Here is a 232,676-nt window from a genome sequence, read left to right as displayed (position 1 = left end):
ACCACAAGGCGGAGGTACCTGACCCCGTGCCTGGTGCTCCCTCCTGTCTTCTCCTGGCACAGGACAGACCCTTAGTGAGGGCCACCTGGATTGCCCCATGGCCTCCCAGGGGTGGCAGCTGAAAATACATATTGGGGCAGAAGGGCCGGGCTGTCCTAGAAGACTGAGCAGCAGCTCATGGCCATGCTTCTCTTCTTGCTCTGGGTCTCTTCACACCCCCACCGATGCACTCTCCTTCTGACTGAGCCCCCCTCCCAAACCTAGTCTCCCCTGGAGGTCACTGTGCCCAGCCCAGTCCATCACAGGACAGGCAGGTCCCTAAGAATCCACCTGGGGGAGGAAAGTGTTGGGAGGCTAGAGTAGTGTATAGAGACAGGGGATGACGAATGAGAACTCCCATTTTTCCACTTCCCCTCTGTGAGCCCACTGCTGAGCTAGGCTCAGTCACCCACCACTGTCTCCCACCACAGCCTCATCAAAGATCAGCCTTCCCAACTTAATGATGGGGAAATGGAATGTGACAGGCCCAAGGTCACAAGGATGGGGGACTAAGGAAGGTGCTGAGTTGACCAACCCCCAACCCCCAAGTGCAGGTTCCCAGCAGGTCCTGTGCACATGGGAGACCAGAGTCAGGTCACTCAGAGTGACAGGGGCAGATGGTGCCTGGTAGGTCTCGGGGGCCAGGAGGGGCTCAGCTACCCACCCTGTGCGCCCTCCCTGCCAACATCCCTGGCAGGCACACGCTTGCCACATTCCTGACATCCCAAGTCAGAATGAGACAGATGCTGCTAATTCCCCCATGCAAGCTTTGCTGCTCCATCTCCCCTCCCCCAAGCCTCTCTGAACGGCATGGCAGCATCTGGAGCTTGGTCCCCTCGGTCTGCCAGTTCTGAGTGGCCTCCTTGCCAGTGATACTGGCCTTGGGAGCTTGCAGAAAAAGCACTGGGTCACCTCCAGACTCTGCCACTTGCTGGCTGTGTATTAGTCAGGGCTCTGGTGGGAGCAACAGATAGATAGCTGCCCCAATCTGGAAAGTCCAAGCCAGGGAACAGGAGGCTGCTGGGAGGGAAGGTCAGGTTGTCCACAATGAGTGTGGCAGGGTGGGGAGAATGGGGAGACGCTATGACCAAAGTTACCCTCTTCAAGCCTGAAACACAGGAATGATGACATGTCTCAGAGAACGGTTGGAAGTGCTCAGTCAACAATGGCTGTTGTTGCTCAGGGATTAGGAGGGAATGGCCTCCAGGGCTGGGTTGCCATGATCTCATTCCCTCCTCATGGCAGCCCTTCCTGGAAAGCATTTTTGTTCCTGCTGCCCAGATGAGGACACCGAGGCTCAGAAGAAAGAAGTAACTGGCCTGAGGTTACATGGGGGCAAGCGGGAGAGTGGGTGCTCCGTCCTCGTGCAGCACTCATTCCCAGAGCCCCAGCTGCCCACTGCTCCGGGAACCAGGAAAGCCTCTGGGTTTGCACGAAGCAGGAGACATCGGCCAACAGACCGTCCATGTACACGGGTGGGCGGACATTCACGACGCCCAAGCACAGAACTCCAGCCCTACGGCCTTCAGCCCTGCTGCCTCTCGTGGGCTGCTCCCCCACGGGACACTTCCTGGGGCACACTCTTCCCCACTGACACCTGGCCAGACCCTACTCACCCTGCAGATCTCACTCAAACCTCATTTCTCCAAGAGACGTCCTCCTCCCGCTGGGCCCCCCTGTTCAGAGGCTAGAGAGGAGCTGCTCTCAATAGTCTCCTTCCCCAAAACTAAACACCAGGAAGCAAGCACTGCTTTGATAGTTTTTTAATCAGTAGTTCTGAAACCTGAACATACATCAGAATCACCTGGAAGGGCTTGGTTGCTGGGCTCCACCCCCAGAAGTCTGTGTTTCGCAGCTTTGAGGTGAAGCCTGGAGATGTGCATTTCTGACAAGTTCTCAGGGGCTGCAGACGCCGCTGGTCTGGAGCTCCACACTTTGGAAACCACGGTTTTAGTTTTTATTATTTATTTATGTAACTTATTTTTTTAAAAAAGATTTTATTGGGCGCCTGGGTGGCTCAGTCTGTTAAGCGTCTGCCTTCAGCTCAGGTCATGATCCCAGGGTCCTGGGATCGAGTCCGGCATTGGGCTCCCTGCTCAGCGGGGAGCCTGCTTCTCCCTCTCCCCTCAGCCTGCTCTCGTGCTCTCTCTTACTCTCTCTCAAATAAATAAATAAAACCTTTTTTAAAAAAAAAGATTTTATTTATTTATTTGCGAGAGAAAGCACACGTGTGATGGGGGGAGGGGCACAGGGGCAGGGAGAGGGACAATCTCAAGCGGACTCCACCTGCGCGTGGAGCCGCACGATCCAGAGATCGCAACCTGAGCTAAAACAAGAGTTGGACGACCAACCGACTGAGCCACCCAGGCGCCCCTATTTTACTTATTTATTTTTTTAAAGTAGGCTCCGCACACAGTGTGGAGCCCAATGCAGGGCTTGAACTCACGATCCTGAGATCAAGACCTGAGCTGAGATCAAGAGTTGGACACTTAATTGAGTGAGCCACCCAGGCGCCCCTATTTATTTTTTTTTAAAGATTTTTATTTTTTTTAAAGTAATCTCTACACTAAACATGGGGCTTAAATTCACAACCTCGAGATCAAGGGTCACATGTTCTACCACCTAAGCCAGCCAGATGCCCCTGGAAACCACGGTTTTAAAGAGGCATTCACAGTTTAAGCAATTTAAACCAAAATTCCAAGATTCCAATGGCACAAAAGATTTTCAATAAAAAACCACCCCTTGTACCCCCTCTCTCTGCTCCTCAGGGGAAACTGCCCCATTTTTTACTCTTCTTGCACGCTCCCCCCTTCCTGCTTGTATAGCCCCTGATCCAATTCATCAGTTACTGTTCCTGCCCCCGAAATCCGGGGCCTTGCCTGGCAGAACTAAGGCACGGTGTAGCACTGAGGGGAAATAAAGAGACCCACTGCCAGGTACAGACACACTCAGGTGTGCACCCCAGGCCGGCCACTGCCCACCCCTTCCCACACTCTGGCTCCCTAACTGGGAGCCTCTCCTCCCACTCCTCCACCTGCTATAGGATTTAGCCTAATCCCAGAGTATGTGTTCGAGGCAGCTGCAGCTCTCTCTGAGGGGAGAGGGCTCCCCTCTGGAGGAAATCTCCTTGTATTCTCTTGCTATGGAAATCTGACCTTTGTCGGCACCTGGGCCCCACGGCTGGGGCCTGTCCCCAAGAAGTGGCTAAGGAGGGGGCATGAAATTGCCAACAGCTGAACACACCCAGTCTTTCCCCACATCCTCTCAACCCCGTGGCTGCTCACATTCCACAGCGCCCGCTCCTTCCGGGCCCCCCAGTGCCAGGCTCATGTTCTTGTGTGGGTACTTGGGCCCAGCCTGACGTGGCCCTACTGATCTCACCCACTGGCCCTACACGTTATGGCTGTGTGCTCCTCGCAGCTCTCGAACTCCAGGTCACCCTCGTACCCTTCAGGACTCAGCTCAGGTACCCCCTCCTCCAGAAAGCCCACGCTGACCTCACAACACAGCTGAGGCATCCTGCCTCTATGTACGACTAGTATGATCCGTTTATGTCCCTTTCTGTCCCACTCAGGGCGGTCTCAGGCTCCATCTCTGGGAACTCAGGCCCAGTGCAGAGCAGGCCACCCTAAAGCTTGTCAGAAAACTGAATGACTTGGGAAGGGTGACAATGTGGCTCCCAGCCAGACAGGCCCTTTCCTTCAACAACAGAAGCCCAGGAGAGGTGGATTCGCTGCAGGGCTGAGACAGTGCCCCTATCAGGACCACGGCTCTAGAACCTCTAAAACAAAACGGCTCTTGGATCCTGGAGGACCAAGATTATTATTACTGCTGGGGGACCCACTGCGTATGCCCCCGAGCTTCTGCTCCAGTGGCTGTGGCCCCTTCCAAGCAACCCCTTAAGTCGGTTAAAAATAAATGAGGGAGAGCATGGAACTCCCTAGAGCAGCACTGTCCAACAGAACTTTCTGCACTGATGGAAAGGTTCTAGCACTGTGCTATCCAAGACAGGAGCCACCAGCCAAATGTGGCTCCTGCGACGGAGGAACTGATTATTTTACTTTAGTTCATTCATTATTTTTTTAAAGATTTATCCATTTTTAGAGAGAGAGAGAATGTGCACACGAGCGGGGGCGGGGGCGGAGGGAGAGAGCGAGAAAGAATCTCCAGCAGAGGCGCGTGGAGCTCAGAGCCCGACTCAGGGCCGATTCCACGATTCCACGACCGAGAGGCCACAACCCCAGCCGAGACCAAGGGTTGGACGCGCAACTGACTGAGCCACCCAGGTGCCCCTATTTTAGTTTATTTAAAGAGCCATGCACTGACAGGCCTGCGCTAGCGCCTTCACAAAGGGGCTGCTCTGAGCGCACGGATGGGGGACTCCCCCCAACTTACACTGCTGAGAGGAAAACCGGAGGTACAAGCAGTGTGCATGCTGTGTTCACACCCGTGTGAAATATGTGTCCGAGGTTGCAGGGGTGCATTTGCTCGGAACAGTGGGCAAGTGGTCACAATGGTTACTTCTGGGGAGGGGAACTAGGTAGGTAAGGGGTGGGGAAACTTTGTTTCTTTTTGTTTTGTACTGGTATGTGCATTACTTGTTTACAAAAATTAAAAATGTAAAGTAAAGAAAAAACACCACAGAAGAAAAGTATCCCCTCTGCATACACACCAGCTTCCAAGGCTGCCTGGCCCAAACCTCAGGATGCCACAGAGCCAGTTTCAGAACCTCTAGGGCCCAGTGCTCTCCTAAGCAGCTACACTGTCCTCCTGCCTGCTTCACACACCAGTCAGGCTGGAATCAAGGCCCACTAGACACAGCCCAAACTGACCCCTGCCCACTCCCCAAACCCCTCACTTACCCCTCCTCCATCTAGTCTCCAGCCCCAGTGACCATCGTTCTCTTTTTACATCACCCCAAGTTCACACAAACCTCAGGGCCTTTGCACTTGCAGATCTGTGCCTAGAACACGAGTCCCCTGGTTCTTCTGGCTGGCTCTCAGAACAAAGGTCATCTCTTAAGACTGGCCTCTCCTGACCACCCTGGCTAAAGTCCTCCCTCTGTTATTCCATATTTTAGCCCTTTGTTTGTTTTCTTCCGTAATTATCTTATTTGTTCATTCTTTAGTGGCTGCTACCTCATTAGAAGGTGAGCTCTGAGAAGCTAGGGGGCTGTCCTGTCCACAGCCATACCTCAAATGTCTACAATGGGCGTTTCACATAGTAAGTGCTCCATAGATGTTCACAGAATGAGTAATTTAATTTCCCAAACTCAAAATTCAAATCCCAGACAGGCAAGCTGATCTCAAAGAAGTCTCCCGAGTCCTTTGGGAGCTGGACAATGCCCCTGCAACGTACACATAGCCTCCTGAGTGGACCACAGTGATGAGCCCACAGTGTCCACAGAGGGATGGTCAGCCCATCCTCTGACCTTGGTCCCAGTCCTGAGGTGCAGCTGGAAACCCAGGGAGGCCTCAGGACTGTCACTGCCCTTAAAGGACAGGCTCAGGAGGGGCACCTAGGGGGTCCAGTTGGTTGAGCCTCCAACTCTGATTTCAGCTCGGGTCATGATTTCAGGGTCATGAGACTGAGTCCCACATCCGGCTCTTCATTGGGCATGGAGCCTGCTTAAGATTTTCTCTCCCTCTCCCTCTGCCCTTCCCCCCAACTTGCTCTCTCTCACACTCTGTTAAAAAAAAAAAAAAAAAAAAAAAAGGACAAGCTCAGGGTATCTGCTTATAAACCAACATTCCCCCACACTGTGTTGAGGATAACATGGGAGACAAGGGACCGATAACTAAGATAGGACTGTAAATCTACAAGAAAAAGACATACACCAAATAAATAAATAAATAAAGACACACCTCGAAATACAGATAGAGAGAGCTTATGACAAGGTAATTCACTGACGATGATACACAGAGGTTAACAAGCATGTGAAAAGATCCTAACACTCAAGACGAATCCAAGAGATGCTCTCCTTTTGCACCTATTAGACTGACAAAATTAGAAAGATAGAGAATGCCAGGTGTTGGCAGGAATATGGGGGGCCCTTCTGGACTGCAGGTACAGCCATCCCAGAGCCGTCTGGGACCTTTCAGCTAATTATGTAAACACATACCCTATGATCTAGCCATTTGCCCTGTTTATACACCCCCACTCTCAACCCTCACAAATGACTACATGAGAAGGCGGGGGGCGGGGCCGTAGACAATCTGGAGTCCATCACCAGGAGATGGATCGGTAACATGTGTGGAGGACCCAACAGACAAAGCCACATGGAAGGACCTCAGAAACCTAGTGCTGACGGGAAACGGTAAGAAGTGGACTGAGTTCTAATGCATAAAGCCATCTGCGCGAAAGAAATGACACAGAAAACACACATTGTGAGAACACACACAAAATCATTAGCACGACTGCCTAAGGGCAGGGTGATCAGAGTCGGGAATGAGGAGCAAAGGGAATTTAAAAAACAGACAAAGGAATGAAGCCCAGGAGCAGCAGATGCCCAGGTGAGGGGTCAGGAATACTTCCAGAGGAGGTGACCCAGGTGCTCAGGTTGAGAAGAATGAAGAGCTGACCAGACAGAAGGTCTGAGTGTGCACATGTGCGCGTTGGGGGACAGAAGGTGCAGTAAATCAGCAAACATTTATTGAGCACCTACTAGAGCCAGGTGCCGGTCTATACTCATCGGGTACACCCTGTGATGAAGACAGGCTCCCGTCCTGAGGTAAAATCTGGAGGTGGAGAGAGACATTAAACCAACTGCCAGGAAAGTGATGACGAAACACAGACTCTCAAGGCCGGCTGTCTGCAGCTCTGAGTATCTACAATGGTAACTGACCCTGACTCAACTCAGAGAAGGGCTCTATGAGGAATGACATTTGGGTGAAGGAGGGGAGCACTTGGCCTTGTGATTAGCAGGAAGAAAAGCATCCCAGGGAGAAGGAACAGTCTCTGCAAAGGTCTGGAAAGCAGGCAGGAGTGGGGAGAATTTGAGGCATTCTAATCCGGCCATTTGGACAGAACATACACAGAGTAAGGGGGAACACGGTACCAGATGAGGCCACACTGTAGGGAGCATTGCAGGCTGCGGATCTCATCTCTGGGGGAGTGAAGAGACCAGGAAGCAAGGGGCTGCTGATGCAGATGTGGGGAGATGGGGGAGGGGACTGTTGCAGAGTCTAGAGACAGAGCTGGGAACTGGGACAGCACTCCCAAAATACACATGGTCTCCCAAGGGGACAGAAATAACGAGGCCATAGAGGGACTGTCCACTTCCCCTCTTATTCTCTGACCTGGGACCAGCGTTACCCTGCACAGCTGCACTGCAGTCCCCCAGGCTGGGGCCAGGGGGTGGCCAGGGGATGGAGAGAAGTGGAAATCGATCTAAGACATAGAATAAGAGGATTTGCTAATGGGGGCAGGAAGGAGAGGAAGGTGGTCAAGAACTTGCAGATGGAAAAGGGCCAAGAACTGGGTGACCAGGTGGAGTCCAAGTGAGTGTTTCAGGTGCCTGAAGAAGGGTGGCAAGGAGGTGGGCAGGGCAGATAATGATGAAAAGCTAAGTCAGACCAATGTGTTGGGCTTGACTCTGAAAAAGGCAACAGGGAACCAACACCACCCTAACTCCCCCATCCTCATGCCTTGTATCCCAACCTCCCCCAGCCTCATCCCTTGGCTTTCCTTTCCTCATCCACCTCTTCCTTCCTCTGTGGTCTCTGCCTTGTAATTGTGCCCTGGGAGGGGTCTCCCGCAGAGAGTAGAGTGGAGGGGGACACACTGCGGTGATGGTGCCACCTTCTGGAAGCCATGAGAAGTGCAGCATCCCACTTCATCCTCCTGTAGAGTGGGGGCTGGGGGCCCTTGGGCCCTCCCTATAGAGGTTTCACTCCGGGATCCTGTGAAGAGATGTTTTCCCCTGCTGGTGGTGATGAGGTCATTCCTGGAGGACCATTCAGTTCTGGGCGCTGTATTTTTCAGAATAGTGCTGATAAGCCCCTCTCCACCATACCCAGGGGAATCCAGGTGGGCAAAACTACTATAATTATCCTGCTCAAAAACTTTCCACTGCTCTCAGGATTGGGTCCAAGCCCTCTCTCTCTCTTTTTTTTTTTTTTAAGTTTTTTTTAAAGATTTTATTTGTTTATTTGAGAGAAGAGAGAGAGAAAGAGCAAGGGGGGGGAAGGGGCAGAAGGAGAAGGAGAAGCAGACTTCTGCTGAACAGGGAGCCCAACACCGGGGTCCATCCCAAGATCTTGAGATCATGACCTGAGCTGAAGGCAGAGGCTTAACCACCTGAGCCACCCAGGCGCCCCATTTTTTAAGTTTATTATTTTTTAGTAATCTCTATACACAATGTATGTGGGGGCTCAAACTCACAACCCTGAGACCAAGAGTTGCATGCTCTTCCTACAGAACCAGCCAGGGGCCCTTGGGTCCAGGCTCTTTCACAAAGCATTTGAGGATTTGGCCCTGGCCTTAGGCACACTTCATTCCTATTAGTTTCAATCCCAACTTCCTCCTTCTGCTCTCCCTCCTTCCCCACCCCCCACCCCTGCATCTCCATCCCTTTTCTCTGATTGTTCTCTCTTCCTAGAACACTCTCCTGCTCCCTACTGGTTTTCTAAATGCCTACTTCTCTTTTTGATCTCAAATTCCCCTTCTTCCAGGAGGAGATCTTCTAGCAACCCGACATTAACTAGACAAAGAAGGGAGGGAAAGAGTGTTTCAGGCAGTGGAAACAGTATGTACAAAGGCCTACAATGCTTTCAAGGAAATGGCAGGGGGCTAGAGACCAGAGAGAATGGCAGAGCTGGCAGGGCTGCAGCCACAGACCCCCACGTGGCTCAAAGGTCAGGGTGAGGGCTTGATTCCTTGGTGAATGACAAAATTTTCTGCAGCAAGGGACATGATCAGATGTGTGTCTGGAAAGACCCACGTGAGGTTGCCAAGAGAGTAAGACACGAAGAGGCTAAAGTGGGTGTGGGGAGAACAGATAGGGGTTGCATACATAAATGGGAGTTGATGGGGGCTTGGACCCTTGAGCCCCTACTCCTTGCTGTTTGGGTTCTGAACTGGGGCTCCCTCTCACTGGCTGTAGCCTCCTTACCCCAGTGTGCCCCACACCAGCTCGGGCTGCCTGCTGCAACCCCTGCCCCTAACTTCTCATCTCCTGGTGTTAGGTTTCCAATGCTGCCTGCCCCTCAGAGCCAGAACCTGTGTATTGTGGGAGCTGCCATCCCATTTTGTTATTTTTAGGGGGGTAGGGGCAGAGGGAGAGGGAGGAGCCAGCGAGGAACATGACTGGGGGCTCGATCTCATAGCCCTGAGACCATGACCTGAGCCGAAATCCAGAGTCGGACATTTAACCGACTGAGCCACCCAGGTGCCCCTGCCATCCCATTTTACAGCAGGACAGGACAATGGTCTCAAAGTTGGGAAGCTGGTAGTGAGTGGCAGAGATGGGATTTGAACCAGAGTCTGCCTACCTTCTCCACCACACTAGGTGGCCTAGCAGTTACAGGCCGGGCTCTGTCACCTGATGGCTCACTTCACCTTTACTTTTCTCTGCCTCAGCATCCTCTTTCTACAAAATTGGAATAATCATAATAAACTGTTCTATGCAGTTTGTGAAGACTATGTGGAATAAATGCCCATACGGGGCCCAGCACAGTACGAGGCACACAGTAGGGGCTCAATAAAAGATTGCTGTTCACATTAATACTGTCCCAGGAACTTAACATGCTCATTGGGCAGTTGTGTTCAGGCTCCTGAATCAAGGGATGGACAAACAAAGCCTGGGGGGGGGGGAAGGGAGGAGAAAGCAGAGATAGCATCTCAGGGCAGGTCTGGAGCTAGGTCACCCTGAGTTCCAAGCACAGAGCAGGTGTCAAAGGCACCAGCTCTGAAGGGCCTTGAATGCCACACTGACGAACCCCCAAAAGTTTTGGAGTCAGAGAAGCACAGATAATTCCTAAACCCAAGGGTGGGATGCTTCCTCCTCCACAGGTGACAGCACTGACTTTGGAGGCCCAAGGGAGCCAGGACGGCAGAGGATGGCACTGGCAGCAGGGGACAAATTCTCAGTCCTCAGAGAACCCGAGTTCAGGTAGCTGCCCTTCCCAGGCTGGAGAACCTCCCCTATGAATGTTATTCCCCAGCTGGTCACACGGTGGCAATAGTGTAACATGAAAGTCCTCTTTACCATCCCTTTCAGCCAAAACCAGAGCCAAGCACCAACCTCTTCCAGGTTCCTCTAAGAGCTCCTGCTCCCATCAGGAGGGCAGTGCTGCCTTTGCTGAGTCTACAGATTAGACCACCGTGGGAGTGAAATATTAGACAAGACAAGGAGGACTTTCACTTTGGCTTTCTCTGAAGTTTTGCTCGCTTATGTGGCTTTTGCACTGGAGGTGAGGCGATGGGACTGTTTCCATCCCTGGGATAGAGAGGACCCAGGATGAGGGATGAGACAACTTTGAGCAGCTCCTCTGTGCCAGGCACTACACCGGACATTCATTCCTACATGAAATCACCACACAGTCACGAGACATCTACTGTGTGCTGCTTACAGGAGACAACTTTCGGCACACAGCAACAAATAAGTATTTATATATTTATATTATAAATGAGCACGTTGCTTAATAAGCATTAGTTGAGTGAATGACCTACCTTGAGCCCGAGGTACCCAACACATGCAGGTAATGCGTTTGGAGCTCTGAGACAAATCTAGACTAGAGACTGAGACTCAGGCATTGCTGGCATTTAGGGAATGCTAGTGACGAGTAGATGAGATCCCTCAGGGAGACTGCGTAAATGATCGGCAAAGTGGGCCTGTTTGCTGGCCAGGAAAATTGGGAGGCATGCCCGCGATGTGAATGCATAGAGAGAGGCTTGAGAGGAGAGGTAGCAGACAAGAGTGGGAGTCCCTGGAAACCTTGTCTGTTCCAAAAGGTCAACAGAGTCAAACGCTCCCAGAAGTGCAGCAGCAAAGGTTATGAAATGCCACCAGATTTGGTCAAAGTGGGGCTGTTGGTGACCTGAAGACAGACCGCGGTAAGATGAAGGAGGAGATGAGGAAGGGAGGCCAGAGGCAGTGGAGGAGAGAAGAGAGGCACAGGCTGGCTAGAAGAGCACTGAGGTTTTTATCCTAAGAGACAGACTACACTGTTTGTGGGCTGCCAGAAAGGAGCAGGAAGACCGGAAGGCTGGAGCTCCAGAGGAGCGAGAGGAGCGAGAGGAGCAGAAGCCAGAGGAGGCGTGAGGGCGGGATCCAGAGCCCAAGAGGAGGGCTGGCACAGTGGACTTCCGTCTCCTTCTGGGAGCGCTGGGGAAAGGCTGGTGACGCGGAGGGCCAGCGGAGTACCCGGCTGGATGTGGGGCACGCCGGACATCCCCGGGTGTTGGCCGTCTTTTCCGGGTACATCCCTACCCAGACCACCTCCTGCTACTCTCCACACCAGCAGCACGGACCCTGCGGCCCACGGCCTGGCCGCCGCTGATTGGCCCATGGGACCCACCTGACGGAGCCAGCCAATCAGAGGCGCTCTCCTAGGAATGCGGCCCCACGTGGGGCTCCCAGAGCCCAGGCCCAAACTGCGGTGGAGCCCGGGGGCCCAGAGGACCACGTGCATATATCCCCTCCGGCCAGCGTGGAACTCTGAGGCTGTGCCCCGCCTTCCCTTACCTTGTCGGGTTTCCGCCAGCCCAGCAGCTGAGAACCCAAGCCCTTCCGCTAAATCCTCCTTCTACTCTCTGGCGGGGTTCTAATGCCTGGCCCTCTGGTCCAAAGTGGTGATTTGCTATTTTTAAAGATTTTATTTATTTATTGAACGGGGAGAAGGGCAGAGGGAGAGGGAGAGAGAGAATCCCAAGCCAACTCTGCCAATCCGGAACCCTATGCAGGGTTCGCTGTCACCATGGGAGACCATGATCTGAGTGGAAATCAAGAGTCACAGGCGCCCAACCCACTGAGCCACCCAGGCGCCCCCCCAGAGTGGTGATTTGGAGGAAGACAGAGCCAAGTTCAAGTCACTCACCGTGTGACATAGGACAGGTGTCTAATATGGTTGAGCCTTAGGCTCCTCCTCTGTAAAATGGGACTACTAATACTCACCTGGGTATTTTTGTGAGGATTGTAAAGTGCAGTGCCTGGTATGTGGTGAGCTCCCAAAAAACACTGGAAGATAGATAGATATAATTTTATTTATTTGAGAGAGAGCACGAGTGACGGGAGAGGCGGAGGGAAAGGGAGAAGCGGACTCCCCAGGGAGTACAGAACCATGGAGGGGGTGCGGGGGCAAAGGGGTGGCCTAAGCCCAAGTCAGATGCTTACATGACTGAGCCACCCAGGCACCCCCATTATATTTTTTATGATTGTTGATATTGCTCTCTTCAAGGAACTCACCATCCTTGTCACACACAGCCTTGTGTTAAGGCTACTTTTTATTCCTATTACATTACTAGAATGTAAACTGGTTGTCAACAAGGATGGGCCAATATGCCTTCTAACCCCACAGTCCTTTCATTTGGTCTCACAAGGGTAAATTTAACCTACAGAAACAGTAGTCATAGAACAGAGTACACAAAATCATGGGATTTATAGCACTGAAAACTTCAGTGGTTAAATGGGGATATTTATAACACAACAGGGTATACTGGAAGAGCATCTTTGAAGGACAGCTCTGTGAGCTTAGGCAGACCTTGATCTTTTTGAGCCTCATTAGAACAATATGATAATCACGACTATAACCACTGCAGAACTCTCCAGGTGCCAAGCACTATTTAAAGCTCATATTAACTCTCAACAATCCCACCTTACAGAGAGGATAGACAGGCACAGAGAGGTTCATAGCTATTAAGTGGCAGAGCTGGGGGTTCAAACCAGGCCTTCTGGGTCCCAGTCTTTCATAACTTTAGAGCATGAAGCCTCTCAGACACCAGCACAGGCAGCTGGCACCCTAGAGACCCACCACCCAGAACTATGGAGAAGGCTAGGACTAACAGGGCAAGGCCTTCTGCATCCAGGAACTAAAGGAGGTCAGTATGGTTGAAGAGTGGAGAAGGAGGGGAGTAAGGCAGGCGATGAGCCTGGACTTGCAGGCAGGACCACATCTTGGAAGGAGTCCTAGGCCACAGTGAGGAGCTGGTGCCAGCACATGGGAAGCATGTAACAGGGTGTTCTTTTTTTTTTTTTTTAAGATTTTATTTATTTATTCGACAGAGATAGAGACAGCCAGCGAGAGAGGGAACACAAGCAGGAGGAGTGGGAGAGGAAGAAGCAGGCTCATAGCGGAGGAGCCTGATGTGGGGCTCGATCCCATAACGCCGGGATCACGCCCTGAGCCGAAGGCAGACACTTAACCGCTATGCCACCCAGGCGCCCCGTAACAGGGTGTTCTAAGGGTGTTTCTGACCCCTCGTTGCCACAGGCCTGGGATGTACAAGGCAGCAGGGGCCTCTGTCACTATGGTTAGCTTCAGTCCTGCTGGGCCTGGAGACTCAGGCTCGTCATGGCCCTGGGCTCCCTACCTGGGCAGGTCTGGAGATGCCACCAACTTGAAGCCACCCAATCCTCCTTTCTGATCTTATTTGTTGCTGTAGGCTCATTAATACAACTAATTAGACCTTCTGAAACCAACTGGACCTTCCCATTGACTATCCAAGCCTGTGCTTCCAGTTTTGATCCTGGAGATGCCTTATCATTTGAGGCCTCTGAAACTCTCCCCAAGGTGCTTACTATCAGCTCTAGACCCATAAATTGACTCTCCCCATGAGGAGCCCAGGACTTTTTTGGGAAGTCGGGGGTCTTTTTGATTGTCAGGCCTCAGGTGGTCATCTCATTATCCTGTCTTATCACTGACTTCTCGGGAAACTCCCTGGGATTCTCCTCACATTTCCTGTGTTTTCCCACTGCCTTTCCCATGCCCATGAAGGTTTCAAGTCCTATCTTCTCTGTGATGACTCTTGCAGTATGTTCTTTCGCCCAGTTCTTCCTCCAGATTTTCAAACCACATGTATGTCCAGCTGCAGACAGGCTGGGGTGTCTACCCTTGATGTCCTTTGGGCTCCCCAAACTTAACATGTCAAAAAAACAGTAGCTGCCTTACATAAAATTATTCTTGCTAAAAACTTTAATCCAAATCTGATCAAGCCCCTGGCCTAATGTTCTCTTTACAGGAAAGGCAGGGGCAAAGGAACAGGTTAAATGACACCAAGAGGAAGCATCAGCCAACTGCAAACAAGGGGCATTCTCAGGTTAACTGGCTTGGTCACTTCAAAAGCCAAATGTCATGGAAAACATGATGTGGGGGCATTTCAGATTATAAGAAACATAAGAAATACAAGAACCGATATATAATTCTTGATTAATTTATAGGTCAGAAAAACCATCTACTTTAATATGGAAAGAGTATTCGATATTGGGAAATCACTGTTAGATGGTATTGTGGTTATGTAAGACAGCACCCTCATGTTTGGGAGAAGTTTGCTAAGTGCTCAGGTAAGAAATCTCAGAATGTCTATAATTCACTTTGAAATGGTTCATAAAGGGGTGCCTGGGTGGCTCAGTCGGTTAAGTGTTCACCTCCTGGTTTTGGCTCAGGTCATGGTCTTAGGGTCGTGAGATTGGGCTCTGGGCTCAGTGGGGAGTCTGCTTCTCTCCCTGTGCCGCTCCCCCTCCACACTCATACTCTCTCTCTCTAAAATAAATAAATAAAACCTCTTTTTTTTAGAGATTTTATTTATTTATTTGACAGAAAGAGAGAGAGCACAAGCAGGGGAAGCAGCAGAGGGAGAGGGAGAATCAGGCTCCCCTCTGAGCAGGGAGCCCGATATGGGGCTTGATTCCAGGACCCTGGGGTCAGGACCTGAGCCTAAGGCAGCTGCTCAACCAACTGAGCCACCCAGGTGCCCCTAAATAAATCTTTTTTTATAAGTGGGAGGCACAGGCATTTTGGTCATTTAGCTGGGCCTCATTTCTGCCCCCGTGCTGGCCCCCATGGCTTACATTTGCCCCCACCCCAAACATGCTGGCCAGGTGCGCTGCCATAAGTCATTCCAGCCTTGAGAAGTCACCCACAGAAGGTAGCCCTGTCTAAACCCTCCTTAGCACTGTGCACTATCCTGTGTGTGTCTAGGGGTGGCTGGCACTTAGGGTTCAGGAAATGTTGCCTATAGTCAAGAGCCCTGTGGTGTAGCTCCTTTTCTATTTCTGCCAGACTGGGTGCCACACCTACAACCTCACATTCCCCTTTGACCCTTCATCTCGTACCCACGCCCCCCAGAACCCTGAGTCCTGAGTGGAAGATGCCCACTGCTTAGTCCCAACCCTGGGCTCAGGCCCCAAGGCCACTCAGTTCTCCTTAGCTTCCTTAAGCCTATAGCCCTTCCCTTTCCTCTTACCTCCTACCTCTCCAAGAAAACAGAGGCACTAGGATCTCTCTCAATTTCCTTCCCTTCCCACCTGAAATATACCTGAGGCTCTACTTTGCCTTTCCCTGCAAGTTCTCAGAGGATGAGGGATTTCTCCTCTGCTCCAGGGCCCATCCCTTCACCCACAACCATTCACACACCTTGTACCTCCTTGACCTGAGGGACCTCTCGGTCCCGTACTTTTAACCTTCCCCTCTCAACTGGCTTCTTCCCAACAGCAATACACTCACTCAAAGATTTGTTTATTCAATCCACAAATATTTACTGAGGACCTACTCCACATCAGGCCCTGTTCTAGGCATTGAGTACATAGCAGTAAAAGAGTCCTGACCTCTTGGTGCTTCTGTTCTAGACACTGAGAAAGGTAACGGTGTGGACCAAAAAAAAAAAAAAAAAAATCAGGCTGGAAGACTGTGTAGTACTGGCATAAAGATAGGCTTATCAGTCAACGGAACAGATTGAGAGTTCAAAAATAGACCCATGCTTCTACGGTCGATTGATTTTTCAACAAAGGTGTCAAGACCATTCATTGGGGAAAGACAGTCTTCAACAAATGGTGCTGGGACAACTGGATAGCCACAGGCAAAAGAATACAGTTAGATCCCTGTCTCACACTATAAAGTAACTCAAAATGGATCAAAGTCTTAAATGTAAGAGCTAAAACTATAAAACCCCCAGGAGTTAACATAGGGTAAAATTTCATGAACTGGGATCAGGAAATGGTTTCTTAGGTATTACCAAAAGCACAGCAACAAAAGAAAAAAATAGACAAGTTGGACTGCACAGACATGAAAAACTTTTGTATTTTGGGGCGCCTGGGTAGCGCAGTCGTTAAAGCGTCTGCCTTCGGCTCAGGGCGTGATCCCGGCGTACTGGGATCGAGTCCCACATCGGGCTCTTCCGCTATGAGCCTGCTTCTTCCTCTCCCACTCCCCCTGCTGTGTTCCCTCTCTCGCTGGCTGTCTCTCTGTCACATAAATAAATAAAATCTTTAAAAAAAAAAAAAGAAAAAAAGAAAAACTTTTGTATTTTGAAGGATACTATCAAGAAAGAGAAAAGGCAATCCACAGAATGGAAGAAAATATTTATAAATCTTATATGAAATAAAGCACTTGTATCCAGAATATGTAAAGAACTCTTTTAACTCAACAACAAGAAAAAAGACAAATTTCTCAACTTTAAAAATGCACAAATAATCTGATAAACAAAGACATACAAATGGCCAATAAACACACTAAAACGTGCTCAGTCATCATTAGGGAGATGCATCGTTAGGGAAATGGAAATGAATATCACAATGAGATACCATTTTACACCTACTAGGATGGCTGTAGTAAAAAAAAGTGGATAATAACGAGTGTTGGTAAAGATTTGATGAAACTGGAAGCCTTATACATTGCTAGTGGGAATGTAAAATGGTGCAGTCGCTTTGGTAACATCTTCAAAAAATTCCTCAGAGTTAAACATGAAGTTACTATCTGGCTCAGCAATTCCACTCCTAGGTATATACCCAAGAGGAATAAAAACATATGTCCACCCAAAAATTTGTGCACAAATGTTAAAAGTAACATTGTTCATAATAGCCCCAAAGTAGAAGCAAGGCAATACCCATCAACTGACAGACACCAACTGGTCAATAGATGTGGTCTACCCATACAGTAGACTATTATTTGGCCATAAAAAGGAGTGCAGTACTGATACATGCTACAAGACGAATGAACCTGTAAAACATTACACTCAGTAAAAGACCACTTTTTAGGGGCACCAGCCTGGCTCAGTCAGTAGAGCATGTCACTCTTGATCTCTGGGTCATGAGTTCAAGCCCCACATTGGGCACAGAGATTACTTAATAAAATTTTTAAAAATAAATAAAAAGCCACATATTATATAATTTCATTTATATGAAATGTCCAAAATAGGCAAATCCATAAAGACAAAGAGGAGATTAGTGGTTGCCAGGGCCTAAGAGAAGGGGAGTGACTGCTAATGGGCACAGAGTTTCTCCTTAGAGTAGTGAAAATGCTCTGGAATTACATAATGGTGATGGTTGCATAACTTTGTAAGTATATTAAAAACCACTGGATTGTACACTTAAAAGGGTAAATTTTATGGTGTGTGAATTTTATCTCAGTAAAAAGAAAACAGAGAAATAAGTAGTAAAAAAATCGGATAATTTCAGAGAACGGTAATTGGTGTTAGTTACTTCAACAGAAAGATGTGATAGAGTGACCTGGGGTGGACAGGGGCTCCTCAAAGTCAGGGAGGAGCCAGGAAGCCCTGTCTGAAGAGGGACTCTTGAGCTGATTGACAGAATCCTGGGAGACCTGGGAGGGCAGTCTTCCAGGCAGAGCAAATAGCAAACACGGGCCCTGAGGTGGACCAGTTTACACAAGACCAAGTCTCTTCTGCCTTCAGTAAAGCCCTCTCTCTCTGGCTCCTCTCCAACAATTGCCGCCTCCTGTTCTACACAGTCACGGATTTTCCAAACATGGTTTTTGCCTAAGGTCTTCACCTTGGGGATGCGGAGATCTTCCAGATTCTTCTGAGCATGGTTGTTTTCCCAATCACAGTTTTTGCCTGAAGTCTGTACCTGATGAGTACAGAGATTTTCTGGATTGTTCTGACACGGTTGGAGTTAATGGAACAAGTTCCCATGCTTACATAACTTTCATACGAAATCCTTGGTCTACCTGACAAATGCTTCTCTCCATGTTTCCTTTCAGGTGGTTTTTACAAGAAGAGCCACGTCTCATCCAAATGCATCTCCCTGGTGGAGCTCCTCAGGAGAGAGGGTGTTGGGAGACCCCTCAGAGCTTCCCAAGGACCTCACTACAAACTCAGGGCAAGGCTCTAGCCTTGTTTGTCCCAGAAAGGGGATGGTTGTCATGGGGAAGCATAATAGCATAATGGCTTTCACTGAGAAGTGGAACCATCTGTTTGGACTGATAGTCAATCAGTTGGCTGAGGGAGTTGATGATGGGAACTGGCTTTGCCATTTTAGAAATATGGGGACTATTTTCTCTAGATCAATAGAGCTAAATCTACAGCCCCAAGGTTTTGATGAAGAAGTAATTTAAAGTGCACATACAGGGGCGTTGGGTGGCTCAGGCTCTTAAACGTTTGCCTTTGGCTCAGGTCACAATCCCAGGGTCCTAGGATGGAGTCCCATGTCGGGCTCCCTGCTCAGCCAGGAGTCTGCTTCTCCCTCCCCCTCTTCCCCTCCTCCCACTCATGCTCACTCTCTCTCTAAAATAAATAAATAAAATCTTTAAAAAAATAGAGTGCACATATAATACACCAAAAATTAGATTACTTGTAATATATGACTAAAGAGAAGTCAAATTAGATGTCACCTTTCAACTGTGAGCAGGTTATATACACACCCTCTGGAAATTCTTTAAAGGAGCACTTGATCAAAAATGTGGAAGACCATGTACTTCACTAAGCCCTTACCTCAGAGTCTCATCTCTGCTTTTATCTTACCTGACCTCCTTCTAGTACTTCTGGAATGACACTGGGTATGAACTCTGTGCCATCCCACCACTTGCCAGAGCAGGGCCTTTCACAAGCCACTCCTTTCTCAGCCTCTATTTTCTTTTCTTTTCTTTTCTTTTCTTTTAAAGATTTTTTATTTATTTGAGAGGATGAGAGAGAGAAAGGGAGAGAGAGAGCATGAGTGGGGGGTAGGGGCAAAGGGAGACGGAGAAGCAGATTCCCTAGCCCCATGCGGGGCTTGATCCCAGGACCCTGAGACCAGGATCTGAGCCGAAGGCAGACACTGAACCAACTGAGCCACCCAGGCGCCCCTGCCTCTATTTCCATCTGTAAGATAGGATAATATGCTCTCCATGCAAGGAGATAATTAGTGGGTGAATGTAAAATGGTAATCCTTAGCAGGCAGAAGGTGCAACCACTCTGCTGGCCACAGGCTGCACCCGCCCCAAAAGCGCAATGTTCTTCCACTTCCAACTCCTCCCCTTGGAATCGGTATGTTCAGAAGTGTCTGGCTGGGGGCCGAGGGTGCAACTTAACAGGCTCTCTTACTCCAGATCCTATAGGCTTCTTTATGCTTTTGACCCCATATCTATCTGACTCGAGCTCCTATAGATTGTCTTACAGTTTCTGAAAGCATTGTCTGGCACAAAGAAATGTGTGTTCCCCAAACATCTGAGAATCCATTTAGGGAGGGTTTAAGTTTTACCCATTTGGTCCATAATTCAAACCATAATTCTTTTGTCTAATGGAGACACAAGCTTGGAGGAGAGGGGAGGGGACAGATCAGGCATTAGGAAATGTTTCTCTAGTAATTACTCTGAGCCTCACAGTCCTGGGCTTGGTCACTGGAGATCAGAGAAGTGTACATACACCCTGAGCCTGTTGTAAGGGGTTCACCAACTGGCTGGGATCCTATTTGGAAGCCAATAGTTACTGCAATGGCTCATGCTGGGGTGGGATCACGGAAGGGTTCCAGGAGGTGGAGTCTTCTAAACTGGGCCCTGAAGGTTGAGCAGGAGTTTGCCAGACAGGAGAAAAGGCAGAGGAAGGAGCATGGGCACAGACTGGATGACATGTGGCCTGTTCCCGCACAGGGAGTCCACTGGGCAGCTAGGGAAGTGATGAGGGTAAAAGGGCAGGGGTTAGTGCCAGCACACACAGGGCTTTCAAAAGAGAATGTCTGAGAAAAAGAACACTTGAAGGTAGAAACTTGAGTCCTTGGGGCTGGGGCTACAGGGTCGTGTTAGCAGACAGAAACCTGGTATTTGGGGTAGAACGGGAACACTGCTGGAAAGCTGTATGGCTTCAGATGTGGCCAAGCTTTCCTTGGTCTTAAGTAGAAGTCTGATCCAGTTCTGGGGGAACCCCTAGGTGGGAAGAGAAAGCAATTCTCAATTCCTAGACCCATAAGAAGGGATGGTTGTGGTGTTCACCAGCAGCATCTGGGATTAATTACCGAAGACCTCCATACCTCCCCCCAAACCCGGCTGTGGAGTCAGAAAGCAGACGATGCTCATGTCTAGGAGGGATAAAGAGCTTGAACTGGGAGATGGTATTAGGAGTTCGGCTCTGACAAAGTCATGCTTCCTCTCTGAAAGATGGAGATAACAACAGTGCCCAACTCAGGACTAAATGAGAGGGTGTCTTGGAGAACAGCTGGCACAAAGGAGGAGAAGCCACAACTGGTACCGGAACAAGGCAGTTTTAGCATATCCCATAGGCCAGGCCCTGGCCAGGGCTGTGTTTTAGAGGAAGTGTCAATCTCTCCTGGACACTGCTGGCAGAGCGAGCTTTGTACTGCATAGATGTGACCCACAATCTGCTCCTTAACTTTCCATGGTTCCCTGCTGTCCTCAAGAGAAAGCCTGAATTCTTTAACTTGAACAATAAGGCCCTGTATGTTCAGGCACCCATGGCCTTTCCCATCCTCACCTGAGACCTGTTACTGCTTCCCTGACTGCACCCGAGCCCCACTCCCCCAGAACCCTCAGCACCTTTAGCTTCTCTCGTAGTGCTCAGCTCTCTACCTGATTTTCACTTATCTGTCTTCCTCACAAGGTTATAAGGGGAGAACTCAATAAATACCTGCTGAATGAATGAATGAAAAGGGGGGCAGTTCTAAGAAAAAAGGGGTCACTGTACACTGGCCAAATGCCTTGACAGTTTTCTATCTCAGCAGGATAGGAATTATCAGTAACCATAATTCACGGATGAGGAAACTGAGGCTAAGGTCATCTCACAGCCTGACACTTAAATTCCTGAGCACCTGTGGGTGAGGCAGGCACTGTGTTGGGCCCTCACAGATGGTATCTGTGTGCCAGCTAAGAGCAACAGATACAAGGCCAAGCACACCAGATGACAGTTAAGGCCCTGAGACCTTGCAGAAGAGCTTAGACTTTTGGACTTCAGTTCTTCACAGAGCCGCTCAAGGGTTAAAGGAACTAATGTGTGCCAAGTGCCCAGCATGGTGTCCAGTACACAGCATAGACATAGCAAGTATTTCATTCTAATCTTTGTCTTACGGATGGGAGACATAGGTGCAGAAAAGTTCCCTGAACTAAGACAAGGAGGGTAGGACAGAGCCCTGTCCCTTCTTCCCTGACTTCAATAGCCAGTGTCCTTGTGCGAATTTGTGGTCCTGTGGGTCCCCTCAACCCAGAACGGACACACAGGAGGTGCCTGGCCAGGGCCTGTTGGATGCGGAGGCCCCAGACGGGAAGGTTGTAGTTTGAGACCACTGCAGTCAAGTTCTACTTCAGAAGCAGGAAGGGCCTCCTGAGGTCACCCCAGGGAAGTCCAAGAGGTTTAACCTGGGGTTCCAGCCTTCCCAAGGCCCATCAGTAACCCGTTCATTCCAGCTGCCTGTCCCCTTTTAGCCCTTACTTCTTTCTCTTGGGGGCTGGGATGTTGGAAAGAGGGTTTCTTGTGGGGCAGTGATGTCCAGAGGTCAGCTCCGGGAGTAACCATTGTGCCGGCGCGTCTTCATACCTTAATACCTTTATTTAACTGTCCCTTCTGGAGGCCTGGGGCTTCCTGAAGCAGGCACCTCTTCCTTTGTTTTCCCAGCACACAGCATATTGCCCAGAATGCAGGAAATGGTTGCTGAATGAAGCAAGTGGGCAGGATTACATTTCAGGATTCATCAGGTGCTTAGTCTGTACAGGCCCCTAAAACTTACCTTTACGTTAGAGAGATCTCACAGCCACCCTGTGCATCGGAAGCCACAGACGAGGAAACTGAGGCTTGGGGCTGTAGAGTGGCTCAAGGCCAAACAGGGGCAGCTCTCAGGCCCTTTGGATGGTCTGTGGGAGAGTAAAAGGTTGAGAAGAGCCTTGATGAATTGGGGCAATTGGCAGGGTGTAATTGTCAGTCAGAAATGCTTAGCTCAGATTATTAGGTGTGAAGAAGGAAACAGTCAAAGCTTCCCTACTGAATTGCTCAGAAGGGGTTGGCAGGAGTGACTCCTTAGCAGAACAAAGTCTGGTCCCTGTAGGGCAGGACCCTGGGGTGTAGACCCAGCTCTTCTCTGGCTGGTCCTAGTGCACAGAACACTGCTTTGCACTGGGAGCCTTCAGAGTACCTCAGAGGCCCCCTGGGGTCATAGTTGGAGGCGGGGCATTACTCTGGTTCCAGTGGGGAATCTACCCTCTAAGAAAGTCGGCTTGCTGTCTTGGCAGGGCCTGCATCCCAGCACTTAACGGTGTGCTAAGCCTGTTTGTTTACCTGTGTGCCTCCATGGCTGGACAGCCGGCCTTGGAGAGTAGGAGGTTAAGGGCATCCTGAGCTCCTAGCCTACCCGGGCCAGTCTCGGGGTGAAGGACGGAAAAGGCTGAAGGGTGGAGTTTAGGGACCCCTGTGCCGATGCCGTGCAGGGCAAGGCCAAAAGTGGCCTTTCTCCCAAGTGGGCTCACGGCTAACTGATAGAAGGGCTGCGGGTAAACACTCCACTGGGGCAATAATTATGCACATTTACTAAGCCCAGGGAGGAATGGTGGTCACGTGGCTCTCGAGGGCGGTGCCCTCAGCTTTGAGATGGAGTTAACTCTAATCACAGAAGGCTTTCTGGAGGAGGCGGGATTTTTATGGCGGTAGATCGTGGTTTTCTCTGAACAGCGAGGATGCCCTTAGCATTTTAGGTAACAGCTAGCTGCTGCGGTGAGCGTTTTGCCGGGGTACAGGCCCAGGGGGCGACGGAGTCAGACCGAATTGGGGGAAGGGTCTAGGGGGCCGGAGTCCCGGGGTGAGGCTGGGTTTGGGTTCCTTGACCTATCCTTGCGCCGTCTTTGATGATTGGACGCATCGCGGCCGCTTTAGGCCAGGGCTGCGGGGCCCGGGGCGCTGGGTGCAGGCCTCGAGGTCCAAGGCGCCCTGGGAGCAGACAACACCGGGCGGAAGATTTGGCCATTAGGCCTTGTTGGGCCAGCCGGGCGGTCCGCCCTCCCAACGCAGTTCCGCCGGGGTCCCGAAGCCCGGCTCGCAGGGGCGAGGCGCGCGCTCCCGGGGGAATCAGGCTGCCGAGACGGCGGCCTGCGCTGGGCGGCTGTGGCACGAGAGGGCCATCTGCCTGGGTGCGGAGAACTGCAGCGTCCGCGGTGCGAGACGCGGCCCCTCCGGGCCCCCAGCCCGCGTCCCCTGCCCCGCGCGCACACACCTACTGACGCCCGCCCGCGCCCGCGGCCCGAGTCCCCGTGCCAGGCCCAGACCCAGACTAGGCGCGGGAGGCGGTGCAGGGATTAGTGGACCCCTCCCCCCAGCGCTCCCCTCGCCCCGCCCGAGGCAGCGAGGACCCCTGGGCCCGGGGGTGGTGAGGGAGCTTCGTCCCGGCGGTGCCCCGGGCTGGGGACACGGCCTCACTGGGCGGGGGCCGCACGGCGGCAGGCCGAGGTGCGGGCGCGCTGTCAGGCTGCTGCCCGGCTCCGGTGCGGGGGGTGGGCTCAGCGCGGGGGTCGCCTGGCCTCATCCCCCGGCCGAGGCTACGGCCGGGCAAGCAGTGCCCGGGCGGGTAACCCGACCCGACCCGGCTCCCGGTCGCCGCTCACCCCGCAAGGCCGGGCAGGGGGAGGGAGAGAAATGGGGGGGAGGGGGAAGGGAAGGGGTGGTGGGTGAGGGGCTGTGGGGACCGCAGGGCCGAGTCTCCGGCCTGTCTGCGTTGCTCTAGGGCGGCTGCCCGTGTTGCCCGGGACGAGCCAGCCCCCTGCCTCGCGGGCGTCGGGCCTGCGGCAGGAGGGAGCCCTGAGGCTGCACAAGCTTGGCTCGGGGAGGCAGACCCGAGCTGCTGCCTCCATTTTGTTTCCTGCTCAGCTTGGTCTGTGGTGGTGGTGGTGTGGGTTTGGGGTGCGGCCGGGCAGGGGGTTCACCTGCGGCCGCGTCTGCTCGGGGCCTGAGGCCTCGAAGACCCCAGCCCAAGCCCCCAGGTGAGCCCCGCGGTAGGAGGGGGGTTGCCTCGGCCTCGGGCCGAGCCGAGCGGGCTGAGGGCAGGTGCCCAGTGGATGGGGAGCCGGGCTGTAACCTAAGATGGAGGTCGGGACTGACGCGGGCCCGAGCGGGGCTGGCGGGGCGGTCGGACAGGCCTCAGCCGGGCCAGGTGCCGCCGGGGTTGGGGCTCGAGCTGGGTAGGGTGCTGGAGCCGTGTGCAGCTCGGGGCCGGCGCAGCGCCCCGAGGTAGGTGAGGGGATCTGAGTGCCACCCACGACGCCCGCAGGCCCAGACACTCCGGGGAGGCGCGCGAGGCCCCTGGGGAGCCTGCCTCAGGCCCCGCCCGGGCAGCCGGGCCGGCCCGTAGGCCCGGGCCGCGAGCGGGCGCGCAAGGGGAGGGGAGGGGGCGGCAGCGGCGGCTCCGCTGATTGGGCGGCGCGCTCGCGAGCCCGACTTCACCCGCCCTGAACCCCGAAGAGTGAGGCGAGGGAGCGCGCGCGCGGTGGGGGAAGGGGTGCGCGCGCACTCGGTGCCCCAGCCGCACGCGGGCCGGCGCGAGGCGCTGGGTCGCACGCGCCGCCGCGGGGGCGCGCGTGGTGGGGGTGTGAGGAGGAGGAGGAGGCGGCGGCGGAATAGGCCGGGGCAGGTCGCGCTCGCTGCCTTCTCCCCTGAAGAGAGACGCGGGGGGAGGGGGGGTGCGGCGAGCGGCTCCGCTCTCTCCCCAAGGCTCCGCTCGCGCCCCAGTGTAATGAGGGTCACCCCCTCCCCCCAGCCGGCCCGGGAGGGGGCGCGGGGCACGGTAACTAGTGCGCTGGGGTGGGTGGCGGGCAGGCGCGAGGAGGAGGGAGGAGGTGGCCGGGCGGGGAAGATGGTGGTGGCCGTGAGGTGAGGGGCGCGGGGGAGGGCCGGGCGCGGCGCGGTGTTGGTGGCCCGCGGCGTTGTAGCCGCGGGCCCCCTCCCCCTCCATCACTACCAGCCGGGCTCAGGCCTAGCCGGCCCGGCCGCCGCGAACTTCCTCCCGGCGCGGCCCGTGCCCCGCCGGCCTCCCGCGCGCACCTCGGCCTCCGCCTCCCCTCAGGTAGCCGGCTGGTGGGCGCGGGGCCGGCTGCCCTCCTGCAGCAAACTTTGCTTGCTGCTTAATATTGATGAGTGCGATCGGCTCGGCCAGGGGGTGCTGCCGCGGCTGCGGGAAGGAGCGCGGCCCGGGCAGGCGGCGGCGGCGTCGGCAGCAGCCATGTTTGTCAAGCTGTAGCAGCTGCTGCTACCCTGACTCGGCTTCACCGGCTGCCTCCGTTTCTCTCCCCTTGCCGCGTCCCGGCCTCTGGGCCCTGCAGCCGTGGACCGAGCAGTCCTGCAGTCTGGAAGCCGAGGTTCGGGGTGCACCCGCTTCGGCCGACTCGCCTGCGGCCTGAGCACGGCCGCTGCAAGGGCTTCAGCGCCGGCTGGGCGCAGGGTGCAGCGCTATTGTGACCGCTGCGCCCGAGCGAGCCAGGAAGGAGGGGGGGTAACCTTTTTGTGCAGCGTCCGGGAGCCCCCCTCGAACCCTGCAGCCCCCTCCCTTTTGGAGATCCGGCCGCTGGACCCCCCCAGCGGGGGATGGGGAGGACGATTCCTGTTTGAGATTTAGGAATTTCTCCTGCCAAAGGGATTTTAATTTTAGTTCGGCCCAACTGTCCACCAGTCTGCAGTGCAGGAAAAAGGGACGGGCTGTTTGCATGTGGCAAGATCTGCCCAGCTCCGGGAAGATGGAGTTTGCGGAGGCTCACCGAGGCCATTTTTCCATCGTCAGCTGGGGAACTTTTTCCGCCCATGGAAGTGCAGCAGAAAGGCATCGAGGCCACTAGGCCTTGAGAAGTGGCTGCCATTTTGAAGATAAGAGTCAAATGGCCTATAAACTCCGATTAATTGCTGTTTTTGGATTCCAGGTTGATGCTGGCCCAGGATGGATCAGACCTGTGAACTATCTAGAAGAAATTGTCTGCTGCCCTTTTCCAATCCAGTGAATTTAGATGCCCCTGAAGACAAGGACAGCCCTTTCGGTAATGGTCAATCCAATTTTTCTGAGCCACTTAATGGGTGTACTATGCAGTTATCGACTGCCAGTGGAACATCCCAAAATGCTTATGGACAAGATTCTCCATCTTGTTACATTCCACTGCGGAGACTACAGGATTTGGCCTCCATGATCAATGTAGAGTATTTAAATGGGTCTGCTGATGGATCAGAATCCTTTCAAGACCCTGAAAAAAGTGATTCAAGAGCTCAGTCGCCAATTGTTTGCACTTCCTTGAGTCCTGGTGGTCCAACAGCACTTGCTATGAAACAGGAACCCTCTTGTAATAACTCCCCTGAACTCCAGGTAAAAGTAACAAAGACTATCAAGAATGGCTTTTTGCACTTTGAGAATTTTACTTGTGTGGACGATGCAGATGTAGATTCTGAAATGGACCCAGAACAGCCAGTCACAGAGGATGAGAGTATAGAGGAGATCTTTGAGGAAACTCAGACCAATGCCACCTGCAATTATGAGCCTAAATCAGAGAATGGTGTAGACGTGGCCATGGGAAATGAACAAGACAGCACACCAGAGAGTAGACACGGTGCAGTCAAATCGCCATTCTTGCCATTAGCTCCTCAGACTGAAACACAGAAAAATAAGCAAAGAAATGAAGTGGACGGCAGCAATGAAAAAGCAGCCCTTCTCCCAGCCCCCTTTTCACTAGGAGATACAAACGTTACCATAGAAGAGCAATTAAACTCAATAAATTTATCTTTTCAGGATGATCCAGACTCCAGTACCAGTACATTAGGAAACATGCTAGAATTACCTGGAACTTCATCATCATCTACTTCACAGGAATTGCCATTTGTAAGCAGTTTTTGGTACAACTTAAATATATACATAAATGTATATATACAGGCAACTTAGGGGAAACCTAACTAATTGGTTTTTGGTTGCTTATCAGTTCACGGCTGAGAGCCTATTGCTAATGATAGGCTTTTTGGGGAGATTTTACTTTGATTTTTAAATTTATCTCTGTTGTATGATCGTTCTTTTCAGATTTTTCCAATTAGCTTTCCATCGAGGAGGACTGGCTAAGAGTTAAACCTTTACGGCATTTGATTGAGTTCCGATTTTATTTTTCAGGTGGAGGTATACATTTGTTTAGTTTTGTTTTGTTTTTGCTTTTTTAAATGCTTTGGCTTGCTGGTATCATGAGTGCAGGTGAACCAGTTAATTTCCTGGAGTCCTTTTTTTTTTTTTTTTTACACACGGCATGGCTTATTTTTTCAGTTGATGGGGTGACTCTTGCTTCAGTTTGGAGTGCATTTTAGGTACAAATTGAAAGTAGCTAAGATGAGAAGACCTTGGACATCAGTCAAAATTTAAATTAGGCCAGTTTTTCTGAACTACCTGTTGTGAAGGTATAGCACCCTACGCTTTAGATAAATGCCACCATCAGAGTAGGCTCTTGAGCCATTTTTAGTTTTGAAGTTTATGTATGTATACATTGTGTGGTACGTGTAGGTGTATAGAAATAGAAGGAAATCTAATTTGAGTTATTCAGTAGTGCTGTGTACTGTTGTTAAAGAGTCGTAAATGATAAAGTTCCTTTTTATTTGATCTTTTGCAGAATTTCTTAATCAGAATGATCACTTGACTTCTTTTAGTCTCAGTTTCATCACCTTTAAAATCAAACTTCTTGGTTGTTAAAAGATACTCCTCAGTTTTAAATACTTGATTCTGATTTTGTTTCTGTCCAGATGTATTGTTAGGTTATCTGTAATGTCACCACAGAGGATCTCCCCACTCCCTGATGTCTCTGAATCTCTAAAGATTTAATCAGAACAAATTTTATGTGGTGATTGTTTTGAGTGCATTAAACATTCACGTTATCATATAGCCTTGATGTTCTTCAAAGTCACAGAGAATGTGGGTGTGTCGCTTTTGTTTTTTGATTCATACATGAAATAATGCTTTAGTACTCCTTGGTTTCTTGGCAGCTGCAGATTTTAAAAATTTGTTTTGGTAGTTATCTTGAGTCTGTATTGTCCTAGGTATTTTTTAGGGTGGATAGGTTGTGTTGGCAGCTTAGACAAATCCTTTTTCTTGGGTTCACATTGAAATTATTTTATTTTTAGTTTTGCCTTTATATTTACATAGAACCCTAAATCTGACAGTGGGGATAGATAATTCTGTAGAAGCGTATATATAGAAATAAAAATCTGTTTGTTTCTCATCAGAAGAGTTGTCAGTGGAGTATTGGCTCTGTTATAAACAATTGAAAGTATTGGAGCCTATAGACAGTGTGTTAGGGTATCTAAACTGGGAGTTAAAAAACTTGCGTAAATAGAATTTTTTTTTTTCTGGCAGAAAGTCAAAATTGCTTAAAGATTTTATGGGCTTGAAGAGGCAAGTAACCTGTTTATTTTAGGCCTTTGGTTTAAGGTCGTGGATGCAATCTGTATCTTTCATTTTTGCCTTTGATATTTTTTAACTGAAGATTTGAAAAAGTCAGATTGATCCGAGAATGCAAATTCAGCTGAACAATATAGCTTGGGAAAGGTGTAATTAAAAATAATTCTATATGGTCACACACTGTTAGTACATACAGACCATTCTCAGTTGATAGGTTGAGAGAGCAGGTTTAGAGCATTTACTCTGCATTAGATTCTGTGCTCAGGGCTGGAAATTTTACCTCATTTTATATTTTTTTTAAGATTTTATTTTTTTGAGAGAGGACGAGCGAGTGCAGGAGCAGAGGGAGAGGGAGAGAAATCCCAAGCAGACTCAGCACTAGCATGAAGCCAATTGTGGGGCTTGATCTCAGGACCTGAGATCATGACCTAAGCGGAAACCAGGAGTCGGTGGCTCGACTGACTGAACCACCCAGGCTCCTCAGGGCTGGAAATTTAGAAAATCATTAGCAAATGCTATTTGTCTTTTTGTTCTGTCTGTGATATTATGATAGAATAAGATTCTCTTATTATGTGGCAGTCAGAGTAGTTGTTAGGATTATATACTTCGTGTCTAGAATTAGAGAAAGACACATGATTCAAGATCATATTGTCTGTTGTTTTGTGTATCTAGATATAAGCAGAATGTTTGCCTCCTGTCATAAATAAGCAGCCTCATCAGTTTATCCTTATGTGCTTTTTTTTTTTTTTAAAGATTTTATTTATTTATTTGAGAGAGAGAGTGAGAGAGAGCCCATGCACGAGTAGGGGGGAGAGGCAGAGTGAGAAGCAGACTCCCCACTGAGCAGGGACCCTGGTGCGGGGCTCTATCCCAGGACCCCAGGATCATGACCTGAGCCGAAGGCAGACATTTAACCACCTGAGCCACCCAGGCTCCCCCCTTATGTGCTTTTAAGTTATTTTGTCTGAATATAGTGATGTGAAATGATTGTCATAGTTAATAGTCCTGACTTGATGCTTTTATATTTAATTGGGTTGACACCTTCTAATTCTTGCCACTGAACATATATCTATTAGTGTACAGTGCTTCATAATATGTGGGTGCTTGGTAAAATATTGAAGGAAGGTTGGTCCCAGAGCTACAAGTTTAAACAGGCAATAACTTAGAGCTTATTAAGTGCTTTGGTTTGTATTGTCTCATTGAGTCTTCATAGCCTTGTAGTAAAAAGAGATGACATGAATGACATAGGTCTTCCTTGAAGGCACTTGAGATTATTAGAGACAAGACGGAAACCCTTGAAATCATAGAATTATCTCAGTACTCTTTGTATTCTGTAGTGACTTGTGATCGTCTCTGACACTGTTGGCTGGGCCTGGTTGACTCACTAGGCTGATTTGTAGCAGTTGTTTGTTTTCTACTCTTTCCTTACTTACATATTTTATGGAGATACTATATTATGGTGGTATTCATGAATTTAGGGATAGTCAAAACTCTTAGGACGTAGCTGGCTTAGGCGCAGCTGATGTACATATTGTACTTTTCTCTAAAGATCATTGGGAATGAATCCACTTAAAACAAAAACTTCATAAAAAGGAGAAAAGTGTTTATGTAGGATTTTATATTGAAAAGTTAAGAATTATGAAAATAAATATTTTAAACCTGTACCAAAAGCTTGGTTATGATGGCAGCTGTTTATTTTAATAAGGCAAGAATCAAATAGATTAAAAGAAATTTTGTCCATTGAAATTGTACAATAGGGAGATGACATACATTAATTTGCTTCACTCTCATCATGATCATAAAGAGGATGAATTTTTGTAAAATAGTTAAGGATTTAATCAGTTTTAGTAAGGTTCTCTTTTAGAAACGTAGGCTCTGGAAAATTTCAAGCATGTACCAAAGAAGAGAGAACAGTAGAAATTCGCAAGTATGTACCCAGTTTAAAAAATAACTGATATTTGGGGCGCCTGGGTGGTGCAGTCATTAAGCGTCTGCCTTCAGCTCAGGGCGTGATCCCAGTGTTCTGGGATCGAGCCCCACGTCAGGCTCCTCAGCTAGGAGCCCGCTTCTTCCTCTCCCACGCCCCCTGCTTGTGTTCCCTCTCTCGCTGGCTGTCTCTGTCAAGTAAATAATAAAATCTTAAAAAAAAAAACAACTGATATTTTACCAATCTTGTTTTATCTTCCCTCCATTGTGTTGTTCACTTATATTTCTTACTCCTTTGATGTTTATCATGTCACTCTTTGAGTCTTCTGCCCTGTTATTGTTGTCAGTTGTCTTTTGTTTACTGGTTGACCTAGATCATCCTTAGCCTTGCCTGTAATCAGAGTGGTTTTTCTTTATTCACGTTGACTTTAAGAAACACAGCATCTTTGGGCGCCTGGGTGGCTCAGGTGGTTAAGCCTTCGGCTTGGGTTGTGGTCCCAGGGACCTGGGATCAAGCCAGGTGTCAGGCTCCCCTTGGTGGGGAGCCTGCTTATCCCTCTCCCTCTGCCTGCTGCTCCCCCTGCTTGTGCGCGCTCTCTGTCTCTCTCTAATAAATAAAATCTTAAAAAAAAAATAGCATCTTTTCACCAGACTTGTTTGCAGTGTAATTGTAATTGACAATATAATGTTAGTTCTTTCATTAGGTGGAGGTAGACACCATATTGTCCATAGGAAGACATTTGAATGGAAACTTTTTATTTTTTTAAAAGATTTTATTTATTTATTAGACAGTGAGTGCATCCCCTGGAGACTTTTTTTTTTTTTTTAAGATTTATTTATTTGAGAGCACACTCCTGCTGGGAAGCAGGTGGAGGGAGGGGCAGAGGGAGAGTGAGAGAGAATCCCAAGCAGACTCCCTAACTGTGCTTGGAGGAGCCTGACTCTTGGCTGGATCTCATGACCCTGAGATCATGACCTGAGCTGATATCAAGAGTGGGATGCTTCACTGACTGGGCCACCCAGGTGCCCCTGAATGGAGACTTTTTTGCCATTTAAAAATAGATATGTTGGGGGCGCCTGGGTGCCTCAGTTGGTTAAGTGTCTGCCTTCAGCTCAGGTCATGATCCCAGGGTCCTGGGACTGAGCCCCGCCTCGAGCCCCTGCTTCTCCCCCCCCCCCCCGCCCACGTATGCTCTCTCACTATCTCTTTCTTTCAAATAAATAAAATCTTAAAAAAATATAAAAATAGGTATTTTGATGGTGTAACAATTCCATACAATCTTGGGGGTTCAGAAAGTACTCAAAGTCACCCCCTCTGCTGTGTTCTATGCTGTGGATGATAAGTGGTTAAAGAGTTGAGTGGAGAAATGAGTGAAACCTAGAGTAGTCAGGGCTTCAAGGAAGAAGTGGAACTTGAATTGGTCTTGGTTGGGTTTGGTTAGGTTTAGAAAGGTATTTTGGATGCGGAGAATTAAATGAACATAGTACTTTCAGGGGGTATTTGTGGGGAATTGGTTGGGTAGGATGAGTGTGGTCAGGTAAGAGGGCCTAGAAATCTGGACTGTGACATTTGGTGTTGAAGTGATAGTATTGGGAGCCAGCAAGGGATTTTAGCTGAGAAGTGATATGAAATCTATGTTTGGAAAACTTAGGCTGTGGAAGAGTAGAAGCAACATTAGGATGTAGGAGTCTGTTGCAATAGTATTTAAAACTTAGACTTGGGCAGAATCAGTAGTAGAAAGAAGGGGGGGGCGATTGTTAAAAAGATTATTTCAGAGGAGGGAAATTGGCAGTCCTTTTGGGCTACCTGGATTGGAGGCAAAATTGGAGTCTGGATTTGAGGAAAGAAGAGGTGAATGCAGATATTATGTAAGGCTTTTGTTGGTGCCTGAGACAATGATTCTTCAGGGATTCTCTCCTCTGCTCTCATCATCACAGCAATTCTCTACTCTCTCCTTTCCTGTCCCGGAAGAAAATAGATCCTATCTCCATGCCTCTCAGGTTCTGCTTTTTGATTCCTTCCTTGCTGGAGGACCTTATGTTTCTCATTATTCTTTCCTCTTTTCCTCTGGAGTCTTTATTCTCTAACTTTCTAATATATTACTTTTTCTTCCTAAAAATAGGATGACATCTTCCTATTCTGAAGGAATCTTTGTGTATCTTATAGTCCCTCCAATGATCTTTCCTGTTTATGGTGAATTTCTTTAAAGAGTTATCTGCTTTGTTTACCTCTCCTTAATGCTCTGTGGATTGGTTTTATATCCTCCTGTCTGCTGCAGCTGTCCTTTTGTTTTTTTTTTTTTTTTTTAAAGATTTTATTTATTTATTCGACAGAGATAGAGACAGCCAGCGAGAGAGGGAACACAGCAGGGGAGTGGGAGAGGAAGAAGCAGGCTCATAGCTGAGGAGCCTGACGTGGGGCTCGATCCCGTAACGCCGGGATCACGCCCTGAGCCGAAGGCAGACGCTTAACCGCTGTGCCACCCAGGCGCCCCTGCAGCTGTCCTTTTGTAAGTCACAGATGACACTTCCAGTACTCACTATATTAGATTTGCAGCATTTGACTACCACTCCTTTATTTATTTATTTATTTATTTATTTATTTATTTATTTATAAAGATTTTATTTATTTATTTGACAGAGAGACAGCCAGCGAGAGAGGGAACACGAGCAGGGGGAGTGGGAGAGGAAGAAGCAGGCTCCCAGTGGAGGAGGGAGCCCAATGCGGGGCTTGATCCCAGAACCCTGGGATCACCCCCTGAGCCGAAGGCAGTTGCTTAACGACTGAGCCACCCAGGCGCCCCTGACTACCACTCCTTTCAACAGTCCTCTTTGACTGCTTGTTCTCTTTTCTTCCTCTTTCATTTTCCAGTCTCACCCACTTTCATGGATTCACTTCACTGCTACTCTGCTGTGTGAAAATGCTCTTGACCGGACTTCTGAGCTTCAGACCAAGAAATTCTAGTCACTAACCCACCTTTTCTTCTACCTATATCATATGCACTTGGAAACCTATCCCCCTTTTTTTTTTCTTTTAAAGATTTTATTTATTTGACAGAGACAGACACAGCGAGAGAGGGAACACAAGCAGGGGGAGTGCGAGAGGGAGAAGCAGGCTTCCCACTGAGCAGGGAGCCCGATGCGGGGCTCCATCCCAGGACCCTGGGATCATGACCTGAGCCGAAGCCCCAAGGAAACCTATCCCTTATATTGCCAAACGTGCATTTTCTTCTGTGTTAATGATGGCATCATCCTCCTATTCATTTCAGGGGTGGAAACTTTGGAGTAACTAACTCAATTATGTGATCAAACCACATTTGAGTGCTTCCTCTGTGCCAGGCACTGCTAGTATTAAAAAAAAAAAAAGAGATAAGACAGTTTTTAGGAAACTTTACTGTTTAAGGACACGCCTGGGTGGCTCAGTCGTTAAGCGTCTGCCTTCGGCTCAGTTCGTGATCCCAGGGTCCTGGGATTGAGCCCCGCATCGGACTCCCTGCTCAGCGGGAAGCCTGCTTCTTCCTCTTGCACTCCCCATGCTTGTGATCCCTCTCTCGCTGACTCTCTCTGTCAAATAAATAAAATCCTAAAAAAAAAACAAAAAAAAACCTTTACTGTTTAAGGAAGACAAATGTAAACAATGACAGTACAGAATACTAAGTGGTCTGATAGGTGTTAGAGATACAGTACTGTGGCATGTCTGGAGTAATCAGGAAGAACTTCACAGAGGGGTTATGCATAATTGACCAGAGACATGCCAGTAAGTAAGGAGGAATAGCATATACAAATGCCAAATTCTTTGATAGGGATCTGGGGAGGAGTGGGCTTGTCAGGAGGCAAAGTATAAAGATAGGCCTTGTATGCCATCCTTGAAGTCAACTTTTTTTTTTTAAGTTTTTTTAAAGATTTATTTATTTGGGGGAGAGAGGTACGTACACGAGTAAGGGGAGGGGCAGAGGGAGAGGGACAGCAGACTCCCTGCTGAACGGGGAGCCCGACCCAGGGCTTGATGCCAGAACTCTGAGATCATGACCTGAGTCGAAGTCAGGCGCTTGACCGACTGAGGCATCCAGGCGCCCCTTTTAAAAAGTTAAATTTAAATGTAAGTGGTCTCTGCAGTCTGTGGGGCTTGAACTCAACAACCATAAGATCAAGAGTTGCTTGCTCTTCGGACTAAGCCTGCCAGGCGCCCTAATATGTGATTTCTAATTTATACAAATTCTCCAGCTTTTTCATTTCTTCCTTTCCATTCTACTATGAGGCTTTTACCACTGATCTTCGTATAGTTTTTCTTTCCAGTCTCTCTTACCCAAAATTACCTCTGACTTCCAAAATGAGAAATACTAGGTCCCTGGTTAAAGCTTTACCTCCAATGAATGCCTCACTTTTTCTCCTATTTGCTTAACAAATGAAGTCCATACTTAGTCCCTCTTTGATAGGACCCTTTCCTGACTTTCTGAAATCTCATATGCTATACCCAACGGGTTCTGGGTTCAGCCAGACTGCACTAGTAGTGGTGGTTTGCTTCACACTTACCCCTGGGTCATGCCTTTATCCTCCTGGTCTGATCATCTTTGCATATTAACAGTAGGTAACATGGTGCCTTCTTTGTAGTGACTGAGTCAAAGAAAGAGTGGATGGTACAGTGGTACCTGTTGGGAGGGGAGTAAATTTTAGGTAGGAAAGTGGTGAGTAGACTGTCAGCTCTCATCCTCCATGTACCAGATTTCAAAACTTAAGAGTTTTTTTTTTTTTTTTTGACTTTATCTCCTCGCGCACTCAATTTCTAAGGCCTTTGATTTTGAGTTCCTTAATATCTGAAGCATTCATTTTTCTCACCATTCTTACTTTCAGTCTTTTAATTGTGGATATTAAATCATAATGGTTTTACATTGAACAGATAATCTGAGTGTGTACTGTGCTTCCTGTTTAGCTGGAGAAGTCCCTTTAGTCTCTGAGGCCCAGTTCCTAATCTCTAAATTGGGGCTAGTACCTTACTTACGGGGTTTGAGAGTGTGCAACAAGATAATTTATGTGAAGCAGCTTGATGGTGTTAGTTCCGAAGTAGGTGCTCAGTAAGTGATGCTTATATGCCAAGAACTGAACACATTTGCAAGAGTTTGTCGTGAATTTTGAGAAATATATCTCTGCATTTTTGCTTTTTTCTCTATTCTTCCAAGCACTTCTGCTTTAACTTGCTAAATAAGGATATTAACTACCATTGACAGTTTCTGTTTCTTTTTAATAATCAGGAGAATTTTATCCATTTTTGCTTGATAATCAGAATTTAATTTGCAGTAGGATCAGGATCTTTCTGTACTCCATCTATTAAGTGGTATAACCTTATTATGTTGTTGCATTTTGCTGGTTGTCTGTCATCACTGTGTATATAAATGTTCCATCTCTATCCCCTGGTTTTCATGGGAGCCCTTTGAAAGAAGAGCCCATCTCTTGCGGTGGTGTGTTTTATTTTCATTGAATGATTGTTTCTTAAACTTTTTAAATGATCTCAAGTGTAGCCTTCTGAATAAATGGCTATAATTCTTTTTAGTTAGAAAAGTAATAGATGGGGGCATGTGGGTGGCTTAGTTGGTTAGATATCTGACTGGATCTCAGTTCAGGTGTTGATCTCAGGGTCCTGAATTCAAGCCCCAAGTTGGACTCCACGCTGGGCGTGGAGCCTACTTAAAAAAAAAAAAAAAAAAAAAGGCGCCTGGGTGGCTCAGTTCGTTAAGCCACTGCCTTTGGCTCAGGTCATGATCCTGGAAATCCAGGATCGCGTCCCGCATTGGGCTCCCTGCTCAGCAAGGAGTCTGCTTCTCTCTCTGACCATTCCCCCGTCGTGCTCTCTCTCTCATTCTCTCTCTCAAATAAATAAAATCTTTAAAAAAAAAAAAGAAAAGGTAATAAGGTGTCATGGTAAAAAAAGTTAAACTTAAAAATGGAATGTAAAAGTCTCTATCACCCCTCTATACTTCATTTGCACTCTTGATATACTGTTAGAATTTTCTTTATATATGTACCTTTTTAAAATATTTTGGTAATGTAGGTGGCCTGAGTATGTATTATTCGATACCTTTGTTAATATGTTAAGGACATATTTTCATATGAGCATGTACATAAATCTCCAGTGTTTTTTATTATCGACATTTTTACTGAGATAAATGTAGATTTACAGTTTTAAGAAATAATACAGAGCTATCTCTTACACATTTTGCCTGGTTTTGCGATGCTAATGTTTTGTGAAGACGTCTAATATTACAGCCAGGATGTTGATGTTAATATAATCCACCAGTCTTGTTCAGGTATCGCTAGTTTTTATTTTTCATGTTTTTCCCCCCAAAGGAAAATTCTGTATTTCTAAAAAGATATGTTCCCGATGTCTCCAGTTTTACCTGTACTCATTTTGTGTCGTGTATAATATATACACTATATATATGAAGTTCCATACATTTTTCTCAGCTGTGTGGATCGGTTCGTGTGTGTACCACCACAGTCAAGATACTGAATAGTTTCAGCACCATGGGATCTCTCCTCTGGCCTTTTTATATCATATCCATCTCCTTTCTTGAAGCTCCTTTTCCAGCTTTTGCTAACTATTAAATCTGTCCTTTGTAAGATTTTGTTATTTCGAAAATGTTACGTAAAGGGTATCATACAGTATATAGTTTTTTGGGATTGGGTTTTTTCACTTACATATATGTAAGTCCCTGGAGGTTCATTCAGTTTATTAAGTGGATTAATATTTTATTCCTTTTTATTACTAAATAGGATTCCATAGAATGTATATACCACAGTTTAACCATGTACCTGTTAAAGGACATTTGGCCTTATTCTAGCTTTCGGCTTTTAGAAGTAAAAGTGCTGTGAACATTGTATACAGGTTTTTGGTAAACATAAGTCTTCATTTCTCTCGGATAAATGCCCAAGAGTTATAATTGCTGAATCATATGTTAGTGACATGTTTAGTTTTATAAGAAGCTGCCAAGCTGATTTCCAGAGTGATGGTATCATTTACATTCTCTGCAGCACTGTATGAGGGATGCAGTTCTTTGCATCATTGCCATCATTTGATGTTGTCGTTATTTCTCTTCTTTTCTTTTTAAGATTTTTAAGTAATTTCTTCATCTCCCACGGAGCTTGAATTTACAACCACAGATCGAGTCACATGTTCTACGGACTGGGCCAGGCAGCCGCCCCTTTTTTCTTTTTCTCTTTCTCCTCTTCTTTTTCATTCATTCGTTCATTCATTCATCTCCAGTGTAATTAATGTACAGTGTTGTGTTAATTTGAGGGGTACAATATAATGATTTAGCAATTCTTTTTTTTATTTTTTTAAGATTTTACTTATTTATTTTGAGACGGAGCCCATGGACATGAGCCGGGAGGGGGGGTGGGAGGGGCAGAAGGAGGAGAGAGAATCTCAAGCCGACTCCACACTGAGTACAGAGTCCTAGGCAGACTCCATCTAACTACCATGAGATCATGACCTGAGCTGAAATCAAGAGTCTGATGATGAACCGATTGAGCCACCCAGGTGCCCCTAGTGATTCAACAATTCCATAAATTAGTGTTCATCATGTTAAGTGTTCTCTTAAGCTCCTTAACCCATTTTACCCATCCCCTACCATATCTGTCTGGTAACCATCCGTTTGTTCTCTCTGTTTAAGAGTCGAGTCTTTTGTCTCTTTTCCTTTGTTATATTGTTTCTTTTTTTTTTTTTTTTTAAAGATTTTATTCATTTATTTGACAGAGATAGAGACAGCCAGCGAGAGAGGGAACACAAGCAGGGGGAGTGGGAGAGGAAGAAACAGGCTCATAGCGGAGGAGCCTGATGTGGGGCTCGATCCCAGAACGCCGGGATCACGCCCTGAGCCGAAGGCAGACGCTTAACCGCTCTGCCACCCAGGCGCCCCTGTTACATTGTTTCTTAAATTCCAGGGATGCCTGGGTGGCTCACTCGGTTAAGCATCTGAGTCTTGATTTTAGCTCAGGTCATGATCTCAGGGTTGTGAGATCAAGCCCTGCATTGGGCTTGAGCTGGGAGTGGAGGCTGCTTAAGATTCTTTCCCTCTTTCTCTGCCCCTCCCCACCTCCTCACATGCATGTGCGTGCTCTCTCTCTCACTCTAAAAAAACCAAACAAAACAAAACCATGATTAGAAATCGTAGGGTATTTGTCTTTCTTTGACTTATTTCTTTTAGCATTATATCCTCTGGAGCCATCCATGTTGTTGCAAATGGCAAAATCTCATTCTTTTTTTATGACTAATATTCTGTTGCATATATCTACACCACACCATTTTTATCCAGTCATTTGTCAATGGACATTTGGGTTGCTTCCATATCTTGGCTGTTGCAAATAATGTTGCAGTAAACATAGGGGTGCATATATCTTTTTGAATTAGTGTTTTCATATTTGGGTAAATACCCAGTAGTGGAAGTACTGGATCATCTGGTAATTCTATTTTTAATTTTTTTGAAGAACCTCCATACTGTTTTCCACAGTGGCTACACCAGTTTGCATTCCACCAACAGTGCATGAGGGTTCCTCTTTCTCTATATCTTTGCCAACACTTGTTTCTTGTGTTTTTGATTTCAGCCATTGTGACAGGTGTGAGGTGATGTCTCATTGTGGTTTTGATTGGCATTTGTGTTGTCACTATTTTTATTTCAGCCATTTTGGTAGTTATATAATGATATCTCATTATGGTTTTAATTGGCATTTTTCTGATAGCTAATGATGTTGAACATCTTTTTGTGTGCTTATTTGCCATCTGTATATCCTCTGGTGAAATATGTTCATCTCTTTTGCCCATTTTCTAATTGGATTGTTTGATTTTTTTTTTTTAAACTGTTGAGTTTTGAGAGTTTCTTGCTAGATGATCTACATTCTTTGTAATAGTTATATACAAACCATAATTTTTAAGCATTGCTTCCACTTTTAGATAATTTATTAGAGAACCAATAGTTATACATACTTGTGGTTTCCCTCTTGTAAATTGAAACAGGTTTTAGAGTTGCTTTATTAGGCAAAATTATTTTATTAAGATTTCTAAAGTTCTTTTCACATCTCCAGTAATGTTGTATAAAATACCATAATACTCTGGTAAAGATTGCTGGAAGGATAAAATTCATTTTAGAGTATGAACAATTATATTTACACATTAGATTAAATTAAATATAATTATTGGTTATATGATATCCCCTTATATGCCAGGAAGAGTCTGAAGGTAGTCTTTCTTTGTAAATTGTGAGGGTATATTCCCCTTGTCATCTCTAATTTCTCTTTGTGGTGTAATTGGGGCTGTTGGGGATCCCTAGTGCAAGTAGGTGATGTACAAGTTACCTTTGTACTCAGTAAAAATAATTGACATTAATGCCATGCTAATTGTCATTGGAATTTTATCTCCAAAGGCGTTTCTCTAACATTGTATTTTGTTCAATTGACAATGTATTGAATTTGTTTACCCATGCTGTCATCTGTAAAGAATTGCAGAGCCGTTGTTGAGAGGTAATATATTCTACATTTAAAGTGTTTTTAAACATAGTAGAGCTTTGGGGCAGAAGTATTACAGTGCAGGTAATAAAACCGGTGAGATCAGTTCTTTGGTGGAATAGATGTTAGAATTGTAAGTAAAGTCTTTTTTTTTTTTTTTTAAGATTTTATTTATTTATTTGAGAGAAAGAGACGAGGGCATGAGCAGGGAGAAGGAGCAGAGGCAGAGGGAGAATCAGGCTCCCTAGGCTCCCTGCTGAGTAGGGAGCCCAATGCAGAACTTGATCCCAAGACCCTGGGATCATGACTTGAGCCAAAGGCAGACACTTAACCAGCTGAGCCACCCAGGCGCCCATAAGTAAAGTCTTGATAGGTAGTATCTGGGGAATTACTTTCTTTTCTTTTCTTTTCTTTTTTTTTTTTTTTTAAGATTTTATTTATTTATTCGACAGAGATAGAGACAGCCAGCAAGAGAGGGAACACAAGCAGGGGGAGTGGGAGAGGAAGAAGCAGGCTCATAGCTGAAGAGCCTGATGTGGGGCTCGATCCCAGAACGCCGGGATCACGCCCTGAGCCGAAGGCAGACGCTTAACCGCTGTGCCACCCAGGCGCCCCTGGGGAATTACTTTCTAGTAATAATTTCATAATAATGTTTGTGGAATTATTTCCTAAGGATAAACTGCTGATAGTGGAATTATCAGGGCAGTGGGTTAGATTTTTTGTGTTTGATGTATCTATTTCTGTATGGCTTTCCAAAGGATTGTACCATTTTAATAGTATTTATTTATTTTTAAAAAATATTTTATTATTTGAGACAGTGAGGACGTGAGGGGTGGGGAGGGGCAGGGGAGAGGGAGAAGCAGACTCCCCACTGAGCACGGAGCCCAATTTGGAGCTCCATCCCAGGACCCCGAAATGATGACCCCAGCCGAAGGCAGATGTCAACTGACTGAGCCACCCAGATGCCCCAGTTGTTTTTTGTTTTTTTTTTTTTTTAAAGATTTTATCTATTTAAGGTAAAGAGCAAATGTGGGAGAGAGAGCACAAGTGGGGGTCAGAGGGAGAGGGAGAAGCAGACTCCCCGCTGAGTGTGGAACCTTCAATGGGACTTGATCTCAGGACCCCAGGATCGTGACCTAAGCTGAAGGCAAAGGCTTAACCGACTGAGCCACCCAGGTGCTCCTTGAAAACAAATTCTTAGAGCTGTGGAGGGAATGTTTCCCTTTGTATTAGTTATCTATTTTGCCTAACAAATTACTTTCAGATTTAGCAACCTAAAACAATAAACATTTATATCACAGAGGGTTAGGAGTCCTGGAGTGGCTTAGTGGGGTGTTTCTGGCTCAGTGTCTCTCATGAGATGACAAGATGTCAGCCAGGGCTAGTCATCTGAAGGCTGTAGGTAGGATCACTGTCCAAGATGGCTCATACGGCTGCTGGCTGGCTGGCTGTAGGAGGCCTCAGTTCCTTGCCAGGTGAGGCTCTCTGTAGGGGTACTCACAGTATGTACTGGCTTCCTCCAGGGTGAGTGATCCAAGAGAGACCAAGCAGGAAGATTGAAGGGGATATAATGTGGAAGGGGAATACCATGGGTTGAATCCCATGAATACCAAAAGGTAGGAATCACTGGGGACCATCTAGGAGGCTAGTTAATACACTTAACCAACAAGAAATGAATAGTTACCAGTTAAAGGAGAAAGCTCTTAACTATACAAAATCGATAGTGATTAATTACTTCTTACTTTTTTGGGTTTTTTTTTTTTTTTTGGAAGACTTTATTTATTTATTTGACAGAGACAGTGACAGCCAGCGAGAGAGGGAACACAAGCAGGGGGAGTGGGAGAGGAAGAAGCAGGCTCCCAGTGGAGCAGGGAGCCCAATGCGGGGCTCGATCCCAGCACCCTGGGATCACGCCTCGAGCCGAAGGCAGACGCTTTAATGACTGAGCCACCCAGGCACCCCAAATTACTTCTTACTTTTAAACTGAATTGAATTTTTGAATAGGTATGTGGCTCAAAAGCGTAATATAAGAAGGTAACCAGTGAAGTACCCTTGTACCTTGTCTGCTCGTTTAGCATCTTCAGTTTCAGTGGCACCTCCCACCTTTTTTTATGACAAAGGTAGCAGATTATGTACACTTAACCTTTTTCACTTATATATTGTAATCTTTCCATTTTATTTATTTTTTTAAGATTTTATTTTTAGGGTGCCTGGGTGGCTCAGTCGGTTAAGCTTCTGCCTTCGGCTCAGGTCATGATCCCAGGGTCCTGGGATTCAGCCTTGCATCTGGCTCCCTGCTCAGTGGGGAGCCTGCTTCTCCCTCTCCCTCTACTACTCCCCCTGCTTGTGCTCTCGTGCTCGCACGCTCTCTCTCTCTCTCTCTTTCAAATAAATAAATAAGTTCTTTACTTACTTTAATCTCTACACCCAGCGTGGGGCTTGTACTTACAACCTGAGATCAAGAGTCACATGCTCTACGGATTGAGCCAGCCAAGTGCCTCAAAAATCTTTCCATTTTATGACATAGTACTCTCATTCTTTTTTACACCTGGATACTATGCTACTGTATGAATATGGGGATTTGCTTTCTTTTTTTTTTTTTTTAAGATTTTATTTATTTTAGAGTGGAGGGAGGAGCAAAAGGAGAGGGACAAGCTGACAAGATCTTTGCTGAGCTCAGTGCCCCAAGTGGGGCAACCCTGATCTTGGCAATCCTGATCTGACCTGACCCGAAACCAAGAATCGATGCCCAACCAAGCCACCCAGGCACCCTGAATATGGGCGTTTTCAATTCATACATTCTTTTCTGAAAGTGAACAACTATGCAAATAAGCAGTACATCTGTAGAATAGATCTCTCTCTACTCAAGAATTGGACTTGGGGCCAAAGTTAAATACATAATATAATTTTGAAAGATATTGCCACACTCCCACTGAAAGAGTGAGATATGTATTTACAGTCCCAATCACCATTATATCAATGTGGCTGTTTCAGTGAGAATTCTTTATTTAGTTTTTTTTTTTTTTTTTTTTTTTTTTTTTGTGGTAAAATACACATAGTATAACACTTACCATCTTAAGCATTTTTTAATTTATTGGCTGGGGAGGGGCAGAGGAAGAGAGAATCTTTTTTTTTTTTTTTTTTTAAAGATTTTATTTATTTATTCGACAGAGATAGAGACAGCCAGCGAGAGAGGGAACACAAGCAGGGGGAGTGGGAGAGGAAGAAGCAGGCTCATAGCTGAAGAGCCTGATCTGGGGCTCGATCCCATAACGCTGGGATCACGCCCTGAGCCGAAGGCAGGCGCTTAACCGCTGTGCCACCCAGGCGCCCCGAGAGAATCTTTCTTAAAAGATTTTCTCTTTCTTTCTTTTCTTTCCTTTTTTTTTCTTTCAAGATTTTATTTCCAGAGAGAGAGAAAGCACAAGCAAGGGGGTGGCAGGCAGAGGGAGAAGCAGGCTCCCCCCCCCACTGAGCAAGGACCCCCCGATGCGGGACTCGATCCCAGGACCCTAGGATCATGACCTGAGCCAAAGGCAGATGCTCAATCGACTGAGCCATCCAGGCGTCCCAGATATTATTTATTTATTTGACAGAGAGACAGTGAGAGAGGGAACGCAAGCAGGGGGAGTGGGAGAGGGAGAAGTAGGCTTCCTGCAGAGCAGGGAGCCTGATGCAGGGCTTGATCCCAGGACCCTGGGATTATGACCTAAGCTGAAGGCATACACTTAACAACTGAGCTACCCAGGTGCCCCAAGAGGGAGAATTTTAAGCAGGCTCCACTCCTGATGTGGGTCTTATCACAACCCTGAGACCATGACCTGAACTGAAATCAAGAATCACATGGTTAGGGGGCGCCTGGGTGGCACAGCGGTTGGGCGCCTGCCTTCGGCTCAGGGCGTGATCCCGGCGTTACAGGATCGAGCCCCACATCAGGCTCCTCTACTGTGAGCCTGCTTCTTCCTCTCCCACTCCCCCTGCTTGTGTTCCCTCTCTCGCTGGCTGTCTCTATCTCTGTCAAATAAATAAATAAAATCTTTAAAAAAAAAAAAAAAAGAATCACATGGTTAACTGACTGAGCCATGAAGGTGCCTCTTGCACTCTTTTTTAAACATTTATTCCTAAACTTTTTTTGGTGCTTTTATTTTGTATTTATGTATGTATGTAAGTAAGTAAGTAGCCTCCACACCCAATGTGGAGCCCAATGTGGGGCATGAACTCATGACCCTGAGATCAAAACCTGAGTTGGAGCACCTGTGTGACTTAGTCAGTTGAGCGTCCAGCGCGCTCTCTCTCTCTCAAATAAATCTAAAAAAAAAAAAAAAAAAAGCCTTAGCTGAGATCAAGAGTTGGAGGCTTAACTGACTGGATAGCCATCCAGGTTCCCCTTTTTGATGCAGTTTAAATGGAATTATTAATTTGGTTTTGGATGGCTAATTGTTAGTATGTAGAAATACAGTGGGTTTTTGTATATTGATCTTGTGTCTTGCAGTCTTGCTGAACTAAGTTTTAATAGTTTTTTTAATTTTGTAGGATTTTCTTTATACAAGATAATGTCATCTGAAATTGAGATAGTTTTACCTCTTTTTTCCCCTAATCCTAATGCATTCTTTTTGTTTCTTACCTAATTATCTTGGTAGGAACCTCCAGTATGATGTTGAATAGAAATGGTGGGAGTGGACATCTTCTCTTACTACTGGTCCTAGGCGGAATGCATTCAGTTGTTTGCCATTAAGCATGATTTTGTCTGAAGGTTTCTCATATATACTCTATCAGATTGAGGAAGGTCTTTTCTATTCCTAGTTTCATTTCTTTTACTTTTTCTTTTTTTTTTTACATTTTATCATTAAGTAAACTCTACACCCAGCATGGGGCTCAGACCTATAACCCAGAGGTCAAGAGTTGCATGTTCCACCAACTGAGCCAGCCACACGCCCCATCTATTCCTAGTTTCTTGAATGTTTTTATAGTGAGAGGGTATTATGTTTTGTCAAATGTTTTTTCATCTACTGAGTTGATCATATTTTTTTCCCTTCTTTTTTTGTTGTTGTTGAAGTATAATTAGCATACAGTATTATTAGTTTCAAGTGTACAATATAATGATTCCACAGTTCTTAGCAGACTCTCCGTTGAGCTCAGAGCCCAACGAAGGGCTCAGTCTCATGACCCATGAGATAATGACCTGAGGTGAAATCAAGAGTCAAATGCTTAACCCCGGCGCCCCTGATTCTACAGTTCTATACATTACTCAGTGGTCATCAAAAGTGTACTCTTAATTTTCTTTATTTACTTTGCCCAAACCCCCACCCTCCCCTCTGGCAACCACTAGTTTATTCTCTGTATTTAAGAGTCTGTTTCTGGGTTTCTCTTTTTTTCTTTCTTTTGTTTCTTAAATCCCACACGACTGAAATTACATGGTTTCTGTTTTTCTCTGTTAGACTTATTTCACTTAGCATTATACCCTCTAGGTCCATCCGTGTTGGTGCAAATGGCAAAATCTCATTTTTTTATAGCTGAGTAATACTCCAATGTGTGTATCACATTTTTATCCATTTATCTATTGATGGACAGTTGGGTTGCTTCCATATCTTGGCTATTCTAAATAATGGCTGCAGAAACATAGGGGTGCCTATATCTTTTTGAATTAGAGTTTTTGTTTCCATTGGGTGAATAGTAGTGGAATTACTGGATAATTTAGTATTTCTGTTTTTAATTACTTGGGGAACCTCCACATTGTATTCCTCATTGGCTGCACCAATTTGCATTACCACAATAGTGCGAGAGTTCTTTTTTCTCACCAACACTTGTTATTTCTTGTGTTTTTGATTTTAGCCATTCAGACATGTGTGATGTGATATCTTGTGGCTTTGATTTGTATTTCCCAATGGTTAGTGATGTTGAACATCTTTTCATGTCTCTTGGCTATCTGTATGTCTTCTCTGGGAAAATGTCTATTCAGGTCCTCTGCCCCTTTTTTAATCAGATTATTTTTTTGGTGTTGACTTGTTTAAGTTCTTTATATATTTTGGTATTAACTCCTTATCAAATAGGTCATTTGCAAATATCTTCTCCCATTTAGTAGGTTACCTTGTCATTTTGTTGATGGTTTCCTTCACTGTACAAAAACTTTTTATTTTGGTATAGTCCCATCCCCTCTTTAGTCCTTTTTTTTTTTAAGTTTATTTTTTAAATGTTATTTATTTTTTAAAAGATTTTATTTGAAAGAGAGAGTGTGCACTTGTGCGCACAAGCAGGGGGAGGGGGAGAGGGAGAGGGAGAAGCAGGCTCCCCACTGAGCAGGGCGCCTGTTGCAGGGCTCCATCCGTGGGCACTGGGATCATGACCTGTGCTGAAGGCAGATGCTCAACCGACTAAGACACCCACGCACCCCAGTTTTGTTTTTTAAGGATTTTATTTATTTATTTTAGAGAGGGAGCACGTGTGCACACCTGTAAGTCAGGGGAGGGCCTGGGAGGGAGAGGGTGATAGAATCTCAAGTAAACTCCCTGCTGAGGGTAGAGCCCGAGGCAGGACTTGATCTCAGGACCCCAGAATCATGACAGATGAAATCAAGAGTTCAGTGCTTAACCAACTGAGCACCCAGGGGCCCTCCCCTTAATTCTTTAATGCTTTAATGTTTTTAATGTCTTTACATTGATTTTTGGTATGTTGAACCAGTTTTGCATTCCTGGGATAAATTCATCTTGTGCAGGGTTGTATAATATTTTTTAAAATAGGTTTCTGTATTTGGGTTGCTGATATTTCTTGAAGATTTTTACATCTTCTTGCATTAGGTGTACTTGTTTGTATTTTTCATGTGATGTCTTTGTCAGGTTTGGTATCGGGGTAATATTGTCTTAACAGAATGAATTTTACTTCATTTTTTAATGTGATTACTTTTATAATAGGAGTTATGTTCTTAGTTTTAAATTATAAGAGACTTTACCAAGTACGTTTTATTGTAATTTTGCATTTTGAAAATTACTTAACACTGCCTGAGACAGTACATTCATTCATTTACCAGTTTTTTTGTTTTTTGTTTTTTTATGTGCAAGCCATTTGTAAGATATATGGTAGAAGTTAGAGCAGGGCAGTGTGTGCTAGGCTGAGAGGAATATGATTTAGGACTCCCAAGGATTGAAATAGCTACGGCTTTAGGAGTTCGTATGTCAAGATTAGATGGGGAGGGTGGGGACAGTAAAGGATATTGTTGGAGGCGGGTACTCAAGGTCTAGGTCTTTACCTGAATTCTCCCATTTTTTGTTTAAATGATTGGATTATATTTTTCCCCACTTGTATTTAGATGTGAACTGATTTTTATATCTAGTATTAATCTTTTTCTGTTTCTTAATTTTGGCTGCTATTCATTAGGAAAAAGCATAGATTAAATCCCATTTAAAAAAATCGTGAGTCTTTCCATACCGTTATTAAGGATTTGTTAAAATTGACCAAACTAGGGGTGCCTGGGTGGCTCAGTTGGTTAAGCGTCTGCCTTTGGCTCAGGTCATGATCCCGGAGTCCCAGAATCAAGCCCTGAGTTGGGCTCCCTGCTTGGCAGAGGGCCTGCTTCTCCCTTTCCCTTTACCCCTCCCCCTGCTTGTTCTCTTGCTCTTGGTAACTCTCAAATAGATAAAATAGTTTTTTTGGTTAAGATTTTTTAATTTATTCATTTGAGAGACAGAGCAGGAGCAGGGGGAGGAACAGGGAGAGGGAGAAGCAGACTACCTGGATTCCAGGACCTTAGATCATGGCCAGACCTGAAGGCAGACGCTTAACCCCGACTGAACCACCCAGGTGCCCCTAAATAAAATCTTTAAAAAAATAAATAAAACTGACCAGTCTAGAAATCATTACAGTATGTAATGTGTGTATGTATATGTATGGATTTTCAAAGACTTTTTTTTTTAATTTTTAAGTACTCTCTATACCCAGTGTGGGACTGGAATTTACAACGCCAAGACCAAAAGTCACATGCTTGGGGAGCCTGTGTGGCTCAGTTAGTTAAGCATCTACCTTAAGCTTAGGTCATGGTCCCGGGGTCGTAGGATTGAGCCTCGAATCGGGGTCCCTGCTCAGTGGGGGTCTGCTCCTCCCTCTCCCTCTGTGCTCGCACTTTCTCTCTCTAGTAAATAAATAAAATCTTTTTTTTTCTTTAAGATTTTATTTGAGAGAGAGAGAGCATGAGAGAGAGAGAGGGAGCATGAGTTGGGGGGAGGGGCAGAGGGAGAAGAACATTCCCCACTGAGCAGGGAGCCTGACAAGGGACTTGATCCCAGGACCCTGGGATCATGACCTGAGCTGAAGGTAGACACTTAACCTACTGAGCCACCCAATAAATAAATAAATGCCCTCAATAAATAAAATCTTAAAAAAAAAAAGTCACACGTTCTACTGATTGAGCCAGCGAGGCACCCCCCTACTGTTTTTTTTAACAGTATTTATTAATATTGTATTAATCATTTTATGTTTTTACTTTTCTGTAGTAAATATGAAGTAATTTAATTAACCTTTCCCTCAGTTGACAACTAATGACAAAGTGATAAAGATGAATGTCTTACATAGAAAGGCAGTTTGGGATTATAGAACGAATGTGGGCTTTGGAATTGGACAGGTCTCCATTTGAGACCAGACTTGAGTCCTGTGTTTAGTTTCTTATTATTGCATAAAATATTTTGAAAATTAACTCCTAGCACAGTGCATGGCATATGGTAGATATTTGCTCCTATTGTTAATTATAATATCTAACGTATATTGAGTACCATATGCTAGGCACACTACTGAGCACTTACGTATTATCTCATTTAATCCTCAGAACAACTCCACGAGTTGCTAGGCACAGTCATCATTTTAGGTTTACACATTAGGAAATGGAAGGTTAGACAGATTGAGTGGTTTCCCAAGTGATGGGGCTAGTATTCCAGGCAGGGCCATCTGCCTTCATAGCATTTTCTCTCTGCTGAGCTGTCGACTCTGTTAAAAGAACTAAGGGCGCTGCTCATTACTAATGTATTTTTAGTGAATTCTTGTCTTGTTATAATTGGAAGATTAAAGTGAGATAGAAATTTAAGTATTAGTTTTTCTCTTGCTGCCTGTCAATTTGGCCTAAAAACATGATTAGAAAGACAAATGGTACCTGAAAATCTGTCCTGTATTTCAAAGCTACATGTTAACTTCTATATAGTATGAGAATTTATTTCGGTCTGACTTGAATTATATTTGTTCACTACTAAATAATCACAATGTAAGTGTAACTATGAAGTAATGAAATCTTCTTTCACTTTATCATACCAGATATAAAATATTCCATTTAAAAAATAGTTACCTTGGGAAGCTAGACACTTTTTAAGAAAATGAGATAAAATTTAAATCACTTAAAATTTACCATTTTGGGGGATCTGGGTGGCTCAGTTGTTAAGTGTCTGCCTTTAGCTCAGGTCATGGTCTTGGGATCCTGGGATCGAGCCCCACGTCCAGCTCCTTGCTCAGCAGGGAGTCTGCTTTTCCTTCTCCCTCTGTGCATGTAAATAAATAATACAATCTCAAATAAATAAATATAATCTTTTTAAAAATTTTACTGTTTTAATTTTAAAGTATGCAGTTCATTGGCATTTCTTTTATTTATAGTGTTGTGCAACCACTACCACTAATTGCAGAACAATTTTACCACACAAAAAGAAACTCCTGATATTAAGCAGTTATTCCCCCCATTGTCCCTCCCCCCCCCCTTTTTTTTTAAGATCTTATTTTTAAGTAATCTCTACCCAGCATGGGGCTTGAACTTAACCTTCCCTGGTATCAGGAGTCACGTGCTCCATTGACTGAGTCAGCCAGGCACCCCTTCCTTTTTCTGTGGACACCACTACTCTTCTTTTGTCTTTATGGATATACCAAAACTAAACATTTCATATAAATGGAATTAAAGTGTGTGGCTTCTTATGCTTGGCTTCTTTTTTGTACGTAGTATCATGTTTTCACATTTTATCCATGTTACAGCATCTATCAGTACTTTATTCCTTTTTATGGTTGAATGATATTCCATGGTGTAGGCATACTACATTTTGTTTATCTAGTCATCAGTTCATAGACAATGGGTTGTTTCCACTTTCTGTATTTTACTTATCTAGCTATTTTAAAGATTTTTTTATTTTATTTGAGAGAGAGAAAGTGAATAGAGGGAGAGGGAGACAAGCAGACTCCCTGCTGAGTGGGGAGCCTGACTCAGAGCTCTGTCCTACCACCCTGAGATCATGACTTGAGCTGAAATCAAGTCAGATGCTTAATGAACTGAGCTCAGATCCAAGCCCCTCCTAGAGGTTACTTAAAAAAAAAAAAAAAAAGGCTGAATAATATTTCATTGTATGTATATACCACATTTGCTTTATTCATCTATTGATGGATATTTTAGATTGTTTCCATGTGTCTGCTACTGTAAATAATGCTACAACGAAGATGGGAATGCTGATATCTCTTTGAGATCCTGATCTCAATTCTTTCGGGTGTATGTCCAGAAGTAGGATTTCTGGATCTTATGGTAGTTCTATTTTAATTTTTTTTCCTAGTTTTAATTTTTTAAGGAACCTCCATACTGATTTTCATAGTACCAATTTCCATTCCCACCAACAGTGTACAGGGTTACTTTTTCCTCCACGTTTTCGCTAATACTTATTATTTTATTTTTTTTCCTAATGGACATCTTAATAGGTGTGAGGTGATACTATATTGTGGTTTTGATTTGCATTTCCCTGGTGATTACTGATGTTGAGCACCTTTCGTATACTTGTTACCCATTTTATGTTTTCTTTTGAGAAATGTCTGTTCAGATCTTTTGCCATTTATTATTTTTTATTTATTTTATTTATTTATTTTTTAAGATTTTATGTATTTGAGAGAGAGCTTTGTTGGAGAGCGGGAGAGCACCGAGGGAGAGTGTGAGGGAGAAGCAGTTTCCCTGCTGAGCAGAGAGCCTGACATTGGAGATCATGACCTGAGCCGAAGGCAGACATTTAACTGACTGAGGCCCCCAGGCACCCCTATTTATTATTTTTTAAGTAAGCTCTATACCCAGTGTGGGGGCTTGAACTCACAACCCCGAGATCAAGAGTCACATGCTCTACTGACAGCCAATCAGGTGCCCTTCTTTTGCCCATTTTTAAATTGGATATTTTTGCTGTTGGGTTGTAAGAGTTCCTTATATATATTGGATATTGCCTTTTTATCAGATATTTTCTCTCATTCTCTGTGTTGCCTTATCACTTCGCTGATAATTTCCTTTGCTGTGCAGAAGCCTTATATATCTATTTTTCCTTTTGTTTCTTGTGCCTTTGGTGTCATATCTAAGAAATCATTGCCAAGGTCAGTGTCAAGAAGCTTTTCCCCTATATTTTCTTCCAGGAATTTTAGGTCTTAAGCTGCAGGCTTTAATTCATTTTGAATAGATTTTTGTGTAGGTATAAATTAAGGGTCCAGTGTCAGTCTTTTGCGAGTGGATATTCACTTTCACTGTTCCATTTGTTGAAGAGACTGTCCTTTTCCCATTGTATGTTCTTTCCCCTGTTGTTGAAGATCAGTTTACTGTAAATATGTGGTTTTATTTCTGGGCTCTGTATTCTGTTCTGTTGGTCAGTGTATCTGTTTTGATTTCTGTAGCTTGGTAATATATTTTGAAATAAGAAAGTGTGAGGCTTCCTGCTTTGTTCTTCTTGCTCATTATTGCTTTGATTATTCAGGGGTCTCTTACGGTTCCATACAAATTTTAGGGGTTTCTTTCTTTCTTGTTTTTTTTTAAAGAATGGAAAGCATTTTCTTTTTTAAAGATTTTATTTATTTATTTATTTATTTATTTATTTATTTATTTATTTGTCAGAGAGCATGTGCGAGCACAAGCAGGGGGAGCAGCAGGCAGAGGGAAAAGCAGCCGCCCCCCCCCCCCCCCCCCCGCCGGTTGAGCAAGGAGCCCAATTCAGGCCTTGATCCCAGGATGCTGGGATCATGACTTGAGCCAAAGGCAGACGCTTAACTGACTGAGCCACCCAGGCGTCCCTTTTTTTCTATTTATGTAAACAGTGCCATTGTAGTGTTGAGAAGGATTCGGTTGAATCTATAGATTGCTTTCTATAAAATGTACATTTGACAATATTAAGTCTTCCAGTCCATGAACACAAATGTCTTTTCCATTTATTTGTATCTTTTCAATTTCTTTGATCAGCGTTTTATAGTTTTCAGTGTATGTCTTTCAGTTCCTTGGTTAAGTCTCTTCCTAAGTATTCTATTTGATGCTATTGTAAATGGAATTATTTTCTTGATTTCATTTTCACATAGTTTGTTGTTAGTGTAAAGAAGCACTGCTTAATTTTTTTATATTAATTTTTGTGTTTTGCAGCTTTACTGAATTAGTTTGTTTTTACAGTTATTTTGGGGAAGTTTTCAGGGTTTCCTATATAGGTATCATGTTACCTGCAAACAGATCATTTTATTTCTTCCTTTCTAATTTGGATGCCTTTTATTGATTTTCCTTGTGTAATTGTTTTGACTGGGAATTTCCAGTACTATGTTGAATAGAAGTCATGAGGGTGGGGGCGCCTGGGTGGCACAGCGGTTGGGCATCTGCCTTCGGCTCCGGGCGTGATCCCGGCGTTGTGGGATCGAGCCCCACATCGGGCTCCTCCGCTATGAGCCTGCTTCTTCCTCTCCCACTCCCCCTGCTTGTGTTCCATCTCTCGCTGCCTGTCTCTATCTCTGTCAAATAAATAAATAAAAATCTTAAAAAAAAAAAAAGTCGTGAGGGTGGGCATCTTTTTGCCTTGTTTTGCTTGTTAGGGGAAAAACTTAGTTTTTCCTTTGAGTATCATGTTACCGTGGGGTTTTCATATATGGCTTTTATTGTGTTGAGGTAAGTTGTTTCGAGACCTTTTTTTTTTTTTTTTTAAGATTTATTTATTTTAGAAAGAGCGAGCGAGTGAGTGTGGGGAGGGGCAGAAGGAGAGGGAGAGAGAAACTTCAGCAGACTCCTTTCTGAGCTGGAAGCCCAATGTGGGGCTTGATCTCAAGACCCTGAGATCAAGACCTGAGCCGAAACCGAGTCAGACTAACGTTTAGCCAACTGCACCACCCAGGTCCCTCTCAGTACCTAATTTTTGAGAGTTTTTATATGAAAGGTGTTGCATTTTGTCAAATGCTTCTCCTGTATCTGTCACTTGATTTTATCCTTCATACTGTTAATGTGGTATGTCACATTGATAGATTTGCATATGCTGAAGCATCCTTGCATCCCAGGGGTACATCTGAGTTGGTCATAGTTTGTGATCCTTTAAGTGTGCTATTTAATTTGGCTTGCTGATGTTCTGTTGAAGATTTTACATCTATGTTCATCAGGGATATTAGCCCGAAGTGGTTTTGTGTGTGTGTGTGTGTGTGTGTGTGTGTGTTATCTTTGTCTAGCTTTGATATCACAGTGATGTGTGTTGATGAGTTTAGAAGGGCTCCTTTTGTTTTTTGTAAGAGTTTAAAAAGGACTGGTATTCTTTCAGTGTTTGGTAGAATTCATCTGTGAAGCTGTCTGGTTCTGAACTATTCTTTTTTGGTAGGTTTTTGTTTTTTTAAAGATTTATTTATTTATTTGAGAGTGCGTGTGTGCGTGTGAGTGGGGGGAGGGGCAGAGGGAGAGGGAAAATCCTTCAGCAGACTCCCTGCTGAGCAGGGAGCCCCATGTGGGGCTGGATCCCAAGACCCTGAGATCGTGACCTGAGCTGAAATCAAGAGTCGGCTGTTCAACTGACTGAGTCACCCAGGCTCCCCTAGTCATTTGTCTGTTTTGTTTTTTTTTTTAATGAATGTAAAATAAGACATAACATAAAATTTATCATTTTAAACATTTTAAGGTGTGTATTTCAGTGACATTAAGTATATTTACGTTGTTATGTAACCATCACCACCATCCATTTCCAGACTTTTTCCTTTACTCGTTTTATATTTAGATTGTCTTTCTGTTGATTTGTAGAAGCCATGTATATAATCTGGATATGAGACCTTTATTAGATACATTCTCCCCCCTTTTAAAGAACTGAGGTAAAACTCACAGAACATAAAATTAACCATTTTAAAGTGTATACTTCATTGACATTTAGTACTTTCATAGTATTGTGCAACTACTGCCTCTGTCTAGTTGCATAGAATTTTTATCACCTTTAATGAAAACCCCATGCCCATTAAGCAGTCACTCCCCATTCACCTGACAGTCATCAGTCTACTTTCTGTCTCTATGTATTTGCCTACTGTAGATATTTTATGTAGTTGAAATCATAAAGTATGTGTCTTTTTGTATCTGGCATGATGTTTTTCACTTAGCATAATTTAAAAAATTTTTTAATTTATTTTTAGCATACTGTTTTCAAAGTTCATCCTTGTAGTATGTGTCAAAAGTATTATTTTTATGGCTGAATAATATTCCACTGTATTTATATACCACAGCTTTTTGTCCATGCATTGATAAACATTTGTGTTTTTTCTACTTTTTGGCTATTACCGATAATGCTGCTATAAACACTGTGTTACAAATCTCTTTACAGACACATATTTTAATTTCTGTTCAGTGTATACCTAGTGGAGTGGAGTTTCTGGGTCACATGGTAATTTTATGTTTAACTTTTTGGTGATCTTCCAAACTGTTTTCCTCAGTGGCTATACCATTACATCCCCATTGGCAATGTACTAGAATGTTTATTTCTCTATATCCTTGCCATTACTTTATTTTCCCCCCCTTTCTTTTTTTTTTGATTAATGTAGTCCTAATGGATATGAAATGGTATTATCTTCTTCAGGTATTGATTACATTTTCCTCAGTGACCAGTTATGTTGAACATCTTTTCATGTGCATTTTAGCCATTTGTAATTTGTGTATCTTCCTTGGAGGAATGTCAATTCAAGTCCTTTGCTCTTTTTTTTTTTTTTTTTTTTTAAGATTTTACTTTTACCTGTTGCAGGGCTCCATCCCAGGACCCTGGGATCATGACCTGAACCTAATGCAGACGCTTAATGACTGAGCCACCCAGGTGCCCCAGCCCTTCGCTCATTTTAAAATTGTTTGCCTTTTTGATGGTCAGTGCTTTATGTATTGTGGATGTTAAGCTCTTACCAGTTATATGATTTGCAAACATTTTCTTCTGTTGTTAGGTTATCTTTTCACATTCTTTTTTTTTTTTTTTTTTTTTTTTTTTTTTTTTTTAAAGATTTTATTTATTTATTCAACAGAGATAGAGACAGCCAGCGAGAGAGGGAACACAAGCAGGGGGAGTGGGAGAGGAAGAAACAGGCTCATAGCAGAAGAGCCTGATGTGGGGCTCGATCCCAGATCGCCGGGATCACGCCCTGAGCCGAAGGCAGACGCTTAACCGCTGTGCCACCCAGGCGCCCCATCTTTTCACATTCTTGACAATGTTATTTGATTCACAAAATATTGATGAAGTCTTATTTATATTTTTTTGTTGTTTGTTCTTTTGGAATCAAATCTAAGAATTCTTTGCCAGATTTTTTTTTTTTTTTAAGATTTTAGTATTTATTCGACAGAGATAGCCAGCGAGAGAGGGAACACAAGCAGGGGGAGTGGGAGAGGAAGAAGCAGGCTCATAGCGGAAGAGCCTGATGTGGGGCTCGATCCCACAACACCGGGATCACGCCCTGAGCCGAAGGCAGACGCTTAACCGCTGTGCCACCCAGGCGCCCCTCTTTGCCAGATTTTTAAGACTTACTTACCCCTGTTTTCTTCTAAGAATTTTATAGTTTTAGTTCTTATATTTTGGCCATTGATCTACTTTGAGTTAGTATTTGTGTATGGAATGAGGAAGGAATCCAATTTCTTCTTTTGCATGTGTGATTTCATTTATTTCAGTATCATTTGTTTCAGGGACTATTTGTTCTCCATTGAATGGTGTTGGCACTATTGAACGTATTGGTGAGGGTTTATTTCTGGACTCGCAATTTTATTCCATTGATCTATGTCTCTTACGCTTGTTCACACTGTTGGGTTTTTTTTTTGTTTGTTTGTTTTTTTAAGATTTTATTTATTTGTCAGAGAGCAGAAGTAGGGGGAGCAGCAGGCAAGGGAGAAGCAGGCTCCCTGCTGAGCAAGGAGCCCAATGTGGGACTCCATCCCAAGAGCCTGGGATCATGACCTGAGTCAAAGGCAGACGCTTAACCAACTGAGCCACCCAGGCGTCCCTATCACACTGTTTTGATTACTGTATCTTTCTAGTAAATCTTGAATTCAGAATGTGTCAGCCCTTTTTTTTTTTTCTTTTCCTTTTCCAATATTGTTTTGGTTATTGTATCTACTTGCAGTTCCATTGTGAATTTGAGATTCAGCTTTTCCATTTCTCCAAGAGGGTTTTGGAATTTTCATAGAATGCATTGAATATGTAGATCATTTTGGGGAGTATTGTTATATTAACAATATTAAGAGTTCTAATAACACTGGATCTTTCATTTTTTTTTTTTTCTTCTAAAGATTTATTTAGAGAGAGAGTGCGTGCACGCAAGTAGGGGGAGGTGCAGAAGGAGAGAATTTTCAAGCCGACTTGCCACTGAGGGCAGAGCCCAGTGCAGGGCTTGGTTTCATGATCCATGAGATCATGACCTGAACCCAAGCCAAGAGTCAGACGCTTAACCAACTGACCCATCCAGTAGCCCTTGGATCTATTTATTTATTTAGATTGGTCTTTAATTTCTCTTCAGCAATCCTTTGTAGTGTATAAGTCTTTCAGCATTATTCTTTTGGACGCAATTGTGAAATGGAATTTTTCCCACTTTCTTTATTAGATTATTCATTTCCCTTGTATAGAAACAGAAGTGATATTTGACTGTTGGTCTTGTACCCCGCAACTTAGCTGGATTTATCAGCTTGTATGTATGTTTGGGTGTGTGTTTGAATTCTTTTTTTTTTTTTTTTAAGATTTTATTTATTTATTTGACAGAGAGAGAGGCAGCCAGTGAGAGAGGTAACACAAGCAGGGGGAGTGGGAGAGGAAGAAGCAGGCTTCCAGCAGAGGAGCCCGATGTGGGGCTCGATCGCAGGACTCCGGGATCACGCCCTGAGCCAAAGGCAGACGCTTAACGACTGAGCCACCCAGGCGCCCCGTGTGTTTGATTCTTAGGGATATTTTGTATATAAAATTATGTCATCTGCAAGTAGAGATAGCTTTACTTCTTTCTTTCCAGTTTGGATGCCTTTTATTTCTTTTTCTTGCCTTAATGCTCTGACCAGAACTTGCAATGCAATGTTGAATAACAGTTGTGAAAGTGTTTTGGTCTTGTTCCCGATCTTAAGGGGAAAACTTTTTCTTTTCTTTTCTTTTTTAAGATTATTTATTTATTTATTTGACAGCGAGAGACAGTGAGAGAGGGAACACAAGCAGGGGCAGTGGGAGAGGGAGAAGCAGGCTTCCTAGTGAGCAGGGAGCCCGATGAGGGGCTCCATCCCAGGATCCTGGGATCATGACCTGACCCGAAGGCAGATGCTTAACGACCGAGCCGTCCAGGCACCCCAGAACTTTGTCTTTCACCATTGAGTAGGGTTTTAGCTGTAGGTTTTTCATAAACATTGTTTATTATATTAAGCAAATTCCCTTCTATTTCTAGTTTGTTGAGTGTTTTTATCATGAAAGGTGTTTCAAATATTTATCCTGCATCTGTTGACGTGGTCAGGCATTCTTTTGTTCTATTAGTGTGGTGTATTATGTTAATTTTTTTTGGATGAGTACCCTTTGTTAATGTTGTACGAATATGTATCCTTTATCTGGATGTAAGTATTCGATTCAGTGGCATTAATTACACCCGTAATGTTGTATAACCATTTCCATTGTCTATACTGAGAACTTTTCCATCATCCTCAATGTAAACTTACCAGTCAGTAGCTCCATGTTGTTCCCTTTCTCTAGCCCCTGGTAGCTTCTAATAGATTATAGAGATCTCTCTTGGAATTTGCCTCTTGTAGGTAAGATAACTCATAAGTGCAATTGTACATCTGTCTCCTTGTGTTTGGCTTATTTCACTTGGCATAAAACTTTCAGTATTTATCTGTGTTGTAGCATGTATCAGAGCTTTGTTCCTTTGTATAGCCTATCAGTCTTCCATTGTGGATATTCTATTTATCCAGTCATCTGTGGGGGACATTTGAGTTATTTCCATCTTTTTTATATTTTGCACACTGCTGCTATGAACATGGGTTTACAAATATCTGGTTGAGTGCCTGCTTTCAGTTCTTTAGGGTATATAGGAGTGGAATTGCTGGATCATATGCTGATTTTGTTTGTTTGTTTGTTTACCTTTTGGAGGTATTTTTTCCCTTTTTTTTTTTAAGGATTTATTTTAGAGCAAGCGTGGGTTGGGGGGAGGGGCAGAAGGGGAGGGAGAATCTCAAGCAGACTCCCCCACTGAGTGCAGAGCCCACAGTACGAGGGGCTCATTCCAGGACCCTGAGATCATGACCCCAGCCAAACTCAAGAGTTGGCTGTTCAAGTGACAAAGCCACCCAGGCGCCCCTATTTTTTTTCTTTGAGTAGATACTTGCTTGGTTACCCAGGAGTTTAGTAGTTTACCCAGTTCTGATAGTTGCTTGTGATAGTTTTTCCTGTTTATTTGCTGTAATTGTGGTGAGATTGACCCGTGAAGTTCCCTATTTCCTTGTTTCTTGTGATGTCGTGAGATACTTAACTGTAGCAATCTTTGCTCAAATTACTTTTGGAACTTATTTTTTTAATTGTTTTCAGACCTTGCTGCTTTGATCAGGCAAAATCAAGTAAGGATTGAACCTGGTAGAGAAGTTAAACTAGTAGATAACAGTTTGGTTCTAAATGTGACTTGAAATTAACATGAATTGTTTCTATCCTGTGCTAATGTAGAGTTCTCTTTGTAGTGGTGGTGCTTGGCAAACTTTGGCCACATCTGGCCACCACCTGTGTTTGTTACAGCCCATGAACCAAGAAGCTTTTACAGTTTTGAATGGATAAGAGAAAAAAGGAAAATATTTTGTAACGTGTTAAAATCATATCAGATTCCAGTAACGATATATAAAATTCTGTCGGAACATGGCTCTTTCATGTGTTGTTTATGGCTTTTTTTTTTTTTTTAAAGATTTTATTTACTTATTTGACAGAGAGGCAGCGAGAGAGGGAACCACAAGCAGGGGGAGTGGGAGAGGGAGAAGCAGGCTTCCTGCTGAGCAGGGAGCCCGATGGGGACTCCATCCTATAACGCTCGGATCATGACCTGAGCCAAAGGCAGACGCTTAAGGACTGAGCCACCCAGACGCCCCTTTTATGGCTAGTTTTATGCTATGATGAGAGTTGAGTAGTTTGGAGAAAGACTGTGTTTTACAGAGTCTAAAATACTTGCTATCCGGCTCTTAATAGAAAAAGTTAATCAGCTTCTTGTGTAGGTCATCCCAAGAGTTATTAAATGGTCTTGTAAGGACAATACCTGTTTGTCAAGTTCTGGTGTGTATGTCAAAATAATATTTCTTCTTTTTTCTTTTTTTTAAGATTTATTTATTTGACAGAGAGAGACAGCGAGAGAGGGAACACAAGCAAGGGGAGTGGGAGAGGGAGAAGCAGGCTTCCCTCCAAGCAGGGAGCCCGATGCAGGGCTTGATCCCAGGACCCTGGGATCATGACCTGAGCCGAAGGCAGATGCTTAATGGCCGAGCCACCCAGGAGCCCCAAAATATTTGTTCTTAAGCTCATCTAATATTTTAAGTTTTAATGACTGCAAACAGTAATTTGGTAGTTAAATTGACTACAGTGACAGCTTTTCTAGTTAATGGGAAAGATGTTTATAGGTAGTGTGATATTCATGTCATTTTGGTCAACGTTTCTTCTTGGTTTTCAGAGAAGAGGGTAGAAAGTTCTTCTGTGTTCCCATAATACTGTAAGAGCATTTTTCATAATACATTTTGATTATTTTTGTGCCCTGTGTCCTCCACTAAATTTAGAACTCAAGTTTGGGATTTGTGTTTGGTAAACTGTTTTTATTTTGTATTTTTGAGGCCTGGCACAGTTCCTGGTAAGTAGGTAAACAATAATCTTTTCAGGGGGAATGAATAAGTATTCTGTAAATGTAATTTACAGATATACAAATTATATAAATTGTATTCTGATACACAAGTATATTTTACAACTATAATGAGTATTCTGTAAATGCCTGAGTCATTTCTCGCCTTGGCCTCCGGAGAGAGAGAAAAGCTAGATTTGTATTTTAGAGATGTAAAAAGAAAATAAATAGGGACCTGTGAGAGACTGAATCAGTTGGAGAAAATTATTACATAGTCAGAGCACTGTTTCCCAAAAGAGTTACCTTCCTTTTAACTCTGAATCAGTAGTGGAGCTTGTATATATTTATTTCATTGACTTTGTGTTGTATTATCACAAATGTGGTTACAAAAGTTAGTGGGGTTAATTTTCTGTAATTAATTTCTGTGGTGCTAGAAAGATAATTTGAATGCATACATTAGTTGTATAGAAAGTAATAGCATTTTGAAAATTGCATTTAGAGGGTTTTCTCAGAAGGGAAATAATGTTAAAGCTTTGACTATAATAGTGGCTTATCATTTAAAACTGTATGGAAAAAGGAAACTTTGTGTGTAATTTAAAATAATAACATACGCAGGCTAAAGTCTTAAAAAAAATAAATCCCTAGAATGGCAAGGGATATATCCTGTCTGCATTTTATAACAAGGTTTATTGGTGATGTAGAATTTTCTCATTTGAATGTTCACCTTTTCTTCATTTCAGTGACTTTAAACTCAGTGTTTTGAATTAAGGAGTTAATTGAGGAAATAATCTATTAGATTATTCTGTTAGTTTTTATGATTATATAGCCAGTACATTTATTGTCTGCATTTAACCAAAAAAAAAATATATATATATATATATTTTTAAAGATTTTATTTATTTATTCGACAGAGATAGAGACAGCCAGCGAGAGAGGGAACACAAGCAGGGGGAGTGGGAGAGGAAGAAGCAGGCTCATAGCGGAGGAGCCTGATGTGGGGCTCGATCCCATAACGCCAGGATCACGCCCTGAGCCGAAGGCAGACGCTTAACCGCTGTGCCACCCAGGCGCCCCTTAACCAAAATATATTTTTTAAAGTTTTATTTATTTAAGTAATCTGTATGCTCTACATGGAGCTTGAAGTCACAACCCTGAGATTAAGAGTTGCACACTTTTCTGAGCCAGCCAGGTGCCCTTAACGAAAATAATTTAAATTGGCATTTGTCATTACTTTTACTGAATAGCACAGTAAAAATATGGAAGTACTCATTTTTGTAAGGTATACATCATATTGGTAGAGCTTATGAAAATTTTCGGGTTTTGTTTTTATTTTTTTTTTAAATTTTATTTATTTAAGAGAGAGGGAGAATGAATGGGGAAGGGGCAGAGGGAGAAGCAGACTCCCCGCAGAGCAGGAGGCCATCGAGGCACTGTATCCCAGGACCCTGGGATCACACCTGAGCCAAAGGCAGACATGTAACTGACTGAGCCACCTGCGTGCCCTTGTTTTTGTTTTAAAGATCTATTTGTTTATTTTAGAGAGATTGAGCGAGAGTGCCATGGAGGGGGGCAGAGGGAGAGAAGAGAATCTCAGGTAGACTCCCTGCCGAGCACCAAGACCCTAAGGCCGACCCAGGGCTCCATCTCATGACCCTGAGATCATGACCTGGGGCGAAATCAAGAGTCAGACCCTTACCGACTAAGCAAGGCACCCCCCTCCCCTCTTTTGTAGTTTGCCCAAAAAGCTTTAGGTTGTGATCCTAGGATTCTTTTAACTCCAGAACTTAGTCTAGACCCTAGGTCCAACCTTTTGGAGAGAATAAGATGGTAGATACCCAGACTCTGGGGATCAGTCAAGGTTGAACTTGGCACTTAATGGTGTCCTAGTGGAAACTTTCTGCTTGGGGTTTCTCAATAGTAAATGCAGATAATACCCACCTACTAGAATTTTTCTGATTCTGTTTTATTACATATGGAAAAAGGGCCTGGCACATAGTAGAAAGTTCTCAGAAGTGTTATTCTCAGCCTGAGATTCAACTTGATCTCAGTTTTTATTTTTATTTTTTTAAAGAGTTATTTATTTTAAAGAGAGAAAGCGTGTGCGAGTTGGGGAAGGGACGGGGGAGGGGAGAGAGAGAGAGAGGGGCAGACTCCCCACTGAGGACAGAGCCCTTCGTGGGGCTGGATTTCAAGATGCATGAGATCACAACCTGAGCTGAAACCAAGTCAGATGCTCAGCTGACTGTGTCACCCAGGTGCCCCAAGATTTTTCTTTTAAAATTCAAATACTGGGCCCCAAACATGGGATTTTCAAATTATGCATGTCACTGATCAGTTCAACATACTTACTCAGTGGACTAGCTAAGTTGGGTCTTTGATCTTTCATTTAGTTGGTACTTGATCCTACTTATTCACCAGAAACTTCGGATACAGAATTTCCAGAAATCTAGTAGGTTTATCTTTGAGAATATAAGCAGTGCGGATTAACTATGAAATATACTGTTTTTTCTAGTCCTTTCATATTTTTATCAGGAGTCTCTTAGCACATGCAATAGCTTTCTTTTCTCAACTATTTTTTGTACTTGTGTCATCCCTACCTCTGTGCGAGAATCAGACTTTACACCTCCCAAGGAGACTTGTTAAATTTCTGGAATATTTCTAGTAGATTACTGGCAACTGGAGGACAGACTGCCTCTTGGCTATGGTTTTTAATGTGTGTGACACTTCCAGTGGATGCTTTTCAGCTTGGGCATTTAAGCTTTTCCTTTGCAATCCATGCTGTGTTTTCTCACCTACATGTATTTAAATATGCCTTATGTTCCAAGGACTGAAGTGAAAGATAAAAACTTTCACATTTACAATATTTCATTATTTTTGTTCCCTTTCATTTATTTACTGTTGTTGAACAAATAACAAGCATTAACAGTGTTCCAGATACTATCGTTAAGTCCGGGAATACAGTGATGAGCAAAACATACATCGTTAGCCCTCATGGATCTCCAGTCTAGGAGGGGAGAAAACAAATAAGTCATCCCACAATGGTTATATAATAAAATTGCAGTTAAATGGAGGTTAGGAAGAGAGGTGTTAAGGAACTTTGAGCATGCATTCCCCAGGAGGTCTGATGTAGTTTGGTGCTCAGGGAGGCTTCCCTAAGAAAGTGACATGGAGATTGGGATCCAAAGATTGAGTAAGAGTTGACTTGGGCATAACAGGGGCTGGGAGGGTGGGGGGTGGGAGAAAGGAATTAAAAGCATTTTAGGCAGAGAGACCGGCCTGAGTAGAGGCCAAAGGGAGCTAGAGTAGTTTCAGTAATTTTGTGAAGGCTGTGAGCTTATGGTTGAATCCTAGACATCCTGGGGGTTTGCCATTTCTTTTCTTCTTCTTCTTCTCTTCTCTTCTCTTCTCTTCTCTTCTCTTCTCTTCTCTTCTCTTCTCTTCTCTTCTCTTCTCTTCTCTCTTAGATTTTATTTATTTGACAGAGACACAGTGAGAGAGGGAACACAAGCAGGGGGGGTGGGAGATGGAGAAGCAGGCTTTCTGCTGAGCAGGGAGCCTGATGTGGAGCTCGATCCCAGGACCCTGGGATCATGACCTGAGCCAAAGGCAGATGCCCGACAACTGAGCCACCCAGGTGCCCATAGGTTTCTTTTCTTTTTTTAAAAATTCAGCATTAGATATGGGTAAGTAGAAACTCTTCATACCACCCAATGCCCAGATTTTCCTTTCTGTTCTAATCAGACTCTCTCAGGATGCTTTTTAAAGAATACTTTTCAGTTAAGATTGTAATGTCATTCTTTTTTGTTTCCTCCTTGAAAATGGCATTATTTCATTTGTAAAACTTTAAAAGGATTTACAGTAAAAAAGTCTTTCAATCACCCAGTTCTCTCTCTGGCAGTCAATTAATCAGTTTCTTGTATGTTGTCCTTTTAGATATTTTTCCATATGGAAGCAGATGCATATAGTCTCCACCCCAGATGGTTTTTTGTTTTGTGTTTTTTTATATTATACTACTTTCACACCTTCCTTTTTTCCATCTATTTTATCTTATTTTTATCTTCTATATCTTACAAGATACATCTTATATATTTACGGATATTTATATAATGTTTTTATAATATATATATAAATTTGTCAGTATTTATATATATGTATTTTATTTATTTTATATGTATATTTTTAAGATTTTATTTATTTATTGGACAGAGAGAGACACAGCGAGAGAGGGAACACCAGCAGGGAGAGTGGGAGAGGGAGAAGCAGGCTTCCTGCTGAGCAAGGATCCTGATGCCGGGCTTGATCCCAGAACCCTGGGATCATGACCTGAGCCAAAGGCAGGCACTTAACAACTGAGCCACCCAGGTGCCCTATTTATTTTATATCCGTACATAAAGAACTGCCTCATTAATTTTTATGGCTGCAGAATAGATCATTGTATGGATATACCCTAATTTAGTCCCTCAGGGATGGATGTTTAGTTTTTTCCCAGATCTTTAACAATTATAAATAGTACTGTAATGATTAACTTTACCTCATTCCATAACCCAGCGCATGTGTTTATAAGGCAAATTATTATTTTTTAAAATTTATTATTGAAGTAGTTGACATACAGTGTTATATTAGTTTCGAGTGTACAACATAGTGATTTGACAATTCTGTACATTACTCAGTGCTCACCATGATAAGAAGTGTAGTAGTCACTATCTGTCACCAGACATTATTACAGTATTCCTGACTGTATTCCCTGTGCTGTACTTTTTTATCTCCATGACTTACTTATTTTATAACTGGAAGTTTGTACCTCTTAATCCCCTTCTCCTACTTCACCCATCCCCCCACCCACCTATAGGATAAATTATTTATTTAACAAAGAAGTATTGAGCACCTGCATTGTCTACATTTTGTTGATGATAGTGCTTGAGCAGACTTTTTTTGAGTTACCTAGTAAGTGCTAGAATTTAAAAAATGAGTAAGACAAAAAATGAATAAAAAAAAAGATATTGTCTCTGTCTTAGAGAATGTTCGAATCTGGTATTAATATCAATGTAATGTGTGAAGTGCAGTAATAAGAGATATGCACAGGGGAATTGACAGCCTTAATTAAGGTTATGGTGGATGCATGGAGAGGCTTTCGAGTCTAATCTTGAAGTGTAAGTAGATTATTAGTCAGGAGGGGAAAGGAAGCATGTCTTAGGTGGAAAAGTAAGATCGAGGGCCTAGAGGTATAACAGCATGAAATGTATGTGTAACTTCAAAGTGTAAAGCATGTAATGCAGGTGGTGGTGGGATCTGAATTTGGATGGTTGAATAGGCGTCAGTTCAGGAAGCCTTTTATTTATTAGCCTAAGAACTTGGACTTGGTTTTGTGTTTTTTGCTTTTTAGCTTTGAATGAGATTTCATATAGAACACCAGGATAAGAAAAAAAAGATGAAGCTGGTTTGATTTGGGGTAGAAAAAAAGGCAGGCCTTTTTTTTTTTCTTTAAGATTTAATTTATTTTAGAGAGAGAGCGTGCTTATGTGCACGAACAGGGGGAGGGGTAGAGGGCGAAGCAGACTCCCTGCTGAGCAGGGAGCCCAACTCTGGGCTGAATCCCAGGAACCTGGGATCATGACCTGAGTCAAAGGTAGACGCTTAACTGACTGAGCCACCCAGGCACCCATTTGTGGATATTTTTTTAGACTAAGTGGAAGATTACTTTTTTTTTTTAACTAATTGGTAATTATTCAGAAAAGTAGTATTAATGCTTAGGCTAAGATATATATTTTTAAATATGCTTAAAAACTAAATTCAAACTGGGGCACCTGGGTAGCTCAGTTGATTAAGTGTCTGACTCTTGATTTCAGCTTGGGTCAGGATCTCAGAGTTGTGAGACTGAGCCCTGTGTTGGGCCCCCTACTGGGTGCGGAGCCTGTTTAAGATTCTCTCTGTGCCCCCACCCCCCAAAGAAACTAATTTCAAACTATGTGAAAATGCTGTATCATTTCTAGTACTTTTCTTGGAAAGAAACTTCTTTCAGTTATTTAAATATCCAAGTATAGTATTATACCTAATTATATTTTCTAAATTAAGCCATTATGAGTAATTATGAGTATAAGGACATGAGTAATTAGGATTTTTTTGTATCTTCAGGTGATTTAACAAGTTAATTTCTATTGTCAGTTATACACTGTATTAGTAATCAGGGGTAAACAGGTTAATTTACTTAAGTTTGGGTTGCTTTGGAATTGGTTCTCATACTGGCTTAATTGGTGCCTAGCATTTTGATTAAAGTGCTATGACCTATGTATATTTGAGTACTTGTAGTAATTCTGACAGTACTTAACCAGGAACTGATAGCAGGTTGGTATTATGTCCGTTTTCTAGATGAGCCCAAAGGGAATGAACAGCACAAGATTATACATCTCGGTTCTAGGGAGTGAACACTCTTTGTAGAGCCTTTGGAAGACCTGAATTATTGGGGCGCCTGGGTGGCTCAGTCGTTAAGTGTCTGCCTTTGGCTTAGGGCGTGAACCCAGAGTCCTGGGATCGAGCCCCACATCAGGCTCCTCTGCTGGGAGCCTGCTTCTTCCTCTCCCACTCCCCCTGCCTGTGTTCCCTCTCTCGCTGGCTGTCTCTCTGTCAAATAAATAAATAAAATCTTAAAAAAAAAAAAAAAGACCTGAATTATCATCACTGTTTATTCCAAAGTCAGTTTCTGTAATAGAGCATTCTCATTCAAATTAAGGCTGGCATATTACTGTGTAGTTGGAGAACAGATTTAAACCTTGAGCTAGACTTAGTTCTTGAGGGAGATATTATATCTTTTTTTTCCCCCCTTTCTTGGGGTGGGGGGTGAGAGATACTGTGTCTTAATCATTTCTGTAGCCCCAAGGCCTAGTTTTGCCTGGTGGTCAGTAAATATTTGTTGAGTGGATGAATGAGTGAGTGAACGAAAGTGATATTTTACAGGTTTGTTACAAGTTTAGTTTTGTAAATGGACTCCCTCAAATTAAAAAAAAAACACAGTACACAAAATAAACTCACTCACTTTTTTTTTTTTTTAAGATTTTATTTATTTGAGAGAGAGAGAGAGAGTACACAGGAGGGGGTAAGGTCAGAGGGAGAAGCAGACACCCTACTGAGCAGGGAGCCCGATGCGGAACTGGATCCTGGGACTCCAGGATCATGACCTGAGCCAAAGGCAGTTGCTTAACCAGCTGAGCCACCCAAGTGCCCCCTCACTCACTTTTCTTGTGAGTTATCTCCTCTTGTATTCTCCTTGCTAAGGCAATAACTGATTTGGAGCAGCCCTGAAGGGACTTTGGAGGCCAGGCACAGGTGGGTCACAGAAACCCCAAAACAGAGTAACTGTCTAAGTGACTGAAGCTTATCTTTCGATTTAAGATTATCAGTTATTTGAATCATGAGCTGTGGGTGGTATTTTATTTTTTTTATTTTTATTTTTTTAAGATTTTACTTATTTATTTGACAGAGAGACAGCGAGAGAGAGAAAACACAAGCAAGGGGAGTGTGAGAGGGAGAAGCAGGCTTCCTGCTGAGCAGGGAGCCCGATGTGGGGCTCAATCCCAGGACCCTGGGATCATGAACTTAGCTGAAGTCAGACGCTTAACGGCTGAACCACCCAGGCGCCCCATGTGGGTGAATTTTATAAGTAATGGATGTCAATAATTTATAGATGGCCTATTTTATACTGGAACTGTGCTAGGTGCTCTGTATTTATTTCTGAATACATTATCTCCGTTTTACAAGTGAAGGACTTGAAGTTCAGAGAAGTTAGCTCGTCTGAATTTACAGTCAGCAAGTGTTAGAGTCAGGGTTGCTTTCAACTTAGTTTTATAGGATGCCACAGCCTCTGGCAAAATTCTTGTGTTCTGGGGACTCCTGGCTGGCTCAGTTGGTAGAGCATGTAACTTTTTTTTTTTTTTTTTTTTAAGATTTTATTATTAGAGAGAGAGCGAGCGAGCTCTTTGGAGAGCACGCGCATGAGCAGGGGGGAGGGGCAGAGGAAGAAGCATAGCCTGATGCAGGGCTGGATGTCTGGATATTGTGACCTGAGCTGAAGGCAGACACTTAACAGACTGAATCACCCAGGTGCCCCAGCAGGCAACTCTTGGTCTTGGGATGGTGAGTTCAAGCCCCACATTGAGCATAGAGCCTACTTAAAAAAGAAATTCCTGTGTCCTGGACTTCTCTATTGTGTGAGAAGGATAGGGGATATGTGATATTAAAACTGGAAATAGGGGCACCAGGGTGGCTCAGTTGGTTAAGCGTCCAGTCTTGATTTTGGGGTGCCTGGGTGGCTTAGTCAGTTAAGCATCTGCCTTCAGCATAGGTCGTGATCTCAGTGTCCTGGGACTGAGCCCTGCATTGGGCTCCCTACTCAGCAAAGTGAGTCTGTTTCTCCCTTTCCCTCTGCCCCTCCACCTGCTTGTACTCTCTCTCTCTCTCAAATAAAATCTTAAAAAGAAAAAAAAAAAAGACTGGAAAGACAGCATGGTTTTAGGGAAAAGGCATTAGAATAGAAGGCTAGATGTTCTAGCCTCTTGTCTTGAGGACATCACTTAGGTGTGTCAAAGAGCATCATTTGCTTTTTTTAAATTTGTATTTTTTTTAAGGTTTTATTAGAGAGTGAGTGGGAGAGAGACTGCACAATTGGGGAGGGAGGTGCAGAATGAGAAGAAAAAGCAGACTCCTCACTGACCAGGGAGCCTGATTCGGGGCTCGATCCCAGGATCCCGGAATCATGACCTGAGCCGAAGGCAGACACTCAACCTACTGAGCCACCCAGGCACCCCTATTTTATTATTTTTTTAAAGATTCGATTATTTTTTTATTTGTTTTTTAAATTTTTTATTTAAATTCAATTAAAACATAAATCGTTTTATTAGTTTCAGGGGTAGAATTTAGTGAATCATCAGTTGCATGTAACACCCAGTGCTCATTACATCAAGTGCCTTCCTTAATGCCCGTCACCGAATTACCCCATCCCCCCACCCACCTCCCCTCCAGCAATCCTGTTTCCTACAGTTAAGAGTCTCTTATGGTTTGCCTCCTTCTCTGTTTTCATCTTACTTTATTTTAAAGATCTGTTTATTTAAGAGCAAGAGAGAGGGAGCGAGAGAGCATGAGTGGGCAGAGGGGCAGAGGGAGAGGAAGAGAGAATCTCGAGCAGACTCCTCACTAAGCGCGTTGCCCAGTGCCGGGCTCCCATCTCACAGCCCATGAGATCATGACCTGAGCTGAAACCAGAGCTGGATGCTTAACTAACTGAACGCTCCCAGGCCCACCTGTAATGTATCTGATTTGAAGAGACCAGGGGCATCTACTGTTAGTTGAATTACAGTATAAAGGTGTTGTGAGAAAAATTTGCCTGGTGATAACTTAGAAACAGAATCCCCTCATTGAATGGGATAGTGTGGTCATAATTGTGCCAAGGTTAAGTGTAGTTACAGGTACTGAAGGCTTGAAACAGACTTATGTTTTAAATTTTTCCTTTTCTGTGTCTAGTGGAAAGAGCACAGGCATTGAACAGAGCACCAACACAGCTCTCTTTGGCATTTGGCCAGCTCACTTCCCATTTTTGAGTCTCAGATTCTATACTTACAACAAGGAGATAGTAATTAATATCTGTCTCATTATCAGTATGAAGTTTCAAAGAGAACAAAATGTATGAATGTTCATAGCAGTTTCTGGTACTTGATTATCTAATAAATGCTTCCTTTCTCAAGGCTGGGCTTCCACTGATAGTCACCTGGCTCCAGCCTTACCACATGGTCTTCAGTGTGCTAGTTTCCACAACCCTCCTAGCAGCTCTTCTGCTTTCCAGCATTCGTTGGGCCAATTCTCTGCTTTTCCTCTGTCCTTTTTCAAAACTTAAGTGATTCCGTTTGATCTGTTGTCCAGGCTTTCTATTTGATCTGTTATTCCTGGGATTTTTTAGCCAATTAAGGGTCATTTCTTACTAACAATTAACTTTTACACAATAATCTGTAGTCTTTTGCCTTAGTTTGCCGCAGTCTAAAATTATAATGCTTCCAGAGGTCATTTATCTAACTACTCCTTGCTAGATTTGCTTACCTACAGAGCCCCTTTTCTTCCCAGCAGGAGTTAACAGAGTTGAGTTCTGACTCCCTGTGCCAGGGAGAGAGGATTTGTGGGAGGGAACTTCAGGTACTCTGGTTCATTCCTTTCTTCTGTGGTTGGTGTGGTGGAGTAGGGGTCAGAAGATTCTGGCCTCTAATCCCTGCTTTTTGCTAAAGGGCTCTCAACCCTCTTCTAAGGTTGCTCTGAGCCTCTGTTTTCTTGTCTATAATTATGAGATAATAAAACCTGTGCTGTCTACCTTACCTGGTGATTTTTTAGATTCAGGTGATCCAAAACATGTTAAAAAGGCTTTGACAACTAGAATACACACATGCAATTATTAGGTTATGTGGCAGTGAGTGAGGTGGGAGCAATGTTTTACATTTATAGTTGTATTTTACTTCACCATACCATTGTAGAATTGAACATTTCCTTTGTAATTTTGAATTGAGGCTGGGAAGTCACAATTCTTGTAGAAGAATTGTTGTCACCCACTAAAAATAGCTGTTATTTATTATTGATGACCTGTACTGGATTAAGAATGATCTTAGAGTACATTTAACATTTGTTCAGTTGGTACAACCTCCTACAAATAGGCAGTATTATCCCATTTCTACATTTAAAGAGACAAGGTCAGAGAGGTAAAATAACTTTTGAAAATCTCATTGGTGGTTAGTGGTAGAGCAGAAATTAATTAAGCCCCATGCATTTCTTATATTATCCAGAGCTTCTCCATAGAACACACAGCATAAGCTATGGAGAAATTGAATTACTGAGTTGTGCACCTGAAACTAATGTAATAATTGTATGTCAACTCTATTAAAAAAAGAAAAAACAAACCCAGCACACAGCCTCTCTGTTACGCTGGCATTGGAGTATGATTCAGTGTGTGTAATTTCTCATTTGACTATAAGCAAATGTAATGTATGTAAGGATCAAAGATTTAGTGATTTATAAATGCAGAATAGTGTGCCTATTTATCTCTTAACCCTGCTTCTCCTGTAGTCTTGGACAAGTCATTTGGTCCCTCTGCCCCTCACATTCTTTACTTGGGGAATATTATATCCCTCAGAGAGGACATTCATTATAACATGTAAATCTTGTTATTAGATTTAAGCTAGCCTAAAAGAAAAGGAAATGTATAATGTTGTAACTTTATGTGTCTACATATTCCTATCATGTGTTATAGTTTCCTTAATAAAAATGATCCAAGACAAGTCCTTAATAGCAGGGGCAATAGCTGCATCTCTAAAGTGATTAACTTGCAAGATAGCGAATCAGCACTGCCAAAAGGGCAAGATGCTGTTGGGAGTAGGTTATTTGAGGAGGGAAGGGTTTGTTCAACCTGGGTCTTGAAGGAAACATGGGACATATTTAAACAAGGCACAATGAAGGTGTAGGGCACCCTGAGGCAGGAGGAATGCTATATGGGGAAATATGTGGCACAGATTACACTCTGGTTAGATTTTAAGGTGTAGCAAAAAGATTATGTAGGAAATAAGATAGGGTGAACAGATTGGGGTCAGTTGATGGTGGGTCTTGAATTCTATTTGGGTATGGAGTATGTACTTTAGAGTAATAGGCATCACAGATTTTTTAGAAAGGTAGTAACAGCATTGGAGTTGTGCTAAATTGTGTGGGTTTTTTTTTTTTTTTTTTTAAGATTGGTTTATTTTGGAGAGAGAGGGTGCATGTGAGAGGTGGGGGGAGGGGCAGAGGGAGAGAATCTCAAGCAGACTCCCTGCTGAGTGCAGAGCCCCACTTGGGGATTGATTGCATGACCCTGAGATCCTGACCTGAGCCAAAATCAAGAGTTGGATGCTTAACCGACTAAGCCCCCAGGTGCCCCTAAATTATGTTTCTATTTAAACCTTATTTTTAGGTCATTTATTTGGTATTTGAAATTTTTTTCCATAAACATAGGGCTAAATGGAGGTTGAATACCTATACTGTCATTAATTATGTAATTGAGGAAAAGTAATTGAAATAATGTAACTTTTCAAAGAAGTAAAATAATTAATATTATAGCAACTGCTTTTTGAATTGTTACCATGACCCAGGCTCTTTATAGCTGTAGGAAGTAAGACTTCAGAGAGCATATGCTTTTAACCATTACACTGTACTATCTCTCAAAAAAATGTTCTCATACTAATAATTAAGATAAAAAAGAGAACCTTTGAATGTTGTTACTTAGGATAGAGTCAGACTTGAATAGAGGAAGGATAACAGGCTTCTAATTTCAAGGTTTTGAAATAATTCACTAGTGTCCATTCCCCCTTATTCATGGGGGCCATGTTCCAAGACCCCCAGTGATGCCTAAAACTATGGATAGAACCGAACCTTATATATCTTAATTAAAAATTTTCTTTTAGAACCAAGCTCTATATTTACAATGTTTTTTCCTATACATACATACCTATGATGTTTAATTTAGAAATTAGGAACACTAAGGTATTAACAATAGTAAAATGGAAACTTAATATACTGTAATAAAAGTTACGTGAATATGATCTTAATACCTTAGTGTACTATGCTTATCCTTTATTTTTTATTTGAGTATAGTTGATACACAATGTTACATTAGTTTCAGGTATACAACATAGCGATTCAGCAACTCATGCTGTGGTTACTATAAGTGTAGCTACCGTCTGTCACCATGCAACTCTGTTACAGTATCATTGACCATATTCCCTATGTTAGGCCTTTTATTCCTGTGACTTACTTATTCCATAACTGGAAGCCTGTATCTCCCTCTCCCCTTCACCCATTTTATCTATCCCCCTACTCCTTCCCTTCTGGCAATCATCAGTTGTGTGTATTTATAGGTCTGATTCTACTTTTTGTGTTGTTTATATCTTAGATTCCCCATATAAGTGAAATAGAATGATATTTGTCTTTTCTGACTTACTTCACCTGGCATAATACCTTCTAGGTCCATCCATGTTGTTGCAAATGGCAAGATCTCAGTCTTTTTTTTATGGCTGAGTAATATTCCATTGTATATATGTATACACCACAACTTCTTTATCCATTCATCTGTAGGTGGTGTATTTATCCTCCTTCTTGTGATGATACGAGCTGATAAAATGCCTACATGATAAGATGAAGGAGGTGATTGATAATAAGCATTGTGATGAAACATTAGGCTGCTATTGACCTTCTGGCGATAATGTCAGGACGAGGATTATCTCCTTCTGGACTGAGGTTGACCAAGGGTAGCTGAAACTGTGGAAAGCAAAACCGTGGATAAGGGGACTTGTATCAGCTAACACCTACCATGCTTATGCATTGCCACTGTTGGCACTTTACATATTAATGTGTTTACATATTAGCTTATTTAGTATTGTTTTTTTAAATTTTTGCGAATGAGAGAGAGAGTTCTTGAGCGAGCGCAGAAGTGTGGGGAGGGGCAGAGGGAGAAGCAGACTCCTTGCTGAGCAGGGAGCCGGATGTGGGACTCCATCCCAGGACGTTGGAATTATGACCTGGACTGAGGCAGATGCTTAACCGACCAAGCCACCCAGGCGCCCTTATTTAATATTTCTAATAGCCCTATGAAAGTAGGTACTGCTGTTCCCATTTTACACATGATGCAGATGGGGCACGGACACGGAGCTTTCACATTCTTTCAAAACAATTCAGGGGATGATAATTCTGATTAAAGATTTATTTATTTTAGAGAGAGCACGAGTGGGAGGGGCAGAGGGAGAGAGAATCTCAACCAGACACTGCACTGAGCACGGTGCCCGACCAAGGGCTGGATCTCATGACCCTGAGATCATGACCTGAGCTGAAACCAAGAATCCAACACTTAACTGACTGCACCACCCAGGTGCCCCTGAAAATGTGTATCTTTATAAAATTTGTAATCATTGTATACATGCTTTTTATAACCTTTTTTCCCCGCTATACGTGTGTGTATAAAATTTCTGTATAGCATTCCAGTGTATTGATGTTCTATAATTTGAGCCAAGTCACTGTCCAACATTTATTAGATTATTTCCATTTCTTGGCTGTTTAAAAAGTAATGAGACTAAGGTACATTTAAAGTATTACTTTTTAGGGATGCTTGGGTGGCTCAGTTGGTTACGTGTCAATTCTTGAACTCAGCTCAGGTCTCAATCTCAGGGTTGTTTAAGCACTGTGTCAGGCTCCATCTACTTTAAAAAAAACAAAGTAATTTCTAAACTATGCCATGTTCTCTTACCATTTCTGAGATTTAGTCAGTGCCCTCCTTGGCTGAAGAAAAGGCTATTAGCAAACAAAATATTTTGACAGCTGCAGAAGAACAGCTTCAGTGGCTTTGCTTGTGTGATAAACTTGTTTTTCCTTTTTCTTTTTTCTTTTAAGATTTTATTTATTTTTGCAAGAGAGCATGCACAAGAACGAGCAGGAGTGGGGGGGAGGGGGGAGGGGCAGAGGGAGAAGCAGACTCCCCACTGAGCAGAGAGCCCTATGTGGGGCTTGATCCCAGGGCCGTGGGATCGTGACCTGAGCCGAAGGCAGCTGCTTAACTGACTGAGCCACCCAGGCGCCCCAGACTTTAAGTTTTTCTTGATCGAAGAATATTGGACTTCCCAAATGTTGGAAAAATATGAGTTAGATTTAAATATTGTGGAAAATTCATTCATACAGAATCCTTTCTAAGAAAATTCTGGTTTATCTTCTGGGAATTAGGCTGGTGCAATGTAAAAGGCATTTTTACAGAGTCAGTTTGAATCCTCTCCTGCATTGCTATTTTTAGTACTAGTTTTGTGAACCGAGGCAAATGACTTAATTTCTGCCTCAGTTTTTTCATCCATACTATGGAGAAAAATATGCTTCTAGCCTGTCCTTAGAAGCTGCTGTGAGGTTATGAGATTATTAAGTGTTCAGCACTGTGTTTGATTTTTATTTTGTGCAGTGTAGCTTGCTAAATCACTATACTTAGTACAATTATTTTATTTAGCAATTCCTCAATGTGTGATGTGGTTGAGATGCACTTTTACTTTTCAGTTCTGACTTGAGGGAAATATTATGAGACTGGGCTGAAGGGTTTTTTGTTTGTTTTTTTTGGTCTGTCTTTGAAGAGAGCTGGGGAACTTAGAATGATTTTAAGTACTCTCACATGATTATGAATGTTTAGATTGGAAATAGCTGGGGATGTTTCTAATTTAAAGTAATAAAATATTAGAAGTGGGTTTCCATTTTCACTTGTGCTTTAGAAAGGTTGATGTTGGAGCTGAGAGAAGCTTTAGAGATGGTTTATCTGTGACCCTTCCCAGAATCTCTAGGATTGCTCTATAGCTTTACAGAAAACCAAATTTGTTAGTATACCCAGTGTCTAAATAGACTTAGTGCAGTTCATGCCCCCGTGATGAGTAATTGTTGGGGAAAGAGATAATTCCATTGTCCTAGAATATTTCTTTTTTTTTTTTTTTAAAGATTTTATTTATTTATTCGACAGAGATAGAGACAGCCAGCGAGAGAGGGAACACAAGCAGGGGGAGTGGGAGAGGAAGAAGCAGGCTCATAGTGGAGGAGCTTGATGTGGGGCTCGATCCCACAACGCCGGGATCACGCCCTGAGCCGAAGGCAGACGCCCAACCGCTGTGCCACCCAGGCGCCCCTGGAATATTTCTTTTGAATAGCCAGAGTACCCTCTTTCCAAAATCTGGATATTTGGGAGACTAATTGGTAATCTGAAGGTTGCTTAGAGAACTATAGTTGCAAAATTTAATAGTCTGTGACTAAATTCTAATGTGCTGTTGCAGTCCCAAATTTAGTGGTATTGCCCATTTCCAAACCAGGAAGTTCTGGGGTAGAGGCTGATTGCTGGTCATCTTTGAAGTAAAGACCTGTAATACAGATATGTATAAATATATCATTTATCTTTTTTGGGGTATCATTTATCTTTTTAAGACAAATGAGGGTTTTGTGGATTAAGGACCCATAAGTTTTGACAGGTGCCTAAGTGGACAAAATAAGGCATCTAATTTTGCTGCTTAGGAAATAGCCCATTGTAGCCTGTTTTGGTTCAATTAAAACGTTGTTTTGTTGAACATATATTTTGTCCCAGATAATGGAGATACATGAGTGGATGATACCTTGTCTTCCTGAAGTTTAGAGACTGGTGGAATAGATAAATTATAAACTCATATAACGGTAAGCTAAGAGATAGGCATAGGATATAGTAGAGAGGCACTTAGCTCAGCCAAGACATAGGGGTGATGAAAGTAAGGTGTCCTGAGGAGACTTAGAAGACAGAGGAATTCCAGGCAGAGAGGAGATGGAAGGATAAAGGCATGATCTCAGGGGGACTGTGGACAGCTTGGTGTAAGCTTTCAAGGTAGGGAATGGTGAAAGAGGAGATTGGAAACAAATATTTTCTAGATTCTAGCCTTATTTTATAGGAAGGAGTCAACTATTCTTACCTTGACTGTCATTGTCTCTTGGAGTTTGTTTTGAGAAATTTACTACTAATAAATAAATTTATTTATAAATAAAATAAAAATTACTTGTTACAAATAATAAATGTGTTACTAATAATCTTCCTTCCCCAAGACCCCTCCACTTCCCACCCCAATCCCACCTTAGCAGCTGTTAGTATTTTACTTTGTTCATCTGTCTCTTCCAGAGAAACTGGACTCCCAGAGGCCTTGTTTGTTTCATCTCTACATTCAGTTCTATGCCGCTCAGAATGTATTTTTTTTCTCTAGTAACGATTTACAGAAATAATCCCTGAGAGACGCCTGGGTGGCTCAGTCGGTTAAGCGTCTGCCTTCAGCTCGGATCATGATCCCGGGGTCCTGGGATCGAGTCCCATGTCCAGCTCTTTGCTCAGTGGGGAGCCTGTTTCTCCCTCTGCCTGCTGCTCCCCCTGCTTGTGTGTGCTTTCTCTCTCTCTCTCTGACAAATAAATAAAATCTTTTTTTTTTTAAAGGTTTTATTTATTTATTTGACAGAAAGGCAGCTAGAGAGGGAACACAAGCGGGGGAGTGGGAGAGAGAGAAGCAGGCTTCCTGCTGAGCAGGGAGCCCAATGCGGGGCTCGATCCCAGAACGCTGGGATCATGACCTGAGCCGAAGGCAGATGCCTAACAACTTAGCCACCCAGGCGCCCCAATAAATAAAATCTTTAAAAAAAAAATCCCTGAAAGTATAGTCTTGTACTTGGAATATTTATAAAATGCTTAAATAAAGAAACAGTTTCCTTGAAATTAAGTGTTTACTGTAGAAAAATAATTAAGATAAGCAAGTCTTCCATAATTTTCACCCTCTAGAAATAATCAGTTTTACCACTTTCCAAACTTAGTAAATATTTGAATGATTGAGTGACCCGACATGAATTACTTAAACGAAATTGAATCAATTTAGCAAACATTATCTGGGCATCTATTATGTAACATGCTAGGGAGACAGACAATAATCTCTACTATCAAGTAACCTAAGGTTTTTTTAGTATTATTAAACAATATATCCTAAAATGACTGAGGAGTACTGGGAGAAATTAAATGACCTGTTTGGCCAGTTTTACTTGTTATATCTTTTTAACTGAATTGTGTAGAACAATTACATGACTAAAGTTTAAAAGGGAAACAAAAACCCAGAGTTCTGTATCTAATAATGAAAATTTGTATATTTATTGTACAAATTTTGTTTCCACAGTGGTAATAATATCTTTTTTTTTTCCTTTAAGATTTTATTTATTTATTTAAGAGAGAGAGAACAATCGGGGAGGGAGAGGGAGAAGCAGACTCCGCTGCCGAGCGGAAAACCTGATGCTGGCCCGATCCCAGGACCCCAGAATCATGACCTGAGCCGAAGGCGCCCTTGTTTTTTATTTTTTAAGATTTTATTTATTTGAAAGAGCACAAGCAAGCCAGAGTGCGTGAAGAGGGAGGGGCAGAGGGAGAGGGAGAGAGAGAATCCCAAGCAGACTCCATGCCCAGCACAGAGCTCGACAGGGCTTGATCCCTCCACCCTGAGATCACGGCCTGAGCTGAAACCAAAAGTTGATTGCTTAACCTGCTGAGCCATCCAGGTGCCCTGGAGGTAGTAACATGTTTAAGTAACATCTTTTTGTATTTTTTCTTCTTTGTGGCATGTTTTCCTGGCTTCCCGTAGTAAATTTTTAAAAGATTTTATTTAAATTCCAGTTATTTAACATACAGTGTAATATTAGTTTCAGATGTACAGTATAGTGATTGAATGCTTACATACAGTATTGGGTGCTCGTCACAACAGGTACACTCCTTAATCTCCATCACCTATTGAAAATACCCCTCCACCCACCTCCCTTTGCCTCTCCTGGCTTCCCATAGTAATTTTTAATAAATGCTTAATAGACCAGCAGATTGTTCTAAGTTTGCTTAGCCCTCTTCTTTTTTTTTTTTTTTTTTAAGATTTTATTTATTTATTCGACAGAGAGAGAGACAGCCAGCGAGAGAAGGAACACAAGCAGGGGGAGTGGGAGAGGAAGAAGCAGGCTTATAGTGGAGGAGCCTGATGTGGGGCTCGATCCCACAACGCCGGGATCACGCCCTGAGCCGAAGGCAGACGCTTAACCGCTGTGCCACCCAGGCGCCCCTGCTTAGCCCTCTTCTTGTAGTTGCCTTCATTTTTGTTATTATAGTTGATGAAGTGAAAATGTGTTTATAGCCCTTAGTCTTTTACCTTCTTTTTGGATTATTTCTTAGGATGGAGTCCCAGCTATGGAGCATTGCTTCAAAGGGTATTACGATGTTGCTCTCCAAGAGACCATATTAAAATTGATTAAGTAATATTGGTAAGGGGGTGCCTGGGTGGCTTAGTCAGTTAAGCATCCGACTCTTGTTTTTGGCTCAGGCCATGATATCAAGCCCCATGTCAGGCTCTGCGTGCTTGAGATTCTTTCCCTCCCCCTCCCCCACTTTGTGTGCTCACGCCCTTGCACACACTCTCTCCCTCTCTCTTAAATAAATAAAATCTTTAAAAAAAAGAAAAAGGATAATAGTGATAAGTTATTTCTAAGAACTTGGCTTTTTTTTTTTTTTTCTTTTCTTCCCCTCGATAGAGAATATGAGTAGAATTGAGGACTCTGTTGGTCAAGCAATTCCATTAGAGGCTAAAAAGTATACTTGTTAGTTTCCAAACAGAAATATTCCCATTATATTTCTGTAATTAATTGCTAATTTAATTACATTATGGATAGGAAATATGTTCCATATGATTCCAGTCCTTTCACATTGGTTGAGATATACTTCATATGCTCAGGACATGGTGAGTACTTATAAATGGTCCCAGTGCTTGAAAGGTATATTTCACAATTACAGTGAAGTAGTTTACATATATCCATTAGGTCGATTTTGTTATTCATATGTTGAAATTTTTTCTAAACCCTCAGTGACTTTTTTCTTTACTTATGTAAATTACTGAGAGAAGTTTATCTGCACTATGACTGCAATGTTATTTTTTCTTGTAGTTCTGCCAATTTTTGCTTTATGTATTTTTAGTCTCTGTTATTAGAGGCATAAAATTTTTTAAAAATGGTCTTTTTCGTCAAATGATCAACATTTAGTCCACTTTAATTAGCTGTATATTTGTGTTTAAATTTGCCATGTTACTTGCTCTTTGTTGATTTATTTTTCTTTTTTCCCCTTTGCTGCCTTTTTTGGGTTTTAAATTATTTTTTTATTGTTCCTTTTCCGTTCCTTCCACACTCATTCAAGTTTGGAAATTACATATTTGGTTTCTCTTCATCTAAAGGTTAAATTACAAGCCTCCCTAACTCATCAGTGCTTAAAATTCCCATTACTTTCTTCCCAGATAATACGTAGACTTTAAAACGCTTTATTTCTCCCTAAATACATATGAATCCTAAGAACACTTAAACACTTAAGCCCTACTCCACTTAAAGAGGAGGAGATAGAGGCTTCCAGTTACGGAATGAATAAATCATGGGAATAAAAGGCACAGCATAGAGAATACAGTCAGTGATACTGTAGTAGCTCTTTATGGTGACAGATGGTAGCTACACTTGTGGTGAGGATTCAGCAAATAGACTTGTCCAATCAGTATGTTGGAACTAATGTAATATTATGTGTCAGTTATACTCAAAAAGTGCAAAAGAACACTAATATTATTTACTCCTTTCCAGTATGGAGTATTGCGATTTTTTTTTAAGTCCCCTCCCCCCCAATAATCTCTATCCCCATCATGGGGCTTGAACTCAGGACTCCGAGATCAAGAGTCACATGCTTTACCAGCTGAACCAGCCAGGCACTCCCAAGTATTGTGAATTTTATACTTCATTCTTGTTTTTGTTTAAAACCCCATTAGACATCATTATTGCTTAACAGTCCCTGTTCGTTTGCACATTACTCCTTTCTTTGTTTTTCACATCTTAGACTCAAGATGATTTCCTTTTGTCTGAAGTATATCTTTTAGAATTTTCCTTATTGAGAGTCAGGTGGTGGCTAGCTCTCCTGGTTTTGGATTGTCTGAAATCGTATTTAGTTTTCTTACTTGAAAGATACTTTTGTTGTATACAGAATTCTAGATTAGCAGATAGATCTTTGATCTATTTTTTTTTTTTAAGATTTTGTTTATTAGCACTAGTGAGGGACAGAGGGAGAGGGAGAAGCAGACTCTCCCCCCCTCCCCCCTTACCAGGGAGCTAGATGCAGGGCTCGATCCCAGGACCCTGGGATCGTGACCTGAGCTGAAAGCAGATGCTTAACTGACTCTGACTGAATCACCCAGGTGCCCCTCTTTGGTCTGTTTTAATTTTTGTGTATGGTGTTAGATAAGGGTATAATTTCATTGTTTTGCATGTAGATAGCCAGTTTTTCCACTACCATTTGTTGAAAAGGCTATCTTTTCTCTATTGAATGGTCTTTTAGTACCCTTGTCAAAATCATTTGACCATATGTGCAAGGGTTTATTTCTGGCTCTCTCTTCTGTTCTGCTGGTCAGTATATCTTTGTGATAGTAGTAGCATGATGTTTTGTTGTTTTTAAATAGGCTCCATGCTAAATGTGGGGCAGGCTTGAACTTGGGATCCTGAGATCAAGAGTCATAAGCTGTACCAGGTGAGCCAGCCAGGCATCCCGAGTGTTTTGATTAATGTAGCTTTGTTGTGAGTTTTGAAATCAGGAAGTAGGTAGCTCTTCTTTTCAGTATTGCTTTAGTTACTCAGGGTCCTTGGATTTCATACAAATTTTAGGAGGAGTTCCATTTCTGCAAAAAATGTCATTCTGATTATTATAGGGGTTGCATTGAATCTGTAGTTCGCTTTGAGTAGTAGTAACATCTTAATAATATCAAGTCTTCCAATCCATAAACAAGGGATATATTTCCATGTGTTTGTTTTCTTTAATTTCTCTCAGCAACATTTTGTAGTTTTTATTGTACAAGTCTTTTACTTCCTTGGTTAATTATTAAGTATTTTATTCTTTTTGATGTTATTATAAATAGAATTCTTCATTTCCTTTTTGAGTTGTTCATTTTTTAAAAAGATTGATTTGAGAGAAAGAGAGCATGAGTGAGAGGAGGGGCAGAGGGAGCCTGATGCTCGATCCCAGGACTCCGGGATCATGACCTGAGCTGAAGGCAGACGCTTGAAAGACTGAGCCACCCATGTGCCCCAGTTGTTCATTATTAATGTGTAGAACTTCAACTGATTTTTGTATGTTGACTTTGTATCTTCCTACTTTGCTGAATTCATTTAATAGTTTAAAAATTCTTTTGTGGGATCTTTATGGTTTCTACATATAAGATCTGCAAATAGAGATAATTTTACCTATTCGTTTTCAGTATGGTTGTGTCTTACTTCTTTTTCTCACTTAATTGCTCTGACTAGAACTCCAGTACTTTGTTGAGTAGAAGTAGAGAAAGCAGGTATCCTTTCTGTGTTCTTTATCTGAGAGGGAAAGCTTTTGGTCTTTCACCATTAAGCATGATCTTCTCTGTGGGTTTTTCATAGATGGCTTTTACTATGTGGAGATAGTTTCCTATTCCTAGTTTGTTTTTGAGTGTTGTATGTATTTTTTTCCACAAATGAGTATTGAATTTTGCTAAATACTTTTTCTGCATCAGTGGTGATGATCATGTGATTTTTATCCAGTCTGTTAGTGTGGTATATTACATTTACTGATTTCATATGTTGAACAATCCTTGTCTTCCAGGAATAAATTGCACTTGGTCATGGTGTATGTTTTTTTTGTTTTTCTTTGTTTTTATTAATTTTTTTATTCCATTATAGTTAACAGTTTTTTAAATGACGTATAATTGACATATAAGATTATGCTAGATTTAGGTATACAAAATAATGATTTGAGGGGTGCCTGGGTGGCACAGTTGGTTAAGCCCCCGCAGAGTCTATTTGGGATTCTCTCCCCCTCTGCCCCTCTAACTCATGCTCTCTCTCTTTCAAAATAAATAAATACATCCTTAAAAAAATAATGATTTGATTTTGTATAATTTTTTTTAATGTTCAGTTGTTTGCTGATATTTTGTTGAAGATTTTTAAATCAGTGTTTGTAAAGGATATTGGTCTGTAGTTTTCTTTTTCTTGTGGTATCTTCATCTGACTTTGGTATCAGAGTAATGCTGGCCTCAATGAATTAGGGAGTGTTCCTCACTATTTAGTTTTTTGGAAGAGTTTCAGAAGGATGGATGTTTGTTCTTATTTAAATGTTTGGTACAGCTTCCCAGTGAAGCTATTAGGTCCAGGGCTTTTCTTTGTTGGGACATTTTTGGTTTCTTATCACTGAGTCAGTGTCCTCACTAGTTACAGGTTTATTCAGATATTCTGTTACTATGTTATTTGGTGTTGGTAGGTTTTGTGTTTCTAGGATTTGGTCTGTTTCATGTAGATTATCCAGCTTGTAAGCGTATAGTTGTTCATACTACTCTCATAATCCTTTTTGTTTCTGTATAATCAGTAGTGATGTCCACACTTTTCTTTCTTTCTTTCTTTCTTTCTTTCTTTCTTTCTTTCTTTCTTTCTTTCTTTCTTTCTTTCTTTCTTTCTTTCTTTTTTAAGATTTTATTTATTTATTTGACAGAGAGAGACAGCCAGCGAGAGAGGGAACACAAGCAGTGGGAGTGGGAGATTCAGAAGCAGTCTCCCAGCGGAGGAGCCTGATGTGGAGCTTGATCCCAGGACCCCGGGATCATGCCCTGAGCCAAAGGCAGACGCTTAACAACTGCGCCACCCAGGCGCCCCTACACTTTTAATTTTGATTTTAGTAACTTGAGTCTTTTTTTCTTAGTCCACCTAGCTAAAGAGTTATCAGTTGCGTTGATCTTTTCGAAGAACTAACTTTTTTGGTTTTGTCCATTTTTTTTTTTTTACTAGATTCTCTATTAATTTTCCCTCTAATCTTTATTATTCTTTCTGCTTGCTTTAGGTGTAGTCTTCTGTTCCTTTTCTAGTTTATTAAGGTGAAAGTTTAGGGTTTATGAGAAGTCTTTAAAAAATATACATGTGTGGGGCGCCTGGGTGGCGCAGTCATTAAGCGTCTGCCTCCGGCTCAGGGCGTGATCCCAGTGTTCGGGGATCGAGCCCCACATCAGGCTCCTCCGCTAGGAACCTGCTTCTTCCTCTCCCACTCCTCCTGCTTGTGTTCCCTCTCTCACTGGTTGTTTCTGTCAAATAAATAAAATAAAATCTTGAAAATATATATATATACATGTGTGCAGCTATAAATATCCCTCTAAGAATTGATTTTGCTGCATCTTTTAAGTTGTGGTATATTTTGTGTTCATTTTCATTCAGAGTATTTTTTAATTTAACCATGTGAATTCTTTTACTGGTTATTTAGTAGTGTGCTATTTAATTTCCCAATTTTCCTTGTCTTTTTGACTTTTAATTTCATTCCATTGTGTTTGGAAAATACATTCTGTATTTCAGTTCTTTTAATTTTATTTTTGTGGCCTAACATGGTCTATCCTTGAGAATATTCATGTGCACTTAGAAAGACTGTATATTTTGCAGTTGTTTGGTAGAATATTTTTCAGATGCCTGTTAGGTCTAGTTGGTTTATAGTGCTGTTCAAGGCTTTTGTGTCTTTATGGATTGTCTAGTTCTCTTCATTACTGCAAGTGGGTTTTGAAATCTCTGTTATTGTTTCTCTTTTTTACATTTATTTCTGTCAGTTATTGCTTCATGAATTTGGGAGTCTGGTTTGATGCATGGTGTTTGTAATTGTTACACCTTTCTTTTAGGTTGATGTTTTTGTCATAAAATTTTGATCTTTTGTCTCTAGTAACCGTTTTTCCTTTAAGTATATTTTGTGTGTCCTTACTGTAGAGAAGAAGCCACCCCTCTTTGTTACTGTTTGCATGTTATTTCTTTTACAACCTTTTGCTTTCAACTCTTTTTTTAAAAAAAGATTTATTATTTTTTTGAGGGTAAAAGAGTGAGAGCACTAGCACGTGCATGAGCAGGGGGAGAGGTGGCAAGAATCTCAGGCAGACTCCCCACTGAGCAGGAGCCTGACCCGGGGCTTGATATCAGGACCCTGAGATCCTGACCTGAGTCAAAATCACGAGTTGGATGCTCAACCAACTGAGCCACCCAGGCGCCCCTCTTTCAACTCCTTTTTTGAATTTGATACAAAGTGTCTTGTGGCTATCATAGAGTTGAATCATATTTTTTATCCATTCTGCCAATTTCTGTGTTTGAATTATAGTTTTAAATACATATACATTTTTTAAAGAAGATTTTATTTATTTATTTGACACAGAGAGAGACAGCGAGAGAGGGAACACAAGCAGGGGGAGTGGGAGAGGGAGAAGCAGGCTTCCCGCTGAGCAGGGAGCCTGACCCAGGGCTCTATCCCAGGACCCTAGGATCATGACCTGAGCCGAAGGCAGACGCTTAATTGAGCCACCTAGGCATCCCCACTCAATATATTATTAAAGGAACATCAGTGTGAGTTTTATGTCATCTTTTACCTTGGGTGTCCTATTTGTAAAATAGTGGAACTACCTCTTTTTATCATCAGAATAAGGGAGTCACTTTTGACTATGTAGAAACAGGTGAAATTCCAAAGTATAATTCAGACAGCTATGTACAATGTAGTTCTTAGTACAACCTTTAAAACTTGGTATGTTAAATCAAGTTATTAAAATTATTCGTGAGACACCTGGGTGGCTCAGTTGGTTAAGCGTCCGACTCTTGATTTTGGCTCAGATCATGATCTCAGAGTCTTGAGATCGAGCCCTGAGTTGGGCTAAGCACCGGACATGGAGCATGCTTAAGATTCTCTCTCCCTCTCCATGTGCTACCCCCCCCCCTTTATCCCCCTCTTGCACGCATTGTGTGCTCTCCTCTCTCTCCCTCTCTCTCTAGGGGAAAAAAAAAATGAAAATAAGAACAGAGTCCTAGAGTTGTCAGTACGTTCTGTGGTAGCATCCCTAGTTCTTTACCTCAAGTTCTGTATCACTGTATTTTCTTTAAAAAAGTTGTTTTAGAAGATACTGTTTGTTGTGTATCCATAGACATCCATGTATTGTACACTTAAAATTTAAGAGGATAGATCTCTGTTACATATCCTTACCAGAAAAAAATTAAAAAGAAAAAAAAAAGATACTGTTCTGTGAGTTAGCTGATTTTTAAATAGTTTACTCAACTCTTAAATTTTGGATATGCATGTAAAGATACTGGTGTCCAAGGATTATCATGGTAACGTTCAGTTAACATTAAGATAGAACATAATTTAAGTTTTATCCCATACATCCCAGGAACATGCAATTTTATTTTATCTTAGAAATGCAATATAGTCTGGTTTGTACCTTTGATGGAAATTTCATTAGTGGAAGTGCTTAAAGATCTCACCCAAAGTGTCTTTTAACCATAGCTAAGAGCCACTTCTTGATTGTGGTTGAAGGAGATGTATCAGTCCTTTAAAAATTGTGGTGACAAGTTTATACAGGAAAGTTTCCTGTTGAAATAACATGTTACTGTCAATGGAAGAATGGAAATGGAGATTTTGAACCTAATTGGTTTTTAGATTGGCTTTAAACACTTTGAAAACAAATTCTGGCTATATTCAGTTAAAATTGAAGGAAAAAAATGTTATATTCAAAAAACATGGTCTTTAGTATTAATAGTTCAAATCTTAGTCTTTCTTTCTGTGATTTGACCTTTTTGATCCTCAGTTTATCTAAATGCAAAATGGAGATAATACAGTTTCATAATGTGAGGATTAAGCAAGATAATATATGTATATTGGATTTCTGGGGCTGCCATAATAAAGTGCCACAAGGTGGGCGGCTAAACAAGAGACATTTAATGGTATCGCAGTTGGGAGACTAGAAATAGAATGTCAAGTTGTTTTTTTCTGAGGACTTGTGAGAAGATGTTCACATCTTTCCTAATGTCTAGTTGCCTCAGCAGTTCTTGGTTGGTAGAAGGCATTTTCCTTGTGTCTTCATCATCTTCCCTCTGTGTATGTCTGTCTGTCTGCTTCCAGATTTTTCTTTTATAAAGGACACATTTGTTTTGGATTAGGAACCCACCCTAATTGATCTCATCTTGATTATCTCAAAGACCCTATTTCCAAATGAGGTCTTACCTACAGGTATTGTGGGGCATACTTTTGGGTGAGCACAGTTCAGCTCAACAATGTATATAAAAAGGCTTAACACCAGTATATTTCTTCCAACTGGACGTAAAGAGATATTAGGAAAAACCATTCTGAAATATGCCTATCCTGCCAGTCAATGCTCAGATGTCATTTCTTCATGTTAGTCTTCCCTAATATTGTTCAAGTGACTTGGGATCAGGAATTCATCTTTGTGTCTCTTATTGAGCTTTCTGTTGTGGTTGTTTAGTACATCTGTATGCATTTGAATTAAGGGTTTAAGAATTTGGTGTATTTGGGTGTCTTTCCAAGGTGAAATATTTAAGCTCTTCTGAAGATAAGAGTCATATTTAAAAATATTTTTTTTTCCTTATTCTTATCTTTTCTACTTCGTGATTGGAGGCTTCTCTTTGGTCTGGAATTCTTGCCTCTGTCTAGTTTTTTATGTGCTAAAGTCAGTTGGATTTGGTTGTTGTCCATTAATAACACTATTAAGAATATGTATTTGTATAGACATTATTTTCCAGTGGGTTTGCATATATTGTATAATTTGGTCATCATGGCAAATCAGTCAAGACAACCCGGAGTGGGGTACCTGGCTGGCTCAGTCAGTAGAACATGGGACTCTTTATCTTGTGGTTGTGATATTGAGCCCCAGGTTGAGTGTAGAGATTACATAAAAATAAAATCTTAAAAAAAAAAAAAAAAGCATGGAGATAATAAATGTTTCAGGTTTGTGAAAATCTTTTATCCACGATACCATTAATTTAATGAAACTATTTTTTATTCATGTTTCTCATTAACTTTGTTTATATATATATTTTTTAAATTTATTTTTAAGATTTTCTTTATTTGCGCGAGAGAGAGCATGAGCGCACAAGGGGGAGCAGTAGGCAGAGGGAGAAGCAGGCTACCCACTGAGCAAGGAGCCTGTTGTGGGACTTGATCCCAGGACCCCAGGATCATGACCTGAGCCGACGGCAGATGCTTAACCAACTGAGCCACCCAGGCGTCTGTCTATATATCTACATATCTATATATATAGATTTTTTTTTAAAGATTTTTATTTATTTGTTTGAGAGAGAGAATGTGTGAACAGGGGAGGGGCAGGGAGAGAGGGAGAGAATCTCAAGCAGACTTCTTTCTAAGCACAGAGCCCGACTTGGTTCTTGATTCAGGGCTTGACTCGGGGCTTGATCCCACAGCCCTGAGATCATGACCAGAGCCAAAATCAAGAGTTGGATGCTTAACTGACTGAGCCATCCATGCATGTCCCAACTTAATTTTTTTAAATCATCATTTCAGTTTCAACATAGTTTCTAAATGGTTGGTATATAATATGTGTGGGTGTGTATTACATTTTCAGTATTCCATAATTTCACCTGCATTTTGCATATTTCATTGAGTTTTCAGCATAATTAATTTAACAGATCTCTTGTTGGATGTTAAGTTTTTATTGTCATAAATAACTGCTTGAAATATTTTTCTGTAATTCTACTTATTTGGATTACTTTCTTTGGGTCACAATGTTAGGAATAGAACTGTTGCTTTCATTTGTTGGCTCATGGTAGAGCAGATGTTTCTTTCCTGATTCTGTGGCTTAGGAAGCTGAGGCTGTAGTATGTGACTTGTTTAAGATGACGTAATTCGTGATGGAGTCATAAGATAGAACTCATTGCTGCTTTGTCTGGTTGTGCGATTCAGCTTCTGGCTTTACCTGATACTGCTCATGTTCCTTCCTTGCTGTTTATTGGAAAGTATATTTAAAAAAAAATTATTGAAATATAGTTGACATTGAAAGCATGTATTTTATGGCTATAGTTTCTGATAATATAGTATAATCGTTTTGTTGAAGTAATATGAGGGGAAGACTGAACCAGTATCATATCATAGATTGATTATGGCTTAATTTGTCATAAAGCATATAACAATCATGGGGTGTTATTATTACTGGATGATTAGGAAGTGGTTGAGAGTTTATCCAGATTCGAATCCTGGCTCTGCCAACTTATTAAATACTATATGACTTTAGACATACAATAAAATAAGTGAATAGTAAAATAAGTAATAATACAGTACCTGCCTTAAGAGGATTAAAAAAGGAACAGTGTCTAGCACATAGCAAACCTCAAGTAAATGTTAGTTAATATGTCTAGAGTAATTCAGGACTTGAATAAATAAGCCAATACCAGGGATTGCCAAATAAATTAAATGATCATAAATTGTATCAGAAATTTATGGGAACCTACTCAAATTGTAGTTTTCTTTCTTTTTTTTTTTTTTAAGATTTTATTTAATTGACAGAGAGGGAGAGACAGCCAGCAAGAGAGGGAACGCAAGCAGTGGGAGTGGGAGGGGAAGAAGCAGGCTCCCAGCGGAGGAGCCTGATGTGGGGCTCGATCCCAGAACGCCAGGATCACACCCTGAGCCGAAGGCAGATGCTTAACGACTGAGCCACCCAGGCACCCCCTCAAATTGTAGTTTTCTGTACAGGCAAATAAAAAATTTGTTTTTAGGCGCCTGGGTGGCCCAGTTGGTAAGCATCTGTCTTTGGCTCAAGTCATAATCCCAGGGTCCTGGGATCGAGTCTGGAGTCAGGCTCTTTGCTCAGTGGGGAGTCTGCTTCTCCCTCTGCCTGCAGCTCCCCTTGCTTGTGCTCTCTCTCTTTCTGACAAATAAAATCTTCAAAAAAATTTTTGTTTTCCCATCCTGTCTTTGTATCTGGGTTTTAAAGTTTCAAAGCCAACTACCTTTGAAGTCCTGTTTGTTTTCTGATGACTTACAAACTGGTAACAGGCAAAAATAGTCTTTTTTTTTTTCTTTTAAAGAATAAGATGTAGTGTCTCATTTCCTAGTAACTCTATACTCGAAGAAATAATCACGATATTTTCAATAAGGGCATTCTATGAAATTTAATTTCTGTCTGAAAACAGAGTCTTAAAGTTGAATTGGTAACTTAAAAATCTTTGAGTTGAGCCCCATCCGTTGATATTCTGCGGAGGAGCAATATTCATAATTTATTTGAATGATTTTAGTCAATTCATCTAGGATAGACTTTATTGAATGCTTAATCTGTTTTAAGTATTAATGAGGGAAGTTTGAGTCTGAGGGAGGATCACCAAGCCTTTTTCAAGACATAGCACTTAGAGAAAATCATAGTATGTCTGTGTCTCCTTAAAGTAAATGGAAGAGGTTGATCTTTGTCCAGGTACCCTGGGTGCTGCTTTTGGCTACTACCCAGGAACATCTCAGTACACTTGCAACTCCTTTGTGTGGTGTTTCGCAGGTAGAAAGCTTAGTCCTACTAAATACAAAGCTGTGTTCATCTTAAGGCAGGAGGTCTGCTTATGTAAGTGTGTTAAAGGCATGGCCATGGGTTTAGAGTGGAGATGAAGGATGTTGGATTGCAGATCAGTTAGGGATATTGGTTTTGGAGAAAAGATGCAGCCAAAATCTCTGCATTAGACAAGTCCAAGGAGCTTGATTCATATTGAATTTATTCTGCATGAATGGTGTTGCTTGGAGTTGTGCAGTATACTGTTCTAGAGGTCCTGGAAAAAGTCAAAGTCAGTTGCATTGACATTGCTAGGGTCTAGCCTGTAGCTTTCAGGATTATTTCATTAGAGCTATTATTGTTAATTGGTAGGAATGTCCATGTTTGTTTGAGAAGGATGTAGAATATCACCTGCAGAAGGGACCGCAGTTTCCCTGCGCCCTGCCCCCATTGTATTGAGATAGAATTGACACATTGTATTGGGAACATAGACTCTTGACATTGTTCATAAATTCTTTTTATAATCTGTCCCCCCCCCCCCATGTTGTGTTGTAATCCAGGGACTAGGGCAAAGGTATCTTTTCCTGGGGATGATTCTGTTTCTTTTTACAGTTTTTCACTTTTTTATTAATGAAAATAATTATTTTCTCCATGAATGTAGGTAGATTAGTTATATAAAACAAATATAAATTGAGAGCTACTACTTTATAGAGGGCTATGTTATGAACATTAAGACAAAATGATTTAGTTGTACTTGCTTTGTAATTGTAGCTGGAGTGTTTTCATCTAGAATTCTGTAGAATTCTGCTTTTTCAGAAGATTAATAGGAAAATGGTACACTGTTTCAAAAGGTTTTGATTCTTATTGATGCCCCATGTTTTGTCTGTCTAAAGTGTCAACCCAAGAAAAAGTCTACGCCACTGAAGTATGAAGTTGGAGATCTCATCTGGGCAAAATTCAAGAGACGCCCATGGTGGCCCTGCAGGATTTGTTCTGATCCGTTGATTAACACACATTCAAAAATGAAAGGTAATACTAGTAGTTGATTATACGTGATAAAATACAGTATGGAGTAAAAAACTTGTAGTTGCCTTTAGTATAACCTAATTTTTGTCGCCTTCAGTAGTAATACATTTTTACCTTTGAGCATTTGGTGAATGAATTGTTATTAATGTATTTTACCTTTATGAATTTTTTTAAAGTTTTATTTTACATTATGATTTAAAAATTCTTACTCTATTTATAGATGACAGGAAAATATTAGGTTTATTACCTAAAGTTTACATTGTCTAGAATCACTTTTCAGTGTATTTAGGCTTTTCTACCTCAGTCTTCAGGTTTGTATCATTGCTGTTAAGCTTTAAAGCTGAAACAATTATAAGGAATCCTTTGAATTTTGAATTGTAAAATCTTGATTTAGAGCATTCCCTTTAATGACTAGTTTGTTTCTTACTTTGTTCTATTTGAATCTCAGGTATGCTTAAAACGCTACAAGGTAGGGACTGAATTTTGATCTTGAGCTGCCTTTTTTCTATTAAGATGTTTTGTGATTTAATATATGTATTTTAGTTTTTGAATAGGTGATATATTCATAATTAAAAAAAAATCAGCTCACTTCCTCCTTTTCTCTGATCTGCCTCATTCTTTCTCTTCTTTCCAGAGAGTAACCAGTTGTTTTTAATGTTTGTTTCTAGAGTATTTTTATGTATATCGAAGTATATATTCTCATCTTTTTAACACAATAGCATATTTTTTTATGTTCTACACTTGTTTTTTTCACTTCTTAGAGGTTTTCCATGTTAGTGCATTGAAGACTTTCTCTCTCTTAACAACTGTATAGTTTTCCACTTTTTGATTATGTTATACTTTATATAACCATTTTCCTGTTGGTGGATGTTTAGGTTGTTTTTAATCTTGTGTTGTGAAGTCTCTGTATACATATGTACATAACATAAATGTGTTTCTGCGCACACAACAGTGGTATAAAGAATAACTTTCACGTATACATGTATCAAAAGTGGGATTGCTGGAGTTGATTTTATATTTCAAATATTGAGTATTGAGGTACCTAAAGACCTTTACAGCTCAGTGTTCTGTTTTTTTAAATGATATCTTAATCTTTGTGGCCTATTTGGACATTAAAGTACTATTAGTAAATTCTTTTAGTCCTCCCCTCTACCCTTCCTGTTAAGTTTCTTACTTGTTATACTATTCATGCACACTAATTGGGTCCATGCCATTTATTCAACAGTTTCTAACTATATTGTATGGGTAGTATGCTAGGTAGTAGGATCCAGTAACGGGCAAAACATCACTTCTGCTTGCCCTTGTTTATGGAGTCCAGTTAAAGAGACAAGATACCAGCAAATAATCAGACAAATAGATAATTGCTTCACTGAGAAGTGTGTCCAAAGATAAATATTGGTGTTCAATCAGTGATATAGCAGGGGTATGTAATTTGGACTTCTGGTGTAGGGTATTCGGGGCAGTTATGTTAGTAAAGTATCTTTGGTCTGAGAGGTGAGAAGACGAGTAGGAATTAACTAGGGAAAGAAGGAAAAGATGGTTCCAGGCACAGAAACTAGTATGTGCTCTGGCTCTGAGAGGTCTCCTATCCATAGAGTAACTACGCTGGTAACTACAGGGTGACCTCTGCTTGTTGATATTAACTGAAGCCATGGGCAAGGCATGGATGAGATGGCTTGTGATAAAATATACAGTGAGAAAAAGGGTGGGCTTTGAGGAAGGAAGCATTTGAGGTCTGTATGGAGGATAATGAGCTTGGAAAAGAGATGGGAAAAAATTGAAATGGAAGAAGAAAACCAGGATTATTTGGTATGTCGTATTGGTGATTAGCATGTTTTGATAAGGAAAATGTGATTGATTTGGTTGAACTTGCCTGGTGATCAAATAAAATGTCCATTAGGTATAAGGAGGTAGAGATCCGTGGTGTTTTTGGTGTTATGATTGTGTCTGAAGTTGAATTAGACTGGAAATGGAGACAAAGCAGAGAAGTGGGGATGCTGTAGGTAGAGAAAGATATGGGGTCCAGAAGGATTGCTAAAGGTGGGGATGATTATGTTAGTAGTGCTGATGAGAAGAGTTCTGGAAATAGAGAGTGAAGACAGGAGTAGTAAAGAATCAAAGGCAGGATCATAACATAGGATTTCTGGGAAAAGAAGTGGTGGATGGGTTTGGTATCACAGTGAGATATTGGCCTCAATGGGAGAAGGGGCAGCCCCCTTAGCATTAGGGGTGGGTAAGAGTGCAGCGACTGAAGGTTTTGTGTGGTGTACTTGAGTGTTCTTGTCTGGCTTCTTTATCTTGAGTGGAGAATGTGATCATACCAAAGAGCAAGGGCTGTTACTGGAAAATACCATGTTTTGTTTTCAGCCTATAAAAAGGTTAAAACTCATAAATTCAAGTGAGCTTAGCAGAAAGAGTGAATTTATATAACTTCCTCCTGAAGAAATGATTAAACATGGTAAAATGGATCTATTTAACCTTATAGCTACTTTTCTCATTTTCTTTTAGCATTTTTCACTTTTGTTTTCATTTCCCTATAGTTTATGGCAAGCTATAGTCAGCCAGGTTCTGGAAAGCCTAATTAATACCTCTTAGTAGTTAACTCTCCATTTTCCTTTGAATGTGCTCCTTTTTCTGCTTATCTCCTTCACGGCTTATAACTTGGTGGAATTACTGGTCTTGCCGTTGACAGTTCCCAGTAGTAGGAAATTTCGGATAGACTGCTGTCAAAGTAATCCTGCTCCCCACGACACTGAAACTATGACCAGTATTAACGTTTGACTCTTCTGTAGCATTGTAATTTTCCCCTTCAACTTTTTATTTTGAAAGTTTCAAATCTATAGACAAATTGAAGAGTAGCACAATGAACACCTATATACACTTTACATAGGTTCAACAATTACTACTTTGTACTAATTATTAGCTGGTATCAGTGAAAAATTAAAAATTATAGTGCAGTGTTCATATTATTGTGATCATCCATGTTTGTTTTCCTAGCAAAGCCAAATATTTCAAATGGTGTTAGAAAACCCAAGTTTTTATAAAATCACTTTTTAAAGTCATTATTTACTTTTATTATACAAGGTGCATATAATTTTGAAAGTTACATGGTTGATTCTATAGGCTTTGCCTGAAAAACAGTCTGCTGTGGCTATATTCCTCTTTTTTTTTTTTTTTTTTTAAATATCCCTCTTTCTAAGCACCTTTAACTCTGTCAGCTGGATCTTTTGATATTTACCTCTGTATCTCAGAATTCATCCTTCTGAATTACTTTTTACTTCTCACTGTAGAAGTTGTGGATTAGTCATTTCCATCGGGCCTTACCTCCCGCCTACCTCCGACATCCTGCTGTCTTACCTGTTATATTATAATTTTGGTTAGGAATTCAGTATGTGTGTTATTATGTTAACAATGTACATGGCTTAGCTATGTGGTGTCCAGTGCTTTCTGTGCCCTCAGAACCTTCTGATTTTTCTCTAGTTATCTGTGTGTGTTGGTGAAGGAGAGTGTTCTTAGTTATTTTATGTATTTGTTATGAATTCATAGTAAAACTCTCCTAGTTTTAATTTTTTCCACATGATCTGATACATTGGTAATTTGTCATTTTTTGTTTGTTTGTTTTTTAAGAGAGGGAGAGCGTGGGTGGAGTTGGCAGAGGGAGAGAGAGAGAATCTTAAGCAGCCTCTCTGCCCAGTGCAGAGCCTGACCCAGGGCTCAGATCTCACAACCCTGAGGTCATGACCTGAGTTGAAATCAATAATGGGATGTTTAACCAACTGAGCCACCCAGGTGCCCCGGTAATTTGTCATTTTCATCATCTTGAGGAACTCTTACATAGAGCCTCATGTTGTTGACCCTTGAAAAACACGGATTTGAATTGTACGGGTCCTTATATAATCTTTTTTACACAGATTTTTCTCAGTAAATATATTACAGTATTGTAAATGTATATTCTCTCCTTACAGTTTTCTGAATAACAATAATAATGTGTTTTCCTTATGATTTTCTTAATAACATTTTATTTTCCCTAGCCTTACTTTATTGTAAAAAAACTGTATAATACACAAAACATAAAAGATGTATTAACAGTTGATGTTATTGGTAAGGCTTCTGGTCAGCAATAAGCTGTTAGTAGTTAAGTTTTTGAAAACTCAAAAGTTAGATGCAGATTGCAGCTGCACAGAGAGTTGGGACCCCTAACCAACCCTCTGCCCCCTGCTGCCACTGGATTGTTTAAGGGTCAACTATATATTCCTTCAATCTATACTAGTTACCTTCTCTGTCTGGATAGCTGTGTTATCTTGGGGATTCCCTTTAGCTTTCTCTTGATGAATTCCATGTCTTCCTTGATTTTGGTTTACTCACTCATTTTTTTTTTTTTTAAAGATTTTTATTTATTTATTCGACAGAGATAGAGACAGCCAGCGAGAGAGGGAACACAAGCAGGGGGAGTGGGAGAGGAAGAAGCAGGCTCATAGCGGAGGAGCCTGATGTGGGACTCGATCCCATAATGCCGGGATCACGCCCTGAGCTGAAGGCAGACGCTTAACCGCTGTGCCACCCAGGTGCCCCTACTCACTCATTTTGAATATACAGCACGTCCTTCCGTAGTTTCCTGAGAAAGGGCGTATGGAGGCAAATATTTTGAGACCTTGCATTATCTGAATATATTTTTATTCTTTTCGTACACTTGTTTGATAGTTTCGCTGGTATAAAATACTAGCCTGGAAATCATTTTTGCTCAGAATTTTGAAGGCATTGCTCCATTTCCTACTTCCAGAGTTGCTATTAAAGTATTTTGATTCTGATATTTTTTTCCGTGACTTTTCCTCTCTGAAAGCTTGCAGACTCTTCTCTTTGTTCCTGTAGTTCACAAGGCCATACCTTGCTGTGAGTCATCCATTGTGGTAGGTACTTGGTGGACCCTTTTGATCTGCAAATTTGATTTCTTTCTTTCTAGGACATTTTCTTGAATTATTACATTGATTATTTTCTTCCCTTCGTTAATTCTCTCTTTAACTCTTACTCAGATGTTGACTTTCCTGCATTGGACTTCATAATTTTTTTATCTTTTTTGGTACAGTTTTGTTTTGCTCTACTTTAGTGAGTTTCCTCAACTTTGTCTTCAAACCCTTTTTTTGAGTTACATTTCTGCTCTTATGTTCTTAATTTTTAAGGATTCCTTTTTTTGTTCCCTGCATCTTATTTCATGATTGCAAAATCTTTTTCATTTCTGAAGCTATTAATGATAGTTTCTGTGAAATTTTCTCGTCTGTATATAGTATGTTTCAAGTTCTTTTTTTTCTTTACTCTTTGTACGTTTCTTTCTTCTCTATTTTTTATGTTTGAGGCTTTCCTCAGATCTCTGTTCTGGGTTAAAGAGCATATGGATACTTCTGAGTGCGTGGACCTTGTCAGCCTTTAATTTCTTGTAGGGTGATTCCCTTCCCCTTCCCAGTTCCTTGTCAGTAGTACCTTCTCTGTTTCTTTCTTGGCTTGGTGAGATTCCTCAGAGAAGAATCTAGTCTTCTACCCAGAAAATAAGAATCTGGCTTTTCATATTCTGGGCGCTCAGTCGGGGAACTCAACTAAGTTGGTTTTAGCATTGAGTTCACTCACTCGTTTTTTTGGTATTGCTATACTCCCGGGCTGTGCGTAGTGTTGCTTAGTCTAGAGACTTTCTATTCTGCTCCCAACTAGTGGAAAAACCTCTAGTCTTCTACTGGGGGAATGGGAGAGGCAATGACAATGTGGTTTGAAACGGAGGAGGCTGCTTAACAGCTTTCAACCAGTTCTCTGTGTCTTATCCTCTCAAACTCCAGAGGTGTATCAGCTTTTGCCAGTTCCTGGGCCTTTTGATGATATGTGGTATAGATACAGTTGGTTCTTGGTTTTACTCACTGAAGACTTAAAATTTGGCATTCTTAAATCTATTAAGATAGTTACCATTATACTAATCTATTTGCTTCCCAGCTTCCAGAACGGTACATACCTGCACAACTATGTAATTTACACTCAATCCTTTATTGTTCTCCCTGTCATTAATGGGCTTATTACTTGAAAATCTTTTTATTGTAGCTTTAGTGGAGATTAGGTGGGAAAGGGATTTAGAAATGTTTATTCAGTTCTTCATCTTGACCTGTAAATACTCTAACTTCATCTTGAACAGACTTTCAGCCAGTCTTGTTTTCAGACCTTTCTATACTTGTGCTTGTAGGATACCCTTTGCAAAGCAATTGGGGAAATCAAATCGCTTCTTAGCTTTTCTCAGAGCTGGCCTGTTATTCAGTTTTCTTTTGTTTAACTCTCATCACTATCTGACTTTCAACTTTGCCAGATTTTTACTGTTGTTTCTTTTCCAATGCTTTGTCCTTTGTGTTTATTCTTTTTAAAAACTGCTTTTACTGGTTTTTTAAGGGGGTTTCAGAAAGGAGCAAAACTAAACTTGAGTATTAGTCTCATTCTTTACCTTTAAAGATTTCTACTTTAACATTATTCAGTAGTAGTTTTTTTAAAAGATTCTTAACTTGGTTTACTAGAGCAAAGAATTACTCTGGCTTGTAGACTGAAGAGAACTAATATTTGAATAAACGTATTGTTCAAAAAGCTCTACCTATGACTCTACTTTTGGCAGCTGTCAACCTTCCCTTCATAACCATGATTGCGGTAACCATTGACTTTCTCCACCTCTGGATGTGCTACTCACTTCTGAAAGCACTGAAGTCATCCATTCTCTCCTTTTATTCTAACCTTGCTCTATGCAGGGCCATTAGTTACCTGGTAATACATTTGGTGCAGGGAAACACTCCCTTTCCTCCTAATATTTATCTCTCATTCTTGACTTTTGTGTTCTCTTGTTACGATAGTAACTATTTTCATCCAATTTTTAAAAAATTCTTTTTATTTTCCTTGCTGGATCCTCTTCTACCTTGCCATTGAATGTGGTGATCCTTTTTTTTTTTTTTTTTAACTTTTCTCTCTCTCTCTTTTTTTTAAGTTTATTTATTTATTTTTTAGTAGTCTCTGCACCCAGTGTGGGGCTCAGACTCACAACCCCCAGATCAGTAGTTGCATGCCCTTTTGACTTAGCCAGCCAGCAGCCCCTGTTTTCTATTCTTTTTGAATAGCAGTCTTACTGATTCTGAGTTTTAACCATTATTGATAAACTTAATTTATATACACAGTACTAGTGTTTCCCCAGGCTTCAAATCTGCAAGCCCAACTGTGTACTTGAAGCTTTCACTAGGATGTCCTTTAGACACTTGAGCTGAGCTTATTTAAAACTGACCTAATTATTTTCCTCCTCAGACCAGCCTTAATGAATAGATCCCTGCCACCTAGTCACGTACCCCAAATACCTAGAAGTCACCCTTTTCTTCCTTCTTTGTGCCCTTATACCATCAGATCCTTTATTTTCTATACAACTTTTTTGAGATATAATTTACAGAGCCTAAAATTGATTCAGTGAGTGGTTTTTGGTATATTCAGGGTCAAGTAACTACCACCAATAGTCAGTTTTAGAATATTTTCATCATCCCAAAAAGAAATCTGATACCCTTTATCTACCTTCTCCCCAATCTTCTCACCCCTTACACCTCTTCACCCTAAGTAACAAGTAATATATTTTTCTATCTCTATAGATTTGCATATTCTGGACATTTCATATAAATGGAATCATATACTATGTGGTCCTTTGTGACTTCTTCTTTCACTTAGCTTAATACTTTCAGAGTCTGTTCATGTATCAGTATTTCATTCTGTTTCATAGTAAATAATACTCCATTATATGGATAGACCACAATTTTTTATTTATGAATTCATCAGTTAGTGGACATTTGGACTATTTCTACCTTATGGCTATTTAGAATAGTACCGCTGTGAATATTTGTGTGTAAGTTTTAGTGTGGACATAATGTTTTCAAATCTTGAGTATATACCCAGGAGTAGAATTGCTGGCTCGCATGTTAACTCTGTGTAGCTGTTTGAAGTACTGCCAGACTGCTTTGAAAAGCTGCTGCACCAGTTCAGATTTCCACCAGTGTGAGGATTCTACTTCTCTACGTCCTCACCAATACTTGTTAATCTGATCTTTTTTTCTATTGTGCTAAAATACACATAACAAATTTACCGTTTTATTTTTTATTTATTTTTAAAATGATTTTATTTATTTATTTATTTGAGAGAGAGGGTGGTGGGGAGGGGAGGAGCAGAGGGAGAGGGACAAGCAGACTCCATGCTGAGCACAAAGTCTGACCTGGAGCTCAGTCCCACAACCTCAAGATCAAGACCTGAGCTGATACCAAGAGCTGGATGCCTAACCAACTGAGCCACCCAGGCACCCCACAAATGTACCATTTTAACTGTTTAAAAAAAAAAGGATTTATTTATTTGGGGGGTAGAGGGAGAGAGTCTCAAGCAGACTTCTGTGCTGAGTGTGGAGCCCAACATGGGGCTCAGATCTCTTGACCCTGAGATCACGACCTGAGCCGAAACCAAGAGTTGGATCCTCAGCTGGCTGTGCCACCCAGGCTCCCCATTTTAACCGTTTTTAAGCGTACAGTTTAGTGGCATTAAGTACATTCACATTGTTGTGCAATTATTACCACTATGCGTATCCAGAACCTTTTCCTATTTTTACACTGAAAATCCATACTCATTTAATAAGAACTTTTAGCCCCTGGTCAGTAGTATTCCACTTTCTTTCTCTATTAATTTGACTATTCTAGGTACCTCATAAAAGTAGAATTATACAATATTTGCTTATTTGTGTTTGGCTTATTTCACTTAGCATAATGTCTTTAAAGTTCATCCATGTGCCAGTATTTCATACATTTTCAAGGTTCAGTAATATTCCATTGTATGTATATACCACATTTTGTTCATCCTTCAGTGGACATTTGGGTTATTTCCACGTTTTGGCTGTTGTGAATAATACTGCTATGAACATTGGTGTTCAAAGATCTTTTTTTTTAAAGTTTTATTTTTATTTAAGTCATCTCTATATCCAGCATGAGGCTTGAACTCATGACCCCAGCCAAGATCAAGAGTGTATGCTCGTCTGCCTGAGCCAGTCAGGCGCTCTTCTGATTTTTTATTACTTGTCAAGTCTTTGTCTAAAAAAAAATTTTTTTTTTTTCTTTCAAATTTTGTTTTCTTGATTCCCAGTGTTACTTGCCTTAGTTTAGGTTCTAGTCATCTCACATGTACACTATTTTGGTAATCTCTGGTCTACTGAATCTCCTCTCTGTTTTCTCTTGAATATGTTATTCCAAGGTCAAGGAGATTTATCTTTCTAAGACCCAAAACTGAGCCTGTGGTTCCACAGTTTAAATGAGCCTCCTCAATGCCAGGAGCTCACACAATGGTTAGGCTCTTAACATGGCATCAAGCTCTTGGAGGTCTAGCCACTGCTTACCTAAGTTTTTATGATTTAGTGTTCTGACCTACTTTTAGTTCCCAGCTGTTTATTCATTCATGCCTTTGAAGGTTCTGGGCCTTCATGCTGGAATTCTCTTAACAAACTGTTTATTTACCTTTAAAAATTCTGCTCAGGTGCCCTGTTTGTCCTTTAATTAATGATCTCCACTTTTTTTGTTTTAAGATTGATTGATTGATTGATTTATTTATTTATTTATTTATTTATTTATTTATTTATTTGAGAGAGCCAGAGAACATGCCCGCGAGTGAGGGGAGGGGCAGAGGGGGAGAGAATCTTCAAGCAGACTCCCCCGCTGAGGAGGGAGGGGCTCGATTCCAGGATTTGAGATCATGACCTGAGCTGAAATCAAGAGTCGATGGCTTAAATGACTGAGCCATCCAGGTGCCCCAATGATCTCTGTTTTTTAATGTTATTTTTAAAAAGTGAATGTTTGGGGCGCCTGGGTGGCATGGCGGTTAGGCGTTTGCCTTCGGCTCAGGGCGTGATCCCGGCCTTGTGGGATCGAGCCCCATATCAGGCTCCTCCGCTGGGAGCCTGATTCTTCCTCTCCCACTCCCCCTGCTTGTGTTCCCTCTCTCACTGGCTGTCTCTATCTCTGTCAAATAAATAAATAAAATCTTAAAAAAATAATAAAAAGTGAATGTTTGGTTAAGCGGTCTACTTTTGGTTTTGGCTCAGGTCGTGAGATCAAGTCCCATGTCGGGCAGTCCCAGCATGGAGTCTGCTTACAAAATTCTCTCTCCCTCTCCCTCTGCCCTTCTTTCCATTCTCGCTCTGCTCTGTCTCTCTCCTTCTCCCTCTCTCTCTCATAAGTAAATAAATCTTTAAAAAAAGAAAATAAAAAGTGAATGTTTGTTATTGCAGTTACCATGTTCTTTTACCATAATCTGTTTGTGTATCTCTTACCCACCAGGCAGTAAGTTTCTTTTTTGCCCTCTTTATAGTGCCGCACATCATAAGTGTTCAGGCCATGTTGATTGAATTTACTTATTTATGGGAGAATTATGTACTCCTCAAGTTGACCTTCTGAACTTCTATATAGGTACATATATATCTTACCAATTTTAATCCCCCTCTAGAGGTGGTTTCTATGGAAGGATTTAATTTAGTAGGTTGAGACTAAGGAGTTCAGTTTTTTCATAGGACTTGTTTTTGAAATGGCCTAAAAATCAAAATCCAACCAGGTTGTAATTACTAAGGTGTATTTTTATAGAAAATAGCCATTTCAACTAAAGTTTATGAGAGCTCATAGGTACTCCTCATTCTTTGGTTGTATAGTTTTGAAATTAGCATTTGTTAAGAAGCTGCCTTTGAAATTTACTTGATACTTTGGCTACTCTTCAGTTACTGTGGAGACTGAGTTTTGAAAGTATTTACAGCTCTTTATACTTATTCTAATGTTGAGTTTATACATCTCCCCTCCCCTTTCTTTTCTTTATTTTCCTTTCCTTTCCTTCTTTCTTTTTCTACTCTGAAGGAAGTAGACTTTTCCTGTTTTTTATTCAGAGATATTTGGATTTTTTTTTTTTAAAGGTTGTTAAGGGCATTAGATGTGAATTACTATATAAGTGAAGTTTTACATTAGATGATTTCCTTTTCTAAATAGAGGTAAATTATTCCATGTTTAAAAAAAACATTATTATACGTTGTGTAGTCCTGATATTTCTTTTGTGACATTTTTTACTAATATGAAAAATGCCGATATGTAAATTTGATTATAATCTTTTCTGGACAAGATCTGTATTGTTTTTAGTTTTGATAATTGTATGCTTAGAACTTTGACAACTCAGAAACTATAGAATAACTGGATTTCTTTTTGTTTTTATTGCTCTTGGGATTTCCTTTTTTTTTTTTTTTTAATTTCTGTATTTTGAAATGTTAGGTTCTGCTTTCTCTGCAAAGTCAATGTTTCACTCTGAATTTGCCCTCTCTGAAGTTATTCTACTTACCATGTGTATAAAAGGGGGATTGTGCTACTTATTTTGTAGAGTTGGTTGTTGTGAAGACTAAGATTCCACGCAGAGCAGTCAGTGTGAGCGAGTGCCTGGTCCATAGTTGCCATTCCATAAATGTTAGGGCGTCATACATGGGAAGGTATTGAAGCATTGTTTTCCTCCCTTATATTTTAGCACAGTGTTTTAAAGTTTGTTTGGTGGTTGGTTCTTACTGATTATTATATTTGTGGTGTTGTGGCTTACATGCTCTGTGCATTTTTTGGTAATAACGGTATAAGACTTTATAAAGACTGAGGATAAAAGGAAGTTAGTTGATTGTTAGATTAATTTGTTCTATGAGTGACTCATCAATCTAACTGGTTTGGAATATATAGCACCAAACCAAACCACTGAAGTTCTTTTATAAAGTCTTATGCATTTTCTTGCCACATGAATTGAATATTTAAAATTTTCCCCTCTCTGACCTCCTCTTCTTCTTCTTTTTTTTAAATAGAGATTTCTTTGGCAGTAGTGGTAGGCTGTTCTCTTGAAGATGAACAGCCATCATTTTAAAATAATCACACTGGTTCTTACTTTTATCTAGTTTCAAACCGGAGGCCCTATCGACAGTACTACGTGGAGGCTTTTGGGGACCCTTCAGAGAGAGCCTGGGTGGCTGGAAAAGCAATCGTCATGTTCGAAGGCAGACATCAATTTGAAGAGCTACCTGTTCTTAGGAGAAGAGGGAAGCAAAAAGAAAAAGGATATAGGCACAAGGTAAAAAAATAAAGCCTCTCTAGTTATCTTCTTTGGGGTGGGCAGGGAGAAGGCAAGGAAGAAGTCTTATATTTTTAAAATATAAGTTATTCCCTTGGTAGTAGGATATTTGTGAGAAAATAGATGAAAGCAGTGTCTTTCCTGGGATGAGATAGGGCTAGCTTTCCATACATTTATACTGAATTTTTTGAGAAATGATTTCAGATAACTTTTGCCATGTCACTTAGATGTGACAGTATAAAATGACATCACCAGTCTTCTTTGGTCATATCTTTTGTAAGAAGAAAATGATCATCCGAAATGAAATATTTTACTTTTCACTCTCTGGATTAATTATTTCTCTTAAAAATGAGAAAGATAAAACTGTAAACGTTGTTTGTTGTCTTGGGTTTTTGTTTGTTTTTATTTTAATCATCTGGTACTCATCACAGACAAGTGCACTCCTTAATCCCTATCATCTGTTTTCACCCATCCTCCTTCTGGAAACCACCAGTTTGTTCTCTGTAGTTTAAAGAATCTGTTTCTTTGCTTGTCTTCCTCTCTCTTTTCCCCTTTGCTCTTTTGCTTCTTAAATTACACATGAATAAAATCATGCAGGATTTGTCTTTCTCTGGCTGACTTATTTCACTTAGCACTGTACTTACTCTCTGGCTCTATCCAAGTTGTTGGAAATGGTGGTGTTTGGTTTTTGTATGTGGTTGGCAATACTTAAAATTGCAGTTTCAAGCCCAGTTATGTTTTAATAAAGAATATTGTGTTTTTGTCCCATTTGCTTGATGTTTTGTGTTAAAGTTGGGTGAGTAAAATTTTGGTTTATTTCTTTTAATACTCTTTGTAGTCAGTTCTAGAAGGTGAAATAGTTCCTATTAGATTGGTGTTTCATGCTTCTCTGTGTATAAATACTTCATAATCATTATTAGGATAAGTTAGAGTCAGTGTGCGGTCCCTGCTGTTTTTTAGTTGAATTCTCTGAGGATTAGTGTCTTCATCTGTAAAAGTAGTATAATAACATGTGCCTTGTAGAAATGTTGGGAGAATTAGAAATAATTATAAATATTTAATATGTCATAGTTTGATGCTCTAAAACAACTAGTATATGCTATTGTTATGATAAAGGAGACTAATGCATCAGTTCTAATACTTTGGGTGGTTGGTGGTAGGGCGGTGTTAAGAGCTTTTGTGTCAAGCCTTTAGTTATGTAGCTTAATCAACGCCCTTTTCAAAGTTCAGTAGGGCTTTCAGATTCTGGAAAGTTGTTTTACTCTTGTCACAGTTATAAGAATTAGTGTGCGTTTGTGTGTAAAATAAATTAGATGGTCAGCTCATTGCTTTATAAGAGGAGGCTACCTTTCCAGTGACCTGAATTTTTACATGCTCAGTGGAACATCCCTTTTACAAGTATTAAAGTATAGTTAGCTAATAGTTAGAACCTTGACTAATAACTATGGTATGAAGCCAAGGAAGGAAATAAGAGTTTGAAAAATTAGTTATATTTCACAGAGCATCATTGTCTCCCTCTGTGAGGAATCAAGAAAGGCACATATGTAATACCCAAGGTGTTTTGGTGTCTCTGGACAGCATGATTCAGCCCAGGAGACTGCTTGGTTATAATCCAGATTTTACATAACATGTATAGAATAACCACATACGTCACCAGAAATAAAGGGGCTTAGGGATAACCAGAGGTTCAAATTTAGGGTCTCCTGAGGTGGATCTGACCTCATTTCTCCTGTCCTCATTTTTCCATGTTCATCTTCCTTAGCCTTTTGCTTTCTCTTATACAACTGAGCAAGTGCTTGGTCTTCATAAGTCAGGAAGAAAATAAATCCTTATTTTAAAGTGTGGAGGGACAAATAGGAAGGGTCTGATTATTCCTTGATTTAGTAATGTAATTTTGATTAGTAATGTGATCTTGGTTATGGTCTACTCTTTTGTCTTTATAAAGGAGGGAGAGCAGAGGATATATGGGGTTACTCTTTCCTCTAATGATAGATCTTAGTGGTAGAAGTAGATTTGAGGAATCCCCCGTTGTTTAGGCTCTGGGTGAACAATGGGTGCTAACCACCTGGCTAGTACCATAAAAGTACGTTGAAGAAGTTACAAGGCTTGGAAAAGCTGCTTATTTGAGAGGTTTTTTACTGATAATCTCCTTATTCCCTTTTGTAGTTTTTTGATAAGTGATAATCTTTTTCTCCTTTAAATGTAGGTTCCTCAGAAAATTTTGAGTAAATGGGAAGCCAGTGTTGGTCTTGCTGAACAGTATGATGTTCCCAAAGGGTCAAAGAACCGAAGATGTGTCACCAGTTCAATCAAGTTGGACAGTGAGGAGGATATGCCATTTGAGGACTGTACAAATGATCCTGAATCAGAGCATGACCTGTTACTTAATGGCTGCTTGAAATCTCTGGCTTTTGACTCTGAACATTCTGCAGATGAGAAGGAAAAGCCTTGTGCTAAGTCTCGAGCCAGAAAGAGTTCTGATAATCCAAAAAGGACTAGTATGAAAAAGGGCCACATGCAATTTGAAGCACATAAGGAGGAACGAAGGGGAAAGATTCCAGAGAACCTTGGCCTAAACTTTATTTCTGGGGATGTATCTGATAAGCAAGCCTCTAATGAACTTTCCAGGATAGCTAACAGTCTCACAGGGTCCAGCACTGCCCCAGGAAGTTTCCTGTTTTCTTCTTGTGCAAAAAACACAGCAAAGAAAGAATTTGAGACTTCAAATTGTGACTCTTTACTGGGCTTGTCTGAGGGTGCCTTGATCTCTAAACGTTCTGGGGAGAAGAAGAAGCTCCAACGAGGTTTGGTGTGTAGTTCAAAAATGCAGCTCTGTTATATTGGAGCAGGTGATGAAGAAAAGCGAAGTGATTCCATTAGTATCTGTACCACTTCTGATGATGGAAGCAGTGATCTGGATCCCGTAGATCACAGTTCAGAGTCTGATAACAGTGTCCTTGAAATTACAGATGCTTTTGATAGAACAGAGAACATGTTATCTGTGCAGAAAAATGAAAAGGTAAAATATACTAGGTATCCTGCCACAAACACTAAGGTAAAAGCAAAGCAGAAGTCCCTCATTACCAACTCCCATACAGACCACTTAATGGATTGTACTAAGGCAGCAGAGCCTGCAGCTGAGACATCTCAGGTTAATCTCTCTGATCTTAAGGTATCTACTGTTGTCCGCAAACCCCAGTCAGATTTTAGAAATGATGGTTTCTCTCCAAAATTCAACACAGCATCAAGCATTTCCAGTGAGAACTCACTAATAAAAGGTGGGGCTACAAATCAAGCTCTATTACATTCAAAAAGCAAACAGCCCAAGATCCGAAGTATAAAGTGCAAACATAAAGAAAATCCAGTTGTAGTGGAACCTCCAGTTACAAATGAGGACTGCAGTTTGAAATGCTGCTCTTCTGATACCAAAGGCTCTCCTTTGGCCAGCATTTCCAAAAGTGGGAAAGTGGATGGGCTAAAACTACTGAGCAACATGCATGAGAAAACCAGGGATTCAAATGACATAGAAACAGCCGTGGTGAAACATGTTCTGTCAGAGTTGAAGGAACTCTCTTATAGATCCTTAAGTGAAGATGTGAGTGACTCTGGAACATCAAAGCCATCAAAACCATTACTTTTTTCTCCTGCCTCTGGTCAGAATCATATACCTATTGAACCAGACTACAAATTCAGTACATTGTTAATGATGTTAAAAGATATGCATGATAGTAAGACCAAGGAGCAACGGCTAATGACTGCTCAGAACTTGGTCTCTTATCGGAGTCCTGGTCTTGGGGACTGTTCTACGAGTAGTCCTGTAGGTGCATCTAAGGTCTTGGTTTCAGGAAGCTCCACTCACAGTTCAGAAAAAAGTGGAGATGGCACTCAGAACCCAGTCCGTCCTAGCCCTAGTAGGGGTGACTCTGCAGTGTCTGGAGAGTTGTCTGTATCTGTACCTGGCTTCGTATCTGACAGAAGAGACGTCCCTGCTTCTGGTAAAAGTCGTTCAAACTGCGTTACTAGGCGCAACTGTGGTCGATCAAAACCATCATCTAAATTGCGAGACGGTTTTTCAGCCCAGATGGGAAAGAACACATTGAACCGTAAAGCCTTAAAGACAGAGCGCAAAAGAAAACTCAACCGACTTCCAGCTGTAACTCTTGAGGCCGCACTGCAGGGAGACAGAGCAAGTGGGGGTTCAGAGAATGGCTCCTCAAGAAGTGGGCTAGAAGACCCTGGTAAAGAGGAACCCCTTCAGTTAATGGGCCATTTAACAAGTGAAGACAGTGCCCATTTTTCCAGTGTTCATTTTGATAACAAAGTCAACCAGTCTGACCCTGATAAAATTCCTGAGAAAGGCCCTCCTTTTGAAAACAGAAAGGGCCCACAGGTGGATACCGAAATGAACAGTGAGAATGATGAACCTAGTGGTGTAAACCAGGCGGTGCCTAAAAAGCGGTGGCAGCGTTTAAACCAAAGGCGCACTAAACCTCGTAAGCGCACTAACAGATTTAGAGAGAAAGAAAACTCTGAGGGTGCCTTTGGGGTTTTGCTTCCAGCTGACCCCATAAAGAAGGGGGATGAGTTCCCAGAGCATAGACCCCCTCCTTCAACAAACATACTAGAGGACACGCTGGTAGATCCAAATCATGCCAGCCGCTTAGATTCAGTTGGACCACGGTTGAACGTTTGTGATAAATCCAGTGCGAGCATTGAAGAGATGGAAAAAGAGCCAGGAATTCCCAGTTTGACACCGCAGCCTGAGCTCCCTGAACCAGGTAAGGACTCCTGACAATGATAAGGATTAGGGAAGTGGTGTTAATGTTACCCTTACGAAGTTGGTCTGTTTTGATGGAAGGGCTAAGTGTAAATTGGGAGGAAAGTATCACTTGAAGGGAGAGCTTTATGTACAAGGTCTGAATTTTGAGGGCCAGGTTTCCATATACTTTCCAGAAATTATGTTTTACCAGAAGGTATCTCTCCCTTTTACTTATTTGAGATAGAGTGAGAGAGCACAAGAGGGAGGTCAGAGGGAGAAGGAGAAGCAGACTCCCCACTGAGCAGAGAGCCTGATGCGGGGCTCAGTCCTAGGACCCTGGGATCATGACCTGAGCCTAAGGCAGACGCTTAACGACTGAGGCACCCAGGCACCCCATAAGTGTACCTTCTGTAAAAGTTTAAACTGTACAGTGTTACTGTTTACACATTATTGTGCAATAGATGTCTAGAACTTTTTCATCTTGCATGTCTGAAACTATACTCAATTGAAAAACAATTCTGTTTCCTTCTTCCCCACCCCCTGGAAACCACCATTCTCTTTCTGTTTTTATGAGTTGGATTACTTGAGATATCTCATGTAAATGGAATCATGTACTTTTTGTCTTTTTGAGATTGGATTATTTCACTTAGCATAATGTCCTCAAGGTTCATCCATGTTTTAGCATATGACACAATTTCTGTCTTTCTCGAAGCTGAATAATAGTCCATTGTATGTACATACCATATTTTTTTTATTCATCTATCTGCAGACATTTAGGTTTGGACATTTAAGTTGCTTCTATCTTGGCTATTATGAATAACACTGCATTGGACATGGGTGTGCAAATATCTCTTTGAGATCACATTTTCTTTTCTTTTAGATGAATGCCAGAATTGGAATGGATCATTATAATTCTATTTTTAGTACTTTGAGGAAACTTCCTGCTTGTTTTCCATAGTGGCTACACCATTTTGTAATCCTACCAAGAGTGCTCTTAGTGTTTCAATTTCCTCACATCCTCACCAGCACTTGTTATTTTATTTTTTTTACAGTGGCCATCCTAACAGGTATAAGGTGGTAGCTCATTGTGGTTTTGATTTGCATTTCCCCAATGATCAGTGATGTTGAGGATCTTTTCATATCCTTATTAGCCTTTTGTATATCTTTTTGTGTATCTTTGAAGAAATATCGCTCCAGGTACTTTGACCATTTTTGGAATTGGGTTGTTTTGTTACTGAATTGTAGGATTCCTCCCTTCCTTTCTTTTTTCTTTCTTCTTTATTCCCCTTTTTGATATATGGTTTGCAGATATTTTCTTTCATTTTGTAGGTTGTCTTTTCACTATGTTAATTGTTTCCTTTGCTGTGCAGAAGATTTTAAGCTTGATGCATTCCAGTTTGTCTTATTTTTGCTTTTATTATCTGTGCTTTTGGTATCCTATCAAGTAAATCATTGCTCATTTTAGTCATGAATCAAATCTTTCCCCTTGTTTTCTTCTGGAGTGTTACAGTTTCAGATCTTAGATTTAGGCATCTGATCCATTTTGAGTTAATTTTTGTATATGATGTAAGATAAGGACCAATCTTTCGTTTGCATGTGGATATCCACCTTTCCCAGAACCATTTATTGATGAGACCATCCTTTCCCCATTGTGTAGTCTTAGCACACTGGTCAAGGATAATTTGACCATACTGGAGTTTATTTCTGTGTTCTTCATTTTGTTGCATTGACCTACATGTCTGTCATTATGGCAATATCATATTGGAATGTAGCTTTATAATATATTTTGAAGAACAGATGTATTTGTTCTTTGCCAAGATTGTTTTTTGGCTATTTGGTGTCCATTAAGATTCCATGTGAATTTTAGGATTTTTTTTTTTTCCTGTTTCTGCAAAAAAAATGCCACTGGGAGTTTGGTAGGAAGTACCTGGCTGTCTCAGTTTGTAGAACATGTGACTTTTGATCTCAGGGTCATGAGTTCAAGCTGCATGTTGGGCCTAGAGCTTACTTTAAAAAAAAAAGTGTTGAGGGACACCTGAGTGGTTCAGTGGGTGGTTAAGCGTCTGACTCTTGGTTTTGGCTCAGGTTATGATCTCATGGGTTTGTGAGATGGAGCACTCAAGCTGGAGCACAGCCGGAGTCTGCGTCAAGATTCCCTCCTTCTGCCTACCCCCCCCCCCCCCCCCCGGCTTGTGTGCACGTGCACTCTCTCTCTCAAATAAATCTTTAAAAAAAAGTGTTGAATTTTGTCAAGGCCTTTTCTGCATCTGTTGAGATAGTCATGTGATTTTCTTCATTTTGGTAACATTTGTATTACATTTATTTTTTTATATGTTGAATCATCTTTCCATCCATCCCAGGGGTGAATCCCACTTGCTCATGGTGTATAATCCTTTTAGTGTGCGGTTGTTGAATTCAGTTTGCTAATATTTGTTGAGGATTTTTGCAGCAATGTTTATAAGGAATATTGGTTTACATTTTTTTTAATAAGTATATCTGTCTGTCTTTGGTTTCAAAGTAATGCTCTCTCATAAAATGAGTTTGGAAATGTTCTCTCCTCCTCAGTTTTTTGGAAGAATTTGACAAGGTTTGGCATTAATTCTTTTTTAGATGCTTGGTAGATTTCTCCAATGGAGCCGTCTCATCCTGGGCTTTTCTCATTTGGGAGGTTTTTGATGACTGGTTTAATCTCCTTACTAATTCAAATTTTGTATTTCTTCATGACTCAGTCTTGGTAGATGGTTATATTCTAGGTTATCCAGTTTGTTGGCATGCAGTTCATAGTAGTTGCTTATAATTCTTTCGCTTCTGTGGTATCAGTTGAAATGACTCTAGTTTCTGGTTTTAGTTATTTGTGTCTTTTTTTCCTTGGTTAATGTAGCTAAGCCAGAAGTCAAAAGTCACACACTTAACTACCTGAGCCACCCCAGGCACTCCTGGAGATTTATTTTGACCCTTGATGAGGGCCAAGTTTCCCTGTTTCTTTGTGTACTTGATTTTTTTCCCCCTGAGTTTTATGCATTTGAATAACAACCACTTCTAGTCTTTAGGGATTGGCTTCAGACGAGGAAGGGCTTTCACCAGTCACCTCAGCTGGATGTTCTGGGGATCTCTGGATCCTTTTTTGGAGCGTGGGCTTCTTTGGACTTGTACAGCTAATTTCCTGATTAGGGAATTCTGTGCATTTATTTTTCAGGGGCTTGTAATCTTGCTCCCTCTAGTGTTTTTCTGCAGTACTGAAGGTTTTTGTGTTACTGCAACAATCTTTCTCACTGTTTTCATTCTCAGTGGCTCCCAGGTATGCAAAGAGGACTGGCTTCCCATTTGCTCTCAAAAGCAGGCAAGACAGGTACTAGTCCCTTGGGCAGTTCTCCAGAAATCCAGATTGCCAAATGCTGGCTCCACTCTTTAACCTTTTTTTTGTAGAAAGATGCATAAGTTTAGTACCTTCTGATCTCACCAAGCTGTGCTGGCCTTTGACTACCTCATTCCAGGCCATCTGGTTCCTCAGCATGCTGCCCATTCTCTGCCTTGTTTTCAGCAACCCTCAGGAATCCAAACTGTGGGTTCTGTTAATGGTCCCAGTCGTCTTATTCTGGTCTCTTGGGCAGCCCTGTGAAAAGCTGGTATGTTGGAAACAAGCTCCCCATCCCCAAATCCCCCTTTCCCCCAATCCTTGAGAGGAGCTTATCTGTGCCTGCATTGGGAGTAGCAATCTCAGATAAAGTGAATTGGCTCTTTTTAAAGCCATTTCCAATGCAGTAGTTCTTGTCTTTGGACTTCCCTGGGGGTACTACAACTTCCTAACTGGTTTCTAGAGTACTCAAAAAGGTATTTTGGTGCGTCTACTGTTACTTTGGTGTCCCTGTGAGTGAAATTGTGTAGGGGCTCTCATTCTGCCATCTTGCTGTTGGCATTCTTTCTTCATGTCTTTTTTTTTTTTTTAAAGATTTTATTTTCAGATAGAGAGCGCACATGCGTGCAAAAGCGGGGGCGGGGTGGGAGGATGGGCAGAGGGAGAGAGGGACTCCAAGGAGAACTTGGGCTGAGTGCAGAGCCCAGCGCCAGGCTCCATCCCATAACCCTGAGATCACAACCTGAGCCGAAACTGAGAGCTGGACACTTAACTGTGCCACCCAGGCCATCCCTGTTTCATGTCTTTTTAATGGCAAATAACACTCCATTGTATGAACAAACCATATTTTAGTCTTTCATCAACTGTGATAGACATTTGGGTTTTTTCCACTTCTTGGCTTTAATGAATAATGGTATTATCTGAACATTGTGTGCAGTGTTTTGTGTGGCTATATTTTCATTTCTACTGTTTATATATTTAGGAGCAGAATTGCTGGGTCATTTGGTAATTATATATATATATATATATATATATATATATATATATATAAAACTTTTGAAGAACTCCCAGAATGTTTTGGCAAAGGTGTTTTGCCATTTTACGTTCATATTAGCAATATAGGAGGGCTCCAGTTTCTCTGCCTCTTTACTCGCACCTGTTTGGAATAGCTGTCCTGGTCAGTGTCATGTGGTATTTCATTATTGTGCATTGATTTTCATTTCCCTGAAGGCTGTTGAGATTAAGCATCTTTTTTTTTTTTTTTAAGATTTTATTTATTTATTTGTCAGAGAGAGCACAAGCAGGCAGAGCAACAGGCAGAGGGAGAAGCAGCAGGCTCCCCGCAGAGCAAGGAACCCTGTGGGTGACTTGATTTCAGGGGGACCCTGGGATCACGACCAGGGCTGAAGGCAGACGCTTAACCAGCTAAGCCACGCGGGCAACCCTAAGCATCTCTTCATGTATTTAGTGGTCTCATGTAAATCTTTTGCAGAAATATCTGTCTGGATCCTTTGCCTGTTTTTTAACTGGGCTGTTTGTCTCTTTATTATTTAATTGTAAGAATTCTTTACATGGTGTAAATTTAAGTATTGATATGATTCACAAATATTCCATTTAGTGGGTTAACCATTTCCAATTTTGATTATATATTTTGAAGCACAAGTGTTTTTAATTTGGATGAAGTCTAGTTTGTGTTTTCCTTGGTTGCTTGTGCTTTTGTGTCATGTCTGTGTAACCATTGCCTAATCCAGTTGTCTCGGCACCATTTATGTTAAAAAGCATATTATTTTCCCATTGAATGGTCTTGGGATCTTAGCTGAAAATCATTTGACCATAAATGTGATGATTTATTTCTGGGCCCTCAACTCCTTTCTTTTGATACATATGTCTTATCTTTATGTCAGTACCACAAAGTCTTAATTACCCTGTCTTTACAGTAGTTAATTATTATAGTTTTGAAATTGGAAAGTATTAATCCTCCACCTTTGTTCAAGATTGTTTGGCTTTTCTGGGTCTTTCGCATTTCCATTTTAATTTTAGGACCAGTGTGTTCATTGCTGCAGGGTTGTACTGGATCTGTATGTCAGTTTGGGCAGTGTTGCTATTGTTAACAATATTGAGTTTTCTAAACTATACACAAGGGATGGCTTTCCATTAATTTAGTTGTGTTTCATTTATTTCAATGATGTTTTGTAGTTTTCTGTGTATAAGTCTTATGCTACTTTTATTTACTTTGTTCCTAAGTATTTTATTGTTTTTAAAAAATTTTGGTTTTGGTGCTATTATAAATGAAATCGTTTTCTTAATGTCATTCTTAGGTTGCTTATTGCAAGTATACAGAAATATAGTTGATATTTGTGTGTTGATTTTGCATGTTGCAACCTTGCTGAACCCATTTTTTTTAGTTCTGATTGTTTTATTGTGAATTCCTTAGGATTTTCTATGTACATGATCATGTCATCAACTAATGTAGTTTTACTTCATCCTTTCTAATCTGGATGTCTTTTATTTTTTTTTCTTGCCTAATTGCCCTAGCTAGAGCCTCCAGTACATTGTTAAACATAAGTGGAGTAAACAGGCATTTTTGTCTTGTTCCTGGTCTTAGGGCGAAAGCATCCAGACTTATATTAACTGTGATGTTAGCTATGACTTTGAAAGATGGCCTTTCAGGTTGAGAAAGTTCCCTTACATACTTCATTTGTTAGATGGTTTTCCTATGTCTGTTGAGATGATCATTCCTTTTTGCTCCCTTTATTCTGTTAACATGATTTATTAATTACATGGATTGATTTTCTTATGGGAGCTGCAAATCTACAGGAGGACCAGTCACCACTTCTCAAGAACTTATTCTCCCTCCTGCTCCCCTTCTGCTTTGTGCCAGAGCACCTTTCCTTGTGGTCTTGTGTAGGTTTGGACATGGCGTACTTTTGCTTCATTGTGATAGAGTCCTTTGGAGCATTAGTTTATTCTCTTTTAAACTTCTGCCCCTTACACTTTAGCAGGATCACAAAAAAGCCCTCAGGACAAAATCCATTTCAGTACTATATTTCTCTGGGTTATTTGTTAGTTTTTGGTTTGTAGTTCTTCACAGTCTTGTCAGTGCTTTGCTGACAAATTTTTAAAATACTTTATACAGCATTTTGTTTGTTTTAAAAGGAGGTTGAACTCAGTAACTTAACTATTATTATGAAGAGATGTTTGGATTTTTGCCCTTTTTACCCCCCTTCCTTTAACTTTTTGCCTCTGAGATTTCAGATCTAGGAAAGTAGATGTACGACAAGGGCTAATAATGTGTAGTGAGGAATGATGTTGCTGTTAGTACTGTAGTCCTTTAGGAAAATTCACCATTTTGATGAAAAAAAGAAAACTTTGTAATTTGGTCTTGAAAAGACTTAACTTTTTAAAAAAATGAACTTTATTCAATAAAGTTGAATATAGTCAACTTTATATACCATAAGGTTCACACGTTTTAAATGCATAAGGAAGTGATTTTTAGTAAATTTGTTGAGTTGTGCAACCATCCCCATAAATCAGTTTTAGAACATTTCTTCTACCCATTAAGATTCTTCTATCCCATTTATGGTTAGTCTGTTTGTACTCCCAGCCCAGCAACCACTAATCCACCACTACCCCCACTCCCATTTGCCTTTTTGGACATTTCATATTAATGGAATCATACAATATGTGACCTTTTATGTCTTGCTCTTTTCATTTAGCATAATGTCTCTGGTTTTGTGGTTTATCCATATTGTAGCATATATCAATATTTTGTTTTTTATTGCTGAGTAGTATTCCTGGGCACAAGTATACCACATTTTATGTATCTGTTCTTCAGTTGGTAAACATTTGGGACTGATTTAACCTTTTGGATATTTTATTATTTTAGCTGGTTTATATACACATTCTGTAGTCTAAAAAGATACTGCTAAACTTTCCTGTATGAGTAATTTATATCCATATTTTACAACAGGTTCTGTCTCTGTGCTAGGAATTGATGTGTATTTGCCAAGAAATTTGGTGATGGTTATATTTTGGCCCCTGCTCTGTTTCATAGTTGCTCTGTGCCATGTATTGAGTTTTGCATGATTTACTCATCTCTCTGTTAGCTTTTGTAATTTTCTCCCTTTTAATACTGAAGGACTAAAACTTAGTGTGAGAACTTATTCTGTGAGAGAAATGAACCCAAAGACAGAGTGGGGGACAGTAGTTTCAGGAGGAAAGGGAGAGGACGGATTAGCCCATGGAACCTTCTAAGAAGACAGAACATAACCTGTCTAGGACTGAGATATAATTAATGTGGGGAGGTAGTGATGGATGGGGGGCTGTGAAGGGGTGGGGTAGGATAAGGGATCTGATGATATGATAGCATAGGGATTTGTTTTAGTAAAAAGAACCCAGTGGTTTTGGAGCGTGGGGAGATTTTGGTTGGAATCATGGCCTTGCAACTTAAGTAGTGGACTAACTTGAGTGGGCTTAGGCAAGGCACTTTCCTCTTTGAGCTTCAGTTACTTTTTTTTTTAAGACTATTTTTTTAAGTAATCCCTACACCAGTATGGGGATCAGACTTAGAACCCTGAGATCAAGAGTCTCGCTCTACTGACTGAGCCAGCCAGGCGCCTCTCAGTTACATTTTTTATAAAATGGTGATGTCATCACTTACCTTGAAGTGAAGATGAGAAATTCATGAATGTTAAATGGCTGAACCGTGACTTGCCTGCACATAGTAAACCCGTGTTATTCCCTGTCATTTTTTGGTCTTAATTGTGTTGGAAAATGTCTTTAGTGTTTGAAAATTTGGATGCTATCTGATGGGAATATATTAAAGGCATAATCTATTTGCCTCAGAGCATAAAGTTATTACCTATTAACTGTCACAGTTATATGCACAGATGCATATACTTATTTCAAGATGTATTTTGTCTTTTCTCCAAGAGAGTTTTTTAAACATTTTTATTTGAGGGGAACATTTTAAGTAATTGTTTGGCTGATGGTTTTAACTTCTTCTGAAATACTTGCTTTGGGAAGAACTCACAGGTTTATTGTCTAAAACTGAGAAGTTTGGAAAATTGCATTGGTCGAAAGGTTTAACAAGCCCCATAATTATATTGGGAGCTATGTATGTATATAATTTTGATAACAATTTCAGCCTCTGCCCTTAACTTTCTATTTTTCTATTAATACTTTTATTTTTTTAGAGCAGTTTTAGGTTTCTAGCAAAATTGAGAAGGCACAGAGATTTTCTATATACCCTTTCCACACACATGCACAACCTTACTATCAACATCCCCCCTGGAGTGGTACATTTGTTAAAATTGATGAATCTACATTGACACATTATAATCACCCAAAGCCCACAGTTTACTTTAGGGTTCATTCTTGGTGTTGTACATTCTTTGGGTTTGGACAAATACATAATATCATGATTATGGTATCATACAGAGTATTTTCACTGCGGTAAAAATCCTCTGTGTTCTGCTTATCTGTCCCTCTCTCCATCCCATGTGCTTCCCCCCCCCACCCCGTCCCCTGGTAACCACTTTTTATGGTCTTCATAGTTTTTCCTTTTCCAGAATGTATGTGTGTAATCATATAGTATGTATATAGCCTTTTCACATTGGCTTTTTTACTTGGTAATATGCATTTAGTGTCCTCCATATCTTTTTCATGGCTTGATACCTCATCTCTTTTTAGTGCTGAATAATGTTCTATTGTCTGTACATACCACAGTTTATTTATCCATTCACCTATGTCGTGGTTGCTTCTAAGTTTTGATAATTATGAATAAAGCTGCTTTAAAAATCCATGTGCAGGTTTTTGGGTGAATATAAGTTTTCCACTCCTTTTATATTAGATATAAATAAACTAAGTGGTATATTACTACTATTACTACTATGAAATTACAGTAGTTAGAATTAGAAAAAAATTATTTTTCATATCTCATACTAACAAAGTTTTATGGCTTTTTTCCATATGTGCTATCTAAGGAGTCAAAGCCTTTTCCAAGTTCACTGTGCCTGTGATCTGACCTTTTCCTTTTGGTCTCAACTTTTGCATTTCTTTGATTGAAAGAACACCAGTAGTCCTCATTCAGCTGAGGCAGAAATAGTTTCCTCTGAGAGCATTGTGTCATAAAAACCTCTTATCTCATGAGTAGACTATAACCCTACATTCTGTATGCATTAGCTTTAGCTCCCAAAGACCTTATAAAATGACTAAAGCTTGTTAAACTGGGACAAAGTTTTATTGGGAAATTATAGTAGATACTTGTTTTACCATTAATTCAAAGAAAAATGGTATGATACTTTGAAATTTTGACCGTAAAACATGACAATTTTTTTTTCCTAAAAGGTACCCCAAACTCTGTTTGTTTTTGTCTTATTTTCTGTCTTCGGCATACATGCCGTATACTTTTTATGTCAGTGAGTTAATGGTATACATGTAATTAATTATATTTTTTTAATGATTCTTTTTTTTTTTTTAAAGATTTTATTTATTTATTCGACAGAGATAGAGACAGCCAGCGAGAGAGGGAACACAAGCAGGGGGAGTGGGAGAGGAAGAAGCAGGCTCATAGCAGAGGAGCCTGATGTGGGGCTCGATCCCATAACGCCGGGATCACGCCCTGAGCCGAAGGCAGACGCTTAACCGCTGTGCCACCCAGGCGCCCCTATTTTTTTAATGATTCTATTTAGAAATATTCCTCAGTTTTCTAATGTGAAACTCACATCACAATCATGATATGAAATGTGTGTAAAGTGCTTTTGAAATTCACATGGTAGTACTGATTAGGTAAATATTCTGTCAGAACTATCTGTCTAGTATTCTGCATAATCCAGAGAGATGTTATTAAAATAACTTAACAGTATATTTTTTGAATTTGCTTGATTTAGACTTTGTTTTATTTTATTAAAGATTTTATTTATTAGGGGCGCCTGGATGGCTCAGTTGTTAAGCGTCTGCCTTTGGCTCAGGGCGTGATCCCGGTGGTCTGGGATCGAGCCCCACATCGGGCTCCTCGGCTGGGAGCCTGCTTCTTCCTCTCCCACTCCCCCTGCTTATGTTCTCTCTCTCGCTGGCTGTCTCTCTTTGTCAAATACATAAATAAAATCTTAAAAAAAAAAAGATTTTATTTATTAGAGAGAGAATGGGAGACCACGAGGCAGGGGGTAGGCAGAGGGAGAGGGAGAAGCAGACTCCCCCCTGAGCAGGGACCCCGACACGGGGCTTGATCCCAGGACGTTGGGATCGTGACCTAGGCCGAAGGCAGATGCTTAACTGAGCCACCCAAGTGCCCCTAGACTATATTTTAATGTTAGCTGTATCTGTCACTATGGGACACTAGGTAGTTTCAGTTTAACTTTTTTTTTTTTAATTTTTAAATCTTTTCCTTAACTTCAGATGGGCTGTGTACATGTGTGTAGAGCAACAAAAGTCTCTTCGCTCTCAACTTCTGCATATGACAAACCATAGGAAATCACTTCTAGCCTCTTGGAGCTTAAGCAGTGTTTTTGAGGGTTTCCCATCTCTGTATCTTTGAGAGTGCAGAGATGGTTGCATGAAAGCAGTGGGCTTTCCTCTAACTTTGGTTAATACGAACTTGTTTCTCCTCTTTTAGCTGTGCGGTCAGAGAAGAAACGCCTTAGGAAGCCAAGCAAGTGGCTTCTAGAATATACAGAAGAATATGATCAGATATTTGCTCCTAAGAAAAAACAAAAGAAGGTGCAGGAACAGGTACACAAGGTATGTTTCAACATTTCAATAGTCTTTTCATCGGTACTTTTAGGATTTTGCAGTTTTGCCTTCAATATCATGTTTTGTCTGCATGAGACAATAATTTCCTTAACTGGGATCTTGCTTTTTCCATTTCTTACCTCCAGCTTTTGGTACTACTTAGAGTATACACGAAATGTATAAATGACACTATGCACTGTGTGTAACATGTATGTGTATAAACTTTTTTCTCCCTTTGCTTTCAGATAGTAATGATTTAAGAATATTATGACAATATTTATTAAATTTGTAGAATTTATTTTATTTATTAAATATTTATTAAATATTTATTAAAATTGTAGAATATAAAATATGGTAGATCATAATTTTTCATTTTTATTTTTTTTTAAGATTTATTTATTTGAGAGAGAGAGTATGGAGGGGAGGGCCAGAAGGAGAGGGAAAGAGAATCTGAAGCAGACTCTGTGCTGAATACGGAGCCCCATGTGGGGCTCGATCTCACGTCCCTAAGATCATGACCTGAGCCAAAACCAAGATTAGAGGCTCAACTGACTGTGCCACTGAGGCACCCCAGGACTGTAATTTTTTAAACAGATATTATCGATACCTTATTTGCCTTATTTTTGAATTCAGTTGGTTTTTGTTTTGTTTTGTTTTTTGAATTTTTATTTAAGTAATCTCTACATCCAACCTGGGGCTCAAACTCATGACCCTGAGATCAAGAGTTGCACACACTTCCAACTGAGCCAGCCAGGCCCAGGCAGCCCTTAATTCAATTTTTTTAAGCTCAGTTACTTTAAAGTAAATTAGAGACATTTTACTTTCTATTCCTAAATAATATGTACCTCTAAAAAAGAGAACATTTTCTTTCATAAATGATTTAACTTTACTGTATCTTATAAGATCAGTTTATCTAATAACAACAAATCCATATTCAGATTTCCTCACTTGTCCTCTAACCTTTACATTTGATTTATTCATTCTAGGACTACACATTATATCTGGTTGTTACATTTCTTAAATTTCTTTAAATCCAGAACAGTCCCCCTTTTTTCATTACCCTATCTATTGAAGTAATGAGACTAATACCTTTACAGTATCCCCCTTCTAGATTTGTATGACTGCTTCTTCATATGTTTCACTAAACTCATTCTCTATCTTCCTTGTTATGTGGAAATTATAACTAACAATTTGATGGATTCAAGTTAAACAGTTTTAGCTAGATTAAATTAAAGGTGCTACTGTGTCATATATTGCATGGCATTAGAAGTTGTCCACAGTCCTGACTGATTTCCTTTAAGTCCTTTTGCTCTCTTTGATCAAGAAGCAGAATGTCGGGTTCCTGGGTGGCTCAGTTGGTTGATTGTCTGACTCTTGGTTTCAGCTCAGTCATGATCTCAGGATCCTGGCATCAAGCCCATACATCCAGGCTGCATGCTCAGCCGGAAGCCTACTTTTCTGCTTCCCTTCTTCTCCCCTGCTTGCAGGCTCTCTCTGTCTCAAAAATAAATAAATAAAATAAAATAAATCTTTAAATAAAACAATGAAGCAGTATGTGTGTAATTACTTTGACTTCAAAAGAATATCCTCTTCTCTATCCACCATTTCCCTGATGGTTTTTAAAAATCAGTTGAAGAATCCCTGCCTTTATCAATAATTTCATTAGGGATTATGAAATGAAACCTTTCAGATTTTATTATTTCTTCTACTTGCATTAGCTGGTGAGCTCTCTCATTAACTGAACACTTTATTGTCTTGATATACATGAAAGGACGCATAAATGCTTATTTCTTTCCTAACTTAACATGGGAATTTATTATTAGCTGCTTTATTGATGACATATTACAAAATCTTTTGTGGGTGGGGAGGATTATCACTATAGCCTTAATGAATTTTTATAGCTTTAGTGTATCTCAACTGCATTTTTTCCCTTTTTAAAAATTCATAGTAAAATATATATAACAAAAGTTATAATTTAGGTATACAGTTCTGTGTGATTAAATACATTCACGTTGTTGTGAACCATCAACACCGTCCATCATCTCTAGAACTTTTTCATGTTCCCAAACTAAAACTCTGTACCTATTAAAAAATAACTTCCCACTTTACTCTCCCCTCAGCCTGGCAACCACCATTCTATTTATTTTCTTTATCTCCTCCTCCTTTTTTTTTTGGCGGGGGGGCAGTGAGAGAGCGCGCACGCATGCACGCATGTGGGGTGGAGGAAGGGCAGAGGGCAAGAATCTTAAGCAGGCTCTAATTGTAGCACAGAGCCCAGTGCGGGGCTCAGTCTCATGACCCTGAGATCATGACCTGAGCCAAAATCAAGAGTCAGATGCTTAACTGACTGAGCCACCCAGGCTCTCCCATTCTGTTTTCTGTCTCTCTGAATTTTACTGTTCTAGGTAAACCTCATATATGTAGAATCATACAGTATTTGTCCTTTAGTATATGGATTCTTTTACTTAGCGTCATATCTCCAAGGTTCATCCATGTTGTAGCATGTGTCAGAATATCTTTTCTAAGTGCATTATTCTTTTTGACTCTGAAATTATAGCAACTTTGGTCTATGGATTCTACTTTTATTTTTTGCCGTTAGGTAAGTTCCCGCTGTGAAGAGGAAAGCCTTTTAGCCCGATGTCGATCTAGTGCTCAGAACAAGCAGGTGGATGAGAATTCTTTGATTTCAACCAAAGAAGAGCCTCCAGTTCTTGAAAGGGAGGCTCCATTTTTGGAAGGGCCCTTGGCTCAGTCAGAACTTGGAGGTGGACATGCTGAGTTGCCACAGCTGACCTTGTCTGTGCCTGTGGCCCCGGAAGTCTCTCCACGGCCTGCCCTTGAGTCTGAGGAATTGCTAGTTAAAACACCAGGTAAGATGGGGATGGGGTCTCAGAATATAAGTAGATAACGATTTTAGCATTTTGTGATGAGAAGCCAATAGTGAATCCTGTACATTAAACTACCCACTTTTGTCCTGGGAAATCCTGAAAGTGCTGGCTAATTGGATATAGTTAATGACCACGAATTGGTGGTACACTGTCCAGAAGACGTGTTTTAAAAACAACTCTCCTTACTCCACTGTTACTCTTCATGATTGCTGATAAGCCACAGTGTGAGTCAACACTCAGGATAGCAGGGTTTGGGGATGTGTAGTACACACTAATAAACACATGAAATTTATGCTTCAGATATTGGGTCTATCAATTCTTGTGTTACTTAGGAAGTTGTTTAACCTCTGAACCTATTCCTTCTTTTATAAAATGGACGTCATAATGTAGTTTACCTGATACATTGTAAGTAGTTAAGTGTAAATATTCCCTTGAAGTTAATTACCGATTGCTTTTCACTTTATCATTCTTTATGTACATGTCACCTGGTGTGAGTTGAATCTAAATATACTGTCTCTGATTTACCTTCTGATTCTTGAATATTGTAGTCACCCAAGGAAAATTTTGGATGTAATTTTTTTTTATATTCCCAACAATAGCTTGTAATGGTACTCCTTTTATTTAAAAAAAATAAAGTACTCCAGTTGTGCTTATTAATCAAGTAAGACAGAACCAAAAAGACTTTAAAAATAGTAAAGATAGTTTTTATTTCATAATTTAGCATGTACTGAACTCTGTTATTAGGCTCTTCTATATGATTCTTAAGGACAGTCCTACAAAGTAAATGTGTTTTTTGTTTGTTTGGGAGCAGAATAAAAATTGTAACCCTGGTCCTGTTATGCCCAGCACTCAGGCTGTCTTCCACCGCACTTCTCCTTTTGTGCTTACTACCAATTAAGTGTTATAAAGATAGTTCTGCCCTTTTGATTTCTTCCTTAGTCCTTTTATGATATGTACATACACAGACATAAGAACATTTTCACATTGTGTCTGTATTGAGAATTGTTTTCCTGGTTTTTTTTAATGTTAACTAATATTTTAGAATAAATAAAGACATTCCTATCCTGTCCCTCCCCAGAAGATGATGAGGAAAACATAAAATATATGGCGACTCATTTTTCTGTGGCATATGAGTTGTTGTTTTTTTTTAAGTTTGTGCCCAATTTCTAAGCCATCTAATGAAAAGATAAATGCATTTCAGGAAATTATGAAAGTAAACGTCAGAGAAAACCAACTAAGAAACTTCTTGAATCCAATGATTTAGACCCTGGATTTATGCCCAAGAAAGGGGACCTTGGCCTTTCTAAAAAGGTATGTTATTTTAGTCAGTTCTAAAATACGATTAAACCATATGGAAATAGGGGATTTTAAAAATAAATCTTTTATTAATATTTAGCAACACTGTTGCACACATACATAGAAATTACAGAATGGCAGAGTACATTTGTCTGGTCTAAGAGATCCTATATTGAGAAGCTGTTTTGCATTTGTATGGACATGAGTATCAGTTGGTTTTAGATTTTCCTTTCAAATGAAAATGAAAAGAGCTTTTAAGATTGAGTAAAGTGTGTGTTTGTTGTCATTTCTTTTCTGGGATTAAAGCCTCTGACCTGCTTTCTACTTCACTTCTGTCTCTAGGAGCCACTAACCTACTCTTATCCCATTGTCTTGTCTCCATAACACCTCAGAAAAGACTCAGCTCAGTTATAAAGCAGGCAGAAACATTTGAACTTAAGTTTTTGAGTGTGCAAACATGGTTTTTATTGTCCAAGAAGACATCATTAAATAGTGGATGGAAATAGGAGGTTATTTTCCTGGATATTAATTTTTAGGAAACATCCTATTGCCCATATGTGTGAGGAATAACTCAGAGTAGGTGTTAGAAATTCAGTATTTAGGGTGCACAGGTTTCCTCTTAAAATTTTCTTTCTTTAGGGGAAAAATACAGATTGTAATCAAATCAAAAATAGAGTTTTGAGACTTCTTTCACTAGCTATAACGGCATCTATCATTTAATTCTATATTGAGGATCCTGGTTTTTGTTTTTATCAGAGTTATTCAGCCATCTGGATTAGCATGTAAATGTAAAACTCTATTTATTTGTGTTTTTGTACCTCATTTTAAAGCCTGCATTATATCCTTTAATTCTTTTATTCTTTTCAAAGTCCATTTCCTAAGACGTGTCCTAGTAAGGCTATGATAGTTTCCTTCTGTAGTATTTTCTCTCCTGGCTTTGTCAGATCTTAGCCACTTGTAAGCCACTTGTGATAAATTTAGTAGTATTATAAAAGGTGAATTATTAAGGCTGTTGCATTACTGCTACAGGTGAGGTAATGACAAATTTTAAAGAAAATCAGAATTTAGGCCAGTTTAGTGATTGATTTTTTTTACCTGTTTTATTGAGATACAATTGACATACATCAGCTAGTGATTTGATTAATGTATATAGTGAGCATTTGGAATTCACTGCTGTATTTTAGCGTGTTTTGACCTCAGAATTTAGGGACTTTACAGCAAGAATAGCATCTGTTATGTTGACTTTTTGTGGCCACTAAATTTTGTTTTACAGTCCTGCTGAAGGATATTTTTATTGTAGAAGACATTTTCTGGGACTGGAACTAACTCATACAAACATTAGTAGGGGAATAAAATGTGTAGGAAATTATTTTTGATATCTGAGTGTTTTGAGTTTTAATGTTGTTTTCATTTCTATTAATCTACAGCCAATTAAATCAGAAAGGCATTCCATGATTCAGAGCTTTCTGGTGTATGTGCTGCTGAAGTGAGCACTGATTCAGAGCTTTTTAATATTTAGAATTCATCAAGTAAACAAACCTTTGTAAAATCTAATGGCTGTAAGTGCAGTTTTAAGAAGATAGATTTTAAACACAGGGTGGTATGGAATAGAACTGAGATGGTGCGTCTCTGGGAATATACCCTTTCTCTTTGTCTGCCACTCCAGTCAGAGCACCATTCTGCGTCTGCTTGATATAATGGGAGTCTCTGGTTAACCCCCCCACCCCAAAGGAGTGTGTGTTTGTATGAGTCTTTTAGAGCTGTGTTTTTTGTTATTTTGATGTTTTTCCATGTAGTTTCTGTTCAACCCATTATTATTAATACTGTTCATTTAATTGTCAGAGACAGAATTTCTGTATCTGTGATAATAGTTCAACTTTTGACATATAATATAAAGGATTTATTTTCTGTTCCTCTGTAAATCTGTTGCATTTTGTTTATTTGTAGTGTTATGAAGCTGGTCATTTGGAGAATGACATTAATGAATCACGTAATGCATCTCATTCTAAAGAGTATGGTGGAGGTGGGTATTTTTGAGATTAAAAAAAATGTAATACAAAGTAACTATGAAGCACCTTGTCAGCTAACTAGAAAAGTTGTTACATATGTAAGCAACAGCAGTGAGGTTGCAACTTTCAGACTTGTTTGCCCAAGGGGCACCTGGCTGGCTCAGTTGGAAGAGCAATGAGACTGTTGATCTCAGGGTCATGAGTTTGAGCCCCACAGGGGGTGTAGAGATTACTTAAAAATAAATAAATAAACTTAAAAAAAAGAAAAAGAAACTTGTTTGCCCTAAATATGCTTCCTAACAAGGTGCATGACACTAGAAAATTGGATGGTCATTTTCAGCTTTATGCTGAAATTAGTTACATGAAATTAAAATTATATTAGAGTAAGGAAGCGTTAGGAACAACAAAAAATCTGCTACTTAATTTTCTTATTAGATGATTCTCTTAACTGTAATCGTTACTTTCTTGGCTTTGATTCAGTTTTTATTCTATAGGACAGAAAATGTGGAATTTGAGTTGAAAGGGAAATTACAAGTCACCTAAGCCTATTTTTCACAAATAGTCTTAGTTTCTTTTGTCACATCTGTGATCTTTGGTGAGTGAGCATGTGCTTGAAAAAGAGAGCTTACATTTTGAGTGTGGTCCATGTGGTTGCTTCTTTTAAGGGCTTGGAAATCTTTTATTTTTTATATTTTATATATATTTTTTGAAGTTTATCTTATTTTTTATTTATTTAAAGATTTTATTTATTTATTTGACAGAGAGAGACAGCCAGCGAGAGAGGGAACACAAGCAGGGGGAGTGGGAGAGGAAGAAGCAGGCTCCCAGCAGCACAGAGAGCCCGTTGCGGGGCTCAATCCCAGAACCCTGGGATCACGCCCTGAGCCGAAGGCAGACACTTAACAACTGAGCCATACAGGCGCCCCTGAAGTTTATCTTATTTTTTTTAGAGAGAGTGTAAGCAGGGAGGGGCAGAGGGAGAAGGGGAGAGAAAAGTCCTAAGCAGGTTCTACTCTCTGCACAGAGCCCAACCCAGGGCTCGATTCCATGATCCTGAGATCATGACCTGAGCTGAAATCAAGAGTCAGATATTTAACTGACTGAGCCACCCAGGCACCTGGGCTTGGAAATCTTTCAGATTGCATTTGAATCTGACTCCTGAAGGTTATACATGGTGATCTTGGTTCTGCCTGTAGGAGGAACAGGCAGGCCTTCATTCAGTAACAGATAATATTGTATTTTGAGCATTTCCTCTACCAGATCCTTTGTTTGTTCAGTCCTTTCGTTGCTTTAGGACTGTTAGCTTGTAAAGCATTACAGAGAGTTAGGATACTATCCATATTATCCCTGTTCTATGGAAAAACATGAAGACGAAAGAGGTGGCAGGGTTGAATTAAATCCAGACCTGAGCCAATTCATTGCCACACTACCATCTTGTTACCCACCCCAGATTTTCTCCATGCCAATTCTTTGTACCACTTTGATCATTCATCTGCCAGTGCCATTTATTGGTTAGTGTCATTTCTGAGATATTAGCCCAAATTTCAGCACGTGGCATCAGATGTGGTCTGCCAGCAAAGGGTATCATGGGAAGGTTATATTACATGTGATCTTTTTTTAAAAAAAGCTTTATTTATTTGAGTGAGAGAGTGAAAGAGCGAGCACACAAGCAGGGGGAGGGGCAGAGGGAAAGAGAGATGCAGACTCCCTGCTGAGCTGGGAACCCCACACAGGGCTCCATCCCAGGACCCTGAGATCATGACCTGAGCTGAAGGCAGACACTTAGCTGACTGAGCCACCCGGGCAGCCCTACACGTGTTTAAAAAGATTTTATTTATTTTTTGAGAGAGAGTGAGCAAGCACAGCGGGGGGGGGGGGCGGCGCAGAGGAAGAGGGAGAAGTAGACTACCCGCTGCGCAAGGAGCAGGATGCAGTACTCAATCCTGGGACCCCAGGATCATGACCTGAGCCGAAGGCAGACGCTTAAACAACTGAGCCACTCAGGCGCCCCTTAAATGAACACATCTTTAAATATGACCCATGATTATTAAGTTTTCTAATAAGTAAATCTAGTAGTATGTTAGCTTATGTTAACCTTGTGTTCATATATAATTTCATAGTCACCAGTTTGCTAGCTTGCTTTTAAAAAAACTTTGAAAATATCAGCTCTTATATTTTTATAGTTTTTATAAAACATACAACCTGTACTTTATTTTTTGTAAATTTCATCAACTGTTTCAGCTCCTGAGAATTTTGAACCTTTATTCTGCTATCATGTTAATTCTTCTTTTAGTCATAGGCAGTTGGCAGCTTTGATAGCAGAGCTTCTTCATCTCCATCAGGCAGTCCCAAGAAAGAGTACTAAGCCAGTTTTCTAAAGTCTAGACTTCATGTTGATAACCTAGCCTAATTATCCTGGAACATTTTATGAAATATCACTTGAGATTTCTCTTCATATTTCTGTAACAAAAAGTTGAAATATGTGTAATAGACAATGAGGGAGAGACTAGAATTTCATTTTATAAATATGCCAGATTAGATCATACATTTATTTTGTTGAATGTTCAAGATTTTAGTACTATTGTGTGAATATCCTTTAAGCCACTAAATGTTTTGGGGGAGGTCTTCCCTTTCCCCAAGCCAGATTTTTGTATTTCAGCTTTTCATCTTAATCCTTAAATCATACTGATATAATTTACTGTCTTTAATTGTGGAGGTCAGGTTTTAGTATCTTTTCCTGACTACTAAATATATTTCCTCCCCGTCTATAGGATATTAAAGTCCTTTGAGGAACTATGAAATCTTTCCTTTCAATCATGTAAAATGAAATTGCTTTAACCTATTTATTCATTTACCATTTAATCTGTATGAGACAATTTATATGTGTAGCTATTTCCCCAACTAATTACATAGTCATGGGTAAGTCTCCTCCTCTCTGTGCCCTTTTTCCTCATCTGCTAGGTTGGGGAATTAAATGGACTTTAAGATTGGTTTTTTACTCTTAACATTACATAATTCTATGAGGTCCTTTTAGTTGAAGATAGGATTTCTTGGACACGTGAGTGAATAGCCAGTAGGTAACGAATGTTTTCCTGTCATAGGCACTACCAAGATATTTGATAAACCAAGGAAGCGAAAACGACAGAGGCATGCTGCAGCCAAGGTGCACTGTAAAAAAATGAAAAATGACGACTCATCAAAAGAAACTCCGACCTCAGAGGTATTACTCAGTTCCTCATCTTTTGACCTTCCCAAGAAAATCTACTCTTCACAGTAGAGGCCACACCCCTCTTTCCCTTGAGTTTACTTAAGAATAATGTTCTGAAACAGCTAATTAATAGCTATGAGAAGACATATATGGCAACTATGGCTATGATCTTTTTAAAAGATCACAGCCTATGCTCTAGGTGTCTGATAAATTTTATAACTTTCATTACGAAGTAAGCTTTTTCTAAAACCAAAGCACAATAACAAGTAACCGTATGATCTGAATGAAGTTGGATATTGCCCTTTAAAAGTTGAGACTGCTACAATAGAGGGGAAACTCATTTGCTTATTTCTTGAGACCATCAACTGCTTAATTTTAGAATAATGTTTGTAAACATTGGCTTTAAGGAAACAAAGGTAGATTTAAAACCATTTCCTTGTAGAGCATCAGTGCAGTCATTGATGCTATCTCTGGCTTTTCAACTCAAGTTAAAGGAGAATTAGAACAGGTGAGAGGTCAGCTTTACACATTATGATACAGAGTGTTTCTTTCCAGGATAATTTGAATAGAATGCCCAAGGGGGGCATTATTTAGGAAACACTGATCTTGGAAGGACAAATAAGTAATCAAATAAACTTAAGAATGTTTTCTCTCCCTTAGTGAAACCTTAAAATGGAACAGCTCAAAAAGTTCCAGTGGAACAGCCTCAGAGCAGTTAGTGGCAGGGCATGAGGCGCCCACTACCCGCCCAATCACAGCAGGGTTAGAACTAACATTGCATGCAGTCCGCCCGCGTGATTGGCTGAACATCTGTAAGTGCTTAATGGCTAGACAAATAGCAGCCCAGAGGGAGGGGGTCAGATGGAGGAGACATCAATAATACAGATGTGGGACATTATTTTTTCTCTGCAAGGGAGAACTGATGACACACAGAACGGCTGCAAGCCCCAAGGAGACTGTTGAGGAGGGTGTAGAGAACGATCATGGGATGCCGGCATCTAAAAAGCTGCAGGGCGAACGAGGTGGAGGAGCTGCACTCAAGGAGAATGTTTGTCAGGTAGAGGATGTTGCCCACTTGCATTGTGATTGCTTGCTTGTATTTTAAGAGAAGCCCTCTCCATCTTCTCTTGATAACCCAGTCATGGTTAGAATAAACATTTTCCTGGATGATTCCCGTGGAGTCACTTCCCTTTAAGGATTTAAGTCTTACCCTTTCTCACAAAAAGAGAAAGGAAAAGAAATATTTAGTGTTGGTGAACCACTTGCCCTTGTTACTCATGAGTAGATGCCATGAAACAGGTCTGAGATGGGAGAAGGTGAATCTGTGATTGCTTAAAGATCATTTTCCTGTACGTTTCATGCTGTGAGAATCTCTGGGTTTCTAAGGAATGTTGCAAGGGAAGTTTTCACTTTGAGATTTCTTTTGCTTTCAAGTAGTGACTTCAGAGAACCTACCACCTGTCTTTTTATATTTACTTAATAAGTATTTATACAGTGTTCACTGTGTGTGTCAAGAGTTTCCATCACTTTATATATATTCCAGGGGTGCCTGGGTTAAGCAGCCAACTCTTGATTTCCACCCAGGTCATAGTCTCAGGGTTGTGAGATTGAGCCCCACATTGGGCTCCGCACTGGGTGTGTAGCCTGCTTAAGATTCTCTCTCTCCCTCTCTCCCTCCCCCCACTCCAGAAAAATAAATAAATTTTAAAAATAAATAAAAATGAAACTTTTACAAATATTAGGTCATTTAATCATAACAGTCTTGTGGAGTAGATTACCATTATTATCCTCATTTTTATAGATGAGGAAACTGAGGCACAGAGATATTACATAACTTGCGTATAGTCACACAGCAAATCCAAGCTCAGAGATGTTACATAACTTGCTTAAAGTCACACAGCAAAGCCGGGATTCAGACTCAAGCAATCTGGATTTAGTCTTAACCACTATGTTGTTTGTGTTGCCTCTCTGTAAAGAGCCTGTATCAGACTTGAGAGTAGAGACAATTAAATGAATGCTTTGGTTATGTTCTCTTTTTTATGGGCTTGATTTACTTTTGTAAATTCTTAAAAGCTGGCCTATAAAAATTTGAAGATAATAGGGGTTTTTTTTTTTTTGTTCTTTCTTATTGAAACAGCTAAAAAATAAAGTTAACCCAAGCCCAGAATATGTTATGATGAACAATAGAATTTCAGCTCAGTTTCTTTGTTTCTTCATTTTCACTGTTACATAAAGAAGGTTGATCATATTCCGATCAGCATCCAAGCACAGTGTTAGTCCTCAGAGACTATATGGCCACGAAGATTATCAACAAAAAATGGTTAAAGGGGTAGTTGCCTTGTGGTCTGGATTGTTTGGGTCATCTTTGTTTAAATCTGTTGTCCTTGCTTAATTTATTAATATCATGTCCTTTCACTCACATGGTTACCAGTTTGAAAGATGAATTACGTAGTCATCCCAGTTAAAGGGTTAGTCCATAGCATTTGTTTAATTTAAAAACATTCTATGATATATACCATAATTGATGTTTTCCTGTTCAAATGATGAAGGCGAATTTGTTTTTGTACATAAAAGCTGGTATCACTGGCACTGTGAATATATAAAACAAAGTAGATAATATTTATGGCGTTTGTCAATTTGTATGTGTGAATAGGAGATAATGGAAGAGCCAAAGTGTAAGACTAATTTATACTGTAGGTTGATTAAGACCTTGGGCTCTGTCTGCTCTTAAGACCCTGGCTCCCTCTGACATTTTTTCCCAAAGCTCTCCTACTCATTTGTTTATTTAAGCTTTGATGTTCAGTGGCCAAGACCTGTTGTTTCTTTGGGTTCTTGAAGATACTAGACTTACCTAGTCGCCCTTCCTCTTTCTTGTCTTCCACAGTAAGACTCTTTCATTTTTAGTATTTTCCTGCTAATCAGTATGGGGGGAAAAAGTCAGGCTGTTAGAGGGATGAAAGTAACAAATGTTGGAAATTTGTAGAATTTTCATAAATCTTATATTTTGAAAGCAACAGAGCCAGATCTTTATTTCTAACGCCCTGTCATAAATGACACCCTGTCTTAGATGAGATCGTCTCAGAAAGGTGACCTCTCTGAGATGGTTGTAGATGTATCTCAAATGTTGTTCAAACCTTGATCAGAGCCCTTTTGGGACTGTTACAACCCAAGTCTAGCTAACCAGTATCTCTTGCTTGCACTATTAGAGTAGCCTTCTTGATTGTCTCTTTGCTACTGTTCTCACTTTTCTCATTCTTGAACTCATTTTCCATGTAGTAATCAGAGGAATCTGTTTTTAAATGAATATCTGATTTTAGCCTTCCCTTTTAAAGCCCTCTAATGGCACACCTTTGTAATTAGAATAAAATCTGAAACTGTAGCGTAATGTGTAAGGCCACACAGTCAGGCTGTTGCCTTTCTCTTACCTCATCTTCTACCACTTCTAACTTTTGTTCACTTTAGTCCACTGACTTTCCTTACGATTCTCAGACATGATATAGTTTTTCCTGTCTGTGGACTTTCTGTACTTGTCTTCCTGGGCTTTCTGTCAGATCATGTGACTGACTTGTAGTTCAGAACTCCGTCTGAGAGGCCATTCACAATCACCCAATCCAAAGTAGCTATTTGAATTCTCTACTTAATGCTTATCATTATCTGATAACTTTCCCATTTGTTTGTTTACTTGTATTTTTAATCCTTAGAATATGTGAACCATGAGAGCCAGGAACTTTGTGGAACCTGGCATAGAGGAGTTAATCATTAAATATTGGCTGAATAAATGGTGGGCTTGCTTCTTTCTGGAAAGCTGCTGCTTAATCTTTGCCTTCATGAGGGCCTTCTGCTTGGGACTTTAAAAATCCTTTTTCTATAGACATACCTGTTTTCTTTCTCTTAACAGAACTGTGAGAAACTGGGTGAGCTGCTGTTGTGTGAGGCTCAGTGCTGTGGGGCTTTCCACCTGGAGTGCCTTGGATTAACTGAGATGCCGAGAGGAAAATTTATCTGCAATGAATGTCGTACAGGTGAAGTAGATATAGATGGGGTTTTCTTCCAAAGAGGGTTTGAGTTTTAAGTTTTTCAGGAAAAAGTCCCAACATTTATTGCAGACACTTTTTTATGGCAATACTGGGCTAGTTGGTACAGATGCAGATAGGTGCTGTGTGATCTTTGCCTGTAGAGAAGAATACCAAGTGAATAATGAATGGATAGTATAATATAGAGCAAAAGGATTGTAGTAGAGAGAGATTTATAGTGATAAGTGAACAAAGATGAGCCAGTTCCACAGAGGAAGATAACAAGAGTTTGGCTTTATTTATTTATTTATTTATTAAAAGATTTTATTTATTTATTTATTTATTTATTTATTTGACAGAGAAAGACAGCCAGCAGGATAGGGAACACAAGCAGGGGAAGTGGGAGAGGAAGAAGCAGGCTGCTAGTGGAGAAGCCTGATGTGGGGCTCACAATCCAGATCCCTGGGGTCACACCCTGAGCCTAAGGCAGACGCTTAACGACTGCGCCACCCAGGCGCCCCCAGAGTTTGGCTTTAAAAGAGATATGGAAATTGGTGTGGGGAAGGGAAGGACAAGAAGGTCCAGTAATGAAAGTATAGAATATTTGGGAAATAGGAGGCATAAGTTAATGTGTTTAGAGTTTAAGATACTTTAGGGAAGAGGCATTGGTAGTGACAAAGAGGGTTTCTGGATTACTGGATTGAACTGAGTGGTGATTACATAAATGTGTTTTCTTTCTGATTATTTGTGAAATGTAAACTTAGGATGCTGTACTTTTCTGTGTGTATATCATATGTCAACAAAACTGTTTACCAAAAAAAGGAAAGACATATTTTTAGAGTTATAATATATAGATCAGAAAAGGGTCAGAAACTAAGAATGGTGGATGGAACCACCTGTAAAGTACCTCACAGGCTGTGTTAAGGAGATTGTTCTTTCTTCAGCATTATATGCGAATGTTCCAGCATTTAAGTAGTAAGAAAAAATGGGGGCTGAAAGCTGTTACACTCCTAAGTCATTAAAGCCGCAAGTGTGAATGAACCTGCCCCAGGAGAAAGCATCTGGAGAGTGAGAAAAAGACCAACAAAAGTTCTCAGGGTGTGCTCACATGAAAAAAAAAACACTGGAGGGTGAGGAGGAGCTAGTCAGAGAATGTCTGTGAAGCCAGGGAGAGTGAGGTGTCGTCAGCAGGGGGCTATGTGGCAAAGAGACCAAGAAGGTTCTGGGGTGATAAGACACTGTTATATTTGGCGGTGAAAAAAGGCTTGACTTTTTGTCAGAGGGTGCCACACTAAACCTGGTTGAAGAGCAAATGGATAGCAGTATATACTACTTACAGAAGCTTGATATCCATGGAAAAGAGGGCAGTAGCTGAAGGGAGGATATTCTAGGGTCAAGAGTAAGAAAGTGTTTGTAGGATGAATGTTAAGAACCACATTGGGAAATAAATTCCTGCAACAGGAGAGGGAAGAATTAGTGGAGTGCAGGTACAAAGTGACAGGAGAGAATAATCTTGAAGAGACGAAAAGATAAAAGAGGAATGTACCTTGGAGTTGGGAGGCAGAATAAGGAAGCCAAAGTTTTTTCTTAGTTTGGTGAGAATGTTGGGGGAAAGGTGGTTTCTAACTTGAAGGGTAGAGTGTAGGTTTAGAGTAGCTCCTATGGGAACAAGAGACAGAATTAACGTCTGTCTGTAAATCAGTGGCTGTGTCATATTGAGTTATCTCCTCTTTCTGCCACTGCTTTTAGCAATGTGGGAATAAAAGCTGGAAGACAAGATAGTTGTGAGGTTATTTTGCCTCCTGCACAGTGGGCATGTGATCATTACGGGAAATAGTGCCATCCAGCCCTATAAATGAAATATAGGGGGAAAAATTTAGGTATGTGCATATCTCTTATCCTAATCTTAGGAAGATCTTGCCTTTTGTACAGATAATCCAGTTTTGCTAGTCTTATCTTTATTACAATGTGATATTCTCTGAACAAGTTATGGCAAAGGTATTTTTTAAAGAATTAACCTTACTGAAGTATAATTTACCTTCTATAAAATGTGCTAGTTTTAATGTTTTGATAGGTTTTGATAAAATTTATATACACCTGTGTAACCACAACCACAATGAAGATTGAGAAAATTTCATTTCCATTGCTCCAGACGTTCCCTTGTAGTTAGTCCCAGTTGATCCTTATGCCCCTCATTCCCCCCCCCCAATCTATTTCAGGCAAACAAGGATCTGCTTTCTGTAACTACACATTAGATTTATCTTTTTAAGAGTTTCATGTAAGTGGAACAAAATGTATGTAGTTTTTTTGTGTCTGGCTCAGTGTAATGTTTTTGACACTCATCTGTGTTAATGTGTGTATCAGTATTTCATTCTCTTTCTTGCAACAGCTTTATTGAGGTATAGTTGCTGTACAGTAAACTGCACAAAGTGTAATTTGGTAAATTCTGACATGTGTGTGTTCATACCCCTGTGAAACCATCCCTCAGCGTAGTTAATTTGCGATTCATCAACATTGTTGTAGGTACTGAGAGTTCATTCCTTCTTATTGCTGGGTAGTACTCCATTGAACAGATGTATCACAGTTGGTTTATTCATTTATCTATTGATGTACATTTGGGTTGTTCTCAGGTTGGGGTATTATTAATAAAGCTGCTGTGAGCATTCATGGCTTTGCATGGATACATTTTCTTTTTACTTCTGTAAATATGTAAGGGCAGAATGGCATGATAGGTATATGTTAACTTTTTAAGAAACATCCAAACTGTTTTCCAAAGTGTTGGTACCATTTTACATTCTTAACAGGAATGTATGAGAGTTTCAGTTCTTCCACATCCTCATGAACTTGGTATTGTCAGTCTTTTTAATTTTAGCCATTTGGACAGATGAATAGTGGTATCTCATTGTGGTTTTAGTGTGCATTTCCTAATGGCAGATGATATTGTGCATCTTTTTAATGTGCTTTTTTGCCGTTTTCCCTGAGGAAGTATCTGTTCAAATCTTTTTTTCCTAATTAGGTTGTTTATTTTCTTACTGTTGAGTTTTAAGAGTTCATTATATATATTCTGGATACAAGTTATTTATCAGATACATACTTCTAAATTATTCTACTAGTCTGTGGGTTGGTTTTGAAGAGGTTTTTAATTGAATATGAAGTTGTTCATCAGTTTGTTCTTTTTAGAGATTTTGCTTTGGTGTCATATTGAAGAAATCTTGCATAACCCAATATCACAAAGCTTTTCTTTGTTTTCTAATGAAAATTTTATAGTTTTAGGTTTCATCTTTCTGTCTAAGGTCTGTTTTGAATTAATTTATATGACATGAGGTAGAGTTGCTGTTATTTTTGAGGGTAGCAGATTCTACCCTGGTTTTAGTCAAGATGAATAGAGTAAGAATAAGGGAGTCATTTCTTATTGCTTGTGGCTTACCCTATTTTCCTAATATGGAGTGACCACACCATAATTTAGGTTATTCCAATTTAATAATGTCATCAGGCAGTATGTAGTTTGCTTATTTCCAAATGGATAATTAAAGTTTTGTCTTAAAATCATTATTAGCTGGGTGATCTTATTGTTTGTAGGTAAGGTGGGGGTTTTGTTTGTTTGTTTGTTTGTTTGTTTGTTTGTTTGTTTTTAAATGAATTCCTTTTTCCAGCAAGTGTCAGGGGCAAGATTCATATTCAGGTCTCTCAACCCTGGGCTCTTTCCCTTACTTTGTGTTGCTTCTCAGAGAGAGGTAGTTGTTTCTTTTCTTTTCTTCTCCCCCTACCCTTTTCTTAAACTTTGTATTACAGAAATCCTCAGACATTTACAAAAGTAGGACAGTGTAAAGAATCCCCACATATTCATCATTTAGCTTCAGTAGTTATCAGTTTTCTGCCTCTGTTTACCCATATATTTCTATTTATTTTTTATTTGTTTCAGGGGTACAGGGCTGTAATTCATCAGTCTTATATAATACCCAGTGCTTTACCCATATATTTCAAAAGGTCTAAGACAACTTAAAAAAATACCTGATGTGTAGCAAAATTATACAGCAACTTTTTTTTTTTTTAAAGATTTTATTTATTTATTCGACAGAGATAGAGACAGCCAGCGAGAGAGGGAACACAAGCAGGGGGAGTGGGAGAGGAAGAAGCAGGCTCATAGCGGAGGAGCCTGATGTGGGGCTCGATCCCATCACGCCGGGATCACGCCCTGAGCTGAAGGCAGATTGCTTAACTGCTGTGCCACCCAGGCGCCCCTATACAGCAACTTCTATGTGTCACCTACTGCCTAGTCCCATTTTCAGATTTTCCCATATGTCTCAAAGATGTATTTTTACAGTATTTTAATCAAGATCCAAATAAGACTGCCTTTATTGTATTTTTTGATATGTCTCAAATCTTTTGATTTAATCTTTTAATCTACAACAGTACACCCCCCTCCTATTTTTTAATGTCATTTATTTGTTGAGACAGTGGTCATTTGTTCTGCCAAATTTTCCGCGTTGCAAATTTGGTTGATTGCATCTTTGAGGTGTCCTTTTAATTTGTTGCTCTATCTTCCCTATTTCCTGGAAACTTGTAGCTAGATCTAGAGGCTGGATTAATTTCAGGTCCGTTTTCTTCTGGCTGGAATGCTTTGTAGGTAATGTGTACTTCTGTTGTGTCACATAAGCAAGCATGTACCGTCAAGAGTTTCTCACTTAGTAATGATCTTAAGGTTGTTCAGTAGGTTCATGGTGTCAGTCTGATCAGTGTATTACAGGGTTCTTTACTGTGATATTGTGATTTAAAATAAATACATATTTTGGTCTTTCCCTTGTGGCACAGAGCTCTCAAAACCTTGGCCTCTCCGAGTGGTGAGAGTGATAAAGATGTCCTTTGTGTGTGTTTTATTATGTTAATAAAAGACACACCTGAGGATGGGGGCTTGATTGCCAGGAGAACCAACCTTATGATTAGAGGGCTAGAACTCTCAGTCCTATCCCCCAAATCTCTAGGGAGGAGAGGAGTCTGGAGGTTGAGTCAATCCCCAGGCGAATCGCTTAATCAGCCTATGCAATGAAGTCTCCCTTCAAAACCTCAAAGGATGGGTTTGGGAGAGCTTCTGGATTGTTGGTGGGTGTGTGGAGATTCAGAATAAAGTGGTGCTGTTGGAGAGGCCATGAAAGCTCCACACCCTTTCCTCATACCTTGCCCTGTGCATCTCTTCCAGCTAGCTATTCATGAGTTTTATCTTTTCATGATAAACTGGTGATCCAGTAAATAAAATGTTTCTCTTAGTTCTCTGAGCCATTCTAGCAAATTAATCAATCAACCTCTGATTTATAGCCAGTCAGAAGTATAGGTGACAACCTGGACTTGAGACTGGCATCTAAGGCTGGGGGCAAGGGCCATCTTGTAGAACTGAGTCCTTAACCTGTGGGATATGATGTTACCTCCAGGTATATAGTTTCAGAATTCAGTTGAATTGTAAGACACCCAGCTGGTGTTGGGAGAATCGCTTGATGGTACGGAGCCCCCCCACCCCCACCCCTTTTTGGAACTTGGTACAGAATTGTGTACTTAACAAACTTTTTATCTAATAGTTTAGCATTGGATGAATTCTTAAATTGGTGTTAATTTATTACCTTCCTTTTGTTTCTCAGGAATCCATACCTGTTTTGTTTGTAAGCAGAGTGGGGAAGATGTTAAAAGGTGCCTTTTGCCCTTGTGTGGAAAGTTTTACCATGAAGAATGTGTCCAGAAGTATCCACCCACTGTCATGCAGAACAAGGGCTTCCGGTGCTCCCTTCACATCTGTATAACCTGCCATGCTGCTAATCCAGCCAGTGTTTCTGCATCTAAAGGTATGGGTTTCTCACATGGACTCGTCTAATTGTAAAACCTTGGTTTCATTGGTAGTTTGTATTTCCAGGTGCGATGTGGCATGTCTCTCTTCATGGCCTCTCTAGCTTTTGTCAGAGTACCAGCATTTTATGTGAGAGAGAACAAGATAATGGACTATTCCATTGGTTCCCACATTGTATTCTGTGGAGCCCTGTTGTTATGTGGTGGTTTCAAATATTTGGATTTCATGTGATACTTAGTTTGAGAAAGTGTTCGACTGTACATCTTCCTCTCCCTACTACATTAGACTAAAGTGCATTCTTTTCCTATGGACCCTTTATATCTGTGTGTGTCAGATGTGATATTATTCAGGCATGAATTTAGGATAGGATTGAGGTTTTGTTTTGTGTTGATTGTTTCGTTTTTTTTAAATTGGAAACTTCTCTCCTGAAACCTCTTTCCTGCTTTATAGTTAGGTTGAGAGCTGAGCTTCCAAAGGTGCCTGTGGGAATATAGGTAGAGTTAAGCTTTTACGTCTATTCTCATTGGGAAGACAATCATTTATTTCTGTTGGATAATAATGGGATCTCTAACTAATTTTTCCTAAGCCAAATACTATGTCTCCACTGTTAAATGCTTGTATGCGCAAAGAGCCCCTACTTCTCCCATAGGGGATTGAGCAGGAAAAATTTACCAGTATTCTGACTTCCTTGTAATTAGACTGGCAGTATGTTTTATAATATGATTTCCTGAGCCTGTAGATCTCATCGGTCTTAAATACAGTAATTTCACTCACTTGATCAGAATTACAGTTTAACCATCAGTTTATCTTCCCCTTTTCAGTTGTTATTATAGTTTGCATTTAGGTGGTTTGGTAATGGTTTTTAGTAGGTGATGTATATTAGAGGACATATTTTATCTGGAAGGGGTGAAAAGGTTCATTTACCTAAAAGTTTAGGCTTTAAGAATCACACAGTACCAGGCAACGAAAGCAAGCATTAGTCTTTCTCCTAGCTGACCTTTTATTCAGATTGTGCACATCCCCCCTATTTAGTTTCAGGCTGATGCCAGGTTTCCTAGGAGTCAGGGCAATGGATTCAATAGAGCTTTCCTTGGTGAGGCAGGCTCACCTAACAGTTGTGGGTTGTGACTCCTTGTGGCAACTTATCACATAGCTCCCATCTGAGCTTTTCTTAGTGAATTGTTTATTTTATGATCCCTTGGAGTAGTGCCTCCTTCTATTAGTGACATTTTCTCAGTGCTGACAAAGAGATTTCAGTAACTCATGTTGCTTTTATGTTTAATCTCTTTTGTTTTTCTTTTACTCCTGGTTTTCCTGCTTCTTGTAATTTTAGGTCGTCTGATGCGCTGTGTCCGCTGCCCTGTGGCATACCATGCCAATGACTTTTGCCTGGCTGCTGGGTCCAAGATTCTTGCATCTAATAGTATCATCTGCCCTAATCACTTTGCACCTAGGCGGGGCTGCCGAAATCACGAGCATGTTAATGTTAGCTGGTGTTTTGTATGCTCAGAAGGTAAGACATGGCTGCTTAATGTACGAATAGTCTAAAAAGATTAATACAATATTCTAATTGCAACAAAAATAATTTTCTTCACATTGCTACTAGAGAAATACTGAAGTAATGTTCTGAATTAGTGATAACATAGCAGAACGTTTAATCTTGGTTTTTTTCCCCAATAGGGAGAGGTTTTATTTTATTTTTTTGAAGAATGACCTTATTTTTATTAAAATGATGAACAAATGAAGGGCGCCTGGGTGGCGCAGTCGGTTGAGCATCTGACTCTTGGTTTTGGCTCAGGTTGTGATCTTAGGATAGTGGGATCGAGCCCTGCCTTGTGCTCAGCTCTTAGCATGGAATCTGCTTGGGCTTCTCTCTCTGCCCATTCCCCTGTCCCCACTCCCGCGTGCATACATGTGTGCACACACACTCTTTCAAATAAAGAAATAGATCTTTAAAAAAATAAGATAAGCAAACAATAAAAAGACAAGGGAAAGGGAATAAAATCACCCTTGGAAATGGGGGAATATGATCAAATGGTACAAACTTCCAGTTAGAAGATGGGTAAGTTTGGGCGACTTAATATACAGCATGGTAACTAGTTAATAATACTGTATTATATATTTGCAAGCTGCTGAAGAGAGTAGATCTTAAAAATTCTCACTACCACCAAAAAGAAAAAAATTGTAACTATGTGAGGTGTTGGGTGTGTTACCTAACCTTACGTCAGCCATCATTTCATAGTATATACATGTATCTAGTCATTCTGTTGTACACTTTAACCTTACCCAATGTTATAAATCAGTTATAGCTCAATAAAGCTGGGGGGGGGAGAGGAAAGATAAACTGGAAATGAATGAATGATTGATCAATCCTAAATTGTCCCAAGTCCCACCATCATAAAAAACCATTGCTTAATTTTAAGTGATACTACTTTAGACATTTGTGCACATATCCGGATAGCAGGGGTAGATATCTAGATAGAAACAGTTCTAGAAGATGGTATTCTATCGTACAATTGTGTTTCTTTCTTGTTAAATCATTTATTCATGAATTTAAAAGGATGAAACAAAGAGAAAATGAAGAGATTTATGAATGTCTGTAAAATGTTTCTTCACTGTTAGGAATATTAATTCCTAGACGTTCTTCTAAGGTGGAGGAAAAATAAATGTTATATCTTTTTTTTTCTTTAAACTTAAAACATACTTCTCCTTTAGAATAGTCAGTGTTATGCTTCTTACATACATTTTCTTTCCATTTTTCACAGCCTGATTTTTATTAGTTATTTTAAGTGGATGATGTAGTCATCATCACCAGTCTATTTACTGTGGTGTTTTTATAGTTCACGTTTCCTTATTCTGATTGTTCTTGTGGTGGACTGAGCTGCTAGGATATGCCCACAGGTGCTGTAATTCTCTGCTGAGTTTATTCGTCAATTGCCTTGTATACCATAAGCCTGTGTTGGGTTGCTATAAAACGTTTAAGCTATATTTCTTTTTCTGAGACTGTTGTGGACGTTGACTCACAATTTTTTCTGATGTTAAGGGTGACACCATTTCTCTTACCTAGTTTCTTCATTACTTTTTTAATTGACGAAATTTTGTTGATTAGTAATTTGGGGGGGAACAACTCAGTTTTCTGTTTTTGAATACTTATTGGTGATGTAATTTCATGAAAACTTGGCTGGTTATGAACATTTTGAGGGACTTTATTTGTTTGTTTATTTATTTATTTGAGAGAGAGCGTGTGCTCAAATGGAGGAGAGGGACAGAGGGAGAGGGAGAGGGAGAATTTTAAGCAAGCTCCACATCCAGCCCGAGCCCAATGCAGGGCTCAGTCTCACGACCCTGAGATCATGAGCTGAGCTGAAATTAAGAGTCAGATTCTTAACCAACTGAGCCACCCAGGTGCCCTCTGAGGGACGCATTTGAAAAGTCAACATGTATAATTGAATGAGCATCCCTTTTGATAAATTTGGATATAGTGAATAGTGCTAAAGCCAAAAAAAGTTTTTTTGACTGCTTTATGTGATTGAAAATGGTCAATTTGGACTTTTTTGTGTGTGTTCTTAGATTTATGTAACATGACAATTTAAGGAAAAGTTATACTTAACTGACTAGAGTTTACACCAGGCCATGGTTTGTGTCCTCAAACTATGCTACTAATATAGAGTAAATAAAAAGAATGTTAAGTGCAGCTGTGGGTAGAAAGGGCACCTTTGGTGTGGAGATGTTTTAGTTCACAAAGCGGGCATTGTTTTTGTTCTTACAACCCTGCTCCTTATAACACAGTCTTGTGGTAGGCACTGCTGCTTCTTTAGTGTACCACCCTTCTTTTGTTTAGAAGAAAGTTAACGATAAGAGTTCTGGTATTTAATAGCATTTCAATACAACTTTCTATAATCCTAGTCTTAGACTAAAAACAGGTTTCTGGGAGGCTGAAGTGTAAGCTCCAAAAGTTTCCTACATTTCTTGGCGATGGGATGATGAAGCACTTTGAGCATTAGAACGTTTCCTTTTCTTTTTCTTTTTTTAGAGAGAGAGAGAATTTTATGGAGGCTCCACACCCAGGATGGAGCCTGACGTGGGACTTGATCTCACAACCCTGAGATCATAATCTGAGCTGAAATTCCGAGTCGGATGTTTAACTGATTGAGCCACCCAGGTGTCCCAGGATTAGACCATTTCTAATTCCAGAGTGGGCTGAAATGAATGAGATGGTTTAGAGTCAGGGTGCCCATGTGATGGCATTCCTGACACTGAGCGTTCCAGCTGAAAAGCTACTGAGTCCAATAATGGATACTCATAATGATAACTGAGTCCCCTAGGAAACTTAGCTGCAGCAGCAGCCCTCAAAGTGTGATCCATGATCTTGGGGAAGGGGTAAGGACCCAGAGGCCCTTTTAGGGGCTTCCATGAAATCATAACTCTTTCCATAATAGTAATAAGATATTACGTGCCTTTTATAGTTTGTTGACATTTGCACTGATGGTTCAAAACCAGTGGTGGGTAAAACTGCTGGCACCTAATACAGATCAAGGCAATGACTTTAAACCATACAAGTACAATCAGTCATTGTACTTTGTGTCACCACACTCAATTAAAAAAAAAAAAAAAAGGAAGTTTCACATAAGAATGTCCTTGAATAAAATTTATTAATTTTATTAAATCTCAACCCTCAGGTGAACACTGTTTTAATATTCTGTTATGATAAAATAGGAAGTACACATAAAGTGTTTCTGTTGCATACTGATGGTTAAGTCAAAGCACTCATGCAGTTGAGTGGCACCTGTGTGGTGCAGTCGGTTGACTGTCCAATCCTTGGTTTCAGCTCAGGTCAAGACCTGGGGTTCATGAGATTGAGCCTTTGTGTTAGGCTCCCTGCTTGGTGGGGAGTCTGCTTGGGATTCTCTCTCCCTGTTCCCTCCCCCAGCTGTGTTGTGTGCTCTGTCCCTCTCTCTCCCTCTTAACTCAAGTAAATAAATCTTTAAAAATAAAATATTTGCAAAAATGTTAAACACTGTTTTTTATTTTGGAAAATACAGCTATTTTTCACCAAAAAAATGTTATTTATGTTAACATAATAGATTTATTGTTTTTTTTAAGTGAATTAATAAATGTTTTAAAAATTTCTTAGTTTTGGTTCTGTTTAGTAAGTTCAGTATTTTTTTTTTTTAAGATTTTATTTATTTATTTGACAGAGATAGAGACAGCCAGCGAGAGAGGGAACACAAGCAGGGGGAGTGGGAGAGGAAGAAGCAGGCTCATAGCGGAGGAGCCTGATGTGGGGCTCGATCCCATAACGCCGGGATCACGCCCTGAGCCGAAGGCAGACGCCCAACCGCTGTGCCACCCAGGTGCCCCAATAAGTTCAGTATTTTTAGCCTATATAAACAACACTTCTTTGGGAGTCTCCATCATTTTTCAAGAGTATAAAGTTATCCTGAGACCAGAAAGCCTGAGAACTGCTGGTCCTACTATCTAATATCTAAGATTCTCCTGCTATTGGACAACAGGGAAAGAATAGAGCCTTAGGACATTTTTGCCCATGTATAGGAGAAAGCTGAAGGTGATCATTAAGAGTATTAGGACAGTAATATGGTAAACTGCTAAATTGAGAGGAACCAGTTCCTGGAATTCAGCAGTGTGCTTAAATTTTTTCTCTTACCTCTTCCACGAAATGTCACTTTTCCTCTTTTGGCTTCTTTTGATGTTGCATGTCATTTTCCCTCTTTTGTCTTACTGTCTTTCTCCTATACATGTCCTTTACTGCCACCAGATAAACACTTCTGCCTATCTCCCATCCATCTATCCAGATTAATGCTGTTGATTTCTTTTCTCATATTCTCTCTCATCTCATATCATATTATGTCATTCCCTGCAAAACTGTTTGCCACTATTTCCCCTCAGCTCTGTCCTTAGCCTTTCTTCAGTGGGTATTCTTATGCGCAGATTTCTTCTCGTGCTATATAACCTCCTTGTAAGGCCTAGTGCAGAGCCTTATTGTACATGAAATATTTCTAGTGTGTTGTGAAAACCAGCTTAGTGAAAGGAAGATTCTTCTACCAAGTCTATATAGTTGGCAAATTATACTGGTAATCAGATTGTGACTCAGCAGATAACTAAGCATAAATAGGACATATTCTAGAAGGTATATTATTGGGGTAGGTAAATTATGTGACTGTACCTCACTCTTATGTCCCATGCTGAAATTGTTCGACTCACCCAATGAAATGCACAAGAATAGCTAAATATGAGTTTCAGAGCAGAGAGTACAGGCTGTATATATTGAGTAAACAAGTTCTTCAAACTTACTGTAGCAACAGACTTTTTTCCAAATGAAATATCACTGAATCAAGCTTCAGTATACAACAGGGAGAAAAGGAGAGCTTCTCTAATTGAAAAGGAGTTGGGTCTTAAGCGCACAGCCCTGGCCCCAAGAAAATAAACACCCCAGAGCTTGTTTTAAGAGCCTGCTGTAGATGATTGAGAAAAGGAAAAAGTCAGCATGGGTAGGATGGTGTCACAAATTTAAGTTTTTTATAGGATATTATGAGACAAAAGGGGCACAGTAAAACCCAGATGGGTGTGGATATATACTTTGCTAAGGCTTTATCCCCCACTAACTCTTTAGGATGAGACTTGGACTTATATGCTTGAGTCTAGCATGTTTGACATATTCTCATTTCTGGTATAACAGGGTATTTATTATATTCCTTAAGTATGAATCCTCTTTATCTGAAATTTTTTATAGTCTGCAACATGAGGATTTCAGCTTCAGATATATAAATTGAGTCACTCTGAAAATCTTTAGGAAGTGAAGATTCATTATCATTGCAATATATGTAATTATCCTGTTTGAAAAACCTCAGTGGAGAGGGGAAAACATTTATTTAACTGAAGTTTAGGCAACTAACCACATTAGTACCTATTATTTTTGTCACCAGTGAAAATCACAGATATTTCGGTTGTAGATACCTTAAATATTTTGCAATCATTGTCACTGCTAGATCTTATTTTTGTATTACAAAGAAACATATATAACTCTAATCTCTTGTTCTAACATTTTGATGATTATACCTTAATGTAACAGTGTCCTTTTAATCTATGTGTTAGGTTTAAGCGTTTATGTTATTCTGAAAAGAGCCCATAGGTGTCAGAGTGCCAAACATAAAAAAGATTAAAGAGTTAGTAATTTAAAAAGAGGGAAGGAACTGACCATATGGGGACTACTTATGTGTCAGACATTACTGGGCCATTTATTCACTTGTTTAGTCTTCAATTAGGTGTGATTATTTACTGTTCGTTGTGGGAAATTTAGCGTGTTGTCTTTTAGTGAAGAGAAAGAAAGAAATGTGTATATGCACATACTTGGCTTTGAGAGGTTGACTTCTGACCTCACTGCCCTAACCTAATTTTGCCAATAGGATCTCCCGTTTATTTGCTGCGACTATAATAAACCCTCAGGGTTGTGATTCACAGAAATATTGGGAGAGGGAATAAGTGCTCTTGTAGAAAAGTCTTTCTGAATAACTAATTAAATTACTAAGCCCTTCACTGGGAGATAAATAATTGGTTAGGAGCAAAAGCTGTTTCAGCTGGGTCATTATATGCAGCCTTGTGATTCTGAGTGCCAGATTTTTTGATTCCCACAGGAGGCAGCCTTCTGTGCTGTGATTCTTGCCCTGCTGCTTTTCATCGTGAATGCCTGAACATTGATATCCCTGAAGGAAACTGGTATTGCAATGATTGTAAGGCAGGCAAAAAGCCACATTACAGAGAAATTGTCTGGGTAAAAGTTGGACGATACAGGTGAGTGAGCATAAAGGAGATTGGCAGTGATTTCTTTTACCATCCTATCCTCTGTTTCTCGGGATCTCAGATACAGTGTTTAATTCTTTTTCTCTTCTCTTTTCTTCTCTTTCTTTCTTTCTTTTTTTTTTTTTTAATTTTCCTATTAGGCAAGGTCCACCCCTCTCCCCATTGATTTTCATTATAAAAGAAAAAAACTCATTTTTATATTTTGTGATTATATGAATAATACATATTCTCTGTAGAAAATTCATTAATGAAAGCAAACCATAACAAACAAGGAAGATTACATTGCTAACAGTTTGACATATTTACTTGGAGACATACCAACGCATATACCCTCAAAATAATTGGCCTTATATTTTATACTCAGTTTTGTGTCTTTTCCTTTTTAAAATTATTCTTACTGAACATGGACCATACAAAAGAATATAACATGCATGATTTAAAAGAATCAGAAAGGAACATCTGTGTATGTACCTCCCATTTAAAGAAATAGCACATTGCTGGTACTTTTGAGGCTCCCTCCATGACCCTTTCTGAATCCACTTTCTCCCTACCCCTGGAGGTAACCTCTATTCTGCATTTTGCGTTTTTTATTCCTTTGCCTTGCTGTAATGGTTTACCAAATATATAATGTTTTCTGCATGTTTTAGACCTTTTCATAAAGAATAGTTGCTATATTTTCCTGCAACTTGCTTTTTTCATTTACTGTTATACTCCTGAGATTTATAGCAGTTAGTGCAGTACTGTAGTTCATACTTTGTTGTTCTACGTTTCTTCTTGATATAATCTCACAATATAGTGCAGTTCATTTATCCATTCTCCTCTTTGGACTATGAGCATTTTGTCAATGTTCCTTATTGAACATGCACCGTTTTTCTAGGAAAGGGGTTTCCAGCTTAAATAACTAATACCAAATTGTCTTCCTAAAGCGAATATAAAGCATTGATTTATATGCTTTTTATTTTATTTTCAGGGGGCATTTCTTGGCGTTATTTTCTGTACCCCTCACAATTATTGAAACTTTTACTTTTTAAAGGCCAAATTGTATTTCGTTGTATCATATACTGTAGTTCCTTTATCATTCCCTAAATGTTGAGCATTTAGAGTATTTCCAGGTTTTCATTCTTATATACTTCAGTGAACATTATAGTCAAAGCTTTGTTTATATCTTCTATGAGATAATTATTATTTATTGTTAAATTATTATTTCCTTAGTAGATTCCTTAAAGTAAAATTACTGAGTCTAAAAAGTGTATATGTGAGCACATCTGTGAGAGTGGCCATTTTCATGTTTTCAGTACATATGACTTATTCTTTAGTTAGATTGTAAAAATGCACTAGGTTGGACTTCCATGTAGATAGGCAGACATTGCTGTTCCTTATTCCTGTGCTAAGGTAGGTCATTTTCCTAGTGTCTTGCAGTCTTCTAAAGGTTTCCTTCTTTGTTTCCACCTTTCTCAGGTGGTGGCCAGCTGAGATCTGCCATCCTCGAGCTGTACCTTCCAATATCGATAAGATGAGACATGATGTGGGCGAATTCCCTGTGCTCTTCTTTGGGTCTAATGACTATCTGTGGACGCATCAGGCCCGAGTCTTTCCCTATATGGAGGGGGATGTGAGCAGCAAGGATAAGATGGGCAAAGGAGTGGACGGGACATATAAAAAAGGTAACTTTATCCTTTTTTGTTTCTCAGGCCAACACAGACCTCTATATCTATTCTGTATCTACAGACCCAAGTGTCTATTCTGTTATGTGTTAGAATTCACATATGTTCCATTAGCAGCTGTGTTCTGCTCTCTGGGTCAGCTACAGGATTTTATAGGAAAGTTGATCCACATTATTCATTATTTTTGAGCCTAATCTTTACGTAACAGGAATTTCCTTGAGGGAGGTTTTTTGTCTTAGCAGTTCTGTTTTCTCAGCATCTTATCAAGTACTGGAGCTTTGGAACTGTTTCATAGCTTAAGCCCTGTGGTTTGCTAGACAAGAATCAGAATCTCTAGTAGAGTTGTCTTTGTTCCAAGGAAGTTACAGAGTCGTTAATAGAGCAAGATGATACAGTGAAAGTCAAAGCATAAATGTTCTGAATCAAAGATATTTTTAAAGCTGGCATAGCAGCAAAAGAGTGGGGACATTTGGGGTAGACAGGGTTGAGTCAACTATGAGCCTCAGTTTTCTCTTACTATATAATGAGTAAAGGTTGCTCTGAGAATTCAGTGAGGTAATAAAAACATCAACTGGCAGAGCACATAGTTGGTATCCCATTAATGATAATTATCTTCTTCCTAGCTGTCCCTTGAAAGGCAATATAGGTATCTCTTGTTAATCGAATATATTTGGACATTGAAGTATATAGATTTTGTATGGTGAGGTGGAGATTCTAAGCAGGTGAAACTTTGTCATAAGGTGAAGATTCAAAGAAAAGTAAATAGGCGAAACTTCCTGGACCCATAGGGAACAAGTTTCACAAGGTTCCATTTGCCTCATGTCATTTCAGTGGGTCCTCACTTACCTATTGGCCATGTGGTTTCTGTGTAGATAAGGGTTATTAGTATTAACACTATAGGAGCTTGGCTCTTGAGTCTTGTAGTCTTAGATGGTTAGGGACCACTTGACCAATGTCTTTGCTTGTGTAGAGCTGGACACCACAGAGGCTGGGGGAGAAGGAGAAGTTGTAAGGAATACCACAAGTCTGATCCTGCTGAATCTCCGGGATTCTACCCATCCTTTCTTCCTTCCTTCCTTCCTTCCTTCCTTCCTTCCTTCCTTCCTTCCTTCCTTCCTCTCTCTTTCCCTCTCTCTTTCCCTCTTGCTTTCATTCATTCATTCATTCATTCATTCAGATATTATTTATTTATTTGTGAGAGAGAGAGAACAAGTGTGCACGCAAAGCAGGGGGAGTGGCAGGCAGAGGGAGAAGCAGGCTCCCTGCTAGCAAGGAGCCTGATGTGGGACTCAATCCCAGGATCCTGGGATCATGACCTGAGCCGAATGCAGACACCCACCGACTGAGCCACCCAGGCATCCCGATTCTGCTCTTTCTGTGCCTCAACCCTGGGCTGGCTGGGTGCCTCTGCCTTCAAGGAATACATGTTTTTATGGGGGAATTGAACACAGATACAAGCAGTCAAAATGTTACTCATTGCGTGTTGTGGCAGAACTGTGTATGGTATGCTATGGGAACAGACCAAGAGGAAGCGTTAACTGTGCTGGGGATCAAAGTTTGGAAGTCATGGGTTGGTTTTTTTCCAGGTGGTTTTGAAGAGTGAATCTTAATAATAATAATTATCATTTGTTGTTTGCCAGGCCCTGTTCGGTTGTTTTCTGCTTTAAGTCCTTGTGGCAACAGTATAAGTTAGATGTCATTATCCTTACCTTACAGATGAGAAAACTGAGGCACATAAAAGTTAAATTACTTGCCCAAGGTGCCAGTACCAGTAAGTGATAGAGGAACGTTTCAAACTCTAGCATTCAGGCTCTAGAATCCAAACTCTTCACCCCTACACTGATGGCGAGGAAGTTAACAAATGAAAATGTTGTTAACAAGACAGCGCATGTGAAAGCATACATTAAATCTAACATGTTGAGTGAGTGACCTCTAGCTATGTGGTATAGTTTAAGATGGGGTTGGGGGAACACAGGACTGTTAGCCTGAAAAGGTGGTAGGTAAGTTACATGGCCAGAGCAGAGTTTTTAGAAATCTTTGAGTTTTGGGACCATAGAAGGTGAGAGCCTGTGGCCAGGGATGGCCTGTGAGGTTGCTGTTTTGGTAGTTCCAGGCAGAGATGACAAGATTGACACAGTGAAGTGTCCCTGGGGTGGAGAGGATGATGGGTACTTGAATAGACATTAAGTAGACAGACTAGGCAGGACATGCTGAATAATAGAATGAAGAAAGGAGTGATTATTTACAAACAAACAAACAAACAAACAAAAACCCCAACTTAGAGGACTCTAGCCAACAAAAGCTCTGTTAGATGTTTAACAGGGAAATGGAGAAAGGGGATGGACCAAAGGGGATATTTTCTTTAAAGAATTGACAGAATATGGGGAAAGCTACAGAGAGGAAAAAGGGAGAAGAATTGGAGTTCTTTTCAGAATTTTTAATCTAGGTTACAAGGAATGAATTTTTAAAAAGAAGAATGAATTAAAAATTTGTTTTAAGTGGAAAAGAATGAGAATCTTAAGATTTTGTTGGACTTCTAAGATATTATAATCTTTTAAGCATATGGAAGTACAGGACTTGAATACAAATCAGCTATGAAGATCTATATATCATTACAGCTAATAGTTGATATTTACAGAATGAATCTTAGGAGAGGAATAGGACAGGTGCTATTTAGAGAATTAGGCAAGAAGGAGAGGAAAACTTCAACTTTGAATTTCTTCCAGAGGAATGCATGTTACTTGGCACCTAGGAGACAGAATGTTTCTGGAGGCAGGAGGTTCAGAACTGAGGAAAGAATTAGGCTTAATTAAGCACGGTGACTTTGCTGAGCAGATGCAGTCTCGTTGTCATTAGAAGATGTTATTTGTGGGCTTTTTCAGATCATTTAGCCGGATTTGTTTTTAATTTTCCTCTGAAGGTGGTAGTCTATATCGTGCCATGTAGTGGTAGATTATTTTTTGTCTTAATGCTATATCTGAATACCCTGGGACTATAAATTAACTTGAAAATAGCAATCATATGTACTTCTTAGTTTTCCATATAGTGTAGGCTGATTTTTTTTTAAGATTTTATTTATTTGTGAGAGAGCGAGCATGTGTGGAGGTGGGGGGTGGGGAGGGAGAAGGAGGCTCCCCATTGAGCAGGGAGCCCTATGCAGGCCTTGATTCCAGTACCCTGAGATCATGACCTGAGCTGGAGGCAGACACTTAAATGACTGAGCCACCCAGGCACCCCAGTGCTGGCTGATTTTTGTCTAAACCATGGATTTTCTCCAACTTCAAAGGGAAAAAAAGGCGAAATAAATAACTCCACCCAAAGTTAAGTGACTTGTGCTGTGTGTTTTCTTAGCTCTTCAGGAAGCTGCAGCAAGATTTGAGGAGTTAAAGGCCCAAAAAGAGCTAAGACAGCTGCAGGAAGACCGAAAGAATGACAAGAAGCCGCCACCTTACAAACATATAAAGGTGAGAAAACACTGCAGGAGACTGTCTCCAGAAGAGACCCCGTTATAGAGTGCTGTCTTCCTGCTCTGTTCATGAAGAAGACTGGAAGCACAAGCGCAGTTGCTTTTAGGTAGAGGTATGAACTTGAAAGAAGATAAGAAAAAGTTCTAGAGCACCATTCCTAGCACATTGTCTGTAGTTTATAAAAAGTCAATTGTGTGTTGATAACTTTTTCTGTTGCCCTGGAAAGTCTTCTTATAGAAGTGAACTGGATTAGAGTCTGTGCACAGGCAACATCTTGCAGTTTGAAGGGGATTCGAGAACCATGATAAAAAATGATAAATAGCCCTGAGATAGTATGAATAATACACATGGTAAGTATTCTTGGTAATGGTTGACACTAAAGATATTTTAAGTAACCACTATGATTAGGTTTCCCAAGGTCAGGAGGATTCGTGTTAGGTGTACCTAACCCCTAATGTGCCTAGTGAAAGAGTCATCACCATTTACCATCTGGGTCCAGTGGACCCTTTGTATTTTTTAACGTTTTAAATCATTTTTATGAATAATTTACAGAAGTAAAAAATGAGACTACCCAGGTTCTTGTTGTAAAATATTTGTGGGATGTTATTTCTGATTAAGAATACCGTATTTCTTTTTTGTCAGTAGAAATTCATTGTTAGTGTATCCATTGATATTTGAGTTTCTGAAGTCTTAAGAGTCTGAAGTTTCATGTAGAGATCAATTTCACCACCATCTTTAGAGTCTAATATGGTCAAGTATATCCCCAAGTATTCTATGGGACATATTTAAACTAAAAAAACTTTTTTTTTTTTAAATCTGAAATTCAAATTTAATCAGGTGTCCTGTATTTTTATTTGCTCAAGAAAGCAACCCTACTAAAAGCAGACTACAAAGATGTTATCCTTAATCTTTCATACTTTCTGGAAAGATGATTTAATACTTTGGGCAATGCAATAGAGAAACTAAAGTGTGACTGTTTCATTGTTGCATGCATAAGCTTTTGTGATTCCATCACTTTTCTGTTTTCTTGTTTAGTCTTTTTTTGGTATAGGTGGGAATCACTGATGAGTAACTATGAATAATGATGAAACAGTAAAATGTTAATGAGATACAGTAGATTAAGAACATGAAAATTCCATAATATAGCTTGGATTTTTTATTTCTTTTTTTATTTTATTTTATTTATTTATTTTTTTAAATTATTTTTTATTATATTATGTTAGTCACCATACAGTACATCCCCGGTTTCCGATGTAAGGCTCGATGATTCATTAGTTGAGTATAACACCCAGTGCACCATGCAATACGTGCCCTCCTTACTACCCATCACCGGCCTATCCCATTCCCCCACCCCCCTCCCCTCTGAGGCCCTCAGTTTGTTTCTCAGAGTCCATAGTCTCTCATGTTTCATTCCCCCTTCTGTTTACCCCCCCTTTCTTTATCCCTTTCTTCTCCTACCGATCTTCCTAGTTCTTATGTTCCATAGATGAGAGAAATCATATGATAATTGTCTTTCTCTGCTTGACTTATTTCGCTTAGCATTATCTCCTCCAGTGCTGTCCATGTTGCAGCAAATGTTGAGAACTCGTTCTTTCTGATAGCTGAGTAATATTCCATTGTATATATGGACCACAACTTCTTAATCCAGTCATCTGTTGAAGGGCATCTTGGCTCCTTCCACAATTTAGCTATTGTGGACATTGCTACTATGAACATTGGGGTGCATATGGCCCTTCTCTTTACTACGTCTGTGTCTTTGGGGTAAACACCCAGTAATAGCTTGGATTTTTTAAAGCATTTAATGGATGTACATGGTAGTTGCAGGATAGAATGAGGGTTTTCTTTTTCCTTTAAAAAAAAAAAAGTACATTTACTTTTTGATCTTTAGAAGACCTCTAAGAAAGAATAAAATTCATAAAATATCAATCCTTACAAATAAACCTGCTTAAGAAAAGATACTCAAAACCTAAAATTGGGTCTAAAGGACGCTGGGGTGGTATGCTGAGAGTTAAAGGGAGTTATTGTGCATGGAGATATAACATAGTGCATGGAGTTCTAAGTGTAGTTAGGCCTCGAAAAGGGGAATGGAATCTGGTTCCCACAGTCAGATGCCAGACAACAGCAAGGGAGGCATTTCAGAGTAGCATGTCAAGCACAGAGAACTCCTGGGAGTGATCTATCACAGAATTTAGAAGCCAGCTTCTTTCCTCCAGACCCCCCCTCCCCACCTTTTTAAAAACAAACAAATACATTTCCAGGAAAAGATTTTAGAACAACAGTGGTCATACTTATAGTCTATGGGCCAAATCTGGCCTATTGTGGTGGTGGTGGTGGGTGTATATATATATATATATATATATATTTTTTAAAATAATATATAGATATATAAATATTAATTTAAAATAAATAAATTAGGAGAGGAATAGGACAGGTTAATAACAGTTTAGATCAGATGTTAAGAAAGAATGATTGAAACATCTTTATAGAGAGAAAAGGAGTAGGATGAAACTTTTGCGGAAGGGAGGTCAGGTAAAGATTACCTTGAAACAGGTGTATGTTCTAATGCCGTATGTGTAGAACCTGCAATCTGAGGTGATTGAGTCAGTCCTTACCTTCTGTCCCCTTAGAGTTTGCTTTCCTCGGGGTCGTGACTTCCATTTGCATGTGGTAGGAGTATTCCTCCACTAACAAAAAGTTTATAGGTTTTGTTTTGTTTTTTTAAGATTTTACTTGTTTATTAGGGGGAGAGAGAGAGCACAAGCAGGGGAAGCTGCAGAAGCAGGCTCCCCACTGAGGTGGGAGCCCGACAGGGAGCTCCATCCCAGGACTCTGGGATCTGGACCTGAACCAAATGCAGACCCTTAACCATCTGAGCCACCCAGACACCCCAAGAAGTGTACAGTTTTTGCCAGTATTTTGAAGTATCTGGGAAGAGATCTGGCAGAGTTAACATCCTTGTAAGGTGTTACGAAGAACTGGGTTGAGGACAATATATTTCTGCAAACAGGTTGGAGATTTTATATTGTTAAAGAAGAGGCAAAAACTAAAATATTAGAAATGAAACATTTGGGGAATTTTTAGAGGATGGAAAGAACTGTTTTGTTAATCATAGTGATTTCATTTTAATTAATTAATTAATTAATTTTTAAGTGGAGCCCATTGCAGGGCTGGAACTCAGGACCCTGAGATCAAGAGCCAAACGCTTAACTGACTGAGCCACCCAGGTGCCCCTAATCATAGTAATTTTAGATTGAATGGGTGTGATAATCTAGAATATTTGATGTGACAACTAAATGGACATTAAAAGAAAGAAAATTATAATATCTACCATGTTTAAGAGGCTGGTAGACTCTGTATGTCTCTATATGTAGACTTTCTACATATATTTCTTATTCTCAAAATAATCTTGCAAGTGAAACAATTTATCAAAACCACAGAATTCTGAAAAGCCAATTTTTATGTATGGGATGGGGTTTTGAAGACTCACAGTTTGACTATTCCCAGTGAAATAATACCAGGTGGGGGAGACTCATTCTCATAGTGCACAAATCCATCTTTGTTGTGGAATGTCTATTTTTTCCCTCAGCAGTGTTGCTAGCATTTGGAAAACACTAACAGCTTCAGTGTTACAGCAGTTGTTTGACCTCTATGTTTTATCACACCAAGATTTTCACTATAGTTTTTATAGTACTAGCACCACTACTAAATAAATGCATGAGTCCCATTGCTGTAGTCTATTAAAAAGATTACAAACTATGATAATAAATATTAAAAATATTTCTTCACATACAAGAGGAATCCCAGTTACCCAAAGACATTTTCATGCCAACCATTTACCACTTAAGAATTTTTTTATGTACCAGCTAACGTGGCGCCACCATGTGGTAATATCAGAAACTCAGGTTACACTCCGCTTGGCCTACCAGCTTTGAAATTATGATTTTCATAAAGTGATTTTTAAAAAATTTTTGTAGGATCCATAATTTGTATATTAAGTAAGGCTTTATGTCAGACTGACTGCCTTAATCTTTTTTTTCCTCCAGTTTTTCTGTTGCAGTAAAATATAGATAACGTAAAATTTATTAGCTTAATCAATTTTAAGCATACAGTTCATTGATATTAAATGCATTCATAATGTTTGCACCTGTTACCACCAGCCACCTCTAGTACTCTTTTCATCTGGTTAAACTGAAAGTCTATACCCATTCAACATTTTTTTTTTTTAAGAATTTTCTTTCTTTTTTTTTTTTTTCCCAAGATTTCATTTATTTATTTATTTGACAGAGATAGAGCCAGCGAGAGAGGGAACACAAGCAGGGGGAGTGGGAGAGGAAGAAACAGGCTCCCAGCGGAGGAGCCTGATGCGGGGCTCGATCCCATAATGCCGGGATCATGCCCTGAGCCAAAGGCAGACACTTAACGATTGAGCCACCCAGGCGCCCCTATACCCATTAAACATTAACTCCTCATTCTCCCCTCCTCATTGCTTGGCAACTACCATTCTACTTTTTCCTCTATGATTTTCACTACTCTACTTACACATAGTATTTGTCTTTTTGTGACTGGCTTATTTCACATAATCCTGTCCTCCAGGTTCATCCATGTTGTAACATGTGTCAGGATTTCCTTTCTTTTTAAGCTGAATAGCATTTCATTATTTGTACCACGTTTTAGCCATTGTGAATAATGCCCTAAGTTCAAAGTCACGTAAAAATATGGCATACAACTTCAAAGAAAGAAGTTTACCTTTTATAGGTCCTGAGTTGTCTTGTGTTGACTTGCCTGATGTTCTCTAGTATGTGTTTCTTCTGCAGGTGAACCGTCCTATTGGCAGGGTACAGATCTTCACTGCAGACTTGTCTGAAATTCCCCGTTGCAACTGTAAAGCTACTGATGATAACCCCTGTGGGATAGACTCTGAGTGCATCAATCGCATGCTGCTCTATGAGTGCCACCCCACAGTATGTCCTGCCGGAGGACGTTGCCAAAACCAGTGCTTCACTAAGCGCCAGTATCCAGAGGTTGAAATTTTCCGCACATTACAGAGGGGCTGGGGTCTCCGGACAAAAACAGATATTAAAAAGGTGAAGAAAATTTTTCATATTTTCCAGATTTTTTTCTTCTTTGCAATTGCTTAATAGGAGTTATTATTCTTGATGAATATGAGAAAATGATCATTAGAGGAAAGATAACATAGTATAAGGATTAACCTTACTGTTGGGTCTTGCTGGGTCCTTCTAGAGTTTAGACGCTTGAGAATAGTCCCCTTTACCTCTAAAGTCCGTAGTATTGATCATGTTAACGGTGTATGAGGATGAAAAAATAAAGGAAATTCATAGAGATACTGTGGCTTTATTTGCTCTTTGTGATAATCCTGGAACCTGTAGTTAGGGGATAATGAGTATGTGATACAGAGGTGTTAATCACCTAATAAAACTGTTTTTACTAAGGGAAAATGGGTTTTGGTTCATGGGAAATGAAGAACAGGATTAGGCCTTCTCTAATAAAAGTGCAGTAACATCTTCGAATTCAAACTTAGAAGGACCTGCAAGTTTCTAATAGAGAATATTATATAGTCTTTCTGTAGAATAAATCTTATTTGACATTTTAATAAAATAAACCTCACTCTAGTTACACTTTCTGAAGAATTGTATTGAAGTTCGTTTCTAGAAAAGGAAGTGAGTATCAGCTGGTCTGTTCAGTTATTTGCTAAGTAGCTATTATATATCTACTGTGTGCAAATGCCGTGGTAAATAAGAGAGACATAGTCCATGCTTTCATAAAGTTTACATTCTAAGGGGGAGAGACGTTGATCAAGTAATCACCCAGATTGGAAGCACAAAGGATTCTGGAGGCATATGGTAAATGGTAAAGGAAAGGGCCTGAAACTACCTTTGACTCTGAGAATATTTTAAGTTGAGAATTGAAATATAAGTACTTGTTGGCTTAGGCTAGGTGAGTGTTAAAGCATTGCTGGCAAAGCAGACAGCATGAGGAAAAGCCAATATGACTGTAACGGCGTGAGTCAGAAGGATGGTATTGTAAAATGTGGAAGGGCAGCAGGCAGGGCATATTCCAAGGAGAAAGAACATAGTTACGGAAAGTGACTTTCAGGTTTTGGAGCAGTTAAAGGGATCAGCTATCTACATCACCATTTTAATGGAGCCCTAGCTGACCTGCTTCTGTGTTGGTGGATCGTTAGTGTCTTCTGTATCCCAGTCTTTCTCCTCACAGCACTGATAGGAGTGGGGAGGTGTTTTTCATTGTCAAATAGTTGAAGCATCATATTTATGTTTCTTGAATAAACCTTTGTTAAATGTACTAGGTACATGTACATGAACTGCTTTGGAGATTCTGTTATTTTCATTATTTTTTTTTAAAAGGTGTACTTGGGAACACAGTTGTGCTTTCTGCCGTTAAGAGCTATTTCTTGTTCTAGGGTGAATTTGTGAATGAGTATGTGGGTGAGCTAATAGATGAAGAAGAGTGCAGAGCCCGAATCCGTTACGCACAAGAACATGATATCACCAATTTCTATATGCTTACTCTAGACAAAGTAAGTGTTATTTCCATTGTTATAAGATTGTGAAATTGATATTGTCCCAGCCATAGTGTTTGTAGGCATGTAATTCACTGCCCAAAACAACGTCTTCCCCTTACGGTGGTAGGGTTTGCTCTGTCAGGGTTCGGGAGTAGCTAAATTTGCTCGTTTCTGGCTATCCATCCCTTGCCAAAGTCAACAGAGCGACTGCATTCTTTTTGAACTGTCCGATACGAGTTGGGTATTATGTCTTTTAGTATTTTTCCTATAAGATTAAAACCTGAACCCAGCCAAGTAAATAATCATTCTTTCACCCTTTTATTTTATAGATTGAGAAGCTAATTTGTTAATATTTAGTGCACTGAGAAGGTCACATAAATTGTAGAACTCAGCTTCTGAACCCAAGTTACTTTTCCAATCATAGGAATTTGCTGATGAGTTTCATTTCATTAGTGCCTAGAATTATAATTGGGACTCATTCCTAATTCCAGCATCCTAATGTGTTTATTTTCTGTATATCTGACATTCTTCTTGCACCTGAATATTAAGGTCTGCTAGCAATCCCCAACCCCTTCCATTGGCTGTTATAGCAGAATTCTTTCCTAGTGTGAAACTTCGTGAACATTTATTAAGTTGAACCCTTTGGTTTGTGAGATCGTCACCTCCAGATATTCAGATCTTTGTTTGGGATGGGGTCTCAACATCAATATTAAAAACTCCTTAGCTGATTTCTAACGTGTAGCCAGGATTCAGGACCACCTAATTGAGAGGATGGGGCAAACTGCTGCTTCTAGGGCCATCATCCTCAAACTTCAGCATATATCAGAATCACCTAGTGGCCTTGTTATAACGTGGATTGCTGAGCCCCACCTCAGAGGTTCTGCTTTAGTATATGTGAAGTGCAGCCCAAGAATTTGTATTTCCAGCGAATAATAGATGTGGTGCTAGTGCTGGATTAGTGACTGCACTTTGAGAACCACTCCTGGGAGAGTCAAACTTTACATAGAGGAACTCCAGCTTGTTAGAATATACAGGAAATACCTACTGAGCATCATCTCTTGGAATTCTAGGACCGGATCATTGACGCTGGTCCCAAAGGAAACTACGCTCGGTTCATGAATCACTGCTGCCAGCCCAACTGTGAAACACAGAAATGGTCTGTGAATGGAGATACCCGTGTTGGCCTTTTTGCCCTGAGTGATATTAAAGCAGGTAAGAATCAGTTAAGGGTTCTGGAGCTAAGAAAGGAATTTCAGGTCTTAAAATCATCTAAAAAATCCCATATGTCCTGGAATCCAGAATGAGGTCTGCAAACTCTTGGAGATACGGAAGAGACTTTCCAGGTGGTACTTGGCATGGAATATTTTTGGTGGTGATGGTGGTATGGCAGATTACACATAACATAAAATTTATCATTTAATCATTTTTTAATTGTACAGTTTTGTGGCAGTAGATCCATTCACATTGTTTTGCAGCTGTCACCTCCATCCATCTCTATAACCCTTTCATCTTCCCCAAGTGAAACTCTGTACCCATTAAAAGCTAATTCCCCATTTTCTCTCCCCTTAGCACCACTGTCAGACACTATTTCAAGCATATTTAATCCTTGCAAAAATGTTGTGAAGTGTATGGTATATACCTGTGTTAACTTGGATTCTTGGGTCTGGCACCTCCGACCACCCTGGGGACGTGTCCTTTGTATTAATTACTCAGATGTTATCCAGTCCCATGACTTTGGTCCTTCTGTCTCTCCTGACTGCTTTCAGTACATTTGTACTTGGAACTTTAGTCTTTGTCCATGGGGATGTATTTCTCTACCATTTCTAGCCACAGTTTTTTCTTCTCTCTTCTCCCATATTCACTTAGCTCAAGTAGCATGGTATGGGAATTCACAGACCTTGTTCTTGTCCTCACTTGACCTCCAGTCTGCATGGGTGGGATGAGAGGAACGAGACAGAATGCTCAGTGCTATGCGGCGTTCCTGTGGAGCTACAGCCTTGACAGATGGAATCAGAACTTTTCAGCTCGCTCTCTGTACTCATTTAGTTTCATGCATTCTTCATTACCTGTTGTACTTTCTGCCACATGTGTCATATTCCTTTTTATCTTTTCTCCAATGCCTTTTGCTGTCCCCATAAGTGCAAACCTCAAGGATTGTTGTATATTGGACTCTTTTCTAGAATGGTATGAGTCTTTCCTAATGCACACCGATACCTTCTGATTTATCCCTTGTTCAGTTATGTTTACATAGTGGATGGTGAATAAGCAGCAGGTTATGTTATCTCATACTTGTGTATATGGTTGAGTTGTAATGTAAGGACATTAAATCAATGAAAATTCAGTTATATACTCATAAATTGTTTAATAAGAAATATCTATGATTCAGTGCAGTATTTCACGGTGAATGTGAGAGGAGAGACAGAACCCTGCTCTTATCTTGGTCAGTCTTGGTTCCTCCAAGCTCCTTGCAGTGTGAACATCTCACCAGGCCATGAGTGATTCTGGTTTTTGTACCATTTGGACTCCTAAATGTGAGGCAGCTGCTTTACAATTTGTTTAGCTAAATAAACAAATAATCTGTATTAATCCAATATTAGATGAAAAACTATATCAGTTAGTCTCATTGATGGAAGACAGGTCAGTCTGCAGTGGGAAATATTCTAAGATTTGATCATTTTGACCAAATGATTGTCACTTAACACATTAATGGTGAACCATTAACCTGACCCAGAGTTAATCTCATTGTATACATATATCAAATTCTTGTATTTGTGAGCTCTTCCCTAATGTGCTTTGAATTTGAATGTTTGTGTGTTTTATTTCCTCTAGTTTTGATAAGATGCACTTTTGATAGAAAGGGGACAATTTGTACCTTAAGTCTGTACATCTCTTCTTAAAGTTTACAAATTACTTCTATGTACATTATGTCATATTCTCTAAATAAGCTTGTGAAATTGTTGTTTCTCCATTTAACAAATGTACTCAGGGCTCAAATCACGCCGCTAGATTGTGGTAACAGGGATATAAAGCCGGGGCCTGAGTCTGTGGTGTAGAGTTCTCTAGTACTACTCTGTATTGAGATGTCTCTCCCTTAAGTTCTGCTAGGTTTGGCACAGATCAGCAGGTTTTCTTCATATTTAACATTCCCAGTGCCTAGCACATCAGTGTATACAGTGAGATGTTGTTCATTTTTGGTAATGAATTAATATATTTTGAATCTAATTAGAAAACAAAAAACAACTTGGGATAATTAACATCTCTACAGTAAAGGTTATTTTAAATATTACCTGTTAACCTGTGTAGGTTTTTCTGTTATTAAGTTGTATTTGCTGATTAATAATACTACAGGATTAGAATTAATTAGTATTTCTTTAATATAGTGGGATTAGAGTTAATAAATCCCTCTGTCCTCTGAACAGTCTTTCTCTTGCAAGTCCGTATCCTTTGTGATTAATACAGAAGTAATATAATTAAAACCATACATATTAATATTTTCATGGTCTTTTATGCAGGCACTGAACTTACCTTCAACTACAACCTAGAATGTCTTGGGAATGGAAAGACTGTTTGCAAATGTGGAGCCCCAAACTGCAGTGGCTTTTTGGGTGTAAGGCCAAAGGTACCTTCCAAACGTTTCCATCGGGAATAATGGTGTGGTCCTCCCTCCCTAACCAGTGGCACAGCTGACTCTTTAAGATGTCTCTTTGGAATAATGAGATTGGATAGTTGTCAGTAGGGCTAGTGGCACTTAACTAAGCATGCCGATGATCAGTTTGGTTACTCAAGAGTAGATCTGTGGGTGTTGTTGAATGATTTTCCGACTTCTCATTGGTGATACCTTTCTAACTAAAAAAGCTGTAAAATAGGAATCCATAAAATAGGTTACGTCCCATGTCTTTATTGGTCTCAGCTAATCTCACATTTCTTAATAAGCTACTTAAATTCTTGGGGTCTGTGTCTCCCTCTCTTTCTCTCTTTGTCTTTTTAAAGATCTCAGAGAATCCAGTACTGAATTTCAGATTCTAAATGTAGTATAACACTGTAGATAAACATAGGCCCTTAATCTTATCTTAACAAAGTATAACCATTGTTGTGTCTTACTCCCTGGGTTTTTATGTGCATTTTAACTGGCTTATAATTCTGTAAAGATTTACTTACAAGTCTGTATCCTGCATTTCTTAAATATTATAGAAATGTTTTCCTTGCTGTCACATAGTGTTTTTAACCATCGTCTTTAGTGATTTATATTTTTTATATAATGTATGGACCATAATAGATGAACATACATCCAGATTTTTCTGTCCTAAGTTTCAGCACACTGAAAATTGAAGTTTAATTTTGATGAACAGTACACAGTGATTCCAACTGGGTATTTCCCATTATGCTCTTTTGATTATGGAAGTCTATGTTAAGAACTGAAAAATGCAAATTAGCACAGAAACCAATAACTAAAGGGAGAATAACCTTTTTTTTTTTTCCTTAAAGATTTTATTTATTTATTTGACAGAGAGCACAAACAGGGGAGTGGCAGGCAGAGGGGGAGGGAGAAGCAGGCTCCCCGTGGAGCAGGGAGCCTGACGTGGGGCTCGATCCCAGGACTCCGGGATCCTGACCTGAGACGAAGGCAGACGCTTAACAGACTGAGCTAATCAGATGCCCTGGGAGTAATCACTTTGAGCAAAGACACATGAAGATGATGAACACCCACCAATTATTCTTTTATTAAATAAGGAAAATTACGTCTATATTTTATTGAGTTTTTGTTGTTTTTCTTTAGTCAGTTGGTTAAATGGTCTTGTTCCTTAAGGTCTCCGGTTTATTTATTATCTATAAATCAGTATAGTAACTGAATTTAACCCAGGTTTAATGGTGTACATTCACTAGGGATGTCAGTTTTTTGCATCCTTAACATCTATGTAATATTTCACACATGAATCAGTGAGAGAAATTTGAGGGCAGAGGTTTAGAAATGGGAGATCACTGAGGGATAGTAATAGATCAGACTGATCCTGGATGTTTCTAGTCCAAGGTAAATAATGTGATGAAACCCATGGGGTTTGGTAACCAAGTGTGGGCTGCAGAGATCATGGAGGACACCTGCTGGCTGCACCAGGGTCTGTCTTGGGGAGTAGTGGATATGAACCTAATTTGATACAGCTGAAGGGTTATACATAGCTGATTGAGGGCAAGGACCATGATTTAGTTTTCTCTGCCTTCCTAGCATGTGACATTTATTAAGTGCTTAGTGAAGGTTTGTTTAATAAAGAAGTGTGTGTGCACACACAAACATATACACCTAGACAAACAATAAAACTTAGTGTAAGGGTAACCTTTAACACCACACTTGTGTGTTAACAAAAAGAAGTTTATTTCTCTTTTATTTCATTCAAGGGGCAGGAGTAGTTGATAGAAAAGTTAGAATTAATGTAACCATTTATTGGGTACCTATGATGTGCCAGGTGCCTTTCCTGCATTTTCTCTTATCTTTGCAACAGTCTATGAGGACTGTCTCTTCCCAGAGGAGAGACTGAGGCTCAGAGAGGATAGTTAACCTGGTCAAGATCACACAACTAATGTATCGACAGAATGCTTACTGCTCAATATCTGACCTCTAGAATCAACCCATTGCCACAGAAGAAAAGTCAAAGAAATTCAAGAAGAAGCAACAGGGCAAGCGCAGGACCCAGGGTGAAATCACAAAGGAGCGAGAGGATGAGTGTTTCAGCTGTGGGGATGCTGGCCAGCTCGTCTCTTGTAAGAAGCCAGGCTGCCCAAAAGTTTACCATGCTGACTGTCTGAATCTAACCAAGCGACCAGCAGGTTGGTGCCAAAATCCATGTAGAGTGCTCTTTGTTCTCTGCCAGAATTGTCAGAGCCCTTGGTCTTCCCACACATAATGTTGAAGGGGGAATGGTTCATATTCTCATTCTGGAAATAAAGGCTTGGAATCCTAGGTTATAGAGAAGGGAACAGAAACTTACTCATTATATGTCAAGCACTTTATTTACATTTGTGTTATGTTATTTTATCCTCCCAGCAACCCATAAAGATGAGACCTTTTCACCTTCCCATGATGCAGATGAGGAAACTGAGAGTCCAGTTTGGTGAGATGACTTGTCACAGCAGAGCATGTAGATGGAGGACTTGGATTGCAAGCCAGGTTCTCTGACTTCAGGGCCACGAAATCATGTTTCCTTTCTAAAGAAAGAGAGGTCGAGACAGCGTGGAGTTTGGGGTTATTCCAGTCAGTGAGGTGTGGACTGAGGAAGGGACCTGTTAGCTCCCTTCACCCGCTCCCGTATGAAGGAGAGGCAGCTCCGGCAGCTGACACATGAGAGAGCTGCTTGGGCCGGCAGAGTGTCAGGAATTTGTGGCTGGAGAAGCTGCTAACTTTTGAGTGGTGATTTGGAGTTAGAAGAGTTTGGGGGGACTTGGATATGTGGTCTGTTTGTTGACGGGGTCAAGAAAGCAGTAGGGAGCCGCTCCAGCTGAGGAGATTATACGTCACTAGTGGCCTGCTCCCAGGAATTGCAGAGAGAAAACTTCGGGGTGGGAGTGAGAGGCGTTTATCCCTGAACTAGCTTTCCTTCAATGTATGGTTGCCAGGGAAGTGAAATAATAGAAACAGAGGTGGTGTGAGGGCAAGGCCACAGCATGACTTGTCAATGCCAGGAAGTGGAAATGGAGAACTGTTTCAGAATCAATAGCTCAGGATTGTGGCTGGCACAGGCTGCAATAGAACTCATCTTGCCCAGGAGCCAGAAGTCAGGGCTAGCGTAGTTTATTTGGAAACTATGAGCCGGGGCGAAAACACCATCCACGGCAGAGACTCTCAGGTGTCATGAAATGGGGGCAAATAGATGGTAGGTCAGGGTCTTTTCCACTGGTTCTGTGTGGATGGTACAGGTAAAATTTGTGCTCGTTTCAAGGCTTGAAACTGAGCAAAGGAAAATCCGCTCAGTTTTTCACATTTGTATATCTGCTCCCTGTTCCTAAATAAAACCAAATAAGCAGAAGCTTAAATAGCCGAGATTATCCCTTTAGAGTCGAATATTGAAAGCCTATATAAGACAAATGGAGTTTGCAAAACGGTGGAAGTAGTATCTTCACATTCTGTCTAAAGGGAGTTTTAGTTTTTTTCCCCTTTTGCTAGAAATAGTCATACAAATAAGAAATTACTCCTGCCTGTATGTTCAGCTGGTACTCAGTTACTGCTTGGTACTTGGCTTTTATTTGTGTGTGTTGTACGGGAGAGTCAGATTCTGGGGCAGGGGAGGTGCCAAGTGAGTGCCATGAGCTCTTTGCAGAAGGCGGCTGTTTGAAATCACTCCTTTGACCCAGGCTCAGGCCCATGGCCCGTTTCATGAACCTTGCTTGTCTTCCTAAGCGTTTGTTTCACATCTGTGTTTTTAGGGAAATGGGAGTGTCCTTGGCATCAGTGTGACATCTGTGGGAAGGAAGCAGCCTCCTTCTGTGAGATGTGTCCCAGCTCCTTTTGTAAGCAGCATCGGGAAGGGATGCTCTTCATCTCCAAATTGGATGGGCGTTTGTCTTGTACTGAGCATGACCCCTGCGGGCCCAACCCTCTGGAACCTGGGGAGATCCGTGAGTATGTGCCTCCCCCAGTACCGCTGCCTCCAGGCCCAGGCACTCACCTGGCAGAGCATTCGTCAGGAGTGGCTGCTCAGGGGCCCAAGATGTTGGATAAGCTGCCTGCTGACACCAACCAGACACTGTCATTGTCCAAAAAAGCTCTGGCAGGGACTTGTCAGAGGCCACCGCTTCCTGAAAGACCTTCTGACAGAACTGACTCCAGGCCCCAGCCTGTAGATAGGGTCAGGGACCTTGCTGGGTCGGGGACCAAACCCCAATCCTTGGTATCCAGCCAGAAGCCATTGGACAGGCCACCTGCAGTGGCAGGACCAAGACCCCAACTATCTGACAAACCCTCTTCAGTGACTGGTGTAAGCTCCTCACCCTCAGTCAGGTCCCAACCACTGGAAAGACCTCTGGGGACAGCTGACCCAAGGCTGGATAAATCCATAGGTGCTGCCAGCCCAAGGCCCCAGTCACTGGAGAAAACCCCAGTCCCTACTGGCCTGAGACTTCCACCGCCAGACAGACTGCTAGTCACCAGTGGTCCCAAACCCCAGACTTCAGACAGGCCCCCAGACAAATCCCATGCTTCTTTGTCCCAGAGACTCCCACCTCCTGACAAAGTACTATCAGCTGTGGTCCAGACCCTGGTAGCTAAAGAAAAAGCACTGAGGCCCGTGGACCAGAATACTCAGTCAAAAAATAGAGCTGCTTTGGTGATGGATCTCATAGACCTAACTCCTCACCAGAAAGAACGGGCTGCTTCACCTCATGAGGTCACACCACAGGTTGATGAGAAGATGCCAGTGTTGGAGTCAAGCTCGTGGACTGCCAGCAAAGGTCTTGGGCAAATGCCGCGAGCTGTAGAGAGAGGCAGTGTGTCAGATCCTGTCCTTCAGCCACCAGGGAAAGCAGCAGTCCCTTCGGAGCACTCCTGGCAAGCGGTTAAATCACTCACCCAGGCCAGACTTCTCTCTCAGCCCCCTGCCAAGGCTTTTTTATATGAGCCAACAACTCAGGCCTCAGGAAGAGCACCTGCAGGGGTGGAGCAGACACCAGGGCCTCCCAGCCAAGCACCGGGCCTGGTGAAGCAGGTGAAGCAGATGGCTGGAGGCCAGCAACTACCTGGACTTGCTGCCAAGAGTGGGCAGTCCTTCAGGCCTCTTGGGAAGGCCCCATCCTCCCTCTGTACTGAAGAAAAGAAGTTGGCAACTGCAGAGCAGAGTCCCTGGGCCCTGGGAAAGGCCTCACCAGGGCTCTGGCCCATGGTGGCTGGACAGACAATATCGCCATCTTGCTGGTCCTCTGGGAGCACACAGACATTGGCACAGACTTGCTGGTCTCTTGGAAGAGGGCAAGACCCTAAGCCAGAGCAAAATACACTTCCAGCTCTTAACCAGGCTCCTTCCAGTCACAAGTGTGCAGAGTCAGAACAGAAGTAATATGAGTAAATGTCACGTGACCAGACCAGCTGCCCCCAGGGTTCTTGGGGAAGGGAAATCATCTTTCTTTTCCCCTCTTAAAAAGCAGACCCCCAACACGTTTCCACTGTTATTCTTTCCTTATATCCCAACACTCAGAACTCTTGTGACATTAGCCAGTGGGGGCATGTGGTTGTGTAAACCATGTATGGAAATCCAAGTGGGCCCCAGCCAAGGAGACAGACAGACTTGGGTCTTTTTCCGCCAACCTTTACACATGGTAACTTGAAATAAAAAGTCCACTCTGGAGTCAAGCATGGGATTCAATTCCACTGGTCAGGTTGGAAGGTAGAGGGGCTCTCGAAGTTATTTCTCTAGCCCTGCAGAGCCCCACTGAGGGCACCTGATGAACACTCGGGAAGAACAGATACCTGCTCATATCAGTGGTGATTTCTTGAGCATTCACGTGTGCTAGGCCAGGTGCTAGGCACTGACAGGAGATGCAGAGATAAGACCTGATCCCTGTGAGCCTAACATGCCTGCCTGGGTTCCCAGGCTGTTTTCACGAACCTTTGACCAGGAAATAACAGGAAGTTCTGAGGGGCCCTGGGGCTCCAGACTCATTTTGTAATGTCCTTTATGGCCCCAGAAGTGGTTGTGTTGAGTAAGTGTCCCCTGGTTGGGTGTGCGTGTGATGCACGCACGCTCGTGTGGAGGTCTCTAGGTGGGGGTGGGGGGTTGCGTCGAGACCAAGCAGAGCCGTTGGCTGGGCAGCCGCTACTGCTTCTGTCTGGGCTGTGCAGAGTCTGAAAGTCTGTCCTGGCAGAGGGGCTGGTTGTGGCGGCTGGGCTCTACAAGGACATGGCTTTCCCGAAGTATAAGAAGGCAATTGGCAAGCTTACCTTTCTTTTCTACCAGTTTTCCTCCTTTTACATCAGCCCACCCCATGCCCACCCCCCAAATACTCAGGTGCTTTCAGATTTCAGAGTCGGGCAGTGGACATAGGGAGTCTCTGGCAAGCTCTGGGCTAGATCTACCACCAGCTCAGGGAGAGTGCCAGGTCCTGATGGAAAATTACTTCTCTTCTGATCCTTTGCCCTCCTACCTGAATGGAGGGAGTCCTCTCCTTCACTGGTGGATTCTATCACCCTATCCCTGAGAATTGCTGTGTTCTGTACTGAGAGCATCTGCCTGCTGACTTTGTTCAAGGGCAGGCCAGAACCCTTCCCCTGTGACTGGCAAGATGTGGTGTTTAGAGCAATTTCCAGTCTGAGAGATGATTCCTCATAACTGCTGATTATCTGTTACTGCTGCCCTGAGCTGGGGCCCAAGGGCTGGGAAATCTGTTGGTGCTACCCTGCCCTACCATTCACCCAGCTCACCAACTGCCAACAGGAAGTGCTGTTTGGCCAGTTCCTTCCCATTCACTCACCCCTCCTTTGTCCCTAGACCAAACGTGTTTACCTCTCTGCTTTGCCAACTTAGCCAGCAGCTTTAGCCAACAGGCCATCTCCTGGCCCAGATGTCTCCTGGCCATTCTGTTTCAGTTATGGCTTTTACACTCTCAACAGGATTCTGTATTGTGTCCCAATTTCCTCCTCCTAAGTTCCTATTGAGGTTACCCACATCACTTCTAAGGAGGAAACAATAGTTATAGAAGCATTTGCGCTTTATATAAAGATTAAAAGAAGAATTTGCTTTTATTTCCCAAAGTCTGTCTCGGGTTGAGACACTTGAACTCAGGCAGAGGTACGAGGCTGGGCAGGGCTGTCCCGAGTGTAGGGGCCTCTCTCTGCATCCCACTTAGACCTCGGAATCTCCTCTGTAAAGTCCACCTGCCTAGTTCTCCCCTTTTCATCCTATCTCTCTTCCCACATCATGAGAGAGGAAAAGCTCTTTGTTCAAAAGGAAGAGAAAACAAAGCATCTTATTTTCTTTTTTAAAAAAATTTTAAACCATGGAAAAGATATTTTTAAAGAAATCCACCCAGAACATTAAAGTTCATTATATTAAGTATTTATCATGTGTGAGAATAATAAGTATATAACTGCAGCTAGTAGGTCCCTTTTCCTAATCTCTTAGGCTGTATGAGTAGGGTTTGCTTGGTGCCAGTCCTGTGCCCTTTTCTCTCCTGTCATCTGTAGTTGTGATCAGAAAAAGATATTCGCACTGCACTGTCGGAATCTCCTTTCACTATGTTGTGTGTTAAATTACCGTAGCTCTTTGTTTCATGAAATAAACTGTGAATTTGGGGGGGGGGTGTGTGTGTGTGCAGGCTATGTAAGAAATTTAAGTGGCGAAGTTTGATCCTGAAATAGCTTCTCTGAAGTAGGCTTTGGTAGGTAATTGACTTGACAGCCGCTCTGGATATGTCTCACAGGACAAGGAGTGAGGGAAAGGTGGGCCATGATTGGCCACTTTGTGGTTTGGTTTTGGTTCTTTCCATTCTCCACCATTTACTGGAAACTTCCTTCCAGACCTGCCTGGGAAAACAACTTTTGAGCTGTGCTTGGTTTGGGGGTGGGGGTGGGGGGTGGTGGCAGTTCTTTATCTAAATGTATGGACAAGCCAGGCTTCTGTGAGGGTTACTGAAAGACTCTCAGGTAGAATGGAAACTAGAAATTGAGCTATCAGGCTTACTGATAGCAGCATCTGATACCAGATTGTTAACATCAAGAAAGCAGTCACCGTACAATTAGAAGCAGAGTTAGAAGGACTATTGGGGAATTGAAACTCTTGCATGAGGGACAGTGGGGAAGGAGTGACCCTGCTAGCCCTTGGGGACTCTCCTGGAGCTTTGTACTGAGACTTTTTCTCCAGAGGGTGTGAATTGGCAGTTAAAAGCTTTTCTCTTAGAAACTCCTGATCTTTGTGCAGGATGGTATTTTGGTATTTGGCCAAGTGCCTAGAAATCAGGATTTCAAGAGAGAGTGCCTCTAAGCCAGTCCCCAGGAGTTTCCAGGGGGGAAGTCATAGCTTCCATAGGTAACTAAAGAACCAATATCTCTCCTAGCCCTGTTAAGTCAGAAGAACTTTATGAAAACTATTGAAATTTGAATTCAAAGCCTCATTTGCTGCTTCTGCTGGAGCAGACCAATTCTAATAGCAAAACCGCTGTCATTGCTACAGAAGGATCCCAGGTTTTTAAATGTCTGCTTCCCCCTGAAGTTACTGAGTTTGAGGTGATTGAAGTCACTGTGTTGATCCTCTTAATGAACAACTACCAAATCTGCATCTTCAGCATTGATGGAAATAATTATTTTATCTCCACATTCTCTACCCCACACTACAGTCAGGGCACGAAGTGCATCAGCGATCCTTTCCCAGGCTCAGCAGCATCTCCTCACTGGAGCTGGACTCCCAGGTCACATCATGAGAAAAGAATGGCAGGAAGGAAGTCTGGTCCTGGCAGCTTCCCCTGTGGAAAGGAATCAGGAAAGCACTAAACGTGGATGGATTTTGCCCTCAGCTCCTATAAAGTGGGTTTTCTCCTAAGGCTTTCTCGGAGGATATTGTCACCTTCTTGGGGTTTGTCAGCCAGGTCAGAGTGGCCCCAGTCTCCTCACCTGAGATCATGGCAAGAAAGGAGCTGCCACAAGCCCCTTTTCCTGCTAAATAATGCTTGGGCTGCGTCATGGGCTAGACATTCCAGATCACTTAGAGCTAGGTAGCTGCTGCATGAGACTTTCGTTGGCTGTGGCCCGTTAGCTCTCAGCTGAGCTTCCTAGGGCCAGTGCAGCAGGGCCAGAGGTTGCTGTAGTACAGATTGAAATAAGAATAGATAATTGCTTTGAACACACAAAAAATGTAATGATGGTGCTAATTTTCTGGTATAAATAAGCACTGCCAAGGGTTGAGGGACTGGTGACTTAGAGAAACCCAGGTTCCTGTTTGGGAGGAAGAAGTTTTATGCAGAATGGTTTCTTTGAGGCTCTAACTTTAGCGAAGGCAAAGGCAGAGCCTCAGTGAAGCCTGCACCCGACCCTGGGGTGGGTCAGTGTAATCCTAGGTGGAAGAGATGCTGTATCCAGACGAGGGTGGCCATTGAGTTTCTCAGGGCTGGTGTCACCTTGTCACCTGGTGTAGCCTCCGTCCACACTGCCTAGAACAGGTTGGTAGAGAGCTCCAGCCGTGGGGTTCTTCTTCTGTTACCTTCTGCCCCTCTCTACCTCTTCCACTCTCATGGGAGCACCTCGATTGCTTATGAAGATTAAGGGTAATATTTCTTAAGGAAGTGGAAAGAGTTTATTTTAATTAGAAATCCACAGCCTGAGAAATGTTTCTTACCAGCATAAGCAAAATTATGTTAAACTCTTTACATGGACCCTTCTCTAGAGCTGCTTTCCCATGACTTTCAAACCATCAGGCTGTTGAGGGGCTTCAGGTCTAACACCCTGGAAGTCACACAAAGCTTTGTGGACAGGAGATGAGCCCAGGGAGTAGGAGCAGGGGTGAATGGTTGTGGTGCTTTAGACTTCCAGGGTAGGGGCAGAGAGCAGGCGGTCTCCAGGTCCAAGGTGGGTGCTGCCTGTGTGTGCGTGTAGAGGAGTGTGTTGAAGATGGGTGAGTGCAGCACACAGGAGCTCATGGAAGAGCAGCTTTCTAAGTCTTGGCAAAGAAACAAGCTGACAATAGAGATCTATATATTTTTAAGAAAGGGGTGGTGGGGGGGGGTGTCAGCTGAGGTCCATCACTGGTCTTTTGCCCCCTCCTCCCCCCATAGATTGTCAGCTGTAAGTGAAACTCTTAGTGAAAAAGAGGGGAGCCCTGTAGGAGTCCCCATAAACATGTACTGTAATTCTTTGTATATAGAAAAAAAATTACTGTAAAGTAAAGTTTAACTTTACTCTTATGGCCCTTGCCCTGTGTTTTGTTTGTTGTCCGTGGGGAGATGTAGCTTAACAGGAGGGAAGATGGGTTTGGGGTGAGAGCAGAAACCAGCCCCTGAGATAGTTCCCAGGTTGGGGCCATGGTGGAGGTGAGCCCCTCCTCTCAGCATCTCCAGGAGTGGTATGGGTTTCCTCCCAGCAGCCCCAGCTGCCGGACTGTCTCACTTCTTTTGGGAGTGGCTGGTGTCAGTTTCAGCCCCTATACAGGAAGCTTCCATTACCATGAAGGAAGGGTATTTTGAGGAATTGGTTTTAAAAAAGGAAGTGGAACCAAAGCATTTTTTCTGAGTGTGAGTCTGACCATTCTGGCCACGTTTTTAGTTCTTTGGAGATAGGTGCTAGGCACTACAGAAGACCTGGCCCAGGCCTAAGGCAGGAAAGCAGAGGCAAAGCCGCCAGGCCTCCCGTACTGGAAAGGGGCTGCCATATGCTTTTTAGCTGAACAGGAAGCACCAGCCCTATCGTCCGTAACACCTGATACTTCTAAGACCCAAAAATATACTTTGGGGGAGTCTTGGGAGTCTTACTCTCCTTCTGACCTAGTCCTGAACTTCATGCCCTTCAGCAGAAAGACCTCTGTGGAATAGTGTGGGAAAACAAACATTCAGTCCTAGAATTACTTTCTGCTCAGGATTCTTCGCCACCCTGAACGGGGTAGTGGTCACCTGATCTTACAGATGAGAAACTGAGGCCAGGTTTAGGTCCCTTTTCTGTTGATAGCTGAATTGGATCCCAGTCTGGATCTCTAAGACCTTTTTGTCTTGCAGAACTTACAATTTCTCTTCCATTAAGCCACCTTGTAGTGTGTTGCTGGGAAGCTTAGGATCTGAGCCACAGACATGACTCATGGACCTAGACGTGACAGAAATAGTGGTAGAACCAGCCAGTCTGAGGTAGGAGTGCTTGACCCTTTGATCTCTGGACACCACTTAAGTGCCTGCCTCGCGTGAGCTTCGCATTGCCCCAACCCCAGCCCCTCACCTATCTTTGTCTCCCCCAAAGAACAGGAAAAGGCCCTTTTGTTTCTACATTATCTTAGATCCAACTCTGGAGTGAAGCTACTTGGTTTCCAAAAGAATAAGAGCTGGGAGGAACCTTAGTATAGGAAGTGAGGCCAGCCAGGTAACCCCAGAAAGAACTAGGTGTCTTGGCACCTAATCCACACAGCAGGGAGAGGGGCTGAGTGTGATTCACAGTGCATTGATTTTATTTACAAATCAAAAGCCACTTAAATAATCTGCAGACACAAGTGCTGTCCAGGGCAGGAGCCTGGGGTCCAAATAAGCCTTTACCCTCCTCATGCCCATCAGTCAGCCCAATGCTGCCTCCGTTCTGTGGGCCAGCACAGGCAGGTGCCACCTCTGCTGCCGTGGGGACCGGGGGTAGCTCAGACGTATGACCATTCAAGCCAGACAGGAGCTAGGTCTAGCCCTTCTGGGGGAATTCCTTCAATTCCCCTAGGCCAGGTGAGTGGCGGTGACTCAGTGATGACAACAGCTGTAGAAGTAGGGGTTTGCCTTCTGGCTCAGGTCCACGCCCTTGTCCTCTGTCAAAGAGAGGTGGCAGCTCAGCACCATTCTGTTTGGGGATCAGGTAACTCGTGAAGGGGGCCAGATGCTGTGGGCCTAGAGGAAGTCTCCAGAGAGGCTTGGGGAAGCACACACACCTGTCATCACCTGGAAAGCAGCCACACTGACGTAATCCTCTGCCACTTTCTGGAAGAGCTCGTCTGGCAGGAAAAAGGACAAGTCAGTGAGGGCTCAAAGCCGGTAACCCTGGAATCACCCAGTAACCCAGCCCTCTAGGCTCTTCTTCTCTGCCTCCTCTGGCGCCCCTGCCTGTTCCTGCTATGAGGGCCCCGACAGCACTCACCCACACTCTGGCCCGTCTTGCTGGATGTTTCAAAGAGCTGAGCTTTGATATCTGTAAAGAGAAGTAACTAAAGCCTTCTACCTGAGAATCAGGTGGATACAAAGGGGAAGGCTAGCAGTTCAGGGAATCTAATGGACCCCATACCTTTAGGGAGGCCAGAAGACCTTCCCAAGGGATCTTGCCATGGCAGCTAAGGCAGTCCCTATTTTCTGTGCTCCACCCAAGCAGCCACCTCCCTCCCCCACCCCCAGGGAGCTGAGCAACAGCTACTGTCTGCATAGTCCTGGACGTCGTGGAAGTCCACACGTCGACGCCGCCTGTCCTCCTCCAGCAGGTCACTCTTGGTGCCACACAGGTAGATCTGACAGCCCTGGAGCAGGAAGACAAGGTCAGGCCTACTCCCATGGACCACCAGCCCCTGGTCGTCTGGTGAGGTCTGGCACTTACCTCCTCTAGGTTGCGCAGTTCCTTCACCCAGAACTTTGCCCGCTCAAAACTGCTGCTGTCCGTCAGGTCTTGATACGGGACACGCAGAAAACACAACCAAGGATCAGGGGCAGTTCTCTAAGGCCAGCCTGACACCCACCCCCTCTTGTTTGAGGAACAGGCCAGAACCCCTCTTACCATAGCAGACGATGGCAGCCTTGGCGCCCCGATAGTAGATTCGGCTCATGGCCTCGTAGCGCTCAGAGCCTGCTGTGTCCTGAAAGGCAGGGGGCGGTTCAGCCCTGGCCTGAGTTACAGAGCTACTCCCCAACACTGCAAACTAATACCACGTCTTCCAGACCCCTCTCTTTAAACTAGGGTCTAGAATAGAAAAATGGCCTCTACGAGACCACAAGTCAGCCAGGAACAGGCAGGAGAACCTAACTCTTCTCAGGAATGGGTTTTCTCAGGACTGCCCAGGGGACTTACCCAAATACCTAAAGTCACCGTCCGGTCTCCAACGGACATCACCTTGGCCACGAAGGCGGCCCCGATGGTCTGCAATCAGGGGGAAGTGATCAGGGCCGTGGGTGCCGGCCAGCTCCCTCCCACTCGTGCCGGGCCCCGCGCGGCGCACTCACGTTCTGATAGGGCCCCACCAGGAAGCGGTCGTGCACGTATCGTTCCACCAGGCTTGTCTTGCCCACGTACTCCTTGCCCAGCATCACCACCTTGACGTCCACGCGCTGCCCGCTCATGCTCCCGGGGCCGCCTCGCCCGCGTCAGGGTCCTGAGCGGGGGCGGGAGGCAAACCCGGATCTCCGCTCGGGCAGGCAGTGCCCAAGCCTCAGTCCCCGACCCCAGGCGCCAACCTACGACTGGAGACACCGCGTCGGCCGGAGCTCGGCAGCGTCCGCGTCTGACCCGCTCCTCGGCCCCAGGCGCTGATGCTCCTTCGAAAAGCCCAGGACTCAGGGCGGCCTGGGAGCGCGCGCGGCAGCGCCCTCAACGGCGCCGCATGCCGCCGCCCAGCTCGCTCGCCGGGCTTAGGCGTCGCTCCGGCACGGATTCCCCACGAAATCTAGGGGCCCCTTCAACCTGGGTCGGACCCGCAGCGCCGCGACTCCCGCGGGGGAGGGGGCGGGGCCGCGGGGTCACGTGCGCGGGCGCCGGAAGTGGTGGGTACTGCGCGGCTGCGCCGGAAGTTGCGCGCGGCCCGACAATTCCTCATGGCGGCGGCGGCTGCTTGGGCGCGGCACGGTGGTGACTGAGCTGCGAGCCTGGCGGGCGTGCGCCGAGCCTCGGTCCGGCCTCCGCGTGCCCCTCCCGGGCTTCGCACCCCTGATGCTGCGCGGGTGCTGAGTCCGCCCCGGCCGGGACGATGGTGAAGTATTTCCTGGGCCAGAGTGTGCTCCGGAGTTCCTGGGACCAAGTGTTCGCTGCCTTCTGGCAGCGGTACCCGAATCCCTATAGGTAGGTGGCCCTGGAAAGAGCAGTCCTGCCCCCTCGCTGTTTGGAGATTCAAGTGTGGGGCCGGGAGAGAATCGACATCGAGTCCGAGGTAGGGCATCGTCGGAACCGTGGCCTATCCGAGAAGCGGCCAGGCCAGGCCTGCAAGGTAGTGGAAGGAGGCTGGGCCTGGGCGGTGGTTTACTTGAGGCCCCAGTCCAAGGTTCTCTCGTTTCGGGGTGGTGAGACAGGAAGAGGCGGCGGCACAGCAGTTGGGAGGGATCTTGGGGTTGGAAATCCCGGCGCTGGCCTAGTCTTCTGCCTGTGTGTGGCGTTCTCCGCTGGTGTGATAAATCATGAGGTCCAGTCCCCGCTGGAATCCGGTCAGCAAGAGGGCGGGAGTTGGAATTTGCCCTCGGATAGTCGCAAGGGACTCTAGTTGAGGTCTGAGCCACACTACTCTATCGGTGCAAGTTTGGGGAAGGTATGGCCATTCTGGGTAGGGAGGCTCCAGGTGGGAACCCCAACAGGCTTTCAGCGGCATGTTTCCGAGGGTCACCTTCATTCTGATACTTGCAGCAAACATGTCTTGACGGAAGACATAGTGCACCGGGAGGTGACCCCTGACCAGAAACTCCTGTCCCGGCGTCTCCTGACCAAGACCAACAGGATGCCCCGCTGGGCCGAGCGACTGTTTCCTGCCAATGTCGCTCACTCGGTGTACATCCTGGAGGATTCTATTGTGGACCCGCAGAACCAGACCATGACCACCTTCACCTGGAACATCAACCACGCCCGGCTGATGGTGAGACTACCCTCCCCGTTGGTCCCCCAAAAGTAGCTCCAGGTACATGTGGCTAGGAAGCCGTGAAGGAGCTTCTGTTGACTGAGGCAGATTTGGGTTACTGGGGAGTGACAGTTCTAGAGCGTAAACTCAGGGTGATTTTCGTAGCCACTTAAGTGTCTGTGGACTTTTTAACTCATTCATGCTGTAGGGAAGGGGCATTTATTTTACAGAGTTGTCCCAAATACTAAATACAGTGCGCCCTCACTGTGCCTGGGACGCGTATAGTTTGGGCCCACAGAAGTGATGCTGAGGGAAGGAGGCCGTGGTTTTCAAACGGGAATCCATCAATCCATAAGCAGTTTCTTTGGTTGTGCCTCAGAGGGGAGAGGATCTGGGCCCCTTGCCCCCTGATGATTAGAGGAGCTCCACTATATCTGTCTTACATAATGGGTTTTTGCCTGAGATTTTGGGGGGAAAGGTTCATATACCTTATGATTTCTTGCCTATAAAAAAGCTGGAAAACCCATGGTTAAAGGAACATCCTACAGTATCTTCTCACATGTGACTATACTGAAAGCTCTTACTCAGAATTTCAGAGAGCTCTTATTCTTTTTCTCAGCTGACTTCTTCACAGTGGCTCTGGGAGCTGGGTATTACTCTCTATTGTGCAAAGAGGGAAGTGAGGTACCGAGAGGAAGTGCCCTGCAAGGTCACAGAGTGAGCGGGCACCTCGATGTTCCACCCGAGTTTTCTGAAGGCTTCACAGCTGACTGCCCTGAGGGCATAATCTTTTTATAAATTACGAAGATAGTGATCCAGCTGTGAGACATGTCTTTTAAGTGTTGCTCTCGGAAGTACTGGTTCACTTGTCAGATAACGAGAGCTGTGACGTTTGCCAGATTTCCATATTTATTTCACCTGCTAGGGAGCTCAGGCGCTGTCGTGGGTGGAAGGCAGGCTAAAAGCACTGCACATAAAGCTACCAAAGTCCAGGGCCAGGGTGGAGCTGGCACACACTCTATTGATCCCGAGTCTATATGCCTTTTAGTTTAAAGGGTCAAAGGAGAGGTTTTAGAGAGCAAAATGGCCTTTTTTATCTTCTTGCTCTCTTCCTGAAATGAAGGTTGGGAATACAGTAAGGAAAAGAAGTAGATTTTCAGTTTATTGCTTTACCCTGTGAAAAAGAGGCAGGGGATCAAATTCATGTGCAGTTGATTAAGTGAAAGACTCCCCCACGATTGTGGTTGGCCTGACTCCCTGCACAGGTGGTGGAGGAACGATGTGTTTACTGTGTGAACTCTGATAACAGCGGCTGGACCGAAATCCGCCGGGAAGCCTGGGTCTCCTCTAGCTTATTTGGTGTCTCCAGAGCTGTCCAGGTGAGCAGCGTTGTGGGGGTGCTGGGGCTTTGGGGCCCCGGGCATTGGGCATGAAGACTGGGCTAGGGGTCAGTAGGAAGCTCAGAATCCTTCCTCCTTTTCTTTCGCCAGGAATTTGGTCTTGCCCGGTTCAAAAGCAACGTGACCAAGACTATGAAGGGCTTTGAGTACATCTTGGCCAAGCTGCAAGGTGAGAGGCTCTGGGCACAAAAGGAGGCTGGGGTCCAGTCCTAGTAGCCCTGACGGGTGTGGAGTCTACAGCTGTCACCACCCCACTCTAAGCCTGGGACCCCTCATCTGTACCCTGGGGTGTACCCTTTGGACAGGGCCTGGCCCCAAGAGGAGGAATGTCAGGGAGGAGGGGTGTTGAGGTGGGTCTTCCTGGTAACTTCTGAAGCCAGCCCCTGCCCTTTGCTGCAGGTGAGGCCCCTTCCAAAACCCTCGTTGAGACAGCCAAGGAAGCCAAGGAGAAGGCAAAGGAGACGGCACTGGCAGCTACAGAGAAGGCCAAGGACCTTGCCAGCAAGGCGGCCACCAAGCAGCAGCAGCAGCAGCAGCACTTCGTGTAGCTAGCCCAGGCCCTGGCGTGGTAGGACACCTGACCACCCGGCTCAAGTCCCTCTGCCCTTCCCCTTTGTACTTTATTATTAAAAGTCAACTTCCAGCCCTTTCTACTGTCCGGGTGGTGGGTTGGGGCTGGGTGTCCTGTTTGGCATTAACAGTGCAACAGGCGCATTCCCCATGTCTGAACCGGGCCTATGGATTCCCGCATCAGGCAGCTGAGGACGGGCACGGGCAGGGGCGGTGGCTCGCTCACGGTCACAGACAGTGTGCAGGTGCAGGGGTAGGAAGTGCTAGACTGTAAGCTCCCTGAGGGCAGGGACCTTTGTCGTGTGCTCATGTGTGTGTCCCAAGTACCTGGAACAGTAGCACATAAACAGGCACTCAATAAATAGTTCTTGAATTCAATCAGCCCTAGCTCTGGAGTCAGAAAGCCTTAGTTGGAATCGACTCCACGCTCTCCTGGCTTCGGGCTTCAGGCAAGTCTTGTACTCAGCCCCAGTGCCACCTGTGAAACGGGGCCAGACAGCCCCCAACTGTGAGGATTAAAAGGACGCTGCCTAGTACGGTGAATGGTGTCGGTCATGGCTACTGATCTCATTTCCTCTTTTCCAGTTTGTCCGTGGCTGGGAGTTCCCCATTTTCATCAGGCAAGACCATGGACAGGAAGTTAGTAAAGAGGCTTTTAATGAAAATACTGTACAGTATCTGGGACAAAGGCCAGGGGGCCTTCTCTAGGAAGGAACGTGAGGGCCCAAGAGGCTTCCTGCCCCTTGGGGACGGCAGAGCCAAGTGCTACAAAAGTGGCCTGGAAGGGTGGCCCAGGCCCAAGCTGCCTGCCCTGCAGGGCTCAGGGGAAACCCAGGCACCCCTCCCCAGGAGGGACTGCCGGCAGCCAGCGTCATGGTGGGGGGCAGGCACCTGTTCCTGTGTAAGGGTCCTTTTAGTCCATTCCAAGCAGCCCGTGAGGCTTGTGGGGCTCCTGGCTCAGAGCCGAGGGCAGTCTGCGGGCGGAGGCCCGCTCCGGGTCGGTGAAGGTCATAGCCAGGTGCCGCCGCCGTGTGAGTAGCTGTGCTCCTGGCCCGCACTGAAGCCCCGCAGCAGCTCAGCCTCGCCCCCGAACACCAGGCTCTCCACGTCCACCTCCACCTCCTCTGCGCAGGGAGGGGTCCGGTCAGGAGACCTGGCCCACTCCGCCCACGCAAGCCCTTGGCTTCCGGCCACTCACCTTGGTCTGAGTCGGAGCGCTCGGAGGAGAGACCCGAGGAGTCCAGGCTGTCTGCCCGCGGCCGCTCCCTCTCGCCTGGCCCTGCCAGCCCCCGGAGCCGCTCCAGCTGCCGCCGCAGGCTCTGCTGCTCGCTGCGCAGCTTCTCCTTGAGCCGCCGCGCCTTCTGCTCCTGCTCCTCCAGCTTCTGCGGGTCCCAAGGGAGCAAGCGCCCGGGGTCAGCTGCCTAGAGGCTCGGGCCTCCCCCCAACACCACTCAGAAGCGGCCGTGGCCACCTGGTGACCGCCTGCTCCAGACAAGGCTGAAGCGCCTGCGCCCCAGAGGGCTGTTCCCACACGCTCCAGGAGGCCAGCCCTCCTGCTCTCTGGTTCCGCGTAAATGGCCTGTGAGCAGGCGGCTTGATGAGCTGGGGACGGCACCGCGATCTTAAAGGCCATCAGGGCCTAGTCAGGTGACACGAGGCTTTCTTCCGTGGCAAGCAGCAGAGATCGGGGAGGACTGAGGCACGGCGGCAAGTGGGCACTACGGCTCAGTGAGGTGGCCCCCTCCCTGTAGGTTCTAGCCGGTTACAGCCATATAGAGACAGGCCCGGTGCTGCCACATTCCCCGATTTTGTTTAAGAAAAGCTGAAAGACTTTTTCATGTCAAATGTCCTTTTAAGTGCTGCCAGCTAATTTAAATTTTTAGAAATCTATAGACCAAACAAAGCCTACCAGTTTGTAACTCCTGGTTAAGACCTTCCCAGGAACCGCAGAGCTTTAGCACATTAATCCCCCTCAAGCTCTGCCAGCCTGGGGTCCAGGGACTGGAGGGCCAAGGGTCCTCCCACCAGAGCCCTTGGTGGGCAGAAGCCTGTGTTCAGTCAACAAGAAGGGGAGAACTGAGCAGGGGAACATTTGTACTGGGTATAGAAGGATGAGTAAGAGCTGCCTAGCCAAAGATGGGGAAAGAAGCAGCAACCAAACAGAGGGAACCTGGGAAGATCACGGAGAATTCAGCTTTTCTGGTGGGGCATGGGAAGATAAGAGACCAAAAGCAGACAGTGCCAAGGCCTGGGCTGTGAAGGGCCTACAGTTTTACAGGAAGTAAGGAAGGATCTGAGACTGTCCTGTCAGGAGCCACGGAAGGTTTCCAGCAGGAGACCAACCTGGACAGATCTGAATGCTGCAAATTACATTGGAAGGCAAGGTGGAGGACAGCCCAGAGGGGGCCAGGTAGTCCAGGAGAGGGGTGATAGGGCTTCAAGAAAGCATTCCCCAGGTTCTGCCCGTGGGGCAGCCAGCACCCAAGGGGCACACATCATCCCTCCAGAACCAGGCTAGGCAAGCTCCATGTGAGAAATGGGCCAGGGTGTTCTTCAGCACAATGAGGGGAGCAGGCACTCTTGGGGCAGTGCTGACAGGCCCTGCACCGTGATTTACTTGCTGCGTAGCACATGGAACTGTGTCTACCACAGCCCCTGGTGCCTAGAACAGGGCCTGGCGGAACAGGTGCTCAAACACTTGTCGAAGGAAACTGCAAGCCAGGGGACTTGGGCCTGAGTTATGACTGTGCCTCTTGTTAGCTGTGCTGCTTAGTCCTTGGCCCGGCTGTGCCTCCATTTCTTCCTCCAGGAGGGCAGGAAAAGGCCTCTATTGTTTCCAAGGCCACTTCTAGCCCCCCCAACCCCTGCAATCTGGGGCTGCATGGGGCTTGAGCTGGCACACCCCACTCCTGTCCACCAGGGGGCACTGAGCTTAGCCCAGGAAGCAGAAGGGTGCTGAGAGGAGGGGTGACGGGCTTCCTCTGTCCTTCCCCTCTCCTGGACTCTCAGACTGCCTCCCAAAATGGCATCAGAATAGATGGCTCAGAACAGGAGGCCTTGGAAGGATGGGAGAGTGGAAACCTCTGCAGTGACATGTGACACAGAATATTTTCAACAGCCATGCCCCTCTGTACAGAGGGGGAAACAAAGTCCAGAGAGGCTGAGTGACTTGTCACAGTTAGGACTGAAGTGATAATAGCTATAATAACTGTGAACATTTATTGGGCAAACTCACTTAAGCCTCAGAACAATCCTCTTGAGTTTTCTGCTTTTCTTCCTACTTGATGCAAATGGAAGCTAAAGGCACAGAGAACTGTCCCATGTCACACAGCTGGGGCCTCTCCGCAGTTCCATATAGCTCCTTACCTGGATGTGCATCCTGGCCCAGCGCAGAAGGCTTAGCGTGGTGTAGCGGGCACAGTCAGCCCCCAGGGGCATCTGCTGTTTTAGCTGCTCCAGGCACCGCTTCAGCTGGGCCCTCCTGCGGGGGAAGGGGTCTGGAGGGCAGTGCCAGCCCAGCCTTGCTGGCCAGAGGGACAACAGGGGAGGGAAGGCCAGAGGGAGATGGTTCCTGGGGCCCGATGCTGTCAGGGCAAAGCTGGGACTCACCTGCGTTTCTCCAGCTCATTGTGCACAGACCTGCCAATGCCAGGGAGGGTGGGGTGAGGGGGTGTCAGCTAGTACCCACACCTTCAGTCCCAGGGGCTTAACATCCACTATAGATGTGGGCCTCAAACTCGCCTAATGTGGGGACTTGTGCCAGTCCTGAGCACTGGAGTCCGCAGACAGAGGCAGAGACGCCGTGCCAAATGCTGAAAAGCCTGCCTGGGTGGTTGTGGGGGCCAGACGGGGCCCTCTACCAGCAGTCAGGAAGGGCTTCCTGGACAGAAGTGACACTTGAGCCGGGCCAGAAACATGCTACCCAACGTGGGGTAGTGGAAGGAGAGGCATTAAACTTGAAGGGATTAGCATGTGCAAAGGGTTGAGAAGAGAAAAGAGAAGTCTGTGGGGGAAACTGAGTGGAGATGCAGAGTGCAAGAGTGTGAGTGGAAGGAAGACCCTAAAGTCTCTTGTTCATAGTTTCTGACACATAACGGGTGCTCAAGAAATAGTCTTGGACTATTGAACAGAGGGCCGTGAGATGGCAGGAGAGGTCTGAACTGCCTCCAGAGTAGGGGACCTGGCCCAGAGGTACAAGCAGCAAGGAGGAAGTGGGCAAAGGTGAGGCCCCATGAGGGATGGCACCCATCCCCCCTCCTCTCCCCACCATCCCCAGCCCTCCTCACCGCCCACTGTCCGGCGCGCCAGAAGCTTGGGGGGATCGCTTCCTCCTCCTGTAGACTGGGCCTGGACTGCGGAGCGGGCACAGGGACGCGTAGCCATGCTCGGCTTCTGCCAGAGAGAGCCCCAGCCCGCTTCAGGCTGGGGCTGGTCCCAGCAGGCGCCCCTGGGAAGGCACGGTCAGGGAAGGGCTTTGGGCGCCAGGGCCATTTCCCCAACCCCTCCCAGTCCGACTGCCCGGGGACCCCTCCCCCCCCCAGTTGAGGGCGGGGTGCCCCGGGGCTACTGCCTAAAGCCATTCATGCATCCTCCTCATTGGGAGCCAATTCCAGCCCAGGCCTGTGTCAGCGGGGTTGCCGTCTGGAGTCCGGCCAAGAGTTCTTCCTCACCTCTCTCACGGCGCTCCAGGAACTCGGCCGCCTGCAGCAGGACCTGGATATTGCTGGCCACGGGTTCCATGTCGGGGACAGCTGGCGGCAGGCGGGCCTAGGGTGCCGGCCCGAAGAGCGGCTGCACCACTTTTGTTACAATGTAACTGACACGGTGCAACAAACACAGGGGCCGGTCCCGCCCCTGGGACACCCCGCCCCTGGGACGGCCCAGCCCTTGGCCCCGCCCCCTGGAAAGGGGCCAGGGAAGAGAAGACCACCTCCACGAGCCCGCCCACTCCCTCAGACACCCGGGGCTGCCACGGGCGCCGATTCCAGGCCCAGCCTTTGAGTGAATCCCCCGGCTGGAGGGGCCCCCGTCTTGCCCATTTCGCTCAGCGACCCGCGCCTACTGCTTAGTATATCAGGGCCTCAGTTTTCCAGCCCCAAGCTGATAGAGAAGGCTCTGCACCTAAAATGGTACTCGGGGCCCTTGGTCTCCGGGAGGGAGGCCCCAGCTCGGTCGCTGCACGTGGGCGCCGCAGAGGCGGGGCCGGCGGGCACCCTCGCCCATTTGCCCGCGGCCTCCTGCGGCTGGCTGCCGTCACCTTCAGGGCGGGGCGGAGAGCTTCTGAGGCACTATTGGCTGCAAGCGGCCCCGCCCTCTCCCTCCGCTGGTCAACACGTTCAGGCGGGAAAACGAGCAGGTTTCAAATTTGAAAACCCGGGCGATCGGGGCGGGGTTGGGCAGGGAACAGAGCTGCAGTGCGCAGGCGCTGGGGGAGGGGGCACGGATCCAGCTCCTATGCTCGAGGGTCCGTGCCCTCGCCAGCCTGCCATCTGCCCCCGTATGGCCCCACTGGGCCTCAGCTTCCTATTGTGGCGAAGGGGAATAGTTTCCTGGCGGCGGCTCCTCACCTGCAGGGAAGCTAATGTTGCTATGAGACTGTCGGTAGGGTACCACTTTCCCAAGCCAGGCCACACTCTAGAAGCAGGCGAACTAGCTTGCTAGGGAGCCCTGGGTTCTGGAGCCCACGGACTTGGGTTCCTCTCCTGTCCCCGCTGCTTCTCAGCTGGTGACTCGGGAAGTGACCTCCCTCCTGTATGTTCAGGAAGCCCTGTGACAACAGCACTGTCGCAGGATCAGAGCCCTTGCCCATCCCTGCCCAGTAGGTTGCAGCTGCTGACTTCTGAGGCCAGGGCAACCAGAGGCAGGATTCTTCCCCCCACAGAACCCCGGGTTGCCTGAGTCCACGAGCACTTCTTTCACATGATTTTTTAGTCTCCCAAAGGAGTATATGCAGTGACTTCTAAGGGTAGCACCAGTAGGTGTGGCCACACCTGCGGGAACAGTGAGTCTACGGGTGGAGGCAGGAAGATGAAAGCAGCTGCTACAGGGTGGAGAGCATTCTAGAGAGCCAGGCAGGGGCTGAGTGTGAAATGGCTAAGAGGGACGAGATTCTGTATTAAGAGACACCTGGGAAATACATGATATATGGCAGTCAGTTGGGTTTCTCTAAGAGTCACTCCCAGAGGAACCACTGACATACTCAGCCAAACTGCTGCCTGGAACCATCCACCCATTCACCCATCCGTTCACTCACAAGATATTAGCAGAGCAGTTCCTGGATCCCAGGCTCTGTGCCCAGGACTGGAGAATACAAAATGGGCAAAACCACATAGGGTTCCTGCCTTTGCAGAGCTCACAGGCAAGGGGGGACATGATGGACACAGTAATCACACAACGGAGTTACAGTTCTGACAGGTCCTCATAGGAAAAGTCACAACACGAAGCCAAGTCCTACGGAGCATTTGTCCTAATCAGGGAGGGCAGAGAAGGCTTTCCTGAGGAAGTGGATGAACAAGTGTTATCTTTGTAGAGGTCTGTAGGAGAACCGCAGCCCCAGGAACAAAAGGTGCAAAGGCCTGAGGCAGAAAAGAATGTAGGCGGACCAAAAGGAGGCCGACGTGGCGGACAAGCCCACTACAGGTGTATTGGTCTTCCAAATCTCCACCCACAATCAGTTATGTCTGAAGAAAGGCCGTCACAAGCCATGTGAATGAATTCCCAATTTTATTTCCCTAAAGTCGGCATCCACACAGTGCAGGCGCAGAGAGTGACCACACCGAGAAGTGGACTTCGTCCTAGGAGCTGCCACAGGTAGAACTGGAGCTAGAAACAGCACGGAGACTCAGGTCAGCTTGGCCTCAAGGCCTCTTGTGGATAGGGGTCAGGGTTCCCAGCCAGGGGAACGGGAAGCAACAAATCCCAGGAAGCAGGGCAGGTGGGGAGGACGGAGGAGGATGTGTCTTTTTCCTCTATCTACTTGTAAGTTTTCTCTTCATCTTTGGCTATGATACACCTGGATGTGATTGCTTTGTGCTTGTCTTGCTTAGAATGTTGTGAGTTTCTGGAAAGTCTTTCAGTCTTTATTTCTTCAAATATTTTTTCCTGCCCTATTTTCTTCCTCCTCTTAACTCTGATCCCAGTTTCATGTATCCTTCCCAGTCCGAGAATATATCAATGCTAAGCGATGGTGTTCATGTTTTCAAGTGTGTGGTTTTGTTGTTGTTGTTTTTTTTTTAATCTCTCTGCTTCAGTGTAAGTTCTGTTTAGTTGTCTTCAAGTTTGCTTATTCTTTCTTTTGTGAAGTCCAACTTGGTGTTTAGCCCATCCATTGTGGTTTTTACTTTAGCCACTGTATTTTTCAGATCCAGAATTTCCATTTCGTCTTTTTTTTTTTTAAGTTTTCTACCCAGGAGCGCCTGGGTGGCTCAGTTGTTAAGCGTCTGTCTTCGGCTCAGGGCGTGATCCTGGCGTTATGGGATCGAGCCCCACATCAGGCTCTTCCACTATGAGCCTGCTTCTTCCTCTCCCACTCCCCCTGCTTGTGTTCCCTCTCTCGCTGGCTGTCTCTATCTCTGTCAAATAAATAAATAAAATCTTTTTAAAAAAAAGTTTTCTATCCATATCCCAGAATATCTCACTACCTCATGTATTAATTTCCTAGGGTTATAAAAAAGTTCTATAAAATGATGGCTTAGAAACACAGAAAGGTAGTCTCTCGCAGTTCGGGAGGCCAAAAGTCCAAACTCAGTGGTCAGCAGGGTTAGTCCCATCTGGCAGTTCTGGGGGACAGTCTGTTCCAGGCCTCTCTCCTCACTGCTGGTGGCTGGCAGCAGTCCTTGGCATTCCTCGGCATGGAGATGTATCACTTCAATCTCTGCCTCTAGCTTCACAAGGCCTTCTCCCCTGTGTCTCTCTGGGTCCAAATTTCCCTTTCTTATAAGGACACCAGTCACTGGATTTAGGGCCCAATATTAGGACCTCATTTTAACTTACCTAATTACATCTGTTAAAGACTCTATTTCTAAATTAGGGCACATTCGGAGGTTCTGGATAGACAAGAATTTTTGAAAGATACTCTTCAACTCACACCCCTTCTCTCTCCCATTATTATTCTTTTCCCATAAATTATTTCATATATTTATGATAGTTTATGTCCTTATCTGCTAATTCCAGTAATTTGGGTTTTTTGTAGAACTTCTATTTTTTTAAAAAGATTTATTTATTTGAGAGAGAGAGAGAGAGAGGGAGAGGGAGAGAACACGTGCAAGCAGGGGGAAGGGCAGAGGGCGAGAGAATCTCAGACTCCCTGCTGAGCATGGAGCCCCACTCCATCCTATGACCCATGAGATCATGACCTGAGCCAAAACCAAGGGCTGGGCACTTAAGTGACTGAGCCACCCAGGAGCCCCTGGAACTTCTATTGACTGTGTTTTCTCTTGATTGTAAGACATGAAAGAAATAGGGGCGCCTGGGTAGCGCAGTCATTAAGCGTCTGCCTTCGGGTCAGGGTGTGATCCCGGCGTTCCGGGATCGAGTCCCACATCGGGCTCCTCTGCTGGGAGCCTGCTTCTTCCTCTCCCACTCCCCTGCTGTGTTCCCTCTCTTGCCGGCTGTCTCTCTGTCACATAAATAAATAAAATCTTAAAAAAAAAAAAAAAAGACATGAAAGAAAGAAAATGTGCTTTATAATTTTTTTTTAAGATTTTATTTATTTATTTGACAGAGGTAGAGACAGCCAGCGAGAGAGGGAACACAGCAGGGGGAGTGGGAGAGGAAGAAGCAGGCTCATAGCAGAGGAGCCCGATGTGGGGCCCGATCCCACAACACCGGGATCACGCCCTGAGCCGAAGGCAGACGCTTAACCGCTGTGCCACCCAGGCGCCCCTATAATTTTTGATTCTAGAACATAAAAAGGAGTAAAGAGAGAATATATCAAAGTGTGTGTGTGTGTGTGTCTCTGTGTGTGTATTTGTTTCATTTATTTTCCTGAGAGACCAAGCAAGTCCTTACCTATTTGGCAGTTAGAGCAAAGGGCTTATGATTTGGATTCCTCTTGAGTAGGGATCTGTGAGGAATTTAGCCAAATATACAGTAAAAGTGAACACAGTCATTCTTACACCAACTGCAAGTCCAGGGGATCCCTAAGACAATGGCTGAGGGTGATTTGCTAGGACTCACAGAACCCACTCAAATCGAAAATACACACTGCACACACTGTATTATACAGCACATTACAGGGAAGGGGCACAGATTAAGACTGGCCAAGGAAAGCAGTTCTTGAGTCTGGGAGCTATGAGACGCAGGACTGCTACTATTCTCTCTCCCCATGCATTTAGGATGTGTTCCTTTCCCAGTATTGATGCATGACAGTTACACAGAGTACCGTGTACTAGGGAGGCTATTCCAAGACTCCATACTCCGTTTTTGAAGCTCCATGCCATGGGCATGATTAATGGAGCGCCCACGTGGTTGATCTCAAGTCTCCACTGGACGATATCATGTGCCCCAAAGCCCACCTTAAATCATACTGTCATTCGCTGGCTAGCCCAAGGCCTCTGGGCAAAGATCATCTTCCAAGAGCTGAGGAGAGAAGACAGAGGCCTCTTTTGCAGTCAAGTTAAATGCCACCTCTGTCTTTGGCCAAGACTCTTACAGCAAAATAATCACGCTCCCTCACATTTGGAGGGGCTAGTGTGCAAGTAGGGACAGATTCAAAGAAGCAACTAATATAAAGCCTATAACGCCAGGACGTGCAGTGTGATAGTTTTGTCCTACTTATTTCCCCCTTCGCACCTTATGATAAACTGGTGCGGAGCTATTCAGCTTAGAAATTAGCCGACGCTGGGGCACCTGGGGGGCTCAGTCAGTTAAGTGTCCAACTCTTGATTCAGCTCAGGTCATGATCTCAGGGTCGTGGGATCAAGTCCCACATCAGACTCCCTTGTTCAGTGGGGAGTCTGCTAGAGATTGTCTCTCTCCCTCTCCCTCTGCCTGGCTCCCCCTCCCTCCTCATGCGCTCACTCTCTCTCAAATTAATTAATTAAAAACAAGAAATGAGCTGACGGTGAGGTGAGGTAAGTCCAGTGCTTTCTTAGGACAGTCATTTTCCATCTGTGTTACTTCCTGAGGAGGCACAGAGCCCAACGCAGGGCTCGATCTCAGGACCCCAAGGTCATGACCTGAGCTGAAACCAAGAGTCCGATGCTTAACCGACTGAGCCATCCCAGTGCTCCCTGAGGGGGCTTTGACTCAATTTCCCAATACATTTGACTATGAATACCAATACTGAAACAAGGCCATACTATACCCTATTGCAGTGTGCCGGGAGATGTGTCCTGAAAAGCTCTGGCACATTACTAGAGTCCCACTCAGCCATTAACAACTTGTCCCGTCCATCATCACACTGTGTGACCGAAATGTCCCCCAGAGTTGGGGCGCCTGGGTGGCTCAGTCGTTAAGCGTCTGCCTTCGGCCCAGGGCGTGATCCCAGAGTCCTGGGATCAAGCCCTGCATGGGGCTCCTCGGCTGGGAGCCTGCTGCTTCCTCTCCCGCTCCCCCTGCTTGTGTTCCCTCTCTCGCTGTCTTTCTGTCAAATAAATAAATAAAATCAGGAAGGAAGGAAGGAAGGAAGGAAGGAAGGAAGGAAGGAGGGAGGGAGGGAGGGAGGGAGGAAAGAAGAAAGAAAAAAGAAAAGAAAAGAAAAGAAAAGAAAAGAAAAGAAAAGAAAGAAAGAAAGAAAGAAAGAAAGAAAGAAAGAAAGAAAGAAAGAAAGAAATGTCCCCCAGAGTGATGCCATTTAGGTTTGCAGACTCCCAATTTTTTTTAGGTTTCAAAAGTAAGAGTGGTCTCACAGCAACATGAGTCTTTGCCCTTTCAGGCACCTGGTGTCACTGAGCTCAGAGACAGCATCTGGCTCTGAGCCTCTCCCCAGGCACCAATGCCATATTGCCACACTCTCATGGCACAAGCCACTCACTCATTCCTTGGCCCTCAGTTACCATTCCTCCTCTTCTCCATTTAGACCCTAACTTTTCTATTTTTGGAAGCGGTGTTAGGTTTGGCCACTGTGCTGGTCTAGCATACGCCCCCCTCAGGCCTCTTCCATTGGGACGGGCGGGGATGGGGGGATGATTACCGGGTGCAGAACTAAGGTGAGCTGTCCAGACCGCTCTGCAATACAGCTACGCTCAGTGGCACCCCAATTCTGCCAGATGGGGTGAAGGCACAACGTATGCAGCAGACCCTTAGGAATCGCGACGTAAAGGTTGAAAGCTACAGTTTCTTTTTCAGGGACCGCCTCTTCTTCTGGCACCCGCAGCTGCAGCCCTGGTCCTGGGGCCACAGCATCAGGTAGGACAAAGGAAATTGAGGTGAGGTGGGGAAAAAACAGAAAAGTATAGTGATACCAGCATCCTTCCCATCACCTCTTCTCCAAATCCACCCTCCTCCTGAAAAAGCAGAAGAAGCTGTCTGTGGGAGCTTTCTCTTGGCCTTATGTTGAATGTGAGCACACACTCACGGACGTGTGTAAGCCAGCCCTTCATGCCTTTATTCCCCATTTCAGATTTTTTAAAAAGTGTTTCAACTCCCTGTTCCAATTCTCCATCAAACCATTCCTCTGAGAAGTATAACCTTCTGTCGTCCACCGTTGGACACTATGGGTTACAAAATGTGCTCCTTGCTGAAGAGAAGTGACCTGACAGTCCATGCATTTCTAGCAGCTTCTCTTCCAGTTCTTTGATTTTACCCTGAGCATTTATATCTACCACAGAACAGGCTATGCCCAGGCCAGAGTGACTGTCTGCTCTTGTCAGGAGCCATTGGTCCACAGCCCCGCTCCCTGCCAGGCTTACCAGCATCAGTCTGATTTGCCACATACATGTGGCGACTGCCTATAAGTCAGGAAAAAGCCAAATACAGGGGCTTTTACCCTTGTTCAATCCTTCCATCATTGCTAGAAAAACAGCACACAATTTGGCCCACTGATCTGTTTTGACCTTCTTCATCAGAGTAGTGGACTCCTGGACAGAAAACTGTCCATCTACTGTGGAACTGCCCTCCAGAAACCAACAACTTTGTTGGTCGATGAAAAGCTTTTCATGGGGCACTGCCTGAGTGGCTCAGTAGCCGTAGCGTCCAACAGCTGCTCACGGGGCTCCAGAGCCAGACTTGGGGGAAAAGGGGCTCCCACTCATGAGCACTTCCTCACACTCTCCTGGTGACCTGTTCCTGTCTAAACCATTTCCATTTATGATGGAATACTTCTGGGCATTACCCTCCCCATTAAAGCATTTCCCCAACATCACCCAAGGCATTGTGGGTAGTTCAAGTTTCAAGGTTATTTTATGTCCTTCAATCACAGGGAAAATCTCCAAGTCCAGTAGTAACTATCTCTCAAATGGGAATTTTCTAGTCGCAAATCCCAGCAATTGCCACTAGGTGGCACTCACAGGCTTTCGCCATAAATTCCAGCAGGCTGCGTATGGGGCCGCGGTCCAGCCAACTAAGGACCTGAAGGAGCTCCTGCAATCTCACGGACCCGCACGGAGCGCGTCCCATCAATAGGGCTGGAAGGGCGGCTCCCCACGCCGCCTGTTACAGAGCACAGACGGAGAAGCTCTAGCATACTTCTCTCAACGGCCCTCAGGATTTCTGGAACACGAAGTGCGTACTGGCTGACGCTGAAAGTCACCTGCGCTACTAGCCCCTACCAAGAGTCAGCCCGTCCCCTGCAGCTTCGAAGCCAGACGCCGACTGCTCCCTGCTAGCGATGCACGTCCGAGACAGCAGCGTGTCCAGCAGAAGGCCGCCGGGGCGCACCGGAGGTCTGTCGTGTGTGCGGCCGCCCTCAGGCCTTCTCTCCGCCGCACCTCCGGATAACCCGCAGCTCCCAGAGCGGCACCTGCCGCCTCACCCTGCACTCGTATGTTCTGGAGATGGCTTCCTTTCTCAGATCTCAAGAACCACCTCTGCCAGCTTCACATTTTCCTTCTGCAGCTTCCTCACCCCCTCCCGCCTGCAAAGAGTTGAAGAGAGTAAGAGCCTGGCTCTTGTTTAGGCCTTGGCTGAAGGGAATGTGGTGGCTGGTTTGATCTTCTGTGCAGACCACTCAGACGTTCTTCAGATCGGTCATAAGGCTGTTTCACTTTCTTATCATTTGTGTGTTCACTGGAGCAGCACTTTCCGTTTCCTTCAAGAACTTTCCCTTTGCATTTACAACCTGGCTGACTGCTCAGCACACAAGGCCTGGCTTTCAGCACCTCTTCCTCACTCGGCTTAATCATTTCTAGCTTTTCATTTTAAGTGAGAGATGTGAGACTCTTCCTTTCACTTAAGCACTAAGAGGCTACTGTAGAATTAACTGGCCTCTCCTCAAGACCGTTGTGTCTGTGGGAACAGGGAGGCCCGAAGAGAGGGGGAAAGACAGGGCAGTCGGTTGAGCAGTCAGATCACGCACAACACGCAAGTAATGAATCATGGAACAGTGCATCAACAACTGGGGATGTACTGCATGGTGACTAGTACGACAAAATAAAAATTATTTAAAAAAACACACACAACATATATCAATTAAGTTCACAAATAATGAAAAAAACTAGAAATATTGCAAGAATTACCAAAATGTGACGCAGAGACAGAAAGTGAGCAAACACTGCTGGAAAAATCACCCCAATAGACTTGTTCAACACAGGGTTGCCACAAACCTTCAATTTCTAAAAAACAGAGTATCTGCAAAAAACAATAAAGTGAAGCACTAAAACACGGTACGCCTACACAGACTCAACCACCACCGCCGCTGTTCCTGGAGAAGCCAACCTCTTATCCGAGAAGATGTCAGGGAACTACAAGTGCCACCAATGACACGAAAAGCTCCGCTGTGTTTGAGTCTGTAGAGCCGTTCTGATGTGCAGTGCTATCTGGCAAGCTTTTTGTACAGGGGTGACACAGGACTTGTTCTTTAACACGGACAGACTTCCTTGGATGGTTGACAAATTCGACATTGGCACTGTGGCTGGGGCTTGGTAAAGCCCCAAGGGTCACAGTTTTTACAACTTCTATTCTGCCAGAAGTCTGTTTAAGGTCTTCGATTTGCATTCGAGCTCTCCACTTTGCATTCAGGACCTAAGGGCTATCACGCTGGCTGCTACCAGGTTTCACAGACAGAAACTTTAAACGGACGTCATCTTCCTTCCTTCCTTCCTTCCTTCCTTCCTTCCTTGGATCTTCCTTCCAAGATCCCCAAGTTTGCCAGTGTGCCTGACTTGCCAGAAAGTGATCTCTTTACGCCCACAGGCTTGGACTTCACGGGTCATCAAATGAGCAATAGGCAGGCTCCGTGGAGCACCTATCCACAGGTGTTCAGAGTACTGAATGGCCCTAAGTGAGGGACACACAGTTGGGCACAGGCAGGGTCACGAGTCAGCTTATCTAGTGACAGCCTGGCAGGAAGGAGGGTGGGCTCTGGGCTGACAGCACCATGGGAAGTAAAGCCACTTGTCTGGCAGGTCCTCAAAAAGTTAAACATAGAATCACCATGTGACTCAGCAATTCTACTCCGCGGTACAAAGAGCTGAAGGCAGGGACGCAAGCACACTTGTCCCCGTGGTCATCGCTGCGCTATTCATGCCAGCCAAAGGTACAAGCAACCCAAGTGTCCATCAGCAGACGGATAAAATGCGGTACATCCACACGATGAAATACCGTTTGGCCATGCTGTACTGAGACGCGATAACCTGAGGACACTGAAACCCTAACCCTAACCTCGAAAACATGACACTCAGTGAACTAAGCCGGACACAAAAGGACAAATATTACATGACTACACTAATATTTGAGGTATCTAGAATACGCAAATTCAGGGACAGAGTGGAACAGAGGTGACCAGGGGCCGTGGGGAGGAAGCAATGCGAGTTAGTGTTTAATGAGTAGAGTTTCAGTTGGGGAAGATGCAAAAGTTGTGGACACGGACGGTGGTAATGGTTGCACAAAATTATGAATATACTTAATGTCACTGAGCTTACACTTAAAAATGGTCAAAATGGTCAATTTTATGTATTATGCATACAATTTATGTATATTTTACAAAAAAAAATTTAAAGGACGGTAACATGGTACAGACAGTTTAACATTTAACCACTACTCTGGGTGGTTTCATAGACAAGGCAGGTCAATACGTCATATTTCCAAAGAATCATCATCTTAGTAAGACCTCCTGATGACTTGTTAGCCTATAATCTACATGATCTCCCAACAGCTATTTTTCCTTAATAATGACTGATTTAATTCAGTTGGAACAAGGTATCAAATAGTGCTTCATTCCTCTGGGCGCCTGAGGGGCTCAGACGATTAAGTGTCTGCCTTGGGCCCAGGTCAGGATCCCAGGGTCCTGGGCTCTCTGCTCAGTGGGGAGCCTGCTTCTCCCTCTCCCTCTGCCTGCCGCTCCCCTTGCTTATCCGCGCACTCTCTCTCTGTCAAATAAATAAAATCTTAAAACAAACAAAAAAAGAAATAGTGCTTTATTCCATTTTGTACAGTATAACCTGGTAAACTAAAGATTAGAGACAGATCAAGAAAAACATCAAGCACTTTCTCATGTGCCTCTCAGAAAAAAAAGCATTAAAAAATACCCACCATATGGGACGCCTGGGTGGCTCAGTTGGTTAAGTGTCTGCCTTCAGCTTGGGTCGTGATCTCAGGGTCCTGGGATCGAGTCCTGTATCGGGTCCTCTGCATCTTCCTCTGCCTCTGTGCTTGCACGTGAACGCACGCACGCTCTCTCAAATAAATAAATAAAATCTTTAAAAAAATAAAGTGAAAAATACCAGCTATGTATGTTATGCATAAAGTTATTGAAAACAACAATATCAAAAACAAATACCCTCAGTTGGTTTTTATCAATCACACAAACCACGAAAAAGAAGAGTAAAAAATACCCAGACAACAGAATAAGGCTGATCTAACGTAGACACACCAAGTTCTACCTCTGAGAACTAATTACATAATCTCAATGCACAAGCCTACCTACAGAAATCAACCACATTTCACACCGCAAAGAAAAGCTCAACTGATTGCCAGAATATAAGCCAGATCTCAATAGAAGGCACGAGTGCTTATGTCTCTCTTCAAAAAAACCATTAAACTCATTAAAAAAAGAACACAGAAACGATATGTTCATACCCACATTTTTGAGAGAAATTTCTAGAAGTCAAGTACATACTGACAGAAAAGCTTAAGCAGAAAACAAAAACAGGGGCGCCTGGGTGGCACAGCGGTTAAGCATCTGCCTTCGGCTCAGGGCGTGATCCCGGCGTTATGGGATCGAGCCCCACATCAGGCTCCTCCGCTATGAGCCTGCTTCTTCCTCTCCCACTCCCCCTGCTTGTGTTCCCTCTCTCGCTGGCTGTCTCTATCTCTGTCGAATAAATAAATAAAATCTTAAAAAAAAAAAAGAAAGAAAACAAAAACAAAACCACGAAAAACAACAACAAAACGCAGAACACCCACAGCTACAGGATGAGACTGTGTTGAGATAAAGCACAATGCCTGGGAGAACACCCAGGAAGTGACTCCACCGGACAGCACTCAAGGAAATAAGAACAAAAATAAGACAGTCTTTCATCTCTACCGTCTGGGGATGTGAGCATGTAATCCGCCCTACAAATGGTGGTGAGCTGATCTGGGGCAGATCTGAGGAAGTCAGGTCTTAACCATGCCAGGAGAGGAGAGGACATGGCACTGGAAAACTTGGGGAGAATTCCAACGAGACCTGAGGGATGGTACCTACGTTGATGGAGATGAAAAGGGATCGTGCATCAAGTTGGTCAGAAACGGGAACAGCAGGAGAAGCAGAAGCGCAGGCACGGTTCCCGCCCTTGCACACCTGGCAGGGCTCGCGGAGAACCAGGCCGAAGCCAACGGTCTCCCCAGGTGCCCTGCAGACACAGGGTGAGCAGCTGAGCAAAACGCAATGGCGCGTGAGGTGCACGAGCGAGAACAGCAGGACTGTAAGTACTTGGAAAGTTCGGCTATTCCTTTTCTCCTTCAAATAGGGCTTGAATCTTCCCGAGCAAAGAATGAGGTCCCAGTGGATAACGTTATTACTCTATAGTTAACCAGGTTAAAAAAAAAATCCATTTCTAGGGAAAGTGGTATTTTCATTAAATAACTGAAGTCTCTCATGTGTCAGAAACTGAGCTAAGTGCAGGTAAGAAGCCAACCCATGTATTAACCAAGCAAAGATCTGTTTTTCTCTCCCGTTACCGAAGTGTTCAGCATCAGGAGCATGGGGCTGGTAGGATGACCGTGGGCCAGCAGCTCCTTCTGCCTTCTGCTTGCCCATCCTTAGCGTGAGACGTCTGTCCCGAAGTTCACCTCACAGTCTGAGGTGGTCACTGCGCTTCCAAACATTAGCTGCACACTCCTGGAAGGAGGAGGGCTAGGACAGAAGAGTGTGCTTCAGGCTGAGCCAGCCCTTTCAAAGAACTTTCTAGAAGTGCCACCTCATGACTCCTATTAACCTCTCCTAACCGTCATCAGCAAGAGAGCTAGAGAAGGCCACCCCAAATTACATCTGGGTTTTAACAAGAGGAAGAGGTAGAGATTAAATACCGGGGAGACAGCAGCAGTCCCAATTGAGAACATATGAAACCGTGGTTATTATGTTTTTTAGATAGAAAATCTTTTGTTTGAAGGTGACATACAATTTTTAAAAATCTTACAGATACAATTGCTGATATATTTGATCCGATTACAAAGGAAGATGTTGGATTCCAACTAATTCAAAATAAAACTTTCCTTTTTTAAAGAGGGATTAGAAAATATAACAAGATTTAATAAGTAAACTAGATTTGGTTAAAAATGTAACCAAATAATTGGAATACAAGTCATGAAAAGTACTCAGAAATCTTTAGATAGAAAACTACAAATTTTATTGAGATGCAAAAATAATTTATAGATGTGGATAGTCTATAATACTAAGTGAAAAGAATTAGCATGAGAATAATCCGTAGTCATGGTAACAGCTAAAACTTACCGAGTGCTCCACCTGGGGCACAAATTACACTCTGGGGGCGCCTGGGTGGCCCGGTCAGTTGCGTGTCCGACGCTTGATCAGGCCCTGATCTCAGAGTCATGAGACTGAGCCCCAGGTTGGGCTCCGTGCTGAGCCTGCTTAGGAGTCTCTCCCCCCTCCCGCTCCCCACGCCATCCCCTTGCCCTCCACGCTATAAAAGAAAGAAGAAATTACACTGTGTTTAATGGGTTCATGCAGGCATATGACTCTCAGCAGTTTTGAGACAGACGTTAACATGACCCCCAACTTAAGAGGACACTGAGACATAGAAGGAACTCAATTTACCCTTTTCCTAACATCCACGAAGAGATGAAGAGATGACGGGGACGCAAGCACAGCTGGATGTCTATAGCCACAGCACTGTCACTAATAGCAATTTATCTAAAATGCCACGTAACCACCCCATCCCAGTTTTACAGAGACATTCACTATTATGTAGGTTTTTTCTTTACGATGTGCTCGTGAAGGAGTGGTGTGGCGGTGTCTGGGTGCCTGTAACAGGTTGAGGCAGATGGCTAAGTTCTTACTGTAGTTATTTCAGAGTTGGGAGAAAGAGGAGTCAAGGCCATGCCACTGTTCAGAGTTTAGATTCTAGCAAAACAAGGCAGCTCTGCCTGGAAAGAGATGTCAGCCCCAGAAGAATTGCCCCAACTCAGAAGGACAAAGAATGGAAGACCCGAGTGTGGGTGTGTGGCCACCGGGGGCCACGGGGTGGGGAGTGGAAAAGGAGGCAAAGACAATGAGACAGGGCTTTAGAAAGAAGTAAGGATTGTGTATGGGGAAAAATCCAAGTGAAAAATGAGGCAAGTGTCTGGGGCGCCTGGCTCAGCCGACAAAGCAAGAGACGCTTGATCCCCATGTTGGGTGTAGAGATTGTTTATCATATGATTTCTCTCATCTATGGAACGTAAGAACTAGGAAGATCGGTAGGGGAAGAAAGGGATAAAGAAGGGGGGGTAATCAGAAGGGGGAATGAAGCATGAGAGACTATGGACTATGAGAAACAAACTGAGGGCCTCAGAGGGGAGGGGGTGGGGGAATGGGATAGGCCGGTGATGGGTAGTAAGGAGGGCACGTATTGCATGGTGCACTGGGTGTTATACACAACTAATGAATCATCGAGCCTTACATCGGAAACCGGGGATGTACTGTTTGGTGACTAACATAATATATAATTAAAAAACATTAAAAAAATAAAAAAACCAAAACAAAACAAAACAAAAAAACAAAAAACAAAACAAAACAAAAAATGGAAACTGTCAACTTCAGAAAAAGTTCAAAGGTGCTGGACGGGGGCGCTCTACCTGGGCGGAGAGAGCGATATATTTGCATCGGAATGATGATCATTTACTAGAAAGAGGGACTTAATCCTATCCTGAGGTTGGAGAGAAGGTGGGATGTAAAAGAGCTAAATCTCAAGTGTCATACAAGGAAATAAATACATAATGCTAAAAACTTACAAATCAAGATAAAACTACATAATTTAGAAATACTAAACAACTGCTAGGAGAAAGAGCTGACGGAGCTGAAAATCACTGCTCCCAAATCACGAACGAGGGGTCATTTTTCCTGTTCCTACGAGCCTTTGGTATATTTGACTTTTAAATTGACATACACTGTGAGCTGCATCTTTAAATAAAAACAGAACTGATAACTACCTATAAATTATTTCGATGAACTCACACAGTTATTTGTTTTTAGCAAGGCCTTTTCTTTCCTTGGTGAAACGCCAAGTTCGTAAGTTTGTACTCTGAGAGACTCTCATCCTTTTTCAGAGTCATGAACATTCCCAGGGCAGGATTCTCTCACGTCTGTGGGGGGGTGACACCCTCTCACTTCAATCGTGAGCTGCCTTATTTAAGGGACTTGCATTGCCAAGCATACTTTGGGTGACATTAAATTTGTTCTCAAATAATGTGCAGGGATGAGCAGCTGAAGCAATGCAAGCATGGCGCTAAGAGTCAGAGCACGCCTGGCACCTGGCTGGCTCAGCGGGAGCGGAGGCTGTGACTCTTGATCTCCGGGTTGGGGGTTCAAGTCCCACATTGTGTGGAGATTATGTAAAGAAATAAAACTTTTAAAAATGCTTAAAAAAGGAATTAGACCACACCCTAGAAACAGCTATTTTTGCCTTCTAGGTTTCAACTGCTATAAGCAGATTTCATGCGGAGGCTCCTTATCAAAATCCTGAATCAGAGAGCTCGAAGCTGCAGAAGGAAAAGAGTAAGCAAGGGCTGGTTTAAACTTTAGCTCCAACTCACACCTTCGGGGCATCCCATACACCCCGAGGCAGAACCGGCAAGCGCTTCCTTGGATGAAGTTCCCTTTAAGAGCGGCAGTGCTCTGGGAAACTGAGAGGGTGCTAACAGTGGGTCTCCGAGATAGAGAATAGGAGATTAAAATTCAAACCGGATTCTGTTCTCAGTTTGGGTTTTTTCTTACTAAATGATTCTAATTTGACTCTGAATTTCAGTAGGAATGACAGGCACTTTCTAGAGCCTGTTCCCACCCTCAAGTGGAGACTAGCTAAGGAGACGAACGCTTGGTGCCCTGGGGTTTCAATATAGTGCTTGTGCGCTTTCTGGGGAAGAGGACAGAATACCATTACGAAATGGATTTTGTGTCCAAGATGATGAATACTGAAATTTTCCCAGTTTCATTCTCAAGCAGATAAAACAATATTCTTATCAGATTATCATCGTAGCTTTTCAAATGTGCTCTGCGGTGGGTTTGCGTAAGCCACAGCACAGTGCCCACACGGACACAAGGCGCCTCATCGCCGTGCCTCACCAGCCAGTGTACATAGCACTTCCCTCAAACGCTTCTTAAAGAGCAGATTCTCGTGCTCTGCTACCTGCAGTCTGGGGACTCACAGACCCCACCGTGAGAACGAGGTCTAATTACGGCAATCGTTTGGACGTCCGCATCCCACCTTCCAGAGACGAGAAAGGAGGATGCTCATGTTTTGAAAGAGCTGGGCTTCGGCACTCAGCACTGAAGAATTCATCTGGTTGCCAGGCGCACATCGTGTCTGTTGTACGTTCAAGTCGGTGAAGCAGGCGTAGCCACCTACCCTGATAACACAGACCTGTGGCCTTGTGTGAAGACAGCCCTTCCCCTCCCTGCCTGCCACAGTGCGAAGAAGCGGGTACCCCCAAGAGTCAGTTAATACAGGAAGGCACGTGTGCCCTTCGTCCAGATGTCCTGATTATGGACCAAGAGTCGACATGAGGTACCAGATAAAGGCTCACACCTGCAGTGGGAAATGCCCATTTTCCAACAATCGCATGACCGAAAACACAAGACCACAGGTTGACCAAGGCCGAGACCACTTCGATGCCCCTTCCCCTCCTCTACCTCTAACAAAAGTTTGGAAAGAAGGGCGCCTGGGTGGCTCAGTAAGTTAAGCGTCTGCCTTTGGCTCAGGTTACGATCCCAGGGTCCTGGGATTGAGCCCCACATTGAGCCCCACATCAGGTTCCCTGCTCAGTGGGGAATCTGCCTCTCCCTCTGCCCCTCTTCCTGCTTGTGCACACACGTGCCCTCTCTAATAAATATATTTTTTTTAAAGTTTGGAAAAGAGAGATCAAGAGGTGGTGAGGAGGGTGTGTGTGTGTATGGGGTCCAATCATCTACTGCTACATAAAAGGCTAAGTGCCCTGAAGCCTAGTAGTGTACAACAATCATTTTTATGTTCATGGGTTCTGTGGACTGGGGATTTGAGAAGAGCATGGAAATGTGGTGAGTCCTTCACTCCATGACATCTGGGCTTCTGCTGGGATGACCTGAATAGCTGACACAAGCCCAAATGGCTCCTTCCTTGCACATCTGGCACCTGGGCCCCAGTGGCTAAGGATGGGCACCAGTGGGGACTGTCAGCTACAGTGCCTGCACAGGGCTCCCAAGCAGGGGGCTTCGGGTAGCAGGGTTTCTTACCAGTGGCTGGGAGCTCCAAGGACCAGTGTCCCTGCCAAACAGGTGAAGCTGCTCTCTATGACCAGGCCGTGGAGGTCACAGTATGTTACTTTGCTTCCATTAGTGGAGTGTGGCAAATCACAAACCCACCCAGACTCAAGAAGAAGGAACAAGAACATTAACCCTACCTCTTGACGGGAGAAACATCAAAGAACTTGGGGCAGTGTTATAAAATCATCACAGTCGTCAGGAGAGTGAAAAATAATAACTGAAGAAAATGCCCCAGAGCTGAAGACATGAGTGTCAGATTAAAAGAGGACCCCAAGGGCTAAGAAGGAGGAAAAAACAGATTAAAATCTGGACGTATCTTGATGATGTTTCAGATCACCAAAGAGAACTATAGTTGACCTTTGAATGACATGGGTTTGAACTGTGCTTATATATGGATTTGTTTTTTAAGCAGGTTCCATGCCCAGCATGGAGCCTGACGCAGGGTTTGAATTCACAACCCTGAGGTCAAGACCTGAGCTGAGATCAAGAGTTGGACACTCAAGCAATTGTCGCCCAAGGCGCCCCTGGATTTTCTTTGGTAAATACAGTATAGTACTGTAAATGTATTTTCCTAATAATTTTCTTAATAATCTTTCCTTTTCTCTGGCTTACTTTATTATAATACAGTATATAATACATATAACATACAAAATATGTGTTAATCAACTATTTATGTTAAATTGGTAAGGCCTCCAGTCGACAGTAGGCTATTAGTTCTAGGGGAGTCAAAAGTTATACTAGGACTTTCAACTGTATGGGAGGGGTCAGTGCCCCTAACCCGAGCTCTTCAAGGGTCAACTGTATTCCTAAAAACTTCCAGGAAGAAAAATAATCTACTCAAGAGGAATAAGAACCAGAAGATGACATCAGACTTCTAGTTGGCAACACTAAGCAGAAATGTAAGAGCAAAATAAATCTACTTTCACAGAGAGGTTCAGAATGATCACCTCCCTGACGCATCTCTAAGAGTTTCTGAAGAATATGTGCCACAAAACCAAAAAAAAACTGCAGAAGACACGAGACACAAGAATCATAGAGCAAAGAGACTAGACAAGCAAATAACTGAGAATTTTAAAACATTAATTCCAATTTTGGAACAAAAATCCCAAGTAATTTCTGTTGGTTTCCTGTTGTGCCCTCCCGGGACGGCGGTGACACCTGGCTACGTTAGACGGCTCTCGCAGGATCCCGAGGGAATCCTGGTTAAGGGTTCCAGGTTCCCGGAGCTGTCAGCCAAGCAGTGGTGCCCAAGGAGGAGATGAGCGGGGCCTGCGAGGCTGCGTCACTGCACAGGGACACAACCCAAGGCCCTGTCTCCTGTGTCTTGGTCATCCCCACCTCATGGCCTCAGCGCAGTCCAGGGCTTGCCCATTTCCCTCCTAACATTCTCTCTGCACAAGATTCCTTCCTACATTCTCACTGGCCTGTGAAGTCTCCTACACTTACCGACTTAACCACTCAAGTCCTTCCCTCCTCCTACATAATAGATTCTGGTTGCCCATCCCCACTTGCATGAGCTGGGATTAGGTTCCGATGTGAGTAGAAGAAAAACCAACACGATGCACGCCCGGAAGTCAGTTTCTCTCCCTGTGAATGCCATCTGCAGTCGCGGTCAGTCCGGGGAGCTTGGCATGCTGCCCTCCAGATGGCCTTGCGCCCAGCAGCCTGTTATCCACTTACCATCCCTAAGCCTCAAGCCGGCCTTTCTATGCTGTTGTGTGACACTGGGTCTGGAACTCTGCACTGTTTCCCAGGCTCCTCACCCAGCTGGCCTCCTGCTGAGTTCTGCCACTGGGAGGTGTGAGATGAAGGGGAAGCAGGAAGAAGGGACTTCTTTTTTCCAAGGCCGGCAGCAGCAACCGGCGCCGGGCAGCTCCCGCTTCCAGTACTCCCAGCAGCATAAGGCCTGCCCTGCCAGAAGAGAAAGCACCAGCTCCCCCAGGCTGCCCCCCAACACTGGAGCTGTGCCTCTCTTACAAGTCCAAGTAACCAACAGGTTCCTCCTTCTCACAGGGCTCAGCATGAAACATAGGGCCCTCCAAGCTTCAGGGTTCTGGTAATATCACCTCTTCCTCTTGGTCCCTCTGGGAAGTATGTTTTCCACACTGAATTTTTTTTTTTTTTAAGATTTTTATTTATTTATTTGCCAGAGATAGAGACAGCCAGCGAGAGAGGGAACACAAGCAGGGGGAGTGGGAGAGGAAGAGGCAGGCTTCCAGCTGAGGAGCCTGATGTGGGGCTCGATCCCAGGACTCTGGGTTCACGCCCTAAGCCAAAGGCAGACACTTAACGACTGAGCCACCCAGGCGCCCCCCCACACACTGAATTTCTAGCATACCTAAGGGCCCTTTTTTGCTTTCTCAGCCTCCCCACACCCCATAACCAACTCCCTATCTTGAGCGCCCTCTGTTTGAGATACCCTAGAGCAGCACGTTGTCCGACTGGGTCCTGAATCACATCTGTCTTCTCAGCCAGACTTTGCACTCTGCGAAGACACAAACTGTACCTCTGAGTCCCTTGCCTCTTGCCTAGTACATACTAGTTTATGAACAAAGATTTGTTGAATTAATTAGCCTTCAGTCCATGATGGAACTAAAATTGGAAATCAAAATAAAGAATGATAAAACCATGGGCAAGATTATTTTAGTGCACATATTCATTGCAGATATTATTTTTTTACATTTTTAAAAAAGATTTTATTTATTTATTTGAGAGAGAGAGAGAGCAGAAGAGCAGGGTAAGGGGCAGAGGGAAAAGCAGACTCCCCGCCGAGCGGGGAGCCCGATGTGGGGCTTGATCCCAGGGACTCTGGGACCATGACCTGAGCCGAAGGCAGATGCTCAAGTGACTGAGCCACCCAGGCGCCCCTCATTGCCGATATTCTTGACTGAAATTAAGAAATGTCACGTATTGGTCATGAAATTCTTTTTTTTTTTTAAGATTTTATTTATTTATTTGACACAGAGAGAGACAGCCAGTGAGAAAGGGAACACAGGCAGAGGGAGTAGGAGAGGGAGAAACAGGTTTCCAGCAGAGGAGCCTGACGTGGGGCTCAATCCCAGAACGCCGGGATCACGCCCTGAGCCGAAGGCAGACAGTTAACGACTGAGCCCCCCAGGCGCCCCTGGTCATGAATTCTTGTAACAACACCCTGCCCTATTTTTTTTTTTTTTAAGATTTTATTTGTCAGAGAGAGGGAGAGTGCGCACGAGCAGGGGGGGGTCGCAGGCAGAAGGAAAAGCAAGCTCCCCGCTGAGCAAGGAGCCTGATGCGGGACTGGATCGCAGGACCCTGGGATCATGATCTGAGCCAAAGGTAAATGCTTAACCAACTAAGCCACCCAGGCACCCCTGCCCTGCCCTTTTGAAAGCAAACACAAAGGGGCGCCTGGGTGGCTCAGTCAGTTAAGAATCCATCTCTTGATTTGGGCTCAGGTCAGAATCTCAGGGCTGTGAGATCAAGCCTTACGTCAGGCTCTGCGCTGGGTATGGAGCCTGCTTAAGATTCTCTCTTCCCCTCTCCCTCTGCACCCCCCCCCACAGGCCAAAAGGTAAAATAAACTACTGGGACAACACCAAAATAAAAATCTTTTGCACAGCGAAAAAACACCATCAACAAAATGAAAAGGCAACTTAATGAATGGGAGAAGATAGTTGCAAACAATATATCCAATTAGCGGCTATTATCTAAAACATATGAAGTTATACAACTCAACACCAAAAACACAAATAATTCCATTAAAAAATGGGCAGAGGACCTAAACAGATATTTTTCCAAAGAAGACACACAGGTGGTCAACAGACACACGAAATGGTGCTCATCACTCATGAGCAGGGTGCAAATCAAGACCAGCATGAGCGGCCACCTCACACCCGTCGGAGCGACTAGAATCAAAAAGACAAGAAATAATAAGTGTACGTGAGAATGTGGAGAAAAAGGAACCCTCGTGCAATGCTGGGAACGCAAACTGGTGCAGCCACTACAGAAAACAACAGGGAGGGTCCTCAGAAAATTAAATATAGAAATGCAATATGATCCAGTAATTCCACTACTGGGTACTTACCCAAAGAAAACAAAAACACTGATTCCAACAAATACATGTACCCCTAAGTTCATTGCAACACACACCAATCAAGGTACAGAAGCCCCTCAAGTGTCCCACACCCAGACAAACGGATACAGATGCAGGACACACAACAGAGTACCTCTAGGCCGTAAAAAGGAATGGGGGCCTGCCCTTCACAGCAACGTGGACAGACCTACGGGTATTACGCGAAGTGAAGTCAGTCAGACAGAAAAACAACTACCATATGATTTCACTTATATGTGAAATCTAAAAAAGCCAGACAGACAAAGCAGAGCCATACATATAGAGCGCTGCCGGCTGCCGGAGGTGCATGGAGTAGGGGAACGGGCAAGATGGGCGAAGGGGAGTGGTGATGGCATGGGTAAGTCACAGGGGTGAAGAGCACAGCATCGGGAAGGCAGCAATGCTGTCGTACCAGCGCGGCACGGTGACGGCAACCACGCTTGTGCGAGCACGGCGTCAGGAGTGGTCGAACCACTAAGCTGTACACCTGAAGTTCCTGTAACGCTGCGTGTCGATACTGCACTGAAAAACTAAGTAAAAGCTTCTCTTTTGGGGCGCCTGGGTGGCGCAGTCGTTAAGTGTTTGCCTTCGGCTCAGGTTGTGATCCCGGCGTTATGGGATCGAGCCCCACATCAGGCTCCTCCGCTATGAGCCTGCTTCTCCCTCTCCCACTCCCCCTGCTTGTGCTCCCTCTCTCGCTGGCTGTCTCTATCAAATAAATAAATAAAATCTTAAAAAAAAAAAAAAACAAGCTTCTCTTTTGATAGGTAAATGTTTACTGAAATATTATATATGGAAAAATGCACAAATCTCACCAATGAATTTTCATTCCGCTTCCCTTAGCCAAATGCAGGTCTTTCTCCATCTTCATCTGACTCCTTGTATTCACTTTCCTTAATTTTGTTCCCCTTAACCATGGTTACTGGTTGAGTTGTATTCCCCCAAAAAGGTATGCTGAGTCCCAATCCCCAGTATCTGTATTTGGAAACAGGCTCCAGGTAGATCTAATCAAGTTAAGATGAGGTCATGGGGATGGCTAATCCAATGTGACTGATGTCATTACACAAAGGGGAAATCTGGAGTACAGGGGAAGATGTGAAGATGGCCACGCAACGACAGAGTCAGAGGTCGCAGTGATCTACATCTCTAAGCCAAGGAATCCCCGGGGTGGCAGAGAATCTACAAGACAATAAACTTCGGCGTTTAAAGCCACCAGTCCGTGGTACTTAGTTACGGCGGCTCCGAGAAACAAACACAAGTACTAACACTGCATAGATTATACTTACTATATACTTTAAACTTACTTTATACTATAAATACTTATGTCATCTGATGTCCCCACCAGACTGTACGTTCCATGAGGAACCATAAGTTCCTTTTACTTTCTGTTGTGTCCCAGGGCTGAAAACAGAGTACGGCACACAGTGGGCACGTCAGTATTACCTGAAGTCCAGAGAAGACCCCTACGTGTTAGAAACTTTGACATATACAAGGAGAGAGGCAGGGCTGTTCTTAGCCTCAAATTACAGAAAACATGACTCATGGTAGTTTGAGCAAATACAAATTTATTTTTTTACATAAAAGCCCAGCAGCCAGGAGCCCAGGGCTGTGGCAGCACATCAGCGATGTCCTAAGGACCCATGCTCCACCCACCTCCAGTGTTCACGTCCACCCCGGTGGTCACAGGAGGCCTCTGCACCTTTGGGGGTCATCCACATTCCGGCAGGATGGGCAAACAGCCACACCAGCGGCCACCTGACATTCGTTACTGAGAACCCCTTCAGCAGACTGCCTCCAGCATCTCAACAGGCACAACTCTCCAGAACCACCCTAGCCAGGAAGCTGGGAGATGGAGCTGAGCATTTAGCCTTCCGGCCATGGAAGACGAGGAAGACGAGGGAGTGGATCCGGAGTGCCTGACTTGGTGGTGCTGTGGCTCCTCTGGAAGGATGAACGTCAGGAAATGTGTTGGGACAACTGGCTAGCCATAGCGGGAAAACCAGATCCCTACATCACACCCTACACAAAAGTTAATTCCATGATTACATACTAAATTTGAACAGCAAAATTTTTTAACTTTTTGGGAAAAAAAAATCTTTGGAGATTAGTGAATGACATTAAAATGTAGACTGTATATCACATGACATCATTAGAAAAGCAAACAGGTGAGCACACTGAGAGGTACCTACAAAGCGCACAACTGAAGGGCGCCATGACAGCTGGTACCTATCCGCGAGCAAAAGGGGGGCAAAAAATTACACCACCGCGGAGGAGAGGGGAACGGATCTCTGAGGGTAACAAAAATCCTCGACCTGAGGAGTACACAAATGCAAGTTAAAACTTCTACACCTATTAGACTTCAAAACGTACACAGTGACAATATCGAGAGTTAAGAAACGGGCAGAGGGAATCTCAGTCACCACGGTGGGAGAAGAACGGACACAACCCACTTTGGAGAGCAACGTGACATCTAATGAAACGGCAGTGCAGTAAGTCCCAACCCAGCAGCTCCTGCACATTTGTGCCTGGATGGAGACGCGCTCAGGAACGGTCAGAGCAGCGTTCTAAGACCAAAAACCTGGAAACCATCCAAACATCCAGCGACGGCCAAAGGCAGAAACTGGAATCCACTCAGGCCACATCTTGAGTTCTATGTAATGCAAAGATGCACAAACAATGCTGAATTTTCAGATCCGAAGAATACATCTGTATACCATTTGTAATTTTTAAAATGTAAAATAATACTGTGTATTTACGGATACATACCTCCACGGTAACATTTTTAAGAAACACACACACACACACACACAAAATCAGAATCCACAGCAATCACCTCCAAAGGAGGGACACATATTTAGGGCAGGGGACAAAGAGGGATGCAAGGGTGTCAGCAATGTTTTACTTCTCATGTTGCACAGCAGTTACAGGGTATACCTTTATGTTGATCTTTTGCATGATGAAATAGCTCCAGTTTTAAATGCATGTGGCAAAAATGTGCGTTACGGCAGCATGATCCCACGTGTGTGAAAAAGCAGATGTGAGAGCACACGTCGAACCTTCTAGGGAACCACCTCCAGGTATGAACTTGGGAAAGGCTTCAAAGGAGACACTGGCAGCCAAGAACAGATCACAACCACTTCAATCTTGGCCTTCAAATCACTGGTCTCACACCTGCTGGTTCCCAAGCCTCTAAACTCATCCCACCCACCCAGCGTGGTTGTTTTAAAATGGCCCTTGCTCTGCCGCCCTCCCCCCAAAAAAACACTGCCCTTGCCCACAGCCCACTGACTTCTTAACCTGAACGAGAGAATACAGAGGACTGACTTTCATTCTCCAGGTGACTCCAAGGTGCAACCAAGGACCAGAGCCACACAGTACAGGATGCCAACGTGCCTCATAATTCAGGATTCAGGGAAGGCCAAGACAGGGCCAAAATTAAAAGCCAAGTATGGCGAGTGTGGTGCTGACGACGATGGTTGTAGCAGCTGTGGGGAGCTCCAGACCCCAGGCCTCAGCCATTCATGTCAGTGTGGACACGGCGTTCCCCAAGGAGGGAGATGGTCAGTGAGACAGAACCCACCCAACATAGCGGATTTCCTGTGTCCAAGTGGGGTAAGCGTTGTGGACAGAAATGAGTTAATCCATGTCACCTGCTCAGAACCACGCTTGGCATATTGTAAGCACTCAAAGTTAGCTACTTTTCAAGTACAGAAACAGTTTTGGGGAAAGTGCTCAGTAAAATATTTCAATAAGGACGTTTATTCTTACAGCTTCAGGAATGGGCTCCCAGCCCCATAAGAAGGAAACGCAGCTCTGACTTCTCTGTCACTGTGGTCTCATCAACAATCTCTCAACATCTAACCTGTGAAAGACGAGTCCTTTACATGCAGAGGACACAGTGAGGAGGACAAGAGACCATGAACAGCAGGTCAACGAAGAGCTCAGTAGAGTGAAAGATTAACAGGAAAAATAAGTTCTTATGCTTTACTTCATCCACTTCTATCCATGCTTTATGAGAATCTAACCAAGACTGTGAATTACAAAAAGCCTGGTCACAACAGGAAGACAGGCTTGCTCTCACTTTTAAGATGGAGACTCAAATATTATTTAATTTTGAGTGGGAAGACGCCGAAGATGGTTCTGGAATGGATGAGGGCACACTGTTCTGTGGCAGGGTCAGGGGCATCCAAGAGCAGTCTGGACAGCAGAGGCAGGCCATGGCCAGGACAGAGAGACCCATGAAAGCTGCCAGATAAGGGTGCTTTCCCTTCAGCTTCTGGCTTTCTTCTACTCCCTGCACCACCTTTCTCCCCTTGAGGCACCCCGAAGGGAATACTGACCCCAGCCTGCCCCCCTGTATCCACGAATCCCTTCCAGATCTTCCTGAAGCCCCCTCAGCCAGAGTTCCCTAGAGTTTACTTGCGCTTAGGTGACACCCTCCATGTGGTACCCCACATTCTCCCCTGGCTGGAGCCTTTCACCCAGAGGCTCAGAGCACATGGGAGACGGCACAGGGCCCCAACCCCATGACCCCACTGGCTATGTGACACTGGGCAAGTTTCGCTTGACCTCCTAGAGCTATGCTTCCCCAGCTGGGAACAGGAACATGGCACTTGCCTCCTGGGGCTGTGTGGCAGGGCCGAGGGGTGGAGGCTGAGAACCGTAAAGCACTGGCCACTTGGAAGTTACTTGAAGAAAAAGAAAACCAAGCCCCTTAGGACAGTCACACAGCTGAGGTTGGTTATTTCACTTTATTTAGCAAACGGTCACACTCTGAGCCCTACCAATTGCTCCTCCAGACTCATTCGAGGGTCTGCCTTGGGAAGAAGCTCAGAGGGCAACCAGGAAGGCCCAGGTTCCCCAGTCCGCCTCCTCTTCCACCAACACACCCTGCAGAGAATGAAATCACTGCTCGCGTCCTCAGGCACCCACCCCAATGTGCTTGGGGGGCCCTCCAGTGTTTAAGAGCCACCTGCCAGGGCCCAGCTCCAGGCACAGATTCCTTCCTGTTCCTGAGATGCTGGCAACGGGCGAGGACCTCTGTCCCCAGCTGTGGGGTGCCAAACCTTATTCCCTAGCCCTGCAGCCTGTCCCTGCTGGGCAAGAAGCAAAATGTACGAAAATACTTTTAATTATTTCTTTGAAACGGCTAAGAAATAAGGTCGTCTTGTTTTTCTTTTACAATCCCAGTAAAAAAGAGTTCACATTAGTGCTGGGGCCCAAAACTAGGCCCTCCCCGGAGCGGAGCCCCGGCCTCTCAGTAGAAACGCTTGTTCCGCTCCTGCCGCTTCTGAAACACCACGGCCCCCACCACAGCGCACACGATGATGCCCAGGAGCGCGCACAGCAGCAGCAGGAACACCCGCCACCCCGTCAGGGGCCCGCTGCGGAAGTTTCCGGTCGGGTCATCCACATTGTCTGGGGGAGAAGAGAGGGGAAGCTGAAGTGGCCAAGTGGAGGGGTCAGGCGGGCTCCCAGGAGATAGGGGAGTCCAACAGGATGCAGCAGAGCGACAGACCGCAGCCAGCCCTACAGGGGGAAGCTGTGTTCTGCTCACAGCTGTACCAGGGAGGGGCAGGGGAATGGACGGAGGGATAATCCCACTAGGACCAAGCTTCCCAGGGATCAAGGCCCCAGGAGCCTTCTGCTACAAGCTGGTGAAAACGGGATTCCTGGCCTCCCCAGGAGAGCCTGAGTCTGCACAGGACAGGCCCAAGATCTGTGTTCACAAGCCCCGCCCCAGCCCCATGCAGGGGTCCAAGGTCCCCCTCTGGAGAAACACAGCACTGGCCAAAGGCTGCCCTGACTCACACCTGTGGATATATTCCATGACTCCTAGCGGGTCTCCCAGGCCCCCCACCCCACCCTTCTGCTCTAGCCACACCACTTCTCTGCCTCCTAACACCATCAACACCTCTGCCGGGAATGAGGCCCTGACACATGAGGCATCTCCTGGAATCCCAACCACACTGGGATGGGGAACTCATGCTCTCCCTTTTATAGAAGGCTGACAGCAGGAACTGACTTTGTCAAGTTTGTGAGTCTATGCTGAAGGGACTGGGGCCTGGACTCAGATCCTTCTGCCCTGTGCAGCCTGGGCCCTGTTCCTGCCACTTGGCGTCCCTCCCAAGCCACAACCCTCCACTCCTTACTATGGGGGCTGCTCAGGGCCTCCACCCAGCCAGGCCTGGAATGCCAGCCACGAGCCAACTTACATCCTCCTTTCTCACACAATCTGACAAGGGCAGGCCTGCTGACCTGGTCTTAACACCAGCCTCTCCCCTCCTCTACCCCAGTCACTAGACTAAGCCCCAGGACATCACCTAGCCCATGGCTAGGCACAGAGTGGAAGCTCTGGAACCATCTGCTAAAGGAACGAAAGGATCAACAAGTCCGCAAACAAGTTAATCCCTGCCTGGCCAATCTCATGGGGTTGCTGGGTAGGTCAGAGCAGATGAGGTCTCTGAAAGCCCTCGGCAGCCAGAAACCCTTCCAAGGTTGCAAAAACAGTGGCGTACGGCAGGGTCTGTTTAGCCCCTGAGATGTCTGTAAGTAATTTGAATCTTAAAACAGTGAGATGTCACATAAAATGCGGGGTTCCACTCCGGCTCCCACTCCACATGGCAACCTTGGGGTAGGCTGAGAGGCTCCTCATGCCCCAACCCCGGCCCACAGGCACAACTTCAGGGCTCTTGGGGTGCATGTCCACACACACAGGAGTTTCACTTCAACCAGAATCCCTGCTCTGGGAAGACAGCCTGGTGGCTAATTAGTGCCAGGGGAAGAGTCCAGGCCTTCGGAGCTTTGCAAAAACCTAAGGTCAAATCTTGCCTTTACTTCTTTCTGGCTGAGGAAAGCTGGAGGATCAGATCCCCTGGCTCGTGGCAGGACCAAGTGCCCAGGCCATTCACCGAGGCCATGCACGTGTTGAATCAGAATGCCCTGCACATCACCTACACCAACAAACTGCCCCTCTGGCTTTCCTGACCATTAACCCAGCACCAAGCACTGGCAGAAGCAGACACCAGGTGTTCTCACATCTACTCATTAGCACTGACTGCTGATCCAAGACCCCAGGCCACAGCCACAACCACAACCGGAGGGGGCGAAAGCAAATGGACCATAGGCACGCAGCCAAACTGGCCCCACCCCCACCCCACCCCGGGCCGCCCAGACCCAGGCCAGGATGGGCGTCAAGCATGTACCTTTGGGTGACTTGAGGAAATTAACACTGGGCTCAATCTTGGTCCAGTCAATGTTCTCTTCATCAGGAGTGTGTTCTACCATCAGCTGGAACAGCTTCATGGAGATGATGTCATGATTGTCTGCAGGACCAAGAGTTACAGTATAAGGGGCACGGAGCCTGCCTTAGGGCACAGGGCCCACGCCCCTCCCAAGAGCACAGCTCAGGGACAAGTCCTGACTCTGAAGTCAGACAGCAGTTCCCATCTGAGCTCTGCCCTTCCTAGGTCTATGAACGTGGGGAAATCCCTTCACCTCTCAAACCCTGCACGGGCAGGTGTATAAAAGGGAATAGAGGCCGCTATGTCATGTGACTACCCATGAGATGCCAGCCATGGAGGCTTCTGCATTCACAAGTCTTTGATGAGGGGCGCCTGGGTAGTGCAGTCATTAAGCATCGGCCTTCCGCTCAGGGCGTGATCCCGGCGTTCTGGGATCAAGCCCCATATCGGGCTCCTCCACTGGGAGCCTGCTTCTTCCTCTCCCACTCCCCCTGCTTGTGTTCCCTCTTTAGCTGGCTGTCTCTCCGCCAAGTAAATAAATAAAATCTTCAAAAACAAACAAACAAAAAAACAAGTCTTTGATGAACCGCCAGGCACTACTATGTACACAGTCGTCTCCAGCACTCTTCACTGGGCCTCTCCAAACAGCCTCAGAGGGCAGCCACCGTCACAAACCTGGCTTTGTTCCCACAACCTTCTCCTGACACAGGCTGAAAGACGATCAGGTGAAATTCCAGATAACCTGAGGGGAAAGACTGGGTGGGACACTAAATGAAACCAGACGGACAACCAGCTAATAACTGATTACCAGGTCATCCACGAGCAACTAATGATTCCCTGAAGCTGGGTAACAGGGGCTACGGGACTTATTGGACCATTCTCCCCACTTTGGGGTATATAATTAAAATATCCACAGTGAAAACTTTAAACCCCCAAAGCAACGACTCTCTGGGGACCAAGTAGACCCAGACACTTCCATGAAGGGGAGGCTCCTGGACAGTGGATGGATTATAGGCCCTGGAAATGTCTATCATGAGGATAAATAAGCCCTTCATCTGATTCTATACACTGCTTCCCACTTCTGGTCAGCAGGAGCTGGTCCTGGGCCTGGTGCCCTCTAAGGGCCCTGATGCCTTCTGAGTACCATGGTCAAGGGTCACTATCAAGTGTCACCCAGGCCCGGTGGCCCAGTAAAGCTTGCACAGGCTGGCCGCACCCCAATGCTTACAGAGCACACCGTGGGCCAAACAAGAGCCCTGACTCTATGAAACTTACAGTTCAGTGAAGGGGACACAATGAAATAAATTATATGGTAGATTCCAAGATAGTTAAATGCTATGAAGAAAAAGAATGCCAAGAAAGGTGATGAGAAGTGCACAGGAGACTGGTGTATGCGTGTGCAATTTTAAATAAGGGAAGCAGGGGCACCTGGCTGGCTCAGCTGGTAAAGCATGCACCCCTGGATCTTGGGGTTGTGAGTTCAAGCCCCACATTGGGTGTAGAGCTTACTTTAAAAATGTAAATAAAAATATAAGTAAGTAAACAAGGGACTCAGGGAAGTTCCTACTGAAGAAGTGACATCTGAGTAAGACCCTGAAGGAGACGAGGGTGAGGCACAGGTACAAAGGCCCGGCAGGAGGGCACTCATGTGTCTGGAAAACAATTGGGGGTGACGTAAGGGAGCGGGGAGCCATGAGTCACAGGTGATGGGGTGGGGGAGGCACTGGCACCCAGGGCATAGCAGACCACGACTAGGACAGACAGTGGCCTTGACTCTGCAGAAGATGGGAGAAGTGGCGACACCTCACTCGAGCTTTCAGGGAATTGTTCTGGCTGCTGAGCTGGGAGAGACTGTCAGGGGCTGTTGTGGAAGAAGGGGACCACACGGGAGGCTCATGCAGTCGTCCAAGTGAGTGAAGATGATGGCCTGGACCTGCCAAGTAGTAACAGAGGGGAGAGACGTGGTCTACTGCACTGAGAAAACAAGGTCAGCAGGACTCACCAAAGGATGAGAGGTGGCATGTAAGAGAAAAAAAAAAGAGACCAGAATGACACCAAGGTTCTTTGGGCTGAACAACTAGAGTAACAGAGGTGTCCTTTATGTTTCGGTGGCAAGATGTGGGCTTCAGCTGTGGGCATGTGAAGGCTGAAATGCCTGCGGGTATCCAGGTAGAGATGTTGCGCAGGCTGTTGGTCACAAAAGTCTGGAAAGGTCTGAGCTGGTGATGGAAAGCTAGGACTCTACAGCATCTGGATTCAAAGCCCCCTAGCTGCCTGAGGGAGCTCTCGCAATAAGCCCCAGGTGTGCCAGCATTCCCAGATGCTGCAAAGTGGAGGAAGAAACCCAGGTGCATGTGTACCCAACGAAGGGAGCTCAAGAAGGAAAGTGATCAATGACATCGCAAGCTTCCGACAGACCAGGGAAGCTCAGCCCAAACACTCACCAGACAGGTCTCCAGTACCAGCTGAGGCTCCGAAGTAGTAGCCCGTGGGCAGCCGCACTCCCGTGATGTCGATGCAATTCTTCCACTCATTCTTGTCCTCTAGGTCAGTCATCACCTGCAGCCAGCCAGCAAGTCAAGTACCCACAAGGCCCAAGCCCGCCCACCTCCCTGAGCCCCTACAGAGAGAGCTGGCCCCGGCCCCCCTGCTCACCGTTAAACGGCCCCGAGAGTAGCGCACGGCCAGGAAGGTATCGTGATCACGGTTACGGAAGTCTGCCGTGCAGCCCGCCAGCTCGGTCCAGCGGCCATCTTTGCTGTGGTCGTAGGACAGGGAGCCATTGTTCACCATTACCGAGATGTACGGGAACACACGCTGAGACCGAGACACCAATTACTCCATGGCCAGCCCCGCCTGTGGGAGGCAGTAGGGGCCCCAATCCCTGGAGGCCCCTTCTGTGCCAAGACCAGGGAGAAGTCCTGGTCCCCACCCCACCCTCCAAACCCCCACCCACCCCCAGCCAAGCTCTTCCTGTCCTGCCTGAGGGAGAAAATACAGGCATACCTCTGTGGTCTCATCATTGGGATACGTGTCCAAGAAGATGGCTAAGCCGTGGAAGTTGTCTTTGCTTCCAAACACAGGCCCTGGAATTAGAAGATGCTCTCATAATGGGAGGTATTGGAGTGTCCCCTGGGTACCTGAAGGACAAAGTAATGCCAGTGTAGGCAGAGCAAGAGAGGCTAATCTATGGTCACTCACCCAGGAAAGGGAAGGGATCTCTAAGGGAGGGGGAGGTGTCAGGGGTGCAGCAGAGAGGACTCAAAGTCTGAAAGCAGAACTGTTGAGGGAACAGCACTTGGACTTGTGCTCTGACATGTCAGGTGACAAGAGGGCAGAATGGACCCCTACAGAGGAAGCCCCATCCTCTAACCCAGGGGTCAACAAATTTCTGTCAACATTTTAGACTTTGCAGACACATATGGTCTCAGCCACACAGTCTTCTTGTTTTTGCTTTTTTAAAAATGGTAGAATGATGGGGTGCCTGGGTGGCTCAGTTGGTTAAGCATCTAATTCTTGGAGTTGGCTCAGGTCATGATCTCAGGGTCCCTGGGATTGAGCCCTGCATCAGACTCCGCACTCAGCTCTGCTTCCCTCTCTCTCCCCTTCTACCCCTCCCCCTGGCTCACGCATGCTCGCTTGCGTGCTCTCGTGTGCACTCTAAGTAAATAAATCTAAAAAATAAAAATAAATAAAAAAAGGTAAAATGTTAAAATCCTTTCTTAGCTGGTGTACAACACCAGACCACAATGGGGCACAGAACTGAGTGAGCTGCAGGATCCAGCTATCCCTCTTCCTATAGGGACACTTCCCAGAATAGACTCGAGGTCCCAGGTTTCATCCAAGAGGAGCAAGCAGGACCCTAACAGGAGGGTGCAGAATGCCCCCACCTAGACAAGTGCCTCCCTACCTGGCACAAGGCGGTCCCGGGTGTACCACAAGGCAATGCCATCTCCATGGAGATTCTTCTTCCCTGCACCATGGACTTTAAAGTGGACATGCATCTCCCAGTCCTTGAGGAAGCAAGGCTGCAGAGAAAACAGAGACAGCTGCTCAGAGCTCCCCAGGCTATCCTGCCAGCTAGATGTGACCCAGCACAGACCCGTCTCCTCCACTGAGATTGGCACTCCTTGAAAGAGGGCCAGGCGGCAGGGTCACAAGTGCCACTGATCAATAGACACCACACCCCCCAGCACTCTCAGCAGGAAGGGAGGGGGCTGCTGGGCCTCCCAGGTGGGGAGGGGGGGCCACACAGTGTCCCAAGGCTGCCTGAGGCCCAGACTCTGCCCATCCTGGCCCTAGTCTTCTCTTGGGCCTGGTCACAGGTTCTCACTCTATGATTCACTTTCCTCAACACCAGCCAAACCCATCAGCCGTTTCCTCTCTATCCCACTACTCTTGCCCCAAAATCTTTTGTAAGGATTACTACCCCTATTTTAGCCACATATTTCACAAAAAAGAAAACCCATTCAGAGACAAAATAACTTGTCAACAGCAGGTTAAGTGGATGGTCTTGATTCACACCCAGATCTGTCGGACTCAGAAACTTATGCTGTGTCTTCTCTACCTCCCATGACCTTCAGGCCTTTAACACAAAGTGCAGCAACTCTTTTCTGGTCTCCCACCCCTACTGTCTTCCTTTCTAACCACCCTTCCAAAATGAGGGACTCAAACCCAGGTCTGGATGATTCCAAACCCCAAGCTCTCGGCCAGCACCCTTCCTGCCTCTTGCAGACCCAGTCCACCTTCAGTGTCATGACGGTGCCAGGGCTGGGGAGCTGGGAGGGTCATGCTCTGGGGTCTCTGGGCTATTTTGATGTGAGAAAAGGCAGATATTCCCTGGCATTCAGGAACACCAGCTGCAGAGCTGGGCACTGTCCACAATAAGGGGAACAGCCTAGCCTCACCCACCAGGAAGTTGCTCGTGAAAACTTAAGGTGCTGACACATACTCTGACAAGAATCCACTTGGGGGAAGTCTGCAGATGGGGATGTGAATAAATGTTTAAACAAAGGCCCATTAGAAAAGCAAGCTGAAACAAGATGTGGTTGACTTATCAGACTGGCAACCATTAAAGAGATCCTTAATACCAGTGTTGAGGGGGATGGAAAGAAACACCTGCTCTCAAACAACCAATGGGACTGTAGATGGCTCCCATCTTCGTGGGGGCAATCTGGTTGTTGCAGCTTTTTAACAGACCAAGGCAGATCCATAAGCCTTTGCACTTGAAAATATCAAAGATACTAAGAGAAGAAAAGTAAGGTGCAAAAGTTCCTTTTTTAGAAAAAGGAATTCGTGTACAGATAGAAGGAAAAAATTACAGGAACATGGACCAACATTAATGATACGTGACTTTGGTAGGGGAACTACAAGAAATGTTTACTTTCTATATTTGAATTTTGTATAATTAACATAATTTTAAAAACCCAAATATAGAAAACTTTATATCCCCTCTTGGATGATCTGGCTTGGGCATTCACTGATTCATCAGACTTACTCTTCTGGCTCTGGGAACCAAAAACCAAGGTGATGAGACCCAGCTCCAGCCCCTGAGAACACAACTGGCAGATACCTAACCAACAGCCTGCAAGGAGTGGGAAATCTTGGCCTTCCCAATTCTTGGCAGTTCACTGGCTCTGGGGAAATCTGCAGATTCTAGAGGGGACAACTGAGAGGTGATGAGACCAGCTCTCAAGGATAGATGGACAAACACTCTTGACGCAAAGGCCTTCTGAGGGAGTGGAGGGCCTGGTGAACCACCCTTGCCTTGGGCTGGGACCACAAAGGCAGCAACCCAAACATAAAAGTGAACGAGGAAAGCCCTCCCAGGGGTGGTAGCTCAGCTCGAGCCCCCCATCCCTGAAAGGAGATTAAAGTGACTCACCCAAGCCTGAGATTTTTCAACAAACAACCTTACAAATACAATACCTGGCATACAATAAATAACCAAGCACACAAAAGACAAGTTATCAACAAAAACCAAAAGGGAGGGAGGGAGAGAAGAAACAGGCTGATGGAAACTCCAGATACTGGACTTTCAAATAACTAGTTTATTACATTCAAGGAGATAAAAAACAAGATTGAGAACTTGGGAAAATAACTGAAAAATTTTTAAAAAGTCACATCACAAAAAAATTCCAGAACTAAAAGAATATAGTAACTGAAATTAATAACGTAATGGGCAGGTTTAACAACAGACTAAGAACACCAGGCGCCTGGATGGCTCAGATGGTTGAGCGTCTGCCTTCAGCTCAGGTCATGATCTCCAGGTCCTGAGATCAAGCCCCACGTCGGGCTCCCAGCTGAGCAGGGAGTCTGCTTCTCCCTCTGCCTCTCCCTTTGCTTGTGCTCTCTCTGTCTCTGTCTCTCTCCTCTCTCTCTCTCTCAAATGAATAAATAAAATCTTTAAAAACAAACAAACAAAAAGCAATAGACAAAAACAGATGAAAAGAGAACCAGTGATCTCAAGGCCAGTCAAGATAGATAAAAATATCCAGGAGGAAGCACAGAGAATGAATAGTAGATACAAAACTGTCAGTAAGAGACAGAGAGTGAGAAACTCTAAGATACGTATAACTGGAGTTTCAGAATGAGAAGTGAGAGAACAGGTCAAAGGAATATTTAAAGAGATGTCCATGTACTTACTAAAACTGATTCAAAGACATTATGCCACAAACCTTAAATCTTACAAACCGAAGGAGACAAATAAAAAGAACACCATACCTAGGCACATTAAAAGGGGAGGGAGAAAAAGAAAGACAGTCTTAAAAGCAACCGCAGGGGGAAAAAAACCACAAGATTATCTTCAAAGGAATGATTAGCCTGATATGGGGCTTCTCAACTGAAACACTGGGAGCAAGGGACAACAGACTGAAATATCTGGAGTTAAAAGAAAATAACAACCAACACAGGATTCTTTACTTAGCAAAGGTTATCCTGCATGAATGAAGGTGAAATTAAGACATTTTTAGGTAAAGAGAAACATTACAACTGTCTTCCATTCATCAGAAAGAAGGAAAATTATCCAGATCCAGAGTAAAGTCAGAGATTCAGGAAAGAACAAAGAGCAACCAATACAGAAAATGTGGGGGTAAATAAATATTTGTATAAAATAATGTTTTATGTGATTTAAAACAGAAAGGATTGAAATAAATGACAATAATGGGGTAAATAAAGTTAAAGTAGTCTAAGATCTTTGCATTGTCCAGGAAGAAGAAGGTACACATTATCATTAGACTTTGGTAAAATATGGCCGTGTGTTTAAACTCCAGAGTAATCACTGAAAAATCAGGAAGCAAGCAAAGAACTTTCAAGCTAGCAGAAGACTAAAAATGAAATAAAACTTAACCAACCAAAGAAGACCAGAGAGAAAAATGAACAGAGAATGAGCAGCAAAAATAGAAAATAAATAATAGGAAGGCAGGAAACACCAAAATCCGGGGCACCTGGGTGGCTCAGTCAGTTGGGAATCCAACTCTTGGTTCCGGATTGGATTGTGGTCTCAAGGTGGTGTGATGTAGCCCCAAGTCAGGCTCTGCACTTAGCGCGGGGTCTGCTTAAGAGTCTCTCTCCCTGTCCATTTGCCCTTGCCCCTTTCTCTATTTAGATAAATAAATCTTAAAAAAAAAAAATCAGTAATTATCCTAAATATAGATGACCACCTGCTGATAAGGCTACATAAGATCTCTCTGTATTATTTTTTAAAACTGTATGTGAATTGGGGCGCCTGGGTGGCTCAGTCGGTTGAGCGTCTGCCTTCAGCTCAGGTCATGGTCCCAGGGTCCTGGGATGAGTCCCACACTGGACTCCCTGCTCAGTGGGGCCTCTGCTTCTCCCTCTCCCACTGCCCCTGTCCCCTGCTCATGCTCTCTCTCTACCTCTCTCTCAAATAAATAAAATCTTTAAAACAAAACAAAATACCTATATATGAATTTACAATTATCTCAAAATAAATTTATTTTAAATAATAAAGGATCAGGGGCGCCTGGGTGGCTCAGTCGTTAAGTGTCTGCCTTCGGCTCAGGGCGTGATCCCGGCGTTCTGGGATCGATCCCCACATCAGGCTCCTCTGCTGGGAGCCTGCTTCTTCCTCTCCCACCCCCCCTGCTTGTGTTCCCTCTCTTGCTGGCTGTCTCTATCTCTGTTGAATAAATAAATAAAATCTTTAAAAAAAAAAAAAAGAAGAAGAAGAAGAAGAAAACACAGGGAAAATCTTCACATTGGGGTTAGCAAGATTTCTTGGATAGGACACCAAAGCACAGGTAAAAAACAAAAGAATTAAGTGAATTTCATTAAAATTAAAAATTCTTGAACATCAAAAACATCGAGAGTAAAAAGACAAACCACAAAATGAGAGAAAAATCTTTCCAAATCATGTATCTAATAAGAGAGCAGTGTCTCCAGAATATACAGAGAGCTCCTAAAGTTCAACAGTAAAAATTAAAAATTTCAAAAAATTCAAAATGAGCAAAGGACTTGACATTTTTCTAAGGAAGAAAATAAACAAATGGCCAATATGCACATGAAAAATGCTCAATGTCATTAGTTATTAGAGAAATGCAAATCGAAACAACAAGATACTGCCTCACACCCATTAGGATGCATAGCTATCATCAAAAAAAAAACAACCAGAAAATAACAAGCATTGGCAGGGCAGCTGGCCGGCTTGGCGGGTGGAGCCTGCGACTCCTGATCTTCAGGTTGTGAGTTCGAGCCCCACAATGGGTGTAGAGATTACGTAAATGAATAAACTTAAAAAAATAAAATTAAAAATTAAAAAAATTAAAAAAACAAGTGCTGGCAAGAAGGTGTAGAAATTGGAACCTTAATGCATTGCTGGTGGGAATGTAAAATGGTGTAGTTGCTATGGAAAACAGTTTGGTGGTTCTCAAAAAGTTAAAACATAGGTACACCTGGGTAGTTCAGTCAGTTAAGCGTCTGCCTTCAGCTCAGGTCATGATCCCAGAGTCTGGGATGGAGCCCCAAGTCGGGCTCCCTCCTCGGTGGGGAGTCTGCTTCCCCCTCTCCCCCTGCTTGTGCGCACACGTGCTCTCTCGCTCGCGCTCTCTCAAATAAATACTAAAAAAAAAAAGTTAAACATAGAATTACCATATTACCCAGCATTTCCACTTCCTGGGTACATAAAATAACTAAAAGCAAGGACTCAAACACTCGCGTATATCCACGTTCACAGAAGCATTACTCATAACAGCCAAAAGGGAGGAATAATCCGAGTGTCCATCAACAAACAAATGGATTAACAAAATGTGAACACACAGGAATATTATTCAGCCATAAAAAGGAATGAGTACTGATACCTGCTACCACATGAACCTGGAGCTATGCTAACTGAAATAAGCCAAACACAGAGAAATATCCTATCATTTCATTAAACGAGTTCCCTAAAAGAGTCAAATTCAGACAGAAAGTAGAATATTGGTTACCAGGGGCTGTGGGGAACTGGGAATGGAGAGTCACTGTTTAATGAGTATCAAGTTTCAGTTTGGGAAGATAGGAAAATTCTGGAGATAAACAGTGGTGATGATTGTACAACAAGGTTAAAGTACTTAACGCCCCTGTACTGTACACTTAAAATGGTTAAGGTGGTAAATTTTATGTTATGTACATTTACCATAATAAAAAATGTTTATGGAATTTTCTTTTGCATGTGTGCAGATACATAAATACAATAATCAAATAATTTTTGTAGATAGCCATTACATTTTTCAACACCATTTAAATGCCGATGAGAATCCAATTAAGGACAAAGTTTTCATAAACTAAAGGATTTAAAAGTGGAAAAACAAGGTTAAAATGACAAATTTTGTTATGTGTATTTTACCACAATAAAAATAATCCAATAATCCCCCAAAAGCCTAATTATATGCTGTTTACAAGACACAACTCTAAAACATAAAGCAATGGGAAGAGAAAGGAAAAGGACAGAAAAGATACAGCGTGGAAACCTACGCTTTTTAATGACAAATCGTTTAATGAACAAAAGATTTCGTTTACCAAGAAAATTTTGGCCTCAAAATCTATAAAGCAGAAACTGACAGAATTACAAAAATAAAAACAAATCCACAAAGCGATTTTAACATACCTCTCTCAGTAATTGATAAAAACAAGCACGAATGTCAGGAAGAATACAGATACATGAACCCAAGCAGCAAATTTGACCTAAACGGCACAATGTACCTAACTAGCTGAGAATCCACATTCTTCACAGACACACACAGAAAATCTTCCAAAAACCTGACCATTTGCAAGACTCAAGAGACCTCCAGGGATGGAAATAACAGATTGTGTTCTTCGACCATGATAAAAATCAAACTAGATGTTAATGATAACTTAAGTTTTGTAATGACTAAAAAAGACTTTGAAAAAAAATGTTAAATATATTTCACCTCTACAAAAGTCATCCCAGAAACCAGATTTCAAATGGTCTCTGGTGCCCAGGAGTTTTCTGCATCTAGGAAGAACGCACTGAGATAAGACCCCAGGCTGGTACAAGGGTTGCCTACAAGCAGAAGGGCAACTGTGAACAGAGAGATGAGAAAGGAACGCCTGGTCTCCCTAGTATGGTTCATAGAGGAGTTTCAGGAAAGGGTACACACAGAAGTTGAAACCTGGAAACTGACTCCTACAGGACTATCCAGGCCTTAGAAAGTCTCTGCGTACGGCAGACTGAAGACTGCAGATCAGTGGAGGAAAATACCAAGACAGAGACAATATAAAGCCTCTGAAGGATTTTAAGCAGGTGCAGGTAAGGTACCAGCTGGAACTGATTCAGAAGTTGCTTCTGGAGGCAGAACATGACATGGCCATGGTTTTCCATCCTCACTACAAAGCTGAGCCAGCTGGGGAGCTCAACAATCTTGATGCCCTGGCCCTTCCCGGGGCCAACTAAATCAGAATCACCCGGCAATCAATCATAGAGCATTTTACAGTTAGTGGTTTCCATGTCTTTGCTCACAACAAGTAGAAGGCAGAGCTAATTCAATAGTCAGCTGATAGGTCATTGAACATTTTGATGAAAGATCACTACACAATCTGGGGTTTGTAAACCTAAAGAAGTTTAAAATATCCAGTAACTCTGCTATAACAAAACTCCCTGCATCTTCATCTACTATTGAAGTGAACACAGGTTCTCAGCATTCACATCTGTAAAAACAAAAAGCAGAAGTGGTGCTGAGGCCTGTCTTATTCTGACAATAATATCCATCCAGACAGGGATGGGAACAACAGCTTGTTGGGATGCATTTCAGTAAATTTTTACTTTTACAATAATTATCCAAAAATTGTGTAATGCATTTATTTCGACCAACTGTGTATTAATAATAGTCCCCCCCAAAAATATTAAAAGTTAGTTTCAAGGTCCCAACAAAGTTAAAAGGCTTAAATTATTACATTTATTTTAATTGCAGAGGAATGGGACAAGCTAATCAGTAGGAGATTTTCAAACATTAAATATACTGCATAGAACAAAATTCTATATGGGAGGAAATGAAAATACAAATTCAGTAAAAAAAAAAAAACCCTGATGTATAATTTGGGCTGATTCATAGTGTTTAAAACATACAGTGGGTATCAAACTGAAATATTTAGATTCCACTGAAGACACTTATGAGTACCGAACAATTTCATTTTAAAATGGCACTACTTAGGGGCACCTGGGTGGCTCAGTCAGTTCAGCGTCCGGCTCTTGATCTGCCTCTTGATTTTGGCTCTCAGCTCAGGTCATGATCTCAAGGCCTCACTTCCCCCTCCCCCTGAGTTCACTCAGCTCAGGGGTCTGCTGAAGATTCTGTCTTCCGCCCCCTCTGCCCCACCCCCCACCGGGGCGCATGCTCTCTCTCTCAATACATAGTAGGTACATAAAATCTTTTTTAAAAATTACATGGCAATATTTAAAATATGCTGTAAACTACATCCTTTGCAAATATCTAAACTTAAGAAAAGCAATTCTGGATATCAACTTTTAAAAAGTGTAAGAGGGTATACACTTTCAGACAGTACATCAGCCAAAAAAGCTTAAATGCCACTCTGCAGCCTCCACACAAGGCTCCTCAGGATGGGGTCTGATCAGCTCCTTAGGCTTCCCTCTGTCCTATGCTCCAGCCATTGGACTCTTGGGAGTTCCAGTCACCTTGGGGCCACTCCTTGGTCTGGACTGCTCCACCCCAAAACAGCAGAAGCTGTTTTCCCTGCTCGAACAACAGCAGGTGCTTAGGAGTATTTGCTAATTCAATGCCCCTCCCAGAATGAGGGGGACAAAGAAAAGTCCAGAAAGCACCTCTCCAGTAAAGGAAGAGATGGTTCTTGGGAAACAACAGGCAGAAAATTGTAAGAGTTCCAAGCAATTTCTTTCAAGAATTACAAGAAACACTGTAACCCTTCCAAGAATATCTGCAGGGCTAAATAGGAAAGTCCCTAGAAGTGAATGGAGATGTGGGGGAAGGAAGAGAACTATATTCCAGACTGAAAATTTGATGAAGGTAAGTGCAGAATTCTCTCAGCCCTGTGACATCACCACGCCACTGACAATGCCAGCCAACAGTTATCTACAACCATAATTGTTACTTGTAGCTGAACCAATTTCTAAAACTTCCAGCACTATTTGTACTTTGCTTAAAAAATAAAAAAGATTAATGACGTATTGAACTCACTTCCATAAAAAATGTAACACTACATAATTTTTTAAAATCATCTGAAAGCCCTGGGGGCGCCTGGGTAGCGCAGTCGTTAAAGCGTCTGCCTTCAGCTCAGGGCGTGATCCTGGCAATCCGGGATCGAGTCCCACATCAGGCTCTTCCGCTGTGAGCCTGCTTCTTCCTCTCCCACTCCCGCTGCTTGTGTTCCCTCTCTTCGCTGGCTGTCTCTCTGTCACATAAATAAATAAAATCTTTAAAAAAATAAAAAAATAAAAAAAAAAAAATCATCTGAAAGCCCTAAGACAGAATAATGTGACAGGATGTGACACGGGGGAGATAACATAGTTAATGAAATACTGAGTGGGTGGCACTCAAGCTGAGACATACCAGATGAGAAAGAAGGAAGCAGGCATGAGGAGCCAGGAGGCAGTGCCCCAGACAGAAGGAACAACAAGTGCAAAGGTCCTGAGGAAAGAAGGCAGCCAGAGAGGCTGGAACAAAATTACCAGTATAAATGGAGATGCGAAGCACCAGGAGCCAGACTGTGTAGACATAATGTTTGTTTATCCCCTTCAAAGGAGACCCCAGGCTCTGAGGATCAGGGTGGAAGCTGAAGAAAGTAACCCAGATGCCCCTAGCAGAAAGGAGAGGAGCAGCAGAAGGGACAGGCAGTTGAGGCAACACAAGGACAGCGTGGGCTCCCAGAACTAAATGGCAAAGCCATCCAGAACGGACCAAAGAACAGGGTGATGGAAAAAACTAGGACAATGGCCAACAGCTTAGGCCTACGGGAAGAACTGGAACCAGGGAGGCTGAGGTAGGAGGAGCTTCTGCCCCAAGCTGTGACCCAGCCCCAAATTAGTCTCCTTTCGCCCCTTTCCTGACCTAGACTTCCCAGTGTGGAGTCTGTGTAGCAACTTATCTTGGCCACTGGTCATGTATGACATGCCAGTGACACTTGAGGTTCCCTAACCTCTGCAGCAAAGGTCACAAAAATTAAAACTGCCCACAAGTCCAGCTCCTCTACATCACTGATGACAAGACCCCCAGTAAAACACTGGAGAAGTGGACTAAGTCTGCAAGTAGTTCTAAGGGATTCCTCCGTTGTCCAGAGGGAGGGAGCAGGTCATGTGTAGCAAGTGAATTGCTGGGCTTAGGTAGCAGACACATCAGAATTTAAATACTAATTATACCCTTCACTGCCTGTGTTAGCTCTGCATGAAACCATGACAGCCAATTACTTCAAACAGCCTGTTTGAGAATTAAATGCAGTAAGGCATTTTAAGGTCAATGCCTAACACATTCAAAATACCCAATAAAGATTCCATCTGTTCCATTTATCCCACTATTGAGAGAGTTGGATTCGGACAGCCTGAGAGCTCCGCTGCCTACTAGCTATGTGACTTGGAGTAAGGCACTTTCAACTGAGTCTTAGCTTTGTCAGTAAAATGGAGATAATATCACTTACTTCACTTGGCTTTCGAAGAAACTAAATGAGAAAGGGGTAAAGTGTCAGGCACAGCTCCCGACACAAAGTAACTTCAGTAGTCATTCATAGTAACTTCAATAGTCGCTGGTGAGTGTTACCAAGATGAGGAAAACTGGTGGGAGGCGGGCCGCAAGCCTTCCAACCGAGCTCAGGTCTGGGGTGCTGCGGGGACTGGGAGTACTGGCTTACTTAAGGATATACCTAGCGTCTTGGGAGCCACTCACCTGGTGGTTCCAGATAGAGCCCTCTTTGCTGCGCTCATCAGGAGTCAAACGCACGTACTGGCTCGTGAGAATAGTGCTGCCTTGGAAGTCCCAGAGGGGCATGGAGCTGGAACCGACTCCTGTGGACAGAGACCGGCGTAGACAGGTGCGTAAGAGGCCATGCCAGGACGGGCCTTGCCAGAAGCAGGAAACCAAAAGAGCTGCTTTGCTCCGGAGAAAGGAAACCCCCTTACCCAACCCTGTCCAGCTTCGCCCTCACCCTGCACTCTCCCGCCCCAGGCCTCACCTTGGTAGGGCTTGATAAGCGAATGCTCCCGCTTGAGGTGTTCACTGTTGCCGTCAGTTATATCCGCTACAACCGGCCCCAGAAACAGGAAAAGAAGTAAAAGTGTAGTGGGGCCAGGGCCGGGGCCGGGAAGCCCAGGCCGCCCCGGGCACCGCCGGCCCCAGCCCCAGCGCCAAATCCAGCCTTCCGCCGCCATTCTCCGTTCCTCTCGGCCACTTCCGCCCTAGGACTTCCGCCTTCCGGGTGTCCCATCTAATGTCCTCCGGCCGGAAACCCACCCCAGTGTCACCGGGAAGTTAAAAAAGCAAAGCCTCGCAGCCGAAAGGAAGGCGGCTTTATTCACTGAGCAGCCCCCCAACCTGGTCAAGTGTTGTTCCATCTCCTTGGCTGCTCCGAGGAACCTTTCGGCCAGCCTCAGCAATGGGTTTCTAGGAGCGACAAGAGCCGCAACCAATCATGGAACAGCACGTTGGGCTTGTGAGCCAATGAGGAACAGAGGGATAGCTTGAATCGGGGCAGCACGAGGGGCGTGTGCGAAGCGAGGCATGCTGGAACTTGTAGTTTTGGGGGCCTTTCGCGCGGGCTGGACAAATGAAGACTGTAACGACCTCGGCCACTGGCTGGTGATCGCGTCTCTGGAGTAACGTTTCCGGCCCTGGGGGAAAGAACTCAGAATGGAAAGAGGAGGACTGAATTCCAACTTCCTCGCCTCCACGTTCTCACTGGGCGGCTCTGGCACAAGCGTGTGTTTAGCGGTCGCTGGCCCCACCCCTCTCCTAGCGTCAGGCCTGTGGCTACGTAGAATTCCCAGTCGATGAAATTGGCAGGATTATTAGAAACTTTTATCAACAGCTATATGCCAATAAACTAAGCAATCTGGAGGAGATGGAGGCCTTCCTGGAAACCTATAAACTACCAAGACTGAAACCGGAAGAAGCTGATTCCTTAAACAGGCCAATTAATGATGAAGAGATTGAGTCAGTGATAAACAACCTTCCAAATAACAAACTCCAGGCCCGGACGGTTTTCCTGGGGAATTCTACCAAACATCCAAAGAATAAATAATACCTATTCTCCTAAAGCTATTTCAAAAAATAGAAACAGAAGGAAAGCTACCAAACTCATTCTATGAGGCCAATATTACCTTGATCCCCAAACCAGGCAAAGACCCCATCAAAAAGGAGAATTACAGACCGATCTCCCTAATTAATATGGACACCAAAATTCTCAACAAGATCTTGGCTAATAGAATCCAACAGTACATTAAAAGGATTATCCATCGTGATCAAGTGGGATTCATCCCTGGGATGCAAGCGTGGTTCAACATTCGCAAATCGATCTGCATGATACATCATATCAACAAGAAAAGACTCAGGAACCATATGATCCTCTCAACTGATGCAGAAAAAGCATTTGACAAAATACAGCATCCTTTCCTGATTAAAACTCTTCAGAGTGTAGGGATAGAGGGCACATTTCTCAATCTCATAAAAGCCATCTATGAAAAGCCTACAGCAAACATTATTCTCAATGGGGAAAAGCTGGAAGCCTTTCCCTTAAGATCAGGAACTCGACAAGGATGCCCACTCTCGCCACTATTATTCAACATAGTACTAGAAGTCCTTGCAACAGCAATCAGACGACAAAAAGGGATCAAAGGTATTCAAATCGGCAAAGAAGAAGTCAAAATGTCTCTCTTTGCAGATGACATGATACTCTATATGAAAAACCCAAAAGAAGCCACTCCCAAACTATTAGAAGTTATAGAGCAATTCAGTAACGTGGCAGGATACAAAATCAATGCTCAGAAATCAGTTGCATTTCTATACACGAATAACGAGACCGAAGAAAGAGAAATTACGGAATCCATCCCATTTACAATAGCACCAAAAACCATACGTTACCTTGGAATTAACTTAACCAGAGACGTAAAGGACCTATATTCTAGAAACTATAAATCACTCTTGAAAGACATCGAGGAAGACATAAAAAGATGGAAAGATATTCCATGCTCATGGATTGGAAGAATTAACATAGTTAAAATGTCCATGCTACCCAGAGCAATCTACACTTTCAATGCTATCCCGATCAAAATACCGAGGACATTTTTCAAAGAACTGGAACAAACAGTCCTTAAATTTGTATGGAAACAGAAAAGGCCCCGAATCTCCAAGGAACTGTTGAAAAGGAAAAACAAAGCTGGGGGCATCACAATGCCGGATTTCAAGCTGTACTACAAAGCTGTGATCACAAAGACAGCATGGTACTGGCACAAAAACAGACACATAGACCAATGGAACAGAATAGAGAGCCCAGAAATGGACCCTTGGCTCTTTGGGCAACTAATCTTTGATAAAGCAGGAAAAAACATCCGGTGGAAAAAAGACAGTCTCTTCAATAAATGGTGCTGGGAAAATTGGACAGCTACATGCAAGAGAATGAAACTTGACCACTCTCTCACACCATACACAAAAATAAACTCCAAATGGATGAAAGACCTCGATGTGAGACAGGAATCCATCAAAATTCTAGAGGAGAACATAGGCAACAACCTCTACGACATCAGCCAAAGCAACCTTTTTCATGACACATCCCCAAAGGCAAGAGAAACAAAAGATAAAATGAATTTATGGGACTTCATCAAGATTAAAAGTTTCTGCACAGCCAAGGAAACAGTCAGAAAAACTAAGAGGCAGCCCACGGAATGGGAGAATATATTTGCAAATGACACTACAGATAAAGGACTGGTATCCAAGATCTACAAAGAACTTCTCAAACTCAATACACGAGAAACAAATAAATCAAAAAATAGGCAGAAGATATGAAGACACTTTTCCAATGAAGACATACAAATGGCTAACAGACACATGAAAAAATGTTCAAAATCATTAGCCATCAAGGAAATTCAAATCAAAACCACACTGAGATACCACCTTACGCCAGTTAGAATGGCAAAAATAGACAAGGCAAGAAACAACAATTGTTGGAGAGGATGTGGAGAAAGGGGATCCCTCCTACATTGTTGGTGGGAATGCAAGTTGGTACAGCCACTCTGGAAAACAGTGTGGAGGTCCCTTAAAAAGTTAACAATTGAGCTACCCTATGATCCAGCCATTGCACTACTGGGTATTTACCCCAAAGATACAGACGTAGTAAAGAGAAGGGCCATACGCGCCCCAGTGTTCATAGCAGCATTGTCCACAATAGCTAAATTGGGGAAGGAGCCGAGATGCCCTTCAACAGATGACTGGATTAAGAAGTTGTGGTCCATATATACAATGGAATATTACTCAGCTATCAGAAAGAACGATTTCACAACATTTGCTACAACATGGACAGCACTGGAGGAGATAATGCTAAGTGAAATAAGTCAAGCAGAGAAAGACAACTATCATGTGATTTCTCTCATCTATGGAACATAAGAACTAGAATGATCAGTAGGGGAAGAAAGGGATAAAGAAAGGGGGGGTAATCAGAAGGGGGAATGAAACATGAGAGACTATGGACTATGAGAAACAAACTGAGGGCTACAGAGGGGAGGGGGTGGGGGAATGGGATAGACCGGTGACGGGTAGTAAGGAGAGCACGTATTGCATGGTGCACTGGGTGTTATACGCAACTAATGAATCATCGAGCCTTACATCGAAAACCGGGGATGTACTGTATGGTGACTAACATAATATAATAAAAAATCATTATAAAAAAAAATAAAAGGTTATTATAAAAAAAAAAAAAGAAGAGAAGGGCCATATGCACCCCAATGTTCATAGCAGCAATGTCCACAATAGCTAAATCATGGAAGGAGCCGAGATGCCCTTCAACAGATAACTGGATTAAGAAGTTGTGGTCCATATATACAATGGAATATTACTCAGCTATCAGAAAGAACGAGTTCTCAACATTTGCTACAACATGGACAGCACTGGAGGAGATAATGCTAAGTGAAATAAGTCAAGCAGAGAAAGACAACTATCATATGATTTCTCTCATCTATGGAACATTAGAACTAGGATGATCGGTAGGGGAAGAAAGGGATAAAGAAAGGGGGGGTAATCAGAAGGGGGAATGAAGCATGAGAGACTATGGACTCTGAGAAACAAACTGAGGGCTTCAGAGGGGAGGGGGGGTGGGGGAATGGGATAGGCCGGTGATGGGTAGTAAGGAGGGCACGTATTGCATGGTGCACTGGGTGTTATACACAACTAATGAATCATCGAGCCTTACATCGGAAACCAGGGATGTACTGTATGGTGACTAACATAATATAATAAAAAATCATTAAAAAAAAAAAAAAGAATTCCCAGTCGAGGGCGTTTGCTACTCCCAGCCCCTGTAGTGCAGTAGAGTTTAAGAGGGAGGAACAGACCGGGATCCTGTCCCGAGCCCCAGTGACGGTTGGGACCCACCCGGATCTAAACCATCTTAGTGCATGCCCGCCGCAGCTGGAAGCAGCCAGGAATGGTCCAGAAAAGCTACCTGTGGACCAGAGTTCAAAAACTGCTGGCCCACAGCAGAATAGAGCTCTGTTTTACCTGCTCATGCTATTTCAATACGATTTAAATATCGATTTTTTAAAAAAAAATTTTTTAAAGATCTGGGGCGCCTGGGTGACGCAGTCGTTGGACGTCTGCCTTCGGCTCAGGGCGTGATCCTGGCGTTATGGGATCGAGCCCCACATCAGGCTCCTCTGCTGGGAGCCTCTTCTTCCTCTCCCACTCCCCCTGTTGTGTTCCCTCTCTCGCTGGCTGTCTCTATTTCTGTCAAATAAATAAATAAAATCTTTAAATAATAATAATAATAATAATAAAATTTTAAAGATCTTATTTATTATAGGGCGAAAACGCACAAACCAAGGGAGAGGGAGAAGGAGAAGCAGACTCCCTGCTGAGGAGCGATCCCAGCCGAAGGCAAACATTTAAATGACTGAGCCATGCAGGAGCCCATCGATATTTTTAAATCGATAGACTTATCAGAAATCCAAATTTCCGGTTTTTCCAGGAAAATCTGCACGCTACACCCATGGGGCCCTACAAAGGCCTTCCTCTGCTGAGCTAGCCACCCCGCTGGCCACTAATTTATAGCACCTGCCCAGCCCCTCTAGGTATTTGAATTAATAACCCCTGTTACAGAGCACAGGGTTGGGGGTGGAATCATTGGTTGGTTGCTCCTTTATTTTATTTCAAGAATCTTCCCCTTTTGAATGAGTGAACTTACTCAAGATTAGTGCTGAGACAACTTTTCTGGATCACATATTTTTGATCAGCTTATTATTAAAGTAATACACTCATATATGTTGTACAGACATATAATACAACAAAAGTCCCCTGCCACTCCCCTCCCAAAGAGTATTCCCTTCCAGAAATTTATCTATATCTATACAAACAAGGATATGTACCTTCCACTAGACCTCTAGGAAGGCTGGGATTTTTGCTTGTTATGGTCACTTCTGAATCCCCAGCATCTAGAACCACACTTGGCACAAAGGAAGTGATTAATAAGTAATTAGTAAAAATACGAATATTTGTTCTAGAACCTGGAATTGGGTCATGAGGAATGAGTAGGAGTTTACCAGCAGGGGGAAAGCCATTCTCAGCAGAGGGAACAGGAGATGCAAAGGCCCAGAGGGATGCCTGAGAGCATATGGGATGAAAGCAGTTTGGAATGATTGAAGAGAGGTGGGGGAGAGTGTAGCGGAGGCCAGAACTTGAAGGACCTTAAATTTCCAGCTAAGGAACACGGCCTTTTTGTAGAAAGCAATGGGATGGTTTTAAGCATGGGAGTGGCCAACATGGATTTTTCTGGCTATGGTGAGGAGAAGAGATTGGAGGGGGGGACTACCCTCCCAGGGTGGGGAGACTGAGTAGAAGGTCGTTATGACCAGACAAGAGATAGCAAGGCCTGATCCAGGCAAGTCTCCAGAGGGAAGGGGGATCAGATCTCCCACAGAGAGACTAGGTATCAGTAACTGATCCCCTGTGGGAAGCCAGGGAGAGAGAAGTTGAGAACAGCGTTCTGAGCGCTGGAGGGGAGAAAACTTGATACGGATTAAACAGTGGGAAGTCCCAGGGTTGACTGGGGTCCCTGGGGTGAAGACGTGGTCAGAGCTGAAATTGGCATCCACAGTGGAGAGGTGAGGAGAGGAGAGGCTAACCTTAGCAGGGGTCAGAGCCTGTAATGGGGCCTTTTTGGGGAGAAAGATAACCATTGGCCCAGGTGCAGCTCCTGGCACCCAACCACACATACTCACAACTTGGCAGTATCTAACTCGATGTGTAACCTTGAGCAACTCACTCCTCTCTGAGTCTCAGTTTCCTG

The 232,676-nt window shown here is 43.1% G+C and overlaps 5 protein-coding genes across 17 annotated transcripts; 2 read left to right on the top strand and 3 right to left on the bottom strand.

The window, feature by feature from the left end:
• Positions 1-24,229: 24,229 nt before the first annotated feature.
• NSD1 (nuclear receptor binding SET domain protein 1) lies at positions 24,230-171,798 on the top strand. Of its 9 annotated transcripts, none has more exons than XM_045798120.2 (24): positions 24,232-24,380; positions 26,307-26,420; positions 27,161-27,250; positions 91,065-91,200; positions 103,175-103,347; positions 105,554-108,125; positions 119,077-119,201; positions 121,792-122,062; positions 123,282-123,391; positions 125,324-125,399; positions 128,487-128,605; positions 129,507-129,650; positions 132,492-132,615; positions 138,237-138,437; positions 139,773-139,952; positions 146,092-146,248; positions 147,716-147,921; positions 151,273-151,385; positions 156,203-156,472; positions 157,828-157,944; positions 159,000-159,141; positions 161,442-161,548; positions 163,545-163,749; positions 165,343-171,798. In XM_045798120.2, the coding sequence occupies exons 2-24, from the start codon at positions 26,391-26,393 to the stop codon at positions 166,965-166,967; spliced, it is 7,293 nt and encodes a 2,430-aa protein (XP_045654076.2). In that variant the 5' UTR covers positions 24,232-24,380; positions 26,307-26,390; the 3' UTR covers positions 166,968-171,798. The 9 variants fall into 9 exon arrangements, with proteins under 9 accessions (XP_045653535.2, XP_045654076.2, XP_045653844.2 ...); XM_045798053.2 differs by lacking the exon at positions 24,232-24,380 and adding an exon at positions 24,957-25,180; XM_087867787.1 differs by lacking the exon at positions 24,232-24,380 and adding an exon at positions 25,245-25,266.
• On the bottom strand, positions 170,183-175,264 carry RAB24 (RAB24, member RAS oncogene family). 2 transcript variants are annotated; one of them, XM_045799027.2, is made up of 8 exons: positions 174,775-175,264; positions 174,623-174,691; positions 174,332-174,410; positions 174,155-174,222; positions 173,978-174,077; positions 173,708-173,758; positions 173,502-173,564; positions 170,183-170,364 (listed from the first exon to the last, which is right to left on the bottom strand). In XM_045799027.2, the coding sequence occupies exons 1-8, from the start codon at positions 174,889-174,891 to the stop codon at positions 170,312-170,314; spliced, it is 600 nt and encodes a 199-aa protein (XP_045654983.1). In that variant the 5' UTR covers positions 174,892-175,264; the 3' UTR covers positions 170,183-170,311. The 2 variants fall into 2 exon arrangements, with proteins under 2 accessions (XP_045654983.1, XP_045654898.1); XM_045798942.2 differs by lacking the exon at positions 170,183-170,364 and adding an exon at positions 173,020-173,381 and having other exon boundaries at positions 174,775-175,261.
• Positions 175,265-175,345: 81 nt separating this feature from the next.
• Positions 175,346-178,882, top strand: PRELID1 (PRELI domain containing 1). Its single transcript, XM_045798817.2, has 5 exons — positions 175,346-175,606; positions 176,162-176,387; positions 177,635-177,748; positions 177,860-177,938; positions 178,169-178,882. Exons 1-5 carry the CDS (start codon positions 175,515-175,517, stop codon positions 178,315-178,317), a joined length of 660 nt encoding a protein of 219 aa, XP_045654773.1. The 5' UTR covers positions 175,346-175,514; the 3' UTR covers positions 178,318-178,882.
• Positions 178,883-178,978: 96 nt separating this feature from the next.
• Positions 178,979-183,461, bottom strand: MXD3 (MAX dimerization protein 3). Of its 4 annotated transcripts, XM_045798636.2 has the most exons (6): positions 183,010-183,461; positions 182,626-182,731; positions 181,949-181,978; positions 181,706-181,820; positions 179,538-179,721; positions 179,206-179,463 (listed from the first exon to the last, which is right to left on the bottom strand). In XM_045798636.2, the coding sequence occupies exons 1-6, from the start codon at positions 183,077-183,079 to the stop codon at positions 179,348-179,350; spliced, it is 621 nt and encodes a 206-aa protein (XP_045654592.2). In that variant the 5' UTR covers positions 183,080-183,461; the 3' UTR covers positions 179,206-179,347. The 4 variants fall into 4 exon arrangements, with proteins under 4 accessions (XP_045654347.2, XP_045654413.2, XP_045654592.2 ...); XM_045798391.2 differs by having other exon boundaries at positions 178,979-179,721; XM_045798676.2 differs by lacking the exon at positions 181,949-181,978.
• Positions 183,462-209,197: 25,736 nt separating this feature from the next.
• On the bottom strand, positions 209,198-227,250 carry LMAN2 (lectin, mannose binding 2). Its single transcript, XM_045797254.2, has 8 exons — positions 226,362-227,250; positions 226,076-226,194; positions 215,620-215,737; positions 214,716-214,795; positions 214,365-214,526; positions 214,154-214,268; positions 211,671-211,790; positions 209,198-209,883 (listed from the first exon to the last, which is right to left on the bottom strand). Exons 1-8 carry the CDS (start codon positions 226,555-226,557, stop codon positions 209,723-209,725), a joined length of 1,071 nt encoding a protein of 356 aa, XP_045653210.1. The 5' UTR covers positions 226,558-227,250; the 3' UTR covers positions 209,198-209,722.
• Between the last annotated feature and the right edge of the window lie 5,426 nt (positions 227,251-232,676).

Source organism: Ursus americanus, chromosome 15 (genome assembly GCF_024610735.1).
Source record: "Ursus americanus isolate L20-20 chromosome 15, mUrsAme1.1.p, whole genome shotgun sequence".
NCBI classification, from domain to species: domain Eukaryota; kingdom Metazoa; phylum Chordata; class Mammalia; order Carnivora; family Ursidae; genus Ursus; species Ursus americanus.
The sequence above is the reverse complement of the archived record's forward strand: the minus strand, read 5'-3'. Positions and strand labels throughout refer to the sequence as shown.

What these genes read in the sequence shown, in the direction of transcription:
- NSD1 (XM_045797579.2), top strand. Translation starts at nt 26,324, where the DNA reads ATGGATCAGACCTGTGAACTATCTAGAAGAAATTGTCTGCTGCCCTTT. An exon ending in TGCAGGAACAGGTACACAAG is followed by an intron (nt 119,202 to 121,791) that starts GTATGTTTCAAC and finishes TTTTGCCGTTAG; the next exon opens with GTAAGTTCCCGCTGTGAAGA. An exon ending in ATATGCTTACTCTAGACAAA is followed by an intron (nt 157,945 to 158,999) that starts GTAAGTGTTATT and finishes TTGGAATTCTAG; the next exon opens with GACCGGATCATTGACGCTGG.
- RAB24 (XM_045798942.2), bottom strand. Translation starts at nt 174,891, where the DNA reads ATGAGCGGGCAGCGCGTGGACGTCAAGGTGGTGATGCTGGGCAAGGAG. An exon ending in GGCTGCCATCGTCTGCTATG is followed by an intron (nt 174,223 to 174,331) that starts GTAAGAGGGGTT and finishes TCCCGTATCAAG; the next exon opens with ACCTGACGGACAGCAGCAGT. An exon ending in TGCTTTCCAGGTGATGACAG is followed by an intron (nt 173,382 to 173,501) that starts GTGTGTGTGCTT and finishes TCTCTTTGACAG; the next exon opens with AGGACAAGGGCGTGGACCTG.
- PRELID1 (XM_045798817.2), top strand. Translation starts at nt 175,515, where the DNA reads ATGGTGAAGTATTTCCTGGGCCAGAGTGTGCTCCGGAGTTCCTGGGAC. An exon ending in CGGTACCCGAATCCCTATAG is followed by an intron (nt 175,607 to 176,161) that starts GTAGGTGGCCCT and finishes TGATACTTGCAG; the next exon opens with CAAACATGTCTTGACGGAAG. An exon ending in TCAACCACGCCCGGCTGATG is followed by an intron (nt 176,388 to 177,634) that starts GTGAGACTACCC and finishes CTCCCTGCACAG; the next exon opens with GTGGTGGAGGAACGATGTGT.
- MXD3 (XM_045798391.2), bottom strand. Translation starts at nt 183,079, where the DNA reads ATGGAACCCGTGGCCAGCAATATCCAGGTCCTGCTGCAGGCGGCCGAG. An exon ending in GGCGCGCCGGACAGTGGGCG is followed by an intron (nt 181,979 to 182,625) that starts GTGAGGAGGGCT and finishes TGGCATTGGCAG; the next exon opens with GTCTGTGCACAATGAGCTGG. An exon ending in AATGAGCTGGAGAAACGCAG is followed by an intron (nt 181,821 to 181,948) that starts GTGAGTCCCAGC and finishes CTTCCCCCGCAG; the next exon opens with GAGGGCCCAGCTGAAGCGGT.
- LMAN2 (XM_045797254.2), bottom strand. Translation starts at nt 226,557, where the DNA reads ATGGCGGCGGAAGGCTGGATTTGGCGCTGGGGCTGGGGCCGGCGGTGC. An exon ending in ACTCTCGGGGCCGTTTAACG is followed by an intron (nt 214,269 to 214,364) that starts GTGAGCAGGGGG and finishes GGCTGGCTGCAG; the next exon opens with GTGATGACTGACCTAGAGGA. An exon ending in TTTCCTCAAGTCACCCAAAG is followed by an intron (nt 209,884 to 211,670) that starts GTACATGCTTGA and finishes CTTCTCCCCCAG; the next exon opens with ACAATGTGGATGACCCGACC.